We start from the raw sequence: 288,358 nt of genomic DNA, 5'->3' as shown, positions 1-288,358 counted from the left end.
TGTGAATACACACACATATACTGTAAACTGTGCAGGGAGTAGAGTTATTGATGTTTTGGAAGGGGAGAAAATCACATTAAAGGACCACTTCACCACTTTTCAACATATCTTCATATAATAGGTCCTCACTAATAATCTTGAAAAAAAATGGGGCAATTCTTTTCTACTCGGTCTGTGTCTCATAGGAGGGCAGTTCAGATCATCGATGGGGAATACAAGCTAATAAAAACTGCAGGCTTTCTAGTCCTGAAAAGTTGCAATGCGAAAATGGAATCCATCCTTCTCACGATAATGAGAATCTAAACATTTTTGTAAAGAAATCTTGTTTGATGATGATGTCACTGGAAGACGGTTTCTAAACTGCCCACAGCCCTCCTATGAGACACAGACTGAGTAGAAAAAAATCGTGCCATTGTATCATGATTATTAGTGAGGACCTATTATATGAAGATAGGTTGAAAAGTGCTGAAGTGGTCCTTTAACGACATGAGACCTATTCTGGGGGTAACATTCGCAATCTCCAAGCAACGTGTTGTGAGCTTGTAGATCGGATATTTGGGAGAGATTTGGTGTGGAGGGGAAAAAGAGCAAGAGAAGTTTACAGTGTCAAATCAGGTCGGTGTTGCTAAGAATATAAAAGGTCTACATTTTTAAGCCAGCAAGTGATTGAACCAAATGGAAATGTGCCTTGAGATGATGAGGGGAGAAATGAAATGAACTGTTGCTTTAGGCTGTTTTGAAATTTTATTCTGATTTAGCAATGGCATATGCCTGAAGTGAAGCTTCGCTGAAAAGAATCCTATTTCTAAAGAGTGAAAATTGCATTGCAACACATTGTGCGTGACTCAAGTCAAGTGGATCCTTGGACGACCTTCTACCTCAGCCGCCCCAATATGACAATATTTATCTGTTATTTGGGAACTGAGTCAACCTAATGAGTGAAAAACTGTAGTTTTGTGTGGAAAACAAAACAAAAATCAACAAAAATCAGCCTAGGTGGGCTTCATCCCCCGTTAACAAACTTGTTTCAGAATACTAATACTAATACAACATGTGTGCCTTTCAATAGGCATGTTCGAGATGCCTTTATTATTATTGTTGTTATTATCATAACCTAGAGAGAGCCCTCTTTGTGGTGCACCCGTGTGTCAATTTACATAATTTATAGCCGTGCATAATGGTCAAGCTGACTCACATTATGTGGCGCACTTCCACAATGATTGAGACGTGTACAACCATAACCAGACGAACGTGCAGGTGATAAATATGACAAAAATAATGCATCTACATATACTTCTGTCCTCGTGTGTATGCACAGTTCTGTGTCAGGCTTTTATTGTCAGGGTTTTCACGCCTTTGCGTTGGTCTCACGACGTTCCTCCATGATTAATCACGCGATTCACGCCATGCATTACAGCATGATAAGCCAGAGGTGGACAGAGTACTCGACCCCAGTACTTGAGTATAAGACTACAAATACGACCTGTTCAAGATTTACTCCACTACAAGTAAAAGTATAGTCTCCCAAGCACACAGGCAGCAAGTCGGGTCGGGTCTAATGGATTTCGCCTTCCCTCCTCCATTCATTTTCTGCACATGTTTCAGTATAAAAGGGAGCTTGGGGCCATTATGGCTTGTTTAGTTTGTGTGAGCCTCGACAGAGCCGGGCGGTAGAGTATCCGTCTGCGTGTCGGTTGTGGTGCGCCGGTCTGTGTGGGGAAGAAACAAAAATCACACTTGTGTGAAGTGAGGGGCGTCCACTGTGGCTGCCACATGACGTCACATCCTGATTTCCGGAGGGGGGGGGCTGTTTTTTGGGGGGTTGCCCTAAAATAAAAAGGTGCCAGCTGGACCCGAAACTGGTTCCCAAACATTAAAAGTCCATAGACTTGGCTGCCACATGACCTCATGTCTGAAAGCCAGACAAAACAGTCAACCTATACTCAGTACTCTACAGCCTTTCTAGAAGTTTACTTCTAGTAAAGTAAAAGTAAAAGTAAAATTATTTGTCTTGGAAATTAGTACTCGAGTAAGAGTAATGTGTATCAAAAAAATATAATACTCAAGTAAAGTACAAATCCTCAGAATCAGTACTTAAGTACAGTACATTTACTAGTTACTATTCACCTCTGATGATAGCCTCATTTGCTTTATGTAGGTTGCATCATGCTGTAATACTGTAAAATCAACCACTTCCCCCATTGACCAGAAAGTACGTGTCAGGTCATGTTTAGCACACTGATGGAATGGAATAATAGTAGGGCGGGCGTATAGCTTTATTGGTTAGAGAGCCAGTATAGTAATCAGAAGGTCAGGGGTTCAGATCCCCGCCCGTGTCAAAGTGTCCCTGAGCAAGAAAGTGAACCCCTAATAGGGCCCCTATAGTATTTCAAGGCCGTCATTCAATTTTATGTTCGCTCTGATGGTTTGCGGAATAAGCCAAATGTCACTTAGATAAATGTAAGCTTCTATAGGCAGCCGCATACTGTATGTCATTCTCGCTCGACCGCCACACGCTGACAGGTATAGTACTGCACATGTACAGTAGATATGAAATATATTAAACCGTATTTACAATGGCAGGAGGGTGTATAACTGGACAGCTATGGCACTTTACAACACATTGGTGCCCGTCATTCAATTTTATGTTCGCTCTGATGGTTTGCGGAATATGCCACATATCACTAAGATAAGTTTAAGCTTCTATAGGGCTACTGTATGTAATTCTCGCTCGACCGCCACACGCTGACAGGTAGTACTGCGCAGTACAGTGGATATGAAATATATGAAACCGTTGAAGTATTTACAATGGCAGGAGGGTGTATATAACTGGACAGCTATGGCACGTTACAACACATTGGTGCCTCGCACAGAAGCACAACGATGCAGTGTGGAGCTACTCAAAGGTGCAAAGCCGTCACTTCTGACAGTCACAGGTGTGTGTGATAGAGATTGTGCGGCTGTCAAAGAGGAGTACATGATGTATAGCACACTGCGGGCGTTCCACTGTGTGAAAAGAAAGGAGTGACAATGGAATGAGAGAGGGGGGGGGGGGGGGGAGAGATTGAGAGAATACACAATTCAAGAGAGAGAGAGAGAGAGGGATGAGAAAGTGTGACGGTAATTAGTTACAAAGACGAGAGGAGAGAATGACAGAAGGCAAAGTCATTTTTGAAGTGATTTTCAAACCGCAGCTGTCACAACAACAATGACATTGAAATGGAACTAAACTTAACTAACGAGAGAGAATGAAACGAGAGAGACAAGATGAGAAGAGCATAGAATGAGGAGAGGCAGCGAGAAACGTTTAGGTGCTGCAATCAGTGATGATCAGTCTGTGTAATCACAGGATGACGCATGGAGCAGCTTTGCATGAGTGAATCGTTTTATTTGATTTTTTCCTATATTTTTATGCCACAATTTTTGAAACCCATTTTTTTCACCCGGTTGCCAATTGCCTAAGCTGTAATCCTGGGCGTTATTCTCCCTCTGCCAACCCATTGCAGTGAATCCTCCTAATACATGGAAGTTTGGAACACACACATTGCTGTAGCCCTCAGCCCTACGCACACACGCACGCACAAAGGTTACACAGCCACACATACAGTAGATAGAAGTGCATGTTCACACAGCTCGTATGTGCACTCAAACACACATCCCATCCCCACCCAATCCCACCCAATAAGATGCGTGCGCGCGTGTACATGTGTGAGTGTGTGCTGGGTGGGGGCCTATGTCTTCTATTCCCACACCGTTGTTTGGTTGGTGGGGTTTGGCAGCGGTCCCAGACCCTGCAGACAGTGACGTTTCGCCACAATCCTCTTTGGGCTGCAACGTCTCCTCTATATAGCCCACACTACAGGGTGATGTTCTGTTCTCGCGTGCCCATAGCAATTCCATAGCTGCTCACAACAATGGAAACCTATGCTCCTCAACCGCACTCTGAAGGTCATAATTGGAAGCAGAGAGGATTGAGCCGGAGAGGAATGTACAAAACTCCACAGTGAGTAAGGTTAACATATAGACAGACGTACATTGTATGCCCTACACTTTTACTTTCAATAAAAAGCGTCTTTCAAGACAGCTACGATGTACAAGGTTGCAACGCTTCAAGTTCACAACGGTTACATCCACGATATGAACTTTATGTAAGTTGCTCTCAGCATGCAATACCGTTGCGGGCTGAAGTATGTTTCACTATAGGAGCGACTCGCATGCCAGAGGAGGTTGAATGAACTAGAGTGGTGTCCGTTGGGCACTGGCCTACTTGGAACGATGTAAGTTGGAAATGCATGGCCCACCCAGTTATTACTCTATGTAGGCCATGTGTCCCTTTTATATATGAGTTCTTTGTCAGGCATGCCCAAATATGGAGTCTATGCAGATGTCAGAACATATTTGTGATGTCAGAACAGGCCAGCTCCATATATGGAGCCTGGGCAGGGGCCCTGTCCAGAGCCCGGGCAGAGGCCTTTTGTGGCGGTTCTGGACAACTGTGGGTCCGACCGACTCGACACCGGGCACTGCACTGGCTTAAAATGTTTTTTTCCCCCATGCACCCTCAAATTGTTGAAAACAAAAGTATGCAATTCTTTGGCGTTTTTATTTACTCTTTACAGACAGAGTTGAGTGCAGTACAGTAGGAGAGACAGACAATAGGAGAGCTTTATCAAGAGACAGTATAGGAGAGAACATACGGTAGGAAAGTTGAAAGTCAGACAGCGTAGCACAGCCTGCAGACAGTAAAGCTGAGAAGGAAATAGTGTAGGAGAGACTAACTGTAAAGACAGCTGAGAGGGAGACGCTGTAATAGAAACAGACAGTGGGAAAGCTGAGATAGACAGTATAGTAAAAAGGTGAGAGGGAGACAGGAGAAACAGACAGAAAGCTGAAAGAGAGACAGTAGGGGCAGACAGTATAAGGTAGCTGAAAGGGAGACAGTGTATAGGAGACACAAGACAGTAGGAACGCTGAGAGGGAGACTACATTCCTGTAAGTTTGCCTGTGTTTTTACCAGCTGTGTAAACACAATGTACTACACAGTAAAACGTTAATTTAACGCTGTAAGCGTAAAAATGGAACCTCATGGGTCCCCTGATTTCACTCACTGTTAAACAAGTTAAACACCGAAGCTCACGGTAAATGTATAGGCCTACATACAATTGGCATGGCCTTCAAGCTAGCTTGTATACATACTTGCATACTCCATTATGCAGGATGAATTGAAGGAGGATTTTTAAACTATTTTATTTTTAGAATTATGCAACAAACCGATTGGGTATTCATCACACAACAGTGCCATATAAAAAGAGTGAAAAACTGTTAAACCCTAATTTGGAGTCTTGGTCAGGGGAGGATTATCCTGTTGGCCCCAGGCCCAGGGGCCTCTGAGCTAGGGGGGCCCCTAAAGATTAGGGGCCCCCAATAACAGTTCAATAAAGCACACATGGCATAAAGGGCAATCTTTCAAATGGCTAGAATGTGCTAATATGAGATGTGTGACTACAATGAGAGCAGATATGCATCAGCAATATCACTGTAAACCACATGTGCAGATACGCATATCACACACACACACTCACTCTCACTCACACACTCGAACACTCATGCACGCACAAACGCACGCACGCATGCACGCACGTATAAACTTGATATATGGTTTCCACTGATAAAGTTAATTACATGTGTGAATATTGATACCATTGGGATACTTCCCAATAGTTCCATAACCTGTAGGTTTTTCCATGTAACAATAGAATACCAGTAATCGATAATGAACGCTATAAGCATACTAGTAAATCTATTGTACTATATTCTGATGCCAGTCCTTTTATTCCCCTCATGATGTTTTCTGATGACTTTTAATGAGCAACAATTCTCCCCATTCTTTCGACTCTGAAAGATAATAAAAGAAAATAGAAAATAGCAGTTTTGGATTCCAGCCACGGACGTAATTATCCATCAACTCCCCGATGACTTCTCCCGTTTGTCTTTCTGCCCAAGTTCTGTTGTTGTTTCTTCTTCAGGCATGAACAAAATAAGGGAGGTGAATAATAAGTCGGAGGGAGGTTGAGGTTGAGTGATCGAGGCAATCAACATTTTTGTAGTTTCTTCGGTTCGTTTGTTTTTTAGTTTTGTAAAACTTCGACGGTATTATTATTACAGAGTAACAGTATCGCCTTACAGCCTTGTTGTTTGTGGGGAACCTCATTAGAACAGGATTGCACGGCTCAGTGTTCATTTTCTGTGCTGTGCACACCACGGGCTGCCTGGTATATTCTCGCGAGCGGGTGGCGGCGTCTGTCGGAGCTCGTCTTGATGTCTCTCGCATCCCTCTGTAATTGGACTGGAGATGTACACTGTGACTCGTATACCTCCGTCTTTGCTCGCAGATATGACTTTCTCCTCTCCGTACTCCGTACGGAGCTTTTGTGGCAGCCCTTTTGACATTTTTACAGATAACGGATAAGTGCGGCTGCTCGTCATGAGCTGCCACCGTGCCACTGCATGGCATCGGGAACACATTCCAAACTGTGCAGAAATGTAATTTACGGCTGTCACTTTTAGTTGACATATTAATTGGCATGCAAAGAATTGTGATTAATAAATAATTAAATTGTGTTTTTTGTGGCATTGCACTTGAACATTATGAATAGTTCTATTTGTCTATTTGTAAACAACAATTAAATATACAGAGCCTATTAGGCCTACTGATATGGTTTTAAATGTGTTGCACTAAAATGTCAAAAATAGGCTCACCAGGTTTATGGTAGTCTCTCAAGACTACTCACGGCAACTAGAGGACAAAACAGGGGTCGCTGTTTAATTATGTTAATTTATGTTAAATGCACCCAGCTGTCTTGTATACTTGTATACTGTATGCTGAATTGAAACAATTCTAATGATTATGTAATAATTGTGACTTGCCTAATAGAACTGTGGTCTGGTTGCGTCTGTCGTCCTCTGAACATGCAGGTGTAGCGGTGTAGGGACATCACAGTGCTTTGATTCAACTATGTAGTTATGTTTTACTTTTCGTTTCTCCTTTTCAAGTCACAAAATGCACTGGAAACATGAAAGGCCTCATCAATCATTTTCCGCCTGCAAATCTTGTCTTGAATCTATGCTTTGAACCAGGATTTATCAGATGATGATCCTGGACACCGCGCTCAGACATAAATTTACTGATTTTATGCTCTGTTCTTTCTAACAGGTTCCCCTGAATTCCGCTCAAAGGAAACCGGCGATGCAACACACATACTGGGGGATGAGCCTCGACCAAAAGGCCAGCAATTTATCCCCCCCCCAAATACTTAACTGGGATTTGTAATGGCAGAATTGACCACCCTTGAGATTCTGCCACCCCGTCATTGAAACGTCACAGGAATTCACTGATGCACTCAACAAGCAACAAGACACCCATCCAACCTGACCTGAACTCCACGAAAAACACCCGTCCCGACTTGTGGAAACACCCTATTTCAATCAGCAAAAGGAATGTTCCGTCTGCATCTGTTCTGTGTAACGGAGCAGTTGCCAACAGCTTCTCCCCGGTTCTGATAACGCTCACTCCACTCACGACCACCTGCAACAGATGGCCAGAGCGACGTCGGTTTATTTTTGAATGAATTTGGAAGATTATACATTCGGCGGATGCCAAGAATTCTTGCAAATGAGAGTGTAGGTACTGTAGGTGCCTCTCGCAAATTGCCTCAGTGCTCGGGGGTTGAGGGGCGGGGTGCGCCGCTCAAGGCTGCCGGGGCTATTGAATCGAGTTATACATGAGTGAGAGGGAAAGAGGAGACGCTCAAGGCCTCTCATTTAATTGAGATTAACCCAATCCCTGTCCCAGCTATGCAGAGAGACTAGGCTAGAATAACCGTTTCACTCTATCTCACTGCATCACCGACACCCATTATCCAAGAACGAGGAGTACGGTTTATTTATCCGCAACACCCCACTCGTGAGAGGATTATAAAAGAAACCAATTTCAGCACTGTGGGGACACTCAAGAGACGGGGGGAGAAAAAAAAGCAATCCATCCGCGATGGATTTCAACAGGAGCCAGGACGCCGCCGCCGACGCCTATCCCACGGGGTTTCCCTACAACTCCAGCGTGGACTACGAGGACTACTACCACCAGGAGCTCGACGCGAGCAAGATCATCATCCCCTCCATCTACGCGCTGGTCTGCTGCGTGGGCCTCACCGGCAACGCCATGGTCATCTACGTCATCCTCAAGTACGCCAAGATGAAGACGGCCACCAACATCTACATCCTCAACCTGGCCGTGGCCGACGAGCTCTTCATGCTGAGCGTGCCGTTCCTGGCCACGTCGGCCGCCGTGCGCCACTGGCCCTTCGGCTCGCTCATGTGCCGCCTGGTGCTGAGCGTGGACGGCATCAACATGTTCACGTCCGTCTTCTGCCTGACGGTGCTGAGCGTCGACCGCTACGTGGCCGTGGTGCACCCCATCAAGGCGGCGCGGTACGTTGTTCAGAAAGTATTTTTTACGTTTTCAACCCTTTTTGAGTGGTGCAACCACTCCAAGGAACAGCAATGTCCGTGTTCACCTATGTACCTTAGGTACATAGGTGAACACGGACACCGCATAGGTAGGTCATGAGCACCAGTATATGACTATTAGTACCAGTAGGGGCGCTGTTTGCCAGAAACAGAGAGAGAGAGATAGTATTACTGCTGCACTGTTGCCTGCTAATGAGAGAGAGAGAGAGGAGAGGAGGGGGGGGGGAGAGGGGAGTTGCACCACTCAGTTCACACAGGTGTGATTTCTTTTTACATCAAGGCCCGTCATATATTCTGCATTTGAGCCCACGGACGCAACCATTTGATGAGGTTTAGCCTCTGAGAATCACAATTGGAGAATATTTTGTTGCCGTTGGATACAATTTTGTCCACAATAAGAGACAACAGGCAGACATTGATCAAAATAGCAATTATTCTGCCTTCTCTAATTGTGTATAGACTTCTTGCTTAACAACAGTTTAACTCTTGAGAGTGTGAAATGAAACCAAATGTCCCTTACGGGTCCATTTGGTTTCATTTTACGCTCTCAAGAGATAAAGGTCCATTTTGGTTAACAACTCTCCGTCATTAAGCTGGGGACCACCTGAAACCCCACTCAAGGACCCCGGACCACTGGTTGAAAACCACTGCTAATAATAGTAATTCAACAGATCAGGGAGAAGCAATGGAACTGCAATGTCAGGATTCAAACTTCATTCTTATCATAGTGTCACCACACCACAGAGAGACGCTTGTGTCTCTCTCCGATGCTTCCTCCAGCAGCCCCTTACACACATGTCCCGCACATCTCTATACTGTCATGAAGTGTACACAGATGTAACAAGAGACGCTAACTCCTTACATGGACTCTATACTATTGACTCATTCACTACACAGTCGGCATGTTTGAAATAGGTTTGCATGAGTCGGTATAGTCTGGGGTCATGGAGAACAGGTGACAGGTGGTTAAAACTAAAAGTTTAATCTATACTAGTTGGCTATACATTCAATTAATCAATACCACAATGTCCTCTATATGTGTTTCGCCACCACAGGTACCGCCGGCCCACCGTGGCCAAGGTGGTGAACGTGTGCGTGTGGGGGCTGTCGCTGCTCGTCATCCTGCCCATCATCATCTTCGCCGACACCGTCCCGGCGCCGGACGGCGCCGTCGACTGCAACTTCCTGTGGCCCGAGGCGGCGGGCTGGTCCGAGGCCTTCGTGGTCTACACCTTCCTGCTGGGCTTCCTGCTGCCCGTGGCGGCCATCTGCCTGTGCTACTGCCTGATGGTGGCGCGCATGCGCGCCGTGGGCCTGAAGGCGGGCTGGCTGCAGCGGCGGCGCTCCGAGAAGAAGATCACGCGCATGGTGCTGCTCGTCGTGGCCGTGTTCGTGCTCTGCTGGATGCCCTTCTACATCGTGCAGCTGGTCACCGTGTTCCGCCGGCCGCCCGACCCCATGGTCACGCAGCTCTTCGTCATCCTCAGCTACGCCAACAGCAGCGCCAACCCCATCCTGTACGGCTTCGTGTCGGACAACTTCCGCCGCTCCTTCCAGCGGATCGTGTGCTTCCGCTGGGTGGAGTCGGGCCTGGACGCCGAGCAGGTGGACTACTGCGCCGTGGCGCTGAAGAGGCAGCAGGTGGCGTGCCGGCCGCCGGAGTTCCCCGGGAAGGACGCCTCGGTGTTCCGAAATGGAACCTGCACCTCGCGCACCACCACTCTGTGACACTTGAGCCAGGGTTTGATTCTATAGTCTAAAACCTAGAAATAGGAGATAGGCTCCTTGCCCTATGGGCCACATGGCTTATGTAGAATCTAGAGAAACGGGGACAATGTGCAAATGCCGGGGATGAGACGAGCAGAGCTTTCTGACAATCTGTGGGGATGGAAAAATGTCTGATATACTACAGTAAAATATCATGTATATTAGATTAAAGTTTAGATCCCACTAATAGGCTGGTGCTCCGAGGTGCCAGGCTGTACAGCACAGGAGAATGTAAGTGCATAGATGTTCAAAATGTCAAAAACAAATGTTCAAATGTTCGTTACATGCGGTGCATTCCACAAAATGGTGAGACAGCTGCCATGCATATATTTCATTATGAATGAAGAAGTATTTTTAAATGAATTAATATTGTCCTTCGCTAGAGGTTTCCATGTGACTTATGAATATTTATGTCTCTGTGTATTTATGTATTGGCTGTTTCAATATCAGTTCCTTTTTGAGTGGTGCAAACACTCCAAGGAACAGTGTCCGTGTTCGTTCACCTATGTATGTGACATTAATGAGCAAATGAGCACGGGTATGACTATTAGTACCAGTAGTGGCGCTGTTGTGCAAAAACAGAGAGAGAGATAGTGCTGTACTGTTGCCTGCTAATGAGAGAGAGAGGGGGGGGGGGGATAGAGGGGAGTTGCACCACTCAGTTCACAGGTGTGATTTTTTATCAGTGAATGTGTTTACAGTTTTGGTTGTAAAAGCTTTGGTGTTGTTTGTACTGCACAATGAGTGTGCTGGCTAGGGACACAAGGTTCCTCACTTGTAATGGTTAAAAAGAAACTAAAGCAAACGTATTGTTTCACAGCTTTCTCACGTCTTTTCCATGTTTGTTACCATTACAAAGAAATCGTATAGTGGCTCTCTTGTATAAAGCTATCTGAAATAAATGTTTACTTTGGCTGTTTGGTTTTCTTCCATATTTACTTTACTTTATTCGTTTATTTCGATGAGACAAGCATATTCATTAATATTACAACCAAATGCAACGCAAATACACCGGAATTAGCAAAGATGCTAAGTTTCATCCACAGTCCCCACACAAAACAGACAGGCAGTGAAGCACACTGCTTCACTGCCTGTACAATCTGATGTACTGCATTCACTTATTTTAATTATGCAAATTCAACAGAATTCCTGCCAACAGTGCTGGTTTCAACCTACAAGCCTTCCCCTGCAACCTTATATGAAAGGAACTTGAGTTCAGAATGCCGACCTCCTTTGATCGAATCTTCCTTCAATCAACCTGGGAAGACGGAGCTGCTGTCCCGAGTTCACACGGCAGCTTCTCCCTCGAGAGCAGTCGTGATGAATTTTTCATTTGAACTCGGTAAAGCAGAACATTTCCTGGACAGGTGATGGACACGTGCAATACATGCACTCCCTTCACCCACCCACGCCACACACGCATGCCACGCACGCACGCACGAACACTCCAAGCAATACTACAGTGCCACTGTGCCAAGATTGAAAATATTGACTTACCCGCAGGGGATCTAGCATACAGTACAGTACATATATATATATATATATATATATAACATACAGACTTCCAGCTACATGAAATCACACGGCAAAGCCACTAGATAACTGCAATCAATCACACTCTGGGTGGGGCCCGCAAGCCATATGAAGCTTGGCAACTGCCCAATCGATTTTCTCTGCCTCCCATCTGGAATGCCATCACTGTGGAGATTGTCTCCTTGCGCATTAACCCGCATAAGGTATGTGTCAGTCACATGACAGAGATCATCTGGTGGCCAATTAAAGGCTCCATGCCTCCCGGCTGTCTGCCTCCTCCAGTTGGACGAGATCAGTCGATCAAGAGAGCAGGATTCAATTAAGCCTCCTCGTGTACTTAACTGCATACACCCGAGTGTATACACTTCAATCAATTCTGTCAGACGCCCTCGTCAAGTTGAAAACCACTGAGGATATCGACGTGACGCTGCATTGCACGCCGCGTATATACAGTATGTGGTTCATATGCTCCATAATCATATTACGCAAGCGTGACACAGACACTGAGATCACAAGCCCCCCTGCGGAGCGACATGCACAGTTATTACATGACATGAATCATGATAATAATAGACGGTATGAATGAACCCCTCACAGGCCAGAACATAAACACAGATATTATAAGAACATGCAGAACATACTGTATATGAACCCACATCGAGTGTGACACCACTGACATGCTGACAAAGTGACAGATATAAATAAATGCTATACTATAGAAGGCTGGGCTTGGTAGAGGGAGTTTGTTCAAAGATGAGCTGTCATTTCTGTTACTGTTAATGTGGAACATAGAACAGTGAGTGTTGGTATATGCTTAAATAGACGGCATACTTTATCCATTGAGATGGTGGGGGTTTGTGATTGGAGCGTGCAGGGGCGGCCTTAAGGATCGGGAGGCCCCGTCCATGACGTCATCATTTTAATAATTAAGGGTGCAGGTCCTTTTTCGACAGCATATTGATCCGAAACCTCAATCCTAAACTAACCCTAACCGCAAGCACGGGAGCAGCGCATGTCGGACCATCGCTTTTTCGCATCGCAGCGAATGTCCCCCCGCTGCGGATCGGATCGTTGCCCCGTCGGCTAGAATGCTGTCGGAAAAAAGGCCGCCTCCCAATAATTAATAATTATAAAAATAAAATAAAAATAAACTAGAAAATACACACATTTCTGAACTTCCCACAGCCCTCCTAAAATTTTACTATTTTTGATTATTAGTGAGGACCTATTATATGAAGATAGGTTGAAAAGTGGTGAAGTGGTCCTTTACGGTATAACTGGAAGGCAGCATAGGCTATATAATGATGCAATCGCAACTGTCAGCGCTGCTAGTGCAGTGAGTGCACACACTGGGGTACAATTACAACCAAAAAACATTACTATACTAGTATACTACTACTACTACTACTATTTCCTTTTTACAAAAAAAACGCCACTGGGAGCGTGTATGAGTGTGAGAGCAGCTCAACTTCTGTGCCTGCCTGAACACGAGTTGTTGCCGTTGAAATTGCATAACTATAATTCCCTTTCCCAGGACAATGAACATTTCCTTTTCCAGGTCAGTCTCCCATAGCTTCCTTTGATTGGCTATAGCAGCAGAGTTGAACAGGAAACACATGAGACCTTCACATCAAATACAGCTACGGGGACTACCTTTTTCGCAGAGCCTGGGAGTCAATGGGCGCTGATGGGGGCCCTTGTTTTACAGGTTAGGGTTAGGTTTAGGCATAGTTTTTGTGAGGTTACATAACCTACCGGTATACTAGTAGTAGCCGGCGCTGTAAAACAAGCGCCCCATCAGGGCTCTGGCTGTGCGAAAAAGAGAGTCCCATGCAGCTATGTAGGCCTATATGAGAAACAGACCCGGAACAGGACATGTTTATACCAAGTATTTTAAAATGTTTTTCAAAATAGTAAGTTTAGGGATAAGGGGTATGGCACAGGCGAAAATAGGGCCCATAGAGCCTGCTTCACTGATGAAGCCTGTTGATATCAGTGAAAGTGATGACAATTCAAGCCACATTTTCTGCGTCCACCACATGAAGAAAAGTGATGTAGCAATAATGATGGAATCATACATGACAGACGAAAAAGTCTGCCATGGACCTTTAGTGAGAGGGAGAGAGAAGCTGCAATGGATTTTACATCGGCCAAACAGTGCAAGTGAATAACAATGTGCAGATCAGTTACAAATTGCATCTATCAGGGAGTCACAAATCAAGTGCACATGTTGTGTTGGAAGCTGTAGACAATGAGAGACCGATAGCGTGGCCAAAAGCATGCTGAAATCCCTTTAGACTTGGGTGGCTTTCAATCTCCAAATTCAACTACTATTACAAATAGCCTGAAAGTAGGCCTATACCCAAGCTTTTCTTGGCATAGAGGGGCGGATCAAACTCGCATTAGGGAAATACAAGGTTCCCTTCCACTCACATTTCCTGGGTTATTCGCCTGTGGTTCCACGAGGCTACTATTACAATAAACAAGATGTAACTAGTATCTGGTTTACTTTAATAAAAAAACTCAGCCATTAAACTTGTATCAATGCACCACGTCTCTGTGTGTGTGTGTACACATACTGTACGTTACGTCTATAATCTACGTAACTCGAGAACCGTTCACCCCACCGACTCCAAATTCGACACACGTGTGCGGTGCCCGGTGTCGAGTCCGGTTGTCCAGAACCGGGACAAATCCTCTGCCCGTGCTCTGGACCTGATCTCCCGTATATCTCCATATATGGAGCTGGCCTTTTCTGACATCACAATGTTCTTCTTGACATCTGCATAGACTCAGGACACAGACATAACTAGAACTGCACTCTGCCGAGTGCATACTTGCTTGTTGCACACTAGTAGGCCATAAATGGCCTACTAGTGCGCAAGCAGAGCGCGCAAGTACTTTCGACCGCTAGAAACCATCACATCTCAGTATCTCTGTGAAGGAACGTTTGAAATGTATAATCATTACGTGTAACTATTTGCTACCTAACTATAGGTAGCAAATAGATAGTATGTAGTTGTAATTTGATTAGCAGTATACTGTGGTTACTTGGTTCCAAAAAGTGAAGACAAGTTTTCTTCAACGGTAAATCTGTGCCTGGTTTGCTGGGACTAGTTACAACATTACGTCATCCTTGAGAGAGTACATGGTGTGTATATGACGTAATGTTGTAACTTGTAACTTGTAACTAGTCCCAGCAAACCAGGCACAGACTGTATGTAGTTGTTCTAGTTACAACTACATACAGAGTATGTAGTTGTAATTTGATTAGCAGTATACTGTGGTTACTTGGTTCCAAAAAGTGAAGACAAGTTTTCTTCAACGGTAAATCTGTGCCTGGTTTGCTGGGACTAGTTACAACATTACGTCATCCTTGAGAGAGTACATGGTGTGTATATGACGTAATGTTGTAACTTGTAACTTGTAACATTACGTCATATACACACCATGTACTCTCTCAAGGATGACGTAATGTTGTAACTAGTCCCAGCAAACCAGGCACAGATTCACCGTTGAAGAAAACTTGGCTTCACTTCGAAGAGACCAAGCGAAACGATTACTTGCGCGCTCTGCTTGCGCAAGTAATAACTGGGTGGGAAATCAACTTGCATCGTTCCAAGTAGGCCAGTGCCCAATGGGCACCGCTCTATAGTCAATATAAAAGACAAAACTGCTGCTTCTTACAGAAGAGTAGGCCTGTCTTTTTGAGGGGCACTAGTCCTGCATGCAGATTTGAGGGTTTGTGTAAACACAACATTGAAGACAAACAGTGAGGACGTGTGACTGGCCGGAATGAGATGACGTACACTCAGTACAGTATTATGATAAGAGTGCTGAAAGGAGAAATAGGTAAAATGTCCACCAAATATGACGTAAATTTGTAGCAACACAAAGCCCCTCACAAAATCCCCTCACTTCACACAGGTGTGATGTATAATGGAGACAAAGGAAATAATCTGTTTCCATGCGGGTTACGTGCATGATACAATTAACCCATTCAGACCGGGCACCCATTTTGGTGTTGGCATCATGTTATGCTTTAGCTATTGAAAAATAGCAGATCTACAAGCTCATATCGCGCCACCGAGTGGATTTTTAGAATCTGATCTCAGGTCAGAATGGGTTAATCAGACCAGTGTGTGTCCAGTGGAAACCTGGTATGAATCTGATCTCAGGTCAGAATGGGTTAAGTAATTCACATCCTCCTATCATGTATAAAACGTTGAGCAGGCCCAATTAACCTCAATTTTGAGTACGGTAAGTCGGTAAGTGGTGGCATGGATGGCGGGAGCTTTTTGCAGCCACAAAGACTGGTTATAGTGTTTCCATAGAAACAGCGAATAAAAGTGACATCTGATTACATCTGCTCCACCTGCCTCGCTGGACCCTAAGCAATTTGCACACCGTCAAAACAGATCCACCGATGACACAATTGCCATGGCTCTTCACACCACCCTGTCACTTGAATGACAGAATGCTGTTCGTGGACTATACAGCTCAGCATTGAACACATAGTCCCAGCCAGTTTACACTTATTAAGCTCAGAGACCCTGTCCCATGAGCATGTGCATGTGACTTCACTGGACAGTATAGAGACTTCCAGACGAACCAAAGGCTCACGCAGCCACAATCCGTTCACGCCACAAGCAAGCGAGCTCTATATAGGGCCCAGCAAAATATTCCAAAAGGGGCATCCAGCCCGCATCCTTGTTGTGGGGCAAGTAGGACCCTGGGATAGACACAGATCAATCACTTTGCTATAGAGTGACATGACGAGCTTGTAAATGTGACTTTTACAGTGACTTTTCCATGCTATATACACTACTTTAATGGTAGTATCAAGCTAATGTGCACTGACGGCGCACGGAACCGTGGATGCATAACAGCCAAGCACTGGTCATTTAATTACGCCACAGTATATATATAATCTATGAGGTTTCTATTTTAATTGGGTGTATAGCTGGTCATGTCATGATTTTATTTACTGTATATATTTATATATCACTATTAGTATAATTATTGTAATCCATTTTACAACCTAGTGAGCTTGCAGATCAGCTATACTTTCAATGAACAGGTTTAACAGTTAAAAACCACCCGATCTACATTGTATTGTATCTTGTTAAAGTGTTCTTGATCAATGTATTCATTTGTTTAAATGAACACACAGAAAAAAAGCCCAAACTAAAAAAACAAACGCATTTCGAACTATAAGGCTGAGTGTCAGGCTACTGGTGACCTGCAGATCACCTGAACAGAGTTAATGTGGAGATTAACAATCAATTAAAAAAAACGCATATGTATTGTTAATAAGTGTTCTTGAATCATAGCCTACCATGTGATATGATGTACAAAAGGGCATTCAAAAGCACTCAACTAGAAAAAGTATTGACGCTTTTCTGTTTGCACTAGTCCGTCGATGTGAATCAGCAGTGTGTATTTGAACCACATCATCATGAAATATTCCATATTATTCAATGTTTATATATACTGTTGCAGTACGCAGTATACTGTGCATAGTGATGACTGCATGCAAGTGACTGCATGGTACTCTGGACATGAATTCGGTAACTAAGCTTTTGTCTTTATTACAATGATACAGAAATAAGGCCTGGTCTTCTCCATTCATTTATGCTGCAAGGTCAAAAGGTCACATATAGAACAATCATAGACTACAAAAGATTTCCGCAGATGTTTTCGCTAAGCAATTATATGTAGGCCTATAATAGTTTGTTCCTTCAATAAGGTAGGCTACTGGGCTGTGCATCAGTTGTAGCCTTGAAAGTGGGGCAGTAGCTGTCAAAATCATCTTTCCATTCTGTGTGCGAGTGTGTTCATAATATCCCTGATTTTGCTGAGATAAAGCTCTCTTCCTAGCTTGTACTTCTTTAGCTCAATCTTTAGTCGGCAAATGAGTAATTTTACAAACGCAAAGCGTGACACCGTTCAGCTATGGTTCAGTTCATAGATGGTTCCCCACAACACGGCGAGGGGGTGGAGATCAGAGAGAGGGGGCTCTCTATGACTAGACGTTGCTAGTGCCTGAACAGTTTCTACCCAGCTACCATCAGACTGTCGAACAAGACCTGAACACTGCCTGTCGCCAGGCTGGCCTACCGCACTAGAATAATTCCCTTAGGTCTAGTCTCCTTATGATGGATTAGGTTCCTTAGAATCATGTAAATTATGTTCACTACTGTGAACTACTGTATGTGGATTGTCCTTTCCTTGATGCACAAACTGGTCTAGTGAATAGCACCTTACTGTAAGAACACTGCTGGCCTCTTATGTGCGCACCTGCATATGATGCTGATGTGATATGATGTTCTAAACATTATACCGGCTACTACATAATGATATCGATATATGTACAGTATATAGATTTATTTGACCTATCTCTTATCCTCTCTCTTCTCACGAAACATGTAAAAATGATGGAACATGCATGGAAAATCTATAAACTTGTGATGTGACAATAAATAGTATATGATTCTGATCTGCATTTCGATCTATGTGTATCATGTACAGGGGCAAGTAAGAATCCATGAGCCCAACTGTCAGTTTTATCATCACTGTTTTTGAGGGGCACTAGCCCCTCCAACATCTGGCTTTCGGAATTACGTGGCTGCCAAGTCTAAAGCTTTTTTAATGTTTGTTTTTAGCACTTTTAGAGTGACGTCATGTAGCAGCCAGGTCTATGGACTTTTAATGTTTGTTTAGAGCACTTTAACATTACCAGATGCCCCTAACTTCACACAAGTGTGATTTTTGAGACGCTCCAATGCATGGCTTTCCAAGATTACATCATGTGGCAGCCAAGTCCATGGACTTTTAATGTTTGTTTAGGGCTGATAAAAAAATACTGCCCTCACTGCGCCCCTCACTTCACACAAGTGTGATTTTGTATTTGTTTCTTAAGAGCACACACATGAAGTTGTCTCTAAAGCGCACACTGGTGATGATGCAATGAAGAAGCATTTCTCCTCATCTGGTTTGAGCCGACATCCCTGTGAGGGAAGGGTCACTGCAAACTAACACAACTCTATCCTGATGGGAGTGGGTTCTTCCAGGACACACAAGGGGTCACTGAATGGTTTGAGGAGTATGAGAATGATCTTAATAATATGCTATGACCTTCACAGTCGCCAGATATCAGCCCAGTTGGACACCTGTGGGACATTTTGGACCCATGCGGACCGACGTGCCAAGACATTGTTCTCTACCACCGTCATCAAAACACCAAATGAGGGAATATCGTTTGTCATCAGTCATTCAATGCCATTGCACATTGAATCATCATGACGTGTCATAATTGTAGCATTTCATCATTTCATTCATTGGACAAAACCTCTGGAGAGAGGTTAGAAAGAGGATAGACCAAGTGAACAGTAAAAGATAGAAAAAGTCTCCTAAAATAATTGATGCAGCCTAAACATAATGTTAACCTGGCCAGACTAAAAATCACGTGGGTTCTTAACATTGAATGTGTTGTCACTCTTATCACTCTGTAAATATTTAGTTTTATTTACCAATGCCAAATAAAAGGTTTAATCACTTAGGCTTTCACAAATGTTGCCGAGCTACAACATCACAACTGATGCACCGTTTGGGAGCTATACTGTAGTAGATTGCAAAGACTGCAGCATCTGCAGACGTTGACGCACGATTGATTACATTGATTAGCTAGCCGACACCGCACAAAGCCCCCTCCCACTACCACCACTTGTAGCGCCAACTGTAGCGTGACTGCAATCCTTCAAGCTTCCCAAAACATAAGCGACGTGGGAGCCATAAAAATCTAATTTGACTCGTCATTACCTCCAGTGGTTCTGGCAGATTCTCATGTGGCGCTGGGTAAACACATTTGGCACCGTTTAAAAAGAGTGGAAATCGTATACATTTTATACACTTAGTGCGCCAGTACCGGCACCGAAAGGATGGGGTGAAAAGGTGAGATTATGGAGGTGGATGCAGTGACGGCGACAACGACAACACCGGGGAAAGGAAATTACTGGATTTTTTTTTTTTTTTAAAGAATGCAGCACAAGCCAAAGAAAAAACTGAGACTGAGATTGAGAGAATAAGAGCTAGGGAGAGGAGGGGGTTAAAAGAGAGTTCGAAGAGAAGCAGATGTCTGAGATGCTGAGAGAAAGAGAAGCATTATGAAATCTGTTCCAAGTTTTCTTCAATATTGAAAAAAAAATCACCCCTGGCAAAAACAAACCAATGTGATAAAAGAGTCATTGATTTAGCTGAATACTATTCTAAATGATGTACTTATGTTTCTACAGTCATTTCTTCTCCCTGACAGCACAGCATTTATTCCATATGTCAACTGGGGTGATGTTTGAAAACTAAAAGCTTGCTTGACTTTACGCTCGTTTTGTGTGTTGTTGTGTGCCGTTTAACAAGGGCACAGTCAGTCAGTCAGTCAGTCAGTCGCACACACACACACACACACACACACACACACACACACACACACACACACACACACACACACACACACACACACACACACACACACAAAGACAGAGAGGCATTGTTAGGGGCGTCACTGCAGCATGAGAGAGGGGGGGGTGAGGTTTGGTCAACCTCAGTGGACCGTTCCACAAACCATCCGCTTGTCTCTTTCTCAAAACGTTCTCACACCACCAATGGTGGTTTATGGGAGAACCATTTAACCATGGGGTCTAATTAGGTCCCCAGAGTCACAAACACCCAGCCAAGCTCCTCCGTCAGCAAAAAAAAACAACTCAGCAGACGGCATCCCACTGTCTCTGAGAGCTGCAATTTTAACAGCGGGGCTGCAGTCTAAACGGAGAACAATGCATTTAATGGGGTGGCAAATGATGGCCAACAGAGGAGAGGGGCATGTTGCGTAACACTGCAATGCTGCGTTCTAGACACAGTTCGGCATCAGTGTCATGTAGGGGTGCAACAGTCAAATCGAATTAATCGACTTAATCGATTAAAATAACAATAACGTATCATTGATATCGATTAATAATAATAATCTAGTGTATGTTGTAAGCTTGTACTATCTTCACAGTTTTTGCACAGCAGGGGATGTGCAAGGGGAAGTTAAATACCATGTGGTTAATGCTGAAGTAAATGTACTAAGCCATTTTGGGGCGGGAACCCCTTTTGGCGTTTTAAACATTATGTTATAATTTAGCTATTGAAAAATAGCAGATCTACAAGCTCATAACGCGCCACCGAGTGGCACGCTACGAGCTAGTATAGGTCTGCTATTTTGGAAAAAATCGTAAAAACGTGGCGCAAATCTTTGAATATATTATTCTTTCAAAGTGAATGTTTTTAACTCAGGTCTAAATGTACTAATAGTGAGAGAACTGTTTTCTCTCCCTATATAGCACACAAATGAACATAAATACTTGCCTTGAAAAGTACTTTAGTAAGGCCAAAATACGGATAAGAAAGTCGGAGGCAGACAGGCAGCTAACGTTGTTCCGGAGTTCCATTTGAGTATAGCATCAGCCATGGGCCCTGAGCCCCATCCTTCAGCCTTTACGGCTTCAGGAGACTAACCCACATACACAGACAATTCTGACTAGTTTATAAAGAAGCCCAATACATGTGAATAGGCTCAAACAGACAGTCATTTCATTTGACACCCAGACCAAATGGTCAAACATATTTCCATATTAGGTGTGGTCACAAAGGAAGCACAGTAGGACCCCAACACTCCCAACACTCCCATCGATTATTTGAAAAAGTATTCGTTAAAACAATCGGCAAGAAAATACTTGATACAGTAGTTGCAGCCCTATAATGTCACTGCACGACTGTCCTGTCCTGGCTAGGTAATAGGTATACTTCCACCGCATTGTCACACACCACCCAGCCGGCACACACTACCTGTCTGTCAAACCAGACGAGGGTTCAGTACTTAGAGTTTTACAACAGCTAGAATAGCCAGCCAGTATATACCCAGCCAAAGGTCTGCCATATTCCCTGCAGATGTAGCGGATTCACATCACCGTTATATCTCTTATAATTAAATACTTCTGACGGGAGGATGACATGACATTCACAGGGCACAGTGTGTCCCAGTCCCTGAATGGTTCAATGGTTTGAGTATAGAATGATGTGAATCACGCATAGCACCTATCACATATACCGATTCTTTCTCTTCACCTTCTTTATAATGCTGCAACAATAATATTTTATCTAACACACACTAATGCAGGGGTGCCCACACTTCTTGAGAGCTACTTTCAAAATGACACGCTCAAAAACCAAAAACCAAATAATAATATCATCTGCAACATAAAAGTGCAGGCATAAAAATGCCAAAACCAGGATGAGTAAGCATTTTTTATAGCGGATTGAGTCATTGAGAGCAGAGCCCAGTAGAATGAGAACTGGACTCAGCCAAGCTGAGAGCAGACTGAACGGACGACAATGTCAGCCTTATTGTCCAGTTGCCATTGTTTTGCCTCAGTCAGGCTGGCTGGTGATTCATTCAAAAGAGTCAATAAAAGGTTCATAATGCAGTGTTAACAGATCAAAAAGCTACTTTTGTTTGTTTTTTAGGAATCGGTGCCCCTCTCGATCTGTTCTGTTCCAGGGGGGGGACTAAAATACAAAAGCCAAACAACAATGCACAATAAACAGGGCCACAAAAATTGCCTAACAAAAAGCCAAGGAGTACAAGTGAGTTTTCAAACGTGATTTACACACAGGCAAGGTTTGGGAAGCTCTCTCTAACATGAGGTGGAAGATTGTTCCACAGTGTGGGCGCTACAAGGGGAAATTATCTATCTCCCCGGGTCTTCAGCTTTGTTGGTGGGACCTTAAGAAGTGAATGGTCACTGGTGGTACTATATGCTAATAGAAAGTCATGAGTACAAGGATACGAGTGTTTCTCCTTTTGATGTTGTTTTCACTACAGTAAGCAAGCACTTATATGGGCACTCTTATGGGCAGTACTAAAACTTTTTCTTCTGTAGCTTATGTAAGTTTTAAAATAAATTAAAGACTCACAGGGTGTGCTCCATTAGCATTCTGGCAAGCAATTTGGTTTCATTATAGCCCATTGAATCACTTTTTACGGAGGCTTCTTCATTAAGTTTTACAGGACGCGCGCACACACACACACACACACACACACACACACACAAAGTACACAAAGTACACAAAGTACACACTCAGTCTGAGTCTCTCAGCCATTCCAGGATTATTCCCACAACAATCATTCAACACTTCCAGAAATGTTTGTGCCAAACTTTTCTTTTCCCTCAACTGAATCCAGCCCAAGTCATAGAGGGGTTGAGCAGAATATAGTATAACACATGGGTGTGTGTAATTTCTGTACTAAACTAGCCTTAGAATATGGGATGTCATCAATAATACTTTATTTTCTTCATTTATTTGTTTAAGATCGTTTGTTGGCAATTTCATTCATTTTACATGACAGATTCAAACTCTGGTCCTCACGCATGTGGTCTGTGTATACTTACTGGCTGGGCTACCAGGCATCAGTAATCATCAGAAAACAATTGCCCACGACATTTCTCTGCCAAAAGGGAGAACAATTCTCCTCACACAGCAATTGAGCAAAAGCTCACGCTAACAAGTTGCGCCAACTCCTGTTCCCCCATCTGTTTCGGTTTTCTGTGTATGCCTCTGTCATGCCCAGCCACCTGCATGTCCTCTCTCACCAAATCCATAAACCTTCCTCTTCTCCTCTTGCCTGACCGCTCCATCTTCAGCATCCTTGATCTCCCAATGTATACCACCTATATGCAGTATGCACATGTCCAAACCATCTCAACCTTGCCGCTCTTGTTTTATCCCCAAACCTTCTAAGCTAGAGATACAACTCACAACGTCCAATAGAAGCCAGGATAGACCAGGATAGCGCAAAAAGTCAGAAGACTTTCCTTTTCAGTCCCAGAATAAAAACATAAAAAACCATAAGGGGTCTCAGCTGAGCCTATATGGATTTGATTAGATTTTTTAAGGATCCCCATTAGCTGGTGCCATAGCAACCAGCTAGTCTTCCTGGGGTCCACATAAGAATAAACATTACAGTAGACATACAATTACAAATACACATTTTAAAAAAAAGTCAGTATTCAACTTACATTAGTTCGGATAAAATAAGAATTGAAATTGCTAAGATTACAAGTGAGATTTTAGATGCTTTTTAAACGTTAATTTACTGTAAATGCAACAGAGGTTTCGAGGCAGGTTATTCCAAAGTGACAATGATCTATAAATAAATGATCTCTTTAGAAAATTATATTTTGGGCGAGGTAACACAAGCTGCTCATTACTGGAACCTCTAGTGTCATGATCATGGAGGGTATGGGTTCTTGGGGAGAGGTAAAGGGCTATACCCTCATTAGTTTATTTTGAGCTATATGAAGGTTATCTTTTTATATATGCCACAACAACTACCGTGTTAAACAGGTGTAGTCAAAATGGCATTGACTAATGCTGAAGCCAGTATAGCCTCATCATGGTGGTCTTTGGTGTCAGGAATGAGTTCGGACTTCAGAGGAGGACCCAAGAGCATGCGACAGACAGGAGGCAGAACAGATTCTTCCAGAATGGGCAAACAAAGGCAGGTAATAATAAATCAAGCGTGCCAGCATGGCTGGCAGCACTGTAGAGCTCGGGGGACCTGATGTTGATGAGTCCGAACTCATTCCTGCATTTTCACGATTTTTCAAAAATAGACCTATACAAGCTCGTAGCGCGCTATGAGCTTGTAGATCTGCCATTTGCTAAAGTATAACATAATGCTTATAGTTAAAACACCAAAAGGGGTTCCCGCCCACAATGGGTAAGTTAGGATCTTTTATTTTTGATTCTGGGACTGAAAAGGAAAGTCTTCTGACTTTTATCCTGATCTATATCCTTCTATTGGACATAATAAATTGTATGTTGAATTCATCAAATGAATTAAATCAAATAGGAGAGTGTGGAGGGCATTGATCCAGGAGTCCCAAGTTGGTGCTGGCTAGACCTCACTCTCGCAGTAACTAAAATGCATGGGCTTCTTATGCCAGCATTCTTCCCTAGTGGGTGTTCTGCTTTGGGGTGGGGGCTTGTTCGGGGGGGGGGGGGGGGGGGGGGGGGTTGCCGCCTCGAAGTGCTGTCTCCATGAGTCTACTCTCAATGTAATGATTTGGTGCCTATATGATGACTGTATTGTCTGTCAACAATGTGCAAAGACAGCAGCAAGATTTGTGAGTTGCTGTGATAGGAGAAGGATATCAAATGGAACACAACCACCCTAAAGACTAATCATTGTGTATATCCCTGCACTATACCTGCATCGAGTGATCTTGGTACACAGAAGTTGATCTATTGAAGATTCTGACCTTCAAAGTACATAATTTTTGTTTTGATTGTATTGCTGTATTGTTCTTTCTGCTTTGGCAATGTAAACGTATGTTTTCTCATGCCAATAAAGCCCTTTGAATTGAATTGTCTGTCTTTTTAATATATACAGTATGTATGCATTTCCTGAATAGGAGTCTATCAATAGCCACTTATTGCCATTATGGTTCATTGTCTTGACATGTCTTTGTATATTCCATCTTTTTATTTACAATAGTGTTGTGACTGAGCGGTTTTTCTTTTCTTTCCATCAGTGCAGTGAATAGAAATTACTGTAACACCATCTTTCCAAACACTCATGGAGTACAAAAATATGCAATTAATCCACAGAAGCTTTTACTCTTACTGACGAGAGTAATAATTTCCAGACTAAACTCTCCCGTTGACAATGCAATTAATTTACTTCAGAAATTAGATTGTGTGATTCTATGATTCTTGGAGAGGCATTGTCAGAATAAGTAACCCGGCTACCATATCAGACCCAACCAAATTCTGTCTAATTTAAAATGAGAGAAAATCAGGCAAATATAATAGAACTGTCCTCAAATCATAGCTGTCCAACCGTTAACATTCAAATGAACGAGAGTGTATGGATCAATAAACCCATCCTTGCAGACTGGAGGACACTGCAGCTCTCAGAAACATGTAATGATCGAGCTGGGTTGCATATCATCCACTAATTTAATTTGTAAGGCAGGAACGTTGCCATAGTGTTCCATAACATATTTTATGCAGCCCTGCATGTTAGCATTATTAAGCACATAAACCCTAGCTTTCCTGTTCGGAGCATGCGGTATTATAGCCTAATAGGCGAATAATATAACATTCTGGGAAAATAACAGATCTGATTATAGATCTCCTGTGGTTCAGTTTCTTGGCTCTATAATACAATTAACCATTTTGATTACATGCCATTGATCATTTTCACGCATTATCTATGGTTGATACTGTAACCCCTTAAGTAAGCTAAAGTCAAACTTTAGACTTTCGATCTCCTCCTTCCTCCAGCTGATTTTGTGATGCTGAACTTGGACTGCAGGCTTACAATCTGTGCAGCCATTCAGGTGCAACATTTTTAAGATCACTGTCCTGAAGCTCCTTGGTTTTGCGCTCTGACTCAAGTTCCAACTCATATATATGCGCGGGCACATTTCTCTAGGGAGGCTTTCATTATTATTCATTTTACTATTGATTTTCCATTCATTTGAATCAAGTATCAAGTATCATTGTTTTCAGCTATTGCAATACTGCTGCAGTGCTTCAGGATCTTTGGCATTCGTGCTCATGCCTTTCTTACTCATGTTACTTCTAACATGCACAGAAACCAGGTTTTATGCACATATGTGTCCATAATTATTGACATGAAATTGGTCTGCTTACTTTCTTCCTTCACAGATGTTAGAGGTTTATGTGCAGTGTGCACAGAGCTTATTGTCATACTTGTGGAACTCGCCAAAAATAGACAAACATTCAGAGCAAATAAGCACTAAAACAAGTCAACATGCAACACGCTGTGAGAGTGAAGAGATTTGGGGAGATTTGGGGCCCTGTTTTCGTCAGTATCTTATCTACAAGCTCACATGTCGATGTAGATCGGCTAGTTCAACAATTTTAAAATGTTTTTCAAAATAGTAAAAAAGTCAAAGAAGTTTAGGGATAAAGGGTAACATTGCTACAACAGGCTACATTGAAACACAGGGTTTTACATTTCCGGTTTTGGACGTAGAAGGTTTCCACCCTTGAGTTTATCATTCTCAGCTCTGACTAGACACATATAAGGCCTACCTACAGTATCACACCACCTAAACATGAGTGTATTATTTTTAGCCAGTAGCCACATAATTATATTCAACCGCCAGTCTTTCACCACTACCCACACACTATCTCTGTTCAGTTGGCATCTGCCATAGCAACAAGTGACATCAGGTCCTCCCGCCAAGAATACAGAATAGAATACTGCCAAGTTGCTAAAATCGTGCTGCCAGACTGAAACATCTCTTTAATTACAGAAATTAAATATATATATATATATTTGTCACTGCAGGTGGACGGGTTTCTGAATTTCCCACACCCACAGCCCTCCAATGAAACACAGACCAAGTAGATTGTTTTTTTCGTGAGGACCAATTCTACGAAGATAGGTTGAAAAAGTGGTGGAGTGGTCCTTTAAAGTACAATATTTGTCTTTGAAATGTAGTGGAGTGAGAGGCATATATCCAGACACTCGAGTAAAGTACACTGATGCTCAAAATAGTTAATGAAGTACAGGCTACTCAAGTGAATGTGTATACTTTGTTACTGTCCACCATTTTGAACAGCACTATCCCTCCGGTGAGCACGTAGGATTATTCCAGCGAGGGCCACGCCTGCGTGGGTTGGAAGGTCAGGTCACGGAAGACAGATCGCCGTGTCAGAGAGACTGAGGTGGGGAACACATTATAGGAACGGAGCAGGTCCATGTGGTTTTATTACCCAGCACACATCTGGTTCTACCTTGTCCACTCGCTGCATTTTGTTTAGCAATAATGCAACCGCCCGCAAACCCCTTCCCCACCCGATGTTTTTCCCTGGGATATGGGATGGCAGGGGGAAGCGCTATAAACGACGTTAAACTCACTTTGACACTCACTTTTGTCACTCGATTTGACACTCACTTTATGCATGCGCATACTCTCAGTGCTTATTTTCGATTGAACCAAAGCACTCTATTTCTAATCATTGTGTTGTGGCAGCACGGCACAGCCCTGATTAGTGCGGGGTTGTAATTCCCCCTCGCTCGTATGCGAGGAGCACGGGCTCACATCGCCCATATCTATAGGCTGCTTACCGAAGCAGGTACAGTTATGCACCCTGTGCATTTAGAGGAACAGACGGCTGTGTCCTGTCCGACCAAATGTAGCTTCAGCAGATCTCTGAAATCTAGTTAAAGGTGAGTGTTGTTGGTGACTCACCTCATCATTGCTGCCACACATTCTGAACACATCTGTGACATTTGAGTCACGACCTGAAAATTATATTTCTCAGTACTTAATTACTATTGTGACATATACCGCTGAAACGCACAAGAGCTCCCCAACCCCCATAGAGAACATTAAGATGAAATTAGATTGAATGCATACAGACGTATATGGCTTCTACATTATACACCAGGACCCGGCCTCGTGGTAGGTCTACATTGGATTCTTATGACATTACAGCTGATTATAGAACATATCTCACTGTTGAGCTCTATTCCTATACTCGGACTTTAAACTGGACGGATGGTCGCAGATGGTCGCAGCTGGCAGTTTGTGTCAGGTGTTTGACCTTTCGCATAACCCCAGGAAGCAGCAGAACACTTAATGCATCAGTCAGAACCCGAGAGGAGGTGTTGGGGTCCATACTAACCTGACAATGAGACAAATGTCTCATGGCTGGAAGCGTGGAATGCATGTGTCCAATCCCTCTCCATCCGCTCCTTCGCTGCTCCGCTGTTTAACCCCTGACCTGGCCCACGCCACACGGGCGGATGCCACACGGGCGGATGATGACTCATACCTGTCAAAGTCATACAAATAAAAAGGGGGTTTTAAACATACGCCTCAAGTCAATACTTGAACGTTCAACTCAGTGGCTTCTGTGCTCAATGATTACGCAGTGTGTTTTGGCTTCTGATTAACCCTAGAACACTAAACATGGTTGACTTTCACCCGGACAATTATATATTTTTGTAATTTTCATAATGTTGCTGATGTATGAGCGGTGAGTGGGTCTTTCAGTACCTTCATGATGCTCAGTGACATCATAGAAGGTAGGTTTGTTTCCCTGTAGAAAAGAATACCAGCACTCACGTAGTATCCTGGAAGGATTAAAGTTTTATTTTGTTTCACCCCCAGCAGCAAACAACAGCCACTGACTGTTTGCTGCTGGGGAGAAACAAAATAAAGCTTTAAACAAAAAGAGAAACAAAATAAAGCTTTATAATCCTTCCAGGATACTACGTGAGTGCTGGTATTATTTTCTATAGACTGTAGGGGACGTGCACCCATGACATTATGACATGGAAATACTAAACCGAGTCCTTGCTTTTGCCTTCTTCTTCAGGTTTGTTTCCCTGCCCACACATCCCTGTTTTTGAGTGGTGCAACCACTCCTACAACCAGCAATGTCCGTGTTCACCCGCCTATGTGTATCTGAGCACAGGTATATGACTATTAGTATACCAGTAGGGGCGCTGTGCCAGAAACAGAGAGAGAGATAGTGCTGCTCTGTTGCCTGCTAATGAGAGAGAGAGAGAGAGAGAGAGAGGAGGAGGAGGAGGAGGGGAGGGGGGGAGAGGGGTGTTGCACCACTCAGTTCACACAGGTGTGATTTCTTTCTACAGGCAGGTGTTTAGTGGTAGTGTGATAGAGACTCACAATGGATTTTTTTTTTTTTTTTTAATCCTAGTGTCTCACACCTTCCTCTTGACAATACAACCTAGATTCTCTGTGGGGTTCAGATCAGGCCAGTTGGCTGGTCAGTTAAGCACAGCAATACCATGGTCAGGTATACACCAATTACTAGTAGTCTTGAACCCAACAGAGAATCTAGGTTGTATTGTCAAGAGGAAGGAGTGAGACAGTAGATTCAACAATACAAATTAATTTACAGCTGTTATCAAAGCTGTTGAGGTGTTATGGAAACCTGTGCTTCTCAACAGTGAACAAAAGGCTGATCACCTCATCACATTGATGAAATAATTTGTTCAAAAGTAGCCCAGACCAAGTATTGACTGCATATATTAATATACTATAATTCTCATAAATATTCTAATATTTTGAGGTGTTATGGAAACCTGTGCTTCTATAACAACTCAACAGTGAACAAAAGGCTGATCACCTCATCACATTGATGAAGTAATTTGTTCAAAAGCAGCCCAGACCAAGTATTGACTGCATACATTAATATTCAGAGTGGCATTCATGCGAGGAGGCTCTCGGCATAGCATGGGGGGGGCAGACAATACGGGCATCTCACCTTGGTCGCCGAACATTACATATTATTCAACTTGTACTCGAGTCGGCCTCCAGAAATGGATTATTCACAGAGTGACAAAGGAAAACTTGGCTTCCAAAATGCTTTTCACGTATCGTTCGGGGCTGCAGTCAATATCTCCATTATTGCTCCAATAATGGAGATATTGAGTGTCCAATTGCACCATGAATCACAAGGCCCTAGAAATCTAGAAATGTTGAATTATTGCGACGGTAGGTCGCATTTACTATGAAAACCTGCATCTCCCGTTGGTTCGTCACGCCTCCATATCTGGTCACGCCTCGTGACATCACGCCTCCATATATGGTCACACCTCATGACATCACAACTGTATGGTCGTCTCCATATATAAAGATCACGACACACGATCACACCTAGATTTGCATATTATATAACATCAAACCCTTAGATCTCCATATATGCAGCTGACCTGTTATGTCATTGCATATGTTGATCGTCCCCCACCCGTCCTTCCTCTTCAATGTCTCCCTTTTGACTTGTACCTGTCCATTCAAACTCTAGACAGGCCTGCCCCAAAGTTATTAGTGCAGCTGCGCCTGGCAGCCGGCGAAAACTAGAGTTCTCGTCAGGCCCGAAAATTAAGGCCCAGCCCTACCTGGGCCCTCATCAAACCCTGTACACTCGAGACACCGCCCCCACTGCCATATATAGATCTCCATATATGGAGCTGACCTGTTCTGACATTCCATAGCCTATGTTGAACTGACCTCATCAACCCTGTACACTGACATGCTCAATATATAGCCAGACCTCATCAAACCCTGTACACTCAAGACACTGCCCCTCCTGCCACCCATATATCTGTGGAACTGTGTGGAACTTCCGGGGACCCCCACACGGATTTGCACCACTCACTTCACACAGGTGTGATTTTTGAACTTGCAGTAGTTCTTTAGAGAGAGAGAGAGAGAGAGAGAGAGAGAGAGAGAGAGAGAGAGAGAGAGAGAGAGAGAGGGGTGAAATGGGGAGAAGGGACAATCACAAAACAAACAAACAAACAAAGAACCAGACAGAGAAACAGACGCACAGAAGAGAGATATTTCCTCTCTGCTGCCTGTCCCCCCCTGCTCAGGAACAGCGCCGTGCATGCTCCTAGACATCTGCTTCTAATATCATACCTACTTTACCCTCTCCCCGTTTCGCCCCTACATCCTTCTAAGGGGGTCAGTCAGTCCCAGCCTGTCAGCCCTGTTACCGTCGCTTCAACTCGCTTGAGCCCAGAATGAATACAGCGGCAAGCCCCACAGTGCCCCTATGCACACTTTGCACAGTGTGCATGCAAGCTGGAGGCACACACAGATCTGGTGCATGCATTGCAGACAAACGTGCAGACAATGGATACACTTTCTCACACTCTTGACAGATTATAACCATCACTCACATTATATTACCCTCGTCACGAGCACATTTTGTACAATGGCCTCGTGACACCACTTGCTGTGTCAAATGCTCTTCTAAATATCAGGATTCAGCCGCACAATGGATGTCGGCTGAGAATCAGGAATAATCATTGTATTGCTTAAAATGAAAGTATTTTCCTACTTGAACAAGGTCAATTTTGACATAGAAAATGTGTCAGTATGAATTGAATGGATTCCATTCTGGCACAAGATCTTTGTCACATGTTAGTCCCTTTCTCAATGAAGGAAGGACAAATTGTGGACCATGCTGCTTGTACAAACCTTGCTTCAAAGCTTGTGGGCCTTGTGATTCAAACCTTGCTTCAGGGCTTGGTCCCTTAAAAAAGAAAAAAGGAAAAAAAGATTACACACAACCCCCGAGTCCCTGGTTTTAGAATGACAGAATTTAAGGGTATAAACAGCTCTGGATCTTTCTCAAAACAAGTTCAAAAGTGGCACTGAGTGTGAGCGTCTTTAGATGAACATTATCAGATATAATATTAAATAAAAATCCTTTCAGTTGCTTTTACTTCATCATAACAATTCTAATTGTGTGACATTTAGAAACTTAACTCCAGTCCCTATATCACTGTGTTGTTTTTGCTCCTTCCAGCATTAATACAGCTGTTTCCAAGTTAGCAAGTCTGCTTCACATGTGGCTCTGCTATTTATGAGCTCTATTGATTTGCAGGGTGGACATGTTTATGTGAACTCTTCATAGTGTGGGGTATCTTTATTGCCTTGTGATGTGGATATGTCCAAGTCTCTCAAGTGATTTCTCGGTCTCTAATTCGAACAGACAGCATCAAAGGCAACATCATTGAGCTTTTCCCGTTATTAGCGTGATGTGCAAAGTTCAATGTGTGTGGAGCACAAAGGCAGAGAGAGCCTGTCAAAGCCAGTTTCTATTTAACGCCACTCTTTCAGCAAAGCATGGGAACGAGTTACCAGCTTCTGCCCGCTATACTTATTTATTTATTTGACAGGGACAAAGCTCATTAATCAAAACATGTCAGTTTTCACCTCAATGTAAATGGGTCAGAGTTAGCCAAAGCTAAATCTCATCTGTAGTCCCTGGGCAGGCCCTTAAAAAAATGAATGATAAAAGAAAGACAGAGTGTATAGTGTGCCAGCACACAGCACCATACGTTGATGCCATGTGTGTGCATACAGTATGTGCAAGCACCCAACACTATGTCCATACGAGTTACCAAGTATAAGCAGAAGCACATATTTCTGTCCATGACCCGTGTATGGTCATCCATCCCTAATATGACTGATGTGACTGAGCATCAGTCATCTATGTTGGACTCTTGGTGGGGCGAGGCCGGTGTCATGGAGTAGAACCATTTCACACAGGGCCCCCCCCCCGCCAGTCAACCTCACCCCATGCAGGTTCTGTAGCCAGTAGGGATGGAAGGGATGGCAGGGAGGCGGGAGTGAGGGTTGACCATGACAAAATCCCTGGCGGATGGATCAAAGCTACAACTCTCCCCTATACCCCCAGAATGATGTGACCTGAACATCTGCTTCAGCAGCACCCGTGGGAGTCGATAAATCCGTCTCGACATCTCGGCGGGATCTCAGAGAAGAACCGAGGATAGCCGCCCCCGCCCCCCCTCCCCTCCCCCACAGCCACTTAATCACTCGGTAATTTGTGGAGCTTTCACAGAGACTTTTGGTTATCCTGTCCAGACGTGATCCGAGGCCCAGAAAAGAAGAGAATTATGCATGCATGTTTCACAAGGAATGGACCAAATATCCTCCATGATGCTTGTCCAAAGACAGAACTCAGGCAGTTTGCACAGTAGAAGAAGGGCTCAGTCTGAATGACTGGGAATTATTCAAATGTAGCCTCAGCACTTTAGTGGGACTGCTTTGGCTTAAATTGCTGAGACGGGAGAGAGAGAGAGAGCGCGCTCTGTGTGCACAATGCACGCGCACATACGTCTGCATCTATATACATGACTGCCTGACGCGGGAATGCAAACATGTGCGGGGCTCTCATGGGGAAGGCGTGGAGGCTGCATACATTCACACATCATGATTCATGCGTTTGAGTCTGTTCCATCCATCTCATTCACACAGTCTCATGTTAGCATAACGACATGCAAGCTGTATGCACTGTGACTTACAGAGGAACATGTGTGTGTGTGTGTGTGTGTGTGTGTGTGTGTGTACGTGAGATGTATGCACGCAGGCACACACACACAAAACTCAAAACAATAAACAGGCCCCCTCCACCCCTCCCCCACACACACAGTATAGTACGCATGCACACGTACCCTGAGGCCTGAGTTTGTTATTCCAACATGACTGGTCTTTCCTCATCCCCATATGTTCCAATTGGAGAGTGTAACAATAAAGCCGGCTTTGTACTTCATTGTGCACCGATAGGAAGATGTGCGTTAAATTGATCACGTATACGTAGGTGCCACATTAACACTGAAGGTATTGACATCAAGAACAATCACATTCTCATTGCATTATGTATTTCCGGTGAAAGGCATTGTGTTATTGAGACTCTTGAATCAAACGTTGAAAGACCAAAAATGCTAGCGATTGATGCCTGCAGATGCAAGTCAGTGGAACGTGGTCAATGCGGCGCGCTTAATCTCCCGGGGGAACCCCCCCGAGGCGCTAGCACAACATGAGAGCCTCAGCCAAGTATGATGGAGAGGCCTTTACTGGGGGGGGGGGGAATGCTTGCTTAAACCCAAAATCCAATTGTGCCTAGGAGTATAGGGAGAGCATGTGAGAACACTGGAGAGAGTGCGATTAAGCTAAACGAAGGCAAAACTGTGCAGAGAAACAGCCAAGCAGAGCACAAGGATCAAGGATGAAACCAGCACTGAATGCAACTGAACAAGCACTGAATACTACTGAACTTTGTTCTGTGACATTCAGTGAGTCATCTGTAGGATTTAGTACTTTAGTACTGTAGGAGTCCATGCCTGTTCCGTTACTGTACTTGATCCCTGTGCGGCAGACAGTTAGATGGCTGGTTCAGTATACAGTGTCACCTTTGTTTTGCTTAACTGCGGTCGACGTAAAATATTACGTTGACAAACCATAATCAAAACAAAGCAGTGCTGTCCCAGCCAGCGTCAACCTTGATTCTTTAATCAGATTCACCCAGGGCCAGTATTGTTACAGCTTGCTTCTTGGCAGTGTTATACAGAAACTGGTAACCTATCGAGGGGAAGTAACACACACCAAAGAGTGTATAGGTGCTGATGTCACACTCTATAGCTTCTTATGCATTGACTTTAATGACTGACAAAGTGTCTCTGCGAAATTGTCGGGGAGGTGGCTCTGACTCGTTTACGACCGTCAGTCACTCATATTTGATACCGCCTGTTTCTAGCGAAAATGTAACTAATTCAGCAGCAGTATAACATTAGCGTTTTATCTCAGTCAGTTGATAAAGCGGTGACAATCTTCAGCGTAAACGGATAGTCAAGAGCATGTGTTCACTGAAGAAGGTGATAGGAGTAAATGTCAGTTCTAAGGTTATAGCAAGCAGAGTGTGTGCAACATTAGTTCCCACTTTTTTACCTAACCGTTTCAATCTTACAATGCAAATAAAAAGTAAATGAACCCGTGGCCTTCTACCGATATTGACGTCAGACTTCAATGCTGAATGAGTTGTACAAAGGGTAAAAGTCGGTTTAGAAATTGCACGTGCTGTAGTGCTTGACCATGAAAATGAATGAATGAATATAGTTGTGACAGCGTAGGAATCAGGTATAGAATATCTTTTGAAATTTCAGTACACTTGACCATGAAAATAAATGAGACTGACACTAGAAGACTCCACAATATAAAACTGGTCATGACAAACACACACTGCACAGATGCTTCCATTAATTGACTGTCATCAAGCTCCTTGGAGGGGTGGCCATGTGTAGCATCATATACCCTTATCTGTGTTGCCTAATTCTATTGTAATTGTTTTGTGTGATGTGATGCCTTGGAAAACATTCAGACTCTAAATGTGTAATTGTATAGTTGGTCTAACTCATGGGTCATGGTTTACCTGGTTTGAGTAGATTGGTCCAATTACTAATCATTGTGGGCAAAAACCTTATTGGCTATTTCCCCTACCATCAGCCCTCAATGAATTGCATTGAATGGGAATTGAATGGGGCTATGGGGTGTTGTGCTAATTTGCTTATTTCCATCGAAATAAGTAGTAAAGTGTGCCGCTTGGGTTATTATTTACATAATTATGAAGAGGATATATACAAAAAATATATAATTTTATAATTATATAAAATAAGCGAATTAGCACAACACCCCATAGCCCTATTCAATTCCCATTCAATTCAATGCAATTCATTTAGGGGCTTATGGTAGGGGCAATAGCCAATAAGGAGCATTTGCACAAAATAACACCTGGACCTCTTTGATGGGGACGTAACAACTACAAAGAAAGGTAAGAAAGCCTTTTAGCATGGAATTCTCCTTTAAGACACTGACATGATAAAGTCTAGGCGGTTTATTCACTTCAAAATACAGCCTATAGCCATGCAGGAGTAATCCTCCTCATGGCCAGGGAGGCGTGATGAAGTCAAGGATCTGGGTTTAATGATTTTGGGATCAGGCTACGAGAGCGGAGCAGCGCAGGGAGAGAGGGATTGGGTTACTGTGGCCCCCGCGGTCCCACAGAGTGGCGACCTGCTTGTCCATCTCTCTGTAAAATGCCACATAACAGAGATGAAGTGATTTCCTGTGTTTGTTGATGCAACGGCCGAGGCTGGGAAAGAGAGAGAAGTTAGCCCTTTGGTCAGTTTGTTATACAGTGGTTGCAACTCATGGTAGCACAGAAAAGGGACATCATGCGTGAGAACACTCCAGAGCTCTCTCTCTCTCTCTCTCTGCTGAATACATTTCTGCCTTCAATTGAAGACCCAGGAATGTCTAATGAGGAAAACTGATGCCGGTGAGCTCTTCTCCCAAAGTATAAAGTGCTCCAAACGTGACTGGCTCAAGGTCTAAAAGGTATACGTACCAGTTCTTTATTTTGCCATTACATTTAACACTCTGCAAAACACAATAATCACAAATCTCAATAATAATGACAATTCTCTGAAATAATAAAGCATATCATGCCGTTGCTGTTTATTATAATTTTGCCCCACTTTGTCATATAGGCCTACTACAACAGCATGAAAAAAATAGCCGATCTGTGGTTATTATAAATAATTAACCAACCTTGACAACTATTTAACAATGTCTTGTAACTAACTGCATCGGATCCATTGGACTCTTTCTCCCCCCGCCCCGCCATTTCCTGAAAACAACAGTTTTGGACATACAAGGTTTCCGCCCGACAACGACAAAGTGTGAGTGTTGATTGGATGCTCATAATGCTCTATATTATTCAAAAGCGCTGATGAGGACTTGCATAGAGAAAGGTTTAGACTCCCACGCCATGCTGGAAAGTAAAGGTATACAGGCCAGTGCGTCATTGTCTTGGGGGAGAAGACAGCCTCCACGTGGCCTCCCCCGCAAGTAGGTCTATACTATAGCTAAAGAGTATTTTTTCAACCAAGGTTCATGTTTTAGGTTGTTATTTAGAGAAAGTAAAATATGAGTATAAATGTTTATTTGCTGCTTTCTTTCATTTTAGCCATTTTAGCTATCTATATGAGGCTAAATATGTAAAAAAAAATTACCAGAAATGATGGTGATTTCTTTCTCTATTATTTACTGATTACAAATTAAAAATTACATCTGGCCACAAAAGATCACAGGATCTATTGGATGTGAAGGGGGAGGGGACAAACTGACATATATAGACCAATAAGGGCCTTTCTCGGCCCCACCTCTCTCCCATTGTTTATATTGTGTTTTAGTTTCCAAGATGGCCGCAGCACCAGGAGGGGGTGGCCTTACTGGGCTGAGTTCACACATTCAATGGCCTCTCCAATGCATTTCCAATGGAAGCCCATATGTTTTGACCAAACATTTAGTTTGATGGGGGGGAGGGGGGCAGAGCACATCTATCAAAGCTGTGTTCAGACACAAGTCAGGTTTCAGTGTCTTGAATGCAGCCCAGTAAGGGCATATGTCGACCGCGCCCGCTCACCTCCGCCCCACCCCCTCCTGGTGCTGCGGCCATCTTGGATCCTAAACACAATATAAACAATGCGAGAGGGGTGGGGCCGAGAAAGGCCACAAATATTGAGACTGGTCACCCGTGTGACTGTTTCATGTAATCAATTCCCGACAGATCTCCAAACTGGGCACTGGTTTCAGTTCATTCAACCTCCTCTTGTGTGTTTGCTATTGAGGTGCACCCTATAGGAGACATTTATACTTCATTGCGCAACAGTATTGCGCACAGAGAACAGCTGATATACAAGCACACATCACATCGCATCGCGGAGGCGACTGTGAGTGTAGAGGTCTGCGTGCGCAACACCATTGCGGGGCGAAGCATAAATTATACTTGATGGGCTGCAGGTGCGTGTGCAGCCGTGCACAAACAGGCTCTGCCGCCGTGATCATGAGCGCACCTCCCGTTCTCATGACAACGACTGGAAGTGTGGTTTTGAGGACAACTGTTTTGAATTGCTATTATTGTTCACACACACACACAACAGAAACCAATGGATTATATATTTCAAGAGTGAGAGCTCACAATAAACATCCTAATCGTTCTTCCTCCACACTGGGAGAAAAACAGTTCGACTTTTTTACACGTGAGTGCAGTTCGAATTTTTCCATTGCATCTTATGAGAGGTGGGGTTCTTGTGCTGCCGGCCTGCGTGCACATGCTGGTGCTTACGTCGTCTGTTAAGGCGCCTATAGAGCCTACGACACACAGTATAGCATCCCCCTAGTTAGTAACCTCTACCTTCCCATTCAGTAGATCCTGTGATCATTTGTGGTCAGATGAAATTTCCTGGGGTCTAGTAGGACTATAGTAAAATAATAAAGAAATCGCCGTCAAATGTTGTAAAAAAAAAACAATAATACGTATTTAGCCCCATATTCGAATGCCCCTGCCCCCCCCTGTCGAATAGCTAAAATCGTGAAAAAGTAAGCAAGCAAATGAAAAAAATAAATAAGTAACACTCATCTTTTACTGTCTCTAATAACAATCTAAAACATGAACCCCCCAAAGTTGTCCTTTAAGTACAGCCTCAGCGTTTCTCAAGGAACTATACTGGTAAATTGATTTCTGTCTGCTGCTGCACAATCTCCATACGTTACACATTTGAAAACCAAAACACATTTCCTCCTGATTGCTTCTCATTCTGGAAATGATGTCTCCAAAACCGCGGCCGGGCTGATTAGTCTGTCGACTCTGTCGGCTCATACAACGAGTGATTTATCAGGGCGTATTGATAAAAACAATACAATTCCAATATACAATGTATACTATAGCCTACAACACAAGGTACATTAAGGGTTTGATTGGTAAAACAAAAGCGAAACATTTGAACACAATGTTGTCGTACGTATGACAAATAGCAATGAAGCTCTACAAGCTCACAACTATTCCAATCATGGCATGCAGTACAGACAATTTGGACAGATTTTCACAAATTGTGCAAACTTGCCCAAAATAGGGATGTCAGGGTTAATTAACAAACTGTTAAACTGTGGGAATATAAAGAATATCAAACATATATGAGACGAGGTCAGAACGGCTTGAGGGGGAATATCAAAAGCAGATCAGAGGCATGAGTCAATCCCTGAATATATACTGTAGGATTTATGTGCGGTTTCATCAACTCGGGCCAGGGCCAAAAAAGCCAAGAAATAAATAAAAGAAAGCACAATCAGCTGATTGCAGTGACAGGTGATCCCGAGTATGAACACATAGTCAGTGAGGACGTCTTTAGAGTAGACCCCCTCCCCCCCCCCCCCCCCCCCCCCCCCCCAATTTAATGCAAACCGACTCCATCTGGCACTCTGCAGTCTTACGTAATGTGGTTGAAATGGGTTTCCTTCAGTCATCAGCAGAAGTGTTTGCGAGCAACATCAATACACTTTTTGACCATTACCGCAGTGCAACAGCACATGGTGTTCCAAATCACATTCCCTGGCAGGGCGTGATCCCTCGCATATGGGGCCTATAGGGTTCAAAGACGGCCCCGCATCATCGCAGAAGCCTCTGCCAGGCCAGAAATCCTACAGGCATGTTTGCAAAGGCTGGCCAGGGGTTACAGAGGGTAGCACGTGTGGCTCATGCTGCCGTTCAAGGATCTTTGTGTGGGGATTGACAACGTTGAAGATGGCTCAGAAGGAGAGAGAAAGAAGCTCATGGATGTGTGTGGGGGTTAGACAAGGTGAGGTGGAGAGAGGGGAGAGAGTTCTACCGTGGCCCAGAGAGGGAGACACAGAATATTAAAGGGACACTTGACACTTCACCCTTTTTGCAAAAAAAATATATGTTAATGACGTTTAGAAGATTTAGAACACTTTCCTGGGGGTCTTTATGTGTGTAATTGGTGGTTTTAGATAGTTTAGATTTTAGCAGTCCAGCCCAGTGTCTCTGATGTCATGGACACTGGACTCACTTACTTCCTGGACTACATGTTGTCTCAGTAAGACAGCCCTCCCCCTATCCACAAGGAGGAGCAGTGCACCAAAGCATTATGGGAATTGTAGTACAGGAAGGAAGTGAGCCCAGTGTCCATGACATCAGAGACACTGGGCTCATTGCTAAAATCAAAAATATCTAAAACCACATATTTCACACATAAAGACCCCAGGAAAGTGTTCTAAGTCTTCTAAACGTCATGGTGAAGTGTCCCTTTAACGCTACAGTACAGTATGTAGCTTATATGTCTTTTGTCCCGTTCTCCCGATGGAGATACAGTAGTAGGTTAACCGCAATTATGTCCAAAGTGAAATAAAGATAACGTCGAATCTAGTGTAATCCTGTGCGGCGTCTTCTTCACATAAACTGTATATGGTATTATTGGTTGACCAGGTTCAGAGAAGTGGTTCTCGATGTGGGGTTCCAGGTCCAAATGGATGGACCCTTGGGCAGGTCTATATCTCAGAGGGTGTAAAAATGGATCCATTTGGTTCCATTTTGTACTCCCTCAAGAGTTCTGGTGGTGGTCATTGAAATGAAAAATAAGATGATAAAACGTTGAGAACCACTGGAGTACAGACACCACCTCCGACCACTACACATTGTAATGTTCTATACCGCAAAGACATGGTTAAGTAATGTTTTAATAATTCAAACAAGTCCTTTAAGGGTAGCGAGAGTGGGGGAAGTCAGACAGAGTGGTGAGGGGATGCCCTGAGAGGGAGAGAGAGAGAGGGAGAGAGAGACCCCCACACACACACAGAGAGAGAGAGAGACCCCCACGGAGCTCCAGTTAGCTTAGCCTGCAAACCTGTTTCTGATCAGCACATTCCATTTGCATGGAATCACAAAGCTTTTCTCCTGCCAGCAATGACTGACACACACACACACACACACACAGAACTTCTCATTATGCACTGTTGCATTTCGCGTTTACAAACGTCCCCCACACTCCGTGAGGGGGGGGAGGGGGGGGGGTCTCTTCACAATTGCGACATCTTGATATTCAAAACATTTCTATCTTGTCACTCCGCTATGGTGAGTTTATTTCACATCCCCACCGGGTTGCTCTATCCAGCTTCAAAAGACTGCTCCCATGATGTCCAATTGTCAACACAATAGGCTTCAAATTTCCATCCGAGACCAGATTCTACAAAAATGTCTTCTAAATCATGACAGCTTTCTGGAATGTTTCTATATCATTGGTTATCAAGCTATATTTCATGTCAAGGACCCCAACAATTGGCCGCCGACCCCATCTGAAAATATTTTGCTCCAGGGAACCCATTAGAAGCAAAGATATGTGTTAAAAACGTTCGCTGTGAAAAGCTCATAGCGCAGTATACCGAGTGCCGTGCTACAAGCTTGTAGATCTGCGATTTTTCAACAGCTAAAGTTTAAAATAGTGCTTAAAGTGGTAAAAAGAAAGCTATAGGCTAAGGTGACACAGATGCGTTCCCATCCTGAATGGGGTAATGTCTCCACAACAGCAAATAAATCACCACTAAACCGTGGCATAACATTTTAATTAACACCGATTTGAGTCGTAACAAAAGGTAGGAAATAAAATTACAAAAAGGCATCAAACACTCTGTAGAATTCACAGTCTGTGGGTACTACTGTATATGAAGGCACATTGTGTACTTTTTAGGGTGCATGGGGATTGTCTCGTGTGAAAAAAACGGCTGCAGTTTAACCCCCTGTTGGCCAGGGGTCGCATCCGCCTGCTGCAATCCCGGGGAAAAAAAGTTGGACCTGGTCCCTCTGCAGCCAAAGGCTATAAAACATTTCAGGGCTGCTCCGTGACAAAGGGCTTGCAGAGTGTGCTGGAGTTATTATGGAGGCACCGGAGTGGAGAGGGGCTGAGCGATGGCCATTTGGCTAACACGGTCAAGGCTAATGTCAAGTAGCAGCCCCCTCTCTCCCCCGCGGTGTCCCCCCATACCACACGAACATCTGCACTTTCACCTCTTTTAAAAGGAAAGAGCAGGGTGAGCACAGTGCTCTCAAATTGGACTTGGGAATGGGGGGGAGAAAACGTCTCCGGGGGGCCGGGAGACATTCCTAAGAATATCACAGGGTTTAATGCGCTTCATAAACAAAAAAGCACTTCGTTGAATCCTGGATGCGATCACATTTCTGCCAAAAAAAGAGGACAAAATCAAACTGGTGTTGCTACAAGTGGCATGTATACAATACAAATCCATCGATACAAATAAAATAACCACAAATACATTATATACATACATATGCCAAGGTTTTAGTGTGTGTGTGTGTGTGTGTGTGTGTGGTTTCTTTTTGGTCTGTGGTATTGTTATGGACTCCAAAATCAACACGGGGATTTAAAATTGATTGCTTTGCCAACAGTATCATTCATTCGACAGACATGCATAGTTGGGTTTCCATCACTGGAATGTCCTTTGTCCTTTTTTTTTTTTAAGAGGACATTTTGTACCGAAGTGTCCTTGCATCTACCACTGTGAGTACACACAACTATGTCTAAAGCTTTTTAAACACAATTCGCAATAACAGTCATCTCCAGCTAAATGTTCCTACGTTTACTTTAATTTATCTCTTTAGCCTGAATATTTTCTTGCATGAAGGTTTCAGTCAGTTTCATTCACCTTCACCTACAGTACATTGGATTGTCCACGGCTCTCGGCGCAAGCTGGCCTAATTTCCTTTCAAATGTATTCAACGAATAACAACAATAACATCTACTACACACACATCCTTCTTTTTTTTTTTTAGACGTTTACCAGGTGTTACAGCATTACCCGTCCTGGTGGCGGGCCATGACCCCCCGTTAAGCATAGTGCAATCACGAAGCAATCACATCTCAAAACCGTGTGCAGGTCAGTGTATATGCAACATCATGGCAGATCTCCTGCCTCATAGAAGAAGTCAAAGACAAAAAGTGATCAGTGGTTTGTTCTTTGTTTTGCATTTTTTCCTCTCAATCCATTTCCCTCTCCTCCTACTCCTCCTCCTCCAAATGATATTCCACGGTAATATCCAAAGGTTGTTAAAGGGGGGAGGGGGCTTAAAAGTGAGAGTGGGCGCTCGGTGTTGAGAGATGAAACAGACAACTCTCCCAAGTCCTCTACTGGGTTCACTTCACAGTCCACTCGCTTATCTCCGTACCAGAGTCTTGTTTATATACACTTCAGTGTCTGTTTCTGTGTGTGACCTGACCCCTGCCGAGGGGGGACGGGACGGGGGAGAGGGGACGGGTTAGGGGGAGTGGTTCACAACTTTTCTTCATTTCAGGGACCCCCGTTTGATATGCATTAGTATAGGCCACGTACTGGATCCCCATTTTATCTAGCAGGGACCCCAATCTATACACTGTAAAAAATATCCTCAGTGTTTATTTAACTTTTGAGAGTGTACAAATGTACAGAGAGTGTACAGAACAACGTGTATGTATACACTCTCAGAGTTATCCATTCGGATCCCCCCGCGGGCGTGGTGGTGCCCCCCCCCCCCTCCCCCCTGGGCCGAGATCCGACGCTGCAGAAACAGCGTTGGGCTAGGGGCACCCCGCCTGCCCCGCCTGCTTGTCGTGCGCCCCGGAGATCCAGTGGTAGCAGTCGCTGGCGTTCTTGTCGCTGGACGGCTGCACGGCGCAGCGCGTGCAGTAGACGATGCCCAGCGCCACCATCACCACCACGAAGATGCACAGGGGCACCAGGAGGCCCACCAGCAGCCAGCTGCTGCCGCCCTCCTTCTGCTCCCTGCCTTCCAGGCCGGCGTCGCCACCACCGCCCTCGCTGCCCTCGCCGCCCTCGCCCTCCTCGCCACCGCCACCGCGCGCCGGCACGGCGGTGGACCTGGGGCCGGCCTGGGAGGGCCGGGCGGGCTCCGGAGGGCTGGTGTTCTCGCCGTAGTCCTCCACCACCTCCACCCCGACCTCCACCACCCGCACGGGGAACCGGGAGATCGAGTCTGGATGGTCCACCTCCTCCTCCTCCTCCTCCTCCCCCTCGTACTCGGTGTAGTCGGGAGGAGGCGACGTGTCCGACGTGTCTGCGAGCGGCTCCGTGGGCGCCGCCGCTGCCGCGTCGTCTCTGGGTTTCTGAGCGGCCGGCGTGGGGCTGAACCACATGAAGTTCCAGGCCCCTCCGGAGATGGTGGTGGTGGGCTGGGCCGAGGGGCCGGTGGTGGTCTCCTCCTCCTCCTCCTCCTCGTCGTAATAGTCCGGGGTAGGGGTGATGGGCTCGGTGGTGGGCGGGGGCGGGGGAGAGGTGGAGGCCGCGGCGGTGAAGGTGGAGGTGGGCGTGGCAGCCCACGCAGACTGAGCGTTGCCCCCCCACTCGTGCCAGTCTGAGTCCTGCCTCCCGGTGTCCTCCTCCTCCTCCTCCTCCACCTCGGCCACCCGCCGTGTCGGGGTGACGGGCGCCGTGCGGATGACAGGCGGCTCGTCCTGCGGAGGGCTGGTGACCCAAATCACGTCCGAGCCCGGGACTTTGGGCGGGTCCGTCAGCCAGTCCAGGGACTCGTCCCCCTCCTCCATCCCCTCCTCCTCCTCCTCTGGGGGCCAGTCGGTGTGCTGCGGGGCCCAGTCGTAGACGGGGTCCTCGGGGTCCCACACGGGGTGTTGGGTGACCCAGGGGAAAGGAGGGGTGACGGGGACCTGGGGGCCGCCCTCGCCGACCTTGCGGCAGGAGAAGTGGTCCGACAGCAGCTCGTAGCCCACCTCGCAGTAGCACTCGAAGCCCCCCTCGTAGTTCACGCACATCTGCTCGCACGTCCCGGGTATCTGGCACTCATCCGTGTCCTGGCAGCGGCCGGGGTCCTCGGGCAGCGGGGAGAAGCCCAGGTGGCAGTGGCAGATGTGAGAGCCCAGCGTGTTCTCGCACGCGTGCTCGCACGGGTCCCCCATGCACTCGTCCACGTCCTCGCACTCCCCGTCCTCCCCCGCCCGGTAGCCGTCGCGGCAGCGGCACTCGAAGCTCCCCGGAGCGTTGACGCACAGCTGCTCGCACGGGCTCTGCAGGCACTCGTCCACGTCCACGCAGGCGCGCTCATCTGGCGCCAGCATGTAGCCCTCGGGGCAGGCGCAGCGGTAGCCGTCCGACAGGGGCAGGCACTCGAACTGGCAGGGCGCCCCGCGGCACACGTCGGCCGGCTCGCAGCTCTGCCCGTCCGCGCCCAGCAGGAAGCCGTCCGAGCACTCGCAGCGGGAGTGCTCGCCGTCCTCCCGGCAGAAGTGCTCGCAGCCGCCGTTGTCCTGCCCGCACCAGTCGTGCGACGCGGGCGCGTCGGTGCAGAGCGGGGCGTCCCGCGACCAGCCCACGGTCCGGCCGTCCTGCCTCAGCACGCACAGGACCGACTGCTCGTCCCTGGTGTCGGCCGGGCAGGGCACGGTGGCCCTGGAGCCGACGGGCGCGTGCGTGAGCAGGCTGCTGAGGAGGTTGAACGGCGTGAAGTAGAGGGCGTTGCCGCCGCCCTCGCCCCACAGGGCGGGGCACATCCCCTTGTAGGTGTAGCGGCACAGGTAGCCGTCCACGGGCACGGAGCAGGCGCCGTCCAGCCACTTGAAGTTATCGAGCCGCTCGTGCGCCTCCGTGCTGTGGCTCATGACCACACAGCGCGGGACGGAGCAGGTGTTGGGAGAGTCCTCGCGCTGCCAGTTGGTGTACTCCGTGTCCTGGTCGCCCGTGGTCCAGGAGAAGCCCCGGAGCGGGCGCGAGGCGGTGCACTGGCGCGGCTGGCGCTGCAGCCCGATCCACACCCGCAGCGCCCGGGACGCGCCGCGCGGGGAGGAGCGCTGCGTCTCCACGCCGGCGAACAGCTCGGCGACGGTGTCGGCCTCCGCCTGGCGCTTGATGGTCGCCAGGTTGCCCCCTCGCTCCTTGCAGGCTCGCCAGGCGTCCAGGAAGATCTTGCGCTCGAAGTAGACCACGAAGCAGCCGTCCTCGTTGCACAGGGCGTCCGTCTCGCGCAGCTCCTGCGCCAGGACGGGTGGGGGGACGCCGCCAAATGAGGACAGCAGAGAGGTGAAGAGGAGAGCAGCTGCACAGCGCAACACAGAGCCCATCCTTCATTCGCCACCGACTCGCTCTCTCAAACTTGGATCTTTCTCTCTCTCCCTTTCTCTATATGTTTAACTTTCTTTGCCTTCTTTATCCCTCTGCCTGTACAAGTACAAGGTTTTTCCAGCAGTATAGTTTCTTCTTCTTCTTCTGTTCCCAATCTGAACTTTCCTCCCTACATTTGGACTCGTTCCTGCCGTCTTTCTCAGCTTCGTGCTCCTCACTCTACTCAGCTGAAAGAGTTCTGCACTGGAGTTGAGTGTTTGCAGATTGTCCCCAGATTTCGGAGGGAGGGAGGGAAGGAGGGAGGGAGGGAGGGAGGGAAGCGAGGGAAGGGAAGGGATGGAAGGAGCTGAAGGGGGGTAGGCAGAAGGGGAAAGAGGGAAGGGAGTTTTGGGAGAATTATTCTTGCCGTTTTTGGAGGACGTAGAGCAGTGGGGGCTCTGTGTGTGTGTGGGGGGGGGGGGGGTATGTGTGCATGTGTGCGTGTATGCGTGCGTGCGCATGCGTTGTGTGTGTGTGTGTGTGTGTGTGTGTGTGTTGTGTAAGAGTGCAGGGGGGGTTGCGGGAGACGCACTGATACAGTACATGCATTTCTCTCTCTTTCAGAGCGTGTCGTATGGTTTTCATAAGGCCGTTTATGGAAATGGTCTGGTACTCTGCCATTGTGCCCTGCAGGGCGCACACACACACACACACACACAAACGCATGCATACAGTACTGTACACACACATAAACAAATCCTGTTATGGCACTTTTCCTTTGTGCAACAAAGGAGAGAACAATCAGACAAAGAGATGTCTTCTATCCAACAATCTATCCGTCATTTGCTGTTTCACCCGGCTCTCTCTCTCTCCCTCTTTTTTTCCATTTGCCGCACGCACATACACATACACACACATACACATACACATACACACACACACACCTTCTTCAGTGTGACTATAGCTGCCAGATGTGTCAGATTCCTCTGATGTGAAATGTCTTCTTCGGTTGTCCGAGGGATGCCGTTGTACTGTAGGTTATGGAGTGTTTCAGAGAAAGCTTACATCTCAACCTGCCGTGACGCTCTCAAGGTCCCTCTAGCTTTGTTTGACAGATGTGTACTGTACATGTATGCAACTATGCATGTGTGTGTGTGTGTGTGTGTGTGTGTGTGTGTGTGTGTGTGTGTGTGTGTGTGTGTGTGTGTGTGTGAGATAGTCTCTTTGCGTGCTCTGAGTCTGTGTATCTGTTCATGACAATGAAAATTATGATTCCGTTTCTGTAATAATAACTCATCTCTCAAAGCAACACAAGACTGCTGAGAAAATAGGCCCTTCTGACGGACTGCAGCCGCATGTTGACATGAAAAGATCCCTCGCCACATCTATGTCACTCTGAAACAACACTTGCTGCACACAGAGGCCAGAAACAAGACGCCGATACCTGCTCCAAAAGGTTTACAAGCCGTGCTAACCCGCCATGCTATAATAACTCTCATATCGCGGCAGGGGCGGAGGCAGTGAAAGTTGCCCAGAGGTCACTGGTGCGCCGGCGAGGGCCTCTGGGTTTGCTGTGAAAACACAGGCAGGATGGTGAAACGGAGGCTTGTGTTTCAAGGGACGGGGGAGGTTCGTGGGGGTGGGGGATAGGCGTGGGGGGGATAGGAGTGGGGGCGGGTCGCTAGTCTGCAGAGGAAGTAGCAGGAGCCGATGTGAGCTCACAGTAAATGCAACTCTGCCAAGGTTGGCAGCATCAAAACTATAGCCGACACATGCACGCACGCACACTATACTAGGACATGTCGAGGAAATTCTGAGAAGTAAACATTTAATAATATTCCTTGCCTATATGTTGAGTATTTTCTCCATGTGGCTGTATTCTATATAGTATATTCCCCAGAGAAAGTAACCTTAGGATTTTGGACTCTAGCGAGAACTCACATGGTTATTTACGTCCTTTGTTTGCTCAGCTATGATTCGCATTGTCCTGAGACAGCAGCCCTTAATCTGACCTTATCAATCAACAGACGCTCATGTGACATGCAACATGTATGCTATACGTATACTGAGTCCTATCAGCCTGAGTTGTAGCTATAGGTGGGCAGGCATAAAAACTGTGAAGCCCAGTTTGCTCGTCGAGCCAGACTGCATGGGGACTTCCCATTGCATTTCTCTGCTCCGTTACCAAAGTATATATAATCTCTCGTGCATTTAGACTCTGAACTTTTGTCTCTGCCTTATTTTGTCTGTTTGTTCTGACCAAGCCCAATTCAGATTTCCATCACAGACGTCGACATTTTTGCACAGCAATTTGTTTTATTATATTTATTTAATGATAATGCAGACATCCTCATTTAAAACGATGAATTACAGAATCATCGGGCGCGTCGGTGCAGAGCGGCGCGTCGCGCGACCAGCCCACCGTCCGGCCGTCCTGCCTCAGCACGCACAGGACCGACTGCTCGTCCCTGGTGTCGGCCGGGCAGGGCACGGTGGCCCTGGAGCCGACGGGCGCGTGCGTGAGCAGGCTGCTGAGGAGGTTGAACGGCGTGAAGTAGAGGGCGTTGCCGCCGCCCTCGCCCCACAGGGCGGGGCACATCCCGTTGTAGGTGTAGCGGCACAGGTAGCCGTCCACGGGCACGGAGCAGGCGCCGTCCAGCCACTTGAAGTTATCGAGCCGCTCGTGCGCCTCCTTGCTGTGGCTCATGACCACGCAGCGCGGGACGGAGCAGGTGCTGGGATAGTCCTTGCGCTGCCAGTTGGTGTACTCCGTGTCCTGGTCGCCCGTGGTCCAGGAGAAGCCCCGGAGCGGGCGAGAGGCGGTGCACTGGCGCGGCTGGCGCTGCAGCCCGATCCACACCCGCAGCGCCCGGGACGTGCCGCGCGGGGAGGAGCGCTGCGTCTCCACGCCGGCGAACAGCTCGGCGACGGTGTCGGCCTCCGCCTGGCGCTTGATGGTCGCCAGGTTGCCCCCTCGCTCCTTGCAGGCTCGCCAGGCGTCCAGGAAGATCTTGCGCTCGAAGTAGACCACGAAGCAGCCGTCCTCGTTGCACAGGGCGTCCGTCTCGCGCAGGTCCTGCGCCAGGACGGGTGGGGGGACGCCGCCAAATGAGGACAGCAGAGAGGTGAAGAGGAGAGCAGCTGCACAGCGCAACACAGAGCCCATCCTTCATTCGCCACTGACTCTCTCTCTCTCAAACTTGGATCTTTCTCTCTCTCTCTATATGTTTAACTTTCTTTGCCTTCTTTATCCCTCTGCCTGTACAAGTACAAGGTTTGTATGAGTATACTATATTCCCCCAGAGAAAGTAACCTTAGGATTTTGGACTCTAGTGAGAACTCACATGATTATATTTACGTCCTTTGTTTGCTCAGCTATGATTCGCATTGTCCTGAGACGGCAGCCCTTAATCTGACCTTATCAATCAACAGACGCTCATGTGACATGCAACATGTGTCCTATACGTATACTGAGTCCTATCAGCCTGAGTTGTAGCTATAGGTGGGGCAGGCATAAAAACTGTGAAGCCCAGTTTGCTTGTCGAGCCAGACTGGGGACTTCCCATTGCATTTCTCTGCTACATTACCAAAGTATATATAATCTCTCGTGCATTTATAGACTCTGAACTTTTGTCTCTGCCTTATTTTGTCTGTTTGTTCTGACCAAGCCCAATTCAGATTTCCATCACAGACGTCGACATTTTTTTGCACAGCAATTTTTTTTATTATATTTATTTAATGATAATGCAGACATCCTCATTTAAAACGATGAATTACAGAATCATGATTTTATTTTTTTAAAAACAAGACAAGACTAACTCAAAAAAAGAAAACAAAAAAAACAAAAAACAACCCCCCCCCCCACTCACCCCAACCCCAGAAAGGTAAACTACACGGCTCTCATTATTGCACAGCAATTTTGTAAAATGCCATTTTATATCTAACCCTAGAGACTGAGTTATATATCGAGTTGTGTGCGAGTATCGCACGCCCCGACAAGAAGACCCTGCCATCGCAATGGTCCTCCTCACAATCTCACACACACACACAGACACACACACACACACACACACACATCTTGTTTCACACCCACCGGCATGCATGTGCCGACAGATTGGACCTCAGCCCAATGAAATGTAAGTCAACGGTGACCAGGCCATTCGTTCCCCTGCTGTGGCAGCAGTTAAACCACGGGCCGCTCAGCCAGCCCCGTTTACGACAGCCCGGCGTTTTGAGGTTAACCGTGTTTAATGGTCGCCATCACCCTCTAAACACTCTCTGGCTGTAAACCATGTAACAATCCGCCCCCCAACCCCACACACACACCCCCAGCTGTCTCCCAGCATCCATCAGTAGACAATGTATTCGACATTTTTACTTGAGTATATAAACCGGATTTTTTTGCATAGAAATTACAGCATCAAATTAGAACTAGATCAAAAGTATAGCAGATCCACAGCGCGGTGTGAGCTTCTATAGATCGGCTGCTTTATAAAATAACTTTAAGGTTTTTGTGGTTGGTATACGATTATAATGCTTATCTACAAAGTAGATCGCTTAACTTGTAATGAACGTTATTTAACAAAAGTATTAGCCTTTGTCTGAGTTGTATAGTGGAGTGGAATATAAAGTATTGAGAAATGGACCAGTAGTGAGGTTATATAGTAAATGTACTTTTAGTTTTAGGTAATCTTCATCACCGCCCATGCAGGGTCATGCCTCCAGACGTCTGTGTTCGAACAGACGAGCAATTATGTTCATGGGAAGCCATGATTTGTTTGCATGTGCTGGGCATGTGTGAACAACAAATAGGAAACTCACAGCAGCATTGTAACAATTTAATTAGATTATCCGGGGCACAACGACCTCTATTCAAAAGGATGTCTAAAGGCTGGCCACGTTATAATGGGATTCAAACCTTGCTATAGCGCATGCACTGAACTGAACACTATAGTTCATGGACATTATTAAGTCTACTCTACATGTGGGTTGCACTACTGACTCTTTCTAATACTGCTGCTTCTATGATTATTCCATGTGTCCTTTTGTTGTTGTACTAGGGGTGATTATCATCATCATATAATTAGTATTGCTGCAACGTCTGAGTCAGACACAAACAAAATACAAATTTGACACTTATACTGTCGGCATGGGAGCCTATATATCCTGTTTCTGTATAGCGTGAGGCAGCTTGATGTACAAGTACACCCCCTGGACATGACGCTAGTATAATGTCGCAGGGACTTAACCCAATCCAACTCTTGATGCTGAGTGCCAAGCAGGGAGGCACTGGGTCCCGTTTCTGGTATGACCCGGCTGGGGGTCGAACCCCAACCTTCCAAAGTTCCAGTCTCAGGGAGGACACTCTAATAACCACAAGGCCACTGGTTTACACAAGATGTAATAACAAAGAAACCGTGGATGAGTTGACTATGTCCCTGACAGATTGCGGCTACCTAAATATGATGGGAGTTCACAAACACATTACTTCTGAATTATGCGTCAGAAAACAGCCGTTCGAAAATATACTAACAAACCAAAAATTGTAAGCACAGCAAAAGATGTATATTTCCTTCATATAGGAATGGCCTTTTTGAAAACTATAAGCTATAGGAAAGACAGGGCAGAGACGTGCTTCACAGGTCAAACTGAGGACATTGCATGCAGTCTGCTGATTGTACCGCGGGGGCGCCTCAAACTGGAATTAATTGGACACACAATTGGACCATTAAGCTTGTGCTTCGGGGGAAGTTCATGACAATGTCATTTATTTGGAATAATAATAAATGCTAGCGATTATAACTTCTGTCCCAGGGGCAGTTTTAGTCTGTAAACTGGAGCAGATTTAACGGTAAGAGACATGTCTGTCCACAGATCATCTCAGTGGTCATACCGACATGGCAGCCATCTTGCTCTCACTTTAGGCGCTATGGATGTTATCAAGGGATACAGTCAGGAGCTCGTTCTGGTTCTACTGTATTCTCCTGTGACAATGTGCACCCCGTTCGACTGTTTCAGTGCATAGAATAATTATGCTAAATGAACCGTCATCAGGACCATGCAATGGGCCCAGTATGGACATTTTCCACATACTCACTGTTTCAGTATGTCATTATCAGCTATTGTGACGGGGGACAATGGTAATTTTTTGTGTCACTGATGTCAATGACGGAGGCACGCTGTGTCTGCCTGTCTGGTGGCCTTGAGCCGAGCGAGTCGCCGTGCCGAGCGTTGCGAAAGGCCACCAGACCCGACTCAGCGCCGTCCGAGTTACGTCCCGATAGGCAGAGAATAGTACTGCATATAATTAGTTTCCATGTGCCGACAATAGAGTTGGAAATGACACGTGACACCACAATGTCTAGTATGCCATGTATGGCCATATTGGCCGTATTCCAACGTCCTGATAACGGTTGATTTCGTCTATTTAATGCAGTGATAACGAGTGAATCGGCAGGTTGCTTCGCCTAATCGTCATTGTGGGGCCTTAAAGTTGCCGTTAACACAGGAGAATTGATTTGTCCAGGGCCAGATCTACCATATGGGTATACTTTGGGCACGTGACCAGGGGCCCTTGGGCATTAGGGGGCTCTAAATATAAGCTCCACAGAAATGTCCCGCACCAAATGAAATCCGAATGAAATAAATGGTGTCATTATTCATAAACTACAGTATGCAGGGCATAGTGGCAGTGGTATAAAGTAACTAAGTACATTTACTCAAGTACTGTACTTGAGGTAAATATTGAACTTTTTACTTCAGTACAATGATTAGAAAACTTTAGTTATACTTTAGCTGTTTGAAAATAGCCGATCTACAAGCACATGACATGAGCTTATATAAAATAATAGATAATATAATCTATATAATAATAGATCTGCTGTTTTCATAAGATTTTTATAGAGGGTTATAGGGTTACCTAAACTCTTATGTTTCTGCACCAAACCTTATGTTTCTGTATCAGTGGTGCTCAATATTTCATGCCAAGGACCCCAGAAATGATATGTAATATGCCCCCCCCCCCCCGTTAAAATGTTCACTCTGTAATAATATATACGGTATATATATATTCAAAGATTTGAGGCACATTTTCACGATTAAAAAAAAACAGACCTACAAGTTTGTAGCTTGTAGATCTGCTATTTTTAGCAGCCTACATTTTTTATACCAGACTTGAACTTGTAACAGACTATTTCTACTTTCATACTTTTACTTAGCAAATGTGAGTATACTTCCTCCATCACGGAGTATACTGTAATAGGGCATAGTGGTTAAGTGTCCTGCTTCGACACAAAGCCAATATAGAGGAGCCAGGAATCTTGCAATTCCAAGACGGCCGCTCCTGTGAGCTAGTGTCGTGCATAGATGGGAGCTAATTTACACCTCAGCAGAATTAAGCCTGATTTATATACCAAGAGTGCAAAAAATTCAGACCCGTCTGAACTGAGTGTGCTGTTGGTTGTCTGACTATTGGCTGTCGGACAACTGGCTGTCAGACTATTATATGTAGTCTGTACTGTACTGTATGCACCTGTGCATATGCTACACCATAGTCTGTACTGCACTGTGTTCTGTGCTGGTGTTACACTAAAAACTACTGGTGTTACACTAAAAACTCAGCTTCCCATCATGCACCTGTGCACAGTGTGAAGCTCAACAGAGCCACTTTGTCACCTGTTGGTACCCTAAACAGGGGACAGCACATTGCTGTTCCTTTGGAGTGGCTGCACCACTCAGAAAATCTGATTTCACAAAGCATTGCAGAAGCGGCATGTTGTGAGTTTGAAGATTGGCTAGTTTCCTGTCTGTGGCCAAAACGGTAGTCTTTCACACCATTAAGGGTCTCAGATTCCCTTCCGGGATCTGTGGAATTTTTAGTATGGTCCCACGCACAGTCTAGGACTGTACGTACACCAGCAATGAGTCATGTCTGGATGCTGGGAAGAGATACTCCCAGTAACCACCGTAAAGGATGGCCGGTTTAAATGCTCCAAGAATTAAGACCACTGAACAAGAATGGGGACATGATAAGAGTGCCCCGGGCCCTGTGACTTCACACAGGTGTGATTTTGTATTACTTTAAACACCAACCTGGCATTGCATTATGTACAGTGCTGTACGATACAAAAATAGGCATATGAAATAGTACTTGCACCAAACATCAGGCAAAAGGCTAAATGAACAGCTTCCATAAAGGGCCTCTTCCTCTGGCTGCTCTAGTCTCTCGCTTGCCCAAACAGACCTGACTGTCACCAGTTGCAGCCACCATTTTTAAGCAGATGATACCAAGAATACTCTCAGTAATTTGTATCAATTAACTTAAACAAGGCAAACTGTGTCCCATGTGTCATGTACAATTACATAATTTTACAAAATTACATATTTTCTTTTCATTTATATTTCCGGCGCCACTTCATTCACAAATGTACAATTAGAAAAACCACAACCTAAAACAAATAACACCCTCTTCTCCTCAGTAATTGGCACCTCCCAATAAACAGGAGGATTGCCAGCACGCACTGCAGACAGGTGACAGGTGACCAACAATCCATTGAACAAAAATGTTTAAAATCATTACAATGTCCATGTACAGTAATTCCTTCAGATACAGATATACAAATATGAAACACCCTCCACTCCCAAACAGTCACTTCCAACTAGTTCCAAGCTAGCCTGGGATCCACCTGCAGTATGCTTTCTATGGCATAGGCAGCTCCCGGCAGGATCCGTCAGGAGGATCTAGACGCAGCTGCACGACATGAGACTAATTCATTAGAGCAACAGAGAGAGAGGAGTGTGTGTATGTGTGTGTGTGTGTGTGTGTGTGTGTGTGTGTGTGTGTGTGTGTGTCGATTTAACAAAGGTGCAGACAATCAGAAATCAGCTGAGAGTGAGCGACTCGGTCCCAGACTTTTTTTTTCTCTGTGAAAATAAAAACGTCTGGGTTTCCGAGGCTACTTCCAAGCTGACCAGCGATTATATTAATCAGAATGAAGCAACTGTGTAATCAGAGTGTGTGCATTGTCCCTGTTGGTCTCTATAGGGCACGGGCTGCACCATGACAACCACTATGTAGAATGGAAAATGTTGGACCGTGTGCGTGCGTGCGAGTGTGCGAGTGTGTGTGTGTGTGTGTGTGTGTGTGTGTACACGTTTGTAGCTACAGTATCAGTAGTATACCATCAAGGGTCAGAGAGTATTTGTGCCCCGTGTGTACGTGCAGCGTTGTAAACCTACAGATTGCTCCATAATCCCACTTCAAAGCAAGCCTCCACTCTCCTAACTGACCTCACTTATGACCCCTTTAACGGAGCTGTAGCAACTCTTTGCCGTGAGACTCGTATCGTAATCTAGAGAGACATGATTTATGAAAGGTTCAACTGTGGAGTTTTCACCGCAAAATTCTGCTGTGTCATGTAAGCTATATAGCCAGAGGAACAGAATCCATTATTCGAAACGATAGCAGAGAGAAAACAGAAAAGCCGTTCATCCAAGGTTTACTGCGTTTACTGGTTTACCCCCTTACGATACCTCCCGCCCCTGCTAAAAGAATCCGCCCTGATAGTCCTCTCGTGTGATATGCAGTGCACACAGGTGTCGGTGGACATTGTCCACAGCTGCATAGTGGTGGTGTTATGTAGAATGCTCCGGCCACTTCAGTCCACAGACAGACACCCACTAGATCAAACCTGGCTCTCATTAGGGAATGAGGGCAGTAGGGACACTGAGGAGGGGCCAGAGAAATGGGGGCGGGGGGGTGACCACAGTGTCGGCTGAAGGAGGTCACGTGCGCTCCCCGGCGCCCGATAATACAAGTTTGTGTTTGTGCGAGTATACTCCAGGACTTTAACTGCAAGTACAAACTTGACACAGCAACATTCACTTTTTAGTTGAGTAATTGACAGGAGTATCATACTGCTAGTACTGGTCCCTGACGTCCGGCAACGGAAAATCTGGTCTGAGGCCAGAAGACTTTTGCCTCTATACTTCCTCTCTCCTCAGCAGGCTCACGACTCTGCCTCTAAACCCGGCAGTTTTTTTTTCTCCAAGAACTCCATTTTGACTGCAGTATGGAATGTTTATGTTGTTCCCTCCTAAATGCCGCGCATTAAGTACAGCATGTTGTTGCAGAGTGACGTGCAGTACATTAGGCAATGAGGCAGTGCAGCTGTGTTGGCAAATTGCTCTTGGGAATACCGAAACGGCTCCGTCCCGGGGCCCAGCATATTGTATCAACAGAGACTTCATTGAGCCAACTATTATAAGGATTGGCTGGCTCAGTGCCACATATTTTTAAGGTCCTCCGGTTAGGGCCATTATGAACTTAATACTAATAGATCATTCTCTCTTCCGTATCAATTTCCATTTCACTACAACAAATTCAAAACCCATCCATAATAATGCTGGTGGCATACTGGTTTTAACTCGGGATTATCACCACACACGTAACTGTGTCTGTACACATTGTCTGTACACATTATGCCAACCTCTCCTGGGAAAATCTCCCATGCCAATATGATAACGTTTTTAAAATGTGGTGTTTCTGTACGTGAACTGCTGTAATCGGCTCTGACTGAACTCTCTTCCATCTCAAAATGGCTCAAGTGACCAGAAATATAATCTTTCCTCCACTTTGGAAATTTCCCAACAAACTGAAAATGCAACAACTATAGATCGCTTTTGACCAGCAAAAAGTCCTATCTTTGTGAGTGTAGGCTACATCTGAACTTCTCACATACCGGCAGTTATTTAAAGTACGTTTACAGTAATTTACGTTTAATAATGCACAAAGCCAAGGTCTATTTTTACACACTAAATGAATTTAACACCAAGGATTTATTTATACTATGCACCAGGTTATTGCAGGTTTTCCACATGCTTGGGCATGCACATCTGTGTAAATTGACAGCTTTAAGTATGATGTGTCCGACAGCTTTCAGCAACGCACAGGGGTCCTGCTGAAATGAATTTGCAACATTGCAAATTCGTTGTGTTTGTGCATTGCACACGGTCATACATGAAATGACCTCACCATATGTCAGGTCTGGTGAGGACGATGACGTACAAAAGGATTTGTGGATTCTGGAATACTTGGCAGCCGATACACAAAAGTCACAGACGTGTGGGTTTTTCCACAAAACCACAATGGCAAAGAATCATTTAGCTAAAGCTGCAGTCATTTTAAGATTTAACCACATAAACCTTATATACTTGGTGGTCCCCCAAGGGACCCTCCTTTTGTCCCTCTATGCACCCGAACACGTCAACAAAAATTTGCCGGTTTACAATCTCACAATGTTTGCTATTTTTGCTAATGTTCGCCTACTTCTGACAAATGTTCACCTATTATGACCAGAAATAGGGACACTAAAGGGTTCAAGTGGTCGAGTAAACCGGGCCAAATAGAGTCCTGACGTAACTCGCTCATCTCCTGGTTTGTGGAAGTAATTTCTCTATGGAGAACAACATTGGGTCATCTTAAAAACCGTCTCATATAAGAATTGCGGTCCAAAAATAAACAGTCGGTCTCAGAGATGTTGTCGGGGGGGGTGTCTCTGTATCGTTGAATTGTGATGGTGTGTTCTTTTAGTGGAGTAAACAACTAGACGTACAAACTAATCCCAAAGGCAGATGTCTGTGATTGAATGTATCTGTTACCATCTCAAATCCATGGGAGACATAATCCCATCCCATATGGAACTCATCATGTTAAAACAAACGGCAACATTAAAACAAACACTAATAATAATAATTTACAACCACTATCAGCACCCCGGGTCACATTCCAAAAAAGTACGTAATGTACTGTCCAAAACATTCTGTCAAAGTTTACATTCTATTAGTCAGGATTCATATTTTCCACTGTATCAGTGGTGCCTGGAGAGTTGGTTTGTTGGACATTCAGATCCCTCTGGCACACTGGACCACACTGAGGACACGAAAAGGCGCATCCGTGGGGTCCAAACTAAACGTGCTCCCTCAGTTTGTTGACATTTCAGTGTGAACAGGGCGCCTGGTGGCTCCTTGTGAGTTGCGAGTATTCGAGTTCGAATCCAACTCTGGTAATATTTAATTTCTCTCTGACTCTGACCTAAGTGCATCTCCTGTCTCCCTGCACTAAATGAAGTCTACAACATATAGCTGTTTATCAGCTATGCTTGAATAGGCAAATAAATCTAAAAACAAATTCACCATAATATTTTATTTATCATCCAGTAGGTTTCCACCTTACCCGCGAGTCGTGATGCATTGAGTGTAAGTGTTAGTGTTTTGGCAGTTAAACCAACAAACAACCCCACTTGTAAGTCTGGAATAGTACCGTGTTCTTGCTCAAGCAAGCACATTAATAATGGACAGCGATAGGAGTGTGAGGCTGAATACATTAGGTTAGCCTATCTGCATTGCAGGCGTCCAGAGCTTAGGTTGTATCCCTCCCCAGTGCACATCAGGACAACAGGACTTATCTCTGCCCGCCTTCATTTCTATTATGAATTACACAGTAAGACAGAAACAGACAGCTTAGCCAACAGCCAAGACGCACAGAGAGAGAGAGAGAGAGAGAGAGAGAGAGAGAGAGAGAGTCTCCGTTTAGCTGTGTGTATACCTTACAAATTACCCTACAAGAGAGAGAGAAGGGCAGGGGGGGAAATAATTGAACAGAAGGTGGAAAAACAATTACAGACTTTCACAAAATGCACAGCCGTCCAAGAAACTACTTTATCCAAATGATATTTTTTTAGGTAGCCTATTGTAGAAGATGCACTATACTTCCTCATGTTGTAACAGTGACACAAAATTGGACATTTAATGTCCAAGACAGGAAAAACGTACAATTTTAGGGTTGTTAACATCTTAACTTCCATCTTAAACCGTAGACAGTACATGCTTGACCAGGGTCTCCCATGAGGGCTCTATTTTGGTCCCATACTTTTTTGTCCAAAATCTACAAGCTCAAACTGAACTTTGCTACTTTCACAGGATATCCAACTATTGACATGCCCATCATAGACACACTGTGGTTACAATTTCAAGTTCCAAGAGGCAGTGTTTATGTTCTGCCTGCATGATAAAGGAAAGGTGCGATCGGCAGCATCTGTGTCCCATCCAAAGTGACACTTTGGAAAAGCTGTGTTACACAGATCCGCTGTGGTGATCCTATAACTACACAAACGAGGGTTAAATCCTTCAGAGCCAATGTGAAGGCAGCACGTAGAACAAATTAGAAGATGTCAAACATGGACGCGATCAGGCTTCATTCACACAGTGCCAGGGTATATGTGCCAAGAATACAGGCTGCAGACCAGGGCAGGCGCCAGGCTGTAATTGAATTGATATATTATGAATTCATTCTAGTCAGTTCTCAACCTTTTGATCCAATGAACAACAATGTGTGTCCCTATGTCTGTTTAGGCTCCCCATGTCTGTTTAGGGTACCAACGCGATGCACACATAGATTAGACGCACCAGCCGAAACAACGGTCTGACATGCGGTCAAACATGCGCTGCTCCCGTGCTTGCGGTTAGGTTTCTGGTTCAAGAGGTAGGTTGTCGGCCTAATGACAGTCGGACCAATAGCATGTCTAAACTAAAGCCTGTACCCGTACCAGCAGGTGACAAAGTGGTGCTGTTGAGCTTCACACCTTGAACAGGTGCATGATGGGAATCTGTTTTTTTTTTTGGGAAGCTGAGAGCCGACAACCAATACTCAGCTCAGACACATCACAGTCAGAACTGCAGCCTCACTCCCAATCTTCCACCGTAGTCTGAAAACCCACCTCTTCAGACTCCACCATGGCCCGTAGCACTTGCCCTAGCCTAGCCCTTTATGTAGACTTAGATAGTAGACTTAGGTTAGCATTGTTATTTTAGACAGACTTATAGCTCGTTACGTAGACAGCACTAGAATTGCATTTTATGTAATCATAGCACTTTATAGTACACACATATATATATTGTATAATATATAATATAGTATAGTATGTATAGTTGACATAGATACTCCACTGTTACGTTCTTAGTTTATACATGATTCATGATAACTACTTTTGATATATGTGATGTATGACATGCTTTTTGTTTTTGTAAGTCGCTCTGGATCAAGAGCGTCTGCTAAATGCCTAAATTGTAAATTGTAGACAACCAATACTCAGCTCAGACAACCAATAGTCAGACAACCAATACTCGGACAACCAATAGTCAGACAAGCAATAGTCAGACAGCCAATAGTCAGACAACCAATACTCGGACAACCAATAGTCAGACAAGCAATAGTCAGACAGCCAGACAACCAATAGTCAGACAACCAATAGTCTATCAGTCAGACAACCAATAGTCAGACAACCAATACTCGGACAACCAATAGTCAGACAAGCAATAGTTAGACAAGCAATAGTCAGACAGCCAGACAACCAATAGTGAGTCGACACCCGCATCATCTCACCAAGTTCATTTGTAGCGCGTCTAGTGCCACTGAAGGCAATTTACGTTACTTTCCATCTGAGTGAAATGTGCAATCAGGAGTCTTGTGAGTCTCCAAGTGAATCATAACAACATGCTTGCTTACTTACTTACGCCTGACACCCCTACTGGGGTATAGGCCGTGGACAAGGGTCCTCCAGAGTTCTCGGTCACTGGCGTTCGTCTCCATCTGCGACCAGGTGCCTCCCAGCCTCTTGGTGTCTGCCTGGAGATCCCGCCGCCATGTTGTTTTTGGGCCGGCCTCTGCTTCTCTTTCCCTGAGGGTAACAACATGGCATCAACATTATCTCCACCTAGTATGCCCATAGTCACTTAATTATACCTCTACAGTACACAGTCAATTGTGTGGTAGTGGTTAACTGAGCCTATGTGTCTATGCAGCATGTGTCAAACATAAACACGTCGCGCGTCAGCTAACTTATACCAATAAACATGGTTAATATGACATATGGTATCAGTGTTATTTCTTCATTCAAAAGCATGCCAACACATTACACAGCATAAGAGCGGCGATGGAGCAATCGGTGTAAGTGTAAATCTATTTAAAGCGCTTTGGATAAAAGCACTATATAAATGCACCAAAATGACTTATTGTCTCCACCAGGCCGAAGGCATGGAGAGAGAGAGTACATTTTGCACTCCGTCCGTGTGCGAGTCCGTGTGCGTGTGTGTGTGTGTGTGTGTGTGTGTTTTCTATCAGTTATCAACAAACCAGAGATCACTCTGCCACTTGAAAGCGGAAAAGCTTTCAAGACTGTTGAACCCATCATCGATTGAATGCCCAACCTTCAAATCACCACATGGAGTGAGCTAGCGGCCTGATTGAACTGGATGACACTTGGCTGATTTCCAAATAGCCTGTGTGGCCCTAAGGAACCCTATGAAGCCTTGAATTTGTGGAGATTTGGTTTTCGTCGCATTCCTAAGCCAATCATTTGATGACAAAGAGTTTCCATTACCGGAGCCAGTCATCAAATCAGTGGTTTTCAAACAGCCAGTGGACCTTGAGGGGGTTCCAGGTGGTCCCCAGCTAAATGACGGAGATTTGGTAACCAAATGGACCCTTATTAGACCCTTATTTTATGCTCTCAAGAGTTAAATTATTGTTAAATATCTGCATTACTTAATTTACAAGAAGGAACTGTAGACAATATCTTATCCGACGATAACAAAATGGTTTTTTTTTGTTTGTTTTTTAATTGCGAGGCAACATCTAATAGTGGTCCGTGGCTCAAATGCCAAATAAAGAATGGGCCTTGATATGAAACGGGTTGAAAACCACTGATCAAAGTGACATGTGACAAAAACAATAGAAATGTCCATGAATTCAAGGCTTCATGGGGTGTGTAATAGATTTTTTTGGGGTGAACTACTCTTTGGATATTTTCAAATGGCACAGAAGAGATTTCATTTAACGGTGCAATAGCCAAGGTTTGCAGACATGCATACCGTATATACTAACCACACACACACATCCACCCACCCTCCTATACAGTGGGCGTTCAGACACAAAGAGGTATGGAGCTGTGTTTGCTCACTTTGCATACTCCATTCCTCCTCCCGTCTCTCTCTCTCTCTCTCTGGGTGTAAGCACATTTAAGCCACAAGAAACGCCTAGCCCAGCCGTCTCTTCCGGGTTTTTAAACAGCTGGTGGATGAAATGACGTATACACGCGAGGCTGCAACTTGACGCGTCGGCCAAAAACTAAAACGCTTTTGCCGACGTTGCAAGTTGAAGCCACGCACGAGCTGCATTTCCATCCACCGGCTGTTTAAAACCCAGGAAGAGACGCCCGGACTAGGCGTCTTCTTGCCGTGTATATGTGCCCACGCCCTCTCTCTCTCTCTCTCTCTCTCTCTCTCTCGTCATGCATCTGTCTTTGTAATCATCTGAGCTAGCCTGCCTGCTCCATGAACCAGTTAACTCTTCTTTATCTAGCTTCCTCTGAGGTATAGGAGCCAGGACAGGAGGAGAAGGGCTGTGACCTCTCTCTCTCTCCATTTTATCCGCCCTTGTCTTTGCATTGCGTTGTGCCGTCCTGATGGAGCTAGCATCTGTCCACATTCTGTCTGTATAAGCCCTCCTCCTCACGTCTATATCCCCCAGTCCGTTACGGCTGCTTATCATTCAATCGTGTCTCTCTCTCTCTTAGGGCTGGACAACATAATGACATTGATCATTTATTCATCTCTTGTAATCGTATAATGGGATGTCTTTTGATACTGTGAAATGTGATGAAAGAAATGTACTTTCCATTACCATGAACCTTGTGAGTCCTGAGACATTATGCTTCACTGTGCCTCCGTTTGTTTCTCCCTCCCTTCCCTTCCACCTATCTCTCGTCTCTTTTCTTCTCGTATTCATCTCCTCACTATACAGCACAAGAGACTTGGCGTCGGTCCATGTCTTGGCTTTCACAAAGAGGAGCCAAAACTAAATTAATGGAGACCGACTGAAGCACTGGGGAAGGCTATAGAAAAGAGACGCATTGTTGAGATGAAACCCACTAGAAATAAGAGCTCTGGTTCACCGTGGAGAAAAGACCACTTATTTATTTATTAAACATCAGGTTCAGGTTCATTTTTACAAAGTGAGTGCAGTTAGAACATTCCCATTGCATTTTATGAGAGGCAGGGTTCATGTGCTTGCCGGCCTGCGTGCGCATGGTGGTGCTTATCAGTGGGACGTCGTCTGTTAAGGCGTCTATAGGCTTAATTGTTTGATAAAGTTTATATGACTTACTTACTTGACTTAATCCTCTTTACCCCGTCGAGGGGCATAGGGCGTCCACCAGAGATCTCCATCTCACTCTCTTCTGGGCCTGCGCTTTTGCTTCCTGCCAACTCAATTCCAATGTCCTTTAGGTCCTGGAGAGTGGAACGACTGCTTGGGCCAATCACCCATCCAACCGTAAAAAAACGATTACAGAATCTGAAACCAGAAGAAACCAAAAGTTTATATACTAACTTCCAAATGTTTGGGACATAACCACTGAACATTCTGTGAAAATAGCCAAACTACAAGCTCACAACACGTCGCAATATGCCACAAATATGCTTACAAATTAACTAACTTAAACTATTTTCACTGATCGCTTGACTTTTTCCTTTAGGCCGTTTTCAAGTCTTTATTTTTTAGGGACAGTGGCGGGACAGGAAATAGCAGGAGAGGGAGACAGCTGACATGCAGCAACGGGCCTCGGGTCATATTTGAACTCGGGCTGGCCGCAGCCCGAGTTCAAAGCCTTGATATGGTACAGTATGCGCTCTAGGTCAGTCACCAAAGCACCCCGAACGTTCACCTTTTATGACATACCCATAATAGAGGCCCAGGAAATGATTCTCCATTCATTTTCTCCATAGGCTTTTCAAAAAGTATTTATTTAAAGACGGTTACGCCGCGGACAAAGCCAACTCGGATCGTGACAAATGACACAATGTTTTGGGCCGATCAAATCATTTACAAGAAGAAAAACAAAACAAATAGTGTTGTCTCCTGCCTTTATTTTCTTCTTTCTAATGATTTGATCGGCCCAAAATATTGTGTTCATTGTCATGATTTGTCACGATCCGAGTTGGCTTTGTCTGCGGCGTAACCATCTTTATATAAATACTTTTTGAAAAGCCTATGGGCCACTCGCCGTTCTGAAAGGGGGCGGGACTGCGATATTGGGACGCTAACGTTCATGTCAAGCTGACATTATAATGGCATCCGATGGCAGGGTCGACTCAGGCAGAAGGCAGAAGTGTTGCTAGCAAGCAATATCTCAAATGCCCGTGTGGGATCCAACACTGTTTCCAATTAGAGGCCAGGTAAGTAAGTGATGAGTCATTCAACCTTTTCAATAAACACTGGCTTTATTGCCAACGGAGCAATCGACACCTGATCTCACGGCTTCCGCTCGGAGACACGTCACCGTCTATAAATTCCGCCCTCAGTTTCACCAGGCAGGCACATGGTGAGGTGACCGATAGCCAGGCCAGGAGGTCAGGCATATTGGGGGTGGGGGGTGAGGGGAGGTTGGCTTAGCGTGCTATAAATGATAAAGACACTGCCCTGACTAGAGCAGGGGGCCCCGGGCTCGTCCTCCGTCACTGCAAGGCTGAGATGTTGATAAGCTATATCAGGCCCCTGGCTTCAGTTTCCCACAGTCCCAGGACCAGAGTTTATCCACTGCTATGACCGCGGTCATTTACATTCACTTATCACTGCTGCAGCCGAGGCAGAACAGAGAGAGGAGAAAATCGCAGACCACACGCACGACTGTGCCTGTGTGAGAAAAGACGGAGAGCCATACACCGATCTAGAGTCAGCGAAACAGTGACCAGACCTTGGAGCTTCCACAGCACAGCCCTCTGCTGTTTTTTCTTCTTTTTTTTTTACCACAGTTGAATGGTGGTGTGTGTCATTACAGTATGTTGCTTATGGGACTGCATGGAAAGTACCGACGTCCTCTTGTGGGAACTGGACAAGTGTGCGTGCGTGCATGTGTGCGTGCGTGCATGTGTGCATGCGCGCACACAGCTTGAAGTCTTGCCAGTGCAGGAGAGTTTAGACTAGCAGCCCAGCAGATAATGACAGCTATAGTCTATCCAATATTCAAACCGTGGGGATCAAAGGAAGCACCCAACCATTACTTCCCTTGAGCTCCACAGTTTGAGTATTGGACACACTAGAGCTGTGCGTGTGTGCGTGCGTGCGTGCGTGTGAAAAAACAAATCATTTGAATGTAATGGAGATGTATCGTACCAGCCAAGATGCACAGATGCTTTGACAAATGACACAGCATTGTGTTAATAACAACTTTAATCAGCATCGTTTTTCATCGGTGTGTGGCTGGCTTTGGACATGCAGCTAGCACCGATAAAAGTCAAACTTTCAGCAGTGTGGAGTGAGAATCAGCAAGCAATATGCATAGACAGACATAAGAGTGAGAGAGGAGCTGGTGAGAGAAAGAGAGAGTTTGCTTATTCGCGTCCATATATGTGATGTTTTCTTTAGTCATGCATGCATGCACTATGCATGCACTATGATTGACCAGTCTTTGATGACTAGCCTGGCATGGGGACTGGGAATGTGGAATGCATGGAGGGAGGGAGCGAACGCTGGAGATGAAACAGATTCTTGTGAGTAGTCTGGGCCGGGCTAGAGGTAGGGGTTGTGTGATGTGAGGGTGGGGTTCTGCCCAGGAGACGCGCTACACACCATGGCCTGTGATAAGGAGCTCCTTAGCAAAGGTCCCCCATTCTCAAGACGGTGCACGGACGGTGCTGATAAGTGAAAGCTGAGGGTGAGTGACTGCAGTGAGGCCATTTCCACAGTCTCCCATTAGCCCCAGAATAAACAAGATTAGAGACTGATAAATGAAGAAAAAGGAGGGCCATGATGAGGCCATTTGTTGCTAGACCTTGACAAACCTGAGGCCCCTATTAGTTAATGCATTGCAGCACTCTCTAAATGAACTGAGGTGATGGACAGGTAGGATAACATTATGTACATACAAAGACAGCCTTTTAAAATGCACTGGACATACTAGTCACTAGTGCATCAAGATTTGCCTGAGGTACATGACCACAAAGGTTTCAATTTGTGAATTCACAACATGTCTTAAGGCTATAATCTCTACTTTGCATTTTGTACGTGTGCCACGCAACCAAAAATGTCAACACAGTCAAGACCAATATGTTTCTACACTAGTTTAACACGGACACATTTTGTATTGATGAATCCAGTCAATCAAAGAAATACACATGGGTCCTGCACAATCAACTCAAGACTGATAAGACATGCTGCATGGTTATCATGGAAGGCTAAAATCTGGAAATCAAAGCTAGGGCATTTGCTTGTGCTGTTGTTCTCAATTCTCCTGAGCCTTGTTTAATTGCAATATTATCTGGTTTTATAAAACATACCCTTATCCACGAAAAGCAATATCCAAGTACACAATACATTCTCTAAGGATATGTGCCGGTCTAGCAGCTCCACAACATCTTGCAGACATCAGAGTTTCAGAGACTGCAGTCCAGTCCTGCATAGATTCTTCTGGTTTTGGACAACTGTACACTGTAAGATAATATCTCTAGTAGTCCATATGAAGGTACATAGAGTACGAATAGTAAAATGGGTGGTGTTCCTCAGCTTTTTTGGAACACTACAAGAACATAAGGAATAGAACATGATGGTACTCTCTGATTGCTATAGGACAACTCCCTGCTAACAGTACTTATGTCAACAAAAACCTATCCGTTCCCTTGTGCATTAGCCAAATTCCCTTCTAACAGTGCCAATAGCACCAAATGTGTGTTTTTATAGGCACATACCTAATCCTGATGTCTTAAATTAGAATCTGGCTCATGACCCATTCCATTCTTTTATATTTATCTATCTACCAATAGAGCAGAAAATGTAATTAATATAATCTTTCAAAATAGTACAACCATGGTTACTCAACCGTGATGCTGTGCGCACTTGGCTGAGCTTCAAAATGCATTTGTTCTGAAAGGTCACAGAATGCCTATAGCGCGCAGAAGCACATTTAAGTTAAACACAAGTTGCTGGCTAAAGGAAGAAATTGCATTAACATGAAGGGGAGTGGAAGTATACGTTTCTAGGCATTTGCATTAGACATTAAAAACAGATTTATTTTATATGGTACAAATGCAGACAGACAGGAAACCGGATCGGAGAGAGGGGTGGCGGGGGCACAGGTCTTGAATCGGATTTCAAGAAATCAAACATGAGCGGTGTCCCTGTTTTCAGCGGAATTGAAAGAAAATAGTAAAAGTAAAGTCACGTAAAACTGAAGTTGACTTTTCTCGTACTTTTCCAGTAGCAAAATATGACCAGATAATGTTTTTTTAGGACAGATTAAAAGAGAAGAGAGATTGGGAGAAGAAAGGAAGCAGCCAGCCTGAGCGAGGGAAAGATCTATAGGCTGAATTAAAGTGTACTAATTAAGGCTCCTCCAATATGACTGGCAATGTAACACAACGACATGCCGTTTAACCCATTCTGACCTGAGATCAGATTCTAAAAATGTTTTTTCTGAAAAACCTATGTTTCTATGTCAGTAGTTCTTCGATTTTTCAAAAATAGCAGACCTACAAGCTTGTAGCGCGCCACTCGGTGGCGCGCTATGAGCTTGTAGATCTGCTATTTTTCAATAGCTAAAGCATAACATGATGCCAACACCAAAATGGGTTCCCGCCAAGTCAAATCACATACGGAGTAAATTAATAAATTGAGCCTTAGGCACTCAGTGTCACAAAAATGCCGTTTCAGCCTCGTTTAAAGCCTTGACTTTGTGTTGTTCACCCAGCATCAAAACAAATAACAGTCTCCTGCTCTTAAATATTAATAATGTTTTTAAACATCAGGCTAACAACTATTACAAGAATGTATGATCTTGAGCCTCTAGAGCAGGGGTTCTCAATGTTTTGCTAGAAATACATCATAAATAAATACTGAAACCAGATAATCATTAAGGAAAGTTTATGCTTGTACTATGTGTACTATGAAAACTCTCAATTTCAATTTTCCAGCCGTTCAGCCATTTCTTTCCCTTCTTTTTTGTGTGACAACAATCTGGGGACCCCCAAAATAACTTTGGGATCCCCCACGAGGGGATTTTGTCTAACATTGATCAAAATAACAATTATCCAATTGTGCAGATTAGACTTCTAGTATAGGCTACTACAATTTGAGCAGGAAACATTATGCAAATTATTCTAAAATTAATATTTTGGTCTTACATTAGCCTACCTTAAGGTTTGGTGTTTTCCAAGTTGTGCCCTTTGAGTGGAATGTCTGCTTTGATATCCAAAACGTCTTCCTCCTATGGTGGTGAGTATGCATGTCAGTCTTCATTTCATCACCATGCAATTGTTAAATCAATTTCTCTCCTGTGTGGCTTTGTATTTAGAAAGAGAGGCACGCCTAGGCAATTAGACACACACAATTTCATCTATTTGACATAATGCCACCACAAGTATGTTTTCCATATTATCCACCTGTTGGAGCTTAGCTTACTGGGGGGGAAAACACTTGGGAACACACAGGAAGTGAATGTGTGCACACTTCCTATTCAGTTGTCACAGCCAGTGTTGCCATGTCTGCTTATTATAAGCGACTTTATAGCCTTGCAAGTGGCCAGACGTGAATCCGCCGAACTCAGTGTGATATTAGTATGGCTTTTGGCTTGTTTTTCTTTAAAGTCGCTTGTAAATATTGCAACTGCAAATATTGTAGTTGCTTATTTAGTTATTTGGGCTTGTTTCTAAAGTGTATTTGTTTATATGGGCTTGTTTCTAAAATGTACAGTTAGTTGCTTATCTGGGCTTGGATAAATATATTCAAAATATTTCAATTTATTCTCAATATACCAGAAGCGATTACTTTACAAAGGTCAATGGGCTCTCAATAACTTCAAAGCATATCCACTGCAGGCTGCAATTTGGCTCCCATGGTGCGATGAATCTGCCGTCTGGAATTGTTTGGTAGTGAACATTTTCATATACCTTGTGAAAGGAAGGGACGTGAGTCACGTCACGTGACTGGACGCCGCCATGCCGCTCATGTCCATATAACTCTATGGGCGCACTTCCGCCCTCAGTTCGATACAGGTCGCTCCAATGAATTGCAGCAGCGGATGAGGCGTCTAGCTTTCTATGTCTGTGTTGGGAGCTTGACTCATCAATGGCAGGAGGTGACACAACAACTCTATTCTAATGAGACACAGCTGCTCAATCAGAGCCATTAATTGAGCTCCATTTGGCAGTTAACAGAAAAGGGGACATCCTGTCCACTTATATAGCTCATTCATATTTGTCACATAAATGTGACACAATGTTCTCAAACAACTGGACTGGACTGAAAATTATGTAAAAAAAGATAATACATAAAATGTAAGATCTTGTCATATCAATTAGGCTACAGAAATACAGTCAGTCATGTACAGACTACAAATTCCACTCCCAAGCGTGTTTTACATTATTTCCCTTGAATGGGTGGGTGGGCTTCTATGTGCACATTTTTGTGATATTTTCCTTAAACCATATGCACCTAATGTATATACACTGTATCCTGTTGCTGCTATTTTAACTTCCTTGTCCCACTGCTATTTTAACCAATAAAATAATAAAAGGATAGAGACTCAACCGGAGCTGGGAGCTCCTCAGTGGCGCTCCCAGCTCCTCAGTGGCGTTTTGGAGCACCCGGATGAACCGTCTACTTCCACAAATGTTGGTGGTCAAATGTGGAAGTGCAAACGAGCGCTCAATGTTAAAGCCCAGCTGCACGGGGAGAGCCTCCCTGGGGGGCTTGCCCATGTTTTAACCAATATATCAATTAGGATCATGCACCATACTGTATACATACACTGTATTATTTCACACTGCCCTGTTTGTGTAGGCCTATATTTAATACTGCCCTGTCAATTATATATCATGCACCGTACAGTATGTATATATTTCACACTGCCCTGTTTTTGTTTTCTTTTTTCCCATTCTTTATCTCTTTCCACCTTTCTGGACAACATATTTCATCCACTTCACATAGGGTATTTAGGGTGCGCACACATGCACATGCACACGCACACACACGCACACACACACACACACACACACACACATACACACACACACACACACACACACACACACGCTTTCTCTGCAGGCTCACACCTCTGTGCAACATCTCTCCATTGCTATCTGTCCGTCCAATTAAGCCCACTGTGGATACTGTTCACAAAGAGAGAGAGAGAGAGAGAGAGAGAGAGAAAATTGTCAAGGTTTCATAATATCGTCTCTGTCGGGCAGGAAACTTGTATGTCCAAATTCCAAAACCGTTATTTTTCAAGGAAATGGTAAAAAGAAGCTGTCCTGATCTAATCGGATCCAATGTAGTTATTTTTTAGTCACAAGTTCTTGTTAGTATACGTTTCATTGGTTCATCTAAAACCCACAGACACACTGTTGTTGCATGACGAAGTAGAATCATAATGGAGATACAAGGTTTCTGCCTGGCAGCGACAGACACACAGCCATAAGTCAGCGTGTGAATGGGGTGCGCAATATCCACAGCCCTGACCTCAGAAGCGCTTCCAAGACTGGCCTCTCGTGAGCCGTTTCTCATATCCTCCCTTGTATCTCTGCCCCTCTCTTTCTCGTCTCTTCTATCTAATAAAGAAGAAATAAAAAAAGAAATGCCCTTTGAAATGGTCTATTAATAAAAGGCAACAAAAGGCAGCAAAGACAGCGGGAACAGTATGTGCAAAAAAGGCCTGTACATGGTGTGCCACATCTGTAACTGTTCTGGTGGTGCACCATGTGTGCAGCGCTGCACCTGCTGATACCTGACCTTATTTCTGCATGTCTAACCTCATGTACATATACTGTACAATACCTCATGTCTAATCCCATGTACATATACAGTACAATACCTCATGTAACCGCATGTAGGCCTACATATACGGTACCTCATGTATGTACGGTATACACTAAATTAACACTATTTTAACGGCGACATGAGACAGAGCAGACAGACACTCAGACAGACATCCGATGTCCCTGGCCTGGGTGTCAACCAGTGCCAGGTTGTGGCTGGGTGGGGTGACTTCAGTGGGTGGCGTTGCTAAACACAGACACTCCATGGAAGATATCAGCCGGAGGCGTTAGACCCAAGGGTCTAATTTAATAAGTCTGTTCGGAGAAGTCTCCCCACATTCCCACTGACAGACAACATGGCAGACAGACACAGACACACACACACACAGCTTTCATCGATTTGAGCTGCCTGCACAGCGCGAACGCAGGGTTCAAAGATGTGTGCCAATCAGTTCAAAGGACACAGCGGGATTCACATTGGCTCTTGACAAGTGAGCTGCAGGGGCTTGTTTTTCAAATGAAATGAAGTGAATGCCCTGAGCATGAAGGATGCATTTAAGTTCAATGTTGTGCAAAAATAGAATATTGCTGTCATATATATACACCCGTTGCACTGTCAGTACCTCAAGAACAACCCAGGAATTACATGTTGAGTTCAGTGACAATTAAGGGTTAATCCCGGGGTTTCTGTGTGAAAGGGGCATTTGTTAATGGCTCGAAGAATAGAATACAATAGAAATGTAAAAATGTGACCTTTTCAAATTGCTTCACAGTGATGGATTTGATGGCATACGAGATGTGAGCATACAATACAAGCAAAGGCCACCGTTTCTGTTAATGTTTACAGACAATAGTGGATAATTTCATTTAATAACACAAAGGACAATACATGACCTAGTACACAACACTAGAATAGAACAAACCCATGCAGTCAGAATAATCTATGCAGTCACAATTAATCAATGCCCACCTGGCATGCATTCAAGCATAGCAAGAGCCCAGTGTCTTTGTTTTATTTTCTGCAATAAACTCTGCTATTCATAACACTGAGCTTGTTGTTTCATAGTTTATTTTTGTTTGTCTTTTTTAACATTTATTCTGAACATGTTTGCCTGCTATAATGCATGCCCAAAATGAGGCGCCTATAGTTGAAAGTGATAATTTGTTTCACTCCTCAGTATCTGCTGGATGACGTGTGTGTGTCTAATTGACTGGATAATGTATTATTCTTCACGGGAGAATACTACTGTGATGTATTTGACTTTACAAGACCCAGGCGAACGCCCTTGTGTGTCTAGACTCGAGCATGTTTGATATTTCCTCGTAGGAGTTCTGGGTGTGGACAGTTACTGTTTCTCCTCCCTATAGGAACCTGTGTAAACCAAAAGTCTTCCTCCCTCTCCCATTACACCCCTCACTTCCCCTCCCAAGAGCATCTTCCATATCTTGTTCTCCACCCATTGCTTAATGCGTACGCGTGTACTTGAGCCTCTAGTTCACCCATGTAGAATGATGAGGATTATTGTATTGTATGCCTTGATTAATTTAATACACAGGACCACAATGGAAACAAGCCCTCAAGGCGTTCTGTTTTAGCATTTTAGCGTAACTGTACGTTTTTGCAAACTCCTAATAAAAGTATTCATTCAATGAAAAAAATGCATTTAGAACATTTTGCTGGTTTCTGCATGGTGCGTCTGTTTTGGGGGTTTGTATCTAGGCTTAGTGCTAGGCTTGGAGATGGGTTTATAGGGTCTTAGTGTTAGCGCAAGGGTCTAGTATTAGGTTTAGAGACCATGCAGGGCTAGTGTTAGGGTTCAGGTCAGGCATCTGGTGATGAAGGTTCTGCAGCGTTGGTTTACTATTCCTGAAGAAGAGTAAAATTAATGAATGCAGAGATTGTTTAACTGTGTATAGAACCGAGAGAGAGAGGGAGAAAGGGGGAGGGGGTTCAGAGAGACCCAGGCTTCCACACAGTCTTACAGAAGAGGTCTAACTCTGATGGATGGAGTGGTGAAGTGAAGTGTCAGACCTCTTCCTGTAGCAGCATGGGGTAAAGCCACCCCACATGTAGAGCAATGAAGAGGACCTTGGATTAGATCTGCTGAGGGTCAGAGGCACACGCACGGACACACACACACGCACACGCACACGGAGCGGGTGAATGCCTCTATTGTTTCAGCTGAAGTGTGTAACCCTAACCCAATACCCCCCCTCCCCCCCAACGGAAGTGAGCACTCTGCCTCCTCCAGAGGTCTAGAATTAAGTCCATACCTCTATCTACCTACTCTGTCTAACTTTGTTTTCTTTCTCTCCCCTTCTTGCTACTCTAAGACCCAACCTCCCTCCCCCCATCACCCCACACACACACACACACACACACACACACACACACACACACACACACACACACACACTCAGAGTCACTCCCATTATGCGTTTCTCCTCGTCTGGCACACGTATACTTTCGGGTTCCCTCTTTCTCCGTGACTTTATGATCAATCTACACTTCTCTAAAATGTACTTTTTGTTCCTGCGTTCGCTCCAACCGTGTGAGAGGTGATTGGTGAAGTAGAGAGAGAGAGAGAGAGAGAGAAATATAGGAGAAATGCAAGGATGTAAGTGTCTTCATATGGTTCCTGCATTCCTGCTGTAAATCTTGTGTGAATGTCTCTCCAGGGGTATAGTGTGTATAGAGGTGGTTTTACATGCAGGCAGTGAAACTGCTGCTGCAGGAGGGACAGTAAAAGCCTGTTATTGTCGTACGACACAGTTGTGTGTCGACAAAATCTGACCTATACAAGCTCACAATACGTCACAAACAATGCGCATTCGCATTATAGACCATTTTCAGACCGCGGCCATGTTTCCATCAGAGTTTGGAAGCACTCGTTTTCTGTAAAGCAAATGTCCTGCTGCCTCTTGTACGATGTGCTAATTCAAAACAGGTGGTACGCAGGGCAGTTGAGTGATATCTAACGAGCACTGCCAAACTCCAGCGCGTAGAAAAATAATCACCTGCGAGGACACGAAGTAGCTCCTAACATGTATACAGTGGATTTTTATGAAGGATAAAAAAAGAGAATAATTCAAGCTTTCCGTACAGCTGCAATGTTGGTGAGTTTGACGTTGTTTAATACAATCAGACAGGACTTTTCTGTTTGGATGAATGGGCTTCCATTGGAGGTAGCACCTTGCCATACACCGACAACGACTTTTGTCATCGGGGGCGTCAATATAGCTGGGGGGTGGAGCCGGGGGGAAGTTTTCCCTCTGAAGTATTTATCCTTAAAAGGTTATTAATATAGGACTACAGTTTTATAAGTTTAACATTATAACATTATAAGATAAAGTTTAATATTTACTTGGTACAATAGGTACCTTTTGACCTTTTGTCTCCTCCAGAGTCCCAACCAAATGTATTAGCTTCTAATTCAAAGGTTATCTCAGTAATTTACGGCTTTGTATGCCGAAATGGTCTCAGTATATCCACTTTGACCACTTGGTTTCTAAAAGCGGCTTTAGGGTGCATGCTGCATCCTCTGACATTATGGTGTTGGGCTATTCATATTCACAATTAGTAAATATGTATTCTTACATTTACATAACAGAAATGGCCTTATTTCCTCGCCGTTTCTAACAACATGTTTTAGTGAATTCCAAGTAGGCTACCGACACCATTTGTTTCGACCGCACAACGATATGGCTCCGTGCCAAGTTCCAACTGTCTCTAAACTACTTAGAATTCACTACAATGTGTTCTATAAACATTATTGATGACTTGCCCTGTTGCACGTGGTTATATGCTTGTGCAACTTGACGCATGCAATAAAGAGATAAGGACACTCTGACTATAAACCACTTGAACCCCAGGTCCCCAGCACAACGCGTCGCTCGCAACGGGCTGTGAGCTCTGGTAGCCCTGGCCTGGACTGAAGTGTTTTACGCACAGTCTCCATTTACAGTCCTTACGGCGGCTTACGCCTACACACAAATGCTCCGATTACAAATATAAAGTGCTCGCCCCAGGGCCATTGATGTTACAATTCTGCTATCGCGAATAAGTATACCGATAACTTCCGTATATTGTTCAATAAAAGGGGCACTTCGTTTTACAGCGGATAATAAAAGCTCTCAGAGACATTACAAACAGTACAACATACATAACAACAGACATACGTATACATTATCACAAGATACAGATGTTACATTAAATATAAAGTGCAACGAGGGCTAAAGTGCACCGAGTGTAACTACCTCCTCCTGCTTCCCTTGTTGATGGCTCGGATGGAGGTAGGTATGAATGAATGAATGAATGAATGAATGAACATTTGTACCGGTTTGTTTTTGTAACAGGGATCTTTAACCATTGGCCGGATGGCAGGAATTCATATTCCCGGTATAGGGGGTGAGAGCTGTAATACATGATGCTTTTTTTAGCACCTGCTCATCATATAAATAACTCAAGCAGCAGAATTTTGCCACCACAATTTTGCGGGTCCCCTTAACAACCCCGTTAAGGGCATGTTTCTGTCTGACACCGAGGTTACCATACCAGCAAATGGCAGCAAAGGTGAGGACAGACTCAATGAAAGATCTATAAAATAAAATCATCAGTGATTTATCGACCTGAAATTTGGCCAACTTTCTTAGACAGAAAAGGCGCTGCTGGCCTTTCTTACAGTTCTTTCCTTTCTTGCAGTCGAATTTGAGACGATTGTCTATTATTGTCCCGAGATATTTGTAATTAGTTACAAACTCTACTGACTGGCCATCAATAACACTGCTCTGAGGAGCAGGTGGACATCGACGAAAATCAATAAACATGTCTTTGGTCTTTGCAACGTTAAGTTGTAAGAATGCCTCTTCACACCAAGATCGGATTAAAACGCTTTATATTGAACAATGCAGAAGATCCTTACCCACCGAGGAGGATTGTAACATCTGTGGCTCTGGGGAGAGCACTTTATATTTGAAATGTATGTAGACGTTAACGTTCTAAATGGGAAAAGTGCATAAAACAGGTTGAAGTTCCGCCATGACAGACGAGCGCCATGTGAGCAATGGCTACATCGTCTCGTATACGTAATAATAAGTCAACTTTCCAGGTCAACAGGGTTTCGGGTCTCTCACTCAGGCGACCCAGCCGGGAGTGATCAAGTCCCGACTTACGTCCCAGTAGCTACCCTCAATCAGTCCCACTAGGGAAAAACCAGGGGCACACAATCTGTTGGAACTACTCCAGAACTACTCTGCCAGGGCTGGGAGGTACACTTCTGGCGCACTCCTGCTCTCACCATGCAGGCTCAGGACCTGTGCGTTGCACCAGAGTCCCGGCACCAGACAGTTCATTCAGGAGTGGTGGGCAATGGTTCCGCAGGGACATGGTGCTGCGGTTCCGCTTGCTGCTTGCATGGCCCTCCCAAAGGCCTCACCGAGGGTGAAAGTGATCCAAAGGATCGTACACTATTATAACTCTATGGCGAAGACCATTTTGTTTACCCCGGGCAAAAACCGGATGTGACATTTGTGGGCGTTCCTGTCTAGCTTGGTGTGAGTGTATTGACGTATATGGTAAGATGGCTGCGGTCTGCATATGGATAATTAAAAGGCTATGTGTGGCACGCAACACTACGGAGCCCTGGAGGGGCCATGCTGAGAATAATAATTTATATTAATTTATAACCGGTCAAGATAATATCTCGACAGGTCAAGATATAATATCTAGACCGGTCGAGAACTCGAGATAAATTATTTTTCTCAGCATGGCCACTCCAGATATTGTCTCGAGATGAATTATTTTTATCACCATGGCCACTCCAGGGCTCTGACTGTACATATGAGAAATGACGGAGCATAAATTAAACTCGAAGCACCATTTCCATGTCATAATGAGAACGGCAGTTTGCGTGGTAACAAAGCACACGGCCGGTGCAGACAGGATGTGATTTGTTTTTGTGTGTATGCCGGTAATGATTTCTAGCTGCTAAAGACGGCACACGAACGAACAGGGGGCTTTGGCAGGCGGGGTGTGTGTGTGTGTGTGTGTGTGTGTGTGTGTGTGTGTGTGTGTGTGTGTGTGTGTATGTGTGTGTGTGTGTGCATGCGTGCGTGCGTGCATGTACTATACATGTGCGTTCAGTGAGGTGGAAATTCATGTAGGCCTACGTGTGCGTGTGTGTGCGTGCGCGTGTGTGTTAATTTCGTTGACTAAGACTAAGTTGACTAAGATTTAGTCAGACTAGACTAAGACTAAACAATTTCAGAAGACTTTTCTGGCAAAATTAACATTAGCAATAAGAAGCCCTATAAACCACACCAAAGGGTCAGGACAGTTTTAGCGTTAACTCCTTGCAACCGTTTGGACCCAAGGAGTTGCATGGTGACCCTTTAGTGTGGTTAGGGCTTTAGACTAAAATAAGATTTTGATATTTAGTCGACTAAGACTAGACTAAGACTAAACAATTTCATAAGACTAAATAGGACTAAAGCCCAAACCACACTAAAAGGTTGCCATGCAACAGGACAGCGCTAAAACTGTCTCGACCCTTTGGTGTGGTTAAGGCTGAATCAAAATATTCCGAAAAAATTAACGCTGGTATATGCGTGCATGCATGTGTGTGGCAGCGTTTATAGGGGAAGGGGGTGGGAGCCTGAGGGGTTGCTCTTCGGCCAGAAGTAACTTCCTGCCAAAAGATGTCAATCACCACACAGCTGGCTCCTCTCCTCCCATGAATGCCAGGCAACCAAACAAACACATAACAGCTATTTAAAACAATGAAAACAAATATCGATGTCAAACACGGTCTGCGAGAACTTTGACATTAAACACAATCGCTCATGCAAACAACCGTGTTATGAGCCTTGCCCAAAATGCGTCTTCAAATTGGAAGGAGAGCGATGTTCGCGATGACTGCCACGCAGTGACAGGAATATAAAAGAACCCTGGAACGATACAGAAGAAGTCATAAATCATCCCTGATTTTAATATCAAACAAATGCATAAAGATAGAGGCTGAGCTGGGCTTCCTCCTGTCACAACCCCTCATAAGTCACTGGCAGCTGAAGGGCCAAGGAGTCTCTGCATAAAACACGCACGCACGCAGGCAAGCAGGCAAGCAGGCAGGCAAGCAGGCAAACACACAGCAGCAGCATCATGTCACACCCACGTGTAGGCTGTGCCATTCCCAAGCCAAAACCACCAAAACCACGCCCCCAGTGCTGTGATTGTGCTGTGGGAGCGCATGCGATAAGTCCGTCCACCAGGGCTCACAAATTCCATTTCCAATCAACACATAGTTAACTTAGCGCAAGCTTTTAAACACACACTGATATGCATGCAGGCACACACACACACACACGCACACGCACGCTCTCACACACACACACACACACACACACACACACACACACACACACACACACACACACAGATTCGGTTTTAACTGCCGACTCCCACGTGACAGGTTTTCATTCAGCACAGCTTCCAGCACTCACACGTTGCCCACGTTTCTTCAGGTGTCGCAGCTTGGTTGCATAACCGCCATAATGGACACTGCTGTGGGCCTGGAGCACAGCCAGGCGTCCAAGGTGCGTGCTGAGGCAGTATGGGAGGTCCCTACACGCACGCTCACACACGCACGCACACGAACACGAACACGAACACGAACACGAACACGAACACGAACACGAACACGAACACGAACACGAACACGCTCGCGCGAAGCCTTCTAGAGGAGTTATTTAGAACCCCACAGGCCACACTCTCCATTCAGGGCTCTAATTCACACAATGTGGAGAGCCCCAGTCTAACTTGTTAGTTTGTTTTCATAGTCAACAGGAGGCCTTTTATTGACATTGTGCAGGAGTCGGGGGCGGTGGGAATTACTACTGCGGTCAGGCTCTCATACACAGAGAGCCGAGGCCCCTATCCATTACACTTGACATGAGCCAATGAATGGGCACATAAACATCTAATGATGTAGCGTCTACCTTGCATTTTACTCCCAGGCTATAGCTTTGAAAACAGAAAATGACTGACATTAAGTAAAATAAAATAAAAGTGCTGTATAATCGGGGGCCATGATTAACTGGCACGCTGACCCTTGCCAAGAAAACGTGGGCCGGGGAGTTTTAATCCGCCCTCGTGCCTGCAATGCCTGATTTACACTGCTGTGCGGCGGACACGTCATGTTATACGTATGGAAATAACCGAACTACAAGCTCAGACCGCGTCGCTCTGCTCAACATGCTGAGCTCAGATAGATCATGCCATTTTTTTGGTGTGTAACCCTGGCGGTGTGCCATTATTATACTGGTATAAATACAGTAAGGCTGCAGCGTGCAGCACATCTGTTGCGAGGCAACAATTCTCTCATACCTGGAAGGTGCCAATCTGGCCCCCTGCTGCTAGTCTGCCAAGTCACAAAACACTCAGAACAAAGACTGAGCTCTGAGCTCTGACGGAATGCCAGACAGTCGATGCAGAAAATATGCCCGGCAGGCTGGGCCACGGAGACAGAAAATGGTGGAGGGGGCTACTTTTAAAACACACACGCACTCACACGCACGCACACACACACTCACTCACTCACTCACTCACACACGCGCATGCACGCACACACGCACATGCACACACACACACACTCACTCACACACTCACTCACTCACTCAATCACTCACTCACACACGCGCACGCACACACGCACACACACACACACACACACACACACACACACACAAGCCACAAATACACTAGCTTGACAGATCACTAGTCAGGGTGGATTTGTTGCCTGGGCAATCTCTTATGATGACGGACATGGGGGGGTGGGCGGGGGGGGGGCTCCCTCCATGAGGAACAGCTCCCACTGCCAGAGACAGGAACGTAAACACCACCAATGGATCGAGCGTTCCTCGGAGGATGGCATCACCCACTGGCCGGTGTTTGCACAGACCTGGGAAGACTGACGGGAGAGATTGATTTGCACGCGGGGCGCACCGGTGCAGCTTAGAGAAAGAGAGGAAGAGGAAGACGACGGGAAAGAAAGAACATAAAGGTCAGCAGAAAAAAGTGGTGTTTGCGGAAAAAGGGGAAGGTTTATTTCAGCACTTGCTGAACCCAAGACACGATGCGGGAGAGAGCGTCGAATTGAAGATGGAGTGAGCGCGGATTTATATCCAACGGCCTTGAGAGAAATAAAGAGTGAAATGTAAAGAGTGAGGAAGCAAATACAGTAGGAGGAATGGAGGGACTGACTGATTATGATGTTGATGGTGTTCTGACAGTGTGCAAGTTGGCTGTCGTTAAGCTAGCAGGTTGGAAGAGGAGGGTCAGAGCCCCCAGCGGGGGGACATTAGTGTTGACAAGCAACGGTTCAATAAATGAAAGTGAATCGAATCGTACATAAAACAAACACTACAACAGGGGGTCTAAAAGTCTAAAAGGGGAGGGCTACTGCCATCAAGGTCAGGCTCCACTCTAGCGGCAGGTCTGTATTGATCTGTGAAGTCAAACTCTGGCTCCACTGAACACAGGCTGGAGAGAATAATAATCATTATTATTATTTGTATAGCTTACAAAGTGCTTCACATACAATACATAAACAGGCAATTCAAATCAACAATGAAAATGAACAAAATACAAAATACAAAAATTATGAAAGACAAGATAAAAAGAGAAAGCAGAAACTGGATGTTCATTCAAACTCATTTAACGCCTTTCTATAATAGTGGGTTCTTTTAAAAGTGGACACTGAAGTGGTCTGTCTAAGTTCCAGTGGTAGTTATAACAGCAAATAGCAGCAAAGGCTCTGCCACCTTGAGTTGGGGGGGTCGAGTAAAACTTTGTCTGCTGATCTAAGATTACGGGAAGGTATGTGTGGGGACACGAGGTCAGAAATATACCCAGGTGCCAGGCGGTTTAGTGATTTAAAAACAAACGTTAACTTTAATTCAATTCAATTCTGAACACGACTGGTAACCAATGCAGTGAGGCGAGAACAGGAGTATAATATGGTCATATCTCCTGTTTTTTGTAAGAATTCTATAGCTGCTGTGTTTTGAACTAGTTGAAGGCGATTGATAGATTTTTGTGGGAGTCGAGAAAAAAGAGAATTGCAGTAGTCCACAGATGGTTTGTGACAAAGGCATGAATAAGAGTTTGTGCATCACTGAATGAAAGAAATGATCAGATTTTTGCAATATTACTGATTTGGTAGATGACTGTTTTTACGTGATGTTAGTGAAGTGCTTTGAGAAGTTTAGATCAGAATCAAATAAAACTCCCAGATTTCTAGCCTCAGCGGGAGCACATGTAAGCCATGTGGGATGATTTTGGTCCAAATACAACAATTTCAGTTTTATCATTATTTAACATAAGAAAGTTATTCGACATCCTAGACTTTATGGCAGCAAGGCAGTCAAGTCAATCAAAGGGGAAACTGGAGAATGAGATAATGCTTCCGATGACCCGACCAAGAGCTGGCAACACCTTAGCTCTGAAAGGTTAAGCACATCCCAATTCTTGGTCATAAATAATAGGCAAACATGTGGCGGAAAAACAGATCTACAAGCTTGCTCAGGGTCACAACGTGACACATCGTGAGCTGGTAGATTGGCTACTTTCAGCAAAAGAGGAGATAAAGCTTATGTTTCAAGAAAGAGAAACATATTAACCCATTCTGACCTGAGATCAGATTCATACAAGGTTTCCACTGGACACACACTGGTCTGATGAACCCATTCTGACCTGAGATCAGATTCTAAAAATGTCAGTCGTTCTTCGAATTTTTCAAAAATAGCAGACCTACAAGCTCGTATCGCGCCACTCGGTGGCGCGATATGAGCTTGTAGATCTGCTATTTTTCAATAGGTAAAGCATAACATGATGCTAAACACCAAAATGGGTGCCCGGTCAGAATGGGTTAAGCAACCCAACTTTTCATCTCCTGATGAATTTGTGTTTACAGTAATTAATGTTAATTAAGTGTTAATGGGCAATGGGGGTTGCATAAAATCAAGATGAACGGCAAGGCAATCAAAAAGCCATTATTGCACAAACCACATCCATTTGAGAATGAGGTACACATGTTTTCTCTCCACTGTCTAGTGTAGTTAACATCAGACGGGTTTATTATACTCTGACTGCATTGTAGTACATGCACTACTATTGGAAAGGGCTGGATCCAGAAGTGCATCAACTGCCAATAAATCAACAACAGTGACTAGAAAAGTGTGTGCAAGTGAAAGGCCGTGCATGTCTCAAACATGGCGACCAGATGTTACAGGAAGTCATTCAATGCAGTATCAAGTCAATCTCGCAAACCCCATGATCGCTATGTGATTCCAAGCAGGAAAGGTTGGCATTGTCCACATGTGACATTATGATTTTGTTGTCGGATGGAAACCTTGTGTGTTCAAAACTGTTATACTTTTCTGAAAATGAGAAATAAAAAAGAACGCTGTGTTCTCAAAGGATCCAATGTAGTTAATACTTGTATCTTAAAACAGCTTCACTTCATAACCCGCTAAACCTGGGTTTTATTCTATTGTCTTTCAAACACGCTAAACCCCCCCATTTGTTTAATATGTTTAATTTTAACATCGTGTTATGATGACATAACCGGAAATTAACCTATAAACTTCTGGGAAACTGAGTCCAATCCAAAGTGAACAAGGGAACAAACGATGGGACTATTTTCAGCCTGGATTTTAATCATATTAGAATTGCGACGCATTGACTCCTCAAAGGTATAACTGTAAATGCCGGCAGTCAACGTAACTTCTTATAATGACTAGTTTTAAAACACACAGACAAAACTTAACCACTTTCACTTATACCTTCAAAATTATTTAAATATAGTGAAAATAACTTACCGGTAGTAATTAAAATTGTATACGTTTTTGAGCCATTGACAATGAAGGGAAATTTACATCATCTTGTCCCCAACAAACATTAAATGCCATTAACAATAAAGAGAATTTGTTTTGACACCGTTTTACATCACCTAATCAACATGAGTTAGACTTTAATATATTAGCTTCCCTCACTTCACACGGGTGTGTTTTTAAAATATAATGAGTACAAAGAGGCACTCCAAAATGAACCTCAGATTCAAGAATCCTCTTTCTTCCCCTTTCTCTATATATACACACGTATACAGTCTCTTACTAATGCTGTCAGTATCTTTCTATGTCCCACCGTGCGCGCACACACACACACACACGCGCACACACACACACACACACACACACACACACACACACACACAGGTTTTATGATTAGAGGGTCCAGTCTGGGCACCTGCAGGCCTCATTGTGGGTGTTCCTGCATGCTGGATAGCAGCAGCTGGAGGCTACGTTTTGTGAAGCAGAAAAACATCAAGTCTTGGAAGCTTATAATTATATCCTGGCCAGCGTTGCAGAGCTGTACTTTGATGCTGGCCTGGCCTGCCCGCCTGGGCATACCTTTATCGGAGTCTGGAGCTGGAAGAGAGATTTTCAAACACATACCCGATGGTCGCTGTCGGGCAGGAACCTTTGAGGGTCTGAGTAAACACAAACATTGAAGAGATAAGTGAGAACACAAATTGTGATTGGCCAGAATGAGATGCTTTATGACGACATATATGATGATAAGAGCGCCCCTCAGTTCACACGGGTGTGATTTGTTTTAATTTTTTTAGCCGATCGTGTCCTGTGGTGTGTAAACCAAATCTTGTCCGAACACAAACTTTAAATGCCATTGAGAATTAATGTACATTTTGATTTTTTAAACACAAACATTGAAGACGAAGGTGAGAAGGCAAATTCTGATTGGCCAGAATTACATGATGTATGATGATGTACGATGATAAGAGCGCCCTCAATTCGGCCCCAATTCAAGTGATTTTTTAGTTGGAAGTGGTCTGTTATTATTATTAGCCTGGCTAATAAGCCAGACCGAATCAGCCGTTGGCAAAAAAACATAATGTATTGTGATATGTTGTGTGATATTAGTCTGGCTTATTAGCCAGGCTATGTTATTATAGCTCACACCGAATTTAGGGATGTTAAATGTTCTTGCAATGCCATCTATTATTCAATGGCAATTGTAGACTCACTCACCTTGCTAACACTAGGCAAACTGACTGTGAAAAGTGGAGTGGTTAAAGTAATCAATCGTGACGCTGAGACTGTCATTTTCTTTCCACTTCATTACCACAAACATGGACGTCTTCTGTAACATGGTCATCATTGTCTGTATACAGATGTCTTCCTGAGGCACACAAAGGAGCATGTCACGTCAACATTCCAGTGCGTACACTGTATGAACAAATAAACCTCCTTGATTCTTGAACGTCCAATAAGGCCATAGTGTCTCAAGTCACGTCCACATGTAAGCAAAATGTCTACACGCACCGCACGTGACACGCACGCACGCATGCACGCGTGCACACACACACACACACACACACACACACACACACACACACACACACACAGAGAAGAGAGAGAGAGAGAGAGAGAGAGAGAGAGAGAGACCTAATGCAAAACATCCGCTTGTAGAAGTCCAGTCCAGGAAAACATCCACTTTGTTTTATCGTCGTTTTTCAGTTTTCAGAAGACATTTTGGTTCTCACGATAAAAGTGTAAATGCGCCACACACATGGACGTGTGTGGCCCCCCGCACACGCACCCCCCACACAGAGGTGGCCGCGGTAGAGTGGCCGGAACGTTCCTACGTATAGCCAGATCCCTAACTCTTCTGCATGCGTGTCTCAAGTGCCCTTGACCTTGAGCAAGACACTGTGGCTAATCAGCTCCTGTTTGGCAGGTTTGTGCTCTTGGAGGAGGTTGTGATGAGTTAATTATATTGAGAGCATGTGTTTGCTGAATAAATGATGCAATGCATGATTTATTTGGCCACTTTTGTCTGAGGTTTTGCAGAAAAGGCTTTTTAATAATTTAAACCAGTGGAAACAAGCGAATAGTGTTTACGCGTACGGGAAATGTGTGTGTTTAGGGGAATGTTTTTATTTTGTGCTACAGGACGAGATTTTGTTTTTAAGCATTCGAGAACAGCTATAGAAAGACAAACTGGGCTGTAGCCAGAATTAAGAAAATTACTCAGTCATAACTGCCAGGTGCAACAAGCTCTTGTAGTGTCCGTTTTTGTTCGTTTCCGACGTTCTTTTGTTGGTTCACTCACTGTGTTTTGTTATGGTTGTCCTCTAGCTACAGTTAGCTCATAACATTAGCTTCTGTTGCCTCTTGCTCCGCGTTGCGCCGTTCAGAGTATGGGTTTTTATGCCGTTGAGACTGTAATTGGCTTAGGAGGCAGCCAGTCATGACTTGATCGCTATAAGGTCGCTAGGAGGCAGCCAATCATGACTAGGTCGTGACTTTAGCCGTCTTGAGGTCGTCAGTAGTGGTGCGTATGTCTGGAACACAATTCAAATATTATATTATTCATATGTGAGGTCAAATAAACATTGCATCTGAGCATGTATGCACAACACGGAATTCCTGCAGTGAGACGAGTGGGCGTCAGTGGACTGCCAGGCACGAAGCAGCCTGGCCTACATTTGCCGCTTCGCACCTGGCAAAAAAAGACAATCCACTAAAGCAAATCGTCTGCAATGTTTATTTTACAATATGAATAAATTGAATAATATAATATTTCCGTTCCAGACATACTGGGCTATCTGTCTCATTACATTCACATGGAGTGTCCCGCTGGGCGGATGGGCCACGGAGGTGAAGGGGTGCTTCTTGAATGATTGTCAAGTCGAGGTATGGAGACGTGAACGTGTTTGTCAAGTCAACGCCACGGGTGGGTATAGCCTGGGCAGCATTCCTTTTCGGATTTATGATCCGGTCGGAATTGTTTTGTATATTGTTCTGTAGTCATCAGGCAGGAACAATCATCCGGAACTTCCTTTTCCCATAAACCATTTTTTCTTTCTCAATAAAAGCCACTGTGGCTCAGGAGGTAGAGCAGGTCGTCCAATGATCCATGGGTCGGCGGTTTGATTGAATCCCGGCTCCTCCTCCTGTCTACATGTCGAAGTGTCCTTGGGCAAGACACTGAACCCCAAATTGCTCCTGATGTGCTGGTTGGTACCTTGTATGGCAGCCGCAAAAGCACGATCACCCCTGCTCCTCTTACTAGTCGTGGACTCGACCAGCAGCAGCTTGTCCGCAGACCTTAATGCTCTAGATGGGACGTAGGGCACAATTAGGTCAGAGAGGTATAGGAGGGAGAGAGACCGTGAAGTGATTTAAAAAACCAAATAAAAGCACCTTAAAATCTATTCTAAACTTAACAGGGAGCCAATGGAGAGAGGCCAGAACTGGGGTGATGTGGTCTCGTTTTTTTTTTTGGTTCCGGTGAGAAGACGGGCAGCCGCGTTCTGCACTAACTGCCAGCGCCTAAGTGACGCCTGGTCGATACCAGTGTACAGAGAATTGCAGTAATCAATTCGTGTGGAAATGAAAGCGTGGATGACCATCTCCAGCTGTTTGGGATGAGCTAAAGGCTCATACTGTACTCTCCAGGATGAAGTGAGTCGGGCGATCGAGCATATATAATTTTTAATCAAACAACAGAGAGATGAGTCAGGATCCGCTGTGATAGCTGATCACCGCGGCGAGTGACGTAATGTTTTCTAACCCTTAAAAAACCACACCGCAGTGATATAAGCTATCACCTCAAACTGGAGTATGAATGCGCCTTAAGTCCCTTGTTAGGACTTGGGGTGTGTGTGTGTGTGTGTGTGTGTGTCATGCAGTGTGGCTATGTGGGGGGTTCTGAAGAGACACTGTGTTATTTGTATTACACAACCAAATTGTGTAAAACTGTTTTAGAACTGTCCTGATCATTACCATTCTCAGTCTTTGGCATCGAGCCACGTCAGTATGATGACAACCTACTTCTCTCAGCAAGAGAATGCAGATGTTTCGGATCCTCACCTCACCTCTCCCTTTCCCAACAGGGTTGAATGGATCAAGTCCTTTTCCCCCCATTTCCTTTGTGTGTTGTTTGTTTGAAGTTTAAAGTGTCTTTGTGTGTGAGGCCTATAGCCATGTTTGGCTTAAATCCTGCCTTAATTCTATCCCCATAAACCGCACATGGCAGTGCATGGTTCTCAAACTTACCCCAGTTGGGTATGCGGATATGCGGCTATATAGGCCATGGACCCCGAATAACTAAATAACTATAAAAAATAATATTTCCATTTGTACATGGTTATAGAGTTACGGGTCTGTGAGGGTCCGTTTGGTTCCAAACACCCGTCCTTTTTTCAGTTTTGGTGACTGATATTGAGAGGGTTGTGTTTTTTCCAATACATGTTTTCATTCATCTTTTATATACGTTTTTGGGGAAATGAAATAATAATTAAAACAATAATAATAATAATAATTGAAAAAACACAGCTCCCAGGCAATATCAGTCACCAAAACCAAAGGCGGATGTGAGTGTGTGTACTGTACTGTATACACGCACGTGTGTGTGTGTGTGTGTGTGTGTGTGTGTGTGTGTGTGTGTGTGTGTGTGTGTGTGCCTACGCACACACACTGGGATCAATTCACTCTGTAGGCTGCAGCAGACCCGGTCTGGGGCGGATATATACAAAAATGCACACGAGTGTGCAAAATGACCCCGACAGTATAGACCGGATCCGAGCACTGAACAGTAAATGTAAACCAGCCTTTTTTTCCATCCACACGTACAGAGAACACGAGGCTATAGTGCGTGGATGGATGCGTGTGTCATTGTGGTGTGACCACCGATGCCTCCAATTACAAAAACTGAGACAGCTCGCTCTCACACAGCCGCTCCCCCGCCACCCGCAGAACATAACCACCGCTAAGCTAGGACGCGACCCCCGATGACCACTAATCTGCCCACTCTACTAGACCCGGCTCGGCCACACCACCATAGCACCGACGCAGACGTCTGTTCCGTATAACTATATAGGAGTCAGTGGTTCTCAATCATTACCACTTTGGTATGCATTAGGACACGGACCCCCCGTAACTCAAGAGAGCGTTCAAATGAACCATATGGACGGGATTGGACGCATATACGGTCCTTTTGGTTCCATATGTACACTCTGAGTTATACAGACCTGTATAAGGGTCTACATCAAATAGATAGTCAGGACCTGTAAGGGCCGATTCGTACTCCTATTTTAGAGCCGAATAAAAGTCGGTTCGGCGCTGTAGAGCCTACAGTGTGACGTAATTTGAGGTTCGGGGGGGGGGGGATACCGTCCTAAAGTCGGCTCTTCGGTGCTACTGATAAATTTCTGACGAGCCGAAATCATTTCGGCACTACAGCGCCGAAACAGCGGTAAAATAGGAGTATGAATCGGCCCTATAAGGGTCCCAACTATCAATTATTTAGCTGGGGTCCCTCCTGGATCCCACTCAATGACCCATGGGGGTCCCAACTTTATGAGAACCATTGATTAACGACGGTTGATATAGGATTTCCAACGGGGCGAATGAAGCGGACACTATATGTACTGTATAGATTCAGCTCTGGGTTTGGGTTTGGTGGAAGTCCCTCTTTGGAGCTTATAGCCCAGCCAATAACAACCAGCCCGGGCTCTGTAGTTCTCTGGGAGAACTGTGGGATATGTTTACCAATGCGAGCTCCCCGGGGAGGCTGAACCGAGCACTTATTCTCAGAACTCTGGGTCATTAAACCCACTCGGGGCCTTAATTCATCCAGTGTGGAGCCTGCTTCGCCGCCTCTCTGAACCCCCCCCCCCCACCCTCCCTCCCCCTCGAAGTTTTCTTCCCGAGTTTGTTTGCGGGAGCTCTGCCTTGATGATGGACACTGCAGGGTTGCCTTTTAGGCCTGCCATTCAGGCTGGTCTGAATGGCACCATATATCACTATAGTACACACGCACGCATGCGCACACACACACACACACACACACACACACACACACACACACACACACATGCGCACACACGCACACACACACGCACACAAATGTATTACTATGTACAATGTATTACTATCAACAATTCAGAACGACAGTTTCATGAATGCCAAAAATGCTTTTTTTTAAACAGTAAAACAACCCTTGTAAGGACCAGAAAAATGTCTATTTCTGAAATTGTACTACCTTGGGGGGGGGGGGGACATTTGGCTTCACATCACAAGTATAGTAATACACAAGCATGCAAGCGCAAGCACACACACACACACACACACACACACACACACACACACACACACACGGAAACTATTAGCCAACGTCATGTGGCTAAGTAATTGGTGAGAACACGATTGCTCATTTTCTTCCCTTAGAGACTGTATACGAGGAGGAAGAAAACAGCAACACGTTTCCTCTTTACACATTAAATTTTAATCCCTTCAAGCTCATGTCAGACATGGGCCTTTACACTCTGCTGTTGTCTACTGTAATGTACGTACATATTGAGTTCACTTCATTAGCTGAACGAAGAAGTCTCCATTGTGAAAAATAATAATGAATAATAGATCACCCAATGGGCCGTGAATATGCTGTTTCAAGAGAAAGTATATATGTAATTTAAGCCTCAAAGGAAATAAGATTTCTATAATGGACAATTTTGAAAGAATGCAAGGGGTCACTGTTGGCAATTGCCATCATATGATGTTCTTTACTTTATAATCATTTCCAGGAACCTCCGATGAACTGGTGACAGAGTGGTGAGGGATTGAGATTGGAGATGTTTGAAGGCTCAGTGAAACACACACAGAAAAATAAAAGGTGCCAGCTGGAATTGAAACTTGGTGCTTGCGGGTGATGATGCCATAGAAACGCTACTTTTGGTTCCAGACCATTGTTCTTTAACCCATTCTGACCTGAGATCAGATTCATACGAAGGTTTCCACTGGACACACACTGGTCTGATGAACCCATTCTGTCCTGAGATCAGATTTAAAAAAATGTCAGTCGTTCTTCGATTTTTCAAAAATAGCAGATCTACAAGCTCATAGCGCGCCACCGAGTGGCGCGCTATGAGCTTGTAGATCTGCTATTTTTCAATAGCTAAAGCATACCATAGTGCTAACACCAAAATGGGTGCCCGTTCAGAATGGGTTAAAGAGCCATTAGATGGTTCTATACACTTCATTGACCACACCGGTCACTGAAGTCACAGTCAGAGCCCGGGGTCAGAGTCCTCAGGGCTCTATACTATACTACAAGGTCTACATTAAGGTCATAAAATGCCGCATAGCTTGTAGATCTGCTATATTTGGCAAATGTTCGCCTTTTATGACATACGGACAAAATTGGGGTGCTAGGGCAGTATAGGGCCTGAGATCAGATTCTAAAAATGTCTTCTACACCCTGACAGTTTTCTGAAAAAGCTATGTTTCTATGTCAAGTCATGTTCAAAAATAGCAGCCCTACAAGCTCGTAGTGCGCCACTCGGTGGCGCGCTATGAGCTTGTAGATCTGCTATTTTTCAATAGCTAAAGCACAACATTATATATATATATATATATAAGAAAGAATTCACTTGATAAAATGGTTCAAGTGATGGTTTTTCGTGGAAACCACATACAGTAGCCTTTTGGAGAACCATTTCAACAACCATAATTCTTCCGTGTGCTGCATGGAACATAATGTAGCTTCCAAATCCCCACGGGGCCCAGACGGCCAGGCCCCAAAAGCATTCTCACGCTCCGACCGTGCCTTCCCCTAAAATACACCAGGAAGTAGTGGGGTCAGAGCCCGGAGAGTGGGGTCAGCCGCTCGGAGGCAGGGGGGTGGTGGTGGTGGTGGTGGGAGATGGAATGAAGATTGTGTGTTTCTGTGTGTGTGTGTGTGTGTGTGTGTGTGTGTGTGTGTGTGTGTGTGTGCGTGCGTGCGTGGGTGAGTGAGTGAGTGAGTGAGTGAGTGACTGAGTGAGTTATTGAGTGACTGAGTGAGTTACTGAGTGAGTGACTGAGTGACTGAGTGAAAAGACATCATTGATAGATAGCAGATATATCGTGTCGGAATGTTTACTCAGTGTCGTTGATGTCGCAGCAGAAAACGGCAATTAATTAATGCCCCACTTTATTGCGTGACAGTGTCGCTATATACAAAAGTTGCGATTTTCACCGACAATATGACATGCCCCCAAAAAATGAACGTATATAGGGTTGGAAGTCTGTGGGTTATGATATCCAACGAATGAAAAGTATATTAAAGATTAGATCAATTCAAAAATAGGGTATTTTTTTTTCTCCCCATTTCTTGGAAAGTAATGGTTTTTGGACATACAAGGTTTCTGCCTGACAATGTCAACATGCCATGTATGTATGTTTGTGTGTATGTACTGTATCATAGGCCCCATGGGAGCACCCTCCTCTCAGCACTGCAGGGTATTTTTTTTTAACTTTTTAGTGCTCTTCTGGATCCAGCTGTGCCCAATCCAGAGCTCTGTAAAAAACAGAACACCCGAGCCTCAGTCCTTTAGCCGTTTGTCATCCTCTGCCAGCAAACCGAACCAGACAAATGGACATCCGTTCTCCCACCCCCCCGAGAACCTGCCCTGGGAAGCCGCGGTAAAGACAAACCCACCTACAAACAGCGAGTCCCTCTCTCTGCAGAGCGTAACACAGCTGTTGTGCCCCTAGGCCACCTCACTGGGCCCGTAAAACGCTTCAAACAGCCGTGTAAAAACAAAATAATGCCACCATTAACCAAAACAACCAGTTGATGTATCGCACGAGTTGCAATATCCAGGTCCGACATTGTTCCATTAGGGTGCTGTAGGGCTACCACACATAGCGGATAAGGTGTGACCTCAAGCCCTGTCTGCGGAAAGACATATGAGGTTCATTTTAAAGGACAGGACACGACTCGAGGATGAATGAAGTCGGAAATTCCAAAGGTGAGTCGGTCCTCCTCGGTTTTAATAATATAAGCCCCCTAGATCTATTTGCTTGGCGCCAGTGTCCTTTCAGCATGCTTGTTTGATTAAAGGCATGCAGACAGACTTGTTTATCGCCGAGCCAACACACACTCATTATGGGCCCCCAACCGGAGGTGTCGGCGTACTCCATTGGGCTATCCACACAGAGGATGCCTGCGAAATGCCATCAAACACAGGCGGCTTGAGCGAAGGAGATGGATTCGGTCCCATTGTGCTCGGCGACAAGCAAAGCAATCATCCAATTCAGGCACCGTTTAACAAACGTGCAGGCTATATCATCTCGATTCTGGGCACGCTCATGTGCTATGCAGACGTTTGGTGAAAATAGAAGATATTTGTACAAGCCCTGCATGCACACAACATGTCGCAACAAGCTTGAAGATATTCTATTTTCGGTGAAGAGATTTGGTGTAGATGGAAAACAGGAGGGGACAAATTATATATACGCCGGGGACCCTGGATATTGGTTGACCCCCTTTAAACATGATGGGTCACATCACATGTATTTGGGTTTTTTCGGTGTAGCTGCTCCTATGCACAGCTTTATGTGTCTGTCTGTGTGTGTCCGTCCGTCTGTCCATTTGAGCACGGAATGTGCTCATAATTGGACATCATGTTGTTGATGTCGTCAGACATCATCATTGTAGTGAAAGGCACCGCTCACTTCACACAATCTTTTTTTTTTTTTTTAGGGGCACTAGCCCTCCAATGCACTTTGGAGGCATTCGCAGGCTTTGCAAGATTACGTCAGCCAAGTATGGCAGCCAAGTCTATTGGATTTTTAATGTTTGTTTAGAGAACTTCTCGTTTATAGAGAATCAAGATTGCTATATGGACATTGAGGACATTACCAATTGATATTTGTTTATAAGGCATTATATTGACGACGTAAGACGCCATGTGGCCGATATAAATACAGTGGTGCCCGTCACTGAAACAAATTATTCTCCAGATACAGTATAAAAATATCCAAGGAGGGGACATGTATGGGCTCTGTATGAATTGGCAGTATGCCTATCTATACTAGAGCTCAGCTCGGACAGCTAAAAGCATGGCGGGAGAGATATCATTTATTGTCGCCATGTTGTTATGTTAGCCCATTGTTCCGCGGAGGCTTAACAAAACAGCAGTGGCGATGGTGACAGTTCTATATTAAGGAGACTGGATAAAAGTGAGCCATGAACTCTGCTGTGTCTCTCTCAGTCTAAATAACGGATTGCCACAACTGAACCGTGGAGCCAGGAGCAGATCAAGCAAGTGTGGACAGAGCAAAGGATGGAGCCAGACCACTAGCCACTATAGTCGCTCCCACAGCAGCCTTAAAAGGGAACAAAAAAGATACCCTTAATGATTGAAGATAGAAACCCTGTAAGATCCACCCTCAGTCCCCTGCAGAACCACATCCTCCTTCAGTGACGGATCGTGGGATCCTGCGACTTGCATATATAGTCACCGTCAAAGAATCCGCATGAAATGTTTGGCATTCGTGGAAAGCCTGAAGTGGGGGAGGAGGATGATGGGAGGACAAACAAAAACAAATGCAAGATGGACCCCCGGGGGGAAGATAGGGGCTTGTGGTTTCACTGTGTTTCTCAGCCATGCTCTCCTTCATCCGGATGCAAGGGGGGGGGGGGGGGGGGGGGGGGGGCATGGGGGAAGGACCTGGGTGGCGAGAAACACTCAGAGTACATACTGTACATGATGTGTACTGTACACAACAAATCAAATTTAATTTACGTTAATTATCTTTGCGAATGTGAAAGTGGACCGTTACGCATGCATTTAGGGGGAGTGGTTCTCAAATTGGGTCTGGGGTCCCTAAGGGGTCCTTAAGGGGGTTCCAGAAGGCCGCCTGCGGCCGAAACGTCGTGTCTTATATTATGGTGTTTTAAATAAAATAAAACACCATTGGAGCAAACCTTCTCTTCACGGTTCCAGGGGGCCTCCCCATGCAGAAAAATGAGAAACAGTTTAAAATAATTGTGTTACCAACTTTTTGCTCCCAATTTTATGGTTATTTAAATTCATAATACGAGGGAACAATAGGATCAGGTGCGTGGAATGCAGGCGTGATCAGATCTCATTGCTTGAGGGGGAATGAGGCGAGATGAACAGATTGGCAAAGACAAAAGCAGGTAACAAAGACTAGATTATAGGAGTCGCTAGAGAGAATGATGAGACCCAAAAAGAAACAGAGCAAGAAAGACGGATATAGACCATGACAGAATTATATAGATCATAGCTTTCACTCTACTCTACTGTTCACCTATATATACTGTTAAATCTAATCTAAACAACCAAAATATTCTCTTATGACAAAATATTGGTCCGTATAGAATATGGATCAATTTGGGCATCCTTGAAATGAAAATGAGAACTATACTGATTTAGGGTACGTCAAAAAATAGGAATAAAAAAAAGATGCACACCTGTGTGTGCCAATAAAGAAATGGAAATATAGTATGTTGCCCGCCATTTATTATATTTTTGGATGTGCTACCTTTAGGGATTTATTTTTTAATTCCTATTTTTTAATGTATACTGGATTTGGGTTTAGCACTCCACAAACCTCTCTTTCTCATTTAGTGATTTAGGGTGTCAGAGGTTAAGTATGTTTGGGGTCCCATCGTAAGGATCCAAATGTCGGTGTTCAATTTCCCCTTTGTATACTATGACAGGGGAAAGCAGAAAAACAAAGTGAAGTTATGAGGACACACACGAAGATGGACACAAACATGAAGGAAGACATGGAAAAGGAAGGAGGAAGAAAGAAAGAATATATTATGTGTAGCGAATGGAGGCAATAATCATTATTCCCACAAGAGCTGACTTTGCATGACCTCTGAGCTACTTTGTGGTAAAAGGGTATGTCTAAAGGGCATAGTGACCTCTATAAATGGTGAGTGGAGTGGGAACAGGCTGCACCCACCACCCCTGGTATTAAAGAGAGTACCGTCACAGCCTGAAGTGCACTGTCACCCCACTGCTATTTTCAAGCTCCTTTTGGAGAAGCTGGGTGACGCAGAGGAGGAAGATATTAAAGTGCACAGGACCACAGGTGCATGCAAGCTCACACCCCTGTCTTACCACCCCCTGGCAGAGAGGCCAACGGCCATCTTGTGGCGCACGGGCGCCGCTGGCTACTCGGTTGCCCCACGCATTGTGCTGCACACGCCCCGTGTTTACTCATGCAGATATTATGAGGATCGGCTTGGTGCGTTTTGTTATACCCCACTCGGCGTGTTGCCCTATGCACAGTGCGTATACAAGCGTGTGTGTGACTGGCGGAGGCGCTGGAGTCCATGTGGCCATGATAGGTGGACATTCCGAGAAAGAAAACGTACAAAATTATCTGCTATTTTCAGCAAGGAGATTTAGAGGGGGAAAAAAGAGGGACCTCCGGATAGATCCCTGTGGGACCTCCGGCCCCCGCACACGCACGCACACACACACACACACACACACACACACACACACACACACACACACACACACACACACACACACACACACACACACACACACACACACACACACACACACACACACACACACACACACACACACACACACACACACACACACACACACACACACACACACACACACACACACACACACACACACACACACACACACACACACACACACACACACACACACACACACACACACACACACACACACACACACACACACACACACACACACACACACACACACACACACACACACACACACACACACACACACACACACACACACACACACACACACACACACACACACACACACACACACACACACACACCCGCTGACAGATACACGCATCCTCATCCAGACTCAGACGAGACATAAAAGACAGCAGCAAATACCCTCCTGCGCCGTCGTCCTTGAAAACCATGACACGATCACCGGTAGACACAACTGGGCCACCGGCCTGAAGCCAGGCAGGTCAGATCATGTTCTCCCGCCAAATGCTTCCCCTGTGCACTTTGTGATGCGTGTGATGTGACGGCAGAGACGTGAAACGAAGCGACAGGAACATTTACAGACTGTGTTCCTGTTCTTGTGTCATGCCTCCCTTGTCACGTACCTTGCAGCTATAGTACGTGGAAGGTGACATTAATAATAAGCACACAGTCGAATTCTCAGAGGCGACAATAAGTGTCCCGCAGTCTTCTGAGAATTTCACAGCCTGCAATCATCTTAAGAGGTATATGAGAACAATATTGTTTCATATCCATTCTTGTTCCATTCTTTGCACTGTATATTATGAAGCTGTTTCGTGAGCTAAAAAAAATATAAAAATAAGCACACAGTCATGCTCATCTCATCTGGTAGAAGTATAGGAGATAGGATTTCGCAAGTGACAAGAAGAGACTTTGCTAAACACGACTTTAATGCCATCAACTTTGCTTAAATACATGAACCCTATAGTGACCCATGTGATACAGTAGCAGGTCTTCAAGCTCACAAAGGGTAGCGATGCATAGACCCCTGGGGGAGACCCGGGTTAAAAACGCTTGCAGGCTTTAAGTTAAATAGACATCTCCCCAGTGCAGTTCATATAGCTCAACCAGTTCATAATGTATTAGTACACATGCAGAGACAGACCTATACGTAGTTATACATGTGATGCTGTGGGTTCAAATCACGCTACTATACCAGGTGTGTTCCCCCTTGATGTTCTCTTAAAATCCAATCCAAAGGTTTTCTGAAACACGTATGTCAGTGGTTCTCCCTTTTCATGTCAAGGACTCTCAAAATGATCTGTATTTGGCCCCCCCATCTCAAAATATTTTGTTCCAGGGACACCCAAAGATTTTAGTTAAAAATGTTCGCTATAAAATATATATTCAAAGATTTGGACAATTCTTCACAATAATAAATGGTGCATTTATACGGGGTGCATACTTAGTTTAGACTAGTCATTGGTTAGACATGGGTTAAGGTTAGGTTTAGGTGTGCTGCCCCGTGGGAGGTTATAGGTTCAGGGTGAGGGTTTGAGATAGGTTGTAGTTGTAGGAGTAATGACTGGTCTAACAAATGACTAGTCTAAACCAAAAACTGTCTAAACTAAGTACTGCACCCGCAACCGGCCACTCCACCGCTGACCCACCGCCGCCCCCACAATAGCTTAAGAGCATAAGATGCAGTTAAAGTGGTTAAAACCTAAAATGACACATGCTTTCCCGGATGTAATGGTGGAAACTATATCCCAGTTTCAAAAAAGTACAACAATATTTGTATAGAATATTGTGCAGAGAAAAACTATTAGCACAAGAATCAGTGGCTTATGGCTGAGCAGGTTTCAGGCGGTTCGCATTAAATTCCTATTCATCCCAGCTATAATTTGTTGTGAAGTGGGACTGTGTATTAGATCCTCTGTGCCTATGGAGGCTATAGTCAAAAATGATTGCTCTGCTTGTCGCACATGCTATTAATGAACATGTTATTTTGATTGCATTTAAAACAGATGTGGTTTATGCATCATTACAGCCAACTAATAGGATGACCAATTTTGGGGGTTTCTACATTACTGGGCGTTGCATTCATGTTCAGAATTATGTAAATTAACAGAGCCGTTCCCTGTAGCTCTGTTTGGCTGCATATGCGCTCGAGGCATACGGCATCTGTGTAATCACATCACCAAACTCTGCACCTCAGGTGACATGTGGTTACTTTCCTCAAGTGACAGACAGGTGATTGATCTTTCCCATTATGTCGTCCTTCCCCTGTCAGAGCTTCTGGGGGCCCAGTGGGAGTGCAGTGGGAGTGGATAGGCTCAGATTTATTAATAGAGGCATAACTCGGGGAACGTTCCTCGCAGAGGGTGTCCCGGAAAAATGATACCTCCTCAAACGGAGCTGACGCAAAAAACATAACAAAAAACGGGCCAGAGAGGAATCTCGGTGAACTCCCACATCACAGCCGGAAACCTAATAAAAGTCCCGTATAGTCCACGGCAGTAAAACACAGTGAAAGACATGTAAACACTCAAGTGTCAGCAAGTGTCAAGCTATGAAAAAGAGAAAAGAGAAAAGTGCAATGGGCCGGATCATTCCGCAATTCCCAGGCGACCCATGTGAGCTGTGGCAGCGGGAAGTGAGTGGCGGGTTCATGGGAAGAAGTGGAATGGGGGAAGCTATGGGGGTCTTGCACAAACACGAGGGCTAATGAGCTGACTAATGGCACCGGGTATGAGGACGTGGATGAGGGAAGGGCCGAGGAGGTGCAGATCAGGTCTCTGTCAGTCACTGCGATATAGCTGAGACAGATCCAACACAAACACAACCTGTGGCCATAAGGGCTAGTGTTTTGTGTGACGTGAGTGTGTGTGTGCGTGCAAGAGAGAATCAGGGTTGACCTGGTCTTGATGAGACACCTCCCTTAGTGAGTGTGTGTGTGTGTGTGTGTGTGTGTGTGTGTGTGTGTGTGTGTGTGTGTGTGTGTGTGTGTGTGTGTGTGTGCGCGCTTCGCCAGTTCCATGATGCCGCTTTCCCTAGGGGTAAGACAGGGGTGTGAGCTTGCACCTGTGGTCCTGTGCACTTTAATATCTTCCTCCTATGCGTCACCCAGCTTCTCCGAAAGGAGCTTGAAGATAGCAGTGCGGGTGACAGTGGACTTCAGGCTGGACAGTACTCTCTTTAATATCAGGAGGTTACAAGCAAAGACCAAGCTGCATCCATTCATGAGGATGACTGTGCTCTGGTGGCGCACTCTCCACACAACCTGCAGACCCATCCTTCAGGGCTTACAGTAGGACGGGTCTGTCTGTCAACACCAGTAAGATAGAAGTGGTCTGCCAATGGAGCTCCAAAACCCCACACACTCTGCCTGTCTTCACCATCGACAACAAGCCACCATAGCAAATAGCAATAACCCCATCCTTCAAATACCTTGGCAGTATAACTTCAAAGGACTTCACTGCATCATCGACTGTGAAATTCTGCATCACCACCCTCCTCTACAGCTGCGAGGCATGGACCACATACAGCCGTCACGCCAAGACCCTGGAGCGCTTCCATATTGGATGCCTAATTACAGCGCATCCCGGGCCTCACCTGGCGCGATCACGTGCCACATATTGAGATTCTGGCAAGAACAAGCTGCACCAGGGATGTAATGTTATGTAAATGTATTCCACCGTTTGCCTGTCTGTTTTCCGTTTTGTGTTTCTTGTGAGGACTGCGGATGAAAATGAGCAACTGTGCTATATCCGGTGTATTTACGTCCATGTGACGTCCATTCATATGCAATGTCCTGTCTAAATATACAAATAAAGTAAAGTATTAACCCCCACCTGGGCCCCCGGGCCGGTACATTTTGAGGGCCCCCATAGCGCGCGTGTTTTTATCATCTTTTTTACTTACATTTAACAAAATCAATAGCCAATGAAGGGCCCCATGAGGAGCCCTTTTCAGGGCGTCAAACCAAGTACCGCACGGTTCAATTTCCCCGAAGGGTCCCTGAGAGCCAAGGGCCCCTGGGCCACGGCCCCACTGGCCCAATGGCTAATTTGTCCCTGCCCAGCACCGACAGGGGGGTGTGTGCTTGCACCTGTGCTCTTTAATATCTTCCTCCAAGGCTTTGGACATGTTATCCGGATACCCCAAGACCGACTTCCCGGCAGAGTACTGTATGGCCAGTTATACACCATGGCCAGCGCCTGGCAGGAGGGCAGAAGAAAATATATAAAGACCAGCTTTAAGACTTCACTGAAGAAGTGCAAGATCAGGCCTGAGGACCTTGAAGCTGCTGCTGCTGACCGCGACTCGTGGCGACAGACAGTGCTGCCACGAAGAAACTCAAGAGGCTGGAGGAGGAGGAGGACAGGACTGCCAGAAGACAGAGACACAGGAGGAACACACTCATGACTGCCAGACAGCACCACTAACAACCACTACAGCCCACCCATGCCCCACCTGCAATGAAACATGTGGCTCCAGCATAGGACTCTCTATCCACCTAAGAACGCACCGTTAAGGACATATAAGTGGACGTCATCATCGGACTCGATGGACAACCATAAGCAAGTGTGTATGACTATGAGAGAGAGAGATAGAGAGAGACAGACAGACAATCAGGGTTGACCTATTCTTGATGAGATCTCACTGTGCGTGCGTGCGGTCTCAGAGGCAAAGCTGACGGACGAGTTGGGACAACTCCGCCTCTCAGAGGAAGTTGACCAGATGATGCTGTGTATAATGCAGGGTGGCTACACTGCACTGTGTGATGATAAGCAGTTCACTGTGTGTCAAGCTCACCGCATGCAGGGTCACTAGCGAGCACTCACACAACACGAAGCCAATTTGCTGATCCTAGAGCAGCACTACACTGATCCCGGACGAGATCCTTCCGCCGAAGATCTTGTCATTCGCACGCCACGCAGCAGACGGGCACAGCGTTTATGCAGCAACAAAAGCGGAGTATAAATAATAATTATTTTTTTAATAGCGGGTGGTCTGAACATCCCAGGGATTGGGAGTATATAGATTTTCCTAAAACATATAAATACGCACAGCTTTAGGCCTCTGCCTTTCTTCAGACGGGGTGTGGCGAAGGGAGCTTCTTCACTTCTTCTCTACGCACATGATGTATCTGTGTGGAGATGCCGTTTATTTAACCAAAGCACGCGCGCTGTTTCGGGATCCAACATAAGCAAAGCGATTTGGAATTCATATTCAATTCACGGACGTGCGTGTGTAGCAGAACCAATGTCAGTCTAAACAACTTGGAAACAAATTGCATTTCGGGGACAGAGTCTTTCCATATGGTTTCATATACAGTACAGTATGCCACTGTGGAAATTGTAATTGTAACTAAGTAAAGCAAACCATTTTTAATTGAGTAATAAAAACGGTTTACTCCACTACAATTATTTCACATGTTTAGTCACTAGTTACTGGCACATTTCTGCTTATTTATTCAAACCAGGGCCTATTTTCTATACTTCAGCTATTCAAAGATTTGAGTACTTTTATTTTGGTTCTGTATGGATGCCAAAACATTATTGTACTTTTACTCGCGTACAATATTGAATACTGGCCTTTTAATGGTAACAGAGCATTTTTATATTGTGGTATTTGCTTACTTAAGTAAAAAAAGCTGGCACTCTGGCAGGGACCTCAATCAGGCACATTCCTCGACCGGCGTGAAACATCTGTCACTCAAATGAAGAGTGATTATATAACGGGGCATAATTTGATTCTGCACTGGAATCCACAGGGCGCCCAAATGTTCACCATCCTGTTCTACTATTAGTCTGTGTTTTTGTTTCCGGAACTAAGTGCCATTAATGATTTAAGAGCTGCCATTGTGTGATTCAGATGTCATGATTCATGACGCATATGCTTTCTGGCTGGTGTTGGCAATTTGCCAGGGGTATAATGCACATGGTGACTCACTAAAGAATGGGGGGGGGGGTATTATGAAGGAAACGGCTATGGCCAAATTTAGCCCAATGAGTGTTTTTATGCAAAACTATTGCTTGGAATGGATCCAGAATCATGAAAACCCTCTAGTTTGATATGTCACATTTGGTAGCCATACTGTAAAGGCCATTTTCTAAACTTTCCCCTCAGACAATTCCAGGCAACTTTCCTTCTGTTATTTAGGATATATTGAAGATACAAAATCAGCTGAGTTTGGTTTTTTTCCAATTAGTTTGAGGTAAATTACATTATTACTGGACTAATATAGAAATATACAAAGATGGAAATCTCCCCATTGTTTTGGCATAGATTGTTAGGTATGCTGACCACGGATTATGGTCTAAAAGTGTGACAAATTTAAACAATTTCAACATTCTTCAAAAGTATTTCTTAAAATCTAAAAATCAAACAAACTCCATGCATAAAAAATAAAAAAGTTTAATAATATAGCCTAGTGAAAATAGCAGATCCACAAGCTCGCAATGCGGTGGGAAGCAACACGTTGCGAGCTTGTAGATCTGTTATTTGTACTAGTTTGGGTCCTGGACAAACGTCAAATTTCTCTTGAGCTAAAAGACACAGATCAGTGGTTTTCAACCAGTGGTCCTTGAGTGGGTTCCGGGTGGTCCCCAGCTAAATGACGGAGAGTTGGTAACCAAACGGACCCTTAAAGATCCATTTGGTTTCATTTTACGCTCTCAAGAGTTACATTATATTGTTGAACATCTGCATTACTTAATAATGTACAAGAAAGTCTACACAAATTAGAGAAGGTAGAAGAATTAGCCCTTCACTAAGTCCCTTGTCCAATGTTGGCAGCGAAGAAAGCTTGACCAGCTGCATAGCACCCGCGCTGCTAAACTATTTGGATTGGCATTGGACAATCGCTTTTTGGGGTGGGATTTAGTGAAGGGCTAATTGTTAGCATGGAGACAATCTCTTATCCAACGACAACACAATATTCTGAATCTACTCAAATGGTGGTCCATGGTTCAAATGGCCAAATAAACAATGGGCCTTGAAATGAAAAGTGATATGTGATATGTCACATGGCTGGCCACATGAGGCCAAGATCTAACAATAGAGCTAATACACCCGTTCCCCTCCTCCCCCTGTCCGCCGGGACTCCAACATATCCACACGATTGGCTTTTCATATTAACTCCTTTTTTCACACCCCCACCCCGACCGCTGAACTTCACAGTTCACTATACACGGCACAAAAACAGCCGCCGCACCGCCCGCGGGCCCCGACGGGGAGAAGTGTGTTGTGACAGGAGCACAACACCTTCCAATACCCTGACCTTCATGGAGGGAGCCGCGATAGCGATTTGCTGTCATGTGGAGGAATGTGCTCTTTGAGGGAGCGAGCTGCTGAGGTGAGAAAGTGGAGGAGTGGTGGAAGAGGAGGACTAGGAGGGGGGGGGGGGGGGAGAGATGAGAGGAGGAAAGGAAAGGAAAGGTACTATGTTTACCCAGGGTAACTGGACTAAGCTCAAGAACTTGTTTACAGCCAGGCCCTTCATAGTAGGGGTTCAGTGCCTTGTCCAAGGGCACTTCAGCGGTGGTAATTTTAAGGTGCCAGTCCGGGGATACGAACTAGCGACCTTTCCGATATCAAGACCGCTCCGCAAACCGTTTGGCCACCGCTGCCGCCTATAGGAGCACGGGAGTCACAAAGGACTGGAGGAGATCAGAGGGGGCATGAAAAAGCAGTGGTGGAAAGTATTTAGTTAAGTTTACTTAAGTATACAGTTCGACTAAGCACACCTGTGGCTTTAAGTAGGAGCCAGTAGACAAAACAGGAAAGGGCGCACACCAGTGTTGGTGAGGTGCTTCCAGGAAATAAAACGTCTGGGTTTCCGAGGCTAGTGAGGTGCTGGCCTAAGGCAGTAAATAAGTAAAAAAAGGCCACACACTCGTAGCCACGATGCTGTATATTTATTGACAAGAATCCAACGTTTCGACCTTTCGGCCTTCTTCAGGGAATTAAGTAGGAGCCACACAAACATTTGTTTGTCTCACTATATATACAAAGTTCATGCATTATAAGTAAGTTCATTCCTTTCCGTTTGTTAGAATGTCCTTGTATTTGTTTATAGTCAAGATTTTTTTTATGCCTAAATTAGTACCTTGTTTGTTCATGCCCAAGTTTGTATCTTTAGTTTGGACTACTGAATCTTATATCGTTTCTTTTTCTTGTTCAGTTAAAATCATCACTTTCCGTCATGCAGTACATCATCATTTCATCAGTGTCATGCCTTAACCCGATCTGTGAACTGTAAAGATTGAAGATTGAATAAAGCACTGTGAATCTTGCAGCTCGACCTGGTCTGGGGCCATATACATGCTCTGATGGGCATGCTGGTGTAGGAGTGCATACAGTACACCGAGTACAGCATAGCCAGCAGGCATCCTTTACTACCAGCAAGATCCTTTTTCCATGTACATTGGTACAATATATCTTTCGGTGGGTATAGATCTTGTTGAGCTGGTCATTTTGAAAGCTCTACAAGAAGCTCTTAAGTAAAAAGCGTGGACAGACACCCCTGCTATGTTGGATGTATCGTGGATGGGAAAAGTTATTTACAGGGTTTGAGCGGAGCCAAAAATGTGTGAGAACCTCTGGCCTATCTTATACTCCTATCAACACCGAGTGCCAGACATGTATGCCAGACTGTGCTAGTCTGCTCTGGTACACTGGGACCTGACCTAGACGCTGCAACATGTCATTTCTGCACCTAATGTATAGTACCAACCACCTCACACTCACACAAGCACACGCACGCACGTACACAGTGCACCCTCTAGCACAGAATGACACACACACACTACATTCTTTTATCAATTTCAATGCCTTTTGTTCGCATTAGTTTTGCCACGAAACAATGAAGTAGACTGAGGTGGACTTTTTCAACTCCTGGTTCATTTCAAGTTTATCGATCGCCTACTGTAGCAACCCAGAGCTGTTCATATACAGTAGTGAAGAGCGCAATCTAACTTAATAAAAAAAATCGGGGTACTAGGTTGGCGGAGGGTGTGTGTAGAGCCCAGGATCACATTAGATAATTGACACAGGGGTGAAAAATGGGTTACAACAACATCGTGGGATAAAAATATATATATATAAAAAGAGAAGAATTTTTTAACTCGTCCTTGGAAGTCCGCCTGCACGCACAGCGTTCAGCTTGAAGCGACATCTCTGGATAAAGAGTGTTGTGTGAAGGTTCAAGGTTTGCACCTTGATGAAAGGATGTTTTATTGAAACTTGTGATATAAAGTGATATTACATCAGCATCCGCCAATAAAAAAAAGAACTGAGTAATTTTCATTGACCTTTCCAAGGCTTTTGATTTGGTAGACCACTACCTCCTTTTAGACAAATTGTACTCTTTGTTGGTTTATCTCGTAATGCCTTGCTATGGTTCAATTCATATCTTCATAATAGAAAGCAATGTGTCGTTATACAAGGTTGTAAATCGGATCTGACAGTTCAGGAATGAGGCGTGCCTCAAGGCTCATCCCTTGGACCACTTCTATTCACTATATTTATCAATGATCTGCCTTCAATCTGTTTCGCATGCAATGTTCAACTCTATGCCGATGATACGGTACTATACACCTCCAAAACCACTATACCAGAGATTGAATCAGCCCTACAATCAGACTTTTAACACTTTACAAAAAGTGGCTAGCAGCCAATAAACTGCAACTAAACAAAAACAAATCTTTCACAATGATCTTTGGAACACGTCAAAATATTAAATATAAATCTTTAAATCACTCCTGTTCTATTACCAGCCTGGATGGTACTCCATTGCAAGGAGTTGAACATACAAAATATTTGGGCATGTGGCTTGACACCGAACTCTCATTTAAATGTCACATTTGATCACATTATAAGAAAATCTAATTTCAGCATTGGTGTACTCTATCGAACTACTTCTCATTCTCTGTCAGAAAAAGACTAGTTCTACAACTTATCTTACCCATATTTGATTATTCTGATGTCGTGTATCAAACCGCATCGGTCCAAATCCAATTTGAACAGTCTCAATATAGTTTACAACAAACTCTGCAGATTTATCCTAGGTTGTCCTTTTACAAACTCACCATTGTACTATGTATGATAATCTTGAGTTGCCCTCTCTCACTATAAGAAGAGACAGCTTCATTGGACCCAGTTTATTTTTAAATGTAAACACTTCAACTATCCACAATATCTCAAACAGTTTCTAGTACCATCCACTACCAATTTGCAGTTGAGGCACTCCGCCCCAACCCTTTTTTTTCAGTCTACAATGCATTGGGTAGGAAAGCATTCGTATTTAAAGCCCCCTCTGATTGGAACAATTTACTAACACATAATTCGAACCATCTCATCGTTTAATATGTTCAAAAACGCAGTGTCTTCCTATATTACGACCTCATGTACATGCCCATGACCATCTCACTCCATTTGATCTATTATCTATATATGCATTACTTAATATTACTTACTTACTTACTCCTCCTGTTCCCCATGGGACATAAGGTTTCAATAGGCTTGTTCATAAAAGGCGTAAGCCGCAAAAAGAATATCTTAAAAAATATATATACATTGTATCTCAAGGGGTATTCCAAATAAAGAATTTCAATCAATCATGCATATATTATAAGTATATTTGATGCCAATACTTTTGTATGTGTGCTCATTCAAAATGTTGAATACAGGACTTTTTACTTGAACTTATAATACCTAGAGAGAGATACTAGCAACAACACTTTTACTCAGGAAAAAAAAGTGAGTACGGTACTTCTTCCACCACAAGGGCACTATAAGCACGGTAAGAGAGATGAAAGAGACGAGAGACATTATCACTCGTGTTGAAGGAGACAGAGATGAAAGGTGTAGACACAGAGATGGGCTGCTAGGGGGACCAGATGCTGTCTCAATTTCAATTTCGTATGAAACCCGGGCGTCATGTTTTTATGAATATAAATTGACATCTCAGATTGTATATGTAGCACTTTGAGCAGCAGGTACTCAAATTCACTTTATATGGAGGGAGGATGGAGAAAAATAAATCGTCACCGTTTTGGGCAGTCCAAAACGGCAATAGATCCAATGCAGTTATACTTTTGTCACAAGCTCTTGTTAATAGTTTTTATTGGTTAAATGTTTATTTAAAAAAAACCACAGTCAGACTTACTTAAATCCAAAGTAGTGAAAATATCCACGCTATAAGCTTTAAATTACAAACATAAAAAGTAAAAATCTGGACATAAGGTTTGTTCCAAAAGGCCTATACTGTATAGATCAGAGACCTCTATAGGTCCGAATGATTAAAGGACCACTTCACCACTTTGCTTCACCACTGCTGTCAAAATCAACACTGCAAATCGATGACGTATACAACAAACATGGCTTCCCCCCCATTGAGGTAAACTACGAGAGACATCTCGGTGACAGCAAGGTCAGCCTTGCTGCAGTAGGCACGTTATTATCCGATTGTCTGATATCTTGTGGTCACGTCAGTTGGGATCCAGCTCTATTATGTTCCTGTATGTGTAATAAACTTTGTGAACCTTTAGCGTGATACCGTCTCGTGTCGCGTTATTGTTCTCCCGGGCCCGCCGCCGCTGTCGCCGTACCAAGGTATACTTCAACCGGATTGTCACACACACCACCCAGCCGGCACACACTACCTGTCTGTCAAACCAGACGAAGGTTCAGCACTTAGAGTTTACAACAGTTGGTGTGAACCAATCACCACTTTGGCAAAATTGAGTGTCAGGCTAACTTACCCTTGACAAAGACCGTCAGGTCGAAACGTTGTTTTTTTTTGCCTGCCAGTCGCAAAATAAAGTTTGGAGCGTCTTAAAGTGAGTTGCGAGCCCCTGCTTTCTTTTTATAGGCTAACTTACCTACCTTTAAAAACAAAATGGCAATGGTGCATTCATATGGTAATGTGTCTTGCTTTAATACAGGTTTATATTCAAATGCAATATAATTCCTCAGGGGAGGTTTGGTACACGTTGTGGGCTTCTAGGTGTTTGTCATGCGACAAAGTATGAATCGGGCTAAGCCTTCACCCTGGCTGGCATTCGTGATTCGTCTATCTATTCAAAAGAATGGTGGGGGAGAGAAGGAGTGAGGAGTAGCCTGGCAAGGCCAGTCTAATCTGCCCAGGGATATTTTTCGTCTGCATGGTTTCCAGTCCAAGGGAGGAGGAGGAGAAAAGAGGAAGGAAGGGTTGTATAATGAATGGAGGGGAACAAGAAAGCGTCCAAGAAGGAAACAGAGAACTACGGCAGTGGTTTTCAATTGATGCCGGGGGAGCCAATTAGAAACTCTTCTCTTGTCATCAGACCAATGTACAAAAATAGCAAAAGTATAGTAGTTTTTAAAGCATCCATTTTGCTATAGGGGGCCGCCAGACAGGGGGGAGGGGGGGGGGGGTCGATGGTATGGACAAGTTTGAAAACCACTGAGGTAAAAGGACAACAGATAAATTGAAGGCCGGCAATGAACGACTGCACTACAGATGACTACACTGCAGAGCATCGTTTTGAAAGCAAATTCTTCAAAATGTTACATTTCTTTAAGCACACCTGATAGTTTAACATGCCTTCTCTCGCGTCGGTATGTCACCTGGGAGCAAGAATTCAATAAGTCCTGACAGTTGGATTGGTTTTTCAATTAGACAAGTTAATGGAGGCGCTGTCCGCTCCCTCTAGGTCAACCACGCTTCTCCAGATGGTACAAGGACACATGCATAATATATGGGAAGATGTGCACACACACACACACACACACACACACACACACACACACACGCATGCATAAAGGTGCTCACAAGAGGAAAGAGAGCTACTGAACACATACAGGAAGAAAGACAAGCACATGCAGTCATGCAGTGTCACACACACACACACACACACACACACACACACACACACACACACACACACACACACACACACACACACACACACACACACACACACACACACACACACACACACACACACACACACACACACACACACACACACACACACACACACACACACACACACACACAATAGATGATATACACAGTGACACTACACAGAAGTAAAGTACAGGAAGTATGTGTACAGTGTATGCGGTGTCGTGTACACATTTGAGCTAATGGGAGAGACAGAGATAGAAAGAAGATTCTGTTCAGCTCAAAGCAAACAACACACACACGCACATGGAAACAATTATGCACACTTCCTGGGTTGCCATGGTGTGAGTTAACAGCGATGACAGGCTGGCAGGATAGTGTTTCATAAAGAAGGTTATAGCACAGATATTATCACAAGCTGTCACACTCCTAGACTGCCAAGTGCTTGAGTGTGACAAGCAGTAACTGAAAGATGCGGCCCGGAAGGTCCCGGCACTGATAAGTCGCTTAAGAATAGACAGTCACCCCTTCCGAAATTACGGAAGTCGTCACGTCTACAGCGTGCTGCGATATTCGGTAACATTTAGTCACTGAGGGGCCGGGCTGAGTTAGGAAATGTGTAGAACTAGAAATGTGTATAAATGAATGAATAATTCATTAAGAGAGAAGCATCTTTTCACGCTTAAAAGTTTCTGGTTTAAATGTTGGGCTCATTTTGAAACGATCAAATGTTTTCTTTCGAATGTTTTTGATCGGTGGCCATGCCGCACATTGTAGCCTACCTAGTATAACGTGTTATGAAAGCCATCTCATCACTCTGAATGTCAAAGAAAATGCAACCGCTTGCTAAATGGAAATAGCAAAAGTCAGTGTTGTGTTGTGTTTCTTTGGTTCCTTTCATGCCCCCCCTGCCAGCGGAGACTGAGCAAATAATGCAGCACGCTGGGAAAAACAACCCCTCCATCACTGTGAGAGGGAAGGGCTACATTTCCCTGCTGTCATGCTTCCTGTAGCTAGCCTTCGCTGCCTGTGACAGTTCTCTTCTCCCACGTCGAGCTGAAATAAATAAATTGCGAAGACGAGACAGTCTGCCTGTTTCCAAAAACTCAATTGCCAGACTCTTTCCTTGTGGGAGTAGTAGAGAGAGAGAGAGAGAGAGAGATAGACAGACAAACATTTTTACCGAATAAATCCTACATTTTTGTTTGAGCTTCATCCAGACTTTTTAAACAAGTCAGACTTCCATATTATCAAAGGCTGCTGAAAATTAGACCACGCTCACGTTGTCGTCAGCTCTACTGGTCTAACAGTTCTGATGTAGACAACTATTTGCGTGGCAAAGAAGAGTTGAAGAATCGCAAACGCTTAGTATTAAAAGTTCAATGGATTAGATTTGTCTTGTTTAGGGATGTCCGATATTATCGGCCTCCGGATATTATTATCGGCCTCCCAGTAATCCTTAATATTCCATATGGGCATTTGGAAAGAAACGAGCTTGAAGCTTCAGTCACTGCAGACGCAGAGTGTGTCTGTGCAGTGTGCACCTGGTCCTCGTTGGTGCTCGTTATCTCAGGCATCAAGGCAATTATGCCTCTGCACCGGCAAATAGGCCTATCCGTGATGTATACTTTTACTTCTACTCCACTACCTTTCAGAGGCAACTATTGTATTTTACTCCACTACATTTATTTGAAAACTTTAGTTACTAGTTACTTTGATTGTCATTACAAATCAGCCCTATATTTCGGCCATTTGAAAATAGAAGATCTACAAGTTTACAATGTGTTGCAATGCGACACATTGTGAGCTTGTATTAATTGCTACTTTCAATTCATTTTTATAGATTTGAAAACTTGAAATGAGACATTCAGCATAATGAGTACATTTTGATACCAATACTTTTGTACTTTTGAATTTACTTAACGGATATTACTATATTGCAGTATTTATACTTTTACTTTTAGCCCGCATATATCGGTATCGGTTGATATCGGTATCGGAAATTAGGAGTTGGACAATATCGCGATATCGGTAAAACAGTCAATATCGGACATCCCTATAGTCTTGTTCATACTCTATGTCTCAGTAACGTACAAGGACCTTGGGACAAGATGTTATGCAGTTTGGACAGAAACTTCAGAAACTTTCAAAGTACATTTGAAAAGAAATTAACCTCTTTGCCTCTTTGTCGTAACAAACTTCATATCGACCTCCATGTTCCAGTAAGAAAAGCAAGAGTCCTTCAATACAAATGCACACAGCAATATTCAGACGGCTGTGTTCTGAGAACTCTCAGTCAAAGCTGTACAGGAAGAAAAGAACAGGACTGTGCAGCCTAAACCTTGTGGGCAGAGAGTATACATTCACATATACAATTAAACATACAGTACACACTCTTATACACCCATGAACTTCCTGTACACCCATGACTGCGTGGCTCTGTTCAGCGCAAACAAAGTGATAAAGTTTGACGACGACGCCACAGTCATAGGCTCGATCACAGACGATGATGAAACAGCAAGTGGAGAACCTGGCTCAATGGTGCCAGGAGAACAACCTGACTCTCAACGTTGACAAAAAAAAGAGCCGATCTTCGACTACAGGAGACCTCCCAGAGACCACTCGTCTCCCATTCAGATTGGGGGTTCTGCAGTGGAAAGGGTCAGAGACCCAGAACAAAACAGGGCAAAGGAAAACGCTGTTGTATATGGAACATAAATAGCCTCGAATTGCACCTTTTTAAACTACATTTTGCTCTATTTAGGGAACATAACCTACTGTGAAGCTGTTCACAAAAAGTTTCCATAACTTTGCTACTACAGGGAAAACATGTTACTTTTTTATTTAACTTTCTCTTTCTTTCTTGCACTCTGCATTCTATCCCTTTGTTTGCTGTGCTTGCTGCGTGTGAAAAACGTATTTTTCATTTCTGTACTGAATCGCTGATTTAGTGTACTTCGGAGACAACAGAGAAACAGCCATTCATCCTCATCAAGCTACTTGACAGAAGAGAAGGATCAAATTGCTAGGGAGCTCGTCATTGAGCGGGCGTCAGATCTGGTATGGTGAGATGAAGTTAAGGCGAGCAAGGGGGTGAGAAAGAGAGCGCTCCAACACCAACAAAGTACTGCAACACACACCGCCAGAACACACAATAACATTCATACATAATACCTAGCAGTAGCAGTGAGGCATATTGGACTGGATTGAAACAGACAAGACAGACAGACAGACAGACAGACAGAGAAGAAGACTGCATTGATGAGTTGCGGCATTTTGTACAAAATGAGCTACTCCTGAAAACTTTGGAAGCCAATCTTAGGCGCCTGTCACACCTATCAGACAAGCATGTAATCAATGTTTTATGGTTTCATCTGTCTTGTCGTTTGTCGCATCAATGTACCACAATGCTTTGCGTAATCTGGGCGGTGCGTGGGCGGTACGAGGACATGCGGAAACAGATCCACGTGTTCGTGTTGCCTGTTGTTGTCCTTACGCTGTTAGCTGCGGGACACAGTAGCTAGTAGCTTGTTGGTTGTGTCAACGTGTTTGTGGTGACAAAATATTTTTTTGGAGGAGAAAGAGGGCTCTTGTCCTGGCGATGTTGGTGGCGAGGAGAAAGAGGGAAAGGGAGATGCGCCAGAGAGAGCTTAGCAACGACTCCATTATTTTTAATAAAGCGCATCCATTTTACCACAACACGCGACTTGCTGCATTTCAGGCTGTTAGCCATGGGGCGCTTGGGCGCACGGCTCTCTCCTATCTGCAGTCAGACAGTTCAGCGTTACTTCAGGAGTGCTTTGGCATTGCCAGTGGACACCTCGATGTTAATGTTATTAAAAAAAATGAGAGAAAAAAAAGGGGGGGAATCATAACATTTCATGCCCAAAATGATTGTTTGGTAGCAGTAGCATTTTCAGAAATATAAGTCATGGCTACGACTCTTTCATAATCTCCAGTCCAATGCGCACTGCCCATGCGAACTGAAAACATGTTCATTCATATTAACAGTTTTATTTTATTTTAACAACCAAATCATATGGAATGGTTTGAAGAAACTTCACGGAGTCGACGTGACACCTGAATTATTTGATAGCTTGCATGCAATCTCTTTTGATATGCTACTGTACTGTTTCTGCAGTTTATAAGTAGCTCCGGTCCATTCTGTCAATGCAGGGTGTGCGTGTGCGTGTGTACACGATAAATATCTAGTACATTTGTATATTCACGTACAGTCGTACAAGTAGGCTACACAGCATAGGCACTCAGATCATAACACAGGGCAGAATCATATAAGCATTAGGAGTGAAAATGCATGCACCTTGAATTATAACGTTTGTTTTAATTTTCTGTTCGGCCACGACGGGCAGGATTATATTTTCCTGTTGAATTGCTTACTGGAACAGACCAAACTACTTTACTTAACAATAAAATCATTTTCGTTAATACGAAAGTGCATAGGCTTTCCTCTTCCGTGTCTGCACTATGCAGAAAAAAAACAACAGACTCAGAGTGTGAAAAGACCGCCCAGTGCAGCGTAACAAACGGACCTTCTCTCCTATTGGTTGGCGGGTAAACCCAACCCTTTTTGTCTTGTCTGAGGTGCCGCCCTGTTCTCCAGCTTGTCGCCTACAAAATGTTTTGTGTCTTGTGTCTCGCATGAAACACGTTTGTCTGATGAGACCACTTGACTCCCATTAGAAATGCATTGGGAGCTGTCTTGTCTGATGCTTTTCATCAGACAACCATAAGACGCTTGTCTGATAGATGTGACTGCGGCCTTAGACAATCAGGATGGAATATGAGAAACCAATCAAGCCCGTCTTGATCACTTGACTATGGGGCATTTCTTTCTATGTGCGTGCACAATTTCACGGAAATCAATGTGTTCATGATTTGTGGCATTGTGTTTGAAACGGAGCACTCCTGCGAACTTTCGAAGCCAAGAAAGTCCTGTTTCGTTGAATGGCTATATCTGTAGGTGCACTTTAAAAAAAATGTTTTGCAAAAGAGAGAAGAGAAGAGAAGAGAAGAGAAGAGAAGTAAGGGACGTGTGCATGAACTGTAAATGTGAAGGTCAGGGTTTGAATCATGCCTTGGCTTAAAGAGCCTATTCATCTAAAAAACGATAAACCAAATTAGGTCTTACTGTAATGAAGCTGAAATTGTGTCATACTCCTCAAGATAGCCAGGCTTTATTTCCGAAGATTAGTCTGTGCTAGTCCCAAAGTAATGTTACCACAACAGCCGTAATATTGTCCATTCAGTTCAAATTAAAGCCACGACTTCCTAATCTTTTCTAGTGAACTAGTGCTCTACTAGCAGAGAGTCGCGTCAATATCGCCGCGCCATTACTTATTCCGTGTCAGCAGCAGAACCTTCTGTGAGCAAACAAACACACATGAGGCAGACATTCCAATATCCTGCTCCCCTCTAAACATACCATCAATATTCGCCCCCCCCCTCCTGTTCGGACAAACGCGCCTTCTGTGGAATTGGGAATTCAATTTAGCCCCTGTCTCATGGAGACAACGTATACATAGAACATACAGAACCCTATTCAGAGCCTCAGGAGTGCCTGCAATATACAGCTGAAGTTCCCAGCATGCCTAGTTTATGCTCTGTCACATGGAACGAGGGAGTCACGTGGCGAAAATAGCCGACATATAAGCTCAACAACGCGCCGCGGTTTCAACGTGTTGGGAGCTTGTAGGTCTGCTATTTTCCTCTCAATCAATAGGGCCATTAGTTACCCCCTCCCCCCGCCCTCCCCAAACCTCCAGGCAGCCGTGCACTTGGAGTTGGTCCCACTAATACTGTAGACGCAGGTTGATGGGGAAAACAGAGTCAAAGCCTGGCGGCACGCAGAGGGGCCACGCGAATAAATCCCCCACTTAAAAACACAGTAACGTATCAGCACTCGCCAGGCCTATAATGAATCAGCGGTAGCCTGACCGGAGCTGGCCCCCAACTGGGGTGGTGTGGGGGGTTGTAAAGAGAGCCCTGAGAAGTCAGTAAGTATACGACTTGTGTGCGGGCAGTGCATGCACTGTATAGGTCCCCTTTAACACATTTGTGCTCTCGGGGATCTGTATATATTGTTGTGACGTATACACGAACAAATTCGGGCCACTTCTTCAAATATCGTTCCTCTAGTCGTTAATTTCCCCTGTGGCGAAAAGCCTGGCGACGAGAGGTTCAGTCAGTCAGTCAGTTGCAAAATGCCAAATGTGTGCCGTGGGAGATCAACAACGCCTCTCGGCCACTCCGAGGTATAGAAAAATGGTCCTGGAAAGGATAATAATTAAAAACATACAAATCCGGAGGGCTAATTGGAAATCCTAAATATTATCAAACACTACATGCTCAGTAGAGTATAGACACGGGCGTAATTACCTTTCCGAGCCAATTGTATGCTGTACGACTGGCCTCTCATGGTCTCTGTCCCATTATACAATTGAACTCGTTTAATCTGAGTAGCTGCTACTGGCAACACAATTTAGTTATTTAAATTTTGCCAATTCATCTTCTGAAAAATGTCTTTTGAATTGTTATTGCCGAACTCCAAGTAAATATATAATCTCACTTGCTCGCTCCAATCATTTTAAGATCCTTAACCACATGAACGCCTCGGGATACCCCAGGAGGAAGTTACTAATGTTGCTCTGGAGCCTGGAGCTCTCTCGTGGAGCTGTTGCCCCCGTGACCAGACTACGGATAAGTGCGCAGTGTTCTTCCTGTGTCTGTTGTACTGTATATTCTATAAACTATAAACCAGAAAATCCCTGTATAGGAGAGAGACCAGATGGAAATGAATATGTTTTGTTTGCTACCCTAACCTAGCCTGGTTCCTTCAACAAAAGAGCCCACAGTATAAACACGCGCACGCTTGCTCGCTCGCGCACGCACACGCACGCACACACACACACACACACACACACACACACACACACACACACACACACAAGGTTTTGGTCTATTGGGCATAAGTGGTTAACTCATAATACATTTCTGTAAGAGTCCATTCCTAGTAGTGCACGTAATGAAAAGTAAATGTACCTTGAAAATGTCATGGAAAAGTGCTCGTGAAAACATCTCTTTCACAGAATTCACACTCAAGGGCCCTCGGCTCACAAGACAAATTAAATTATGCTTAGGCCTACCTATAATGAATGAATCCTGATTAGTAATCAGGATTCATTAATTATAGGTATAGGTGTCAGTAATCATCAGTGATTACTGACACCTTTCTCACTCAGACAGACTGCACGGCCCCCGGTGAGCCACAAAGACTCCCATCTCATTTACAATTTAGGCATTTAGCAGACGCTCTTAATCCAGAGCGATTGCATTTATCGATTCATGAAACATGCGTAAGCTAAGAAAGTAACAGTGGAATATCTATATAATGAAACTATACATAAAGTATATACTATACTATGCTATGTAGTCATAGCACGTACTATGACGTGCTATGACTACATACAATGCAATTATAGTGCCGTCTGCATAACATGCTATAAGTCTGTATCAAATGCCATCCAAGTCTACAGAAATGCTACCTAAGGGGGTGGGGTAAGTGCTATGGGCCATGATGGAGTCTGAAAAGGTTTTCAGACTACGGCGGAAGATTGGGACCTGAATGACAACCTTGAGTGAGCACTTCAGCGCCTGATCTATATGTTCTGTCTCCGTCTCGAGACCAGCTCCATGGTCTCTCGCCGCTACCAGGAACCGGGGGAATGGCAGTCAGACGCTGTCGTCAATGAAATAACCCTGTGATCACAATCTGAGTGACAGGTGGGCAGTGGAAGATGAGACGCTTCTCCTCCACAGGGGAGGAAATGGAAATGATAATTACCTTTGTAACTAAAGATTAACTTGAACCTCTGGTGTTGAACTACGGCATTTTATAAGCCCCCGTCAACCGTAAATCCACAGTAATTGACTGTTCTTACCAAGGGGCTGATGTTGTTAGCCTGGAGAGTTTAAATAATTCAAAACCTTGCGCTGCACGATATTTGATTGGATATTTGATTGGATATTGGATTGCACTGCGAAAGTAATAGAGTATATGTTCTACTGCCAGGACCATCACTCCATTAAAACCTACACTTCACCCAATAATACAGAGAAAGCATCTGTGTCATTTATAGATTTGTATTTATAGGTTGAAAAAAAAAAAAACTGGGAGCATAATTATATCGTGTGCGGACATTCCACTTTTTTCTTCATTTGAAAAGTTTGAGAACCACTGACATGGAAACAAGTTTCTAAAATTGTTAGGATTTAGAAGACATTTTTAGAATCGGGGTTAAACCATTCTGACCTGAGATCAGATTCTAAAAATGTCTTCTACATCCTGACAGTTTTCTGAAAAAACTATGTTTCCATGTCAGTCGTTTTTTCAAAAATAGCAGATCTACAAGCTCATAGCGCGCCACCGAGTGGCGCGCTATGAGCTTGTAGATCTGCTATTTTTCAATAGCTAAAGCATAACATAATGCTAACACCAAAAGGGGTTCCCGGCCCAAAATGGGTTTTAAGCATGAGTTGAGTTGTAGTGTATTGTATATGTACTGTATTATCGAGGGACCATTGGGCGAAAATAGGAGATCTACAAATGTTGTGAGCTTGTAGCTTAGCTATTTTTGGCGAAGAGATCTAATGTAGAGCGAAAACAATAGCACAATATAGTATGAGCCGGTCAACTAAGTACTGTATAGCGCTTGTGGTTAAGTCCTATTTTATACTTTGTTTACACGGGGGTTGCCTGGCAACGGTATAGCTGATCTACAAGCTCATAGTAATTCACCGCATCACGACACATTGTGAGCTCTGCTATGAGATCTTCTATTTTTGCAAAAGAATAAATAAATAAAATTCCCTATACAATGACTCGCCCACATTATGAACGACAGGTTGAAAAGTGGTCAGCACACGTCCTCTACTTTGTTCCACCGTGGCTCTTCGGTGTCTTAGACTTAGACCACAGCCCTGTGGATTAGATTACGACCACGAGAAGCCGTCGAGGCAAAGCATTGTTCTCTGTTTATGTACACAGTGCCTCATGAGATGGCTGGAATTGCACTTTATAAAATGGCTGACCGGGTAACGCTCTCTCTCGCTCTCTCTCTCGTGGCTCACGAGTTAATAGCGCCATACAAGTACAACAACAGGAAGCCCCCGAGAAGTGCTTCCTGTTAGGAGAAAAGAGGCTATGGAGTGTAATGAAAACTGCGCGAAACCCGACCATCATTCCCTGCGCACGGGGCCCAGCTTCCTTTCAAACTGAATTAGCCGCCTGGCGTTTACGTGCTGCTCACTTCAGAGGGCCCATGGCTCAGGGAGCCAAAACACTTGCCTTTGTTTTACTTCTCTGCGTCACATTTACCCGGCCCGTCCGCCACGGTGAGGTGACAGGGGGGGGGGGGGGGGGGGGGGTGACAGGTCGAATGGTGTTCTCTCAATCCATTTGACTTCGTTATCTAACTTCTAGGGCACCGCAAGGGGCTCTGGGGCCATTCCTGAGCAGCGGTTGTTTTGCTAGCGTAACTCGAGACCTTCCAGTCTGCAGCGGGGCCAACGTATGCGCGCCAACACAAACTCCGCCCGCGCACGGCTTCTCCATAGATAAATCAGTGGCAGCATTCCGCGCGTTTCACCTTCCCACTGGCTTTGCATTCTCAGGCCGTGCAGCAAGTTACAGGCCTGCTCAGTGCCCTTTCCCCGTTTAATGCTTCTTGAACGTCAACACAGAGAGGAGGGGGGCATTCCTCCTGCATATTTTTCGCCCTTGAGAGGCGCCCTGTGTGTGAACACGCACAACACACACACGGGGTCATGTGAAGAACGTGTACCTTGCGCCCTACTCTAATGAAAACCCTGACCTGACCTCTCAACTGTTGAGTAGCGCCTGGCACTGTAGGCTCACACTATGTCCACATGCAACAAGGCGATGTGCTCCCAGTGAGTGCTGCCTCCTACGGTGGGCCGTGCGTGCCGTATATTATCTCCGTTCACTGCAGCCACAACACTAAAGCCTCTGTATGCCATGAAGCCTCGTTGGTAGAGAGAGAGAGAGACAGACAGTGGGACATAAAGTGAAGACAACTGTAGTCTATATGCACTTTCCCCCCTCCCTGTGTGTATATTTGTGTCTATACATCTACGAACTGACGGGGTGAGAAAGAGAGGCTCGGGCGTGGGTTAAACAAACAGTATCTATAACCTGCCAAGTGGCTGCTATCGTGGCACTGCGTCTCGCCGCGGTTTATTTATTGAACCCGGACAACCCCGGTGACGCCATGCTAGCACGGACACGTGCACGCTATAGCGCACGCACACACACCCGAGAAGAGATAACAAAAGAATAGCAAGGAGCAGCTGGAGTGTTTCATTAAAGACAATTCCCAGTATGGAGGCGATTGGCACAGATACAGACAGTACAGATATAGCAGATTAGGCAGTATTTGGGGAAAAGCTTTTACGCTACATCAAACAATGAGTCATAAGGTCGATACACGTCGTGAATGATTCAAGGTATCTCACGGAGGATTTTTTTACTTTTCAACATGCCGCGTCGATATAGTGAGCAGTGGTGAGCATTCATTTTAGACAGATGGGCTCGTTAACGTCTTGCTCTGGGGAGCTGGATGGAGAGTGGAGTTGGAGAGGTGTAATTTTACAGTTGTTCTTTTCTGTTCAATTTCCTCATTGATTTCCAAAGTAAACCTTAAGAAGAGAAACATACACTGAAACGGTCTCTTGCCTTTCCTTACATAATCACGGAAGGACGATCATTTATTTTTTCTTTTAAGCCCACCGGAGCTGGAATTCAAAATGTCATCATAAGTGATATAGGTTTTCCACACTGTATAGTGCTATAGCATTCTGAGGCACAGCCAAGACCCTTAAAATCCCATTAAGACTGTATACTGAAAGAAGACTTCCTGGTGCAGAAAGGTCAAATTGGAATAATATGGAAAAGAAATGTTGACCTGTCTAACTGTAATCTAAAGATGACGTATGTGTTTTGGCCAGTGAGACAATTTAATGCGGAGAGAATATATTTCATAGCTGTTGCAGCCAGTAAGATTCAATTCCCACACTGCATTGCAGAATTATATGACATTTGGTAATTCAAACCACTGCTATTTTATTTGATTAACTGTGCTCAAACAGTGTCCATAAATCGAGTGCTGGAGTCAATTGAAACGTGTTGTATTACGGTATGTGAATTTTACGCATCAGTCACTTCTTTTCCTGATTACTTGAGCAGCTGATAATTTAGGCCAATTGGCCTGAACTCTATACCATTGCACTGTTGTCTTGTCTTGAACTGTTTGTATTGTATACACAGCTGTCCTTGACAGTTATATATTGTACAGTATCGTCACACCAAGTCAAATGCTTTTCTGTTGACTCTACAACTGTGCGAGGGTGAAATTACTTAAAAGCCCAACTGCCCATGTTCTGACCGCAGTTATGTTGGGACTGGGAGTAGTGCATTCTCTTAAGCGGTTCCCAACCTTTTCTGGATCATGGCCCACTTGAAGATTTCGAAAGACCAAGAGCGCATCGTGCTCTCAGCTGCATGCGGTTCACTCTGATTGCTCTTATGTAATGTATCACCTGTAGTCCGGTAACACACGTTATAGGATTATAAAATCAGATTAAGGTATCAAAGCAAGTGTTTAATATGGAATTATCCTTTATATAGCATCTTAATATAAACATAATATACTGCTTAACTCCAAAATGGTGTGTGCTGCAGGCTTTTAAAGAAAACAAATGGCAAAGGCACTACGCCGTCTTGGATGAAAAACATATTAAAGTTTTATTTTGAGCAAGTTTAGCAACAATGTTATTAACGCGTATCGACCTAAAGGTCTGCATAAGTGCAAGTCTGCAGTGCATTTGGGTGTTAAGCAGTACTTATTATAACACGTTTTTGGTGGTACTTTAAGTTCCTATTTTTTCGGTATAAAAATGGAAACGGAATGGAATGTTTTAATATTAAATGTTATATTATCATTTAAATCGTTGTGTTTTGCCAACTATTAGGGGGCCCACTTACAATTCAATCACGGCCCACCTGTGGATCCCGGCCCACAGGTTCAATGCTTCTTAAATGGATAGTTCAGATTTTCTTTTTAACTTAAGCTGTATGAAATACTTGCCATTAATCTAGTCTTTGCAACTGTATTAATTCTAGGATTAGGTTTAGGTTTATTTATTTAACACGTAGTACAAAAAATAGACAATAACATATCAAAGAACAAAAATACAATGCAAGAACAAAAGAACAAAACAAAAGTCTTCAAGTTGGCAAAGGGGGGCAGCTGTGAAATAAAGACATAAAACACAGACTGCACAAAAAAGGGAAATAAACAATACAACAAACACACAAAATAAAATATAACACATCAAAGTAAATCATGTAATCGACAGAGAGGAATAAATAAGATATTTCTTTAGATGTTTCTTGAATATTGGCAAGGATACTGAGGATTTAAGCGAAGCATCTAGGGAATTCTATAGATGAGGGCCTCTAAATTTGATGAAAGATTGATGTTTGGAAGTGCGTCAAAATCATCTCTTTGCCTTGTGGGGTAGGAGTGAATGTGAATCATTTGATTGCCATGGTGGGAGCTCTGCTCTGGTTTTGGTCAATATTAAGTGGGGGGCACTGCATGGGGCCACGCAGTAAAAGTAAATTAATTCACAAAACTAACGTCATTTATATTGTCGACATATTTCTAAAATATTATATGACCCCTCTATCACATGGAACTATTCTTTGGGCGTAGTGATATGGACACAAAAAACAGTTTTTTAATGTATCGAAAACGGCAGATTTCACATCTACTATTTTCGATAGAAAAGCGTTAAAAGTAGTTAAACTGATTGTGACGCTATATAAAGTTTGCTGGGGACCTCCTGGAAGCCCACCAAAGTTGGGTCCCCGGACCCAACTTTGAGAAACATGGTCGTCAGAGCAATGAGATGCGATGGCGTGAGAACTAAGCAAGCGAGGACAGATTTTATTATGCCACGTATGATATATCTGCATTTCTCATGCCAGACGCTTCCTAATTCTCCTGAACATCTGCAGGCTCTCTCGGTTGAGTTCACATTCGCCATCGGCTCCTAATATGCCTGCCAGTGCCTCTGATAGAGAGAGAGGGTCACTGTAATTTGGGGATCGTCTCAGACTCATCTGTTTGATATTGTGGCGAGCAGGTGTCGTAAATGAATAATGTGGTCATAATTTAGCCTTTGATCACACAAAGGCATGCATGTGTGTGTGTGTGTGTGTGTGTGTGTGTGTGTGTGTGTGTGTGTGTGTGTGTGTGTGTGTGTGTGTGTGAGAGACAGTGCGTGCCGTGCGTGTGCCCCAGTGTTAGAAGATCTTGTGTGAGAGCGTCTGTGTACTTGCGAGGGCCAAACAATAGTTTGGCTTACAATTAGTAAAATGTTCAGGTCTTGTTTATGGTTAGGATTAAGCATTTCGAGGTTAGGTGTGTGGGTTATAGGTTGAGTAATCTCTCAAGACAGATCCAGAACTTCGCAGCAGAATCTGTCGGCAACTCCCATTACAATGTGTAGAGTTGTTGTTAGTATAGGAATGAAAACAAGGGAACAACACCGGAAGAGGAGGGCTGAAGGAGTTTACGGGCCGACACAGAGGCAAATTCAAATGACCCCCCCCCCCCTTTTGACGATGGGTTCCCTTCCCAGATTTGTGTTAAGAGTTATGCCTGATTTAGATTACTTAGTTGTGTGCTGGTGTCGCCACTGTCGCGCACTAGAAATAACAGATCTATAAGTTCACAGCGTGTACTCAGCGCGTGTATGTGGTTCTGTGTGTAGCAAATGGTGGTATATAGACCATATTCACTGCACGGCGGCCATGTTGGCATTTTGCATTGAAAAAGCAGGGTGGCAACAGGATGTCATTTCATTAACTTAATGGTAGGGTAAGTGTTTTTCTTTGGTTAAAAAAAAAGTGTTAAAAAGCTCTATATTGTGATGGTACTCATTGGGTGTTTGTTCAGTGACAGGAGTCTCAAAAACAAACACCTATTTCTATCGCACAGCATATATCACCACATATTCTCACTTTCTGACGCTTCTGTCACATACTCTCACACACGCGCGCGCGCTCTCTCTCTCAAACTGAGTGAAAAGCGAAATGGAACGGCATGATTTAATCCCTCTCAGACACCCTTATATTTCACACAGTTCAGAATGACTCGGGGGGGGGGGGAAAGTCATCCAAGGGCAGGTAGACACTAACAGTAATTCAATGCCTGAGGGTGAGAGACTCGAGGAGGTAAACATTGGCCTTTTGTGGAAGTTGAAGACCATCATCATGTGCCCTGGAGCGCACAAATGGCTTCACATCTCAACACTTTCTTCTACCTGGTGTCGCTATTTTGGCACGCCATTTAGGGCGGGGTCTTCAACAGGGACCCCTAGAGGGTCCTCAGAGTTACTACAGCAGGAACACCAAACGCTTGTGTGAACGGAATTGCCTTTGCAACACTGCTAGCTAGAAGAAGAATATTACTATCTTGGAAGTCGACAAATCCACCCTCTCACATCTGGCTCAATGATGTGATGTACTTCTTAAGCTTATAGAAAAATAAAATTCTCTCTCAGAGGAACCGTCAAAGGCTTCACTAAGGCATGGAGACCTGGCTTTTATAGAATACTTCAATGATCGTACCTCCCTGGATTAGACTGCTCGATGTGACCCCAAATATAGCGGACTGTGGATTTCATGTCCTTGTTTCGTTGGGGGGGGGGGTGTACATTGTTTGTTGATGTGTGTGATGATTAAAAAAAAAAAAAAAACATTGTCAAATGTACTGCTTGGCTGTCTCCAATAAAAAACTATATTATATATAGATATATATATATATATATATATATATATATATATATATATATATATATATATATAAGGAGTTCAGTGTATTGCTCAAGGGCACTTGTACACGTTGACAGGAGGAGCTGGGAATCAATACCGCCTGAGTGAAAATCATTTAGCTATGTTTTTTTTATCCTCGTTCAGGATCAGATCAATTTAAGACCACAGCCCAGAGGGAGATCAATATTACATGCATCCTATACTGCCTGTGATTTTAATACAGCAGCTAAAGAGATTAGAGTGCTCATCACTGCCTCCGTGCCTTATTATTTGCCCCGCCATTCCCCACCCACCACACACACACGCACACACGCACAAAGTACCTCTCTGGTTTTTCTCTGTTTTGACTTGGTTCTGATTGCCCCGGTTCAATTAGATGCAGAGTGATTGGTGATTGTAATGGAACAGGTGATGAAGTGTGACGGGAAGCCAGCTTCGGAAAAATCCCATGTGTGTGTGTGTGTGTGTGTGTTTGAGGGGGGGGGGGGGGGGGGGGTCCGGTGGTCAACCCACACACAGGTCCTTAATATTTCCACTGGCTCAAGTACAGAACAGAATGTCCTCGCCGAGATGAACCGTTTAATACGTTATCATACACAGACACCGTCGTGTGCTTGTAGATCAGTTATTTTAGGGGGAATGTATTTGCTGTCGAGGTGGAAAACAGAGGGGGCCTATAGTATAGACCCCTGAGGGACCCGGTAGATGAAGCGTTTAAATGAACACTTCAACCCATTTCCAACGCTAACATCGTATAATCAGTCCGCTGTAATGCTCATTATAAGATGGCATCATTAACGGATTAAGGGATTCTAAGCTAAACTATAGTATACAGCCTCTCTCTTCCCGGAAAGTTGGCGTTACATAATAGAAGCCTATTCTTGCATTAGTAAAACATTTAAGTTTGAAATCTTGTTTGAAATGACCAAACCTGCATATACCAATGATAAAGCACACGGGGGTTCTTAAAAAGTTCTATGCCTCGAGTCAATTTCACTGTGGCCTTCCACAGTGAAATTGACTCAAGGTTATTGGTTGGCGAACTTAAAAGAGCGTCCAAGGCAGCTCTGTCCAGTTGAAAAGTAGAAAAAGAATATCCTTTATTTCATCAAATATTAAAAACCAAGGGTTAAAAACACGACCAACGCGTTTGGTCAGGGTTCAACTGCATACCAATGATGTCACTATAGCTGAGAAGTTGAAAATAGGCCGAAGTTGTACTTTACTTGAAGTTGTTAAACCAGATCAGTCACTGTGTACACTCTGTACGCCGACGGTCTCATCTCAGCTATATCGACTACTGTGCAATATACGGTAATCCCTAACCTAGCGCCTGTACTTTCTTGATATCTCAAATCTCAGTCTTGAAGCTTGATTTATGTTTTTTTTATGGGATTGGATACAATTTCAGGGAGAAAAACAAACACCCCTGTGTAGAGGAGATACAACTTTATATTATCTGGAAGTCTATACTGAACTGGACAGGACTGTGAGATTGAAGCCAACCAACAGGCTCAATTTGAGATGACACAAGGCAGCAATTACTCAAAAAAAATGCTAGGATGCACGACAGTGTTCCACAGTATAACGATAATGGAATCTTCAGAATGGAAATAGCTCATGATAATTAAGTTAACGATAATGATCTTTCGAGGGTCCACTTCAGGATATCTACCGCGCGTAGGGGGCATGCAGAGCTCATCACCGCATCGTTTCAATCTGAATCACGACCCATCCACGTCACTGTCTCTCTCTCTGCACACACCCTTGGCATGCGTGTGCAAAGGAGCTTTATTGGCACGAGACAACATGCGTTTACATTGCCAAAGCGTCAAAATATATAATAAAAACAGTTGAAAATGGGGAATGTATATACATTCCCCATTTGGAGGGGTTACAGCATTGTGTAAACAGAGCTGTCACATTGCGTCGTTACACGTTATATATACACACGGGGTATAAAGCTTTTTGAAACAAACAGCACCAATCTTTTGCAGTCATTTTGGGACTAATGGCAGCAGGCAGCATTCTTTCTCAAAACTATTTAAATGGTATACAAAAGAAATGCCTCACATTTAAAATATGCTTAAAGGTAGCAGCTCTGTTTACACATGCAGTAGAGGTCTACTGGATACAGATAGTAGTCCTTGGGTGGTGGTATTCCATTGGCTAACCTTTTATCGCAACAGCTCACAAATCTTTGCTGCTATACTTCGCACATTGTTGCATTTATCTTCTCCCAATAGGTATGGGATTTTATTTAGTCATGTTTTCAAGATCTGTGAGCCACAGAAGGGGGTGGGATGCTCTGAGTCTATACAGACTCAGTCCTGGTTAGTCAACCTATACACAGGAGTGCCCATCATACCAGTAGATCACAAAGGCTGTGAAGAGATCACATGACATGCCCCTAAAGAATATTTTCATTTAAATATGTTAAATATGTGCCACTTGAATTAAGGTGTCTTGATTGATTGACATCAAAAAGGGCCTGATGAGGTCAGATCAACATTATTGAATGTCAGAACAAGGTCAGCTCCATATATGGAGATCCAAGGGTGGAAGCGGGGGCAGTGTCTTGAGTGTACAGGGTTAGATGAGGTCAGATCAACATATGGAATTAATTCTGTATTGGCCATAAATGGAGCGTGTCACGAGGCCAAAGCAAAGTTACTATGTTTACCCAGGGTAACTGGACTAAGCTCAGGAACTTGTTTACAGCCAGGCCCTGCTCATAGAACATTTCATGGTAGGGGTTCAATGCCTTGCTCAAGGGCACTTCAGCGGTGGTCATTTTAACGTGCCGGTCCGGGGATACGAAACTAGCGACCTTCCGATATCAAGACCGCTCCGCAAACCGTTCGGCCACCACTGCCCACACAGGCATGAAGGACTGATAGGTTTTCATAGTAAACTGCGCCCTACAGTCACAATGAGTACACAACGAGCATACTCACTTCCCCACAGAAGTGAAAAGCTATACCCTAAAATACATTTCAACTACCTTCAACATGGCATGCCTATTTTGGTCATGTTATCATTGGCAAAAAATCTTAAATGTTACTATATTTTGTAAGAAACGACAAAATAAAACATTTCCAAGCCCATAACAAGAGGACTTAACCTTTTATTTGGCATCGGTAAATAAAATAAAAACAGTACCGAGAACCTGAGAATGCCAGCCCACGTAGCACGTGCGATGGAGGCTATTTTGCATGGATATGAACAGAGGTGTGCCTTGAGATTTTGACGTGCTCTCTGGTGTGCCTTGGGCATAACCCATTCTGACCGGGCACCCATTTTGGTGTTAGCATCATGTTATGCTTTACCTATTGAAAAATAGCAGATCTACAAGCTCATATCGCGCCACCGAGTGGCGCGATACGAGCTTGTAGGTCTGCTATTTTTGAAAAATTCGAAGAACGACTGACATTTTTAGAATCTGATCTCAGGTCAGAATGGGTTCATCAGACCAGTGTGTGTCCAGTGGAAACCTCGTATGAATCTGATCTCAGGTCAGAATGGGATAAAGACTTTTGAGAACCACTGATGGTTTGTAGGACTGTGTCCAACAGTCTACTGCTATTACTACTGGCAATAGAATGGGAACACATACTGCATGCCGTCGAGAAAAACTCTCACCCCCTTAAGTTCTGACAGATAATATTTATTTATAACCCCATGCCAAAAAAAGAGAGAAAATGCCCCGGCGTCAATGTTGGTTCTACCAACCGGACGTACTGTATACGACAGGAAATTGTTTGGCCTATATCTAACCTATACCATCAGTGGTGGAAAAAGTATACTCACATTTTTTAAGTAGTAACAACAAAGTAACAATACTTCATGTAGAAGTAGTCCGGAATTGAAAACTTACTTGAGTAAAAGTACAAAGGTATTGGTATCAAAAGTAGAAAGCACCCCGTGTCATTATGCGAATGACTAATTTCCAAATTTTCAAATCTATAAAAATATTTAGAAATTAGCCTATCTACAAGCTCACAATGCGTTGCATCGCGCCTCAATGTGAGCTTGTAGATCGGATATTTTCAAATGTATATATACCGGTAGGTCTGAAGTGGCTAATGTATGTTTTGTAATATACTCATAATCTAGAAACTATATAGCAACTAAAGCTATCTAATAAATGAAGTGTAGTAAAAGTACAATATTTGGATCCGAGATGTAGTAGAAGTAAAAGTATTTGCATCTTTGACAGCTAATACACCACCAGATGTTGTTGTGGTTGATGAAGAGCCCAGAAACGTGTCTGTATGCTCTTCTTTATGTGGCCATGAATACATTTGTGTGTGGGTGTGTGTGTGTGTGTGTGTGTGTGTGTGTGTGTGTGTGTACGTACACATGTATATAATATACATGTGTATGTGTACATGTGTACGTACATACAGTACGTAAGCATTAGTGACTTCCAGCTAAATATGAATATGTTAATATTATTAACATATTCATATTTAGCTGGAAGTCACTAATGCTTCATTTATATCCATCTTACAACAGTGTCCCGACAGAAATAGTCAATCTGCAAGCCCACAACATGCCGTGGATGCAATGTAATGTGGGCTTGTAGCTCAGCTATTTTCAGACTATATACATAAATATAGATATCTGCAATTTTGCGAAAAGTAAGGTCTTAAAAAGGATCAGATAAGTGACTCAGTAATGTCCCGCAGGAACACAAACGAGATATTAACCCATTTACCACTGAGGCCGATACTAAAAACTCTTTCTACATCCTGACCCAAGTTTTCCGACAACCTTCAAATACTTATTCAGAAATGACAAAAGAATGCGTGTTGCTATATATACCGTACATAGCAACAACTACCCCAAAAGGGGTTCCCGTCCTGAAAGGTATTGTTAAAAAAAAGGGGCCCTTAATGGGTTAAACAATGATGAGATCATGTGCCTTGGCATCATGCCAAATACATGGAAAAGATCCATGTACCTTGACATACTCAAACGGACCGTTTGTTTGCTGCTGGGGGAAATATTAATAAACAAGAGAATCCTATGGAATATAAATGAGTGCCGGTATTCTTTCCTAAGGATATCTGTACCCAACGGCATCTGCTAAATGCTTACCATTGTAAATGTTAAATACAACTTTAAATGTCAAGACCTTTGCATTTAATAGAAAGTTTCAAGGCAGCACTGAGCGTTCTTCATTCGATATTAAGCACATTATATCATAATTGTACCATGGTACCATTTACAAACTGTAAATATCAATTGGTGATGCACCGAATATTCGGAAAGTATACGGCAGAAAATGGCTAAAAATGCATTTTCGGCCTATTCGGTTTCGGCCCAAATGGGAATAATAGTGTATGCAATTAATGCATTCAAAAGAGCCGAATAAATGTTTTCTGGACCCATAATAGTGATTATTACCATCCATTTTGACATAAATCAGGTATAGCTTTAAGATACAGCCATGACAGCAGTATAGGAAAAAAGATATATACTATTAAATCATATTCGGATATTCGGTATTCGGCCAACTTTGTTTCCTATATTCGGTATTCGTTTTCGGCCAAGAATTTCCCTTATCGGTGCATCCCATCAATCAATGAAACCCATTATACTAAATAATAGATTCTCCGATGACCTTCTTCTGGTCAAATTGCACTTTGTCAGAGGGCTCTGTCAAAAGAACCCCCGGGTCCTCCATGACCCCATAGGTTGAGAAACAACGTTACATGAAGTCTACACGGCCATCAGGGGGAAATTAAGAGACAAATAGAAAGAGACAGTCGCTCAGGAGGACGTTATCAGAACCACATGGACTGTACAATTCACAGCACATGCAACTGCAAAGAAAAAAACAGATCCGTTTCCTCCGGCGCATACTGTAAAGAGGCCAGTGAGGAGTGGAGGGAGACCCCTCATTCCTATTGGCTCAAGGGCCTAGGATTATTACTGAAGGCAATAGCAGTGCGCATAGTACACATAGCAGGGCAGTGCATGAGAGGGATGGAGAGACATTAAAACCCTGGAAAGCGCCCATGTCATTTTAGATTGTATACGTTGGCTATTAAAAAGAAAAGCACACACACACAAAAGTTCACAGCATGTCACCTCGTGCCGCGCTGCAAGCTTGTACATCTGCTATTTCTGGAATTGTTGAGAACTACATATTTAGAAGGCATTTGTACTAGTGGGTTAAAACATTTCAGGACAAAGTACGTTCATTCATGAAGCAACAACATCCTAGGCGTGTGCACATAGTCGAGTCACGTGGCTCGTTGCCAGCTAACCTCCCCGAGTCCTCAGTGTCCTGAAAAATGGCTTGAGAATGGAACATTTATGAGCTTGTAGATCTGCTATTTTCAAATGATATTATGTATGTTTTGTAATAATAATCAAAATCGACAACTAGTAACTTAGGTTTTCAAATAATGGTAGTGGAGTAAAAGTACAATAATATTTGTCTCTGAGATGTAGTTTATTTGTAGAAGTATTGAAAATTTGTAGTAAATGTGTTAATATTGAACCCCCCTTTGACCTCCAATAGATTTTCACCATGACAGACACCCAGTTAAGCCCTATACAGCTCTGGTCCATAGCTTTAGCAAAATCATTATTAGTATTTCTGCAGAAGTCGAGAGGCTGAGCTGCATGTCATGCGAGGGCATTGAATTGAGACAGTCCCATAGCCTTAAGACGGGCCAGTCTTAAGGCTATGGACCAGAGCTAGTTAAGCCCTATATATATATAAGCCGCCAATGAATATTAGCTATAAGCAATCTACAAGCTCACAACGGGTCACGATGCGACACGTCGTAAGCTTGTAGTTTTGCTATTTTTGGTTGCCGTTTTATTTGGAAATCTTTCAAAACTTTTGTCTACAATGGCATGCCCAAATTAGGGATGCCAGGTTGAAATTTTTAATATGTGACTAGTGTTTGGATCATTATATAGACAGTGAGTCATTGTGTGCGTGCGTGCACACACACACGCGAGCGAGCACACACACCTACAGTTGCACAAAGAACAAAAGGCAGGCAGAGTGCTTGAGTTCACAGGGTAACGATTCCAATCATAGATGAAGGGCAGTCACAGCAAATGGGTAAACTCCAAGCGCACTCAAGCAAAAGGACTTAGTAAAAAAAGCCTTTAATATGACGACAAATTACAATGGTTACTACATATTAAAAAACTATAAAATGCCACATTGCCACTAGATGCTGACGAGTTTGAAACAAAACCCTCAGGGCGCGCGACCAAATAGTTGCACAATTGCTTCTCGAGCTCCGCTAACAATGGGAGAGAATTATTGCCCAGAGACGTGATCTCTGAGTGAAGCCACAGACACATTCCACACATGCAGGCAATAACTCCACAGCCAGCAGCCAATGTATAAAAGTATAGCTCATTTATTTACAAACGGGTAATATTCAGCAGCGATTCCAAAGGTTCTGCAAAAGATTGTCATATTAAAACATGGGTGTGTCATTCAATCTGTAGAGTATTCAAATAATTGCATTGTAACAACTGTTTGGTGAATGCTATAATCATAGGTTAAATGATCGTTAATAATCATAGGTAAAATGGTCGTACATGTGTACATTCAATTCATGTCACCAAAATAGATCTGCTTACAAAATATAGTCCTCAATATAAACATCTATATAGTTTTACGAGCTGTCCTACTTTACAATTTTCTCTAGACTCGAAAATGAAAAACAAAATTTCCATATATTATATTATCCTTCCTCTGGTTGTATATTAAAATAGCGGAGATGCCAACTGTGCGCAACACTTAGCAAAAATAGATTTGCGCGTCTCTCGGCCGAGGGTGCATATTGTCGCACATTATGGATTATGCGCCTACTCAAGAGCAAACATAGCTGTGTTATTCCTGGATTTAAAGAAAAAATACATTTCTGGAGGAAAAACAGTGCACTGTGTTTCTTTCTCTATCAGCGGGGGTTGGGGTCTGCATGGCAGGCTGATGCTGAAGCTTAAAACCTCATGGTGTCACACAACACAAGCGACACCGCCGTATATGGCAAAGTATCAATTACACTTAAGAGGCTGGCAATATATGCAGGCCCACTGCAATGATAAAGGGATGAGTCAGCGACAGTCTGCGTGCACGAAATAAGATGCGTGGGGATAATTTGGGGCGGGCTGATCAGAGGATGCAAGCATTTTTCATTAAAAAAACAACTTCCTCTCCCTTGATACCGGATGATGGGAATTTGACACAGCTTGGCTTGTGCAGATTGTAGCTACCGAGGGGTAATCTATCACCTGGGCTGACAGGACGCCTGAGCAGGGCAGCAACCGTATCCAACATTTCTAGTAGGTACTACTAAAGAAAGGGTGGATATTATTATTACCCCACATTTAAATGGCCTTTCAATCAGGCCTCGATGATGGGCCAAAGCCTCGAGTCTACAAAGCATTCCTCTATGCACATTTGGCTCATTTAGATGCATGAAAACGCCTTGGGGTTCAATCCATATTTTTGAGTGGTGCAACCATAGGGTGGAGCCACTCCAAAGCCCAGCTTTGTCCGTCCCCGTGTCCCTGACTCCCTGTATCCCATGTATATGTATGTTTAGTTGCACGACTCACTTCAGACGGGTCTGATTTTCTACTTCACGTGCGTTTCTCTCCGACACATACGACCCTGATCTGAAATTGCATTTGATTGGTGCTGGGACCTTGCTTGCCATTTGGAGATGCACTTGTCACAACAGAACAAATCCATGCGGATTGGGGAGGGTGTGGGATGCTATGTGGAATGCATGACTAAATATTAATTCCTGGCTGAGCCAATGTGATAAGAAAGAATACAGAGTAGCTGATGACTCAAGGTGTCTCACACACACTCAAGTACTGTGCATCAATCTCTCCCATTAGGACAGGGCGTAATCTGGTATAAACTAAAGGGAAAATACATCAGGGTGACGGATGACACTTGCCAGAGCAGCCATTAAACTGAGTGCAGACTAGAGAGAGAAGTCAACAGTGGTAATTCTGTCTAAGCACTCTGGCACCCTCTGGTGGAACCTTTAGACAGGTACAACAACCAACCCAAACTCACTCTGACTGGCCCACTATTTTACTTAATATGGGGCCACGGTGGACATAAACCAGCCAGTGGGCAGTAACCAAACCCCGTGTCGTGTCTTAAAAATGATCCAAAAATAAATACACAAGATAGCACACGTTTCAGGTTCCTCATTTGCGGTAATTATGTCCTGATTTGGTCCATTTAACCCCTCTCTCCCCCCATATAAGTTATTGCTCAAGATCCCAAGTGACTCGTTCTTCACAGTACGCTTGTAGCTTATTCAGCAGAGTTCTGTTCTGGTTCTTATATAAAAGCACCCGTCTCGACAGGCCCGGTGGGCTATGGCCATATGAAGAGAGCAGCTAACCAGATGGCTCTACGATTGCACCCCATTCGGATACATTCAATGCTTAACCCATTTAGGCCAGACGTCGAAATAAATAAAAAAAAGTCTTCCGAAAGGATATATATTCAAGGATTCGTGCCGCATTTTCACGATTTTTCAAAAATAGCAGACCTACAGTACAAGCTCGTAGGGCGCCACTCGGTGGCCGCGCTATGAGCTTGTAGATCTGCTATTTTTCAATGGGGTTCCCGTTCAGAATGGGATAATCACCGATGGATGGTCTCACTACTATGAGCTCTGTAGGTCAAAGTGAAGAATTTAAACTCTACAAAGAGAATTAAAAAAAAATCACACTCGCGTGAAGTGAGAGGCACCTGATAATGTTTGTTTAAAGTGCTCTAAACAAACGAATAAAGAAATCCATAGACTTGGCTACCACATGACGTCACCTTTAGTGCCCTAAACAAACATTACAAGTCCATAGACTTGACTGCCCACATGAAGTAATTCTGAAAGCCAGACACTGAACAACAGACCATTTCCACTTGAAATCAACAACGCACTCAACAAAACTCCTCTTGTACAAGATCTTGCAATATAACCTTAAAGCACTGACACACCTGACCTCTAGTGTCCAGAAGATGAACACGTCAGTGCTTTAGCAAAAGATCTTCCGGTATGCATACATAGTGCAATGCGGGTGAAGTCGGTATCCAATGTGAAATAGATTTTACAAATCCTGTTTTTTAAGTAGAACTGGATTTTGAGAGTGAATGTGCGTGGGGGTATGATGATTAAAAGTGGCATGGCTTGTCCAGACTACGTGGACTTTCCTGTCTTGCAAGCACATAACAGTATGTACAGTAGCAGCATGCAAAGTAGTGGTTCAAAATGTCCCAGCCTCCATGAATGACACCTGAGTGTTAAAGAAGTTTCCCGTACCATTTTAAAAGGAACGGTACAGTCGTGGAACGTCGTTTAAAAAGGTTCTTTCCCCCCCCCAATAAACATATCGAATTTTTTTTTTTTTAAAGGAAAAACTAGGGCTGTACAATTCAGCGCAAAAGTACCGAAAAACTAATTACAATATGAACCGGTGCAAATCTTTCAAGAGGGTGCGACCGACAACGCACAGACAGTTCTGGTGGTATGTGATTTCCTCGGGGCGTGGAGATTAAGTTACGTTACGGGAACAAAATGTTTTATTTGATGTCCCCACCTCCTCCGCGCCAAGCTGTTTCGCTGAGCACTGAGAATGAAATGGTGTGGCAGAAACAGCTTGAAGCAGTTTATGTCGCAAAGCAAACATTTGGCAAAAATATCGCAGAAGGATGTTTTATCAATATTGTGCAGCCCCAGCAAAAAAAAAAACATAGAATGGAGCACCATAGGCATTTCGTTGCTGTCGAGCAACAAATAAACCTCTCATGTCCATATTTTAACTTTTCTTTCGCATAAATTAACACCGTACTTTATCATACAACAGCGTCACACAAAAAGCATAAAAAATAGCAGATCTGCAAGCTTGAAATGTGGTGTGAAGTGATGTGCTTTGAGATTGCAGATCTGCTATTTCTGAATCGAAAAGTAACAGTTGTGGACATATGAGGGTTCCACCCGACAGAGAGACGATTTGAAGTAAATGCCTTTTTTTGCCTACAGTATGGGTACAGTAAAGCACGAGAGCCACTGCAGGGTGCTGTTGGTTTAGACATTTACAAGCTCCTACAGGCAGGATGTCTGGAATGGAGAGACCGAAGTAGAACACAGAGGATTGAACTCATAATATGAGTGTGGTTTTTGGTACCTGTGCCAATGGTGCAGCATCACGGTTGTTATAATGAGGCGGTGGGGCCTCAGATTAGATTTAGAGATCTCGAAAACAAACTAAATATAGACTCCCGCAAAAAGAGAAACGACCCTCCCTCGTCCACTCCCAACACCAAAAAAGAACCCCACAAAAAAACCCACAAACACCACCAGCACTGAAACATGCAGATAGATAACCTTAAATCACAGTCTAAATAAATCAACATCTATTTGCCTTTCTATATATATAAAAACTCTTGACTTGAATCAGCAAAGCCATTCTATTCTCCGCAACCGCAAAGGATGCACCAGGGACCGGGTATAACGTTACCTCTTGGTCGAGTCTACGCTAAGAACCGCATATTGACGTACCGAGGGTCACCCTGGGCTGCGAGGGATATCAGATCCACTCCCACTCCTGAGACAAACACCACACCAAAAGGTGTCGGTTCACATCCTGAAGCGACCTGACCTAACCCCTGCACGCGCCCCGAACTCCCCACTTAACGCGCCTCCTCCCCGTTCACCTCGAACACCATCCGGTTCCAAACCCTCCTCGTTTGTCAAGACGGGTGTCGGCCGGGTGGACGTGAGATCGTCGGCTGTGTGTCCCCCGACGGACGGGGGTGGCGCGTCGCCGCTGGGAGGTGTCCCCGAGGAGGAGTCTTCAGGAGACGCAGAGGGACGAGTGGGAGGACGACAGGGTGCAGACGGGCGTGGGCAGGCCGTAGTACGTGGGGTCAGTGAGCGGGAAGAGGAAGAGGAAGAAGAGGAGGACGCCCAGCAGGTAGCAGGAGAGGACGGTAAAGCGGTGCTGGTGCTCCATGGCCGTGCTGACGGCGGGGAAACCCATGTAGTTGCAGAACGAGTGACACAGCACAGGGCCCACCAGGTGACCTGAGATATACACACACATCATCTTGTTTGTGTTCTATAGCGGCGAACGAATAAAAGTTTGATTCGAAGTAACAGGGAGAAGTTGCCTACATTTTACATGCACACAGTATACAGAATATATTAATTCACTCATTGATCATATTCACACGGCGGCTCATGCTCTCGGATACAAGACACTCGGGTGGTCTGGCTCAATGTAAGTCGCCCATTTCGCCGAGTACACCATTACTGTATTATTATTTATAATGGAATACCAGATCGTTCTGAATATATTTGTTCTTCGATTCTCAGACTACAGTACACACACACACACACACACACACACACACACACACACACACACACACACACACACACACACACAAGCGAATCCCAGAATAAGACCTTCGTTTTAGACTGTCAAGTTCTGTGACTTTCTTAAAGAAGTCAATTACTATACTGTTAACTTCTTACTCTTATCTGAATTTCCAGGGGAGCCAGAGCGCTAGTTCAGTGGTGCTCAACCTTATCAGGCAATCAGGATCGTGTCTACTGTACATTAGTAGCCAAATTAGAACTGTCACAGTTCAACGCATAATACGGTATGCGTCCGTTTGCACTACATATGCACCACATAATGTTCATCTTTCTGATGTGCGTGTGTGTGTATACTAGACAGATATATACAGTACTGTATATATAGTAGTAGTAGTAGTAGTAGTAGTAGTATATAGTAGAGCGAGAGAGATTCTGCACACTGCATAGTCTATTCTATAAATGTTCATATAGTGTAGATTATATATACTGTAGATAAACAAATAGATATATATCAGACTTCAGTTACTCAGGGACAGTGCAATTCCAAATTTTATATGGAAATACCAGAGAACATGCCAGTTTGCCATGTCGCCACGGCGAAAAATCTTCATCGATGTCTTCATCGTTATGCTAACATGCTGTCTTCGTCAGTGCAGTATGTCAAACTCACAGATGTTATAGTTCATTTCCAAAGTGATCAAATTATTGTGTGCAATTAAATGGTCAGCTAGACGATGATAAAAAAGGTGAGTATGTGAATACCAATGATAAGTAGGCCCTACCATTTCAGGAATTGTTTACTAATGAATTACATTGTAATGTAAACATGCTGTAAAATGCATAAATTATGTATTGTAAAACATGCTGTAATTGCAAATGTGAAATGGTGTCTTATAAACCCATGAGGGTTGGGCACAAGGTGTGCATGACACGAAAATAAATAAACAATCAATCAATCATGTTTCGGTACTTTGACGTTTAAACTTTTAGCTTTCTCTAGTGTTAACTCTAAACAACTATCCTCTCTCTCTCTCTCAATTCAATGCAATTTAAATGAAGGTGAAGTCAAACTAAAATGCACTTAATTGCGGCGAGTTGATAAACTAATATGCTAATATGCTAGTCTGTGGTCAATCACTACAGTGACTACACCTGTCTGTGTATATCATTGATGCCGTTTTATTTTGCTCATTAGGATTACTTAAATGATCTACACTTTGATCACTTATTACTACTACCTTGTTTTATGTTGTATATTATCGTCACAGTTTGCTGCTATACACCAACGTTTCACTACACATACACGTACGATGAGTGTGTGACAAACAACACCTCTGAATCTATTAGGGGATATTAATAATATGCACCTGTAACCTGCCTCGCGAAAAGAAAATTGCAACTGCAGAGCTCATCAATAATTCTAAAGAGCGGGGCTATGGACGTTTTTACACTCTTTCTGAGATTAGTCTAGCGGCAAATAATGAATTATTGGTCTTGAGCCACTGCAAAACCACCTAAAGTATTTTATAACCACAATATGTCATCTATTAGTAGATTTATTGTAATGCAAAGAGATGAATCAGTGAAAACTTCCTCAGAGTGTAGTTTTGGAGAAAAACTAATTGTAAACTATAAAATAAATGAAAACACAGTCTGAGTCTTAGTATAGGTTAATAATAACCTAAAAAACAGCCTACTACTCAGATCTGTGCAAAGGTTGTTTAATACAATGTTATTCATGCCTTTAAGAACCCAAAGAACAACTTTAGCGGAAATCTCAGTGTGCGTACTGCGTATGCTCTTATGTCTTAAAAATAAAAAGGTTAAAAGCCTCCTTTGAGCCGTTAGAGCTTAGAGAAAATTCTACGCTCTCTCTAATAAGAGACACTTTCAAAAGATTCCAAAAGCCGTGCAAAGCCCTCACCTGTTCTGATGAAGATGAAGGCCGTATAGGCTCCGAAGACTGCCGTGTAGGAGAACTGGAACACTGTGGGGCACACCAAGAAATATATGTTAAATGTCTTGTACATCCTGACAGTTTTCTGGAAAAGCTATGTTTCTATGTCAGTCGTTTTTCAAAAATAGCAGACCTAGCGTGAGCTTATAGATCTGCTCATTTTCAATAGCTAAAGCATAACATAATGCCAACACCAAAAGGGGTTCCCGCCCAAAATGGGTTAATAAACTCCTTTCTACCGTTTGGTGGGGGAATATTTTTTTGAATTATAATAATCTGTGTTTTGCCATTGGTTAGAAGCAGTGGCGTTTTTAGGAATTACATTTTGGGCAGGCAAGATGTGCTAATTGTCGCGCCCCCGCGCACAATCAGTAGCACTAAAGGTTTTCAAAGAGAGACAGTATACGATACAAAGGCTGTATCCTATACGCTGTCCACTAATAGTTCTCAGGTCTTGTTTTTGTCCTCCGTGTATGGATTTTGGCCAGGCAGAAAATGGGTTTGGACAGGCGGACCTCGCCTTATTGTAGATATGCCACCGGTTAGTGAACGTTAAGGAACAAATTTCTCAAATCTTTCCATTTGTGGCCAGAAAGGTCAGCCTCAAATAAAACCTAATGCATGATGTGTTCTATTAAAATACTAAACATGCAATTTCAGGAATGATATTTCAAAGCCAGCGAGACTTGATCTGAATAACGCTTTGTTGGTGTGTTGCTAATAGTGTTTCAAATTGTGCCTGGACGTTGACATTCAAATACATTATTATATTTTGCTCAGCTGCTGATTAGACTGCTATTCAACTAAAGCCACCACCACCGTTATGCGTCATATTTTGCTTTGCAGTCGCTACTGTGCATGTGAAACTATCAGCAGATTGTAAGGGAAGAGAGATGGCTCACTCCTTTAGTTTAGTTAACTATGGTTAAGTGGGAAAACACCCACAATGATTTCCAAAAACTCCAGCAATTAGTTGTCAATTCGATTACTGAATTAGCTGGCAACTGATTGAATAATCGATTCAATTAAGATTTATCGTTGCAGCCGTAATTGGATAACACATAATGTAGAGATTCTTACCAGCCGAAAGAAAGATTCCTGACACGCTCCCTTGTCTGAAGCGCAGGAGCTCGATGACATGGTGGAAATGAGCTGCAAATACATCATCGTTATCAGAACGTCATCAGCACCAAAGTCCATTTATTGAACAGCAAAACTGGACACATACACAGGAACGTGTTCGATACATACACAATGAACGTGTGTTCATTGAACTCACACGATTAGTATCCCAGTATAGAATGCCTATACACCAATATAAGCACTGTCCTATCGTAAATGTGGGATTTGAACCTATGACTTATACTAAAGAGGGGGGTCACAGAGTTGTCAGTGATATAATAATCATAGTAGTCTTAGCAATCATCGTTATAGAGTGTTTGTTCAGTCTCCCGGTCTCTCCAACTCATTAGTAAACAAATACATTTTCAGGACGGGACACCAATTTGATCTAATCAGGAGAGAGAACTTGAGGAAGAAATTATATGGTTGCTTATATCAAACCTTTATATTTCACCATCACTTATGACACATTGTGATGTTTGGTATCTGTAAGGGCCTAGCCTAGTTGTCTCCACTTAGCCTAATAGTTTATTTTACAGCCTATCTTGTTATGGTTCCACTTGTCCTTGAGGCAGCTATAGAGTAGAACTATGATTTCTGCCCTTGTGCTCTTGGCACGATTTATGTACATGATATCATGTACATAAAGCATAACCATCACCACCTGAGAATATTGTCTTGACTCCTATATTGCCTGATCCAGAATCCCACGACAAAACTCGACACTTCCAATTTCACTTGTTTATCTTATGCTGGGGTCTGCTGGATTATGCTGGCTCGCCTTTAACTCAATGAACCATAGCATTCCTGGGCACGTCATAATACGCAAACATTCCGCAAAAACAGCAGGTCTACAAGGTCACAATGCATTGTGACATTGCGACGAGTTGCGAGCTTGTAGTATTGCCATCTTCAGCAAAAGGTTTTGCCTCAGAGGCAATGAGTCATGCAACGGGGCGGGGGGAGGGGGTCCTCAGTCGACATAGTTAATGCACGATAATGACACGATGACAACATTCATTAGTAACGTTACATTCCTTTAGAAAACAACATTTCGTTTCGTAGCTGCGGGGACATGCACTCACCCACTCCGAAGAAGAGCGGGCAGGTGAATATGGCGGTGGAGGGGCTGGTGCAAGGCACGAGCATGGGCAGCATGCACGCCCTGAACACCAGCTCTTCCGTCAGCGGAGCCACCACCTGGTTCCGGAGCCAGCGCATGTCACTGAAACACAGCATCCAGAACCACGGGTCTGCAAGACAAAACACGGGGACATTGGGACAATGTTTGTTTGGGGAAACACCAAATGACATGATTTATTTTCTGCAAGTCCACACATATTATTTGCCAACATTAGGCTGTGAAAAAGAGGGAGATTTTCTGAGGTATTGCTAAATGTCCTTCCCTCATATCTACTACTAAGGCGGGGCGGCAGTGGCTCAGGGGTCGAGTAGCCGGATGGGAACCACAAGGTTCCCAGTTCGAACCCGGGCTCCCCCAGATTTTTGGTGTCCTTGAGCAAGACCCCCTAATTGCCCCCAACCCCTAATTGCTCCCCATGAGCAGGTTGGTGCCTTGCATGGTTTCCCCTGCCATCGGTGTGTGAATGTGCGTGAATGGGTGAATGTATTGCAGGCTCTATAAATGCACCATTTACCATTTATAGATTACACTAATAGAACATATATTTTTTATTTTGTCTTAAATTCATAGCTCACAAAACAAAAAAGTCAACATATATAACAATGTAAACATTGTGTGTGTGCATTGTTTGTGCGTGAGTCTTGCGCAGATACTAACATTAAGAACATGAATTAAGAGTTAGGAAGGGGAAGGAATTCCATTTCTGGGGAACAGTTTAATCCATTTCCACTTGCCAAGCGGAAACGATGACGAGAGCCGCCGCGTTCCAGGCAGGATTGTCCTCGCATGGCATTGCACATAAAAGCCGGGAGATTAACGGGAGAAATCACTCAATCGGGAGCACGGCGTGAGAAAGAAGACGCGTTAAAAATAGGGAGACTCCCACGAAAATCAGGAGTGTGGGAAGGTGTGCAAAAGGGGGAGATTTGCTCTCACTGGCGTGACATTAGAAACCACTGTGTTGTTCACGCCACTCCTCTCAGGGTGTTAAGAGAGGACAAGGCCAGCCACCTGTACAGGATTTACTTGTGGTGCGGATGCTTCATTACAGTGTGATACGATATGCCCAGATTTACAGTGGCATCCATATTAATACACTAAAGCGCTATTTTAGGCTACCTCTGACAGCACTCAGCAAATTGTTCCGGGACATCGTGTTATTCGTGTAGCACAGATAATAACTCGCAGGCTCTGCTCAGCACTATTAAACCAATGTTGAACTTTAGTACATTTGCAAAATGCAACATTTTCTTCATTACAGAGTCTGTAACGTCTCAGCAATTCCTGACATAGTCTACTGGACTGGATTTTACGTGAAATTCATTGGGTAATTTCGTAAGTAACTCCCCTCTCATTGAGCAACAAAGAGGCAGCGGTGGCCGAACGGTTTGCGGAGCGGTCTTGATATCGGAAGGTCGCTAGTTCGTATCCCCGGACCGGCACGAAGTGCCCTTGGACAAGGCATTGAACCTCTACCATGAAATGTTCTATGAGCAGGGCCTGGCTGTAAACAAGTTCTTGAGCTTAGTCCAGTTACCCTGGGTAAACATAGTACCTTTCCTTTTCTTTCCTTAACTGATAAAGATGACTGAGAATATGGACTTATGTAATGGCTAAGAAAAAAGAATGGGATCAGACATGTTGTCTGCCTTACCGAAGGCCACGCGTATGCCATCCATGAAACTCCAGGGACAGTCCATGGCCAGCTGCATGACAGGGCCCAGAAACAGCACCTGGAGCACCGCAAAAGGAGAAACCAGTTACCATCCTGTTCAATGAGAGAGACAGTTAAGCAGTTCAGAACCTGAACTCTGCTACGATATAATCGTAGCACAACATTATAGTTGTCCCAACTGTACTTTTCATCTTTTTTGGTGACTCCTTATGTGCGCAGCCTACTGATGGTACATGGTTAATAGTGTACAAAAACATAAATACCAATGCATTTAGGACTGATTTTGAAATAAGACTGATAAATAATATGAATTGCCGTTTTAGCATCGTTTACACACTCACTGTTTTTAAAAGTCAGCAGTTCTCATACTGGATTTAACACATGAACAACAGTAGTTCTCGGTTCTCCAACTATGGGTCGGATACTTCTCTTTATTCCACAGTGAGGTGCCAATATGTGCCACCAGTAAAGGCGGTTGAACCACAGTACTTGGTACAGAGATGCAATATTAAAGTTAAATTGATCCTGTTGGATTTATGCAACTTTATGCAAACAAACATATCCAATGTTACTGGCTGCCACAAAATGTATAAATATTAAATTCAAAATATGCTAAGGTGGCTATGTATTCTACAACAACCCCCTGTTAAAGTTTCATTCTCATTTTGAATGGCTTGGCTTTTAAACAAAACTAAGTCTTTGCTCCTAAACTGTAGCTGGCGAAGCTGATAAAAGACACAACCAGGAAACCACGAGGCAGTGGAAATGATTCCCAGAAAGAAAGATTACTTTTAATAATTTGATCTGGACGATGTTGGCCTTATAGGTTCCGTCTGGAATACTTATGTCAGCACTACGACATGATAGAATCGCTGTGTCCAAGGTTTGTTTGTGCACTGGCTCTGCAGGGTGTATGTGTATAGAATTATACGATGATGTCATGTTACAGTTAACCATGTTATGTATATGTCTAATCGAAATGTTGTCTATATGTTTAAAGATATTTTGTATGTACAAAACAGTTACTATTCAGGAGCAAAGCACGTGTGTTGCAAGGATACAATGAAATTATTACTTAGTCACACGCTTTTAATTGATTAAAAACCCATTGACAGTCAGACATAAACACTTTCAACCCAGCAGTATGAGAACTGCTGACTTTAAAAAAAAAGTTGAGTGTGTAAACAATGCTAAAACAGCAATTTATATTATTTATCAGTTTATTTCAAAATGTATTTCTAAATGGATACGTATTTATGTTTTTGCCATTAGGTGAAAGATTTCTGAACATTTCTAAATTTGTGAAAGGTTTTCAAACACAGCAAAAAAAAACAACAACAACTGAACATGCTTTTTTAAAAGCCCAAAACACCCATCCCTAGTGCAGCCACTATCACATGTCATGTTCACTAATAATGATGCCGGTGTTGATGTGTGCGTTACCATGGTGAGCAGCAGGGGAAGCACGATGGCAGGGATGAGGCCTTCGAAACGGATCCCCATCAGGGCCCATAACGAGGGGCTGGCCTAAATGTAATGGACACACACATGCATTTATATGTCAGTACGTTGGGAACCGGAACAATTAGAAAGAACCGGACCCAACATTGAGGAACGGGAATCCATCACATTTTGTTTTATCACACTGTGAGAGCTGTTATGTGGATTTCACATCTGCTAATGCTATACAATTACAATTTACAACACCGGGTGGTTCTCAAACTTGTTTTTATTTCAAGGACCACCATAACAGCTGAGAAAATCATCACTGCCTTCCATCAAGGACACTGCGCACAACCGCTGTCTGTCTAGGGCCAACAGCATCAGGAATGACCCCACACACCCACACCAGGGACTGTTCACTCTGTTGGCTTCTGGCAGAAGGTATCGAAACATTGGAAGTAAAACAGCAAGATTTTCCAAGAGCTTTTCCCCCCCCCCCAAGACATTAGACTTTTGAACAAGTGCAATATCCCCTAACCTGTTCCCCCTATATGCTGCTATAAGGACTCCTGTTGTGCAATATGTGTCTCTCAACGAACTAATGGTGCTTTTTAATTTATTTCTTTTTAAAAGTGGATTTTAGACTTTAATAGTATTTTTGCTCTCTTTTAACTAGCATACTAAAAGCCAGTGAATTTAGTGAAACGACATTTCGTTCTCTTATGCATTTTATGTATCTGCTGAATGACAATAAAGCTATCTATCCAACTGTAAAAATGGAAATCTTTAACCCATTCTGACCTGAGATCAGATTCATACGAGGTTTCCACTGGACACACACTGGTCTGATTAACCCATTCTGACCTGAGATCAGATTCTAAAAATGTCAGTCGTTCTTCGATTTTTCAAAAATAGCAGACCTACAAGCTCGTAGCGCGCCACTCGGTGGCGCGCTATGAGCTTGTAGATCTGCTATTTTTCAATAGCTAAAGCATAACATGATGCTAACACCAAAAGGGGTTCCCGTTCAGAATGGGTTAAAGGGAACCGTTAAGGAATCGGACCGTTAAGAGAGGGAGTCGCTAAGGAACGGGAATGTGTAAAATGCACATCACGTGTACAGCATGAGCATATGTGTTCCAACAGCACATGAAGAAACAGATCAGCAGATAAATCCTCATGTGATAGAGCACTTGGTTCATAAAGGATTACTTCACCTTGAAAAATGACCTTTTTACTATCGTTCATATTCTACGCCGTGGTGGCTTTGTATAACATGCCGCACAAACCTGAGCACCTGATAGGCCTGTCACTGACAGGTGGTGATTATTGCACGTTACATAACTGAGCTCCCATTGAAGCCCAGACGTGTTCTTTTCTAGGGCACGTCAGTTTGAATCAGAAGTAGTTTGAAACAGACTTCAGCAATATGTCTGGGAGTGTCAACATGCAAGTCAATACAAGACTTTTGGGATTACACTGTGAGCATTGTTATGGCGTTCATAAATGGATTTGCATCTGCATTCTTTTGCAGTTGTTAATCTTGGACTTTACTTCAATTCATCAATTTCTTTCATTCTTCATTCACCGTAAAGGAATGTTATACTTATAACTAAGACTCTCCTGGACTTGTATAAACTATAAAGTGAGGTTCGGGAACCCCTAGCCTATAGGGACCTTCTGGAGTTCCAGGATCTCGCCAGCAAAAAGAAGAATAGTTTAAACAATTGTGTCCAAATGTATTGTTTATTGCGCATTCAAAAATCTACAAGCCAATCTACTTATGAGCTTGTAGATCTGCTATTTTTGACAAATATTGACACATGTTCTCTTACAGGGGTCCCTGCCTCAAAATCTTTTCAAATGGTGGTCGGCAGCTAAATACATTTTGGGGACGTTGACATGAAACCCACAGTGATAGCGTCTCCTGTCCTGGCTGCAGAGCAAGGAGAGCAGAACACAACTTGAGCACCTTTACTCTCTGTTTTACAAATAACTCATTGTACTCAACATTGTCTCTTGATCAGACCAATATTGACCTGTGGTTTTCCAACTATTATCTGACCACACGGCCCTGTGTTCATTGAATAATTTTTGGAACACACCGTGCTATTTTCCATTTACTGTACTTTATTTCCTGGACAGTGCACATTAATGATGATTAATGAGCCAATTTACATCCGTACTGTAGTCCCGTATACACAGCAACGTGACAAAAATAGAGAGAACATAAGAGAACTGCCTATTAACTAATTATAAGAATAGCCTACCTATTTTATATGCAATTAAAACCCACATACTGTGCCTGTTTGTGTGGGAGGAAGATCTACTGTACTGTGATGTAACTAGAGACTCACCCGCACACCAGTGACTTCTCTCCATGTCCAAACGAAGATGGGTGACAGGGCCGATACAATCAGGACACTTGTGAAGCGCCTCTTTATTACTGTTGGGTGATCCCTTGTGAAAGAGATAAACAGGGGGAAAGTCAGAGAGAGCTAATTATAGTGTTTGTGATAAATGAGGGCTATAATAATTATAGAGGCAGCGGCAGCCGGGGAACAATTCTACCTGCCACAAGCAGCTACGCTAAGCTGAAAGAACTGAACAAAGTGCTTGACTTGAATCAAAAGATCAATTAAGCTGACCCAGCAATAGCAAGCCAGAGTTAAGCCCAGAACACGAAGGGCTGGTTGAAATCATTGCAAGATATTAACAAATGTTTTCAGGTGCAACATTTTGCATGTATCTAAGGGACGTGTACTATGAAACCATAGACATGGGTTCTCTATGGCATGCATTGACAATTCTATATTGTTTGTTCAAGAATCAGAATCAACATTATTTTTAACAGGTGTAAAGAAATGGGTGAAATGCGACCGTGTGCACCATGTTATCATAAACTGTATTATTTACATTTTTTTATATTTAGCAGACGCTTATCCAGAGCGTTTACAAAGTGCAAGGTGAGAGTAAATACATGGCCTGATTAATAAACGCTAGTCCATAAACGACTGTCTGTGTGTCTACTGATTGAAAATGTTATTAACAGAACACATAATGGGTATGAAAGTACAGGTCGATACAAAAACTGCTAAGAGGATAAAACCAGAAAAGGCAGTAAGCACTATTAAGCCTGGTTCACATCCGAGTCCACAGGACTCAAGGACTGTCAAACGTAGCACCTGTCTAAAAAAAACATATCTATCCAATCTAAATAACATTCTCCATATCGTTTTTTGACCGTTTGGAACCTCACTCGCACAATACGCATACTATTAACATAAACAATAACGTTTATAATTGTAACATTCTGCGAGACGCACCTCGGCAGGTCACTCTTCCACACGTACAGGCTCCCCACGTAAGAGCAGGCGAGCAGCAGGCAGGACACCACCGAGATCCAGCACAAGCCGTCCGGGGGCACCGCCAGCTCGCCGTGGCCGATGGTCTCCTCCTGATCCGCCAGGAGGAGGTTTACATCATCACCGTCCTCCACCATGGCGAGGACAAGACGCGATCAGCAGCGCAGACCAAGCGAACGAATGTCTGGAGTACACCAGGAGGACAGCCCCTCCTTCAACCATTTAACAGAGCACGCACAGTGAGACTGTGAGAGAGACAGAAACCGATTCTCCTTGTTTTCAAGCTTAGCTGGATGTAGCTTAGCTTAGCGTGCTGTTAGCTAAGCTAGCTCTTCCGGCGCTGTTCTCTGACGTCGTCACGCGCTGCCTGGCAAGTTTATAACGCGTAATAACTATTGTAGTTCTTTTTAAGAACGACTGGGATCAATTCGTCTTTTAGTTTGCGCATCCGTCTATTGCAAATGCTTCCATCATCATTCAATATAGCATTCGGAGATGGAGCGTGGAGCACTCTGACAGTAAACAGAAAGAAAAATATACGTTTTTGGTCAGTCATACACATCAGGTATTTCTGTGTTGAGCTGCTGCAATATGATTCTCACATAAAACATGGCTAGTTTAAACCACATTGTTATTATTTGTTATTTTTTGTAATTATTTAATATTATAAGTTATTTATAACTACACAAATCCCCACACTTCTCTAGGCTAGCATGTATAGTATCAGTCCTGCTGCCTTTCTTATACACACTGACTGAGACATAGCCCAAAATGTTGAACTCTCGTAGATGTATTTATCGATTCTGACATTTTCAATCTATAAATACATCTACGAGAGTTCCATTTTTGGGCTATCTGAGACAATGAAGAAGCACTACTCCCGAGTCCCTACTGTACAGCATCGTTAGCGCAGGCGGGGCCCAGGCACGTGGGCGGAGTCAGCAGCAGCACGGTAACTGAAGACCCACGGGGAGGGGGGGAGAGAGAGAGAGAGAGAGAGCTAGAGAGAGAGAGAGAGAGAGAGAGAGAGAGAGAGAGAGATGGGCGTGACGACGGGGGTATCTGTTGGACCACGACTACAGTTTCTTGCAGAAGAGCGAGCAATCTCTCCCATCTCCTCCAGTCTGTGTGATGTTATGGCAACGGAGCGGCGATGACCATGGCGCTACCAACGGTGTTTGTGTTCGTGTGCGAGGCCGTACGGTGACTGACTGACAACCCCAGAGGAATTTAAACCATCCACCGGACCTCCCTCCCTCCCCCCTCGGCAAACATCAGCGGGTATTTATTTATTTTATGTCACCGATATAAGATTATCATCCGCAATGGACGTTTCAGCTGCTGCTGATGATACGGCGGAGGAGCGGTCCGCGCTTTGTCCGCGTTTTTATTGCAGTTATATTACAATCTTGTCAGAATGGCAGCGCGTGCGCGCTCGTGTGCGTGCGTGATGATGATGATGTCCTTCAATGTGATTATTTATTGTCTGTGAGGTGGAATCCCCTTGTGCAGTCCCTGCCTGCCTATAATTGGCAGAGTCGTGCTGATACAGACTAATACACAGACGCAGGAAAAACATCCTGGATTTGTTTGGTCCATGATCATGATGGGATAAACACCTATAAGAGCAATAGCAGATGTCATGCGGAATAATCCGTGTTGTGTACCCCCCCCCCAACCCCCCATGGGCTCAGTCACCCCGAAGCGTGTTATGTTTGTTGTCGTAGTAGGCATATAGATAATGCGTTATTATAATAAGGCCACATGTTTACTGCGTCTCTTGGAAAGAAAGCGACCATAATAACAGTGAGACACAGGAGAACGTAGAGGCTAATCAGCTTCATGCAGCAGGGGCCATGGCTCAGTCACGACAATAACAATGATGCACTTCACTGAGCCGTATACTGGTCATATTTAACCATATTAATACTAGTTTATTTTCATTTAGTCCACCTCATAGTGGAGCTTCCGTGCCATTTTTAGAATATTTTGGCACATTTCCCTCTTCTAGAATAGATGGTTCCAGAATATTTATAGGGACGAAATCGAAGGAATGGGGGGGGGGGGATTCATGTGTGTATGTCTATATATGGTTAGAGGCCTATCAAGAAAATAGGAATGGCTCAATGGCAGCACACTCTTGTGTGTGTGTGTGTGTGTGTGTGTGTGTGTGTGTCTCAGAGAGAGAGAGAGAGAGAGAGATAGGAAGCATTGCAAGGGTGTAAGAATGTAATCCTTGCATCAAAAAATGCAGCTGAGTCAAATAAATCATCACCTCAAGTACCCTGTGTTTGTCAGCAGGCCTGGTTAGCCTTAGAGCGTGCTGCTATGTGTCCTTCTTTGTTTATCTCCCCTTAATATGCCATATAGTATTTAATACACCTGCAAAGATGTTTGTTTCCAATGTTTCCAGGCTACAGTGAACGAACAAACTTTGCCTCGATTACAATGAATGAACAATTATTATTTTGTAAATAGTGAAATTACAAACTCACACAATGCATTGTGATGCAACATGTCGTGAGCTTAATAGGGTGGCTATTTTCGCACTCACCTTTTTTGTATTGAATAGTTTATTGACAATTGTGTTTAACACTACAGGTAGTACATTCAAAGGTTATTCTAAAAGGATAACGCAAGACAGTTGTACTCAATTCATCAGTAATATACTATTCAAAAGTATATTTACAGAGAAAGGAGGGGTGAGGCCGGGAACAGAGGATGCTATTACTACCAAGATGTTCAAAGGTGTTATGTATAGAGGGTATGCGTGTGACATCATCATCAAACCAGGAAGTTATGCAGGAACGCCTACTGAGTGGCCAAAAACTACAGCCTCGACAGCCCATACATCCAAACAGAAAAGTCTGATTGCGTTAAACAATGTTAAACTCACTTTGCCACTCGATGTTTTGCCATTCACTTTAAGCATGCGCATACCCTCTATATTTGGTATATATGGTGTTACAACCACAATGAGAATGACAGAAAGAGAGAAACGGAGAAGGACAGAGAGAAACAGAGAAGGACAGAGAGAGAGAGAAAGAGAGTGCGTTATGGGAATCAGTGCATGAGGTCGGGAGGATTGAACAGTGTCTGCTCAGACAGATCAATCCTGCATGACTGCTGCTTACTCATAATAGGCCTCCAGCGACTTGTGGGCTTACAGTGAGGGAAGGGGAGAGAGCAAGGGAAAGAGGTAGAGATGGCTGGATTGATGTCCCCAGGACATCTTTGTTTCATCCATTCCTTTTAGCTTTAATGTCTTACTGTACCATGTGCTGTTTACATTTCTGACTAATAAAGTATTCAATCAATCAATGAGCCTGACCAAGAAAAAACTATTCATAGCTAATCAAACCAATAAATACAAATAAACACAAAATAACCACTATAGCCGTATTCCACAATTTCAAAAATAGCCGTGAAATTTGAGCAAAAATAGCTCGCAGCTTGTGAGCTTGTAGATCTGCTCTAGAAAGGATATATATATATGGTTAAAAGGATATAAGGACGCATGGAGAAAAAGAGGAGAGGAGGATATAGGAAAGGGCATGGCGGAGGTCGGGAGCAGACGAGAGCCGCCCGGATGAGAGCCAGAGGAAGAGAGAACAATCTCTCCAACAATCTTTCTATCTAGATGGAAAGAGAAAGTGGGATGAGTCAATACTGTGTGTGTGTGTGTGTGTGTGTGTGTGTGTGTGTGTGTGTGTGTGTGTGTGTGTGTGTGTGTGTGTGTGTGTGTGTGTGTGTGTGTGTGTGTGAGCTAACAGCTCGGTGGAGAGGTCAAGAGGAAAGGCATGAGGGCAAGACACGGTGGCCCCGAAGACCCCCAGGGGTCCTTGAGTACAGCTAAAGAACACACAACAGTACAACTGGAGAACATACAATAATAACCGTGTCTGTTATCTTCATCTCAGCTCAGTAGCCTTGTGGTTAGAGTGTCCACCCTGAGACTGGGAGGTCGGGGTTCAATCCCCGGCCGGGTCATACCAAAGACTGTTAAAAATGGGTTCCCAATGCCTCCCTGCTTGACACTCAGCATCAAGGATTGGATTGCGACATACTAGTCATGTCCAGGGGGTGTACTTGTACATCAAGCTGCCTCACGCTACAGAAACAGGAGATAGGCTCATGCCTTATGGGCCTCATGGCTCGGCAAGGCTACTTACTTACTTACTGTTATCTTCATACCTGCAGTACATCAAGTGACAGACCATATTTGGCAACAATAACATTTTCTTAGACTGGGTTCCCAGATATCAAAATCTTATACATTTGGGGAGAATCGCTGTCTCAACTTAAACTTGCTCATCAATATATACAGTACATGAAGCAGCCAACTGTTTGCTATAGGGATGGGCAGATAGTTACTGAAATTTCCTTTTGAGAATAAATACTACTAATAAATCCAGTAAGATGCCCTAAGGGCGAGAAGAAACGTCGCCCTAAAGTGCAAGGTTGCGTGCACGCATCGGCCTGGGTGACGGCAGACTGCTGGGCGAGCGCTGGCGCTTTGGCATGGGGGGTCAGATCAACATATGGAATGAATTCTGTACTGGCCATATATGGAGCGTGTCTTGAGTGTACAGTGTTTGATGAGGTCAGATCAACATATGGAATGTCAGAACAGGAAGATGGGGTGGGGTAGAACCAACCTTATGGAATGTCAGAACAGGTCAGCTCCATATATGGAGATCTAAGGGTTTGAGGTTTGAGGTCAGATGTAGAGTTGCTGGCCGTCTCCATATATGCAGATATGGAGATCTAAGGGTCTCCATGATGTCACGAGGCATCACCATATATGGATGGCGTGATGTCACGTGGCGTGACCATATATGGAGGCGTGGGTGACTAACTAACTAACGGACGGATGGGAGATGCAGGTTTTCATCGTAAATGCGACCTACAGTCGCAAATAAAAATCACACCCGTGTGAAGTGAGGGGCGCTCTTATCATCGTACATCATCATGACGGAGAATAGACACTGCTATTTGCTCAGACACTATGACATAAGAAATTCTCCATTCATTGTCAATAGGAATTTAATGTTTGTGTAGGACAAAAATAGACAAGTTAGACAACTATCATCTATTTGCTCAGACACTGACGTAAAATTCCCCTTTCATTGTCAATGGGAATTTAATGTTTGTGTAGGACAAAAATAGACATTTGCTCAGACACTACTAGACACAAATTCAATGTTTGTGTTTGCACAAACAGTACACTCAAAGCTGGCCATTCATTGTCAATGGCATTCAATGCAGGACAATGTCTGTGTTCTCACAAACCCACAAAGCTGGACATATAGGAGGGGCCTGGCTATCGCCAGCGCACCACGATAATCTGGCCCACGGTCCTTTGTGGTATTTGTCACTGTATGTTGTGCATATATATATATACCGTGAAATGTGGTATCTGCATTTAACCCATCCTAATTAAGTATCAGGAGCAGCTGTGGCCGCTGCGGGGGCAGCACCTCGGGGAGCAGTTATAGGGGTTAAGCTGCAGGGACACTTCGACCACATAGGCCGGCCGGAGCCGGGACGCAAACATGCAAGCTTCTGTTTCCCAGGCAGCCTCTCTCTACCCACTCAAAACATTGTTTCCTTATGAAACTGGTGTTAAATAAATAATTGTAGATAGGAACTACTTCCCACTCCACCCTCCATTCCATATTATACACAGACCTCAGACACGCCAAATTCCTCAGTAGGGATGGACCCCAGAACAGTCGGGCTTAATAGAGACGATTCCTGAAGGTATTATAGCAACCTGATATAATTGTTTACCTCCAAGGTGGAGCTGCAGGTATACGGCAGAGAGAAAGCCAAGCGTGGTTTGGAATTATTTCACTCCAATATAAGCAAAGAATGAGGATGTGGTGTATGTTTAGATCAGACGTGTTGCAATACCCCAAACCTGCTGAACCACATGAAAATCAGCCACGTAAAAGAGTTAAAATTACAACATGAAAATCAGTCGCATGAAATAGCATGAGATGAGTTAGACTTAGGACGAGAAAATCAGCCCATAAAAGAGTGTAAGGAGTATTAGTTACTAGTTAGGACAGAAAAATGCATGGTGAGTTAAAGTTAGAACATGAAAACCAGCCATATAAAAGAATATGAGTGCGAAAACCACACCAATTCGGTCGTCATGCAATGATGCAACGCGAGGAGTTGCATGACAAGCCATCGGTGTAGAGTTGTCTGATGGAAACCTTTCAGGGATTTATATAATAGCCTCAACAGAGTATTAAAAATGTCTGCATCTCCAACACCTTTCACCATGTTTTATTTTGTTTTTCAAATGTGCCAATTCACAGAGATTGTTAGTGCTCCTGTTGGATTTAAAAATATAAACAGCTTGTCATGCAATATGGAAGAATGAAACCTTTTGACAGATGGGTAACCGGCAGCAGCTGAAGGTAATAATATTATACCATTACCAAGTCGTTAAATTAATGCACATAGAAACACCAAAAATTGTCCTGAATGAAACGGATTAAACACATTATGTTAATACTATACGGCTGCCATTGAACCATCTGTGAATAATATGCTTGATCAGCTTTGTCTCCTTCGTGTCAATCTCAAGACAAAACATTTGCAATGTAGTTGCTGTCACATTCAACAGCCTTGATTGGCCTCTCATTTGCATCATTTTGAGAGGATCTTTACATTTTTACACACCTGCTCTGCTCCACCCCCGTCAATCTCATGATTCAATCCAACTACAAATGATTGGGAAGCGGAAAAAATGCCTTGCTCTAAGGCTAAAGCTCTAAACTAGGAATCACATTTTTTGGTATAGTCAGTAGCTAAAAGGTCCCGGGTTCGATTCTCACCGGGGACGCTGTGGGGCATGTTCTCTCCTCTGCACCATAAGTGCCCATACCCTAGGTGGGGGTTGGTGAAAGGGCCTTTCTGTGTGGAGTTTGCATGTTCTAACCATGTCCCCTATACTATAGGGCCTATAGGGTAGGTAGGTACCCTCACAAATGCAGTAATCCTTGGTCTCTATACTGCCCCCCTCTGGTGAGGACAGGTGAAGGAAGGACTGGTTGGAATAACCCCCTCCACACGTTCAACCGGGGAAACTCCCCTGTCAGGCGATAAGAAGCGGCCTGCTCACTCCTCGTGCATTGAAGGAAGCATGAGCTCAGTTTGGGGCTCTCCCCAGGTTGGCAGGGGGAGAGTAGCGCCCAGGATTATAGCTTAGGCATTTGGCACCGGGTTAAACATGGGTTACAAAACCGTGGGATAAAAATGTATATATACCGTACTTATTAAAAAATAATAGCATTTTTGTGGGGGGGAACAAACATTCAGAAGTGTTTATTATGAATAATTATAATGATTAATTATGAATAATTATTATGATTATATACAGTGTAGGTGATTTTGTCATTAATGTGGTTGACCCATCCGTTGTTGCACAAGTCTATCTAACCGAGGACTGTGTAGAAGGTAATTTGTTCATCATGGACTATACCATAGCCACATTGATTCACATAGAGAAACATTTCCCCCCGCAAATGCAATGGTATAGTGATAGTCCCGCCAGGTATTTTCCAACAGTCTTGGGCTTCACTCACACATTCGCATCTAGCATACAACAATCGATGCATGCTAGATCATGTATACAATAAGGGTTTGTTTACATCTTGCCCCCAATGCATTTCCAATGGGAGTCACATGGTTTGACACAACATTTGTGTTGTATGAGGGGGTGGGGGGCAGTCGAAACGCAGCCGAAAGCCGTACAACAGAAATGTTGTGTCAAACCAATGTGACTTCCATTGGAAATGCATTGGGAGCTTGCATCAGTAAACAAGTCTCATACATCTATAGCATGCATCAATGTTGTAGGCCGCCATGGGGAGATCTGTTGACTCAAAACGGAGAAGCTGCCCATGATGGCGTGCCTCACCTTGTTGGTTCACCATACACAGCCATTCTGTGAACCCTTTAAGGTCGCTGTTTTCTGCTCCGTGCTTTGGTTTCACAGCACCCAGTTAAACTCCAATGTCTCCTCAGCCCTAAATGTTACCGAAAGCCATCCGTATCTGGCGGCAGAGTTTCGCCCCCCAACACTGTGAGTTCCTTTATCACAAAGTTGCTCATAGTGACAGTGGCTGCGGGTTTGTGATAAAGTTAGAGGAAAACAATTTCAGCAACACTTGCAATGCTGTTGAAAAAACATCATTTCCTTTTAGAAGTTGACATGTTTCAGCCTCTGGGGTCATCGCGTTTGTGATGAAGTCAGTAATTCCTGCTACCGTGTTTGTTTTTGTCTGATCGGAGATCTCTGCTAGGCTTTCACACAGTGCTGTCTGTCATGTGTAAACTGTGTAACGATCCCCAACAAGCTCTCTTGATAACAGATGAAAGAACGGGGTGAGCCGTGTGTACACCCAGGAGACCCGCCTGCTTCCACTTTCATCTGCAGACCCTGGATCAGTATAGGCTATACTTCCTGCAGTTGTTACTATAGCTCTCTGCAATCGGCATCATTTGAAATTCAACGGCTCTAGCAGTGATTCCGAAACATATTAATTTCATGGGCCCCCCAGTTTCACACGCATTATGCTACGGACCCCCGATTGAATGGCATTTCTATCTCTGGTACCCCAATTTATATTGTAAAACCACAGTTAATTTAACTCTGAGAGTGTACAAGTGGAACCAAATGGACCCTGAGCAAGACACTGAACCCCTAATTGCTCCTGGTGTGCTGGTTGGTGCCTTGCATGGTTTTACGAATGTGCGTGTGAATGGGTGAATGCAATGCACAATCTATATGTAAAGCGCCTTGGATAAAGGCACTATATGAATGCACCATTTTAGAATAGATAATCCCCACGACCAATAGTATCTTTTAGTTTAACCACTACAGAGAAATCAGAGTTCTTTACAGTTCTGTTACAAAACCCAGGGGCACTCTATACCTAGGATAGTGAAGTGGGCATGGCATAACATAAATTGCATTGGTTATTTATTTCTAAATTAGTGCTTCATGAGAGAGAGAGAGAGAGAGAGAGAGAGAGAGAGAGAGAGAGAGAGAGATGAGATAAAGGACATAAAGATAGAAGATGACGCATAATGCATGTCATGAGCTGGATTTAAAGCTGGGACCAGTGTGCCCACAGACTACATGCTAATGGCGGTATTAATAACAAGAACCACAGGTGAGCCCCACCTAATGCTTTACTAAGACTCCCAAAGCTGATTTACAGAATGGACATAACACAAAAACAGGAACAAACTAATCAGGTCAAGTATGACATTTGGAAAACAATTAAATTGTATGCTCAATGTATAACATGCAACATTATTGCAGACTTCTGTAGGCCCGTGAATAGAAACACATTTCCAGTAAATAGTGAACACTTTCCATTTGAATGAAAGAAAAACACTTAATAAAGAGAGTGCATATACGCTACAGTATATATTGGTGCAAAAGGAATGGAGGGTGAAAGAGCAAGTCGAGGATGGCTAGTGGGAAGGGAAACATTTATACACCACTGTTGGCTCGTGGGATTTCTACAGTGTAAAAAGCCTTATGTAAACTACAGAGTTTCACATTCAACACATTTGGATTTAAACGCACTCGATTTGCCAGCCTCGAATCTAAAGTCATTCGACGTCACCGTCGGCTGGATCTGCTATAGTCTGCATCCCATTGGCCTTGATATATAAAACCCTGCCCCAGCAGCATGCCATTACATTTCACTGTCAAAAACAGTATTCACAGTGATATTTAGCGTAATTGACAGACTGTCCGCGGGATTGACGACTTTAATATCATTCCGCCCGTGGCCTAGCTGCAGTGACAAGAGCAACAGCTAAGAGAACAATAAGGCACGCTGTCGTGGATTTGTCCACCGTGAAACCAAATAACCCAGTCACACCGGCAGCCGATAATATGTTTTCAAAGCTGGTGCGGGGGTGAGCGAGCGGGCTGTATATGTGGGAGCTTTTAAAAGGGCTGAGGAGGAGAAATATAGTGTGATCAGTGTTGTCAAGAATTCATAATTTATTCCCCGGCTCCTGAGTTCATTTGCCGGTGCGTATATTTAGCCCTCTGTTCATTCGTCTCCGCAAGAAGGGAATCGTTCCTTCTCTGCCCCCCACCCCTCCTCTCTCTCTCTCTCTCTCTCTCTCTCTCCATTCTTTATATCTCCTCCTCACCCACACACTCTACACATGCAGCATGCTCACTCTTTCCCCTGCAGTATAGGAGGAAATTGAGTGAGAGAATGGTGGGAGTATATTAGAGGGGGAAGCCAGAAAAGAGAAGGAGATGGCTTGTGTTGTAGTAGTAGGGCACCAGTGTGGATATGGATACAGATTTGTAGATGGTGTGTGTGTGTATAGGAATCACATGACACGTTGTTGTTGTTGTTGTATGATAGGTGTGATAGTGTCAGTGTGTGCACATCACCACCGTGACCCGCGCAGCTGTTGAAAATGCAGTTTCCCCCCTCCAAATGGCACCATGCTGAGACTATACCGAGCATGCACAGCGTTATCTGTTATTCCTTCTCTATTATTCTCTTATTCCTTTGTCTATCAGACAGCCTTTCTTTGTTTCTGCCCCCCCCTCCCCTCCCCTTCTATCTGTTTTGCTCTCGTACACTATCTCTGCCCCCCTTCAATGTCTCTCTCTCTCTCTCTCTATCCCTCTCCACCCACAGGATGTGGCTGTGGGTTGATTAGAAAATGCGTGGCACAGAACAGGCAATCCATCACCCTGCCAAAGCATAGCTCGGTTGCGCAAGCGCACTCACTCACTCACTCACTCACTCACTCTCTCTCTCCCTCTCTCTCTCACACATACACACACACTATACCAAACACATGTAGTCACGTGCTGAGACGTACAAAGCAGCAGCTCCATGTCTTCTGAAGGCTGATTCATAGCCGCACGCCGCTGTATAGTATATACACTGACGATGGAAGAACTAACAGTATAGGAAGCTCTCGTTGCGACGTGACGCATTGTGTGAGCTTGTAGATCGGCTGTTTTCAGCGTGCGACGCGATTGGACAACCAAGTATAAATTAGACACCAGTCGTCGTCGTCGTCCCCCCCGCCCCGGCGGCCTCCTCCATCTCTCTGTCTCTTTCCACATAGGCTCATAATCCATCTCTTACACATAGTCATCAGCAGCCCCACGGAACACCTGGTGTCCCATGAATGCTCGCATTTCCCTTCCTCACCTCTCCCCATCTTCCAAGCCTGCTCCTCCCCAAAACCCATCCATCCATCATCCATTCATCCATCCACCCACCCTTTCATCCATCCATCCATATTATGTCAATTTTACTGTATTTTTTCGCGTTGCTAGATCAAATCACAGTGGGAATCAAGTGCAAGGTGCCATGTGATATATATACTCTTCCTCCCTCCACGGAGGCCGCTCCACCATAGTAGCACTTTCTATTTCTGTTTTGGCTGGAGAGTACACTTTTCTCCCCTCCCTCTCCTGCCCTTTCTTATATCCCTCCATCCACTCTCCCTCCCTTCCACTCCTCCATCGCTCTGCTGCCGCACCACTCAATATCCAGCCAAGGCGGTATATACGGAGCTGGGGCGGGCTAATGAAATGGCGACTGGCTCCCTGAATCCGCTGTCTCCCATCCGTCATCCGATTATGAGGAGATATTCTCCTTATTGGGCTCCTGTTAGATGGCCCGAGATTCAATAAGGTTCAATAACAGGGACGCGAGTTCACTTCGGGGGGTGAGGTAGTCCCGTGTAAGGTCGGCGTGCCACTTTGTCCAGACGTGGCTTGAAATTAAGCTTTTTTTTGCGAGGCGCAGAGTCAAGTGTTTATCTGGGAAATCATACAGAAAAGGAAGGATGGAGCCGGTGGCAGAAAACCGGGTAGATGTTTTCAATATGACGGCATCTTTTAGTTCCCAGGACTATTATCTCCACAAAGAGCTTTGAGGGCTTTGTTGCCACATGGCTTCCCCAGTCCCACCGCCGCTCACTTCACACTGTGTAGGTGGTCTTGCCCACATTTGATTAATAATAGGTTTGGAACATTATGCGCTGGCTTAGAACCTGTGCGCCTCTCTCGTTGCCAGTGGAGACGGGCCTTTAGAGAACGTTTGTTCTTGCGTAAAAAGGCTAATGTCAAAATAGCTGCACAAACAGTCAGAGAGAGAGAGCACATAAACAAGCCCACTCTTTGAGCATTTTATCATGTTTACATTCTCTCTATTTTCATGCCAGTTTGTGAAGGCTAAAACCCTTGTCACCTGGAACACTGACACCACCACGTTATTATTTATTTATTTTGATTTCTTTGGTGTGTAGCCTATTAATGCGCTAAAACGCCTGGATAAATTTGCCACGGCTCCCAATCGAAAGCATTGAAATGCCAGAGCAATATAAACCCCGGTATAGAAGAAATGGAAGCCGATGAAGGCGATCCTCTGCGCTATAGCCCCTCCGTTTGATGGCCAGCGTGCATGCAGGGAAAGGTTGCAGCCGGCCTCCGGGGCTTCGTTAAGAACCCAGGGTACGACGACAGCTCGTCGATTGATCCGTATCTGGTTGTTAACGGTGAAAGCTTGTGGAGGGGGACGTACGTGCCGTGGCCCTCTTGTTTCCCAAAATGTTCTCAGTATCTCTGCTTGTTCCCAGACCCTGGAACACATAGAAACTCAATTCTTTACTGTGAGAACAACGGTATAGCCGGGCAGAATAGTGACAGAGGCCATAGATGCAGGTGTCCTTTTTTTTAATCGGCCTGTGTAAAAACAAAAGAAGACGAAGACGAAGAAAAGAGGCAGGCATCACTTGTACCCAATCCTATTAGGATGGGCCGACTGCTTTGCAAATACACATAGTCAGCAAACAGCTAGCTTTGGTCGCATAAAGGGGGGGGGGGGTGACAATTAGCAGAAGAGCCAACGTGCAGAGAGAATATCTGACCGCCAACGCAGAGCAAACAGTAATGAGACGTCTATCTTCAGCCAATTATTCCTGAATTTGTTTTGTTGGCTATTTGGGGAGTTTGAAGTAACAACTACTAAGGGGTACAAAGGAGAGGGACTTGCAATCATTTTGCTTGACAATGGCGGCATGTGAAATTAAATGATACACATCTTTTTTTTAGAGAGCATATATTTCCGGCCTCTGTGCTGCTTGCAGGCATATTATTAGTATGGTGTCATGGTAGAGGGACAGTCACAGGGGTAAAAATATCCATTTCACTGCAGAATCACCTAGGTGTTGTATCGCACAAAAAGTGCTACGCCACTGCATATGGCACCCCACCCAGTGTGTGGCTATGAGATAATGGTTGTGATAAATGGATGGGCGAAGACATCCACAGGCAAATGAAAATATCTTTTGCAATACAGCATTCTTTGACATTCAAATGGGCGGGGGGGGGGGGGGGGGGGCTATTCAGTACCACAGGTGTGATGCTGGTTGTCGTCACTACAGGTTGTGTGCTCTTTCTGCACGCATTCTCTCTCTGTGTCTCTCTCTCTCTCTCTCCCTCTCTCCCTCTCTCCCGGCTCCCAAACTGTAGAACAAACACCCCATTGCAGTTACTAACTGCAGACTCACTCCAAATCTTCCACGGTAATCTGAAGACTCACCTCTTTAGCACCCACTACGGCCTGTAGCACTCGTTATGCACAGATGGCTGCCAGATTCATTTGTATAGACCTGGCATCCTATAATTAGTAGTTTCAATGTACAGAATAGATTATAATTGTATTGATACTATTCTGTTCAGATTCTTGGTTTACCTATATGATCCTCCGAGATGACTATTTCTTGATGTATTACTGTAAGTAACTGTGCATCGCTCTGGATTAAGCGCATCTGCTGAGGCCTACATTGTAAATTGTCTGTCCCTCTCCCTCTCTCTCTCTCTTTCTGTTGCCCCATGCAGCGTTGAGTCCCCGTTGTGGCCGGTGGGCATGGTTTTGGAGGGCAGCTCAGAGGCCCTGTGTCCCCCCCCTTCTCTGGAGCTGCGTCCCTCCTGCAACAAGAGCCAGCCCTCGCCTCCTCTGGGCTCCAGCTCGCAGCCCCACGACGGAGTCTTCCCGGGGGACAAGGAGCCCGTCAAGTACGGCGAGCTAATCGTCTTGGGGTGAGAGGACGACGCCATGAGTGTTGATTTTGTCGACTAATACTGTTCTGTCGTAAATGTGTTTTCGTCGACTACCTTTTTTCGCCGACGAAAACTGAATGGAAACTATTCAGAAAATTAAGCAATGATGACTAAAACTAAGACAAATAAAGGCAAATAAAAACTAGACTAAAATGTTAGGAAGGGACTTGTGGACAAGATAAGTCATTTTACACTTGGTTGCATGCTGAAAATAGCTGATCTACAAGCTCACAATGCGTTGTGAGCTTGTAGATCAGTAGATCAGCAAGTGTAAAATCAGCCATTACGACGCCATCAAGGCCCGCCAAAATACATTTTAGTCGACTAAAATGAGACTAACACTAAAACATTGCAGGTGACTAAAATGTGACTGAAACTAAATGAAGTTTCATTCCAAAGACTATGATGACTAAACTAAAATTGAAATTTGCTGCCAAAAACAACACTGCAATGTTTACCATAACGACCTATTCTAAGTCTATACGTTGGCTATGTGCGTTGTGGTCCTCATGTGCACCACCCATGCAAATCTTCCTTGTGAATTAGTCTACAACTAAACCACCCCTCTTGCCTACATCTTGTAGCAGGGCCTGCAGTACGCACACTTTATCCTTTTTTTCCCTGGTTGAGCAGCACACAGAAGAAAAAAAGAGCTCATTTGACTCCATACAAAGATGCCATTCACACACAGTGCGCAGAGGAAGCATGCATAGGCAAATTAAGGTGAAGGGGCGAGAGAGAGAGAGAGAGAGAGAGAGGATGAGAATGACGGAGGACGAGCAGAGAAAGAGTGACAGGGAGACTGAAAAGGAGTGATATAATAAATGATATGATTAGGGGAGGAGGAGAGACAAGAGATGAGAGAGAGGGGGGTGGCAGATAGAGAGAAAGCATAAAGAATATCATCTACATATAGACTTGGGAGCTGGTATATGGTGATGCTCTCCTGCCGTTCCAGGCCCAGATAAGAGACGCAGGTGTTATATTATATTCACTCCTCCTTGCCCTATTGATCTGTACGCTGATGGATTATATGGCTTTGCGCTTCCAGCCACCGACATTTTACGAGGTCCATCCAATCATGGCTTCTCAGCAGCTAATAGAACATGAGCGGGTTTTGAATGTCCTTCCATATATACTGTATACCGTGTACCACTCCTCTGCCTCATGCCTGGGTTGGGATTATCGTATATAGCTGTGGACAAAAAAAACAAGGGGCATTTCAGCTGCATAACCACCGTGTCTCGCCTCTCCGGAATAATCCTCATGCTTTCTTTCTATGCTGTAAAGAAAAAGGAGTCTGTGTTGCAGAACTGGTGATTTAATAAACAAAACGATAATTCAAAAGGACAAATCAGCCAGGGTTCTAAATTCTGTATCCAATCTCCGTATAGTGAACAAACAAAGTAATATCTCTCTTCCTCTCAATAATGCGACCGCTTCCCTGCACACCAGAACAGAAAGTAAACACAATATATCCCATAATACTCCTCGTCCACGCCTCAAAGCCCGCCAACACAGTTAAAGAAACAATCCCCCTGTATATACCTTAGGGTTACAGTGTGAATGGAGGAAAAGCGGCGAATGGGCAAATCCGATTTCCTGTACAGCCATGGGAAATTAATATTTTGCCATTTGCCTCTAGTCTAGCTTCTCTCATTTCACGCTGTGCTCCATTTCTCATCGCATTATATTATATAACAGACATTTCCATTTCAGTTGCATTGAACCTTTATTTGCTATGCCATTCTCCTTAGTGAATTCGTCTTATAACCAGAATCATACCATATACTTCTTGGTTTTGGGGGAAGATGTAGACTACATGTCTCCTCCGATACGCAACCGCTTCTTTTGTGAAGAGTACAGCTTGGGATTTGGATCCCAATGTAGCCCAACCCAAACACAGATCTTACAGGAGCAGGTGGTTGATTAAAAAACGGCTTCTAAATCCGAACATTCTTCTGAAAAACCCATGTTTACTATGTCAGTGGTGCTCAACCTTTTTCATGTCAAGGACCCCCAGAATTATCTCTATTGGGCCACGGACCCCCATCTCAAAATATGTAGCCTCCAGGGACCCCCCATGCAGAAGCCAATATTTTAATTTAAAAATGTTCGCTCTGAAATATATATTCAAAGACTCGTAAGCTCATAGCGCTATGAGCTTGTAGATCTGCTATTTTTCAATAGCTGAATGCTGAACAGAATGCTTAAAACACCCCAAAATGGGTTAAATTACTGCGGGCGGGAATGGGTAGTCAAAAAGAAAAAAAAGACTGTGGGTCCTGCTCCTGCATGTCATTGGTGCAGCATGGAGTCCACAAACATCATCAAAAATCATTGTAATCACCATCAAAGCCGGTGATTACACAACACCAAAAGCAAAGCAAGGGGGCAGCGGTCTGCGACATTTGGATTCATTTCTCAATTGTTACCGACAGAAACGTGAAGCAACCAATCCATCACTGAAGCTCAGGCATGCTGCTGGCCTGGGCCAAAAGGGAAATGAATAAAGCACTAGCATCCACAATTCTAGCCCCAGTATATGTTCCCTCAGCACTATACGCTCATTCTGTATAGCTCCGAGAGGAGGTCACACCCTGGGCCCCTCCCACCGCCGTTCCTTGTTTCCACAAGGAACGCTTCTTACCCTTTTTTGCACGATGAATCCAAAAAGTGACGGGCCACGAACGTTTTACACTAATTCAAACTTAGCAGCGGCCGAGAAAAAGGGTTACACGAGCGTTTACAGCGGTTGTTTAGCATGTTTTTTTTCAAGGAAGTTGAAAAGCTTTAGCGCCGCCCCGCCGCCTCCCCTGGTCGAAAGTAGAATTACATTTCAGTTCACTCGACATGCACGCGCACACGCACGACTTCCTTGACAAACATGGAAGCGGCTGACTAAACAACCGCTGTAGCGCTCGTGTAACCGTTAAAAGTTGGATTTTCTCGGACGCTGCTAAGTTTGAATTAGTGTAAAAACGTTCCTGGCCCGTCACTTTTTTGATTCATTGTGCACAACACAGATTTTGTGCATTATTGTCACAACACCTGTGGCAATATTCGTCTTCCACAATGTCTCCAAACATTTCAGTGACTAAACCCTCAGGGGAATTTTTGTCTTATATTGGTCGCTGCTACAAAAAACAAAACAAAAGACATAAGTGTCCCCTGAGACAAGCCAGACAGGGAACAACACCATAAATAATCGAGATTCTTTACATTTGTATGTAGGAACAGAATGCAACACAATGCATACATCAGGCAGTCGTCATAAAGCACAGAGCATAATGCAATGTCCTGTAATTTATTTATGGCACAACACTTATGTCAACGCCCTCATTTAAACCGAGAGGTTGTGCATTGGCCAAGCATACACTATTGCATTCACTGGTTGCTTTATGACTATAAGAGCAACCTGGGGACCGCCACTTTCTTTACATTTCATTTAACCTTTATTTAACCAGTAAAAACCACATTGAGACTGAAGTCTCTTTTACAAGTGAGAACTGGCCAAGACAAGAGGCTAAATAAGTGACACAGCTCTGCCAGTAACACAAAATACACAACAAAGAAAACCAGGACAGACATACAATGCTCATAAATACAGTATCCACTACTGAAGAAGCTCAAAGGGAGAACAGGAACGCGACCAATAAGGACTAATAAATAAAAACTAAGCAACGGAAATTGCTAGTAGACTAAAAAGCAAGCAGACATTTGCTATACACTATTGTGTCGGGTGGGTCCATCATAGACCTTACCTGACACAATAGTGCTGGGGGTTAAGATTAGGGTTTTTCTTCCTTGTTCATTCAGGTTGTAACACTTGGTTCAATATCACTATAACAATTAAGTTACCGGTAGGTTAAGTTAAGAATGACATTTCAAGGACTTGATGCTGTGACACCCCAAGTCAAAATATCGTGTCTGTATATTTATTCTATAAATGTATATAAGACCCGTCCACAAATGAAATGACTAGTACACTTCATCTTGAGAGAATAAGGTACTTCCTGAGAAACAGGGAGAGACAGTTTGATAAGGTTTGGCTGCCCCTTGTCCATTACCTGAGTAGAAACAATTAATAGACGGGATACCATTGATATATGGTTGACTGTACGCCATTTTCTTTTCAGATGTTTTCCATGAGCTTTCTATAATCTTATTATATAGTATGCAGTGTCACAGTGTCACTGTCAGCAGTATGGCTGGGAGGGTTAAGGGTTTTCTGTTTTATCTGTTCAATAAAAACATATTTGACAAAAAAAAAAGACCCATCCACACAGACACATCACTTCAAGGACATTTATGTTTGTTAATTTCACCGTAGACTTCTTGTAGATTAAGTAATGCAGATATTTAAAATAATGAGAGCGTAATTATGAAACCAAATTGACTCGTAAGGGTAAGGGTTTCATGTTACACGCTCAAGAGTTAAAGATCTATAAGGGTCCATTTGGTTACCAACTCTCCATCATTTAAGTTTAACTGGGGATATTACCTGGAACCCCCTCAAGGACCACTGGTTGAGAACCACTGGTCTAGGCAGGGGAAGTATGGATTGGGACATAAGGTTGGAGAGTGATTTTAAACATTTATACGTGCGTGTGATTTTAAAATATGATTTTTAAACATTAACAAAACACGACATATGGCGCAACTCAAGAAAGGATCAAAGTCATATTGTAAAGTATCTACACTCAGTTCAAACACTAACCTATAGCCAACATAAAACAAAAGTCACAACACAATCCTAATCTCACCTGCCTATAGTCTAAACTAATCTAATAATAATAATGAATTGCATTTTTATAGCATATATAATCTATAATCTACTCTAAATGTACCTGACACCCAGCAATCAGCACAGACATACTCCCCACTCCTGACTCTGACAGACTTGTGTGCACGCATGCACGCACACACGCACGCACGCACAATACACAATACTGACACATCGTTACAAAAAGCTCTCAAGACCGACAGCTCGGAATAACTACTTCGATCTTTGCACAGCGTTGAGTATATGCGCCGGCAGCTTCTTTCAATTGTTACCGATAGCAATGGAAATGGAGGAGAACTTAATTTTTGAAACGTTGTTACGGACGACAAGTATATGCATCCAAGGACCATTAATAAGTAACCAACTGTCAAGCAGTAAAGCGCAGCCCGCTGTGTTCGCTGTCCGTGGTGCTGTGCTGTGAAGGCTGATAGGCGTGTTTCTGTTTGTATATTTGTGGTCCCAATGGAAATATTTGTGGGAAGCAGACGGGTACTTAAACTTAGCTGTGGGCGGTAAAATATACTGCGCGCTGCAGGCGGTATGCAATGAAACCCATTACGGGAGCAGAGACAAGAGATGACAGAGTGAGAGAGAGAGAGGGAGAGAGAGAGGGGGGGTGGGGCGGGGGGGGGGGGGGGGGCGAGATATTGAAAGCAAAGCATGTCATCTACATTCTGGGAAATGGTAAAGAAATCCACCGGGAACGGGTGGGAGTGGGACTAAAATGGAATTGCTACGCACAGTTTGTAAATTTGGATTGGAATATGTATCGAAAGCTCTGGTGGGCTGTTCGGTTTGTGTTTCATATTCATTATTCCTTGTCTTGTTTTTTTCTTTTTACCACAGTGAAGCCAATGGCATTTGGGCATTTTTTTACATTTGTATTCATCCATCTATATGCCGTTCACCTTTACTGAAATTGTTTCTATAAACCTTGGTTCATCGTAACGTTTTAAAAAGACCCAACTACATTTTGTTCGTGCACGCACACAGGCACAATGGCTCTCTGGTCAACGGGGACAAGGGTCGCAGGAGAAGTCGTCTCGCCCTGTACAAGAGGCCCAAAGCCAACGGTGTCAAACCTGATGTCATCCACAATGTCTCCACCCCTCTGGTGTCAAAGGTAAGAGAGAGCCTCGTATCGGGTCAATGGGATGGCTCATTAGTACTGTATAGCCTCGGAAAACCCAGGCTTTTATTGTCGTTCGCATTCCCGCAACACGTAGCATGGTGAGTTGTGGGCTTGTAGATCTGCTATTTTCGGCAATTAGGGAGGTAACAATGGGTGAGCCCATGGTAGAGCGCTTTGGATAAAGGTGCTATATATAAGTAACCATTTAGCATTTTTTACCGTTAATAAAACATGCTTTTGAGGATTCCACGAGCCCCAAGCTAAAAGAGGACCCTAATGAACATGCTGTCGTTTGTAGATTTTTTCTGCGTTTCTAAGCTCTAGGCCAAATTAAACACTATAGGCTACAGAAAAAGCCCAGGGCTATCTTAACCTCGTTGCACTCTCGAATGTATCATCCTGGCGGGTTCAGAGTAAGCCCTGTGTTTGAGGATTCACACCTGAAGAGCCTAGGGTTAGAATCTTTTAAAACACTGACAGCAGGGAACAGTTGGGAGCACACAAGCCGGATTATAGTCTGGAAAACGAACATTCCCTTGCTTTGGTCCTATAACCTCCTTTCAACACTGGCGATCTTGACCCCTCAGTGTTTTGGGGGGATGATCCTGAAAAGTACAGGCGATATAACCCTGCTCTGGAGAGGGCTTTATAGGAAACCCCCGGGCTAAATACGGGGATATCCCACATTCTTGTATGTTGTTAGCTATAATGGAGCTGTGGTAACAGGCCAGGGCCACTATTATTTCCACACTCACTCCAGACGTAAAAAAAAAAAAAAGACAATAAGATTTAAAATACTAGCCAGTAAGCTACAGACTTATAATTAATTAAAGTGGGTCATGTTTGCATGTTTGGAATTGTAATTGTAACAGCTGAAATCAATAATATATCAGTGTTCTGATAATATAACCTGAGGGCGGCATTAAATGCTGCATTAACCGTGCACTGCTGGCTTTGGAAAATAAATATAGAAGATAAAGAACCACCAACCATTTTGACCTCGGAAGGTCTTCTTCAGGGAATGATACAAAATATTGTAGCAAATTGGGGTCTGTGGCCTAATAAATAAGAGTGCTGAAGTCCTGACGTCATTCCATCACCCCCTGGGTTCGCATAACATCTTAAAATCGTCTCATATAAGAATTGTGGTGCAAAAATAAACAAACTGACCCGGCGATATCGCCGGGGAGGTGTCTGTATCGTTTAAGACAGTCGCTCATATTTGATATACGAGTCCGTTTCTAGCGAAAATGTAACTAATTTGCGTTTTCTCTCAGTCGACTCTTCATATCCATAATGATTTGTTTATTTTTCAAACGCAGTTCTTATATGAGGCTAATCTAAAAATCCCCTAATGGGGATTATAATGCAAATAAACACGAACACGTGGACTTATACACTAGACATTCCAGTCTGGCCTTCGGTAGAGTATGTTTTTGCTGCTGCTACAGCACTCTGTACATAGAGTATATAGACTATAGAGGATAGACCACGGGAACGAAATGAGAGTTCTTGCGCTTGCGGCGTGTGACTTGACTGGAATCTCCTTTTGTGCTGCGTTGATAATGTTAACAGGTCCCGTCCCCCCCCCGTACCCCCCAGGATATTGCTATAAATAATAACGTGCTATTTATGGAAAATAGGGGCCTGTTACACGATACCACTTGTTGCCAGCGGTGACTGTCGTCGTGTTTCGCAAATCTCTGTTCTTCACCCCGTGTATTACATATTTTTGTCCCGTCAAAAAGTGAAATCAATTCATGAGCATTTCATGACTTTATACCGGTATAAGGGGGAATACCAGCCTCTTTTGACAAAAGAAGAAAGAACCTTTGGCACTCGTGTACTTTGATAGGATTTCATGAAACAAAACGGTGTTTGTTTGTTTCCGTTACTGACCTATTTATTGAATGCCTCTAAAACACCATCTTAAACACCTGACATGAAACTTACAACACTTCACATCAAAATGCTATTGTTATTTTGGTGTTCTCGCTTGTATTTCGGAATATAGGTCCATTGTGCCTAAGGCTTAACCCCCCAGCCTCCTTTGACCTGCCCATGGGACTGACTTACTTATGGAATTGACCTAAATCATGAAATCTAAGTGAGAACACACATCAGAATAGCATTTGAAATGAGTCTTATTGTTGTGCGTTTCATGTGATTTCGCAGTGTTTAATGAGCATTACAACATTGCAGTGCTGCCAGTTCTGGTACCGGTAATCCACGTATGCAGGCTCTTTCCCAGAAGGCCGAGCTTGCGCGTGTCCTTGCCGTGTGTGTGCGTGTGATGTGTATAATGTTTTTTGCATCGACAGGCCCTCAGCAACAAGAGCCAGCACAGCATCTCCTACACGCTGTCCCGCAGTCACTCAGTCATCGTGGAATACACCCATGACACCAACACAGACATGTTCCAGGTCAGCCCTACACGCACACACACACACAATTACCTACTGTGTATACACACAGACAAAACACTCCGAAATGCGCAGGTGCACTCACACCCACCGACACACACACAGGCACAGGAACACACACTCCCTCACGTGCCAGCTCAACGCTTTCAGCTCTGACCTACTCTGGAAATAGAGCGCTTGAACTCAAAATAGGGGAGAGACGGCCGAGTGCCGCCTTGTTGAACCTGCTCGCATGCACTGCACACAGCTGCCACGTGCAAATACACACACACACACGTACATGCATGCACATGTGCTGACAGGCACTGAACATCCATGTCCTACGCACATGCAGGAAAACCTTTCAGGCGCATGTGCACGCACGCGCACGCACACACGCACACGCACACGCACACACACACACACACACACACACACACACACACACACACACACACACACACACACACACACACAAGCCAGAAATAGTCGTGTCACCCAGAGTATCTGTCATCTAGCTCGCCCACGTCTCAACAGTGCAGAGTCATGAAAGGAGGAGGGGGTGGATGCAGGGGTCCTAGAGGAGGGGGGGGGGGTGGATGCAGGGGGTCGTAGAGGAGGAGGGGGTGGATGCTAGGGGTCGTAGAGGAGGAGGGGGTGGATGCTAGGGGTCGTAGAGGAGGAGGGGGTGGATGCTAGGGGTCGTAGAGGAGGAGGGGGTGGATGCTAGGGGGTCGTAGAGGAGGAGGGGGTGGATGCTAGGGGGTCGTAGAAGAGGAGGGGGTGGATGCTAGGGGTCGTAGAGGAGGTGGATGCAGGGGTCGTAGAGGAGAACATAGAAGCCAGAATGAGGAGAAGGACGGAAGAAAAGGGAATGGAAAATACAGGACAAAATGAGGGAGAACATGAGTCAGACTCGACCGCTCCCAGCCGCTCTCCGGCCATCCATCTCTCTCATCCACGCGTCACGTGGAGGGACCCAACTCCAGAAGACTGCAGTCTATATATCCCTGTTGATCTGCCTGCCTGCCGCGGTGTTGATATTGATGATACAGATGTTTGTTAGTAAGGTATAGCCAATATCACCAGCAATAATGCATTTAAAGCAGAGTTTGGCAGCAATGCATGCTGGGTTCTGCACACTATTCACACCTCTCCGCAGTATTCCAAGCCAAAACACAAAGAGGGATCATATCGCACCTTGTTGCCCATCACACAGCCAAAGCTACAGTGGGAAATCCCCTATTTTGTTGCCCTGTCATGTTTTCTTTCTTCACTGTTCTGTACTGTCTGTTACTGTACCTTGTTCCATGCGGCTCACAACTCTTTGAACAGCCCTAAAATACAATTTCTATTCCAGTGGTGGACAAAGTACTCTTCCTCAGTGCTTGAGTCAAAGTATAGAACAGATAGTCCTGGTCAAAGATTAGAATACTCAACTACAAGTGAAAGCTGCTCTGTTAAATGTTGCATTTGAGTTAAAGTACCGGAGTACTTGCTAAAAGAAAACACTTAAGTGTCAGGCTTCTATCCCAGGTATAAGGACCCAAAATGCAGAATTCACAGGAATAATAAACTTAAAGTCTTTACTTGGAAAAAGTAGAACTCAGGTACACCTTACAAGGCATGAAATAATGAATACACAAGGCAGAGCAAACTGATAAACCAACAACCACATGAGAGCATCAAGGGCTATATATAGACTAGGTTCATTAGGGGAGCAGGTGAGGTGAGAGACACACAGGTGGGCCCAGGTAGTCATCAAGGGCAGTGGATGAGTGGGTGTCAGTGGCACAGACTGTGGCCAGGGCTCTGTGACACTTCAAAGTATTCAAAAGTGCATGCCTTTACAAATACTAAAGTATCAATGCAAATCACACATATCAATGCATTTAAGCATTCAAATTGAAGCACTGAGAAAACTGTTGCGCCTTTTTTCGTCCTTTTTTTCTTCAAACTTGACTACGGTAGCGGTGGTCTCAAAAACATACTTTGACAGGAAAAGACTCGCTCATCGTACAGAAAAATAAGTAAAACTCCTTTAGACTGCTCATGGTGCAATTAAAAAGCAAACGTTTCGGTCCTCAGACCTTCGTCAGTGCTATGGTTTTTCACAGACAAAGAACTTACACTTTAAAGAGCTCCAAAACAATACAGCTCAGGTGCTGAGAATTACTAATTGGTGACACCACCAGCATTCAAATTGAGACACTTTCCAAAGAACAGTCTAAAATCCACCACTGTTCTATTCTCTTTCTATTGTAATTCCATGCAGTCTATTGACTTCAGCCTCCCTCTGCTCCCCCCCCCCCCCCCCCCCCCCCCATGCAGATTGGCCGGTCAACAGAGAGCATGATAGACTTCGTGGTGACGGACACAGCGGGCAGCGGAGGTGGCAGCGGCGGTGGGGGCAGCGGGCAGGGCCAGGGGGGGGCAGTGGGCGACGGCGTAGGAGGAGGAGGGGGCGGTGGGGGCGGGGGCCAGTCAGCCCAGAGCACCATCTCCCGCTACGCCTGTCGGATCATGTGCGAGCGCACCGCCCCGTTCACCGCCCGCATCTACGCCGCCGGCTTCGACTCCTCCAAGAACATCTTCCTGGGGGTGAGTGAGTGACTACTGAAGGCCTAATCATTCATAGTCTGGATTTTCGGTGGTGAGGTGACCACCACCGCTCCAGTGGTGAGCTGACCACCGGAGCTGAAATAACGTTGAGCGGTGGTGAGTAAAAACAGAGAGAGCGGTGGCGGTGGTTTGCTCTTCACCACGGCTCAGTGACGTCATGGTGTAGTTCGGTGGTCACCCCACCACCGAAAATCCAGACTATGTATGAGCCCTAACTGTCCACCAGTTGGTGGAAAGTAACTAAGTACATTTACTTAAGTACAATTTTGAGGTATTTATACTTTACTTTATATCAAATGTTCTACTCCACTACATCTCAGAGCCGACGTTTTTACTTTTACTCCACTCCCAATTATTTGAAAACTTTAGTTACTAGTTACTTTGGAGATTTTAAATTTTGATTAGAAAACTTACACTAACCACTTCAACCCTATTGAAAAGAGCAGATCTACAAGCTCACAATGCGTCGCAATTGTGAGCTTGTAGATCGACTATTTTCAAAAGATTTTGAAGCGCCCCTCAAAAAGGAGATGACCAAGAATAGACAATAGTGGTTACAACTAGAATGTGTCAAAACCCAATATATTGCTGGACATAGTATGGACAATGAGCGACATTGTGTACAATTATTCAGAGGACAGTCACTGTGTGTGACTATAATGTGAATTCCTGGATATGAAATGTTCATGGTCCCATTATTTCTTATAGTGTACTGACATGACACGATCACGCTATGTTGTAACGTAAGTATGCAATAACGGTTACACGAAGAGAGCAACATTTTCCAGATTTCTTGATTTGAAAGAGACGTTATTAAATAATGCTAGCCATTATAATTATGCGACTCCCTCTGCTCTTTCTTTAGATTCTGCTAGTTTCTCGCATCTGTGTTTTTTTTCTTTTATCGAGTGTCTTGTCAGGTTGATTGTTATTTGGAGTGCTTTAACGGTGCACAGTCCCTCACGGAGAGTTGTTTTCTCTGCTACTCTGAACTATGGTGGATTGATTTGAAAGAGAATTATAATGCAGATAAATGACACGCTGGGGTATCAAAGGGTGGCGTTTATGAATGGTTTAGTCTAATCAAGGCAACTGTATTTGTATTTGTGTAGTGGCGCTCTATAGAAGTTATCTCGAGGGACTTTTCATGTGGAGTACTGTGGAGCAAGTGGGTCTCAAAGTGGGGTCTGGGGACCCCCAGGGGTCCTTGAGGGAGTTCCAGGGGGTCCCCAGATAAATGATGGATAGTCAGGAATAGGAACCAAAATGGACACTGAATGTGGCTGCAACTCTGAGAGTGTACAAATGGAACCAGATGGACCCGATTTGTACACTTATGTACAGTTATGGTGGTATCATGTGGTCTAACAGCAGGGGTTCTCAAAGTGGGGTCCGGGGGGGCCCTATATAATCAGCTATTTAAAATGTTCTTTTGACGTTTTTTAACACCACATATCTTGTATGGGGTCCTTGGCACAAAATCTTTTGAAGATGGCCAGGGTCCGACAAAGCTGACAAACTCCCGTAACTCACTACAATGACTACATCCCTTAGCCTGGAAATTCAGTAGACTATCTCTAATCCTACAACGGTGTCACTTGACACGCCGCTTGGCGAATTATACTGTAAACCAAAGCATAAATTAGGTTTAAGACAAGGTATGGATTAGGTTTAGGAAAGCATAAATTAGGTTTAAGAAGGTATAATTCAAGTTTTAAACAAAGTATAAATTAGGCTTACGGAGGAGGAGGCAGTGTTGGGGATTTAGCCACGAGGAAATGCAAAAGCAAGCTCACGCTGCGACACGTTGTGAGCTTGTAGATCCGCTATTGTCAATTTGCCAGAGCGCAACCAAGCATAGAATGACTTCTTTTCCTTAAGATTTTAATCTAGTTTTTACCTGTTGACGGTAATTGTCAGTATACGTTTACTCCTAGTTTTTTAGTCACCGTGGCTTAGTTTTCATTTAGTTTCTGTTTAGTTTTTGCCAGTGAAAAAAGGTAGTCAACGGACATTTAGTTTTAGTTTTAGTCGACAGAGTCAACAGCGCCTGCGTCACTCGCTCCCCGTCTGGAAGGACCTTCAGTCATGTGTGCATGTTATTTCCTGGCAGTAGTCTGTTGGCAGACATATCAGAGACAGCCTTGTCAATGTTTCTTATCTAATATTGTCACGGTTCAAGGGTTCAATGCTGTACTTCTTGTGTACAGGTACCTAAAAGTCAAACCTATTTTCGTTTGGTTTCCTTCAGACAATGCAGCAACATAGGAAATAACAGCAACAAAAACATTTTTTACACATAGTAATCTTTGTATATTGTATGCGGCACAGCATTTTTTCCAGTATCTGCCACCTAACTTAATGTAAACACCTTCACAGTATATTCTAGGCCTATATACAGCAATTAGATAGGAACAGCTCAAGCATATTAGTGTGCAAGAAAAGGACAGGAGATGCCCTCCTTTCTTTGAGCGGTGCAGCCACTCCCAAGGAACAGAAATGTGTGTCCCTTTGTCGGTCTGTCTGTTCAGAGTACCAACAGGTGACAACAGTGGCGCTGTTGAGCTTCACACTGTGCACAGGTGCATGATGGGAAGCTGAGCACAGTGCAGTACATACTACGGTGTAGCATCGACAACCAAATACCAATAGTCCGACAACAAATAGTCCAACAACGAATTGTCCGACAGCCAATAGCCAGACAACCAACAGTCCCACTATTCCAATAGTCCCACAACCAATAGTCCGACAGCCAATACAATAGTCCGACAGCCAATAGCCAGACAACCAACAGTCCCACTACTCCAATAGTCCGACAACCAATAGTCCGACACCCCAACAGCACCACTCAGTTCAGACGGGTCTGATCTTTACCTCTACAACAAATAGATTGCAGACAAACTTACAAATACTTTGGAAACCAATCATACCACCCTATATACGAATGACCGCCCTAAAGTCTTTGCATTGGTTATGCAATGCAGTTATTAAACAAGAAATGATTACATAGTGATATTTGTCAGGTGAAAGAAGCGCTGTCTCTGTTGTGTTCTTGTCTCTGTTGTGTGTGCCCCCCCCCCCCCTGTCTGTCTGTCCATGCAGTTAGCTAGCAGTTGTTGTCGCTTTGAGTTGCGTAGACGTAGAGTGGCTGGCTGGCTGCGGTGTGGTGGCGGAAAGCAGCCCTTCCACGGTGCGGATCCGACGGTGTGTGTGTGTGTGTGTGTGTGTGTGTGTGTGTGTGTGTGTGTGTGTGTGTGTGCGTGCGCATGGATGCCGTGTCCTATTGGCCAGAGGAGGCAGACGAGGCAGCCAATCGGGCTAGGTCGTCTAGTATGACTAGGGCTAGAAAAGACGTCTAGTTTTTTCAGGAGCATTCATTAGTCAGGTGGTTTCACCTGACAAAAAAAAAGAAAATCTCCGAACTGTTTTCACACAGTTTTAGCTACTACTGTTTAGATGTCACCAGACATATTGGTATATGGCAGAGCGCTGTGAGCCGTGGAAGTAGGGAGCACAATGCAGCTCTCTTTTGCTCTAGTCCACTACAGCAGTTGTTCTACAGCAGTGGTTCTACAGCAGTGGTTCTACAGCAGTGGTTCTACAGCAGTGGTTCTACAGCAGTGGTTCTACAGCAGTGGTTCTCAACGTGGGGTCCTTTGAGGGGGGTTCCAGGGTGTCCCCAGCTAAAGTTTTAACCCCATTATCCATATTTTAAACATTGGCTTTTCAAAATAAAAAATAGCAGATATATACGTCTGCTATTATAGAAGAATCTTGACAGTGTTTGAAGAAGTTGCAATAATGTATATTATTACAAATAATGAGAACCAGTCTGAGAACCACTGCACTCACACACAAGCACTCAAGACAGCTAAGCAGCATTTTGTGTGGGCCCCCCCCCCCCCCGAGTCTGGTGTACGTACGTACGCACGCACGCACGTGTGCACTGTGCACGCACCCGCGCACGCACACACAGAAATCATTGTGTTGTTGTACCTTCCGTTGTATACCTGTCTGGAGGGGTGCCCAGCCACACAGCGGCAACAAGGAGCTCTCCATTCTGTCTTTGTGAGAGGAATAATGCTATCAGGGCCAATTAACAAAAGGGAACAGGGTCTTACAGGCAGATGGGTGGGCGGATAGAAGAAGGGTTGATTGTCAAACACTCGCCATATCGTCGCTATCTGGCAGAGAAGCCTCGTAATCTCCATAAATCAGTGGTTTTCGATATCAAGGCCCTATGGGGCCGTTTCATATCCCAGGCCCGTTATTTATTTGGAATTTGAGCCACACGGACCGCCGTTTGATGAGATTTAGTCTCTCGGACAGACGCAAAACTTAAATATCGTGTTGTAGTTCCGTGCTATATTGACGTTGGCGCCATTAGGAGAGATCAAACGTTGATCAAAATAATAATTAGTCTACGTTCTCAAATTGTGTGGACTTCTTGCAAAGCAATGCAGATGTCTAACAATGATGTAACTCTTGAGAGCGTGAAATGAGTTAAATGAGAGTTAAATTAACATTGATTTTTGTAATATAAATTGGTTGTCTCAGAGATAGAAATGCCATTACATACAGGCTGAGAATAACTGCTATAGAGCCATACAGATCTTCTCTCATGGGGGGCATATCTTTTCAAATGGGGGTCCACGGGCTTAGTTATTAGTGTCCATTTGGGGGGTCCTTGACATGAAAAAGTTTTGGGAACCACCGGACTATAAACCCATTTAGGCCCGACGTCGAAAAAGAAATAAAAAGTCTCCTGAAAGAATATTATATTCAAAGATTTGCGGCCACATTTTCACGATTTTTCAAAACATAGCAGACCTACGAGCTCGTCATCCCCATCTGCTATTTTTCAATAGCTAAAGTATAACATAATGCTTTAGTTAAAACACCAAAAGGTGTTCCCGTCCGTCCAGAATGGGGCTAAATAAATAAGTAATAACTCCACACTGGATCCATTGGAGCAACAACAAGTGTCCTGGAGGACACACACACACACACCAAGTGTTTCCGCGTGACAGCGACCATAATAATATCCGCCTCGTGTAAAAACAGTAGGCTTTACGGTCAGCGGTGATAAGATCGCGCCGTGGGCTTATATGGACAGACAATACGCAGCAGGAAAGATAAACAAAACGGCACACAGAGAAACACAAAGCAGATGGGAGAGGATGATAATTGTATCCATATGGGGATTATGGAGTCGCAGTTGATGATGTATATGCCAGTGCTACTAATGAGGGCTTTTAGTGTGTGCGCGTCTGCGTGTCTGTGTGTGTGTGTGTGTGTGTGTGTGTGTGTGTGTGTGTGTGTGTGTGTGTGTGTGCGTGCGCGTGTGCACGCACGCACGCAAGATGCATCAAGTGTACATTACCACATTTACCTTTGTGCTCCATAAATAAATATATACACCCGCTACAATCGTCTGGGCCAACAATGGCAGCCGTTGTACTGTGCAGAGAGAGAGCCCAGGGGCAGGCACTACTAGGGAGAGGTGTTTATTATTAAAGGGACATTTTTATACTTATTATTATAGGCCTATACTTGCGCACCGGTGTCGTGTCGTGCACCAAAAAAATGTGCGCGGCTACAAAATTGGACAAACTCACAGTTGTGAGCTTGTAGAGCGGTGCGCATTTTCGGTGGGCGGCCAAGTGTAAATCAAGCATTACTCGTTGACATGATACCATTTGGATCCGTTCTGGCGGAGAGAGGTACTTTGACTCACAACACTCCCTCCCTCCCTCCCCTCCCTCCCCTCCAGCATGAAGTATGGATTGAGCTGGGGATGGATGCACATTGAGGTGAACTCGGGGTGGTGGAAAATGCGCAGGGGAGAGAGCTGGCACTGGCCTGGGACAGGGAACGACATTCTCCTAGCGAAGGAGGAGTGGCGCTGCCACCGAGTGGCGCTGCCACCGAGTTGCGCGCTACGAGCTTGTATAGCTCTGCTATTTTTGATAAACCGAAGAACGACTGACATAGAAACATGGCTTTTTCAGAAAACGGTCGGGATGTAGAAGATTTTTTTTTTAATCTGATCTCAGGTCAGAATGGGGTTGAGCTATATAGAGACGACAGTATGGGTGCTCCGAAAGCATTTGCCGTTCCAATAAAAAGGGGAAAAAAAGGAAGCTCCATAAAGCGCTCTGCCAAGTGCCACACAGTGACCAGTAATAAAATATGTTCCGGTGCTCAGCAGTATTCCCTGAAGAGGAGCTGGAGGAGGAGGGTGGGGTGGGGGGTAGTTTCAGGGGAGATACTGCAAAGAGGGTGAAACGACAACAAATGGAGAAGGCAGATGGAATGACATCACCACCACCACCGCCATGACCATGAGTACATCCACTAATGTCACACGGTCGTCTGGAGGTGGGTGGGGGGAGGGGTAAACTAAGCCGTTTAATCTCGCTAGTGTACAGTACAGAGGTTAAGTGAGCAATCGAGAACGGGTTTTGTTTTTCTTATATATATATATATATATATCAATGAATCAACACGAAAAAGATAAGCCGAATAGTCCGAGTATCCACTTAACCCCGTGTTATATTTCATGTACAATCGGTCGTGTGCGAAAATAAAGAAAATATATGTTTTTGTGCCGTTTTCTTTGTCTTAACCCATTCGGGGCGGGAACCCCTTTTTGGTGTCAGCATCACGTTATGCTTTAGCTATTGAAAAACATCAGATCCACAAGCTCGTAGGTCTGCTATTTTTGAAAAATCGAAGAACGACTGACATAGAAACATAGCTTTTTCACGAAACCGGCAGGATGTAGAAGACATTTTTAGGGTTAATAAAATAAATAAAAAATCGTACATGAACCGTAAACGTTTGAAACAGTCGCGGTATTGCCTTCGTGTCCGGCGAGGAGTACAAAAAACCCAGTCGGAAAAACCAACGAAGCACCTATAATGGCTCTCTCACGACGTGACATAATCGCATGCATCATTCACGACCCCCCCCCCCCCCACCCCTCCCCCCAGCCCCCATCATAACTAGGACAGACAAGACAAACAGAGCGGTGGTGAGGGTGCACTGGCCAAGCAACAAGCTGCGCTCCCTCCTCATGCACGCTACAGTACAGCATCATCACTGCCACTTGTGTAACTGGTCTCAGACAGTCAGGGCCACAGGAAGAGAGAGAGAGAGAGAGAGATAATGGCGACACGTGGTTGTTGTCGGCAAGGAAAGGAAGGCAGGCCTGGCTGAATAATCACCCCCCTCCCCCACCCCCACCACCCCCCCCCCCCCACCACCCAGGATGCCTCTCTTCTCTAGCTCGACTGGCACGACACTACGGAGCGTCCTTGGCAAGAACGCAGAGTCAGGCTGAGAGGGCTATACTGTAGGAGTGAAGGTGGAGAGAATGAGAGAGAGAGACAGAGAGACAGAGAGAGAGAGAGAGAGGACAGCTTTATTTAATGTTTGGTTTATCGGTTTTATAGTTTGTTTAGAGTGTTTTCTATTTTATAATTCTGTTTTATAATTCATGTACTGTGTTTAACCCATTTTGACCCGAGATCAGATTCTAAAAATGTTCTTCTACATCCTGACAGTTTTCTGAAAAAGCTATGTTTCTGTGTCAGTCGTTTTCGGTTTTTCAAAAATAGCAGACCCACAAGCTCGTAGCTGCTATTTTTGTGTTTTCTGTCTTATAATTCATGTACTGTGCTTAATTCGACGTCGCTGTATGTGAACGTCAACTCATTGATGTTGATAATTGTATTGCATATACCGGTATCTAGCATCGTATTGTAATAATCACCTGTATTGTATTGTATCTAAGAGAGAGAGAGAGAGAAGTGATTGCGAGGGTGAATAGGTCTTCTTGTTAGCTGCGGTGACGGTACTGAATTCCATATTTATCTGCAACTATAAAAATGGAACAAGGAGAGTGGGTTGAGAGTGTGGACTGGAAAAATGCGTGCGAGCGTTGCTTTGCATTCCTCAGTCGCTATATACACAGTATATATATATATATATACAGTATATATATAGTAGGCATTGTCTAAATATAGCCGCTCCGGCTGAAAAGCAACGCTGGCTGTTTTTCTAGCCTCTCTCCTCCTCCTCCACCACCCACCAACCAACGCAGCAATCTGTCTCTATGCATTCTCCCCTAACCTTGGTGTCTTGTCTCTCTGTGTGCGTGCGTGTGTGTGCGGCCTTTTCTCAGGAGCGGGCTGCCAAATGGAGGACGTCGGACGGCCTAATGGACGGCCTGACCACCAACGGCGTGCTCGTGATGCACCCGGCGGGGGAGTTTGTGTCGGAGCCGGCGCCCGGCGTGTGGCGGGAGATCTCCGTGTGCGGGAACGTCTTCGCGCTGCGGGAGACGCGGTCGGCTCAGCAGAGGGGAAAATTGGTAAGACGGAGAGAGGGAGCGGAGGATGTGGGAGAGAGAGAGTGTGAGTGAGGACAGGACTCCAGGGTCTGATGGTTAGTTTTTTTTCCCCCTGGGAGGGGTTTTCTTACCTTGACATGACCCCAGAGTGTCATGGATAGATCTCTATGTGATAGGGATACTACTAATACAGAGAGGGAGTTGGCTCCAGGAAATTAGATTAGGATTAGGTTAATTTAAATTAGAAATTAGGTTGGCGTAGTAGCTGGAAAAAGCAGTAATGGAAAGCATGTGTATTTAAAAAATCACACCTGTGTCAACTGAGTGGTGCAACTCCCCTCCCCCCTCCCTCCTCTCTCTCTCTCTCTCTCTCTCTCATTAGCAGGCAACAGTGCTGCACTGTCTCTCTCTGTTTCTGGCACAACAGCGCCCCTACTGGTACTAATAGTCATACTGGTGCTCACAGTCTCATAGATAGGTGCATGGGTGGGTGGGTTAACGTCACATAGATAGGCGGACACAGACATTGCTGTTCCTTGGAGTGGTTGTACCACTCAAAAAGAACGGAATAGGCACAATATGGACAGATTCGGACTCTAAGGACTTGATTAATCCGGTTATAGACCGTAAAAAGAATACCTTGATCTGCAAAAAAAACAGTTTCACTGTCCCATGAAAGAAGTATTCGATTGCACATATCCCTACCTAGCTGAACATGATGCAGAAATCCTTCTGGAGGGGTGGTGGTAGGGGGTGATTGATGTTTCCTGGGAGATTGTCCTTGCATTAGAGCAAGATGGCCACAGTGCCATCAAGTGGTGGCTGGGGACAGTAAACCAAGCAGCGCAGAGTTCATCAAACCATAGTCAGTCAGTGGTGCTTCTCAAAGTGGGGTCAATAGGCCCATCTCACAGCCCTTCCTTTTCTGAGCCAATGGTGTTGACGTGACGTCACTCCATAGACATTACAAAATGTTAAAAGACCTACATTCAGAAGCCTTAAACAACGCTTTTTCTGAAGGTAAACTTTATTCTATTTGTGTTAGCTGTTGTTGTTTTCTTCATAATAATATTGGTCTTTTTACATTTTAACATTTGGAAACGGCCTTAAATGGTGCAGAGAAAGCCGGTATAGGGATGTAGCTCTGGTCCATGAGTAAGGCTATGGACCGGAGCTACATCCCTATTACCTGCTTTCTCTGCACCATTTAAGGACGTGGAAAGGGGGCGGGGAATGGCTGTGAGATAGGTGTATTCAGCAAAAGCTATGGTCACGGTTATGTGCGGTTTCATTGCCTCTTTTTTTGGCCTATTTTTCCTCCATGTGCACTTATTTTCTTCTTTTTAAGTGCTATGACATTTCCAACATTCATCAAGAATACACATCACTCCCAGATAATGCGCATTCACACATTCAACCTCTGCAATGCGATTTCCAACAGAGCACACATAGCCACAATGGTACCAACGCACATCATGCTCACAACAACACAAGCCACAACCAACGATAGTCCCCAATGACCAAGCGGCAGCACTTCCTAGCCTCAGGTCCCAGGCTTACTTATCTGCGAAAAGAAAAGCCTGGTCACAACGTAAGGCAGAGAAGCTATCGGCGGATGTATCCTCCGGAAAACATCCGTCAGATGTATTTCCACCCGGATACGTTATTTTCCCGACCAATCACAACACTCCTTGGGCGATCCTTCCGCTAAAACCCTGCAACTTCCGCTGATAAGTCTTTTCAGCATAGGACCAGGTCTTGCTCAGGGTGAGCACTTCCAACTGTGTTCAAAGTCATACAAAATACATATAGAAATAACCTGCAATGCAATTGTATTCCTCGCCGCTTCTGATGGCTGTGATGTGCTGCTGTGTGAGCTGTCACTCAAACATTTAAACCCGCCAATGTGGATTCAATCAGAGTCAAAAGAGGGGAAACATAAAGTCCAAATGTTGCGATGACTTGATCCATTGTCCATTTAATTAACCCCAAAACACCACATTCAAATCCGCTTCCTTTTCCTACCATTTGTCAAGATTAGGGGGTATACAAGTGTTGAGAATATAACGCCTAATACCTTGTGAAAGCGTTAATTTTTGTTCAAATTTGCATTTGTAGTTATTTTTAGAATAATCAACGCGGATAGACAAAGAGACATTCCAGAAGGGAGTTGCAGCACTCTGTTCACACACGGGTGTGATTTTTTTAATATCGTGCGGCACAAATCTTTGAATATATATATTCTTTCAGAAGACTTTTTATTTTCGACATCAGGCCTAAATGGGTTACTCATTATTTCTGAGCAATGAAACCATATTCTCTCTGTTCTCTCCTCTCTGCGTTTCATCTTCTTCTCATGGTTCCTCTCATCTTCCTCCTCCTCCTCCTCTCCCCCAGGTGGATAACGAGTCCAACACCCTCCAGGACGGCTCCCTGATTGATCTGTGCGGCGCCACCCTCCTGTGGAGGACCCCCGCCGGCCTGCGCCGCACGCCCACCCTCAAGCAGCTGGAGTCGCTGCGCCAGGAGCTGAACGCCGCGCGGCCCCAGTGCCCCGTGGGCTTCAACACGCTGGCCTTCCCCAGCCTGGCGCAGCGCGAGATCGTCGACAAGAAGCAGCCCTGGGTGTACGTGAACTGTGGCCACGTGCACGGCTACCACAACTGGGGCTATCGCAAGGAGAAGGGTCCCACCGCCGGCGGGCCCGGGGGTACGACGGCCCCGGCCAGCAGCACGACGACGGGGGAACGGGAGTGCCCCATGTGCCGGCGCGTGGGCCCCTACGTGCCCCTGTGGCTGGGCTGCGAGGGCGGCCTGTACCTGGACGCGGGGCCCCCCACGCACGCCTTCTGCCCCTGTGGCCACGTGTGCTCCGAAAAGACAGTGGTCGGCTGGAGCCAGATCCCGCTGCCGCACGGGACGCACGCCTTCCACGCCGCCTGCCCCTTCTGTGGCACCTGGCTCACCGGGGAGCAGGGCCACATCAAACTCATCTTCCAGGGCCCGGTCGACTGATATGAGGCCCAGAGCCGCATGGTGGTTTGGAGGTTGTGTGGAACTGCTGCTTGACAATGGATTGGTCTTTGAGGGGAGAGAGAAAAAAAACTCCACATGGAAACTACAAAAGGACCAATACAAGAATGGGGGAAAAGAGGAACACAATAAGGATGGATAAGGGAGACTTAAAACGTGAGCTGTTATGGAGAAGATGTAAATAAATTGTCCTGAAATGAAAATTGCGTGTTTGGTTGATCTTTAGAGGAGGTACAAAATAATTGTTGTAGCCTGCACAAGCCTCCACGTTCTAACAGTAGAGCTGGGGACTTTCAAGGATACCATTGTTTATATTTTTAAAGTATTTTAACCACTTGCTCTCTAATAGTCTCTATACCTAAGTTAGGGATGTAGGGTTCATGTGGTATTTGTCCCACATTGTCCAACCAGCCCCTTCCCCCTTTCCTGCAGGTGCTAACCACATGAAACATTCCCTCTGGGAATAGCTCCTTCTGCTCAGTGTGTACTGTGTGTGTGTGTGTGTGTGTGTGTGTGTGTGTGTGTTTATGTGCAAAGGCTACAGCAGGGCTAGCTATAGACCCCTAAGGAGTGTCTGTGCAGCCAAGCCAGCAGTCTGCAGCAGCACCACCACCAGCACCACCATCACGCTATAAATAACTCAAGGTCACCAATACTCGCCTGCCTCGCCGCTAGGAGAGCAGAGGGAGGGAGGGAGGGAGGTGGACGGTTAGAGTGCACGTGTGTACAGTAGATGCAGAAGGCAGAGAGAGAGAGAGAGAGAGAGAGAGAGATGAAGGGTAGATTTGCTATGAGGACAGCTGAACACAGGTCAGGTCGATGTGAAGCCTCATTCAGAGACGAGACCATTATAGAGCCCGATTTGTACTTTGTATGATACGACGGCATATTCCTAGATCTACAAGCTCTCGACGCGCCGCACGGTGTGACATGACGTGAGCTAGTAGATCTGCTTTTTTTGGGGGGCTACTGTAGCAACGCCGTCGTATACGACCGAGCACAAATTAAACAGTGGAACGTTGCGGAGGAAAGTTTCTGCTGCTCGGAATTACCCTTGACAGAATTAGCCGCATCTTTGACTGACAGATCGATGCAAATGTCATGCTAATGCAATGTAGATCAGTTTATAATCCAATGCCTGTCACATTTAACATTAACAAAACACCACAGAACAGTGTTTCCCTTGGCCAGCCCTGTGTGTACCAACGCCATGTACACAAAAGATAAGTTCACTCTGTTGATGCAGATGCCCATGAACGGGCCAAGATAATAGAGCAGATATTTCTCCGGTTATTTCTCTTGCTGCATGCAGACTCTATGCAGAAGGCAGGCTGCAGCATAAGCACTCTGCCTGCAGTGTTTTTATATCGGCTCGCTTCCAAAAGCAGACCCTGCACATTCCTGGCCACATGCACAAAACGCTTCCCCCTACGCCATTATTCACCGCAAATCACCCCCCAGTCTATTGAAATTAGGATATTTCCATTCAATACATTATGCATTTGATGCATTGTGAGCTGGTGGCGCACCTCTTGGGCTGATCCTTTCAGGGCACATGTTTATTTATGGGTCCGCGGGGAGAGGCAGAGATACAAATCAAGGGCACCCACTATGTGGCTGACAGGCCAGCAAAGATGACACTGAGAGTTGTGCATATGTCCCCTGGTGATGGAGGTTAGGAGAGCTACTGGCCTCCTGTGGGCATCCCTTCACGACCTTCTGTCTGTCTCTGAGAGAGAGAGCGCTAGGGCTGGACAACTTGGGACAAAGTCTAAGATATTTTTTGACCGAATACCTTGATAGAGGTTTTGACCTCTCGACTGTAAAAATGTCTAAAAATAGGGCTCAAGTGATTAGAACCAGTGAGAAAGTTTTTGTCGTATCACTATACAAAAAAAAATCCCAGGCGATCTATGTCTCATTATGACATCATCAATTTAGGCTAATGTAAGTCGCAGTGAGGGCAGCATTTATATCAGCCAGATGACCATCTTCATTTACTGCCCTATACAAACATTAAAGTGCGTAGACTTGGCTGGCATAAAATTACACAACTGCCCCTGAACAAACATTAAAGTCCATAGACAATAGGCTGGGGACAGGGAATTTATAATTAGGCTCCGACCAAACATTAAAACTCCATAGACTTGACTGGCCTATGATGACACAATATCAGAAAGCCATGCATTGGGGGGGGGGGGGGGGAGGAAAAATGACTAGGTTACACATGATGACATTGATCTTTTTCATCATTTTATTATATATATATTTATAATATGTACAGAAAGAAAACCATTGTGATCAAACTCAGCAGTGAGACAAGAGCACCAACGTGAACAAAGCTGAAACAAGAAGAAACAGCAGGCCGACAGGTGCTTTAAGGTCCTGCCCGGTGCTCCATACTGACAAACATTTGAGTTTTGTTTGTGTCTTCATGAAGCCATTGAAAAAGCAACACAAAGAAAAAAACAGTGTGCAAATGAGGTGGAAAATACCCCTTTTACCAAATTAGTACAAAAAAAAGGGGGGTGTGAAAAGAAAAAAAGACTGAAGTTCCATCATAAACACATTCATAAATTAAGCCCCGCCCTGTAGCCCCCCCCCCCCTGCACTGGATGCCCCCTCCCGCTGAAAAGCTTTGTAATCCCAAATCCTGTTATCCTTCGATGGACCCGGACACAATATTACCACAGTATAAGTATGCAATTAATATATTAAAATCAGTAGAATATCAAGACTTCTTCAAAAGAAAGAACATTCAGAATAAATCAAAAAGAACAAAAAAAGGGGACTCTCACACTTGTCGTGGTGTGAAACATCTTTTTAAGTATGTATGCCTTTGTGTGACGTGATTGAGTGTGGTGTTCTACAAACAACCGCTTCATTTGTATGCACTCAAGTGAGACGAGAGAGGGAATGCCGGACCGTCGGCAGGTTTCAAAAGCGCACGGGAATGTTACACACACAGGCCTTGCCCACCACCCGGATCTGAAGTTCTGAACCAATGCAACCCCAGCCCTCACACACACACACACACACACAGAGTACAGTACACACATACACATACACACTTCACTGCTGTTCCCTCCCCTTCCAATGTCAGTCAGCTGAGAACTTGGCCCTAACAAATTCCAATTCTACACAACCGGTAACAAACAGCATTCCAGCAGTCTCACATCACAGGGTTGAAAAACTCAAGATTTAGACCACATCTCTGTAGAGCTACGTCGACACAAAGAGCAACACGTTCAACAAGCATAGTGCTAAAGCAGTTTTATCTATCACCGTTACACTGATATGATGGTAATTCATTAATGTCACAATTTGACTGTACTGAAAACGGACTTCTCTTTCCGGGTCATGGCTCATTGAAACATGTTATTTTTTTTCACGGGGCTTGCTAATGCACAGAAGATGGCAAACAATCCATCTGTATTCACTCGATGTCTCACTTTCTCAAGAGGCTGGAATTGCATTTGGGGGCGACTGCAAGAAATGCCTCGCTAGTGCCTGAGGTGGCAAGTAGTGTACCCGAAATGCTGAAACGTCTGTTTCTCTTTGCAGAGAGAGTCAACCTTACCATGGATGGACACACCCAAAAAAGGGGCTCCCTTATCTGCATGAAGGGCCTGGTCAAGGATATAACCTGTGGCGCTAATCGAGTGATATGTAGATTAGCTAGAAGCAGTGTTATGGGAGTTCATATCCGGTCCTATAAATCAAGACCAGTCAGTCCCAGCACCTCCGAGTGTTCTAAGACCAAGCAGAGTATGGCCCAAACAAACAAGACTTGAGCAGGAGAGAGAGGGGGGGAAAAAAAGTCCTAACCTGGTTCTAATTAAACCAAGATGGCTTACCTAAGGCTGTGCTGCTACTTGACCGACAGTGTATTCACGTCTATTCATTGTAAACAGTTCGTAACAGGAAAAGACACACTTTTCCAGTTCAAGGATCGTCATACGGATCTGCAGGTCAAGGGCAACACCAATTGCCATCGAGGTTTTAGGGGGAAATGGGCGAGCGTAGCAGCTTTTTCAGTGTGGCGTAAGGAGGAGTTCCTTCTATGAGGTCAGGAGCCGTGTCCTTTTCCCTCCACATTCGTGCCAGCTTCCATAGGAATGCCGCTGAGAAATAAAAGGGCGATTTATACTTGGCCGATCGACAAGCTCACGACGTGTCACTCTTTGGGAGCTTGTAGATCTGTTATTTTCGTTGCGTGACACTGGCACACGGCCAAGTATAAAACAGGCATAACACGTTGCCATGAGAAACAAAGGACAGGTCAGGGGGGGGGCCTTATCTTCTGCCATCAATGACACCTGAAGAAATATTCGCCACACAGGCCTAGCGACAAATCTAGTGGCTACATTATAAACTATAGGGCTTAACTGTCACATTCAGTCTTGACGGACAAACCTCAGTGGAGCCTGAGGTGGTCATCGAGACCTGTATTAAAAAAAGGCAAAAGAAAGCATTGACAAAGACCGCCAGGTCCCCAGAAGATCATGGGGGGAGACGAAATCATGGGGGGGATGAAGAAAAGGGTGTCTTGGGACATGATTCGGCAAAGGAGGCACGTGACGTGCACGTGTGACCGACCACGGACAGGGTTAAGTGAGGGGCCTGATGCCAGTGGCAAGGCAGGGGACAGAACAGCAGCTTTAAGAGACGACAACCCCCCCCCCCCCCCCATACTCTAACTACCCGGTGCTTCTGCAAGCGAGCACAACCGTCCCAAAAATGAGCTACTTCCTAAACCCCAGCCAGTCACATTATACGTCAGAGCATCAAGCAAATTTGTACAAGCCATCTCGATTAGAAAAACGGAAACAAACAAAAACAAGCAAACGAAGGGAAAAAAAATCAATGAGGAAATAAAAAAATAAAATAAAACCATAATAAAACAGTAATTGCAATAGTCTACCGAGTCGAATGCAGAATATTGCCAATTGCTCTCGGTTTGTATACGTCAAAATAAGTACGTCATTGCCCCCCCAACCCTCGTCTTTCACCAGTTTGTGTGCGCGTGTCAAGTTCAACACTCAAACTGTATTATATAGTGTCATACTAATGATATCATGACCTAAACCGTACTGTACCTTGTGTGAATTTTAAGTTACTTAAAAATGTTTTCTTTTCCTAGCTCGACAAAGTGATGAGAAACGCCATGAATTAAAGCACTGCGGCCCCCATGGCTCTGCATGGGAAATTAATGAGGTACAGCTGGGAACGATAGTTGGAGTGTCCATTTAACCGGAAACCTCTGCCGTTTGTACTTCGACGAGCTGTGGCTTTAGCTTATGCTGTCAAACAAGGCTTTTTTTTTTTCTTCTTTTTTTTGTTTCTTAGCTAGTGGGTGTAATGTGTGTGTCGTGTGTTAAGTTTCCCTTCCACAACCTATATTTGTTAATGTAATGCTTCGGTCGGAAGGAGAGAATGAGGGGGCGGAGGCGAAGGAAATGGAGAGAATGGACAACCCTCCCCTTCATCCTCATCAATAAATGACAGCAGTGAGTCACCGCTCTGTGTTTGGTTGGGTGCCACGAGCCCAGACACACTGCCAATGCCGCTAAGTGAATGAACACAGCTCTTACTACTGCATACATTGGCTTTGAAGAAATCATACACACACGCGCGCGCGCGCACGCACGTACGTGTGCGTGTGTGTGTGTGTGCAGATGATTCTAGGGCTCGGGCAGTTGGTAGTGATGGTGGTGTATGAAATGGAAACGCCATTTGACCTTCCAAGTGTCGCACAAAATGGCTCAAATCTTTTGTAACCACACCCCCCACCTCCCCCTACCCCGTGTTCACTTTCATACACACCACGTGTGTGGGAGGGGATGGTCCTTAGACAGATTCCAAAGCTAATCTTCCCATCGCCTCATGTTCCTCCTCTGAATCAATACCAATCTCAATAGGTTTACTTTTCATCTTCTCTGCAACAACAAGGAGGACAAAGTGACCATGTCCCCGTCCCCCTCTTTGTTGCCTATGTATGTGTAGCTTTCTCTCGTCTTTCAAAAGGAGATCCATGAGCTCTCAATTAACCACTTGAACCCTAGCGTCACCTATTCTGGACATGTCATGATAATAGGCGAACATTTGCTGAAAATAGCCTAATATCTACAAGTTTGCAACACGACACATTGTGAGTTTGTAGATCGGCTATTTCCACCAAGGGGATTTGGTGTAGAGAGGGAAACAAGGGTTTAAGTGGTTAACCTTCTTCGACGCCCCACCTCTCCTCTGATCTTGTCGTCTACTTCTTACTTCTGACGTCTCCGCATCCCTCCATCCTGACCCCATTATGTTCTCCGTTGGCAGAAAGATGGTGGGGGTACAGGGTGTATGCATGTAGAAATAGTGGATCGGGGGGTTTAAAGACAAGGGAGAAGGGGTGGGTAGGGGAGTCGAGGCGAGGCTGAACCCAGGTCGGCGGCGGTGGTGGTGGTGGTGGTGAGTAGGAGCAAGGAGACGAGGGTACGGTACGGTACGGGGGGGGCATGGCTCCTAGCAAGGGTCCTTAGCAGCACCCCCCACCAGACTGCCTGACGGGAGTGCTGTCGATCTTCAGGTTGGGCTTGTCTCCTCCGGCCGTGGCGCCGGGCCCCATGCGCTTCTTGATCTCCGCGGCCATGGTCATGAAGGCCTGCTCCACGTTGGTGGCGTTCTTGGCGCTCGTTTCCAGGAAGGGGATGGCCAGCGAGTCGGCGAACTCCTGGACAAGCGGCAGACACAGAGGGGGATAATGGGGATAATGGTTGCGAGGAGTTGCAAAGGGTTGCATGCAGCGAGGAGTTGCGTTGGCGAATCACTGGTGTGGTTTGGTCTTAAGCCTGCACTTTACTATGCCAGTAGAGCTGGTAATGTCATGACAAAATGGGGTTTTTTCAATCAAAACTCACTTAATTTGAACCAAATTTGTCTACTGGGATCAGACTTCTCAACAACAAATATTAAAGTGTCTGCAACAAACATATGGAGAGGAAATTATTTTGGCGAGTTATTTAAATATCTTTGTATGTTTATTGTTGCTGATGACTTGGCAAGGTCAACCTAGCATCCCAAAAAGAGTTCCTGGTTTAACCCATTCTGGGCCGGGAACCCATTTTGGGGTTCTGTACAGTATGTACAGTATCCAAAAATTTAACATTTTTGATGCTGCTTTAGTATCGGCCTCAGGCCTAAATGGGTTAATAAAAGAAAATTTAAATTAAATATGAATTGCTAATCTTTCTGCAGCTGTGCGTGTCATCCTTCTAAGATGTTTTTCCCCCAGAGACATTCATTGCTTTATCCACACTTGACCTACACAGCTTGTAGCCTTCAAGGACCAGTTCAATTCATTCTTGCTGACGGACTAGTTTTAGGAATGCGTGTGACATTATATGCCGTTATTCAGAGAAATTATCATTCAAAGATAATGCCTTAATAATGCATTGCAGATTTGCAGCATGACATTGTTATCACAGACATAAACAGCGACCATTTCAAAATGACTCTGAGTCTCTCTCTCACACTCCTCCATAAGACTACAAGAACATATAAAAGTAGTTTTCATTGTTGTAACAAAAAGGGGGGAAAACGTCAGCTGAGAAATGAAACTAGGAACTCTCAAATGCAACAGTTGTATTGCTACTGTAATACAACAGAAATGCAAAACCCCAATGCACTGCAATGCAGTGCAGGATGTGCGCCATTGTTTTTAGTCCTTTGTTTTACATAAAACGTTTCGGTTCTGACTTTATGCTCATTTAAGTAATACATAAATAACTTAAAGTACACGTCATTAAAAATATATAAGAAGGTGCGTGGTTGTGTGTGGTAGTCAGGCACTTGAAGGTGAAAGCTTTTTCTTGTCTTTTTTTACAGGAATTCCCACCGGTAATACAACAGTAAAGAATGGTTTCTGTAAATTACAACCATACTGCTATAACTATAACTACATTCAGGTTTCATCATTCTGTGATATGCGATAGATGATTTGTATGGACCCCCTGTGAGACCAACCAATTAACAATAGTGGCGACAGAGACATGCACATATGTTACTCTTTTCTTTTTACTCGTTTGCTCTTTCTTGCACTCTTTATTCTATCCCATTGTTTGCTGTGATTAATGTTTGATATGTTATCTATGCTGCTGCATTGTCTGAAGGAAGGCGAACAAACATACGTTTCACTCTTATGTACCTGCACACAAGATGTAACAATAAAGTACAACTTGAACCTTTGAGAGACAACAGCACATACGGTTATGCAGAAAATCTGCCATCCCTTTGTGGGAATGGTTACTTATACTTCTGCTTACTGATTGCACGTTTGAGGAATTTGGTGTTCAGGGACCATTTCAACCTGCTGGGACGCCGTAAGCCTGCGGTGGAGTTTCCCCACATAGAAGAACAGTGTTATAGAATTTCGTTTGGAATGATGCGCTTCACATACAGAAAGTCAAAAGTCAACACATACAGTAGGTAAGATTTGAGTGTAAAGGGTCCTGTAGATTACTAATACTTATGCCTCTATTCTGTTTAGGACAGTGACATGAGAGGTTAGGTGGCCTCATCGTTACAGGAACGGTCCAATACAAATGTTAAAAAGGGCCAGACTCTATAATTATCAGCAAGACTCCTGTCATAGTGTTCCTGTTCCATGTTTACTCATTTCTATACTGGTGTTAAGACTTCTGTTACTTGGGATTCAGAATGTTTTATCTTAATATTTATTTAACCATTTCACAAAACACTGAAAAGCTATCTTTTTACAATGCCGTAATGACGACAGTTCTCTCTCTGGGCATCACAGTAAGTCCTTCATTATTTCTCAGTTTGTCGTTTTTTAAGTGCTATACAAATATATGTAGCAATTATTATTATTATTATTATCACATTCCCTCCCGTTACCATAGACGGCGATCTGGGGCCAGTGCCAAAAGAATGCACGAAAAAGGCAAAGAAGAAGAGGTGATCCGGCCACGTGAACTGGAAGAATTAATATATTTTTTTCGAGCAACGGTTGCCGTCGTGATCTAGCGATCATCGTCATAATTTTTCGACCGCGATCGAGATCATGGATTTCACAAAGCCACGCCAGACTTTCCGGTCCTTTATTGCCATCCCCAGTTCCTGCTTACTGATGCATGTGTCCCTAGCGACGATATCGGGGAACGACAGTTTTCTACCTCTGGTCTGCTTTGAGGCAGGATTCCAGAGAAGCTCTGTAGCAGCTCTGTAGTAGCAGCGGTGACCGAACGGTTTGCGGAGCGGTCTTGATATCGGAAGGTCGCTAGTTCGTATCCCCGGACCGGCACGTTAAAATTACCACCGCTGAAGTGCCCTTGAGCAAGGCATTGAACCCCTACCATGAAATGTTCTATGAGCAGGGCCTGGCTGTAAACAGGTTATTGAGCTTAGTCCAGTTACCCTGGGTAAACATGTTAACTTTGCTTAGCAGTGGCCGGAAAACTGTGTTCTTCTGGATCGGACTAGTGAAGAAACACGGGGAAGGTTGCCGTATATTAGATTAGTCGATGGGTGGCTCTTCCAAGAGATTTAGCGCTCTCATTAGAAGGCTAGAAGGTTGTAAGTGCCATCCAACCGTTTCTCTAATTTCTTTGAAAGTGCCCATGTCTCGGGGCCATAGAGTAGAATCGGCTTGACGGTCGTGCTAAATATTTTCGAATTTACTAAGCTGGGATGACCAGATCTTATGCATGTCATTGCAAGCTGACCAGGCCATTCCCAACACCGTGAGGTCAAATTAATATTTCATTAAGCTCCTAACATCATCTTTTACCTCAGTCTGAGCCCTAAAGCCGCTAAAGATCCAGTACACACGCGTGCACTGAGTTTTTGGATTTCAGTGACGTCACACCATGGAAGCAAGCGGTGGCTAGCGAAAGAAGCTAAAATACGGTAAAAATATTATAATCAATTCTGGATTAATAGCTAAACAGGAGATGTCTCGTGGGTTGGCATAGAGTCGGTCATCATGTGTACCTTGGCTGTTGTGTAGTCCACTACTTTCTTGGTGGTGAGGTCACACTTGTTGCCCACCAGCAGTTTGTTGACATTCTCACTGGCATAGCGGTCGATCTCCTGGAGCCACTGCTTCACGTTGTTATAGGACTCCTGTGCAGTGACACAGAGCATTGCAATACGTCAATGGGGAATCCAAGCTAATAGAAACTGCAGGCTTTCTATTCCTGAAAAGTTGCAATGCGAAAATCGTTCTCACGATAATAAAACAAAATCTAATATATATATATTAGATTTGTAGAATATATATTAGATTTGTAGATTCACTCACAAATAGCCTACAAGCTCGTGACACAAAGTGCCATTTACTATTTTTTTATAAATAAATAAAAAGGAACAAACACCCGCACACTGTCTTCAAATGCAGTGACCAACTTTTATTTCAGGGATACAGCAACGTTTCGGCCTTCATCAGGCTATCTTTAGCACATAAAGTGTTATGATGTTTGGTAGGTAAAGTTAATAACCGGTCATTAAACTACAAATTCAGAGACAACTCCGGGTGAAAAGAAAACAAACGTCACGTAAATGTATACATGTGTGACTTTAGGAGCCCCCCAAAATGTATCAAATACTATGAGATATGGGACAGGATGGAAAACTACCAAACGAAATGCATGCTAGCATTCAGCATGAACTCACCTGATCTGTAACATCATATACAACGATGATGCCATGGGCTCCGCGGTAGTAACTGGAGGTGATTGTGCGAAACCTCTCTTGACCTGCAGTGTCCCACTGACGGAGAGAAGGGCAGAGACGGAGAGAAACAGAAAGATAGACAGAGAGAGAGTGAGAGAACGGGACAGAGACAGACAGAAAGACAATGAGTTAGGTGTGGGAAAGCGAGAACAGATTGGAATCGGAACATTAATCTGAACCAAACACAATTCTATTACAAACAATAAAAGGTGTGGTAATCAATTGATACCCTCCTCTGCACTTGAGTGCTAGTTATACTAGCATATCATGAGCCCTTCTTTAAAAAAAAACATCCGCCTAATTAACCACAAACATGAACCCTAGCGTTCCTATTCTGGGGCGAATAATAGGCAAAAATAGATATCTACAGTACAGTACACTGAAATGTTGCAACACGATGCGTCGTAAGTCAGCTATTTTCTCCGATCTAACAGATTTAGTGTTGAGGGGAAAAAAGGAACGGACTTGCTGTAGTATAGAGCAGTGTTTCTCAAAGTGTGGTCCGGGGACCCCCAGGGGTCCTTGAGGGAGTTCCAGGGGGACCCCAACTGGACCCTCATGGGTCTGTAACTCTGAGAGTGTACAAATGGAACCAAATAAACCTGGCATTTGTACACTCTATGAGTTATATTAACATTGGTTTTTGCAATATAAATTCCATTAAATGGGGGTCCGTAGCCTAATGCATGTAAATCTGGGGGTTTATTAATTTAAATGGTTGAAAATCACTGCTGATGGAGCCGTAAAAATCTTTTCTTATGGGGATCCCCGTTATATCTTTTCAAATGGGGATCTGCGGGCTAATAAGTGTCAATTTGGGGCTCCTCGACATTAAAACGTTTGAGAACCACAGGTATAGAGCTCTGGGGGACCCCGGTCAACTAGTGTTAGTAGTACACAGGGCATAAGTGGCTAAACCACTTTGGCTGTGATGAAAGGTTGTACATGACATGCAGTGGCAAGCTGCTGTTGGGTCCAGTGTGTAAACACTGTAGTGAAGCTAGATGACAGAACTAGGTTTGTACACCTAATGATATTACAGCTTTGCGCACAGAAAGCCAGGCCTGTTGAACGAGCTGCGTGTCTTTCCAGTGGCACGGCCTGTTCTCTTAACCAAAACCGGTATCCAGTTACACCCACTGAACTGTGACACACACACACACACACACACACAGAGCCTACAGTACTTTCATGAGACTACAGTCATTTGATAACAATAGGTGGATTTTTGCTTTAGCTGAGGAGGAACTTGGGACGGTACTTGGCTACTTCCTGCCAAGCAAACACTTTGAAGGAGGATGTTTTTTAAAAGAATGTTGATGACTGCGTGGGCATTGAGGAGGGGGCTCTACAATACATGTCTGTTTTACTGTGTGTGTGTGTGTGTGTGTGTGTGTGTGTGTGTGTGTGTGTGTGTGTGTGTGTACTGAGTGACATGCCTGTTGTACCATGAAAACACATGATTTTGTAAGTGTAACTCTAATGCACCTATAATATGTGTGTCCTTGTATGCATCTCCTTTGTGTGGACATACATGGTTATTAAAATGTACACGCAAGTGTGGGTGGGGTGTCTGTTCACTCACAATCTGCAATTTGATGGTCTTGCCATCCAATTCAATGGTGCGGATCTTGAAATCAACTCCAATGGTGCTGATGTAGCTCTCTGTGTAGGTGTCATCCTGCAAACAAACAAACGAACGAATGAGGTTAGGACAGAGGGAGGGAGGACAAAGCGAGGAAAATTAAATAAGACACAGTGGAGCCAAGAACAGGTCGAGAGGAAGACAAGACTCAATACCAAGGGGCAGAATCTCAAGCGGCTACTTTAATGGAAAAAAGACAAGAGTTGTTGTAGAGTTGAGAGACCAATGTGTTGTTTACTTACAGCAAACCGAAGCAGGAGACAGGACTTCCCTACACCGGAGTCTCCAATGAGCAGGAGCTTGAACAGGTAGTCGCTGAAATAAAAACAATGGTGGTTGGACCAGGGAGCAGACATGTTCTTTTTACCTATAAATCAATCAAACCTCTCTAACACATACGATCTCAGCTTAAAGTTTTTGGTGCGTGTCCACACACTGACTGTTTTGTTGACTGCAGCCATGCTCCAGAGACACAGTATATATATATATAATCACAGTAACACTCACAGATGTGTGGAAATGTATTGGTGTTGTTGACCTGTGTTTAGCAAAACAACATGTGTTTCTTTGGTACACAAGACTGTATCATGGACAGGTGTTACTGTTGTTGCATTGCATTACTCAATCCCAGGCTGTGCAGCTTCCATGTCATCAGAAACCAAGGCATGCCATGTATTGCAGCCTGACATTGCTTATCTACGCCATCTATTCGATATGGTGTTACAAACCATGCATGTAGCCGGTTATGTTGCAATGACCCAGGGCCCTGACTGCGCATGAGCAGGACTTGTTGTGATCATGTGAGTTGATGGGTACTTGTCTGTGATAATGAATAAAATATATGTTTGTCTGAGGAAGTGAACATTGTGAGCAATGATCATTAGGCAGATCCTGTCACCGTCAGCTACCTGTACCTGTTAGTGTTAACTATGCTGGTGTTTGAACAACACATGTCACATGATCATGTTTTTTTTAAAGCCTATTGTGTTTGCTAAAGACATCCTGATACTATGTTATACACACGTATACAATATAGTGGAAATGACCTTAACATATTAACAGACACAGAAACATCGACGGTCACGGGCTGTGAAAGGTTTTAGCCAGATAAACTGAGCAAATAACAGCATTTGATGCCCGTCAACCGACCAGACACAGTGCCGGCGTTACACTCAACTCAGAGTCCTATCGAATTGTGTGACCCCAGAGGAAGCCGACAAGCTGTCTAGTGATTTTGAATTGTTATTGAAATATGGATGGCAGGTCATTTGAAATGATTTGGTTGGTTGGTTGGCTATCGTTTGTTGTTATGTGTTACACTCAAGCACATTTATACAAATGCCACTTAATTTATACAGATGAGACCGGTGACTCGTAAGGTCAGGTTACAAAAGGCCCAAATGACATTTGTGCATGCTTTGTGAAACAGGGAAACAGCTTGATGTGATGTGACCTCCAGCATTTATTATAAGCGGGGGTGCAGTAGAAATATAACGTAAACAACAACTCTATCGGGTCGGTTGATTGACGGTGAAACACACGTGAAATACGCCAAATATAATATATCATATAAACAGTGACCGGGTGGAGTCTGAATTCAACGGGTCACCGATTTCAGTGCAACGCCGGTGTTGGTGTGACGTTTCAGCGGAGCAGGAGGGGATCCGGTGACAGTCGCCTGTCTTCTCGTTTTCAGTCACGGCTAAATAAAATAACTGTAGCCATCCCACATCTGTCAGCCTGGCCCAAGCTGCCGTGGGTATACCATCAACTAGCCCGACGACGGACGTCCCTTCCCGGGGTCACCTCACACAAAAGGTCCCCCCCCTGGTCGGTGATGCGACCATTTGACGATGAAATAAAATAAAGCACGTCTGTGTTTTGTTGTTGTAACACAAGTCAGGGGACATAGCCGTCAGCTGACGTCGAGACGGGCGCAGTTTAGTTAACGACGGTGTTGCTTAATTGCCCCCACCAAGGAACAGATCTACAAGATAACAACGCGTCGCTAGCGACGCGTTGTTAGCTTGTAGATCTGCTCTTTGTTTTTTGTTTTTTTTGGGGGGGGGAGGAAGGGGGGGCACACTCGTCTCGCGAGATGTGTTTTTGTGCCTGTTTGTTATGTTACAAAGACTGTGTGTTTTTTTTACTTACTATTCTGGATTCATGGTTTGGACTGTTTGTTTGTTTTGTGGTTCTCGACCGCTCCGTCGTTCCTTCCAGATGTCTTGTACGTCTGCTGTTTTATCCTCCCGTTTCACACCGTCTCCTTTCCTTGGCCGCCCCCTCTGCTGCTCCTTCCTTTTACGTCCTTCCTTCCTACCTACCTACCTACCGCCGGGCAAAAATCAACGCGGGTTTATATTATAGACTGAGCGGACATTCCCAAATTCTCCCTCGCTCGGATTAAAACGGGTTTTAAATGTGTTCTTTTCCCCTGTCCTTTTTTTCTTCTTCCCTTTCTGTGTCCGCTCGCGATCCTCCTCGCCAGCAGAAGTACAAGATGGCTGCGCAGGTGCGGCAGTGACATCAAATGACGTGGCACTACGGACGAATCTAGAAGTAGTGGGACGACGGGAATTGTAGTTTATATTCAAGGTTGGGCGAGGAGCCAGAGCAGTTGACCTGCTTTACTGCTTATAACTCTGTCTCTATGTGATTGTATAACTTCTTGTGATTTTGTAACAACCACACATTATTGTTGCAATACTGCAGTGCAAGATATTTAGTTATTTATTGCAAACTCATTTCCCTATACAGAGGCAAATATAGTATACCCTTTAAATATATTGAAATATATGTTAAACTTTTTATGCCAGCACAACAACTAAACACAAGCACAACGAGAACAAGAACAAAAACATTTTAGCATGTGAATATCAAACCTTTTCAAGTGAAGGACCCCCGGCCCCAAATGAATATGTATTTGGCTGCAGACCCCCATCCCATTTGAAAATATAGTGGCATGGATCCCAAACAAGATTTCAAATGTTAAAATGTTTCAAAAATGTAAAAAATTAAGTAGATTGGCCATTTAAAAATAGTCATTGTATGTTTAAAATAGTTAAATTGATGTTGATGCTATTACCTCTTTTCCCTGTGACCCTCTGCAAGTTAACCCCGAACCCCACTTTGAGAACCATGTAGTAGAAAGGGGCCCTCAGGGGAGCGCATATTATCTCCTCCAGCCAGCCAGGTCATTTTTTTTGGCCTACCCAGCCTGGCCATGTGTTGCAGCATCAGTGCCCGATGATCATATGAAGCTGTGGATTAATTTCTCCTAGCAGCACTGCCAGCATAAATCAAGTTGTCAAGGTTGTCACATAAGATCAATATCAAACCACGGCTTCTTGATCTCAAGATATCAAGATCAAGTTGACTTGACGATTATATTGAATGATGTCAACCTTGATAGACTCTGAAAGGCTTCTGTCAAATAACTCTATCTCCCGGCCATCGATCTCATCTCTGCTATATAACTTTAACTGGTATATGGCTTTCATGTGGCATGTTCTAATGTTAACTTATCATGCTCTTTCTGTGGCTGTCCGCAACTTTTATGTCGGGATACCCGGCATGGTCTGGAGTGGTTCCCATGCACTGTACAAGATGAAACCCGATTTCTACCACTATGTGGAATCACCACTTTCCCCACAGGGAGGAATGCGTATGAGCAGTGTTGAGCAAGTTGCTTTTATTTTTTTTAACAGATTACATTACATCATCATTACATATTCACTTTTCACATATTTGTCTGAGCAAGAGCAATTCACTTCGTATGAGCTTGAGGCACTGTACTACTTGTCAACTTGTCAACAATAACCAGTTTTATGATGAATTCCTCTTGTCTTTTCTTTTGCTATATAGAAGCGTCTATTTGTACGTCTCTAAATGTTTTGACGATTTGAACAAGGTGGACCCTCTTGTAAACAAGTGTAATGCTTTATTGGGTCGTCCACTCACAGTTAACGGTCTTTGTATTGAGTTGTGCTTGAAATGTACTGTAATTCTGCAAACTGTTAATAAATATTTCAATCAATCAATCAAAAGTAGGTGTCCTACCCCAGTGGTTCTCAAACCCCTACATTAATGTGTATTTGGCCGCAGACCCCCATCTGTAAAGACTTTGTGCCAAGGACCACATACAAGATGTGTGGTGTTAAAAATGTCCAAAAAATATTCTAACATTTTCAAGGAATGTCAACATTTCTTTTTTTAAATAGCTGATGTTTATAGGGCCCTAGGAGTCAGTGGACCCCACTTTGAGTACCCCTGCTTTAGAACACATACCACAATAACTCTGAAAGTGTACAAATGGAACCACCATTTGTACACTCTCGGAGTTGCAGCCACATTCAAGTGTCCATTTGGTTCCTATTCCTAACTATCCATCATTTATCTGGGGACCCCCTGGAAGTTGGAACCCACTCATGGACCCCTGGAGGTCCCCCGACCCCTATTATTCCAACACTAGTGCAACCATATAGGTTGAGTAACTTCAGCATGCTTATACATTTCAATGCAGCACTAAATGTACATTGTACATTGCTACAAACGTTCCAAAATACTGGCACCAATGCATTTACACAAGTAGGCACACCACAGTCTTATTGTAGCATACATACATTCATCTAGCAGTACTGTACATTTTCTATACTATTAAACTATTCTATACCCCACAACATTGAAATAAATTGCATGTGCAAATGTATGTAGCCAGCACAGACATTACTTTCTTTTTGACATGCGCAGACTTGAGTTTCTACAGTATTTCAACAATATACTATCCCTGAGTGATGAGCAAAATATTGTGCAAATCTCATATCCAGTGCCTGTGTATTTACAATATAAATGACATGTAATAATAATATAGTATCGGTACATTTCACATCTCTTTTACACCCACATAACGCCCCCACACAATACACGTGTGTGGCGTGCACCCCAATGGTTAGACTAATATCACACAACACTGTCGTAATCCGCCAGCAGGCACATTTTTTTTTGCCAACGGCTGATTCGGTCTGGCTTATTAGCCAGGCTACCCCAATGGCCCCAAAGTAAAATTTGCATAAAAACCACCGTCCTTTTCGGTATCAGTCATCTCTCTTGACTGCTGAAGCAACTTTGACAGACAAAAGATAGCCATCTTCCCCCTCTCATCCTCTTCCCCCTCCCTCTTGGCAGCTAGGGGGACGGGGCGGAACGCGTATAGGGGCGGGCAGGTAAACATTGCCCACCGCGTCGCCTTCCTCCGCCTCCTCTGGGCCGTCTTCATAGGCGACCCCCTGACTGGCGGCAGCCACCTCCAGGCCCTGGTTGATATAGTGGGCCTCCTGGCTGGCCTCCAGGCCCGGCAGCTGAGACAGAAGGGCTTTCAGCTTCTCTCCCAGCTCCCTGAAACGAGGCCTCCGAGAGGGCTCGTCGTGCCAGCAACTCCGCATCACCTCGTAGCTGGACATGGAGAGGTGGTGAAGGAGAGAGGGAAAAGAGTTTTGAAAAACGAAAGAAATAACAATAGCCAATAGCCAACAAGCCATAATGATTCATTCAATTTGATTCAAATATGTAGGCTTTAAGTGGTGAAAATAGCCCGCATAAAGACGAGAGAGAGAGAGAGAGAGAGAGGAGCAGCTGCAGCAGCATATGATTAATTACATGGACAATGTCACCTCTATGTCACGTTCTGTGTTTCCTATTATTCTCTGTTCCAGCCTGCTGTTCCAGTATGGCTCACGCTGACTCAATAAGTCAAAGCCAGAGAGGCAGCAGCACTGCAGCTGAGCTAGCCACTCAAAATGAGTCGTGAAACTTATAAGAGAAAATTATGAGCTCACATAGCTCATGTTGTCACTGAGGCTACAAGAGCAATGTAGTAGAAGGTAGAATTCTAACCCAGTATAAATTCCAATAAAGCTTGAGTGATGAATCACACACGCCACTATGTGTTCATAGCATAGGGCCTCCAGTGGGTTATATAATCAACAAGATTGAATAGCAAATATAATCCTTAACCATTTAACCACTTGAACCCTAGCGTCCCTATTCTGAGCATGTGAAAATAGGCAAACATTCTGCAAAGATAGCTGATTAACATGGTCACAGGTAACCTTGTTGATTGGCTATTTTTGACGAAAAGTTTGTTACGGGCCAAGGATAGAGCCCTGGGAGACTCGGGTCAACAAAGCATATATAGCATTTCAGTGGTTATCTCTCTCGTCGGACTGCGAGAACTCACAGCGGGGGATCACAGTCGTCGGGAGGTTTGAGTCTGTAGCCAGATGTCAGGAGGTCTAGCAGCTCGTGGTTGTTGACCCCGGGGTATGGGGTCCTGCCTCTGGACACAATCTCCCAAATGGTCACCCCAAATGACCACTGAACACAGGGACAGTTCATAAATCATTTAGTTCATGTAGTAGGGTTTAAGCTATGCTTCTTCTCACTCCTTTTGAATTTGCTTTTTTAAATTATTTTGTACTGCTTGTTATTCTGACGTTTCTGTTTATATTGTTTTTTTCAAAAAACAATGCTTTATTCAAATAAACATTTCAATCTAAGTACATGTTAATGAATTCATTTGAATGTAGAAATGAATGTTTTTTCCTATAATATTACACATCCAAAATATGTTACCAGGTTGAGAGTGGTTAAGAATTTGGACACTTGCATAACTGCATAATTGCCAATACCGATGTCATCAAAAGAGTCAAATAAAATAAAGGACTCTTTATTGGTTGGGCTCACGTCTAGCAGCAACAACATGGACGAGGCCATAGAGAAAACTCACCACGTCACTCTTGGTGGTGTAGATGGATTCAGACAGGCTCTCCACAGCCATCCACTTGATGGGCACGCGAATGGCCACAGTCTGCCTGTAGTAATTGTTGCTCAAGATATTCTTGGACAGACCGAAGTCAGCTACAGACACACGCAAGTCGTCCCCCAACCTGCGAGGGATGCACACGCAGATTAGACACGAACCGACATGTGGAAACAACAGTCGGACTTGCGGTCGAACATCCGCTGCTCCCATGCTTGTGGTTAGGGTTCAGGTAGGTTGTCGGTCTAATGACAGTCGGACCAATAGTGTCAATCAATCTACATGTGCAAATGCAATACGGTTAGTTTCTATCGATAATGTTTTACCTATGTGTGATTCACCCAGAGTTGAGATTTTTAATGCTCAGGGCCTTATTTATCAATGCGTTGTACACACAAAATTGGGTGTACACCGCGTTGATAAATAAGGGCCTTAGTGTGTGAATAAGATTGTCTATTTAGTCAAATGGGCAACCACACAATGATTCACAGTGTCACATTAGAGAGGTCTTCCTTCTACCACTGCATGTCTCATCATTTCCTATCCATGGCTGTGGCAACAACGCAAATTCCCCTCAGGGATCAACACTTAGTAATCTGTCCTGTTTGTTAGCTTGTCAGCTAGATAACTTGAGAATGGACAGATATTCATGAAACTTAGAGGGAATGATGAGTAGGCTATATAAGCCAAGGAGATGAGTAACTTTTGAGGTAAAAAAAAGGCAACAGTAACGGTCACAATTGAGAGACGCAGAACTAGTTGTGAGCAGGGTAGGCTATGTTGTGCTTAATCCAATCGTTTTTTTTCCTTCTCCCACCTCTTATTTTCTCTCATCCTCCCGCCAGCCAGAGCGTGTCCTTTACACATCCACCTCAGTGTCCTGTCTGAAGCTACGTATGAATACTAATGCCTCGAAGGACAGAGATGCAGTCTCTAGTCTGAACAACAGCTCCCCTGTCTTGTGACCTGGGTGACTCTATCTCTCAGAGTGTCACCCTATTATGAGTTATGGACTCACATGCAGTTGCGTGCAGCCAGGTCCCTGTGTAGAAACCCCTGGGAGCTCAGGTATTCCATCCCCGCTGCGATGTCGATCATGAAGCGCAGGAGACTCTGGTGAGGCACGAACTGCATGGGAGACATTGGGAGATATTGGCACATCCTGTGATTTATTTGATGCTGGCTCAGAACTTGTTGAACATGCGGTGTTGAGTATGATGGGGCCGGTGTGTCTGTAGGCTATGTGTCGTATTATGTCTGTACTTGTGAGGAGTCCTGAGGACCAAATATCCTACGTGGTTTCAATGAAACTACTCGTGGATTTAACGCACATTTTTCATGCAATAGAAGCATATTTGGTTTCAATTCATCTCTCATCTCGAATTCATTCCCTGCCAGAACCCAGAATGAAAATATTTAAAATAAGTATATGATATTGCCAAATAGATATTACAGGGAATCATATAGAAACAGAGCCAACAGGTGGATGCTAGTGGGGTGGTAGTGGGAGCACAAAACACCTCATGGAGCTATAAGCACAAACACAAAGCAGCATTTTATTTATTTATTTGACAGGGACAAAGCTCATTAATCAACATGTCAGTTTTCACCTCAATGTAAATAAGCCAGAGTTAGCCAAAGCTAAATTTCATCTGTAGTCCCCGAGCAGGCTCTTAAAAAATGAATGATAGATAAAAGAAAGACAGAGTGTATAGTGTGCCAGGCCAGCACACAACGCCATGTGTGCATCTGTGCAAGCACCCAACACTATATCCATACAAAAACACAATAGGCCTACAATACAGTACAATACAGGAACAGATCAACATGGTACAGGGGACAGAACAACTGCAAAGTGAAGTGAAAAATGACACCGGTGATGAATACAAAATAGTTACTCATGATTACAGATTTGAATTGTTTTCAGGTTGAATTTGAAGGTCAAATAGTTGGAGGTCTCTCTTAATTCTGTAGGGAGACTGTTGAGCAGCAGCATAGCAGAGCTGCAAGAACAATTTGGAATGACCTTTTCAGATGGGTGTCTGAAGCCAGGTACGAGTAAACAAATTAAATATGCTACAGACGGAGGGGAAAGAACTAGAACAGTGGTTTTCAACCAGAGGTCCATGAGGGGATTCCAGGTTGTTCCCAACTGATGGAAAAGTTGGTGACCTAATGGACCCTTCTTACACAGTATATCTTTAACTCTTGAGAGTAAAATGAAACCAAATGGGGTTTTTATTCGTCACTCTCAAGAGTAAAATTATTGTTAAACATCTGTCTTAATATATAAGAAGTCTACGTAATTAAAATAATTACTTGAACCCTAGCATCCCTATTATTCGCCGAGCACAACACCTCACAACTATTTTCGGGAAAGAGATTCGGTATGGGGGGGGACCCAGGCAACTAAGTATCCGTTTACATACCGGTATATAGGGTTTAAAAGTGGTTGACTTTAACTTTGTAATGGAAGCCAGTGGGCAGTCTGAAACCATGCCCAAATGTGGAGAAGACTGACGTCATCAATATGACCTAAACTGATAATAATAAATTAAAAATAAATGTCGCAGTATAACCGGCCCGACGCCCGACCGCTGCGCTGACGATGCTTACCAGAGTGAGGGACGTTGTCGTCAAGGACGACGCTCCGAGCACGCTGCTGCTGGACAAACACGCGGACTACATAGCGGCCTACGGCTCCGAAAAGGACGACTACGACTACGCCCTGTCGGAGCACCTGAGGATGAGCGGGCTGTACTGGGGCCTGACCGCCGTGGACCTGATGGGCGAGCTGCCCAGGATGAACCGCGAGGAGATCACGCGCTTCGTCCGGTCCTGTCAGCGCGAGGGCTGCGGGGGCCTCGGCGCCAGCGTCGGACACGACCCTCACCTCCTCCACACCCTCAGCGCCGTGCAGATCCTGTCCCTGTACGACGGCGTGGACGCCATCCACGTGGACGGAGTGGTGGAGTACGTCCGGGGGCTGCAGCAGGCCGACGGCTCGTTCGCCGGGGACGAGTGGGGCGAGATAGACACGCGGTTCTCCTTCTGCGCCGTCGCCACCCTCGCCCTGCTGGGCCGGCTGGACGCGATAGACGTCGACAAGGCCGTGGAGTTCGTGTCGTCCTGCATGAACTTCGACGGCGGGTTCGGCCGCCGGCCCCGCTCCGAGTCCCACGCCGGGCAGGTCTACTGCTGCGCCGCGTTCCTGTCCATCACGGGTCAGCTGCACCGCGTCAACGCCGACCTGCTGGGCTGGTGGCTCTGCGAGAGGCAGCTGCCCTCCGGGGGCCTCAACGGCCGCCCCGAGAAGCTCCCGGACGTGTGCTACTCCTGGTGGGTCCTGGCCTCGCTGAGGATCATCGGCCGGGACCACTGGGTGGACAAGGCCGCGCTGCGCGCCTTCATCCTGGCCTGCCAGGACGACGAGACGGGAGGCTTCGCCGACAGGCCGGGAGACGTGGCGGACCCGTACCACACGCTGTTCGGAGTGGCGGCGCTGTCCCTGCTGGGGGACCCGCTGGTCAAGGAGGTGAACCCCGTGTTCTGCATGCCCGAGGAGGTTCTCCAGAGGATGGGCGTGCAACCGGACATACTGAGCTGACTCGTCTCAACCCATTAAGACCCGAGGCTAGATTCTAAATGTTTCTAAATGTTTTCCAAATCATGACAGTTTCCTGATTTTCTACTACTAATGATTCCTGAGGAGCACGCCGCGACACACCGCTCCAAGAGAAGGGTCATATGCAGGGAACAAATATCACTGCGGTAATGTGTGACTACTCGTAGTCTCGTACCACTTTGACTTCTTTCTTTTTTGAGGGCCCTCCTATATTCAGCTATTAGTGTACATTTCTGTCCTACACAAACATTACATTCCCATTGACAATGAATGGAGAATTGTGTCATAGTGTCTGAGCAAATAGGCATAGTGTCTATTTTATGTCATGATGATGTACGACGATAAGATGATATTATTTTGTAAACACATTACTCCGCAGTCTCACAGCGCAAAGAAGCAAAAGATAAGGACGATGAACTGCTGTATATATTTTGACTTACAGTATAAGCCCAGTAGCTATACAGCCCAAAGACTTAGGCCAGGTGTTATGCAATGAGTATAATCTAATCAAATATATTCATGTTATGGAACCCCGAGGGCCTGAATTGATGCGTAGCGAAAAGAGAAGATTTGCATCGCATTACATTATATAATATTTGCATATGCTAATTATTAAAACAATTTCACAATAAAACTGCAGATCCAGGACCCCTGGGGGCCTGCACCTGTGTAAATGAAGACATATTTGTATATGGACTGTGCCTGTGTGTGTGTGTGTGTGCGCACGTGTGTGTGTGGCACATGTGTGTGAATGCACGAAACGGGTTTGCATGTTAAAGTAAATGCTTCTCACCATAGGAATGTCCCCATAGCGTGTGGCAATCAGGAAGCGCCGCAGGTCCCCGTGTTTCATGAAGGGCAGAATGACCAGAGGCACGGGCAGAGGGGAGTCCTGCTCGCTCTCTAGAGTGACCCCTGCAGGACAAACACACACACAGCACTCTCACACAAGGCTAGCTACAGGTGCCATACAGTACTATAGTGTCGAGTAATGCACATGGTGTAAAGTAAGTAACTAAGTACAATTTTGAGTTCTTTGTACTTTACTTGAGCATTTCCAGTTTCCAATAGGTTTACTTCTACTCCACTATACATCTCTACTATTGTACTTTTACCCCCACTGCATTTATTTGAAAACTTTAGTTTACTACTAAGATTTAGATTACTATAACAAAACATACACTAACCACCTCAACCATATATACATTTCGGCTATTTGAAAATAGCCGATCTACGAGCTCACAATGCGTCGCGATAGATCTGCTATTTTTTCAAAAGATTTTTATGCATTTGAAAAGTTGAGTGATACTTTGAGTGACACTATTTAATAACTCCGTTGGATCCATTGGGACTGTTATTTTCAGAAGAGTAGGGCCTCACTCACACCTTCACACGACTGATGTATGCTTGTTGTATACAAAGGGTGTGATACATCTTGCCCCAATGCATTTCCAATGGGAGTCTCTGCATGGTTTGACACAACCTTTGTGTTGTATGAGGGGCAGGGGGGCAGTCGAAACACAGCCGAAAGCCATACAACAGCCTGTAGTCCAAAATGTTGTATCAGTGACTTCCATTGGAAATGCATTGGGGCGGCCATGACACTTACATCTTGCTTACATCTAGCATGCATCAATGTTGTATGCTAGATCGAGATTCGAAAGGTGTGCGTGAGGCCTAACCCTTCGGGACATAAAAGGTCGATCAATGAGAGCCAGCAGTGCATTGCAGTGCAGTTAGCCTCGGTACAAAGGCTTGTATTTTCGTTACTGGTCTAAGAGCGTTGCTCGAAATATGCCGATGTCAGTTTTCTCCGCACAGGGCGGACGGGGGGCGGGCGCTCAGATCGGTGAACCAATATTATCCAACGCTTGCTCCATGCGCTACCCGCCCATCTATACCAGAAAGCACACAGGCTGGGCCAGGCTATACAGTGCAGCAGACAGGGTTCTGTTGTTGCTCTGCTGTGGAGTGGAAGCCCACAGCCTCACCCTGCCTCCTTGAATGGTTCAACGAAAATATGTCATGTACAAAAACGTGTGGCTATGGGAGCTCCTTCCTTACCCAGCAGTCTGACCACGTTGTCGTGATCAAAGCTCTTCATGATCTCTGCCTCTTTCAAAAAGTCCCGTAAGTCCTCTTGGCTGTGGATTCCAACTGGAGGCACATCAGGGACGAGAGACCGGCCATGAGGTGGAATTAATATGAGACAATGAAAAAAGGAACAAAAGCATTAATGTCTGCAGTCTCCGCACATCTGGATTATACTGTGTGGGCACTGGGCAGTGTATTAGTGCTAGTAAACAGCATTGTGGAATAAGCACCTCTCATGGTCTTCACTGCAACTCTAATGACCAGCCCATTTTCTGGAGTGAAGACCCCTTCATAGACGGCACCAAACTCTCCTGCAAGACAAACATATGTTTTCAATGAAATGAAAAGAGAGTATAATAACATTGACAAGAAGTTCTCCCTTCTTCTCAATTAACATTGATATATTTTGTATACAATACGTCGCATTTTCGTCCGAGATCAAATATTGATTGGGAACCAGTCAGTGACCAGTGTTGGAAAAAGTAGAAATACTCTAAATCTACTTGCGTAAAAGTACAATAGTTTTAGCATCAAAATGTACTGAAAGTACCAAAAGTACAAAGTACTCATTATGCAGAATGTCCCATTTCAAGTAAAAAAAACAACAGATCTACTAGCTCTCAATTGTAGCGTAATATTTGTCTCTGAGATGTAGTGGAGTAGAAGTAAAAGTACTGAACATTTGACATACTCAAGTAAAGTACAAATACCTAAAAATGTACTTAAGTACAGTACTTAAGTCACATGTACTTAGTTACTCTCCCCCACTGTCAGTGACTGACCCTTGCCCAGCTCCTTGCCCAGGGTGAGTTGGTCCCTCTCCACCAGTACGTCCTCCAGAGTGGCCAGCAGGCCGTCGCTAAGGCCCTGTAACTGGACGGTTACAGGGGCCGGCGCTAAGGAACAATACATTACATATGTGAACAATGATAAGAGAGTAGTAGGGTAGAGGTTTGGTGTAAGTAGTAAGTAGCCTTGCCGAGCCATGAGGCCCATAGGGCAGGAGCCTATCTCCTGTTTCTGCGTGAAGCAGCTTGATGTACAAGTACACCCCCTGGACATGACGCTGGTATGTCGCAATCCAACCCTTGATGCTGAGTGTCAAGCAGGGAGGCACTGGGTCCCATTTTTTTGGTACAGAGTCTTTGGTATGACCCGGCCGGGGATTGAACCCCGATCTCCCAGTCTCAGGGCAGACACTCTAACCACAAGGCCACTGAGCTGGTAGAGGTTTGGTGTAGAGAGAAAAAAATGGCCCTTAGACCATTGTCCAAGGGTTTAAATGGTCAAATACAAATGAACATGAATCCAAATATTCATAGAAAAGATAATGTGTAAACAAAGTAACAAACACATAAACAAAACAACAACATTAAATGAATTAACTCTGATGATAGTGCTGTCAAAAGTCTAAATAAGGGTATCAATTAAATCCATGAAAAAGTTTAATCTGTATTCTGCAATGTAATTTTATAAATTATTTTAGTGGGGGTCCCTGCTTCATCTCTCTCTCTCAGCTAAGGGGTCCTCCTTAATTGGCCTGAAAAACATTGAAGACCCCTGTTCTGTTGCCGACTTTCCACATTTAAGTGTATTAAAGACAACTCATTTGAAAATCTGTTATTTTCATTAAGCGTTGTAGGACAAAAAAATGAATTAGTCCTTAATGTCAGCATTGTTTTTACTTACTAGTGGGCTGGGGAGGCTCAGGATTTGTCTGCTCAGCACGACGGTACGTTACACCAGGGTTTAGAGTCGAGAGTTCGACCTCTTGGTTGCCATTCCTATGAACATAAAAGGCCTCTTGTATCATTTTCAACATACACACAAAATCAACTAAAAACTAAACTAAACTAAGAAAATAAATAATTCCATCAAGCTGCACAGCTGTGTTGAAGTATAAATGATAGCTTCATCCGAAGTTCTGAACCCATTGGGTGTCCTAAACCAGTGGTTCCCAAAGTGGGGTCCGGGGACCCCCAGGGGTAGCCTACTACTTGAGGGAGTTCCAGGGGGGACCCAGCTAAATGATAATTTGTAACCAAATAGACCCTTATGGGTCTGTAACTCAGAGAGTGTACAAATGGAACCAAATGGACCCATTTGGTTCCATTTGTACACTCTCAGAGTTAAATTAACAGTGGTTTTACAATATAAATTGGGGTACCAGAGATAGAAATGCCATTAAATCGGGGATCCGTGGCATAATGCGTGTGAAACTGGGCCGTCCTTGAAATTAATGTGTTTCGGAATCACTGATGGAGCCGTAAAAATCCTCCCTTATCGGGGTCACTGGCATATGTTATCAAATGGGGGGGTCTGTGGCCTAATAAATGTTGATTTGGGGGTCCTTGACACGAAAAAGTTTGGGAACCACTGTCCTAAACGCTGCTACACCAAGACTCAGACTGTGTCGAAAGAGCTCGACGGCCTAGAAACCCATTGAACATATCAGGGAAACAGAAACTAAAAGTGCATGTACGGTAGGATGTTCCTGCACCCACCTCAGTACACTGTGTTTGCGGCGTCGCGTGCACGCGGCCAGAGGGACTATTATAGCCAGTAAGAGCAGCAGGCCCCCCAGCACGGCCCCCACCAGCATCCACGGAGACACCGTCGTCCTCTTCTCCTCCCGAGGAGAAGGAACTACTCGAGGGTCCGACGTGGTGTTTGGGACGGGGCCGGCAGGAACTATCACTGGGACTTTCACTGCAAGACACAACACACATTCAGGCCTTACGTAAAAAGAAAAAAAAAAAATCAAAATCATGACTAACAGTGAAGTCACACTGAGTCACACTCAGTATGTGACTTCAATGACGCTCGTCATTTCCACCCACCAGCTGTTTAAAAACCCAGACATGACGCAGCCTGTCTGGGTTTACCCACTCACGTCTCTGGATGGTGACGGTGGACACAGACGAAGACGCCGCCCTCTCCTGGTGGACGGACAGGTCGTTCCGGGCCTGCACGGAGAGGCTGTAGTCGGAGTGCGGGTTCACCCCCGCCACGGCGACGCTCGTGTCGGTCAGTCCCGCCGAGGCGGGCAGGAAGACCACCTCCCTCCCGCACGGCTCCCACCGCCGGCGGCCGAACGCCGCCGTCGTCCCCTCCCTCCTCTGCAGACACCCCACGCTGTACGTCACCTCCCGTCTCCCCCCCAGGTCGCGGGGGCGGTCCCAGCGCAGGGTCAGCAGAGTGTCGTTGTGGTGGCGGTGGGCGGTCACGTTGACCGGGGCCGACGGGGGCTCTGCGTTGAGATAATATAGGACAGTGGTTTTCAACCCTTTTTCATATCGAGCCAGTGGGACATTAACCAACCAATTTCAATCAGAAATTGGTTGGTTCCACAGCCTCCACTATATAGTCTCTTACTTGTGCATCCCAGTAGGTATGGGTCAGCTTGCAGACGGCTGTATCCGTGGACACAGTCACATTTCTCGGCTCCCTCCATCATGGTGGTCCTGCTATTGGGTGGGCACGACAGGCATCCTCCAGGCTCACTGGCTGGTCTGTGGTAACCTGTTCGACAGGCTGGTAAAAAAAAGCACAGGTAATTATGACACCGAAACAAGAAATGATATGTTTTGTATCTAAATGTGAGTGTAGCCAAATTAAATGGCAATTTTACTTATTTTTTTTGCCAGAGTCAACGTGATATTGTCTACAATTTTGACCAGTTCAAATAAATGTATCTATTTAGCAGATGCTCTTCTTTAGAGCAACTTACAAAGTAAAAGTGCCAGATCAGAGTAGGCGGTATGCGTGGTTTAGTAAGAAAACCTGCACAGTATACCTACGATAAGAAACCTAGCATACAGTATGAAAGCATCTATCAAAGTATACGGCAAGGGCAGATGATAGGTGAGTGCTAGGGGATGAGAGGAGAGGTAAAAGATGAGTCACTGTCACTGGCAGTGGGACGTCAGAGGACATTCCACAGCTTGGGAGAAGGGACAGAGAGGACAGAGGAGTCTAGGAGGCCACCTGGAGTATTGTTGGCCAGGGTTGTTATGGGGAAGGGATAGAATCAGATCAGTGGTTCTTAAGGGTGCAGTACTTAGTTTAGACAGTTTTTGGTTATACCAGTCCTACAACTACAACCTATCTAGTTGTACCTAAACATAACCTCCCACTGGGCAGCACACCTATAAACCTAACCTTAACCAATGTCTAACCAATGACTATTCTAAACTAAGTATGCACCCCGTTCTTAAAGTGGGGTGCGGCGACCCCAGCGTTTTTTGAGAGAGTTCCAGGGGGTTCCTGACGAAATACATTAATATAGTAGCATCAAATTCTGTTTAACCGCCTGAAATCTATACACACAGTACATTGGCTATCTGGACATTTTAACATCAGGAATCTTGTATGTATGGGACAACATATTTTCAGATGGGGTTCTGTAGCCATAAATACATCTACATTTTGGGGTCCTTGACATGAAAAAGCTTGGAATGTTGCCCATGGTTGTCATAGGGAAGGGAGGGATAAAGGACCTGTGTTTGCTTGTTAGAGCAAGGACTCTGGGGGCCCTAGCGTATGCCAGAGACCCTACATCGTAATTTGGGGTTTAGCTGGGATTTGTGCTGCCCCCCCGAGGAGAGCGATGCTTTATTAAGCTTTAACTCAGTCAAATCTGAAGCATTTTTTTAAACTGTGTGTTTAAAAAAGTTCTGTGTAATCTATGAGGTTTCAGTTTTCATTTGGTATATTAGATTGTGATTTTATTGTCTCTCTATGAAACGGTATCAAGCAGAAAGCAAACTTCGGATTAATTAAACAGACTTAAACAGAACTGAGGTTCTGCTGAACTGAGGCGAAATAGCATTGGAAATGACACCCGTTGCTTCTTTACCTACTAGCCTTTAATTGCCTTTCAATAAAAGCATATGTGATTGTAGTATCATCTACGTGTTTATATTGTTGTAATCTATTATCCATTAATTATTTGAGTGATGAAACTGAACGAGCGAATGCACAATGCACGGCACAAATCAAATGACTTATTTGAATAGACAATTATGAAAACACAATGGACACAAGGAATTAACACTCTCACTTCTGCTCACTGTAGGAAAATTACAATCACGGGGATTTGTGGAGAACGAGACCTCTGAGCTGTGAATAATGTTCTGCTGTTGCGAGTCCTGGCAGCTCCACTCCCGACCTGTCTATTGCGCGTTCTATCAAACGGAATTTGCATTGCGGCATAATATGGTCTGAGGAGGCGCTTTCTGCTGTCCTAAACCTGTGTGGGCAAGGCAGCAATTGTAAGGAAAGTGCGCCATCAACCACAGGCACACTTCCAGCCGCAAATAAAGGAGTCGACATAATGTATAGTGGGTAGTGTGGTCGCAAGATAACCTTTAAGTGTAAGGTTCCAAACCCACTATATGAGGGCAAGGCATGGTTTACGTTAGGGACCTGGGTCATTATGCTGGAGGTAGCAGCCAGGGAGCCATATGCCCTTGGCTGGCTTGTAGGTGTTTTCAACTGAGAGGCATGACTTTCATCATCATCATGGCATCAGTCCAAAGTTTCTTTAATGTCTTCACTCTCCATGTTGCATAACATTTCTAACTGATGCAAACAGTCCAGATTACATCATCCAAATTCGTGCTTCTGGTTCTCCCAGTTTTCAACAGGGTTGGAATTGATTTAAAGATCAATTCGATGTCTACTGTATATGGGATACGGCTGGTGTCACTACCTACTACATTTTAATGTACTCTTGAAGTAAAAAGAGAGAGAAGTAAGTACTGGCCCTCATGGGGGTTAATCCGTCCCTGTATGCGCTCGTACCAGGGGCACCCCTAAATTCATTATTCCTTTTATTTTATGAAGTGGATTATTTATTGAATCATTAATTATATAAAAAATGGTGTCTTAGAAATACAAGTTTTACAAATGTATTAAAAATGCTTAAAATATCAGTCAAAATCTTCATGGTAACTATAAAGTTGTCAAATAGTAAAAGTACAATATTTCCCATGCACTTTTTACACCCCCTGCTGATAATGTAGTTGTGAGAGGGAGGATGACTGATTCACACCTGGCCTGAGTCCAGTTCTAGTTTGACTCAGGCCAGGTGTGACTGCTTAAATCAGTCATCCTCCCTCTCACAGTAGTGTTGTCACTATGTTGTGTCATGGACATACCTCGACAGGTGTCGTCAACTCTTTCATGACCGGCTCCGCAGACACACTCCTCCCCCTGCAGCGGCGTCCACGTCCCGTCCACCGTGCACTCCCTGACGGGAGGCGACGACACCTGCACGGCTCCCAGCACACAGGAGCCCGCCTGGGGCCCCGACTCCACTCCGGCCTCTTCGAACGCCGCGAGGTCGCCGATGACCCCAGGGCACCTTCTGTAGTACACTCTCACGGACGCCACGTACACGCAGCTCCCCGAGTAGGAGAAACCGAGATGGAAGCCCCTCTGCGTCTGCGCGACCGTTCCCAGGTCTAGGGCCAAACTGCGGTTCAGGTAGTCGCTCGATATTTGTCCCGTGGTGGCAGAGGCTGGGAACTGTCTGGAGACGTGGAGAGATAGGACCTTCCCTCCGTCCTGCCACTTTCTGAGCTCCGTGTTTGATTGAAACAAGTGAACTTCCAGCGGAGACGGAGACGGTTCCTCTTCTTGGGCAAACGCAACGTCCAGCAGCAGGCGGGAGGACTCACCGCGGTCGACCCATGGGCTCAGTAAAGTTCTGCGACGGTTGCCGTCCGTGCACGCTTGGTACACCAGTACTGGAGTCTCAGAACCCAGCTTCAAATTGGTTACATCCCACTGGGTTGTGATATAAATAATACAACAACAATACATTACTATACACAGCTATAAGTGAGTCGAAAGCATTCGTGTGGTTTGGAGAAGACTTACGTCTCTGCGTGGATTGGAAGTCCATTCCCAGGAGGTTTGCTTAACAGAATTGAATAGTTCCACTAGGGAGAGGAGAGAGCACATTGTTTTCCGGATTCATACATTTCTGTGCAAAACCTTTTCCCCTTTTTAGGGAATAATAGTGGTTAAAACCGACTACAATTTATAACTTACTAATACCATAATAGTTTTAGAATGACAATGTAGTTGACTGTGGCTTAAATACACAAATAGGTCTAACAGGTCTTACATATTTGGAGATACCGGTAGTCTTTTTTCATAAAGCTCACAATGCGTTGGGATGCATCCCCTTGTGAGCTTGTAGATCGGCAATTTTCACTATTTTTTCAATGTTTTTTAAACAATAACAAAAAAGGAACAGTTGTTCAGTTTTGTGCGAAAACACTCACCATCTTCTGATCTAGACTGGCCAGTGAAACCAAGAAAACATCCACACATCCAAAGTAGTAACATTGTAGGAGTAGCTAGACAACTTTCCAAGAACTGAATTGTCTCTCATAAATCCATGTCAGATCAACTGTAACTGTACGTCCTCACATACACCAGCTATTCTAAACAACTCAGAGAAAACAACAAGGAGGAATGTGCCTTGAACTTGTGGTAATGAAACTGTGGTACTTCAATATCCTCCTCCCACACTTTAGACGGCCTACACCCCCACGCCTCCACTGTCACTGCTGACTTAGCTTATCTCATATTACTGTAATCATTGTTAGGTCACTATGATTAGGTCAATGTACAATATTTCTTTCTTTTCTTTTCTTTTCCTTTTTCAAACAGAATAGGGCCTCATATCTTCTATACACCAGAGATTTGGTGTAGAGAGGAAGAAAGGAAGTGGCCTAGTATTGAGCCCTGTGGGACTCTGGTAGAGCAGTGGTAGCCAACAGGTGGCCCTTGGGTGATAATATCTGGCCCAGCAAATTATTTTGTAAATCAAACTCTCACGTTTAATAAAAAACGGATTTCAAAAGAGTTGGTCGAATGATGGCTTAACATATGACAGGGAAGCCAAACCATTTTTAGACTCAATGTCAGACTGACGAGTGACGTCTTATTCGACTGATCATCGAGCCCAGGGTGGTGCAATCTTTCTCACTTCTTCTTTCCACACTTACAAAGAAATGCAGACTCCTATATTTCTTCTTGGGAAAGATATAAGTATAAACCAACAAAAAATAATCGCAGAAAAACAACACCCAAAAACTGACATTGTTGCACAATGTCAGTTTTGGGTGTGGGAACGATATTGATCAATACAATGTGTTTCCATTTAGAGGCGAAGTACTCAACGTATTTTTCCCCCAAGGTTAGACTTTTGAATATTAAAGTGCAATATCCCCTAACCCCTTATGCCTATTAGGCCAGTGGTTTTCAACTGATTGTGAACCAGGGACCACCACCCTGACTTAGAATCAACCTGGGGACCACTGTTGTGTTTTGGTGAGGATATGGGCTAAGATGAGTGCTTTTGTAACACTTGCTATGCATCCATATGTGTATCTCAACCAATGGTCCATTGGCTACTGATAATTTCATAATAATAATGACTCAACCAGACACTCCGGGGCACTTCCCCATCCCTTGAGATTCTTGAGAACTGCCTTTTTCGGTAGAATTTTCTTGACCTCCAAATTGTCCGAAAAGTGACTACATGGACGGTCATCATACTGTAGGTCACCAGGTGATTCAGTTCACGGTTTCTCAACTAGAAAAATTCCCCCAAATCACCAAACCCTACATTACTAAATGGTCAGGGACCACATGCCATACCTCCACGAGTCCACGGACCACCTGTTGAAAACCCCTGCTATATGCTGCTATTAAACTTGCACTGTGAAAAAAAGAGGTAAAAAAACGGTGTGCTGTGCAATTGTGCATGCATACACATGTGTGTGTGCGTGCGTGCATTGTTGGTGATACATAATAAATCACTTGATGATACAAAACATTACATTATCCAGTGCTACTGTACATAATTACTTTGCCAACTCTCTGCACAACCCATACAGCATGCTACTGAGGGACTGAGGTAAGATTCATTACTAGTGGAATCACACACACGAATAAATGCACATGCGCACGCATGCATTCATTCACACATTGTTTGATTAAAAACTCCTTATTGATTATCATCATCATTTCACGTTCATTGTGTAACTTTGTAACTTGGTGTTGGTTCTCCATAATGGACATTCGTGTGAGGGTTGTGTAACTTTGGATAGATGTTGAAGCTACAGATACTGTGGTTACCTCTAGCTTCCGTTTGTATGGGGGGGGGGGGGGGGGGGTGCATAACCTGTGTTTGAGAATTTAGGTTTTGTACATCCTTAATGAAGGCATTGTGCCAAACCAGCCACAGGCTGACATGGTGATATATTTGCTAAGCTAGTTATGGTTATATAGTTCATATACAACGTAGTTACTATTTATTTGTTTATTTTCAAGGCTCTCGTACTTCTATGGAATCAGATATTTATGCCAACCAAGACATGACAAAGAAGGTGAGAAAGAGAGATGGAGACAGAGGACAGAGGACAGATTGGGAGGAGAGAGTGGTGGACATCTACCAGAGTGTGGACGACTGCGTCCCTGGGCCACAGGAGGACATGAGGGACAACACAGCAGGAAGACAGGCTCAGGGTGAGTTTGATAAAGTTGTGAATCCTTGTCACGGTGTATGTAAACATACTACAACTGTCTGTCCTCAATTCAAGAAAAGATTATTCAGATTTCATATAGAATTTCTTGCGGAACAAAACATATAATAAGTGCACATTCTTATGGCCTGGCTCTTAGGCCATAACAGAAAAGGTTGAGAGCCTGGCAGACCAGACCGGAGGTAACTAAAAAGTGTTTTAATTAACAAACAAATTAATTAAATCTGAGACTTAAGTTTCCAACTCAAAATGGCCCAAAACGCCAGCCAAAACAAACAGTCAAGGTTGCTCTTCGGTAGCCGCTCCCGCAGCCTGTGAAAGAATGGAGAGAGAGCATAGTGGAAGCATGGCCTGGATGAGGAAGACACTGGCCAGCCAGGCCAGGCCCTTCCTCCCATTGCCTCTGTCTCTGTCTCCACCCTCCTCCAATCCAGCACTGCAATAGAGCACCGACGTCTGACGTCAATATCGGTAGAGGGCGCAAATCCACAGGTTCATGTACTTTTTATTTGCATTATAATCCCCATAGGGGGATTTTAGATCGCCTCATATAAGAACTGTGTTTGAAAAATAAACATGTCATCCCGGCCGCTTCACTCATATGGATACGAAGAATCAACTGACTGAGAAAATGCTAATGTTACTGCTACTGAATTAGTTACATTTTCGCTAGAAGCAGACTGTATCATATATGAGTGACTGACTGAAACGATACAGAGACACCTCCCTGACAATAACGCCGAGACAGCTTGTTTATTTTTGGACCACAACGCTTATAGTAGATATTAAGATCACCCCATGTTATTCTCCATAGAGAAATTACTTCCGCGAATCAGGGGAATCGAAGGGATGAGCGAGTTACGTCAGGACTTCGGTGCTCTATGGAATAATATCCTTCACTATAATTCCTTTGATGTTTTAGAGATTTGTTGTTCAGTTCTAGCCAGGCCGGGGTTCACAGACTACAGTCTTGTTTTTCTCTTTCTATCTCTCTATCAGTCACTGCAAACCTAGTAGACGTTTCAGGACAGCGCTCTAAAACAGAGAGGAGGCCTCTCGGAGTGGTTGCTGCAGGGTGTTTGGGGATGCCGTGTCTGAGAAGGCCTCTCGAAGTGGTTGCTGCTGGGTGTCTGGGGATACTGCTGGGTGTGATCATAGGCCTGGGCGTGAGCTGTGAGTATTGCATGGAGTTTGTTGCCTGACATTTTCTAGCTGACAACTATTAAGGCCTTGTTTAAAAAGCAGATGTCTTGCGCACATCCAGTTCCTCGCTGGTGCTGGACAAAGGTAGATGCATACAAGGAAGCTCTGAGAAGGAAGGGAAGTGGTCACGTGACTGGGCTGCGCCATGACACTTCCATGGACACTTTCATGGGAGCCAAACTCACACCGGAAGTGCAATGATTACATGGCAGTGAATGGAGCCGGCTGGACCAGCTCATAACAAACAATATTTATGAACAATTGAGACCTTTTGTAAAGTAATCACTTCTGGAAAATAACAGAAGACATATCACAGGTTGTTTTCTAATCACTTACTTTTCGATGTGCACAGAGTGCACAGTATATAATTTTATCTGAGGATCTAAACAGCAGCTGGCTTCGAAGTATCGCGAGATTTGGCTGCCAGACAGGAAACGGTGGGAAGTCTTGCGATACTTGGTGCGTTCAGAAAGGTACTTGGTGCGTTCAGAAAGGTACTTTGTGCTCTTTAGATACCATGGCCCTTATTTATCAACGCGGTGTACACCCAATTTTGGGTGTACACCGCGTTGATAAATAAGGGCCCATACCTCTATAAAAATTACACAGTGTACACATCGAATAACAACACAGCAGACAATAATGTGTTACATGTCTTCTGTTATTTTCCAGAAGTGATTACTTTATATATTACAAAAGGTCTCAATTGTTCATAAATAATGTTTGTTCATTAGCTGGTCACTGAGCCATCAGTGACTCCAGTGCATTCTGCCAAACTTCCGGGTAGTTTGGCTCCCATGAAAGTGTCCTGAAAGTGTCATGGCGCAGCCCAGTCACGTGACCACTTCCCTTCCTTCTCAGAGCTTCCTTGGATGCATACAGGAAACAATTAAGGCCACCACAGCTTTAACCCAAAATGTTGACTTTTTTATTATTATTATTATTTAAAAAAATTGGTAATCAAATTCATCGTTTCTTTTTGTATTATTGCATGATATGCATCTGAAAAGTATGATGAATAAAGTAGTGTTGACAATGCACATGAAAAAAGGATAATTAACAACATTGAGATTTTCTTCTCAAATAAAGTGTTCCACCACAGATGAATCATCATGAACAGCAGCGATAACTGTCTTTATCATCCATTTCTGTCCTTCGCAGATCGCTCACCCTGCAGTGACATCATGGTCAACGACACCCTGGCACGTGATCATAACACGCTGAAGTCCAACTACCATACTCTGAGCTCGGACAACATGAACCTGACGCTGGAGAAGAACCGGCTAAATTCCGACAACACCAATCTGACGCAGGATAAGAACCAGCTTCAAAGTGAAGTAAACCAGCTGAAGACACAGACAAGTGTTAGTAAGCTCATCACAAGTAAGCTCATCACTGCTGGTGTATATGACAACTATCATAGAACAATCATTATTCTTAAGATGCACGTCACCTGTTTTCAAGCTCATCTTTATATACGTAATATATCGGCGTCACTAATGCTCATTATAACATGGCATCATTTATGTCTACTCACTCTGTCTCCTTACTTAGGCTGTGGACAGTTCAGAAACCTGCCTACCAATGACATCATCAATGGGGATGGCTGCTGAAATAGATTTAATATTAATAATCTAAATCTATAAAGTATAACTAAATCTGTCAAATAGATGTAGTGGAGTAAAAACTACAATATTTTCCTCTGGGATGTAGTGGAGTAGTAGTAGGAAGTAGGTGTAGCTCCCATGCAGCCAAGACCCAGCCCGCAACAGCCTTGCTAATCGGGCTCAGCCCTATAGAGCGTCGCTGTCCCGCCCCCTTTCAGAACGACGAGTGGCCCAGGAAATGATTCTCGATTCATTTTCTCCATAGGCTTTTCAAAAAGTATTTATATTAAAACGGTTACGCCGCGGACAAAGCCAACTCGGATCGTGACAAATCATGACAACAAACACAATATTTTGTGCCGATCAAATCATTTGAAAGAAGAAAATAAAGGCAGGATACATCACTATTTGTTTTGTTTTTCTTCTTACTAATTATTTGATCTGGCCAAAACATTGTAATTATTACTAATTATAATTAGTAATATAACTAAGTACAAATAAGTACAAATACCAGAAAAGTTTACTTGAGTAAATGTGTGGAGTAGAAAACACCATTGATATAATAGATGAATAGTTCTAGCCTCCAATCCACTACATCTCTGACTACTATTATTATTACAACTATGTGTTAGAATTCATTATCAGCACATTGAAAATCCATCAGTAAATCTCCTGTTTGATGTTTTTAGAGTCGTGTCCCACTGATTGGAAGAAGTTTGGATGCAGCTGTTACTACATAACTACTCAAAGGAAAACCAGGAAGGATGGTAGAGATTACTGTAACAGTAAAGGAGCTGATCTGGTGGTAATTAACAGTGGAGAGGAAAAGGTTAGTTGTGTCCCCGTGTGTGTGTGTGTGTCCGTGTGTGTATGTGCGTCTGTGTGTCCCCGTGTCTGTGTGCGTGAGTGTGTCCAGGTGTCTATCATCCAGATACGATTCAAGGAAATGGGGTGCTATTTTTCTTTATTTTTTGACGATGGGTTCTCAGATTGTCCACATAGTTGCATGTGATCTAATTCCATGATTATAGTGAAGAAGTGAATGTATTGCATACACAATTAATGATGATTCAATCATGTACAAATAATCAGGTATTCATCGATGGATTGAGACCTGTTGGTGATTATTCATGGATTGGTCTGAAGAGGACTCGGGGCAGATGGATGTGGGTGGATGGAACAGCACTGACAACACAGTGAGACATTTGACATGTTTTTATATTGTAATTCTATCAAAGTCACTGTATGTGAGTGACTGAGTGCATGTGGTTCAATACATTGTTGTTTATTGTGCAGGTACTGGGGCAGTGAATATCCCCGTGGCCGTGGAGACTGTGCAGCGTACGATCACAGGACTAACCGTGGAACATTGTATAATGAGTTATGTTCAACTGCAAGTTTATACTCAATCTGTGAGAAGTGATGGTTTTCACTTCATTGATCAAACTGCAGCCCAGTGTTCTGCTCCAGTAGTAATTAGTAGTGAAGAAGAAGATCATATAAACCCAAACATTTAAGTACAAACAGTGGGGAAATAATAATTTCTACTTAAGTAAAAGTATCAATACTGCAGAATAAAAAAAAGTAAAAGACCGGAATTCAAAATGCACTATTCATTATGTAGAATGTCTATCATTTCAAGTTTTCAAATGTCTAAAAATATTTTGAAAATTGCAGATCTACAAGCTCTCAATGCGTCAGACTCACAGTAATGTTAGCTAGTAGATCAAATGATCGAAATGTATATTGGGCTGAAGTTACTTGTTACTGTAATAATAATACAAATGTACAAAGTAACTAGTAACTAAAGTTTTCGAAAACAATGTAGTGGAGAAAAAGTACAATATTAGGATCTGAGATGTAGTGGAGTAGAAATAATTATAGAATTTCAATTGGAAATACTCAATAAAGTACAAATACAGCAAAATTGTACTTAAGTGAAAGTCTCAATTACTTTAGACCACTGAGTACAAACTGTTGTAGCCATAACCACTTTAACGCATTAACACCAGGAAAGCATGTGTCATTTTAGATTCAAGCGTTCAAAAATAGAAGATATTCAAGCTGTCACAGCTTGGTGCCATGTACGCTGACGCTATGCGAGCTTGTACATCTGCTATACAAGTGAGCTTGTACATCAGTGATTTTCACAAGTGTTGCCTCTTTCTTATGTTATAGTATAGTTTGTTCAAAGGAAGGGTTGTCCGCACAACTGTACGGACATCCCTTCGTTTTCATTGTACGTATATTTCTTGTTCAGCACCTGTAGAATGTCTGGAGATGTGCGTGCTTCCTTTTGGCTCCTAGTTGCATTAGTTTTGATGCAGTAAGTGCTTTTTTTGTAATTATTTTATTGGTATTTTTCAATTTGCTGTCATCTGCGGCTCGGGCACCTTTGCTCTGGAACTCCCTGGCCCTTGGCCCTTAGATTAGCAGAATCAGTGCCTTCTTTTAAAACGCTTTCTGTATGCCAAGTGTTTTTCCTAATATTGTTTGTAAATTGTTTTATTGACCTGTTATTTTCTTCATGTTTTATTGTCTCTGATGTTTTGATGCTTTGTTGTTTTGATGTTTTTATGATTACTGTTTTTATAACCTGTCTGTAAAGCACGTTGTAACTATATGTTTGGAAAGGTGCTATACAAATCAAATTCATTCATTAATTCATTCATTCATCTGTGGACGGTAGCCCCCAGGAGATCCTGACCCACAGGTTGGGAACACTTTAACTATACTTGAGTCCCTATAAAAAAAGCCGCTCTGAACTCAGAGAACGTGTTTTGAGTTTGTACATATGCTATTTTTGATCTTTTTGAACATTTTTTATATTTCTGGAGTAATATGTGTTTAGTGTATGAATATTCATGAATATGTTTAAAATGTATGAATATTCACGAATAATGTTGTTCAGATGTTCAGCCAGAACGGCATGGCCAAGATAAGCAGAGCAGGTTGAAAGATCTTAAAGGGATAGTTCACCCCCAATAAATCTCTCTTTATTTAGGGCAGGGATTTTTATTGATTCATTTATCAAAATAAATAACGCAAATTTACACATTTTAATCGCGCACCACAATGTACATTTCACTGTTCTGAAGTATTGTGCAGTTTGTAAGTATTGTTTTTTTTATACAGAAGGTCCTTTATAGGCTACCTATCCTGAATATATTCCTATAATTGTTGCTACAAAATTGCACTGATCTGTTCAGTACCACCTTGATAAAACAATAAACTATATTTTGTTGCTTAAGCTTATGTATTTATTCACTATTTATTGATATTGATATTTATTGATATGGCGTCCTTCGTATTCAAAGGACGTGTTCAAAATGGATCTGTCCGATATTTCATTTTCCATCCTAATTGGCTAACATTGGCTTTCAAAGTTTGCAGGATTGGCCCTTTTGAAACAAAAAGCCTCAAATCATGAACGCAGCGCGCAATTTACGTGAAATCTTTCACATATTTTCCTACTAAGTAAAATTAAGCTGTCATTCTCTACTAAATTACTAAATCTCTTCTGTTTCTCTAATGTGAAAAATTAAAATAAAAACACAAATATTGAATACACAATAAGCCTAGTATTTTGGGTGGATATGAAATCTATCTTCCAATGTTTATGATGTGCCTGATGTTGACGATGTGACGTTTTCTAACACACTTGACACCTTGACCTTTTTAAATCTCACGCCTGACAAATACCCCACATTACAAAACGAATTAAAACTCTGAAACTCTGAAAAACTGAAATTGAAAAGAAAAAGGAAAAACGAATGTTAATTCCCAAACTGCAATAACCCTCAGGACTGAGCTGAGTTTTGAAAAGTTGAAAGGTGATAATCTTGCATTTTGGTAGGATGTGAAAGGAGGTGAAATTAAGCAAGATGGGCAAAGTGCATGGATGGATGTGAAAAGCAGCAAGAGAGATGAGATGTAAGTGTACTTACTTACTCAATCCTCTTCGTTCCAAGTGGGACCTAAGACGATCTGCCTCCATTGGGATCCGTCTTGTGCTGCATGTCATGCCTCGCCCCATGTACGTATACCTCTGTGTATACCGTCGCCTCTGGATGCTAGATTTATTATAGAAAGATTCACATCACACATGTAACAAACTGGGGTGCCAATTAAGGCTGATTTAGTTGTGTGCCAGACGGTGTTGTGCACTGGAAATAGCAATAGGACATATACAAGCTCACAAGACTCTGCAGCATGTTGTTGGCTTGTACATTGGCTATTTTCAGTGTGCAACAGCGTGATGCACAATGCACATCCAAGTATAAATCAGTGGCTATCTCTCTATTACTGGTATCTACTATCTGAATAAAGCAAAAGAATAACGCCCAAAACAAACAAACATAATAATCTTAGAATAAAATATAAAGGCTGAGTAAAATGAAGGAGCAATCAGTTTAAAGAGATCTAAAATAGCTTTGTATTTTCCAATCTTTACAAATAGTGCAAATATAACATTAAAACAACAATCAAAACCTTTTCCGAAAACAGCAATCAGTTACAAAAACACAACCTGTAAATCTTTTCAAATGTTGCCACATGCAACAGTATGGCATTGTGATGACGGGATCACAGGCTGGAAATTAACTGCAAACTAAAACACAGAAACCAGAGAGCAAAACTGACGTTCTCTATTACAGGCGTTGGCAATCTCTTTGACAATCTTTTTGACAGGTTTTCATTTTCTTCATATTTATATTTTACCATATCAACATCATGTTTAATTACGACACCACTTCAAAATTAAATATTTCCAAGTGATTTTGATTGTCCATGAGTTCTTTAGAAATACTTTCTTTCACATCAGGATGTAATGATCATTAGACTCGAACTGAATAATCCACCTGCATCTCTCAGACTCCATCCCCAGTCAGAGTTAGGAGTTTGAATGAATGTAGAATTATGTGCAGGATTTAATTTGTATAGATGTGAGGGGGACTTAATTGTAACGGACCTTTTTTGAATATTTAATTTTAAAAGAAAACTCTCACACGCCAGTGTTGGCACATTGGGGTAGCCTACCGCTGCTCTATTACACTAATTGCTTTTGTTCACGGACAAGGCAGGAAATATATCGTCTGTGTTAGGCGGAAAACTTGTATGTCCATAATTCATATTTTTAGTTTTATTTTCATAAATGAACGCCCAATTTTAAGGCTAGGTTTTCTAAAAGGATTTAAGCGTTTTGAAAACGTTTGACATTTTTCTTCAATAATGACATGCCCAAAATAGGGGTGACAGGTTGAATACATATTTATACATATTTAACCAATGGAATGTAACTGTAACTACTTATTAAAACTCCTTATTATCATCATTTCACGTTCATTGTGTAACTTTGTAACTTGGTGTTGGTTGTGTACCTTTTGACAGATGTTGAAGCTATGGTGAAACTGTGGTCACCTCTAGCTTCCGTTTGTATGGGGGGGAGGGGGGGGTTTGCATAACCTGTGTTTGAGAATTTAGGTTTTGTACATCCTTAATGCTATCTATGAAGGCATTGTGCCAAACCAACCAACAGGCTGACATGGTGATATTTTTGCTAAGCTAGTTATGGTTATATAGTTCATACAACGTAGTTACTATTTATTTGTTTATTTTCAAGGCTCTCGTACTTCTATGGAATCAGATATTTATGCCAAGCCAGACATGACAAAGAAGGTGAGAAAGAGAGATGGAGACACAGAATCACATATTTATGCCGAGCCAGACATGACAAAGAAGGTGAGAAAGAGAGATGGAGACAGAGGACAGAGAGTAGATTGGGAGGAGAGAGTGGTGGACATCTACCAGAGTGTGGACGACTGCGTCCCTGGGCCACAGGAGGACATGAGGGACAACACAGCAGGAAGACAGGCTCAGGGTGAGTTTGATAAAGTTGTGAATCCTTGTCACAGTCCTTTTTAAACATGTAAACATACTACAACTGTCTGTCCTCAATTCAAGAAAAGATTATTCAGATTTCATACAGAATTTCTTGCAGCACAAAACATATAATAAGTGCACATTCTTATGGCCTGGCTCTAAGGCCATAACAAAAAAGGTTGAGAGCCTGGCAGACCAGACCGGAGGTAACTAAAAAGTGTTAGTCTTAAGTTTCCAACTCAAAATGGCCCAAAACGCCAGCCAAAACAAACAGTCAAGGTTGCTCTTCGGTAGCCGTTCCCGCAGCCTGTGAAAGAATGGAGAGAGAGCATAGTGGAAGCATGGCCTGGATGAGGAAGACACTGGCCAGCCAGGCCAGGTGTCTCCCTTCCGCCCATTGCCTCTGTCTCCACCCTCCTCCAATCCAGCACTGCAATAGAGCACCGACGTCTGACGTCAATATCGGTAGAGGGCGCAAATCCACAGGTTCATGTACTTTTTATTTGCATTATAATCCCCATAGGGGGATTTTAGATCGCCTCATATAAGAACTGTGTTTGAAAAATAAACATGTCATCCCGGCCGCTTCACTCATATGGATACGAAGAATCAACTGACTGAGAAAATGCTAATGTTACTGCTACTGAATTAGTTACATTTTCGCTAGAAGCAGACTGGATCATATATGAGTGACTGACTGAAACGATACAGAGACACCTCCCTGACAATAACGCCGAGACAGCTTGTTTATTTTTGGACCACAACGCTTATAGTAGATCACCCCATGTTATTCTCCAGGACCATAGAGAAATTACTTCCGCGAACCAGGGGAATCGAAGGGATGAGCGAGTTACGTCAGGACTTCGGTGCTCTATGGAATAATATCCTTCACTATAATTCCTTTGATGTTTTAGAGATTTGTTGTTCAGTTCTAGCCAGGCCGGGGTTCACAGACTACAGTCTTGTTTTTCTCTTTCTATCTCTCTATCAGTCACTGCAAACCTAGTAGCCGTTTCAGGACAGCGCTCTAAAACAGAGAGGAGGCCTCTCGGAGTGGTTGCTGCAGGGTGTTTGGGGATGCCGTGTCTGAGAAGGCCTCTCGAAGTGGTTGCTGCTGGGTGTCTGGGGATACTGCTGGGTGTGATCATAGGCCTGGGCGTGAGCTGTGAGTATTGCATGGAGTTTGTTCCCTGACATTTTCTAGCTGACAACTATTAAGGCCTTGTTTAAAAAGCAGATGTCTTGCGCACATCCAGTTCCTCGCTGGTGCTGGACAAAGGTAGATGCATACAAGGAAGCTCTGAGAAGGAAGGGAAGTGGTCACGTGACTGGGCTGCGCCATGACACTTCCATGGACACTTTCATGGCAGCCAAACTCACACCGGAAGTGCAATGATTACATGGCAGTGAATGGAGCCGGCTGGACCAGCTCATAACAAACATTATTTATGAACAATTGAGACCTTTTGTAAAGTAATCACTTCTGGAAAATAACAGAAGACATATCACAGGTTGTTTTCTAATCACTTACTTTTCGATGTGCACAGAGTGCACAGTATATCATTTTATCTGAGGATCTAAACAGCAGCTGGCTTCGAAGTATCGCGATATTTGGCTGCCAGACAGGAAACGGTGGGAAGTCTTGCGATACTTGGTGCGTTCAGAAAGGTACTTTGCGCTCTTTAGATACCATACCTCTATAAAAATTACACAGTGTACACATCGAATAACAACACAGCAGACAATAATGTGTTACATGTCTTCTGTTATTTTCCAGAAGTGATTACTTTATATATTACAAAAGGTCTCAATTGTTCATAAATAATGTTTGTTCATGAGCTGGTGCATTCTGCCAAACTTCCGGGTAGTTTGGCTCCCATGAATGTGTCCTGAAAGTGTCATGGCGAGTCACGTGACCACTTCCCTTCCTTCTCAGAGCTTCCTTGGATGCATACAGGAAACAATTAAGGCCACCACAGCTTTAACCCAAAATGTTGACTTTTTTATTATTATTATTATTTAAAAAAATTGGTAATCAAATTCATCGTTTCTTTTTGTATTATTGCATTGCATGATATGCATCAGAAAAGTATGATGAATAAAGTAGTGTTGACAATGCACATGAAAAAAGGATAATTAACAACATTGAGATTTTCTTCTCAAATAAAGTGTTCCACCACAGATGCTTGACCTCATCATGAACTGCAGCGATAACTGTCTTTATCATCCATTTCTGTCCTTCGCAGATCGTTCACCCTGCAGTAACATCATGGTCAACGACACCCTGGCACGTGATCATAACACGCTGAAGTCCAACTACCATACTCTGAGCTTGGACAACACCAACCTGACGCTGGAGAAGAACCGGCTAAAGTCCGACAACACCAACCTGACGCAGGAGAAGGACCAGCTTCAAAGTGAAGTAAACCAGCTGATGACACAGATAGCAAGTGAGAGAAGATACAAAATAACTTAAATAATATCATTGATATTTTAATTATTATCTGGGATATAGAGGTAGAGATTCTGAGTAAGCTCATCACTGCTGGTGTATATGACAACTATCATAGAACAATCATTATCCTTAAGATGCACGTCACCTGTTTTCAAGCTCATCTTTATATACGTAATATATCGGCGTCACTAATGCTCATTATAACATGGCATCATTTATGTCTACTCACTCTGTCTCCTTACTTAGGCTGTGGACAGTTCAGAAACCTGCCTACCAATGACATCATCAATGGGGATGGCTGCTGAAATAGATTTAATATTAATAATCTAAATCTATAAAGTATAACTAAATCTGTCAAATAAATGTAGTGGAGTAAAAACTACAATATCTTCCTCTGGGATGTAGTGGAGTAGTAGTAGGAAGTAGGTGTAGCTCCCATGCAGCCAAGACCCAGCCCGCAACAGCCCTGCTAATCGGGCTCAGCCCTATAGAGCGTTGCAGTCCCGCCCCCTTTCAGAACAACGAGTGGCACAGGAAATTATTCTCCATTAATTTTTTCCATAGGCTTTTCAAAAAGTATTTATATAAAGACGGTTACGCCGCGGACAAAGCCAACTCGGATCGTGACAAATCATGACAACAAACACAATATTTTGTGCCGATCAAATAATTTGAAAGAAGAAAATAAAAGCAAGATACAACACTATTTGTTTTGTTTTTCTTCTTACTAATTATTGGTCTGTAATAATTGTTGGTCTGGTGAGTGGGAGCCCCGGCCCCCCGGGTTCAATCCACGCTTCCGCGTAATGTTACATAGGCCTACCACAAAATTTAAATACTTAAATAAACTAAGTACAAATAAGTACAAATACCAGAAAAGTTTACTTGAGTAAATGTGTGGAGTAGAAAACACCATTGATATAATAGATGAATAGTTTTAGCCTCCAATCCACTACATCTCTGACTACTATTATTATTACAACTATGTGTTAGAATCATAGAATTCATTATCAGTACATTGAAAATCCATCAGTAAATCTCCTGTTTGATGTTTTTAGACAAGTCGTGTCCCACTGATTGGAAGAAGTTTGGATGCAGCTGTTACTACAGAATTACTCAAATTAAAACCTGGAAGGATGGTAGAAAGTACTGTCAGAAACAAGGAGCTGATCTGGTGGTAATTAACAGTGGAGAAGAACAGGTTAGTTGTCCCCGTGTGTGTGTGTGTGTGTGTGTGTGTGTGTGTGTGTGTGTGTGTGTGTGTGTCCGTGTGTGTGTGTGTGTGTGTGTGTGTGTGTGTGTGTGTGTGTGTGTGTGAGCATGAGTGTGTGAGCGTGAGTGTGTGAGCGTGAGTGTGTCCAGGTGTCCATCATCCAGATACGACTCATTTTTTGACGATGGGTTCTCAGATTGTCCACATAGTTGCATGTGATCTAATTCCATGATTATAGTGAAGAAGTGAATGTATTGCATACACAATTAATGATGATTCAATCATGTACAAATAATCAGGTATTCATCGATGGATTGAGACGTGTTGGTGATTATTCATGGGTTGGTCTGACCAGGACTCGGGGCAGATGGACGTGGGTGGATGGAACAGCACTGACAACACAGTGAGACATTTGACATGTTTTTATATTGTAATTCTATCAAAGTCACTGTATGTGAGTGACTGAGTGCATGTGGTTCAATACATTGTTGTTTATTGTGCAGGTACTGGGGCAGTGGATATCCCCGTGCCCGTGGAGACTGTGCAGCGTACAATCACAGGACTAACCCTGGAACATTGTATGATGAGTTATGTTCTGCAAGATTATACTCAATCTGTGAGAAGTGATGGTTTTCACTTCATTGATCAAACTGCAGCCCAGTGTTCTGCTCCAGTAGTAATTAGTAGTGAAGAAGAAGATCATATAAACCCAAACATTTAAGTACAAACAGTGGTGGAAATAATACTTTTTACTTAAGTAAAAGTATCAATACTGCAGAATAAAAAATACTCTGTTGCAAGTAAAAGACCGGAATTCAAAATGCACTTGAGTAAAAGTAGGCCTACAAAAGTTCTGGCATTAAGATTTACTTAAAGTACCAAAATTAAAAGTACTCATTATGTAGAATGTCAAGTTTTCAAATGTCTAAAAATATTTTGAAAATTGCAGATCTACAAGCTTCAGACTCACAGTAATGTTAGCTAGTAGATCAAATGATCGAAATGTATATTGGGCTGAAGTTACTTGTTACTGTAATAATAATACAAATGTACAAAGTAACTAGTAACTAAAGTTTTCAAAAAAAATGCAGTGGAGTAAAAGTACAATATTAGGATCTGAGATGTAGTGGAGTAGAAATAATTATAGTATTTGAATTGGAAATACTCAATAAAGTACAAATACAGCAAAATTGTACTTAAGTGAAAGTCTCAATTACTTTAGACCACTGAGTACAAACTGTTGTAGCCATAACCACTTTAACGCATTAACACCAGGAAAGCATGTGTCATTTTAGATTCAAGCGTTCAAAAATAGAAGATATTCAAGCTGTCACAGCTTGGTGCCATGTACGCTGACGCTATGCGAGCTTGTACATCTGCTATACAAGTGAGCTTGTACATCAGTGATTTTCACAAGTGTTGCCTCTTTCTTATGTTATAGTATAGTTTGTTGAAAGGAAGGGTTGTCCGCACAACTGTACGGACATCCCTTCGTTTTCATTGTACGTATATTTCTTGTTCAGCACCTGTAGAATTTCTGGAGATGTGCGTGCTTCCTTTTGGCTCCTATCTATAGTATAGTTTGTTGCATTAGTTTTGATGCAGTAAGTGCTTTTTTTGTAATTATTTTATTGGTATTTTTCAATTTGCTGTCATCTGCGGCTCGGGCACCTTTGCTCCGGAACTCCCTGCCCTTGGCCCTTAGATTAGCATAATCAGTGCCTTCTTTTAAAAACACATCTGTATGTCAAGTGTTTTTCCTAATATGTTTTTTAAAATTGTTTTATTGACCTGTTATATTCTTCATGTTTTATTGTCTCTGATGTTTTGATGCTTTGTTGTTTTGATGTTTTTATGATTACCGTTTTATAACCTGTCTGTAAAGCACGTTGTAACTATATGTTTGGAAAGGTGCTATACAAATAAAATTCATTCATTAATTCATTCATCTGTGGACGGTAGCCCCTAGGGGATCCTGACCCACAGGTTGGGAACAACTTTAACTATACTTGAGTCCTTATAAAAAAAAGCAGCTCTAAACTCAGAGAACGTGTTTTGAGTTTGTACATACGCTATTTTTGATCTTTTTGAAAAAAAAATAAATATTTCTGGAGTAATATGTGTTTAGTGTATGAATATTCATGAATATGTTTAAAATGTATGAATATTCACGAATAATGTTGTTCAGATGTTCAGCCAGAACGGCATGGCCAAGATAAGCAGAGCAGGTTGAAAGATCTTAAAGGGATAGTTCACCCCCAAAAAATCTCTCTTTGAAGTATTGTGCAGTTTGTAAGTATTGTTTTTTTTATACAGAAGGTCCTTTATAGGCTACCTATCCTGAATATATTCCTATAATTGTTGCTACAAAATTGCACTGATCTGTTCAGTACCACCTTGATAAAACAATAAACTATATTTTGTTGCTTAAGCTTATGTATTTATTCACTATTTATTGATATTGATATTTATTGATATGGCGTCCTTCGTATTCAAAGGACGTGTTCAAAATGGATCTGTCCGATATTTCATTTTCCATCCTAATTGGCTAACATTGGCTTTCAAAGTTTGCAGGATTGGCCCTTTTGAAACAAAAAGCCTCAAATCATGAACGCAGCGTGCAATTTACGTGAAATCTTTCACATATTTTCCTACTAAGTAAAATTAAGCTGTTGTTATTCTCTATTAAATTACTAAATCTCTTCTGTTTCTCTACTCTCACATGTGAAAAATTAAAATAAAAACACAAATATTGAATACACAATAAGCGTGGGTGTTGGGCGTTGGGTGGATATGAAATCTATCTTCCAATGTTTATGATGTGCCTGATGTTGACGATGTGACGTTTTGTAACACACTTGACACCTTGACCTTTTTAAATCTCACGTCTGACAAATACCCCACATTACAAAACGAATTAAAACTCTGAAACTCTGAAAAACTGAAGAAAGAAAAAGGAAAAACGAATGTAAATTCCCAAACTGCAATAACCCTCAGGACTGAGCTGAGTTTTGAAAAGTTGAAAGGTGATAATCTTGCATTTTGGTAGGATGTGAAAGGAGGTGAAATTAAGCAAGATGGGCAAAGTGCATGGATGGATGTGAAAAGCAGCAAGAGATGAGATGTAAGTGTACTTACTTACTCAATCCTCTTCGTTCCAAGTGGGACCTAAGACGATCTGCCTCCATTGGGATCCGTCTTGTGCTGCATGTCATGCCTCGCCCCATGTACGTATACCTCTGTGTATACCGTCGCCTCTGGATGCTAGATTCATTATAGAAAGATTCACATCACACATGTAACAAACTGGGGTGCCAATTAAGGCCGATTTAGTTGTGTGCCAGACGGTGTTGTGCACTGGAAATAGCAATAGGACATATACAAGCTCACAAGACTCTGCAGCATGTTGTTGGCTTGTACATTGGCTATTTTCAGTGTGCAACAGCGCGATGCACAATGCACATCCAAGTATAAATCAGTGGCTATCTCTCTATTACTGGTATCTACTATCTGAATAAAGCAAAAAAAATAACGCCAAAAACAAACAAACATAATAATCTTCGAATAAAATATAAAGGCTGAGTAAAATGAAGGAGCAATCAGTTTAAAGAGATCTAAAATAGCTTTGTATTTTCCAAATCTTTACAAATAGTGCAAATATAAACATTAAAACAACAATCAAAACCTTTTCCGAAAACAGCAATCAGTTACAAAAACACAACCTGTAAATCTTTTCAAATGTTTGCCACATGCAACAGTATGGCATTGTGATGACGGGATCACAGGCTGGAATTAACTGCAAACTAAAACACAGAAACCAGAGAGCAAAACTGACGTTCTCTATTACAGGAGTTGGCAATCTTTTTGACACGTTTTCATTTTCTTCATATTTATATTTGACCATATCAACATCATGTTTAATTACGACACCACTTCAAAATTAAATATTTCCAAGTGATTTTGATTGTCCATGTGTTCTTTAGAAATACTTTCTTTCACATCAGGATGTAATGATCATTAGACTCGAACTGAATAATCCACCTGCATCTCTCAGACTCCATCCCCAGTCAGAGTTAGGAGTTTGAATGAATGTAGAATTATGTGCAGGATTGAATTTGTATAGATGTGAGGGGGACTTAATTGTAACGGACCTTTTTTAAATATTTAATTTTAAAAGAAAACTCTCACACGCCAGTGTTGGCACATGGGGGTAGCCTACCGCTGCTCTATTACACTAATTGCTTTTGTTCATGGACAAGGCAGGAAATATATCGTCTGTGTTAGGCGGAAAACTTGTATGTCCATAATTCATATTTTTAGTTTTGAAAACGTTTGAAATTTTTCTTCAATAATGACATGCCCAAAATAGGGGTGACAGGTTGAATACATATTTATACATATTTAACCAATGGAATGTAACTGTAACTACATTGGATCCATTGGGATATGCATGTTCTGTTTTTCATTTCCTGAAAAGTAACCGTTTTGAACAAACAACATTTCCACCCGACATCGATGATACAGAGTACAGTTATCAACAGGACCATACATAGTGTACTGTACAAAGGGTCAAATGATTCAACATTCAGTGACCAACTTCTGGAGAAAAGAAAATCACAGGTGTGGATGTTTGTAAGCACAATCTGTTCAGTCCACCTTCTCATTTCAGGAAAAATATAATCTTTTCCCTCAATAAAGGGTTGAAATAGTGATTATGAGGCGTTTGGCGTTGGATTGTTGTAAAAAGAAAAATGCTTTAAACATCACTTCAATGAGAAAGTTTCCCCAAGGGTCAAAATTATCTCTGTTCACACAAGTCACAGAACATACTGTAGCGTTCATGTAAAATCTAGATATGTGTAAAAACAGTTTCATAATATGAAACCATATGTTAAAAGTAACAGATAAATAGACTAGGTTATAATTATTGACCCTCCGCTTACATTAATATTGTTACCTGCGTTCTTCGTAACACAGGTACACCCTGTGAAAATCTATCCTCTAAAGAAGGAAGATGCTGGAAGAAATACTGTTAATAGAACATGGTTCTTATTGTTTTCTTATGGCTAAAACCCCCAAAAAGAAATACAAAGCATGTGAGTGGCAGATTCTCTGGGTGATGCATTCTCAATAAATAACGTAAAACCTTAAATTAATTCAATAACTTATAGAATAACATTTGATTTGCGTAACACGTACAAATTTCTTTGTCAACAACACATCACTTCCCATTTTTTGCACGAGTTACCAAACCTTGTCCTCTGTTATCTCGACATGCACGTCCCACCCAATTAATTAAAAAGACGTGTCCGAAATGTCTTTCTTTGAGGTCACCCCTCTACATACACTGTACTGAGAAATGGTATACAGTACATGCAGGTACTTGACAGTGAGATCAACTGCATGACCATGTATACTGCAATATATCCTACCTACAGTAAGGCAATTATGGTGATGAATTCAGTAACTTTTCAGTAACTTGTATCTATGAAACAAAAAAAATCTAACCAACAAGCACACATTTACAACCGGCACACTTTACATTCAAAACAAAGTGTCTGTGGCATGACCTAACAAAAGAAAATCTGCAAGGAATCCACACTCAAAACCAGAAAAAAGTGGTCAACTTTCCTGTGTGGCGGGAGGCCCATTCAATAACACACGACATGTAGGGGGCACATGAAAGAAACCACAATGTACTGTCCTGTCCTAGATCGACTATGTTCGGCGCACAACACCAACATCGTTACGCATTCTCCATCTGTAAGGATTCATATCCCATCCAGGCATGTTATTAACTTGACTTCTTCCCTGGGGTTTTTGTGCTTTCCATGGATTATGGCTGTGGACTACTATATTCGTTATTGCTATTACTGTTTCCGGTTATCCATCTCTGTGTCTGTCGCCCCCCCCTCTCTCTCTTTCAGCTCAAGGTTTCTTCTTCCCTCGCTGCCATTGCCTGCCGTTTGCTCACGGGTTGAATTGTAAAGAGTGTTGTAATGTAATGTGTCACGAGACAACCTTTGCTGTGATTCTGCTGTGATACAAGTACAATTGACTTGACTTCAGACTTCAGAGGGTCTCTCTGATCAGTCCAACCCACTGTACCCCCCCGTGCAGCTCACTGCACCACACAGTCCTTCTGTTGTTTGGAGTACTTCCTCCTCCTCTGCTCCAGACCTCTCTCCAACCGTTCGTCCTCCTCCAAGGCCCTGCAGCGCATGGGGGAAAACATCCATAAAATGTCTTCCGTTTGTTTCCCCCGGGTCATTTAGTCGATTATGCAAATTCCCTGTTCCCTCCGTGCAGTCAGTGTCACCGCTGACCCTTAACTGGTTGGTCTGGGGGAGGGTGTTGTAGAGACCACTGGTTCCCAAACACTGGGTCGGGACCCATTTGTGGGTCGCGGACACATTTTTATGGGTCCCTTTAGTTTTTTTGTTTCTTACATTTTTGGTAAATTTTAGAAATATTTTGCTTTTCTGGGATGAAAATAATATATTTCTTCGTTTCAAAATGTAAAAGTGGACTGCCTCTGGGATCCAGATGGCTCATTCTTTCGTAGCGCCATTGTTAAGTCGCTTGTCCTATGTGTACTGTTTATAACAGTCTAAATTAGTATTTTTCTTTGTGTTTGTATGTTGTTTTATAATGGATAACAATGGAAACAAGCTTTGGATTTTTTGTGATTAATCCGTTTTGGTGCTTTTAATTAGTGATTTAACTGTTGCCAATAAAGTATTCTATCTATTTCACCTGACAGCATACGTATCTGCCAGATGTAGGGGTGCTGAGAGGGCAGCCTCACCCCAGACCAGGTTATTTATTGTTAATGCCTGTCTTGTTAGATAGCCAACACCTACATCTTGTCTCTTAGTGAAAAGTATAGCCTATATTACTGCCTATGAGAGCGGATTCTGCCAATGCTTTTCAATAGGAACAGAGCTTTCCTTTGTTGCCAGAAATTTGCTAATGGCTCCAAACTGATCCGTTCCCATCCGATCCTGCCAATGCTATTAAAAAGCACCCAATGGCAACATTATCTACCCTCATAGGCAGAATTAAAGTTTGGTGTGACCTCACCTGGTGTGTTTTGCAACAGAGTTGCTGTCGCGATTGTTTTCCACTTCAGGTGAAAAACTACAGCAGGTTAAAAATCTGACTAGCAGACTAGTAGAAAGCAACACTGGCCACTGGTCAATGCTTGCACATTCACACATGCGTGTGAGATCTGTGAGATCTCAAAGCAAATCCAATGTGTCTCACCCTCGTTCCTTAGCGTCCATGTTGTGGACCAGCTCGTCTCTTTGGTTGACCAGAGACACCAACTCCTGAAGAAGCAGCTGTTCTCTGTGCTTATGGGCCTGGGTCTTCTGCCACTCTGGAGAGGGAGATAATAGAGGAAAACATTGCATTGTTAAGTGTATGTACTGTATGTGTTTTTCTCATGCCTTGTTAAATGAAATGAGCCAAACTAATACAATGTACCGTATGTAATTTATTGGTCGACCAGTAAATACAACACAATACATCACAGTCCAGGGCTTGTCCTGTTGTCAAGGACAAGTAAAAAATCATTCCGGACGTGTGCATTATATTTTTACTTGTCCGTTGGACAAGTGACTCTTATTGGTTTCACTTTTTCTGTGACGCACAGCGAACAATGTTGTCTGCCATAATTGTTTGCCCTGTCACAGTCTATTATGCCGTATGAGATGCAGCTTCATAACGCCCTGCGTGTATCGTCTGAGTCCAGTGGAAACTTCATACTGTATGTTCCAAATCTGATACTTTTTAAGGATTCATTCACTCCAAAATAGCATAAGTAGCAGATCCACAAGCTCAAAACGCTTTGGCTAAGATTGATTTCTATTACCTGACCTGGGAGAGGCCTGTGCTCCGAGAAGCACTTTTATCCTGCGCTTGGCACTTTAAGAGTGGCTTGTTTGTTTATGTGGTTTTGTCCTTTACCCAGTGACATTTCTACTGAATGTAAAAATACCCCCGAAAATAGAGAAGTTCTTTTCTAGGATGTTTCATATCGCTTTCGTCATCCGAATTACAGATACTTCCTAAAAACCACCGGTGATATCGGAGACACACAAACACCAAGATGCAATGAAACAAACAAAAAATATAAATACCACTAGAGTTGTTTAAGTATAGAGTATTTATAAATAGATGGACGTATCGTATTGTTTGGTCAAACTGTATGTTGTGGTGGTTAACGTACACAGCTTAATGAGCACAAAGTTATGGTATTTGAAGACCTTGGGAGGCTTATCTGGATCTGTTTAAAGTGCCAGGTGGTTTGACAGTCTTCTGTTAACACTGCACCAAGTACAGTCCACTGGAGCACAGTATTGAGTAATTTGGGTGGCAGTGGCTCGGGAGGTGGTTGCCAGATGAACAGGCAAGCAGCCTTGCCTGATTCTCCCGGCCGTGAATGTAAAGTGCTTACTGTATATGCTGTAACTGCACTATAATTTACCATTCTACAATTTGGAAGGAAGGGTATGGTATCAAAGGCAAATTGATTCTCGACTGTGTTCTTTTGCTATCATATAGAGGCCGCGTGTGGGACTCTCGTCTGAGGAAGAGCTACGTAGATGCTTAAATGTCACCTTCTTTCTGTTTAAATAAGTCTTACCTTCGACAGCCATCATGTCTCTCAGTTCCTTGTTCAGCAGCTCAAATTTCCTCTCCAAGTCCTGTTCCTCCAGTCTGTCAGTCGGAAAACACATGCTACATTAAATAATTGATACCGGGTGGTGTGTTTTTATGTGCGGGCTTTTGCATATGCATGAATGTGCAATGCATAATGTACAGGGTTGTCTTGTGCTTTGCGTGTGTGTGTGTGTGTGTGTGTGTGTGTGTGTGTGTGTGTGTGTGTGTGTGTGTGTGTGTGCGCGCGACTGTGCATGTTTGGGATTTGCCCTACTTCCCATATAAGTCCCATGTATATAGAATGCTCTTACACAATATAATGCGTCCTGACCTTTATTTTGTTATGCCTTATTATTTATTCTATTATGATTTGAAATGCCCTTTCTGTCTTAAATATCTTATTATGCCTTATGTAAAGCACTTTGTCTATGAAATGTTTATATACTTATGCTATGATATTTTCTTATTTGTTCTTCTTGGTATTGCTTGACCTTTATTATGGTATATACTGTACGTGATGAACCCTGGCCTTACCTGTTTTTCATTGTGCATATCCCTGATGTCGTCAATATTAAGCGCATATATGGGAATGTCAATTATTGGCCATATTGTGACATGTCTCTCGCCCTTAGGCGTCTTACTGGTATATAGTGTATTATGTGTGTGCGAGCGTGTGTACTGTATACACTATACTGTATGCAAGTTGTATTTTCTTGTGCATTTTGAGATCATCAGGAAGGCCCTGTTTTTGCTTTTAGGTAAGTTCTTCTGTAAAGCACCTGGGATTTGATGTTTTGGATGTACAGTACATGATTTGTTAACTTCTTTATAAACTTGCCTTGCCTTCTGTGCATGCGTTTGTCTGATGTGTGCTTATGTGACAACACCTTGGACTCTATAAAGCCACATCATCCCAGGAGTGCTACAGTATGTTGTTCTGTCAGTGTCTTTACAGCAGTGGTTTCTCAACCAGTGGTCCGGGGACCACCAGTGGTCCTTCAGGGGGTTCCAGGTGGTCCCCAGTTAAACTTAAATGATGGAGAGTTGGTAACCAACCACCAGATCTTTAACTCTTGAGAGCGAAAAATTATGGACCGATAAGGGTCCATTTGGTTTCTTGAGTTAAATTATTATTATTCATTCATTAATTAACAAGTCTACACAATTAGAGAATGTAGAAGAATTGTTATCTTGATCAACGTTTGCCTGTTTTCTCTCCTAATGGTACCAACATCAATACAGCATGGAATTGTGGACACAATCTTATCCAATGATAACAAAATATTCTAAGTCTTGAGTCTGAGAGGCTAAATCTCATCAAACAGTGGTCCGTGGCTCAAAAGCCAAATAAATAATGGAACTTGATATGAAAAGGGTTGAAAAGCACTGTCTTACAGTAACTGGAGGTGGTCCTGTCTCCGGATGAGAGCGTTCTTCTTGTTGACCAAGGTGAACCACTCCTGAATCAGCTTCTCCTCCTCCACCTTGTCACTTCCTGCAACAAGTACAGTCGTGTAGCCTTTTCAGTCATACATAATGTGCATATCCAAAAGGCTGTAGTGTACATCAGTTTTAGAATAGGTTCAGTATACGATGCTTTTGATTGTGGTGTCTTGAACGCATTTAACTTCTCTGTTATAAACTTGGTGGAAAAAGTAACTGCTGTACATGTGTGTAGGGCTAATCACAGGTATTTGAGATAATCGCTATGCAGCCTTCATCATGCTCTGATGAAAGCTGCATAGACGAAACGCGTAAGCGTTCCTTTTTGTTGTGTGCCAATAAAGAAATGGAAATGTGAGTACTTTGTCCACCGCTTGTTTATTTTTGGATGTGCTACCTTTTTGGAATTTTTTTAATTCCTATTTTCTTTATGTACCGGTATACTGGATTTGGGTTTGGCACTACACTGAAAACCATTGCTGATTACTGCGCAACCTCTTTTTCTCATTTAGTTATTTCCGCAATTCTTTCGGAAAGAAAAAAAATATATAAAATTATTATTAAATGTGTCAGTGATTTATTTGTATATTTAAGTTATTTGTCATATCTGCCCTGTGCAATTTGTGATTACGAAGCCTAAAAGGCATGCGGAAATACAAATTATAACGTTCCAATGTTCAATGCAAAAAACACAATTAAATCGCCATCGCAATTATTTGTGTGACAATTAATCATCAACTTCAATTTGTAGTCTTGACAGCCCTACATGTGTGGACAATAATGTTTCTATTCTGTTCTATTTTTAACTCTGAGAGTGTAATAAAACGAAGAGTCTAAAAGCCGTTAGTCTAAATGCTGCTAGTTACACCCAACCGGACCTACAGTAAAGGGTTTCAACTGTCCTTAGAGCCCCATACTGTCATGGTATGTTTGCGAGTAGGGATGTGCCGATGAGACATTTTGGCCATTATCGATACCCAAATATAATTAATTGCCGTTATGGCCGATTAACCGATATTACCGATGTCGATGTGATCTCAAGTCAGATTTAACTTAATACCTTATATTTAATATTGTGTGCTTGTAGATCTGTTCAAGCTTGTTACTTTGGGCTTGTTTATCTGTAAAGACAATCGGAGCGATTAATTAATCGGTCCGATGCAGATTAATAAAAGAAAACTACTATAGTTTGCCGATTAATCTCCCATCATTATTTGGGACCATAGCGTTGGACAGAGGGACAGATGGATGGACCGACTGACCGACTGACATTTCTACTCTTGGAGTCCTGTCACTACTAGTGGACAATTGTGACACTCTCAGAGTTAAAGAAACACTGTAGCTCTATACCTGTTTCCATCAGACTTCTGAGCTTCCTCTCCACCACGTCAGCTCTGTTGTCAACGTGCTTCTGTTCTGGTTCCAAAGCCTCCAGCTCACTGAGCACATACTGGTTGGGGTCCTAGACACACATACACAAAAAGAAACAAACACATTATTTAGTGGCACGCAGGTGCATGGATTCAAGCAAAATATGACCATTTTGTATGGCCATTAAGATTTGTGAAACTGTTTGAGGCCCCTACACTAGCGCTGTTTCCTAAACAATCGACAGAAAATATGTAATTTTCTTTTTGAAATATTCCTGTTGTTCTACATACTGCCAACCAGGTGAAGGACAAGGAAAAGACTTTATGCCTTTGCCTTTATATGAAATATCCAAGACTATTTACATTTTATGGAAGATGCTTCTGAATATTATAATGCTAATCTTTACCACTTCAAATGTTCTGATCTTAAAATAATAACCAAAATAGACGATCTACACGCTGGGAGCTTGTTTCTATTTCTATTTGCGCTGTGCAACATGCTTCCATTGAAGACATGATGGCTTCTATATGGAATCCAAATGACTGAAATCAGTCTGTCTGAGAACTCATATGTGGTTGTGGAAACTTCAACGGACCTGGTTTTCTTCCTCTGGCTTCCTCTCATCATTCGTTTCAGTCTCTCTGCCCTCTGCATGAGAAAACACAGAAATCCAATAAACCACAATATCCATAAATGTGGTGCACAATTATTCTGTAATGACAGCAGCAAAACAGCAGCAAGAAGTAATCGTAATCAAAGTGGGCGATGTGAACATGTGACCACTGTTTGTCCATTGGGAGAAACAAAGGCAAAAAATAAGTTAAAGCTGCAGTGCTAACTGTCATGTCCCAGCCCGGATTTGAACGCAGGTCTCCTGCGCGACTTCTGAAATTGTTACCACTAGGGCCAAGCCTAAGCTGCCTTGCTTGAGAAATTGAATGTTGACCGGCATCCAGTACCACTTGTCAAACCAGACACGGGATCAAAAAATGTCTCAAGAAGAGCAGGGTTAGCAAATACAACCACTACAATTGTATCAATTATAAACATGCTCTACCATACAGATTGGACTAAATCAAATCGTATTCATTAAAAAGAGGTATAGTACAGCTCTAAACATTGCATTGCATTGTTATGAACGGCCCACCTGTTTCTGATTTCCTCCGGCCAGCAGTGTTTTCTTCTAGCCCGGCAGTAGCCTGTGGAGACACAACATACCGTATGTAATCATAATACATACATGGAGAAAACCTTGTGTGTAAATACATCATGGTAGGCCTCTTACCGCCGAGGGGTCTCCGTCATCCATACTCCTGCGCTGTGACCTACGCTTTTTGACCAGATCGGCGTCTTTCACATGCGAGAAACCAGTCTTGGACAGGAAGTGTAGAGTCCTGGGTGGAGCGACGGGCGCCTGCGCGCCACCCGCCGCGGCGCCTTGCGAGCGCTTGGTTCTGGGAGGCGGGACCACGTCCCCGGTGGCTTTGGTGTCCTTATCACCCCCGTTCTCCTCCACGGCCGCCGGGCCAGAGTCCAGAGTGAAGCCCTCCTCCTGTAGCCGCTGGGCGCAGTAGCGAACGGCGGCCTCGGGGTCCGCGGCCTCTCGCTGGTCTCGGGACGCCGCCACGGCGTAGCTGGACTCGCTGCTGTCCTTCTCTATCTGCAGCACGCTCAGCTCCTGGCCCGTGACGTGAGTGCGGATCTGGTTGAGGTAGGTCATGACGATGAGGCGGTCGGGCACCGCTTCCATGACCATGTCGGAGGGCCCCAGCAGCCTGGAGATACCCAGCTCAGCAAAGCCATCAAAGGCCTGTCGGGGAACAGAAAGACCAGATGTTTGACTTGATTGACTGATTGTTGTCTTAAATAGGGAAGCGGATTGTTCTCCATCAATGTGTATGTGTATAGGGCACGGGCTGCCCCGTGACATGGACCCCAACAGGTTTGTAATGCAGAGAGTGCACAGTTGGAACTAAATGGACCTGTAAGGGTTTACAGCATAGAAAATCATGTAAAACTTGAAATTAAAAGGTTTGAGAATCACTGCAATAGTCATTACTGTATAATGTTGGTAATATTCTGAAGATAAAGGGGCAATCACCTTTTTGTTGTTGCGTTTGATATCATAAGGGTCCAGGGACTCATAGTCACTGTGCAGAGAAGAAAAAAGATATAAGATATAACAAACACACATACAGTAATAGGCAAGGCAGACCTTTTGACAACAGCATTTTGTACATAATAATAATAATGTAATTAAATATTTGTCATACATCTTCTCTGGGCAAAAGTGATGTAGGATGGCACAGAAGGCCAGGCCATTCCTCCAGGAAGTTCCAAAGTTGGTGATCCGGAGACCCTTGTGGCTCTTTGTCACTTCTTGACACCACTCCAGTAGAGACTGGCTGGAGGTCACCAGACCTGGACTGGCCAACACACTCTGACACAACAAGACACAAATTGCAAAATTCAGTCATTTGTTAGACAAAGACACCACGTCCGAACTATCAAATGACTTGAGTGATTTGGTGAACGCAGACTACTCTTGAGTTTACATACTTCAGCGCTATCGTCCGCAGGTCTTTTTTGAGGCGTCGTTGGATCACTGGCTGAACAGACACCAGCTGCTTGTGATTGGCCGTCGTCTGGGTAAGAGCCACTCAAGCGCTTCTTTCCGCGAGGCACTGGGACAGGCTGACCAGAGGAGTCCTCTGCTGCACCCTTCTGCCTGAAACGGGAACACACCACAAAGTGACGGGTGAGTTGTTTGACAAACAAAACATTCACGAAAGTGTTCTTCTAAAACGTTTTTTTGCAAGTGGAACTAGTTCACACTTCACAGACATGTTAAAGGTAGGGTAAGTGATATATAAAGTATAAAGTATAGTAGTATGATATATAAAGGTAGGGTAACTGATAGTGGTTAACCATACATTTTTGTTAAAAGGTTAAATCACTATATTATGATAGTAATCATTGCTAGTGTTCAGTAACACGGTCTCCCTGTCCCTCTTTACTAAAAAGAAAATACATTTTATCTATAGCAATGAGTACTATCACAATATAGAGCCTTTAAACACTTATACCAAAGAAAACCATGTGTACCCTACCTTTAATAGAAATAAAAAATGTGTGCGGGTCCATGAATGGGAATAATGCAAAATCACAGACATTTCAGTTTGACTTGTGTAAACTTGTGTGTACCACCAAGTCCACTAACCTTTCTTCATCTAAGCCACGGCCACCAGCAGCTACATCTACCGACACAAAGTCAAAGTCCACCTCTTCAACCCCCGTTCTTTTACTCAAGCTCGGCTCCATGGGTTCAGTGTCTTTACCACCCACCAAATCCAACCAGTCATCCTGAGTTGTGGCGGTGGGAGCGGTGTCAGACTCTATTTCCGTGTTAGAGTGGTCAGACATTGCTGCTGCAGCTTGCACAATCTCTTCGGCAACAACAGGTTTATCTGTAAAGGTCCAGCCTTCTTCCTCTTCCAGTGCCTTCACGTCGATAGTAACTTCTGAAGTGTCTGGCTGACAAAAGTCTGTTTCAGCCAATACTTGTTCTATCTCTAATGCAATATCATCTGTTCCAGCAACAACTGTAACAAATCCTGGTTCAGAGATCATACTTGATTCCAGCAATACCGAGCCTTCTTTTGCATCGTGACTGTCAGGAGGTTTAACCTCCGAAGTTAACGCTGACTTGACCTCTGAGGATTCGATTTCTGTAGGTATCTGAGTGGCTGCAGGAGGGGTAATGTCTGGGAAGGTGGCACTGAGACGTTTCTTAGGGCGAGGCATTGGGACAGGCATGCTTGTTTGTTCACCCTGTTGCCCTGATTCATCGTCTGAGACATCAGCTGTTGGAGATGGGGAAGTAGGTGGTGTAAAGTCATCTGGGAATGAGCCACTTAAGCGTTTCTTTACCCTTGGTTTTGGAACAGGCAAGTTTGAGGGTCCAATCAGCTCTGAACTGTCCTGTCTGCTTTTTCTTCTACGTAAAGGTGCTACTGCTTCACCAGATTTAGATGCTTGATCCCCAGGAGGTACAGGCGGGAGACTGCTACTCCTTGGTTTGCGCTGGGGTACCACTGGTGCAGTGTCTGTTGAGGCAACAGGTGACCGTCCTCTCTGGCTGACTGATGGAGCTTCTTCTCTACAGGGGTCACAGTTGGGTGAAATAATATCCGATTGGACAGGAGAGCTTCCCTCCGTGGGTGCAAAGTCATCTGGGAAGGAGCCACTGAGCCGTTTCTTTGCACGAGGCATTGGGATTGGCAAAAACGCTGGTTCGTCCTCTTTCTGTATTTCCGGTGTTGATTCGTCTGTCTTCAGAGAAGATGTGATTTCCGTATGTTGAACAGATGCTTCCTCTAAAAGCTCTGACTGCTTTGGCTCCTCTCTAACCTTCTCAACAACATCACTCAGTATGTTCTCTGTCTGGGCTAGAGCAGCACACTCCCTGTTTGCTGCATTCAATTCATCTACTGTAACTGTCTCATCATCAACCTTTGTTTCAGGTTTGCCTGCAAGGCTTTTCTTGCTGCGTCTTGGTGGTGCTATTTTTCTGATGATTGATAGAGGGGCGGTCTGTCCAATACCAAAATCATTTACTGACTCTAGTTCAGATTCTTGCTTTGGGGGGATACTGTCCTTTCCCTTAGTTTTCAGTGGAGGAATCATCTCAGAAGGTGCCTGGACAGATGTGTTGTCAGGCTTTTCACATTCATCTTGGGATACCAGTTCTACAGCCATCTGTGGAGGTTTGCTCTCAGTGACATCCGTTTTCTGTGTTCCGTGTTCTGTGCTGAAACTTTCTTTTCTTCGTACAGGCCGTAGAGGGATCGATACAGTTACTGCCTGGCTGGGGTCCTCATTGGTTTGTAAAGTCTCAGCAGCAGGAGCAGAAATGTTGGATCTCCTCCTCTGTGGGGGGACTGGTTCAGTGGTTAAAGTAGCAGATGTAACCATGGCATCCAAATCCTGTTGGTTATCAGTTGTTGGAACAGAAGTCTCCCGAGAGTATTTTCTTCTAAGGGGTTTGTTGGGCAATTCAGACATGTGTAGGGATACATTCTCTGTTACTTGTGGAGCTTCAGGTGGCAGGCTACTATCTCTTCTTTTCACACGACGAGGAGGGACAGGATCTTTGGGTACCACTACCTGCACAGATGTGCTTTCAGCTTCATTTATATGTTCAGCTCTTTGCATGTGTTCAGGTGGTGGACTATTATCTTGTTTCCTTATAGGCTGTGAGGAATCCTCTCCTACACTGTCTGGGGTATGAACTTTATTAGGACCCTCGGGTGGCAGGCTACTGTCTCGTTTCTTTCTGCGTGGAGGAACGAGGTCAGGGGTTGTCTGTGCAGGAATAATCTTAGCAGTTGCATCTTTGCAGTCAATCTTCTGTAGACTTTCAGAGGTAATGCTTCGGTCTCTTTTCTTTGTACGCTGAGGAGGGACAACTTCTGTTTTGCTCTGGACAGACTCAATCTTCTGTAGACTTTCAGAGGGAAGGCTTCGGTCTCTTTTCTTTGTACGCTGAGGAGGGACAACTTCTGCTTGCCTCTGGACAGACACAGCTTCAGGTTTGTATTTGCGGTCCGGCGTTAAACTATCTTTCCTCCTCAGTGGACGTAATGGAACGACTGGAGCATTGTCCTTATCTCCATCACCCTCTTTCTGTTTAGGTTCTGGAGGAAGTTCTCGCGTGATGGTTCTGCCTCGTTGAGGGGGATGCACTTCTGTTTGTGGTTCAACTGGAGTAATGTTTTCATCATATGAAGGTTCATCCAGGAGGGTCTCTACCTTTCGTGATTTGTCATCCACCACAAACTTATCTGAGACAGACTGTATGGCAGTAGTAGACATTTCTCCTGAGCTTGTATCTTGTTGTCTTAAGGATAAAAAGGGCATGTTTCAGAATTAGCTATTCTTCATATAGGTAGTAACAGTTATAACAAGAAATGATATCAAGCATGACCCATGGTCTCGCATTCTATTAACTGTCACATAGCTGTCAAAACACCATTCTTTGTTTACATAACTAAATATGCTGAGCTGGAGAAAAACAAACTTCAAGAAAGCCATCCAATTATGCCGCCAATAGAGGGTATGCGTGTGACATCATCAAACCCGGAAGTTATGCAGGAATGCCTACTGACTGGCAAAAAAACGACTTTCTGGCCTCGACAGCCCAGACATCCAAACAGAAAAGTCCTATCTGATTGCATTAAACAACGTTAAACAATGTTAAACTTACACGCATGTTGCTTTGCCACTCGATGTGCCATTCACTTTATGCATGCGCATACCCTCTATAATACCACACAAACGTCCAGTTTTCAACTTGTCTCTTTTAAAACATGCATTCTAAAACGGGTAGTCCCAATACTTCATTCTGATTGGCTGGTTACCGTCACGTGACCGGTGTAAATTTCACCGATAACCCACTCCTTCAATCACTTTGTATCAAACTGCAGCCTTGTAGCTGAACTGGGGAAGGGGAGCGCTTCATTGCCCTACAAACACATGCCGTGCGGGCGTCTAAGCACCGCCCGGCTCATATGACTGTGAATGTGTGGCTCCAGGCAGCCCCGTAAATACATCAAGCGCTATTCTCCCGTCAAATATAGCTACTTGCGGAGCAAAACAAGGAAGTGTTGTGGCTCTGGCTTGCTCGCTCTGGTGGCGCAAAGCGTAGATACTTTTGTGAATGTAATAGTTTTATTAGGTTAATATTGCTATAATGTTTGTAACCGTTTTAGAAAAGCAATAAGCCACTCGAGGCCCCAGCCTGAGACCTCTCGTGGCTTATTGCTTAATTTTGACACAACACTATCACAGCAGTACATAAAGGACAGACTGTAAACGCTATTTATTGCTATTGTGCCACAAATCTCTCCAATCATTTACACTGAAGCAAGCATTGATAAGCTGCAAGATAACTGCAAAATCAGTATACCGTATTTATGATTACACACCGTGCAACCAAAAACGTTTGGGATGGGATGCGGTCCCTTGCCACTCACCCTTTGTCCAGGAGCATGGAAGGTATCACTGTTCTATTCTCATTCTGTTCCGTCTCAGCCTGCTCCTCTGCTAACAAACCTTCTGTGGACCCTGATGTCTGTACCGAATCTTTCTCTGTCGATGTACACTCCTCCAATTGCCATGAATTAATCGAGGTCCTCTCTTCTTCAGCTCCCCCAAGCTCTTCCTTAGAGATTTCAGTGATCTCGGCTTCTGTCAACGGTGGCCATTTCCTCATAATATTTGGTCCTGCAACTCCCACAAACCCATTCTCACTGTCTGTCGGTGATGGTGACGATGACCGTTCATCTGCTAGGTTAAACATGTAAGGCTCTGCACTTTTTGGCACTTCAGTTATGTATTTAGTTTGAACTGAACGCTCAAACTGTGGCTCGTCTACAGGCGATATTGTTTGAACGAGAGCAGTGTCATCTTGGGAAGCTGCAGAAGATACTGGTGGGTTAACAATATCTTCAGGATCCACCGAGGAGGAGAGAACCACTAAGAAATCTTCAGCTGGTGTAGAGGCAGTAGGACCCAACATGGATGCTACAGTTTCATAACTATGAGAAGGAGATACTACAGTAAGTGATTCTGCAGGCCAAACTCAAATAACGGTTCAAAGCACGCCAATATTAGTAAACGATTGTTAGCAATTCAATTAATTTCAAATAACGTTTTCAAAGCACGCCAATATTATTAAACCGTTAACGATTACATTCATTTCGTGTAGGTGATTCCATGCAAAAAACGTGAAATGTTTTTTTGTTTTTTTTAATCTGACCCCCAAAAGATAAATGAAAGGCTCAAATTTCAGAATATGTACAGGTTTCTGTGCAACTAGGGGGTACAACGCAGCTTGCTGCTCTAGCTCAGGGGGTTTCAACCTTTTTATACTGAATTACCACCACAGAAAATATCTGGCACTCCAAGTACCACCGTAATAACTGATGTTAAAATACAGGAGCGTAGACCTGCCCAATCCTATTCAGCTATTATTAACCCAGGAGGAAAATGTAATTTATCCTTTAAATTGTTTTGTTTTTTGTTCCAATCCTAAAACAATTTTGCTGCTGCTCTGATGCACAACTGATATATTTCTAATGTGATTAATCCATCCTACAATCTTATGGCTAGGTCATGCTCATGTCATGCTCATTTCAGCACGGCCGGAGAGCCTATTTTAACCAATTGCTTGGTCAGAACAACTACCTCCTCCTGAGTACCACCAGAGGGGGCTCAAGTACCACTAGTGGTACTAGTACCAGTGGTTGGGAATGGGAACCCATGCAGTCTAGCTGACTCTAATCACATACAGTTTAACAGTCTAATTGTGAGCACGTTTCAGTCAAAGCGTTGCTCCTTGCATGCAGACACACACGGTAATGATTACACACCGTGCAACCAAAAACGTTTGGGATGGGATGCGGTCCCTTGCCACTCACCCTTTGTCCAGGAGCATGGAAGGTATCACTGTTCTATTCTCATCCTGTCCCGTCTCAGCCTTCTCCCCTGCTAACAAACCTTCAGTGGACCCTGATGTCTGTACCGAATCTTTCTCTGTGGATGTTCTCTCCTGCAATTCCCACAAATCAATAAAGGTCCTCTCTTCTTCAACTCCCCCAAGCTCTTCCTTGGAGATTTCAGTGATATGGGCAAACTGTGGCTCATCTACAGGCGCTATTGTTTGAACGAGAGCAGTGTCATCTGGGGAAGCTACAGAAGATACTGATGGGATCACAATATCTTCAGGATCCACAGAGGTGGAGAGGACCGTGGGGAAATCTGTCAACGGTGGCCATTTCCTCATGACATTTGGTCCTGCAACTCCCACAAACCCATTCTCACTGTCTGTCGGTGATGTTGACGATGACCGTTCATCTGCTAGGTTAAACATGTAGGGCTCTGCACTTTTTGGCACTTCAGTTATGTATTTAGTTTGAACCGAACGCTCAAACTGTGGCTCGTCTACTGGCGCTATTGTTTGAACGAGAGCAGTGTCATCTGGGGAAGCTACAGAAGATACTGATGGGATCACAATATCTTCAGGATCCACGGAAGAGGAGAGAACCGTGGGGAAATCTTCAGCTGGTGTAGAGGCAGTAGGACCCAACATCGAAGCTACAGTTTCATAACTATGAGAAGGAGATACTACAGTAAGTGATTGTAACTGCAGGCCAAACTCAAATAATGGTTTCAATGCACGCCAATATTAGTAAACCATTGTTAAATAAATAAACCATTTTTTTTTAAATGAATCCAGCACACTTTGTGTTTTAAGGACTACTATCGGTAACACTCTATACTCTATATTGCTAAATTCTTCCACAAAACATAACATGCAATGCAGTGGTTTCACACCATCCACCACTTACCCTCTGTGGAAAGCTCCCAACATAGCATGTACTAATCCTGAGGACTCTGCCTTCTCTGTCAGTGTTCCCTCTGCCTCCAGTACTTCCCAACCTAAAACTACCTCCGGCTCTGGTACATCCAGAGGCTTCTCCACAGTTTGGACTTCCTCTGCTGCTAGCCTCTCTATTTGTAGGCTGCTGAAGACCAGAGACAAAATATTTAGGACTGCAACTTACTATATACAATTCATGCCAAACACATCAGTAGAAGGGAGGTTCCAGCCTCAAAAAAGCCTACATTACATTGCTCTCAGATACAGATACGTTACCAGCACTGTGTAGTAGCCACTGCAAGCCATGTTAGATGTTATTACCACATTTCTTTGGGTGCAGTACGTTAGTTAGACTAGTCATTGGTCCGACAAACGACAACCCACCTCAAACCCTAACCTAACCATAACCGCAAGCACGGGAGCAGGCGCTAGTCCGACATGCGTACGCATGTCGAACTAATGCTCCGTCGGATTTACATGCGGTCCCCCATTTCTTTAACTTACATAGCAATCCATGCAGAAAGCACATGGGCTCATATACTTACCCACTATTTACTGCAACCTCTACTCTTTGTCCTACATCCCTTTTCAATTTCTCGTCTGTTACAAAAATAAACACAAATACAGTTTGTACAATAAAGCATGGCACCACTTAAATATGGATACTGAACACTACACAAGACATCTCCCTCACCATATACTGTTGCTGTAGCTGGACTGCTAACAGGTACAGGGGAGATTTCAATAATGCTTGCTTCTTTGGGATACGGCTGAATTGGCTGTATAGGAGGTGCGTCTTGAGAATGTGATTCTTCAATAGAAGACAGCAATGTAGCAGCTTGTTCTTGTACTGGGTTTAGTTGTGGGAAGCCAGGGATTTGGCTCAAATGTGGACATGATGGAGCCATTGCCACCATATGTTTAATCTCATCTTTATTTCCAGCTGAACTATTTGCAAGAACAACTTTCTTCTCATTTCTTGGCTTCTCAAAGAGTGGCTTGGCGAGTGTTTTCCAATCCTGTGCCTCTACAACTGTACAACTAAGCATCCTTGCTGATGGAAACCCGGGAATACTTGAAACATATGGTGCAGATGCACATAAGCTAACCATGTTTGGTTGTCTGTTTTGAACTGGAGCAGAGGGGAACCCAGGCATGCGAGCTTCTTTTGGACAAGTTGTCAGTAATGCAGCCATACTTTTTACATTGTAACTATAGGGACGGTCAAGACCAGAAAGTGGCATGATCATCATCTCTAATGCTTTCTTCTGAGGCTTTTCCCATAAAGGCTTTGGTTCAATCAACCAGCCTATGCTTGAGACTTCAGTTATGGACGGGAAACCTCTGAGACTTGAAGCTCTGGGGCAATAAGGCACGAGACTCATCATACTAGGATTCGTGGTTGATTTGGATCGCGGCGCTGAGGGGAACCCAGGAATCCTGGATGCTTCTGGGCAAGATGGTAACATGGCCAACATTGCTTTTATTATTTCTCTGTCTTGTCTTGGATTGTCTATTGCAAAAATAGTTCTCTTTTGAAGCGCATCCCATAAAGGCTTAGGATCAACAAGCCACTGCAGTGCTGTGCCTCCTTCAGTAGACACACATCCAGGGAAACTGGACTGTTTGGGACATACTGGTACGAGGCTCAACATGTTGCATCTACGAGCAGAGGGGAAACCTGGAATTCTTGCTGCTGCAGGGCAAGACGGTGTCATGGAAAACATGTTCTTAGCATTGTCTACATCCATTCGTGGACTATCAATCGTCACTTGATGCTTCATTGGTGGTTTTAGTAATGAATCATCTTCAGCCGGCCACCCATCTCCCTTTCCCACTTCAATTGAAGGAAATCCAGGTATTTTGGATACCTCTGGGCACAAAGGGAACAGGTTAACTATGTTTAGGGCATAATACATAACTTTAGGATTTGGAAGAGATGGGAAACCAGGAATACTAGCTACTTTTGGACATGAAGGAACCAAAGAAACCATATTCTTTGTGTTCTTATTGACAACACATGGTCTGTCAAATGTAACTTCTTCCTTCTTTAGTGGCCTCTTCATCAAAGAACCCCTTTGAGCAATCCAGACTAATTTTGTATCTCCCTCTATAGACGGGATACCTGGTATACTGGAGACTCGTGGGCACAGTGGGAGGATGTCAACCATATTTGGTCCATAATACACAGTTGTAGGGTTTGGAACTGATGGAAATCCTGGGGTCCGTGCTTCTTTTGGACAGGATGGTACCAAGGAGAGCATTGTCTCCATTGCCCTCTTAACTTTTTCAGATGTGTCAGTCAATGAGACTTCCTTCATTTTAGCTTTTCGTTCCCATAATGGCTCTTTGCTCACTGTCCACCCTTTCCCCATCATATCGAGAGATGATGGGAAACCTGGGATACTGGAGACTCGTGGGCACAGTGGGAGAATATTGACCATATTTGGTCCATAATACACAGTTGTTGGGTTTGGAACCGATGGAAATCCTGGGGTCCGCGTTTCTTTTGGACAGGATGGTACCAAAAAGAGCATTGTCTCCATTGCCCTCTTAACGTTTTCAGATGTGTCAGTCAATGAGACTTCCTTCATTTTAGTTTTTCGTTCCCATAATGGCTCTTTGCTCACTGTCCACCCTTTCCCCATCATATCGAGAGATGGGAAACCTGGTATACTGGAGACTTGTGGGCACAGTGGGAGGATGTTGACCATATTTGGTCCATAATACACAGTTGTTGGGTTTGGAACTGTTGGAAATCCTGGGATCCGTGTCTTTTTTGGACAGGATGGTACCAAGGAAACCATTAATTTCAATGCTTTATCTTTTTCAGATGCGTCAGTCAATGAGACTTTCTTGACTTTAGTTTTCCTTTCCCAAAATGGCGTTTTTGACACGGTCCAATCTTTGCTCTTCATATCAAGAGTTGATGGGAAACCTGGTATTCTTGAAACCTTTGGGCATATATTTGACAGATTCACCATACTTGGCATTGTCCAGAAATAAATCTCTCTGGGTTGTGGCACAGATGGGAAGCCAGGTATGCGGGATTCTTTGGGACAACTAGGAACAAGTGAGACCATTCCCATTATTTCTTTTCCTATTTCAAAGTTGTCAGGTAATAATATATTCCTCTTCTTGACTGGCATCTCCCACAATGGCTCATGATCAGTTTTCCAGTTTTTGCAATCAGGTGTTTGAGTGGAAGCAAAACCAGCCATGCTAGAGACAGCAGGGCAAGATGGAAGAAGGTTGACTATGCTAGTTCCATAATAGACAACTTTAGGTTGAGGCACAGAGGGGAATCCTGCAATTTGAGCTTCTTTTGGACATGATGGGACAAGCAAAGCTATTCCTCTCATTCCCTCTTTATCTGCTATATCTTCAATCTGGACTGTCCTATTTTGGATCTGCTTTTTCAATAAAGGCTTTTGATCTATTGCCCAGTTTTTGCTACTAACCTCCAATAATGATGGGACACCTAAGACACGAGATACCTTTGGACAAGTAGGTAAGAGGCTTACCATATGTGACCTGTAAGATATTACACTTGGCTGTGGAACTGAAGGGAAACCAGGATTGCGAGAGTCTTTTGGACAAGAGGGTGCTAAAGCTACCATGTGTTTCATTTCACTTCTCTTTTGTTGCGATATGTCTTCAAAAACAGGTTTCATCATCTTTTTAGTCTCCAAAAAGGGTATATGATCAGAAGTCCAAGATGTATCATAATTAGCTCTCTCAGTAGATGGTAAACCTGGTATTTTGGATACTCTTGGGCAAGATGGCAGAATATCTACCATGCTTGGTCCATGAGCAACTATGCTGGGCTGTGGCACAGAGGTTGGAATTTCTTTTGGAAATTGAACCATTCCTTTCACATTCTCCTTTGATTCTTTTGCCCACTGCTGTGGCTCATCTGTGAGCCAATCTTTTTCTTCTTCAATGGGCTGTCTTGAAGGCTCAGTAGTATTCATTACACTAAGTCCAGTTTGCTGAGTGCATGATGTCTGTTCAATGTCAGGTGTCTTTGAAGATGGGAAACCTGGGATGCTTGCCACGGTGGGGCAGACTGGCTTCATAGCCACCACATGTTTGGTTAGCTCTGTATCTAATAGTAGTTTATCCAAATGAGGAGAAGATTCAATAGTTAGTATAGTCTTTTCACTTATGATGGCATTGTCAACTGAGCAATCATCTTCAAGGGAAGGGAATCGCAGTATATCTGATATTCTTGATGACAGCTCTACCATGGTTGGTTCCTTCTCTGTCTTTATGCCATCAGTTTTAGTCTTTCTAGAAGGGAAGCCCAGGATGGTGGCAGCATTGGGACAAGATTGAATCATGTTAACCACTCCTCTCATTCTCGCTCCTTCTCCTTCTCCTTCGGATGTGTCCATACTGAGTGTTGTGATCGCCTTCAATGTCTTCTCCCAAAGTACACTTCTGTCTGTATGATATTCCTCTAGCTTCTGCTCTGCAGTGAGTATTTGGGTGGATGGGAACCCTGGTACACTGGCAACGGCTGGGCATGATGACAGCAGTGAAACCATGCTTTCGTGTCTAAAAAGAGAGTGGAATCAAAGTCACTCTCGTACGGTGTATGTTTTGAAAACGTGATGAGGCCATAATAGGACCAAAGTTTACCAGAACTTATGCTGTACATACAGTACATGAATAAAATACAGTGGTATATTTCCTTAAAAGGACACTATCACCCAGCAATATTACTGTAATATATGTTTTGTTTAGCTTTACCCTCCCTCAGTGGCTGTAACATTGTCCTTGTTCACTGTGCTTATGGCAAAATACAGTAGCAATCTTGACTTAAGAAATCAGAAAATGTGAGTCAGGTGAAAGATGTGCTATTGCCTTATTTGCATGCTAGGTGGGAATTGTAGAAACACAGAGAAAGGATTGTAGGTCAGAATTGTACGTAAATGTTTTCCTTGTTGATTCTACGGTGTTATGGATGCACTAAACGAAATTTCATTGCATGTCTCATACAGTGACAAATAAAGATCTTATCTTATCTTACCAATATGGATTGCATCATAAATATTGTTGTCTGTAACATCAACAATCAACTGAAATGCATTCCAACAGCATGATAGTGTCCCTTTAAGTAAATTTACTACCACTTTGCCAGCCAATACTCTTGTGTTGGTGTAGCTGTGCTACAAAAACATTATGTAATAATAATATAAAATACTTCTCATCATTTCAAATTCTGGAAATTAAACAATGCCAGAAATGATCAAAGAGACGGTAGAATTCACTTCAACAGCTACAGTATAATATGCAACACAGATGTGACATCATGCACAGACAATGGTGAGGCCAAGCACTGGGCTCTCACACTTACCCACTATTGGAGTGTCTTATGTCTGCAGAAGCACCATCCATCATGGTGCCTGACTCTGAAATACTCTCTATTGCAAGTTCTCTGCATGACTCCTCTAGGGGCACTAAGACATGTTCCTTAGCAATCGCTTCAATATATGCTTCTTTGTCAACAGATGCTCCCAAATCATATAGCGATGTCTGTCTTTCTTGAGTGGGAGATTGGCCAGAGAGGCTGAAAGAATGGAACAATAGGGAAAAAATAACCAACCATAATTGAGGTGGACCACAAGCATAAAGCACACAAAGAATACAAGAATAACTTAGGAGTCAGTCAGATGTGGATGGGATGGTGCAAAAGCGTTACTACATAAGCAACATAGCCGAACAACAGCCTCAATTCCCATGCAAACTACGGTAGCACCACTCTCACCTCTCTTTAACACTCAAGAATAATGGCATGTCAGGAATGGAGTGCCAAATTCTGCAGTGCAAGTGGCTGAAAACAGAATTGAAAGGCAGGCTTTTCAGACACCATTCCACTGACATCACAGAGTTCAATGCAACACATTTCATTCAGCATTGAAGGTACTGTGTATAATCTTCTCCTACACACTCACCCTTTGTTTTGAATGCCCACTTCTTGAGTGTCTTTCTGTGTCCACAAGTCCCATTCCTCCTTTTGCCCCTCCAACACTGTGATACCTTCAGATTTGACTTTCTCTGAGTCATTGGATTGATCTACCTGTTGTGAGTTTATGGTTACATCATGTGGAGCATGTGGGCTAGGCAACGTAAACTGTGGCATATATTGAATGTCCTTGTCTTCTTTCTCTGAGATTGGAATGCCCTGAACATTTGAATCCGTTGGGCATGCATCTCCTGATGGAGATGGTTCTATGGCCATGAAAGTATTTGGATCACCTGACCTATTGACTGCTGTGTCTTCATGTCCTGTAATCTCTCTCTGTGTCTTTTCCATGATTGATCCAATACCAATGTCTCTTTCTTGTGCTGAAACATCATCTACCAAGCTAGAACCTTGCAAAACAACAGCAGAGGACATTTTCATTAGGGAAGTTGGCGATTCATTGGGTCGTGGGTAGGAAGGAAAACCAGGAATTGTTGCCTTGTTGGGGCATGTTGGTTTTAAGGCCACGCCACTCCTATCAATCGATGGAATCCCAATAATTGGGGATTTCTTTGGACAAGATGGCACAACACTTGCCATACTTGGAAGTACTTCTACTTTACGCTGTGGAAGTGATGGAAAGCCAGGGCTGAGAGCAATGGCTGGGCAAGATGGGACGAGAGAAACCATTTCCTTAATTACATCCTTTTCTATAGAATCATAATAGACCTGAATTGGGCTGCATTCTCTAAACCGTTCTATCCTGTCTATTGGCTTCTCCCAGAGTACAGTATCAGTCTCTACAGTTGACCAGCCCTTTTCTCTAGTATGAACAATAACTGAACATCTTGAAGGGAAACCAATTATACAAGACTTTCTTGGGCAAGTTGGCAGCAGATGTGCCATGCCTGGCTCTTTCCCTAGCATGACATGCACAGCTTGTGGTTGTGGAGCGGAAGGGAATCCAGGGATGGCAGCCTGTCGAGGGCATGATGGCTGCATACTGAGCATTGCTTTTCTGTCTCTCAAAGACAGTTCCGGGACAGCATAATCTTGGTAAGCATGTCCCTGTCTTCTACTCAACAGGTTCTCCTTAAATGACTCCCAGGCAACGTTCCAGTCATTGTGTCCAGACATGAGATGTCTTGCAGGCAGACCTGGAATTTTTGTGTGCTCTGGGAGAGTAGGTAACATTTTTTGCATGCTTGGGGTACCTTCCACAGTAACTGTTTTTGGCTGCCCGTGCCAAAGTAACTTAGAGGGAATTCCCTGAATACAAGATTTCTTGGGACATGGCGGTAACATTGACAACATAATTTTAGACATTGCTTTGTCATGCTTCAAACTTTGTCCATGTATAATGCTATGTATTTTTGCTTTACCTGATGTCCTCTCCCAAAATGTCCTTTTATTCATATGCCAAATGTCTGACTCCATGGGACATCTGGACGGTACACCAGGAATTGTAGAACATTTTGGACAAGTAGGCAGAAGACTGACCATACTTGGTATATCAGCCACCACTACCTGATGTGGTGCAGATGGAAAACCTGGTAAACGTGACTTTTCTGGGCAGGATGGCAATATGGATACCATATTTCTGACCCTTTCACTATTAAAGTAGAGGGAGTCAACATCCTCTAAATGTAATATAGCTTCAGTATTCTTATGTCTAGTGAATAATAACGTCTTTCTATCCAATGGCCATTCGGCTGCTTTAGTATGTTCTATAATTGGCATTCCCGGCACTCTAGATATCCGTGTACAAGTAGGCAGTAAATTCACCATACTGGGGACATTAGCCAATGACTGCCTGGGAGCAGAGGGAAAGCCTGGTATAATGGCCTTCTCTGGGCATGTTGGTGAAATTGCAACCATACTTTCAGCAATGTTCTTATCAAGAACGAAAGGAACATTTATAATGTGTACTTCCTTTTTCTCCAATGGTTTTTGCCACAATGGCCATTTTCCTACAACCCATTCATTGTCGGTCGTCAAACAGACCCTTTTGGAAGGCAAACCAGGCATGCTACTATGGCTGGGGAACGAGAGCATAACATTTATCATAGAGGGTTCTTGTCTGGGAGCAGAAGGGAAGCCAGGACTTATGGCTTTTGGGGGGCAAGATGGCAACATATCTACCATGCCTTTCAGGAATTGTTGGTCTTTTGAACCCCACTGCACTAAAGCTTGTCTTTTCATCAATGGTCTTTCCTTAACTGAGGTGTTCAGAGCCTGCCAATATTTGTCCTCAAAATGTATTATATGTATAGATGGTATGCCAGAAACCTGTGCTCGTTTAGGGCATGTTGGTACAAGCCTCATACTTGGTGCAAGTTTCTGGGGTGCTGAGGGGAAACCTGGAATAACAGTCTTTTCAGGACATGAAGGTAACATGGCTACTGAATTTAACATCATGGTTGCCATTACTTTCAACTTGAGAGGGTCCTGATAATGACCAATATGTAAATAAGGCCCTTCTCTATTCTTCAATGGTCTGTGCCAGAGTGGACCTCTGCCTACATTCCAGTCCTCTTCTCCGTGTGTAACAGACATTTTAGACGGTAAACCTAAAGCTCTGGATACTCTGGGGCATGTAGGCATAATGTTAACCATGCAAGGATCTTTCCTTGGTGCAGAGGGGAAACCTGGCATACTAGCTTGTCTTGGGCAAGATGGCGTCATTGTTACCATGACTTTCAGCATTTCAGGATCCTTGTAAGTGGTTTCCTGAGATTTAGAAATCCATGCACCAAGTCCCTCTCTCTCCCTCAATGGCTTCTGCCTCAGAAGACATCTATCCACACTCCAACCTTCTTCGCCAAGTAAAACAGACAATTTAGAAGGTAGACCTGGAATGCTGGCTACTCTGGGGCATGTAGGAAGTAGGTTAGCCATGCTGGGCTCTTTTCTAGGTGCAGAGGGGAAGCCAGGGATGGTGGCCTTCCTTGGACAAGATAGTAGCATATCTACCATATCCTTTACATGTTGCTTATCCTTGTGTAACCTGTCCTGAACCAGACAAGTATGTGTTCTCAATGGTCTGTCTACAGGTAATCTGCTCAATGTGTGCCAGCTGTCATTGTGTGTGTTCAATATTTGTCTAGATGGCATGCCTGTAATAATAGTCTGTTTGGGACATGTAGGGAGAAGGCTTACCATACTTGGTGTATGTGCAACATTCTGTAAGAATGCAGAAGGAAACCCCGGCATGCTGGTGCTTCTAGGACATGTCGGCAACATGGCCACCATGGCCTTCCTCATTTCAGCACCACTCACAGTATGATCCTGAACAAAAGACAATTGTGAAATGCACCCCTCTCTTATCTGCAATGGTTTCCTCCAGAGAGAACATCTGTCCACAGCCCAGGTCTGAGGTCTAATCACTGATCCCCCAGAGGGTAAACCTGGAGTCCTGGCAACTCTGGGACAGGTTGGTAGAAGGTTAGCCATATTTGGTTCTTTCCTTGGAGCAGAAGGGAATCCAGGAATACTGGCAGATCTGGGGCAGGATGGTGTCATGTCCACCATCTTTGCAATCACTGCACTGTCTTCATAATGTGCACTAGCACAATCCAGAAGCCAGACCAATGCCAGTCTATTACAGAGAAACTTCTCCAACAGTACTCTCTTATCAACAGACAAAGCTACAACTTGTGACTGCTCTACAGATGGCAAACCATGAATGATGGAACGCAGTGGGCATGTTGGTACTAGTTTAGTCATACATGGGGCTCTATCTTTTGTGTCAAGTTTAGGCTCTAAGGTAGATGAAACAGAGCTTTCCTGCCTACAAAATGAGACAACTTCCAGAGCAGTTTTATGATCATACTTTTCTTCTATACTAACAGAGCTTGGAGTCAAAACCGCCTGGTTTTCTCTCTGCCCAGTGCTTGCCCAAAGTGCTTTTTCATCTTCACGTGAGACCACAGCTTCAGCTTCCTCTATCGCCACAACCACTTTAGATGCCAAATCAGGTACATTGGAAGAAACTGCTGTGCAAGAGAGTGCAAGGTTCACATTAGATTGTATCATATTATGTGTCTCCAGTTTGTCTATTCTAGACTCTGGGGGTGCTGAGGGGAGATCAGCAGTTACTCTTGGAATAATTGGCACAGAGGTAGCCAGACTTTCCATCTGTGTTTGGCTGACAACTACTTTTTGAACAGTAGGTGTGACTTCTTGGACTTCTTGTTTTGGCTTCTCGGACTGTGGGCATTTATCAGAGGTCTTGCTCATCGATGCAGAACTGACCCCTCTGGAATGAGCCGGTGCCAAGCTAGCCAACCTCTCATTTCTGAAGGGACAAGGGACACCAAAGGATGGATGTCAGACCAAAAAGCTCAGCTTCTCCAAAATCATGAGTTTCGTGAGCAAGACTACAAGACAATTAATTTTGCTTTTAATATCCAAAATAACATTTACTTATAGAACTCATGTGATCACACCAATATAATAGGAACCTCTCTGTCTATAATCTGATCAAAACTAATCCGTTTTGAAAGTGGTGTATGCAATGACCAAACACCACACTTACCCCACATCCATAGGTGTAGCTTCACATCCCCCTTTGAGGACAACATCTTTCATATCCACTCCAATTCTCTGCATCTGTTTTATACCTTTTTCAAGGGTTTGAGATATCTTTGGCGAGTGTGCCAAGATGGGGTTAACTGGTCTGGAAGTTAGCGTGGCGTTGGTGGGAGAGACAACCATCGTACTTTGTTGTGTAGTGACAGCAATCATACTGTGAACAGGCTCTGGTTGGGCTATAGGAGTCCCTAGTTTTATGGACATCTTAGTCAAGTGACTCTTCGATTTGACCAAAGGTTGATGGGCAGAAGTAGACACGTTCTCAGGAAAACCAGGCCTTTGCTCGGGTGCAGGGGGCAGTGGCCGGGATGTTGGTGGTGGGTCTTTAGGGAGAGCCCTTGTCGGCTTTGTCTCTGCCTGATGCCTCTTGGGGTTTGGCATCTCAAAATACTGGGGCCCCGGGGCTGAAGGTGCTCTGGGACTAAAGGACAGAAGAGAGACGTCATGCTCTCAGGGCTTGGCGGTCAAACAAATGAAGCTCACAATTTACGAGATCTATGCAACACTAAGCAGTCAAATCCAGGTAATGACCCACAACTCTCAGTCAAAGTGTATCATAGAGCTCCATGTGACTCACATGCATATAGCGCACTATGCAATACAAACTAACACGTGAGTGTTTTCCCGGTGTGCATATCCGAACGCACCCTACGTCATTTCAAGGGCCAACTAACACTACTAGTAGCTAAGCTCACTTCAGACAAAACTTCCAATCAAACAAGCATGTAGTCATACCAGTCAAGTGCCACATAATGGATGAAAAAAAATCACTGTTCTTGGCCAAGCAGCAGTAATCCTCCAACATCCAACAACAGCATAACGAACTCACACACGTCACCACTAACCACATGAAACGGATGCATCGTTTTTGTTTATACATTTGGCATGAATGTGTTTTTTAATAAGTCATGGCTATTGTTCAAGCAGCCATGCAAGCGAACCGTTGAGTGAGTCCAAGTCATATACCGTCAACATACCCTATAGTCATGAGTCTGTAAGCAAAACTTCCGAAATGTGTCTAACCTCCAATTACGGCAAATAAATGAAAAGGAGATTCAGTGATATCCACCGTAAAGCACCATAAAAATAGGAGTTCTGATATCACTCAATGAAAATAACAAGACATAACAGACACATTTTTACATAGGTCTTTAATCATCTTGTAGCATGTTTGTATTTTGAATTTAGAGTCTGGCCCAGTATGATTATAATGGTTACAATAGTGGTTTAACAATAATGTGTTAGTGTTCAATGGAGATGATGCAGTTAAGGCCACATCCACCACTCCATGCATGAAAGACATCGGCCATCAACAATAGCGTCCACCTTTTTTTGTTCACTTACCTTGCAGATGATCTTATGCTCCTCTTCTCATAAGGCCTTTGACTGCTGACCATTCCAGTGGGTCCGGGTTCAGTGGCTGGACAGTGAAATATTTAGAGATCCATTGAGTCATACATAGCACAATAGCAAACACAATCAAATGTGACCATGAATACAAAGGGAAAGGTTGAAGCAATAATATGCTCACTTGTGGTTGATGGGTAATCCTCCTCTGTCAGTGTGCTTAACAGCCTCTGATATTCTAAGGAAAGAGGAAAAAATATATATTTGTTTAAATCCATTGAACACACAGAAAAGCGGAACATTTTGACCCGCAACAATCTGTCATGGTTCAACTGCTTTAATGAAAGCTACCAGCTGGGGGAGCCATATGCTGGGGTGTACACTTTGGCAGTACAAAGCAAATAGATTCAGGGAATGTTGAACATTCGCTGAATCTAATCAAGAAGGAACATGTTGGTTCCTTTTTGATGTTGTACCTGCATCTTGGTCAGAGAGGGAAGATATGGCCTCTGATGCTCTGGGAGGAACTGGAGGGGGAACGGGGGGAATTTGAGCCTGGCCAAGGGGCACAGAACAGGGGCTGAGAGGAGCAGGTGAGGAGGGGGTCTCTGCTGGAGAGGTGACCAGGGGTCTCCAAGAGGGGACATATCCAGGGGGCCTCTTGTGTGTCTGGTCCAAAGACATGCCCATAGGAGGACCAACTGAAGCAGGCAGGGTAAAACATGGAAGAGCGAAGGTAAGATAGAAAGATAGTGACAGTGAGGGGACAATTCAAAGAGTGAAAAATAAAAGTATAACTTTAAAACCAACTCAGCAGACATTGTTTTCCATGCTTTCGGCAGACGCTATAAGCTCAGTGTGTATACCTGACTGCACGGCAGACGGCAGAGAGGGGAGTTCAACGCAGAGAGCAGCGGGGCCAGCAGCATCAGCGACAGACAGAGACGAGGAGACAGAACAAGAGGCAGGAGGGGAGGTGCTGGATGAAGCGGGAGGAAGGGGAGGACGCGGGACAGTAGCCGAAGGAGGAGGGGAGGGGGTGCGATGGGCAGCGAGGGGGGGCATACATTCAGCGTCTGGGACAGAATCAGAGCTAGGAGATATTAGGGAGCCAGACAAGGGAGCGATACAAGAGGGTTTAGACCCAAGGGAGGGAGAGAGCTCAGCGGGTTCAGCGGGCGATGAGGCCATGCTTGTGTCGGCCTCGGACAAAGCAGCATTACATATCGTCTCTGTGCCCGGCTCTGTCCGCAGGGACGACGCAGGCTGCCCGGGGTCAGGGGGACAGGGACGCAAAAACTTGGGGGAGAGTTCGGGCTCGGCTAGAGGGGCCTGACATTTGGGAGGCCTCCATTCACTTTGCCAGGGAGCTGGGAGAGAGAGAGTATAGACAGAACAGAATGGAGGGATACAGGAAAATAAAGAGAGTGAAGCATTAAGAACATACAGTAGAAGCCATGGTTAGAAAAGAAAGGCGTGGAGAGAGCATTGGAGAGAAGGAGTCATGGGACGCATGCTTATCCAGTGGTTTCATAGGTTAGTAAGTTAAGGACAAGTTAAAGGGAAGAAAGAGAGAAAAGTCAAAATTAATTCTAGATTAAACTTAAATACTGGAAAACGATTAATTTTGAAACAGAAATCTATCAGCAGATATTTAATTGATATTGTTATTTCTTGTTATACATAATGCAATTGTTATGTTATGGCAATGTCATGATCTGACAGGCAGCCATTATGAAAAATGGCATTTAGGTTTGAATTACAAAGTTAAGTACTACTGTACTGTTTTTTATTCTAGTTTATAATAATCATTTTTTCCTCTGCATTATAACCATATAAAATTAAATGGGAGTTAAATGCTGCAATTTGTAACGTCGTTGAAGTGGGACTCATAAAATGTCCCTGGGACTCATCTAAAAGACCACCCCTGCATCCCGGGACTCATTACATTGTAAACCTATTTACATCACTGCTTATGCACTATAAAACCTAATGCGGGAACGGGTGCATCTCTACATTACACAGCATCTCGAGTCCCACCACTGTGGCTCTGCACGGGGTACCTGTGTCCGGGGCAGATGGCAGGCTGGTGGGCCTGGTGAGACCCTGGGAAGTGGCGTGAGCCGTGGCTCGACTGGGAATGGGGGGAGGCTGAGAGGTGGAGGGAGAGGAGGTGTGAGACCTCCAGGCGCTAGATCGAGCTGCAGCGTAAGTGGCTTGGAGGAGAGAGGAGGATGGCAAAAACGAGAAGGAAATAATAAAATAAAAATTGATTAAAAAGTCGGAGAGGTAGTGAATAGAAACAGGTGACGATAGCATGCATCTTTAACCTTGGGGATTAGCCAATTGGAAATACAATAAACAGGCTTCTTATTCTTTTTTTTGTATACCCGTACATACACGTAAATAATCGGACTAGTTGAAGCTCTGAGCGTCAGCTATTCAGATGTTTTGTTTTCCCCCTGGAGACATGCTCAAACCGTCTAATGAAAAAAAAAAAAAAAAAAGCTCTAGTACCTGATTCTGGGATGTCAGAGATGGGGGGAGAGTGGACAGGTGGGACAGAAGCAGCAGCAGCAGCAGGGGGAGAAGATAAGGCAAAGGTGGTGAGCTCAGGGAAGGAGCCGGAGAGGGCTTTGGGAGCGAGGGGGGTGAAGGAGGGAAGAGCAGGGGGGCCCTGCAGGAAGAACTCCATGGGAGAGGAGTCACTGTGGAAGCTATGTGGTCTCCGAGGGAGAGCGGCGGCCACTAAGGAGACCATGCGGGGCAGAAAGGGATAGTGGTTGGAGAAGGTCAGCATCACAGCGTACCATCCCAATTTCCTCTCTAGTCATCTGTAGTCCTCTCTACTCATATCAGGAATATTTGGAATATCTGTCCTGTTTCAACAATTTACAGTAGCTCTTTCGTTCTACCTCTATTCTTCTTCCCTTTCTTGAAAACTGAAAATGCCTGTGAAATCTGTAAACCTGTGATGTGACAATAAAGTAGCTGTGTTTGAAGTTGAAATAGTATATTCCAATGTTTCTCAATAACGGGTGCGGGAACTACCCGGGGTTATATATAAAAATAATGGTATAAAGTGGGAGTTTGTTGCCTAGTGCATATCAATTTCAAACTGTGGGTACACGAAATGAAAAAAGATTTGAGAATCACCGTTCAACCTGACCTCACTTCCCCTACACGCGGTACATTTTTACACTTTCAGAGTTAATTTATTTTATTGTATAGTAGGGATGTTAATAGTTAATCAATTAATCGTTGTTAAGAAATTATGCGGTTCAATCATTGGGCGGTTTTCTGTGAACGTAATGCTGTCTGCATGCGCACAGCTGAGGAACACACATGTGGGCCTGTTAAAAACCACCTTGGTAGTCACAGAAACATCTCTGCTTTTGCATATGATGTGACAGACAATTCAGTGCACTTTTCATTTTTATCCCTCATACAAAGATGCCATTGCCTGGACATGTATCGCAAATAGTCAAATAAATATTTGACTAAGGAATATAATATGCCCTTTGTATTCTTTCTGTATATCAGCAAAATGTTGATTTCTATGTTGGACATTGAGGGAAATTAAGATTCTCAGATAATTAAAAAAAGAGCTGCTTATCAACTAACCGGTTAATCGATCGATAAGGTTATCAAAACTTATCAATTATCAATTAATGAATGAATTGATAATTCCCATCCCAGCATCCCTATTGTGTAGAAAGTTAACAACGGGCGGAGCCAAGTGCCATAAATATGCCATTGGACAGATGAGCACATTCGCTGGCAAGCTGGACCTGCGCTATGGAAACGAGGCAATTACTCTCCGAAACGTGGTAATAAATGTCAAACAGATAAGAGTGGAGAATGTGATTATGCTGGACCATTCTGTTCATTCCTCTGCACTCTGACATGGGCTTACTTATTAAAACAGCAGAGGGTGGTCTAAGACCATGAGAGATGCATACAGTATTACATAACTCCAAATCATCAGCCGACGTTGTCCAACAACCTCTTTGGAGAGAGAGCTATAGCAGCAAATCAATTAGTTTAAAGCCCACCTCCACTATTCTTAGCGTTTTACAGCTGTTTAATGTGTTCCACTGCCAACCTATCATGGTTCCAAAGGCACCATAGAACATTTCTGATGTTTCTGATAAAGCACACGTTTTCCAACTCCTGCTGGTATTTGTCTGAAAGAAAGTGTGTTATCCAGATCCCATGGTCCGGAAGGGCGGGTCGAACTGAGTACGGCCAGCTGGTTATCAATACTGTAGGGAGTGTAGGCTATACTGGTTTGAATTTAACTTTATGTTATAGGTGGAATTTTCTTTCACAAGAATCAACCTAGTCCTCCTTTGTCTTTCACAAGAACTCAACCTAGTTCTCCTGGTTGCCATAGCGACCTGATGTATGCGGTTTGGTATGGAAGACAATTGGGTGAAAAGCAAAGTTGTCTGGACACCAGGGGCTTTAAGAGTTATGGATGTATGTATGTGTAGTGTGTGAACAAATCAATTATTATTTCAGCTAAGACTATAAAGCCATCTGGACCATTCACAGCAATGGCCTGCATGTTATTTTAACACTGAATGTGTAAAGCCATTTTTACACGGTAAGTGTTAAATTAACATTCAGGATTTTGCTGTGCACAATTCCCGATAACGACTGGGCCATATAAGAATCTTTGCATACTAGCACAAAGGATTGTGAACAAATACAGACATCAAATGCATCAAATCCCACGAGACCAAAAGGGAACAGCAATGGTCTCTCAGCCAGTACCTGAGCCTGCACCAGGCTGGAAGATTTTAGGCAGGGCAGGTGGGTGAGCGCGGGTAAAGGCTGGCAATGAGTAGGCATAGACAGAGGGCCGTTGGCTGGCATCGGTCAGCCTGGTGCGGGGGAGAGATGCCACCGGGGCAGAGGGGTTTAGGGGTAACGGGGGTACGGGTAGTGGTGGGCGGGACAGTACAGGGACGACGGTGCCACCAGAGCTCCTGTCCATCTCTGAGTGACAGGCGAGAGGAAGGGATGGAGTGACATATGGAAGGGAAGAAAAGAGGAAGGAAGGAGTAGAGAAAAAGCCATCAAAGAAATGACATTATGGAACTTACAGAGACACAGAGAAAGACAAAGCAGAGGAAAGGGTATGATACGTGGGAAAATAATAGAAGATATGTAGGAATGGACAGGGATAGTACTCAGATACTCATCCAGAACTATTAAACTACATGTAGGAATCTCATTCAGTAGCTTCATACCAGGACTGAAACTAAGTGGAAAACAACTAATCACTCAAGTAGTCTCTTGATAGCCTCGCGTAGCCAGCCTTCATCTGCCATTGCAATGCATATTGCCCCCCAGGCAGATTAAGTCTGGCCCCTCTCAATTGTGCCGAAATGGTGACGAGCCAACCAGATTCGTCTGGAACCAGGCTATAACCAACCAGGGCCCAGTATGCAAATATGGGGCGGGACATTGCAGGAAAAAAAATCGAACACTGAGAGGGACGAGACTAATATCCACGCGGTGATATTAGCATCGCTGCTCAAGGCTAGTCTCTCCCAGTCTGAGTCTCACACTAAGGCCTCACTCACACCTATACATCTAGCATGCAACAATGTTGCATGGTTACCTGTGGGGCCAGAGTCAAACACAGGCCTCCAAGCCAGATCCTGTACCCTCATGGTAGGAGGGCCAGGGCCTTCCAGAGAGAACAGGCAGCAAGGGGGAGGCAAAGGGACAGGAAGAAGAAGAAGGAAATCACAGAGAAAACATATTTAAAATAGCAGGAAAGAGGTTAGAGGAGCCAGCAGTTTAGATAGCAGCAGTTCAAAGCAGCATAAAGGCTAAGGTAGGTGAAAGGTGACCCCCTCCATTGGCCTGGCACCCCGGGGCTGCAACCGGAGAGGGGCTGCAAAACGTCCTCACCGGCGCGTGGCTGCCGTTGTGCAATCATTTCCAGAATCAAAATCCTCGATTTAGACCGTGCACATGTTGCAGTATGACGCCACGCAGTGGCAGACGCATCCAATGGCAGCGTTGTGTACAAGTGTTTTTGTTTTGTTGCCATCTCTTTCGCTTGCATGTGATCGTGCACTTAATCCATAGGGCAGGCTGAGTGATAATACCTCAGGCGTTTGGGCCTTAGCTGTTTGGTTCCCCTTAGCTGACCGGGAATCTCACTACTGTCACTAGAGCTCATACAGTGATCTATACTTAGTTGGGGGCCAGTGTAACACCCCCCAAAATAGCAAACATTTACATTACATTCGCCTCACGTGTCATATGTGATCAGGCGTCTCTCTGCCGGCTTCCTAAAAGATGAAGATTACTTTATTTATTTTTTCTCCTCTCCTTTTCTTTAATTTTAGAGTTGCCAATACATTTTTTTTTTACCCCTTTGTCTCCCAAATGTAGTTTGTTGTGATATACTACTGACTCACCTGCCAGTGAGAAGCCCTCACCGGGAGGACGTAGAACCTACTCCCTGTTAACAGATGCCACCCCCAGCCTGTAGGAATACATGGAATGACCTAGAATATATTCCTCCCCGAACATGGGCCAATTGTGTTTGCAACTTTGCATAGGCGCCCGACATGGCTGCACCACGGTGGATTCGAACCCACAACCTCTGTGGTGGTGGTGGACAGGGACTTTACCACTGCGCCACCCGAGCGCCTGGAGATTACTTCAATTTCAATGTACACGAGGCAATTTAAATATGTTTTCGCATATGCCCCATGAGTATCTAAGTCGTCAGAGAGGTCAGAGTGCAGGCATGCATGCAGTCAGTGCCAGCTGGATCAGTTTGGGGGTTCAGTGCCTTGCTCAAGGGCACTTTTGAGTTAGAAATGGTGGGCACAGAAGATGTATTACCAGCCACCAGCTCACAACTGGAATACACCCTCTTGTTGGTACCGGGACTGAAACAGTGACCTTTCGTTTACTGGCCGGCCACTTTACTTCTTGGCCAACCTGCCTCTAAATAAAGACAAACTGGGGACCTGACATTCCTCTCTCCTTTAAAAGACAAAACAGTCTTTTGTTTTTGTAAGTTCACGAGTATCTGAGTATCATGCATATATCTTCTGCCCGAAGATATATGCATGGTAACTTAATTTGATATGCTCCTGTTGGGGGGTTTGTTATTGTGTTTGTGGTAATAATTACTAAGGACGCCGAGTGCCTGTGTGAAATGTGAGGTGCTGGCATAAGCAGGGAGATCTTCACCGGTAACAGGAATAGCGTGTCCAGCTCCGACGCCGGCCTTCCTGTCCTCAGCACCTTCCTCGTCGCTGTCGTTGAAATCGTCCAGGTTTCCGATGTCACTTTGCTTCAAGCTCATCAGACTGGCCAAGCTCTGCATGTCCTCATCTCTATGGCAAGACAGGGAAACGAGCAGATATTGTAAACTCTACCCTTAAATGTGGTCAGAGGATACCACGTTTTTTTTTGGCAATAGTTTTAACCCCTGATTAGTGTGGTTCACTACAACAACCCAGAACATGTCTGACTCTGAACTCAATCACAGCATAGCATAACAGTTTCACATAATTGTTATTTATTTAACCTATATTTAACCAGTAAAAAACACATTGAGACAAGAGATCTCTTCTTTCAACTGGCCACGAGGCAGAATAAAACTACAAAACTACGTTTGTCTTTGCCAAACATACACAACAAAACTAAAATAATATAAAAATAGATAAATGTATGAATGTATGATAAAATGTAAACTTACAAAAAGGCTAAACACCAAAAGGTTGTCGAGTTAATAAAGACCAACTGACTGCAGCGTAAAAGTACAATGATGAGTCCTGAAAGGTGAGCTTGTTATGAATCTCAGTGGTAACTGTCTTTGAGAAGGAACGGGCAAAACAAGCCTTTCAATCTATAACCTAATAATATGACCATGAATAATAACCAATATGAAAATGTGGTGGAGTGGTGACTTACGTGGCTTTGCCTTCTTTGAGGAACACACAGGAGAGGGTCAGTTTCAGCGTGGCCTCGACCACCTTCACCGACAGGGGTTTGAGCTTCAGCGTGAGGTCATATTGGGCCGGCGTGGCGCTGGCATACTTCTTCATGTTGACGTCGACGGACGCCAACACTTTCCTCCGGCCTTTAGACTCCTGGTGAGAGCAGAGAACAGTGCTTATCTTCTCATCTCTTCTCTACCGGTTAAACATCCTCGATGGACCAAAGAGGTACATCAAGGATGTTTTGGGGAAAAATCGCTTTCCTGACAAATGACTTTCCCAAGGTGTTTACATTAAGTGACACAAACAGATGGAGAATACAAGGAGGGACACGTTTGCAGAGAGGACTCACATGTTCAATGACAAAAGTCCAGTCTTTGTCTTCAAACTCTTCCGCAGTAGGGTCCTGTTGAAAAAAAGTATACAAGCATAAATCCTTAACTTCCGGTTCAGATTCCACGAGACGCATCCGAGCCATACAGTTGCGTCGGGTGTGTGGAGACTGTACTGTACCTTGAAAAGTGTGACGGTGATGTCCACGCTCTCTGGCACTGACCACACCACCATGCCTCTGTAGGGGTTCTTGATACCTGGCTGCCAGCCATGGAGCTGGACACAATGAGAAGATAACCAGATGATTAATACAGGTTAAAAATATATATAAATATATATTCTAAATCAGTGGGTTTGAACTATGGTTCTGGTGATCCTACAGATCCATCTTTAAGACCTGAGGACCAGATTCTACAAATGTCTTCTAAATCCTAACAGTTTTCTGAAAAACCTATAGATGTTTGACCCCCAGAATGATACATGATACACCTCAAAATATGTTGTTCCAGGGGCCCCCTCAGAAGCAAAGATTTTAGCTAAAAACGTTCGCTCTGAAAGAATATATATATTTTCAAAGATTTGCACCACATTTTCACGATTTCTCAAAAATAGCAGATCTACAAGCTCGTAGCGCAGCACTCTGTGCCAGAATGGGTTAAAGTGGTTAAAAGCTATGGCGACACAGATCCGTCTAAATGGGTTAAATGAACAACTTGTTTCTGTGAAGCTGTCTAAATTTAGACCCATTAGACATAGGTCACTACTCACTAGGGGCACTACTCACTAGGGGAGTGTAAATAACTACCTGGTCCAATCGAAAACTACCAATGAATAAATTGGATCACCGGCTTAAGAGTCCCTGGGCTTTCCCCACTGCAAAGCTTTCATATTCATCTCATATTTACAGTTGGCAAACAATCAGTGAAATAAATCTACTGCAATGTTGACCTACAGTATCTGTCTTTAGCTCTATACTGTACACACGATACATCCACCTATTGAGGATTATCATCATCCTTTATCTTTTAGTTTCATGCAATATTCCTCTCATCCCATTCCCTGCAGCGGTACCTTGGTGCACTGTCGTCGGTTCCTCCTGATCCACACCACTCTCAGTTTGTCTGGTTGCCTGGAATTGGAGCAGAGCACACACTGTAAGGAGTGAGCAGTGAACCAGACTACCACAATGTTGTCATAATGTCATGTAGTTTGCGATCACCTGCAGTATCAGATTGCTTTTTCCACACTTTAAAAGTGTAATTACATGGCCAGTTAATGAACAGGCCATATTGTCACTGTCGAGCAGAAACCTTGTACCCATCTCCATATTTCACCATTTTACCTTTTTTCATAAATTAATAGCTTATTTTATTCTTCATCATCGGACACTGATGTGGAACAATAGCCAATCTATAAGCTCACAGCCAGTCGCAATGTGACCTTGCAGAACTGCTATTTTCACAATTTTGGAAATGTTATTATATTTTTTTGAAGTTTGTCACAAAGAATGGCATGCCCAGATTGTTTTTAAAGTATGTAGGTCAATAATAACAATGATGACATTGGATATATTGGAACACAGGAAATGTTTTTCTCCATTTCCTAAGTAACGGTTTTGGACATAGCCTACTGTACAAAGAAAGAAAGACAAAGGAGGACAGACAGACACAAACAAACAAACAAAACGCCATGGCTCCAATGTGGATGTAAAACCACATTGGATAATGACTTCAAATTTGAGCGAAGTTTCAGCGCAATCAGAAAAGTATTAAACTAGTGAAATAAATGGAAGTAATTCAGTGACAACGGCAGCAGCATACACACAAAAATGTCTAGCCGGCACCGATCAGCTCAGTGGCTTGTGAGATTAGCTCCGGACAGAATCAGGGGACTTTCAAATGAGGGTGTTGCCGATATACAAGCTGCAGAATAATCAGGCCCAAGAAGAACATCTGCTTGCTCTTTCTTAAAACAGCAGGATGTTAGTCCTCAGCCAGGAGAAAATGAACATCTTACTACTCCATAGCGACAATGACATGGCTGAATTAAATCAACATCTCTTTGTGTGTGTGTGTGTGTGTGTGTGTGTGTGTGTGTGTGTGTGTGTGTGTGTGTGTGTGTGTGTGTGTGTGTGTGTGTGTGTGTGAGTGAGAGCGAAAGAGTGCGAAAGAGAGAGAGAGAGAGAGAGAGGGGGGTAGGTGATAGATACAAGAATAAATACGAGTAGACAGGAATGACAACAATTTGTTTGAATAAGTAACAGACTCAGGTAAACATATCCTGTCCACTCCTGTCCACTTCATTTACCTGGGAGTTTGTGGTAGCGGATGTACATTCAGATTTGATTAGTATCAGGAAATGCCTGACCAAGAAAAACGTGTGTGCACTGTAGATGTCGGTCATTCTTTAAATTGTGTGTGTGTGTGTGTGTGTGTGTGTGTGTGTGTGTGTGTGTGTGTGTGTGTGTGTGTGTGCACAGCGATCAATAGGACAGAATGAAACACAATTTGGTCCATGCAGTGAAATAGATCTTGTTAATACATTAATGGTCCTCTGCTGCTAAAAGAGTCAAATACTTAAAAAATATATATATTATAATGTGTGATGATGATGATAATGATGTTTAACCTACAGTATATTATCTATAAATTGATGGCATCTTAATAGTGCAATTTAGATTTAGTAGACTGACGAGTGTCAGTTGTTGTTTGTATGAATATAGTATGTTGTTTTTATGTTGATTTATGTGGGCCCTAGGAAGACTAGCGACCCGGAAGCTAATGGGGATCAGAATAAAGAATAAAGATTACGTATTTTATTTATAAAACCCACAGACAGGCTCCATGTTCATATGAGAGAGAGAGAGAGCGAGAGAGAGAGAGAGAGAGAGAGAGAGAGAGAGAGAGAGAGACAACTGACAACTCAGTCCGTTATGCACATAATAAGCAGGTTTGTTTTCTTTTCTACTGGTGTGTTCACTCCCCTCAGGGTAGAGTACTAGAGTCAATGGAGGGCGTGGTCTAGCCACACACACAGCAACACAAATACATTCATCAGACACACTTCTCGCCTGTACCTGTATGCAGGCCAGGGGCGTGACTAGCGTGACACAGACAACACAATTGCGTTGGGGCACACACACACACACACACACACACGTGCCCACGTGCGTGCCCTGCGGGGCACACACACACACACGTGCCCTGCCCCCCCCATTATCTCTGTCTGGTGTAGACAGTGTGGAGGAAGTTAGAAGAGGCGAGGGTGCCCCGTGGGCTCACCCAACTGAACTGCGCTGAGCGGTTTGTTTTTCCACCAACTGCTGCTGCTGCTCTGTTCACAATCGCGGGGCAGGTACTGTACGTTCACAACTACAGTACAGTGGCCCACCGTTTATAAACGCTGTTTGGCCCGTCGTGTCAAGCCTGCGTGGGGGCCTACTGATGTCTCGTTACGCCCGCTGCCTGTATGTCAGACTGGACAGGCACTTCCCGTCCCGTAGCAAGTTTCTATCTCAATTTTACGCTCGCGTAGAGTTGAATCACTGATGATTTTTGCTGTGTGTTTTACATAAAAGCCAAACGTGGCAATACAAAGAGCAATAGGAATGGAATAATGACACTAATGGAAGAAGTAATGGGCTACGTCACCCAAGTAACAGATGCAGGAGTTTTTACTAGATTTGACTAGTAGGAACAATGCAGAACAAATACATAACTCATAAGATTTACAGTTAACACAGACATCAACAAACCTATGACACTACACGTCACTTATGAACACACAGAAAAAACATTCTTTATAGTCTCAGGAGGAGCTCGTCACCCAACCAGGCTCAGCTGGTCCTCACATGTGATGTGACTGCAAGCCTGGTCTGGATTCAGAAGGATGGATACCAAACACCAAAACACCAAACAAACTATTCCAAGAAGTACTTGCAGAAAGGTGTCGGATTCATACGCCTCATCAAGGCTTTTATTGGGTAGGCCCTAGAATTATGATGCCCTTGATGGCTGGGAATATATTTTGGGTATGTCTTATTCCGGTCTGGGTTCCGGCCTAATGACTATACAAACCAGTGACTACAACTACAACAACTTCTCCCGACCGGATCATAAACCTGAAAAGGTTAGCCTCAGGTAGAAGGGAGAGTGTGAGATTGGCTGAGGGGGTATAGGCGCAAGGCAAGGTAGGGGGCAGAGGCACCCTTGTGGCAAAACGGTCACATCAGGGAGTGACAGATAAAAGCCTAAGTCTATTAGAGTTCAACAAGCAATTTAAAGGTGACATTGACCTTGCTGGCGTAAGCCCTTAATTCTCTCCACAGAATTAATCTTTTCTATCCACTTAATTCATCATCACTGCTGCTATACATTTCTAGTTGGAAGATTGAGATCGCAGATGCCCTTCAGATGAGACCATGAAAGCATTGCAGTGATTTTCAACAAGAGTACATTAGATGTGCTAGATTGTGAACTCAAACAAAAGCTGCAACCAAACCCAAAATACAATACCAAACTATAATACATCAGCCAAAAGTAATTGATTTGCATCATAGTGTTTTATAAGATCAGTAACTATGAAGTGTGTGTGCGTGTGTGTGTGTGTGTGTGTGTGTGTGTGTGTGTGTGTGTGTGTGTGTGTGTGTGTCTGATCTCACAAACCACTGGACCAATCATTGCGAAATGTATTGTGCTCACTGGCAGTAAGACAAATACCGGAATATTTTTCACATACTTATCTCCACCAGGGGAGGTGATTGCATTTGTGATTTTTTCTGTCTGTCTGTCTGTGAGCAGCTAATCTCGGCCACTGCTGGATTCATCTGCGTGAAACTTTACATCCACACTCCCAATAAGCCAAGAAATAACCCTCACACCAACCATTTTCCAATCAGCCTCATGGTGGCGCTATAACACTCGCTGTCAGGCATCAGAGCCTATGGTATGCACCTTTAACTCATCTGCCATTGACAAATACATTTGTCATTTCAATCCGAGACCGCACGCATAATCGTTGGTCATGTGGCGTTTTCAGTGCTTTAGTTTACGATAAGGGGCGATCTTCCGCAACCTGTGAATTATCCAAAGACTTCCAAAGAAGAGTACACCCAGGAATAGCATGGTCTAAACAAACATTTTTAGTGAAAACAAGTTATATTCAACTGCCAATAACTAAAGAAGAGTATTGCAGTGACACACTTATTATTCCCGATGAGGGTGGAGATCTGTCATCTTCAGTTGGGAATGTTTGGTGTTTGAATAGTCATGGAGCGAAATGTTCTGCGTGGGTCTTGAAAGATTAGTAAAAACGCAAAAACATTGCCGGCAGTGTGGGGCAGACTGTTCTTTAGAAACTCTGGCAGAGTTAACCACTCTGCTATAGCAGCTGAGCCCTGGGTAGTCAATCTGACCTGGCAGGGATTTGCACACAGGAGCTTTAGTTGTTTATACTTTTAGTTGTAAAGTTGTAACCTTTTTAAACTTGCAAGTTAATGGGAGAGGAAAATACCGTGTGACACATGTAACCAAATGGAACCTTATGGGTCTGAGCTAGAAAATGAACACCCAGGATTATCATTTAACAGTGTACTGAGGAGAGGGTGTGTGACTGTGGACACTCACTCTGGGACTTCTCGTGTTGCATTCATGACACTTATAGCAACTGTGGGGATTGGGGAGAAAGGCCAGCGTGAGAGAGAGGGACAACACACTCACAGAAATAGAGAATGGCAGAGTCACTGGACCGTCAGCCAACCAGTCACTAGAAGCTTAACGGCAATCCTACACCACCTGTTGCTCTACTTGCCATGAAGAGGTTAGTGTGTTGTATACGTGTTATGAAGTCAATTAAGGGTGGCCAAGGTTATCTACAGTGACAGTCCTGCTCCATTAGGCAGCGTGTGAGTTGACCATAAACGATTATAGGTCACATACTGTGTTGATATTATCTGCTACTGCAGTGTTTCGATGGATCCAGTCTTTAATCTTTACTGTGAGTTAAGTAATAATAACAGATTGTCATAACTATACGGTGCCAATGCCAATAAGCTGGAGAAATACATGGAGAATCATGAATCATGACCCAAAACAACGTGCACACACACACACACACACACACACACACACACACACACACACACACACACACACACACACACACACACACACACACACACACACACACACACACACACACACACACACAGTTTGTCTCTCTCCATTACGCTTCTACTCTCAATCAGTTATCTTTTTGACAAGGGGTAACAGTCAAGACGATCCACATTTCACACATTCCGCCACAGAGGAAACATAAACAACAAGCGTTTATCCACTCTACGTAGCAGATCCGACATGCAGTGAGTCTACTCTGCACTGAGGTGAGGGGTGAACTAGGCCATGAGCTAGCTTTGACATAACTGACATGACAATGTTGGGCCTCAGCTCTGCAACCCTGCAAAATGAAAGGTGGCAGGGTTGATGGGGAAGAATCATAGAGTTATAATATATCAGGTAGAATATAGATATTACGGAGTCGGAGACTGTCCCGTAAACTGTATGTAAACATGTGTAAATCCCACAAGAACTGGTGCAAGTCCATCCACAGTCAACACACTGTTGACTGTGGATGGACAACAACAACAACAACGCACTGAACATGCTGCTCTCTTGCGTCAGCATAAGAGCATAGCTAGTTAGCTCAAATAGATGTTAAAAATGGATTTGCATCCGGCCGACGTGTTCACACATAAGTGTGTGACCGCGTACAGGACATAAATATACTGCAATTATGAGAGCCACCCAATGCATAGTCCCGCGTGGCCAGACTGTTGCCTCTCGCAATTTTTCGAACGCTTCCGTCATACAGTCTGGAGCAACGGAAGCTCTGATCATGAGTACAATATATAGCGGAAATGGAGCCTCCTCCTCACTTTGTCTTTACAGTCGTGCACATTTATCCTAATATAAATATAAATCATCTAAGCATATATAGCTTGCTGCTTAGCAGACATAGCTGCAGTTCCAGATATAGCATTCAGAGGTTGTGGAATAATTGTCTGGCTACACAAATCTACACAATCTGCGCCTGATGTGGTTTGTGGTTGCATCACGTGATCATCCTGTAGTGTAAAGTCATTTCAACATGTAGAGGCCTAGCTCTTCTTCTGACTTGTCTTGATTCTGATCAAGACAACATGTGTTACTCTGCAAGAGTATGACATCAAGCAAGCATTTCAATAAGCTGTCATTTAAGGTGTGGCGGTTACATGATTCCAACTGAACGCAATACTAGAAAAAGATCAATTAAAGATTTTAATTTAAGCTACACTATACTGAACTGAACCCAAACAACTGCGTAGTGCATGTGACGTACGCACATCACATGCACTACGCAGTTGTCATTGTCTAGACTCAGCCAGAGTGAGATCACATCACATACCAAAGAATCGGTCACCAGCTGTCCTGGAAGAGTCACCGATAAAGGAATATTTCATATTGCTGGATCTTGTCGATGTGTTTTTATGTGTAAAATACACATAATTACAATTATGTTTTGCCAAGTAAACTGTGATTCCAGGGGAATTAACATCAACACACACACACACACGGAACCAAAACCTGCTGCTACTGGCCTGTGTGTAATGCAGCTGAAGGCTACATAAACACGCTGACAGCCAGGCAGGCCGGCTCTACAAGCCAGCTCTGTGAGATTGGAGGCACATGCTGAATGCGATGTGAGCAACTCTAATGGAATTAATGGAACTCCCCTGGTGCCAAGACTGACCGAGTATACAGCCAGTAGTGAAAAGGGCATACCTAGCTACGCTGGCACTTAGGCAAGGCAATGGCACGTTTATTTGCATAGCCACATTTCAACGGCATGTGTTTTACACAAAACATTAAAAGCATTATAAGGCAAAGCGCAAAAGAAACGCATTATAAATCAGTAAAAATGTATTTCAATACCGAGGTTAGGGTTAGGGTTAGGTATAGTTTTACTGAGGTTAAGGTTAGGGTTAGGTTTAGGTGTAGGCTGTCAATCACAGCGACTGGCCAGTCACAGCGCACCCTCTACGTCACTCTGTACCGAATGCGAGGCAGGAACCATATCAGCCTCTCTCACATTAGCCAGTACTGCATACAGCGCCCCTACTGGTACATGCTGGTGCTCATCAACACATAGGTGCATGACCGACACACCAACACGGGAACACGGACATTGCTGTTCCTTGGAGTGGTTGCACCCCTCAAAGATAAGACAAAATACAAGAAGAAAGTTATATTCATTGCAGTTCAAGAAATGAACCAAAGCAAACTGAAAAGTATTCATCTGTGATTTAAACAAATCAGATTTAAACGAATCGTAGCAGACAAAAAAACTGAACCCTGGTTCTCCATATTTGGTGTGTATAGCAGAAGCAGAAGATGCTTAACCAACAGCAGTATTTTGAAATCAATTCTTTGAGAATTGAGATATAGAGAGCCAGTGAAAATAGTTAAGAGTGGGAGTGATGCGATCTCCTTCTTGGTATTAGTTAGAACCCAGGACACAAGCAGCAGTGTTCTGAATCAACTGCAGCTGTCTGATAGATTTCTTTAGGGAGACCTGTAAAGACACTGTTACAATAGTAACTGAGTGAGTTTTTTCCCCAAATCCTGCTGAGACATTACATTCTTAAAGCCTTGATATATTCTTATCTTAAAATTATAGTTTTGTAATTATCTAATGTGGCTGGTTCTGGGTGTATGACTACACCAAGATCTGTGGCTTGGGTTGTGGTTTTTAACATTATCTTTTTGAATATTTAGTATTTATTTTCAATTTTTCACAAAATACACATACATTAAAGTATAACAACAATAATAATAATAATAATAATAATGAAAATAATGAAAAAAACTAAACAAAAAACCAATCTACTATACAAAAAAATAAGTTGTTTCTGGAAGCAATAGATCTAGACTGAGATAGCTGAAAATAATTAACCAATAACATTTCTGATACAGGTAAGGTTCTAATAAGGTTGCCAAATCTTTAAAAATGTTTCAAACCGATGAATGCAGTAAAATTTGGTTTTTAACATTGATTGAAATTGAACAACGATTTTTAATCCAAAAACAATTTCAGTTTTGTCTTTTTTATTTTAAAAATATTCTGGCAGTCATAGATTATTATAATTTTTTCAATGCAAAGCTTGTATTGCCTTGGACCATAAGCAGGGGAATGACACACTGCAAACCAGGTCAGCTGGGAGTCAAACCGGGGACACACTGAAAAGGGCATGTTGCGCCCATGCCATAGACTGTAAAGAAATATGGACAAAGCGTTCTCCGGGTCTGATATGGACGTAAGATGAAGCCAGTCAGTCCTTGAATTGTAAATCTTTCTAGATCTGTTTGGGCCCAGCTGGCCATTGGCTGGCCCAGACAACGAGGCGGGACTTTGACTCGAACGGGGGGGTGGCTCCCGATCATAGACTGTAACATCTGGAATGTCAGAACAGGAAGGACGGGTCAACATATGGAGTGTCAGGTAAGGGTTTGAGGTCAGATGTAGAGTTGCTGGCCGGCGCTATACAGTATATGCAGATATGGAAATCTGAGGGTCTCCATGACGTCACAAGATGTCACGAGGCATGACCACATATGGAGACATGATGTCACAAGACGTGAGTGACTAACGGACGGACGATGTAGGTTTAAATAGTAAATGCGCCCTAGGGTCACATTAAAACCCACCTTTGAGCTTGTGAATTGGCTAGTTTCAATTTACACACCCAAAAAACATAAAAAGTTGAAATGTGGAGATAAAAGGTTTAGTTTTTGTCCTTTTTTGTTTTGCCTGACAAAACCATATGAATGCAAGAAAATGGTCGAGTCACCAATGTTATTATGGCCAATAATAAATAATAAATAAATAAGTACGTCAGTACTAGAGTCACATGGAGTTGAAGTTGGCGCTTCACTGAATCCCAGTGCAACAAGGCAGCAGTGGAATTCAGCCTGACACTATACTTACTTACTTACTTCCACACAGACAATCAATTCCACACTTGATCAAATTAACTCAAGAGGTCAGCCTGAAAAGAAACACTGTGGAAAAAATAAATGGCTGAAAGCTCAAGAGGACCAAAGGACGGGCACCACCTTACTTAAAACTGACCTTATGCCACACCATGTGTGCCAAGATTCATGGGGTCTGACAGCCTAGGGGGGCCTGTAAATGTAGCAAGTCAATATGGCTTGTTGTGGTCACGGAGCCCAAATTCCAAGGAAGGAACTCTTGTATACACAGGAGTAGAGCATGGCGAATGGACTGAAGAAAGCACAAGGGTTCTTTCAAGCAAGCAGCCATGGCAGAGTGGGATAACATTCCTGGAGAGATACGAGAATATACTACTAACTACAGTACAGTATGTCTCAAACCCAATTTGTTGACCTAATCAGGATGCAAAATAATCTCTGAAACTCGAAACTCCACCTATTAAAGTTGTTCTTTGTCCACGACCCTGTCATAACATGCCGAAGCCTGCTTTTGAGTGTCAACAGTTGTCAGCAGCAGCTGATTGAAAACATGACGGATGATATCTACATGAGATGAAATGGTAGTATATTAAACTAGTAACTACAGCCTGCCCTACATCCACAAGCTTTGGATTGGTGCCACGATTATGTGACGCTGAATGTTTAAGGACACTTGTTTAAGGACACTGATGAAGAGCTGAAGTGTGCCACCATGCCAGACTACTGCACGAATGGACATGGAATCCAACACCTGTACCATAGGCAAAATTGTTGTTCTTTGTTCATATTCTATAGGCCTACTTGTTAATACCGTACTTGTTACATGATGAGTCAGTGTGTGACCAAACTGAGGAACCAGCCACATCAAAATGTTGTCTGAAAAGAGCAGATCTGCTATTTTCATTTGAAAGCGTGTGACATTCTGCAGCATGTACTTTCTACTTTTGGTACTTTAAGTAAAAAAAATTGTACATGAATGTCTGAAACATTACATACAGGGATGTCTCTCTTGTTTGACATCACCACTGTACACCTGTTCATGTAGACTAGAGAGCCCCTCCCCCCCTCTCCCCAGACACTGCTATCATTTCACTTTGACACCTTTACTACGCCCAGCGACCCAGTGTTATGCTAACTGTCAGAGACAGTAACTACACTCCACACATTAATAACATATCTGATGCCACATCATGACACCGATTATAAGAAAACAGCATTGCAGACGCGGAAGTAATGCTAGTTATGGGGCGTGTGCTCCCTCTAACAGTCCATGATATGATATAGCCTAGTGTACTGTACATCAGATAGTTAGTTGACTTCAGTTCAGACCATAGACTGTAAAAAATAGTCAGACACATGACGCTGCTGTCAATATGAATTCGCACGGTAATACAGAATAATAACAGCAGTAAAACTGACGAATAGGAACGTAAACCATGTGTTAATTGTTCCCTTCCATTTAACCATGCATGCATGTGCAGTTTGGCGCTTTGTGCGTCAAGTGAACGTGAAAGTGGTTATTAACACTATATCAGAGTCTCAGACCACTTGAAAAGAGAACAGCAGCATCGTTGCCAAACTCTTTAAATGCCAGCACAATGTATAGTGTTACACACTGTATGTGTTATAAAGTACATTATAAAGAAAGACTCACCATTTCTTACTGCATTCTATCATCAGTTCTTGGTAGGATGCAGCAAACTGAAATTTGGAGGCTCTCTTCCCGACCCGCTGGAGTCTCTTCCAAACAGAAGTCATGTTCCAGTTGGTCAAATGTCGAATAAAAATACATTGATAAAAGCGTTTAAAAAATAAAATATAAAATATACACAGAATATGTCTCCTCCTTCTCCTCGGCAAAAACGTGTAGCACCCTCTGCCCCTCTCCTGGGCTTGCAGGTTATAGCTGGTTGAATGTGGACGCACAGAGATCCCGGTGGCTCGCCTCAGTTCCTCGGCTCACATGTTCCGACTAGTGTCACACAGAGCAGAGCAGAGCAGAGCAGAACACAACAGGCTGGCGAGGCGACAGAAAAATAAATCACAAATAAACGCACGCTGGCTGCTGAGATCCTAATAATAAATTCCCATTGCCTGGAGGGACGAACGGTCACTCGGGCAGCATGCGCAGCTGCGATTGGCGACTTTGTTGTCAGGCCAATTACGAGTCTCATATATTTAATATTTATTTACACTAATTTTATATCATTATCTATCTTCTATGCATTTACGGATATCCAAAATACTGTGTGTGTGTGTGTGTGTGTGTGTGTGTGTGTGTGTGTGCGCGCGCGCGCGCAAAAATACCGGTATATTGATTGATTGAAGTATTTATGAACGGTATTCGAATATGTACATAAAGCACAACTCAATACAAAAGCTGTTAATGTGGACGACGTAACCACTAACCAACCAAAGCATTACACTTATTTACAATAGGGTTCCACCATTTTCAATTAATCAGAAGATTAAAGACATACAAATATACCAAAAAGTTATGTATGAGTTAGATTAACAAAAGAGCCACTGTCCCTGTCCCTCAGTCTATGCCATTAGACTGAGGGACAGGGACAGTGGATCCCATAGACTCTATGGGATCGAAACTACTGAAAGTCTGTGACCTACACAAATGGTGTGATGCTTCACTTGTAGAGGAACTGGCTGAGGAACTTGAGGAAGTAGCTAATATAATTAGTAGACAAGATATGGCCTGTACACAGCAATCTGCTGTAGTAGTTGTTTGTGGTTTTCACCATGCTTGCATTTGACTGAGCAGATGGCCGTTCAAGGCTACTGCAATGCAAAGGATGTAGGCCTAGCAATTAGAAACGCCCATAAATACTCTTTAAATGGAGGCCAAATAGTAATTATGAAAATCCCCATTCAATTATGATGACATATTCAACAGGTGAATACAAAATAAAAATTACCTGTGAGTTACTGAGAAAGTTTTACCCGAGTAACGTTTAGCTTTGAACAACTTGCACAAACCCCTTCATTTCAAGTCAGCTAATGTGTGTCCCTAGCTTGGTCACAGGGAATTTTCCAGTTTAGCCCACCCTGTCTATTTATAATCAGTGGCCAACATGCAGCAGCTGGGAATATAACCAGTGAGCTCTGACAACTGAAATAAACTGTTATTCACCTACATGTGAGGCTAATAATGTGACTGAATTTTATAACTGAAGCCAACTGGCCTATATTTGTTTTTGTTCAAGTAGCATAGCAAGATTGGGCCAATGCACTTTGGTTTCTAATAATGTGCTATTGTGGGTACCGTGTTGCCTCGAGGTCAAAGTAGAGCAACGGGCAAGTTTCCAGGCATAATGTCCTCATTCACAACATTCATCCCAGGAAATCAATCGGTCAATCTAATTTTATACAAAGCAGATTTCATACCACAAAGAAATCCAGTGTTTCACAAACAAATGTGTTCTGTGTTATAACAAAATGTGGCCAGGTTCACAATACACAAAGTGATAGAACATTTTTACATTATGTATAAATGTAAGTAGGCCTATGGCGTCAACGTATGAAGTGCAGATAAAAGATGCAAAAAAAAGCTCTGAAAAGGTGCATGCGTTTTTGTAATTAATCTCTTAAAAATGAACATGAACTTGTGAAATTGGCTGGGAGATTGTTCCAGAGACTGATGGTTCTATTTTCATCCATGCTAAACCCCTTATCCCTAAACTACTTAGACTTTTTTACCATTATCTTTTTGCATAGTTCAACTAGCCGATCTACATCGACACTTGTAGAGTGGCTATTTTAACTATTCAAAATCTATTCAAAATAGTAAAAAAGTAGTTTAGGGATAAGGGGTTTAGCATGGGTGAAAATAGAGCCTTCCTCCTTATCACGGTGGACCTCACATTGGCTCATATGGAACAAATATTACATAGGTAATGAGTAGGCACCAGGTTGTTCCAAGATTTAAAAACCAGGAAGGAAAGGCCTGTTTCCATATAGGACATTCACTCAGCCTGTTGACCTCGTTCAAACACAAAGCCAAAGCACAAATTAATGATTTATATTGGTTTATGATTTTCTGTATGATTTTTATGTTCTTTAGGACTTGCTTGCATGGCCATAACTCCTAAATCTGTCAGGGGTGTATTGTACTATTATAGTACAATACTACAATGTACTCCAGTCTAGTTCCCGAGCGTATATGTGTCCAGCTCCCAGCCCATTCCTTAGGGTCCTCCAGTTTTCTGATATTATTTGCTCAGCCATTTAAACGCTGGGAAACAGCTGTATTTGGGAGGGTAAAAATAAAGGAAGATATAAGGAAGAATGATGCGATGTCAGTACACAGGGGAATGGCAGCCTTTCTTTAGCTGGTCTTTTGCCAAAGCTCCATTATGGTGAGCTTATGTTTATCCGAGGAACTATTCTGGGAGTTGTATTTCCTGGTCCCACTGTAACCACTGGCACCACTTAATTTGGAAATGTATGTCTGTTGTATCAAGATCACTTTATTGAACAGTAACACTGTAGCGTAGGCCTTCTCTAAGTCTATATCTAGATAGGTTGCCTTTTTTTTTGAAGAAAAACCTTATCAATTAAGACATTTGTACAGTACATGCATTTCAAAGAAACAGGAAACTGGCATTTTGATTTTGAGAGCATGCATACAAGGATACTTGCAAGGATTATATGTTAGCCATTACATCAATTATCTTATTTACATAATTAGGAGGGAAATTAGCCACAGCCAACTAGTAATCAGATTATGATATTGAATTAGAGTTTATCATCATAGGAGGAAGTAATCAGTAAGTAGATTGAAAACTCTGCCTGACAAACATGGGAATGGCATGGCAACAATGTGAATTCAGATGCACATGACGTGATACAGCCTGATATACCAGCCTGTGATATCAATCATGTCTGTGTGTCTCTCTCTCACACACACACACACACACACACACACACACACAACTGTGTAAGATAAATTAAAAAGAAAAAAAAAAATGTTTAAGCAGAGAGCCATTTGTCAAAGAGGAGCACATACTATTACTCTAGCCATTGCATTCCTTCCATGTACACAACAAAAAACGCATTGTTTCTCCCGACACGAGAGTAACAAAATGATTTACTACTCAAAGGTAACTCTGAGGTTGACAATTTCCTAAATAATGTACTTCCTGTCTGCCTTGCAGCCCACCAGTTGGTGAGCATCCTGTTTTGACGTATGATGATGTACCACCTGACTACACAGGATAGACAGGAGGAAATGGCACACAAATTGTGTCCCTTCAGCTAACTACCATAGAAGACTGAGACAAAATGCCGGCCAAGAAAAAGCAGTCTTACATAACAAGGCAGACATCTAAAAGGTTTGTTTGTGCTGAGGTGGCGAGAGAATGAATAGGTTTTAGTCGTGAGGGTGCCCAAAGGATCTGTACTACCCAGACTCATAATGGTGAAGACAAAGGAAAGCCAATCAATGCGTAAAGGGACAATGCCACTGGTTTTGAGTCATTAAATAAAACTTTAAAATCTCCAGTTAAAAATGGGATTCTAAACTTTTTAATCACAGGCTAATACTTTCTTCTCTATTATGCAGTATATATATTTGAAAGGTTATAGCGGAGAAATTAATCGACTCTACTCCGAGTCTCTCTTGTGTGACTGAACTTCTTACCCTATTTCTAAGGGAAATAGGGTGCATGTCACATTATAAATCATGATGTAGGCCCAGACGGCTGGCGTAGAAGACGTCCGGACATTACATTTTAGGCATGACAGCGTGTCGCGGGTTCGAGTCCCGATCCTGGTGACCATTGCTGCGTGTCACTCCCCATCTCTCCCTCCCCATTTCCTGTCAGTCTACTACTGTCAGTTTACTCAATCAAATAACGGCAGAAAATAACCCAAAATATATATTTTTAAAGCTACTAATTTAAATAAATCATTATGTACATGATTACATGGTCTGATTTGATTACCGCTTCTTAATCACAGAGACTATTTAACGTTGAGATGAACAATGACATTGCTAAAATGAGTTATGTTTACAGAAGAATTATAAGTGGATAAATCAAAGACATGGTCTGCAGTACCACAGTGACCTTGACAAATATAGCCAACACCTGACACCTGTCCCTCAGAAGTAAAGGCAGGTGCACTCAGTGAGTGCACAGAGGCACACTGTAAAAAAGTAAAGGCCAATGAGTAAATAACAATATGCCTATATCTAAACACAATGAAATGGCTTTCGCAAACCTTACCTGAAAGGCAGTGTATAAATATCATAACAGTGGACATTTGTCCACCTTTGTATAGGCTCTGCATTGGCTTCATGATACTGCATACTTTTCCTATTATATTGTTTCAATTTATATTACAAGGTCAAATTAAAGTTGTATTCCACCTGGAGGACATGACATATCTACATGCAATAGCTAGCCCTACGTATTTTCATACTTGAGCTACTGTATGTATTTCTGCGTGTACCTGTTGCGTTACTAAATGTTTGTACATTGCAATATAAAGTTAGTGTATATTTTCAGAATAACTGAACTGATGTTCCTGTGTGAAACTGAATTGAGTCTGGTATTAGCCAAGTCTGAACAAACGACTATTATTAAAAATCGTTTTATTTTACACGCTTTATCTGAATGCATGACCACAAAGAAATGAAAACAAATTAAAAAACCTTGCTGCCATCATGAGTCTACAAACACATGAGAATGGAGTGTATATGATACACGCACAACACATGTGGATGATCATGTTCTGCATACTAAGACCATGGTATAGCATCTAAAAATATCCTTGTGTCTACCTATGGCCTTTGGAATGGAATTAAGACACTCCAGACATGCTTCATGTTGCTTCCATACCTACATTGAGTTACTGTCTAAATGCTGAATAAATGCATGAATAAAATAAATAAATTGGTAATAAAATAAGTATTTTATTTGAATACCGAAATTGATCATAGTCACACAGTTGCCATTTTTGCTCTACACGATAACCCTCCATTTATATGACTTCTCAGGAATGATGCAAGTTGGGAACAATTTCCTGCCCAAATAGGGAATCCCTGCCTGTCTATGAAGTCAGCACTATGACATCATATTGATGACATCAGGGTACTGACTTGAATTCCCACTTTGCTGCATCACTCCCTTGGGCATTCCTTTGCAATATGCATGCCGAGTCAATCGTTAGTAGTCCGATCGGTGGTTCTGGACCACCGCCTATCCGACCAACTCGATGCAAATGCAATCAAATGTAGGAAACAATTATCGTTTCCTAACGCAGCATAAGCCAAGTACAAACATACTGCTCATCCGTAGCTACACATCCCTATAAGATAGAAGTTCAACTTCACATCCCACAACACGTGGTGGGAATAATCATGTGACCTGGGAAACCCCAATTCTGTCAGCGTGACATTATTGTGCAGCTGGCTCTGAGGGTGGCGGTCCGACATGCCAAACAGGCCCAT

The 288,358-nt window shown here is 43.8% G+C and overlaps 9 protein-coding genes across 21 annotated transcripts; 4 read left to right on the top strand and 5 right to left on the bottom strand.

The window, feature by feature from the left end:
- Positions 1 to 8,047: 8,047 nt before the first annotated feature.
- On the top strand, positions 8,048 to 10,254 carry sstr1b (somatostatin receptor 1b; the record flags this gene model as incomplete). Its single annotated transcript, XM_080792547.1, has 2 exons — positions 8,048 to 8,487; positions 9,582 to 10,254. 2 exons carry the CDS (start codon positions 8,048 to 8,050, stop codon positions 10,252 to 10,254), a joined length of 1,113 nt encoding a protein of 370 aa, XP_080648673.1.
- A 31,457-nt stretch (positions 10,255 to 41,711) lies between these two features.
- cd248a (CD248 molecule, endosialin a) lies at positions 41,712 to 46,469 on the bottom strand. The gene has a single exon (XM_080792614.1). It carries the CDS (start codon positions 46,244 to 46,246, stop codon positions 43,736 to 43,738), a length of 2,511 nt encoding a protein of 836 aa, XP_080648740.1. The 5' UTR covers positions 46,247 to 46,469; the 3' UTR covers positions 41,712 to 43,735.
- Positions 46,470 to 130,464: 83,995 nt separating this feature from the next.
- On the bottom strand, positions 130,465 to 146,725 carry rce1a (Ras converting CAAX endopeptidase 1a). The gene is made up of 8 exons (XM_080791977.1): positions 146,353 to 146,725; positions 145,384 to 145,486; positions 143,027 to 143,110; positions 141,563 to 141,641; positions 139,850 to 140,017; positions 138,723 to 138,794; positions 137,610 to 137,672; positions 130,465 to 135,388 (listed from the first exon to the last, which is right to left on the bottom strand). Exons 1-8 carry the CDS (start codon positions 146,526 to 146,528, stop codon positions 135,159 to 135,161), a joined length of 975 nt encoding a protein of 324 aa, XP_080648103.1. The 5' UTR covers positions 146,529 to 146,725; the 3' UTR covers positions 130,465 to 135,158.
- A 689-nt stretch (positions 146,726 to 147,414) lies between these two features.
- On the top strand, positions 147,415 to 183,050 carry peli3 (pellino E3 ubiquitin protein ligase family member 3). The gene is made up of 7 exons (XM_080792069.1): positions 147,415 to 147,672; positions 160,319 to 160,519; positions 166,320 to 166,449; positions 168,780 to 168,881; positions 171,192 to 171,461; positions 179,671 to 179,859; positions 182,236 to 183,050. The coding sequence occupies exons 2-7, from the start codon at positions 160,347 to 160,349 to the stop codon at positions 182,851 to 182,853; spliced, it is 1,482 nt and encodes a 493-aa protein (XP_080648195.1). The 5' UTR covers positions 147,415 to 147,672; positions 160,319 to 160,346; the 3' UTR covers positions 182,854 to 183,050.
- A 2,052-nt stretch (positions 183,051 to 185,102) lies between these two features.
- Positions 185,103 to 197,744, bottom strand: rab1ba (zRAB1B, member RAS oncogene family a). Its single transcript, XM_080792089.1, has 6 exons — positions 197,411 to 197,744; positions 195,499 to 195,571; positions 195,197 to 195,292; positions 193,552 to 193,647; positions 192,871 to 193,002; positions 185,103 to 189,592 (listed from the first exon to the last, which is right to left on the bottom strand). The coding sequence occupies exons 1-6, from the start codon at positions 197,422 to 197,424 to the stop codon at positions 189,398 to 189,400; spliced, it is 606 nt and encodes a 201-aa protein (XP_080648215.1). The 5' UTR covers positions 197,425 to 197,744; the 3' UTR covers positions 185,103 to 189,397.
- A 1,420-nt stretch (positions 197,745 to 199,164) lies between these two features.
- LOC308334945 (tyrosine-protein kinase Mer) lies at positions 199,165 to 215,229 on the bottom strand. The gene is made up of 15 exons (XM_080791842.1): positions 215,091 to 215,229; positions 214,681 to 214,742; positions 213,957 to 214,587; positions 211,171 to 211,329; positions 210,689 to 211,045; positions 210,300 to 210,504; positions 209,485 to 209,579; positions 208,578 to 208,691; positions 208,026 to 208,106; positions 207,766 to 207,858; positions 206,495 to 206,616; positions 203,095 to 203,204; positions 202,044 to 202,203; positions 201,495 to 201,631; positions 199,165 to 200,710 (listed from the first exon to the last, which is right to left on the bottom strand). The coding sequence occupies exons 1-15, from the start codon at positions 215,152 to 215,154 to the stop codon at positions 200,416 to 200,418; spliced, it is 2,685 nt and encodes an 894-aa protein (XP_080647968.1). The 5' UTR covers positions 215,155 to 215,229; the 3' UTR covers positions 199,165 to 200,415.
- Positions 204,685 to 205,683, top strand: LOC308335811 (geranylgeranyl transferase type-2 subunit beta-like; the record flags this gene model as incomplete). Its single annotated transcript, XM_080793025.1, has 1 exon — positions 204,685 to 205,683. The coding sequence occupies one exon, from the start codon at positions 204,685 to 204,687 to the stop codon at positions 205,681 to 205,683; it is 999 nt and encodes a 332-aa protein (XP_080649151.1).
- A 10,480-nt stretch (positions 215,230 to 225,709) lies between the features above and the next one.
- Positions 225,710 to 228,527, top strand: LOC308335287 (uncharacterized protein; the record flags this gene model as incomplete). Its single annotated transcript, XM_080792305.1, has 4 exons — positions 225,710 to 226,049; positions 227,043 to 227,216; positions 228,331 to 228,377; positions 228,441 to 228,527. Exons 1-4 carry the CDS (start codon positions 225,806 to 225,808, stop codon positions 228,525 to 228,527), a joined length of 552 nt encoding a protein of 183 aa, XP_080648431.1. The 5' UTR covers positions 225,710 to 225,805.
- A 4,804-nt stretch (positions 228,528 to 233,331) lies between these two features.
- Positions 233,332 to 282,884, bottom strand: ehbp1l1a (EH domain binding protein 1-like 1a). Of its 13 annotated transcripts, XM_080792060.1 has the most exons (36): positions 282,548 to 282,880; positions 271,940 to 271,997; positions 271,049 to 271,144; positions 270,888 to 270,941; positions 270,510 to 270,688; positions 269,784 to 269,929; positions 268,186 to 268,254; positions 267,333 to 267,557; positions 265,071 to 265,301; positions 264,617 to 264,769; positions 263,420 to 263,923; positions 263,030 to 263,254; positions 262,738 to 262,791; positions 262,551 to 262,626; positions 261,151 to 261,627; positions 256,603 to 260,910; positions 256,416 to 256,481; positions 256,005 to 256,217; positions 253,581 to 255,202; positions 251,337 to 253,310; positions 251,188 to 251,242; positions 250,611 to 250,787; positions 249,681 to 250,370; positions 248,235 to 248,798; positions 244,421 to 247,099; positions 243,760 to 243,928; positions 243,474 to 243,640; positions 243,302 to 243,350; positions 242,486 to 243,010; positions 242,348 to 242,399; positions 241,796 to 241,848; positions 241,180 to 241,291; positions 239,782 to 239,881; positions 238,370 to 238,443; positions 236,986 to 237,100; positions 233,332 to 235,931 (listed from the first exon to the last, which is right to left on the bottom strand). In XM_080792060.1, the coding sequence occupies exons 1-36, from the start codon at positions 282,649 to 282,651 to the stop codon at positions 235,841 to 235,843; spliced, it is 16,506 nt and encodes a 5,501-aa protein (XP_080648186.1). In that variant the 5' UTR covers positions 282,652 to 282,880; the 3' UTR covers positions 233,332 to 235,840. The 13 variants fall into 13 exon arrangements, with proteins under 13 accessions (XP_080648186.1, XP_080648178.1, XP_080648183.1 ...); XM_080792052.1 differs by having other exon boundaries at positions 251,337 to 255,202; XM_080792057.1 differs by having other exon boundaries at positions 250,611 to 250,784; positions 251,337 to 255,202.
- Positions 282,885 to 288,358: the final 5,474 nt, after the last annotated feature.

The sequence above is a fragment of the Protomyctophum bolini genome, assembly GCF_963924005.1.
Source record: "Protomyctophum bolini genome assembly, chromosome: 20".
NCBI classification, from domain to species: domain Eukaryota; kingdom Metazoa; phylum Chordata; class Actinopteri; order Myctophiformes; family Myctophidae; genus Protomyctophum; species Protomyctophum bolini.
The sequence above is the reverse complement of the archived record's forward strand: the minus strand, read 5'-3'. Positions and strand labels throughout refer to the sequence as shown.

What these genes read in the sequence shown, in the direction of transcription:
- cd248a (XM_080792614.1), bottom strand. Translation starts at nt 46,246, where the DNA reads ATGGGCTCTGTGTTGCGCTGTGCAGCTGCTCTCCTCTTCACCTCTCTG.
- rce1a (XM_080791977.1), bottom strand. Translation starts at nt 146,528, where the DNA reads ATGGTGGAGGACGGTGATGATGTAAACCTCCTCCTGGCGGATCAGGAG. An exon ending in TGGAAGAGTGACCTGCCGAG is followed by an intron (nt 145,487 to 146,352) that starts GTGCGTCTCGCA and finishes CTCTTTCACAAG; the next exon opens with GGATCACCCAACAGTAATAA. An exon ending in AGGAATCTTTCTTTCGGCTG is followed by an intron (nt 137,673 to 138,722) that starts GTAAGAATCTCT and finishes TGTGCCCCACAG; the next exon opens with TGTTCCAGTTCTCCTACACG.
- peli3 (XM_080792069.1), top strand. Translation starts at nt 160,347, where the DNA reads ATGGTTTTGGAGGGCAGCTCAGAGGCCCTGTGTCCCCCCCCTTCTCTG. An exon ending in CCACCCCTCTGGTGTCAAAG is followed by an intron (nt 166,450 to 168,779) that starts GTAAGAGAGAGC and finishes TTGCATCGACAG; the next exon opens with GCCCTCAGCAACAAGAGCCA. An exon ending in CCAACACAGACATGTTCCAG is followed by an intron (nt 168,882 to 171,191) that starts GTCAGCCCTACA and finishes CCCCCCATGCAG; the next exon opens with ATTGGCCGGTCAACAGAGAG.
- rab1ba (XM_080792089.1), bottom strand. An exon ending in AGACCATCAAATTGCAGATT is followed by an intron (nt 193,648 to 195,196) that starts GTGAGTGAACAG and finishes TCTCTCCGTCAG; the next exon opens with TGGGACACTGCAGGTCAAGA. An exon ending in TGGACTACACAACAGCCAAG is followed by an intron (nt 189,593 to 192,870) that starts GTACACATGATG and finishes CCGCTTGTCCAG; the next exon opens with GAGTTCGCCGACTCGCTGGC.
- LOC308334945 (XM_080791842.1), bottom strand. Translation starts at nt 215,154, where the DNA reads ATGTTACTACTTTGGATGTGTGGATGTTTTCTTGGTTTCACTGGCCAG. An exon ending in CAACGTGGTCAGACTGCTGG is followed by an intron (nt 206,617 to 207,765) that starts GTAAGGAAGGAG and finishes TTTGTCCTGCAG; the next exon opens with GGGTCACTCTAGAGAGCGAG. An exon ending in ACACCACCAAGAGTGACGTG is followed by an intron (nt 201,632 to 202,043) that starts GTGAGTTTTCTC and finishes CCCTGTGTTCAG; the next exon opens with TGGTCATTTGGGGTGACCAT.
- ehbp1l1a (XM_080792052.1), bottom strand. Translation starts at nt 282,651, where the DNA reads ATGACTTCTGTTTGGAAGAGACTCCAGCGGGTCGGGAAGAGAGCCTCC. An exon ending in CTCAAAGAAGGCAAAGCCAC is followed by an intron (nt 269,930 to 270,509) that starts GTAAGTCACCAC and finishes GTCTTGCCATAG; the next exon opens with AGATGAGGACATGCAGAGCT. An exon ending in TCCATGCTCCTGGACAAAGG is followed by an intron (nt 247,100 to 248,234) that starts GTGAGTGGCAAG and finishes TTTATCCTTAAG; the next exon opens with ACAACAAGATACAAGCTCAG.